The following is a 288,358-nucleotide window of genomic DNA, read 5'->3' on the forward strand; positions in this document are numbered from 1 at the left end:
AAGTATATAAGCCCCTCCCATGACAAGCATCTAATAAATGAATTCCACCATATTTTTAATTCAAGTTCTGAAATATCATCAAACTTTGTTAAGAAGTGATTTGGTCTGGAGTCCAAATACTTTCTAATATGCATGATGTCTTTCATTGTTTCCTGCAGATATTCAGCGGGTGGTGATAATTAAAGAGGAGGTTCCTGTAGACTACAGAGGTTCTTCTGACCTGTGTGACCCAAAGTCCTACGACATAAAGGAGGAACAGGAAGACATCTGTGTCAGTCTAGGGGAAGAGCTGCTCCATGGGAAAGAGGAGATTAACGCCATCGGGTTTCCAGTCAGTGCTACTCCTTTAAAGAATGTGGATGATCAGAAGTCCCTGTTGCTCTTAAAACTTAATCCAGATCAAATTAAAGGTGCAGAGTTTCTAGTGAAGAAAGAGGAAGGAGAAGAATTACTCAGAATACAAGATCATGGAGATGGGGCCATTTTCTTTAAGACTGAAGACAATGAGAATGAGGGGAAGGGCAATGATATTAGGGAAACCGTATTTAGGCTGAAGCACTTCACGGGCTCTGAACACAAACCTCCTGAGATAAATGAAAACATCGTCAGCAAGCCTTTAAGCTCCTCTGAGTTTGCTGACTTTCACAGTCACTTTCTTCTGGAAAAAACAGTCAATTCAAAGATGGAGTTTTCAAGCTTTCTGATTAATAAATGTTTTGAAGAGAGTGAAAATCTGGACTCTAAAAGGAAATTACAAGAATCAATGGGTTTTAGCTGTGAAGACTGTGGTAAAACACTTATTGGAAAATGCAGTTTGAACAAACACATGAAAATTCACAATAAGCAGAGAAGTTTCTGTTGTGGTCTGTGTGGAGAAAAATTTAGCCGAAAAGTTATTTTAAAAAGACACATGAGAATCCACAAAGGAAAAAAACTTTTCTGCTGTGATCTGTGTGGACAAAGATTTAACCAAAAAGAAAATTTAAACACACACATGCGAATCCACACCGGACAGAAACTTTTCCGCTGTGATCTATGTAGTTGAGGGTTTGGCCAAAAATCCCATTTGAATAGACACACGAGAGTCCACACAGGACAAAAACCTTTCTGCTGTGATCTTTGTGGAAAAAGATTTAGCCAAAAGACAACTATAGATAGACACATGGGAATCCACAAAGAACAGAAACCTTTTTGTTGTGATATCTGCGGGCGAAAATTTACTCAAAAATCTAATTTAAACAGACATGCTATAATCCACTCGGGACAAAAACTTTTCTGTTGTGATATCTGTGGGAAGGGTTTTGCTGATCAAACAACTATAAACAAACACATGAGAATCCACACAAGTCAAAAACCTTTCTGTTGTGATCTGTGTGGCCAAAGATTTAGCGAAAAAGGAAATTTAAATAGACACATTAGAATCCACACAGGACAGAAACCTTTCTGCTGTGATCTATGCGGACAAAGATTCACCCGAAATGCGACTTTAAACATACACATGAGAATCCACACAAGACAGAAACCTTTCTGTTGTGATCTGTGTGGCCAAAGATTTAGCGAAAAAGGAAATTTAAATAGACACATGAAAATCCATACCACAGGAAAAATGGCTAAACTATGAATACCCAAACGGCACAGCTGCAGTTTACTGTGAAAGATTTGACCTCAAAAGTTGGTGGTTTAAGGTAAGATAATCTGTAAATCACATATTAGTAACAGGATAATTCAAGGTAATGTATATAAACAAAACAAAAAGTGAGTGATTTCTAATGTGCCATCGCAATTTCCAAAATGACACTAGGAACCAAGAACACCATCATTTCAGTGACTATGGTAAAATATGTTAGAGGGAGTCATTTTTTCAATATGAAGAAATATCAGAACATTATATAAGAAAAAGGAATATTTATCTGTTTCCATATGAACCTGTACCTATATTGGAAGAAGTTGGTTACAGGTTCAACTTTCCCACTCCCATGATTATGGTTTGTCTGTATTTTGTAAATATTTAACTGACTGTATTTTATTCCTTCTTTTTTCCAGACTATAGAGCGCACTTTACTACAAGCCACAATTCTTAAAGAAAAACTGGAAACATACATAAATAAGCCACTGGTATCTACTGAACCACCTGTAGGCAGAGGTCTACATGTTGCTCCTTGAGTAGGGACGAAGAATAGTGCTAGCTTACATTTACCTACGATAAGAGCTTCTTCAGCTCTCTCTTTCAGCTCTGCAGGAGTTGCATGTAGTCTCTTCATTGGTTCAACACCTTTTAATACGGCAAATAAATGTCATAATGTAAGAATTTGGCGCATTTGTTCTCTGTTATGGCTTTCTTTGATTTCCAACTTTGACTTCCACAGAAAGCTCACACCTTTGCATCAGCCATGTAGTTCAAAGCATGAGAAAAAAGTAGCTGGTTATAGTCCGGAAAGTACTGTACATGATCTTTCCCTGAACTATACTGGATGTTAATACATTGCAATGTGAATTGTATTGCCTTCTTAAAGTACTTTAAGATCATTTTTATGGTGAAATATGAATTGCTTGAATTCAGTTATGATTATATTCAATTACTATCATACCCACAGAAGATCATCAGTGTTCCTCAATGATTCCAGAGTTTCTTCTGTGATCATTCCTCAACTGTACAAACAATAACTTTTTGTAATTTCTCTCACCTAAAGGCCAGGGGTAATGCCTATTTGGTGCCTGTTTATCTCTAATTTTCATCAATTTTCTCTATTGATGAGCTGACCTATATGAAGCCCATTGTTTTATTATTCTTTTATCCTAATTTCTGGGCTTGTACACAGTAAAATAAAATAATTGCAGCAGCAGTTTCTCAGTCATAAAAATTCACCTTATATTTTCATAATAAAAAGACTCCTGTTGTTTGTCTCCAAACAGATTCTGAGACATGTTGGTTATCATCAGAAGGGAGTAATAGACACAAAAACAACAATTATTCATAGGATTTAGGTTATCTTTCCAAATAAATATATGACTGCATGTGAACATTGTATGGTTGGAAAGTTGTAAAGAAACAAAATCTACGATTGGGACATTTCACCCTCTGTTCTTTTAGAAAGACTTGAATATTTTGTAGGAATTAAAGTAACAGTGCTAGACTGGTTTAAATCGCATCTATCTGACCGATTTCAGTTTGTCCACGTTGATGGTCAATCTTCCTAATGCTCCAGGGTTACCTGTAGAGTACCACAGGGATCAGTGCTAGGACCAATGCTCTTTACTATATATATGCTCCTAATCGGTAGAATTATTAGACAGCACTTGTGGAAGAAAAGAGGAGATCCTTAGATCAGGGAACGAGAAGGAGCTGAAAGCAGTGCAGAAAGAACTGAGGAAGAAAATCAGGGATGGGAAGAACAGCTACCGTACAAGAAGAAGAAGGAGGACCAGCTTAATGGACATTAAGATAGTGGACTCTTATAAAAGTACCTCAATGTTCACCTGAATAACAAACTGGACTGAACTTCCAACACTGAGCCTTTGTATAAGAAGGGTGAGAGCAGACTTTTCCTGCTGAGGAGACTGGAGTCTTTTGGAGTGCAGAGGGCGCTCATAAAGACCTATCACTCTGTTGTGGCATCATCCATCTTCTGTGGAGCTGTATGAGCTGTTTGAGCAGTGGCTTGTCTGTAACTGAAATAAAGAGGATGGACAAGCTGATCAGGAAGGCCAGCTCTGTGAATTGATGCCCTCTGGACTTAGTGCAGGAGGTGGGAAACAAAAGGATCCTAACTAATTTAACATCTATGTTGGATAATGTCTCCCACCTCATGCTTGAAGCTGTTGCAGAACTCTAGAGCTCCTTCAGTGACAGACTGCTGCACCCTAAATGCACCAGGGAGCGTTATCACAGATCCTTCCTCCCGGTAGCTGTAAGACTTTAAAACCACCACTGTTCCCAACAACCTCAATCAGTTGTTACATTCATATTGATTTTGCACTGTTTCATTTTGCACATCTCTGATGTTTGTGCGATTTTGAAATATCCATTACTGTAAAAATGTCCATAGCTGGATATTGGTTATTTATTCTCGAGGTGCACAGTATTTATTTAGTTAAAGCACTTTACAGTACAGTATTTTATTTGTATATTTTTTACTCTTAACATTTATGTTACTCTTATATACTTTTCGAGAGGATGACTCTTAACTTTCTGCTCCTAAATGGGGTAGATAGTGTCTTGGCTTCAAAATGAGTAAATGTCCAAGAAATGTTGTTTCCCACAAGTCATACTTATCTTCAGTTCCGTCAAAGAAAAGTTGAGTTGATGCCATTAATCCAGCAGCTCCGTTGCCATCTTGTGAACCTTATCGCTTCAGTAGTTCCAGCGCAATACATCGCATTAAACTCAGTATAGGCACTCACTTATCTTAATGCTAAATAATTTAGCATAGCCTGTAGAAGTCCCGCTCAATCCATATACCTTTCTTCCTCAAGAACTATTCCCTTGTCATGGTTATTGCTCTGCTTCCTGGGCCCTAACCTGTTGTGATGAGTGGTGCGCAGAGGTATTTGCGTTGCAGAGATAAAAATAAGTGAATCGTTGAGTTTGTTCAGCCTCTCTCAGGCATATTTATTAAAAGAATCACAATATAGCTGTGTGAGCAGCATTCTTCGGAAGCAGTAAACGCAAACCCATTACGTAAACACATTGTAGATATGCACACCCGAAGTAACATGCATAATATCAACAGCAGGTGGCAGTATTGGAACATGTGCTGAGTAAGAACTTTTAAAATGTAACAATTATAACATTTTTGTAGCTAAGTTGGCTATCTACCAAGTGTGATCAATGATTGGAAGAAAAAGCAGTCAGGGTGTGTGCTTGTAAATGTTTTAAAAAGTCAACAAAATGTTCTTTGTTCATCCTCATTCATCATCTGGGATTTGCTAGGGGACTCCCGTGCCTCCAGCTGGACCACCTTGCAGAAAATGTGGTTTGAAGTTGACTCTGAGGAAGACAAATAATGGTTGTATGCTGTTCCCTGACACAGATACTGCGCAAGCACTTGTCATTAATATGCTCCTCTCCCCAGAAGTCAAAGATCCAACCTGCTTGTAACCCTTTCTGGTTTATGGACAGTTGTGACACCTCTTTCATCCATATTCCAAATGAACTTTGGTTCAAACTTGCACTTTTCCAGAACATCTTGCAGGTTTTTGAAAAATAAACTAATTTTCTCCAAATGTAATACACTGGCTCGTGCTAAACTTTTAGCTACAGGGGTCCTGAGAGGACCTGATTTGTTTTCATGAACCAGCCTGCCCTAGCCATTGTATTCTCTACCCAACTTTTACAAATGTGTTTTTGAGAGTGAATGGCAAAGGTGTAAGCTAGCCTTTGGATTTCCATTGGGGAAAGTCCAAAGTACATGCCGGATGCCATGAGGCCATAATCCACAAACTCCTTTTCTTGCTCAGCTGTGAAAACTAGACGGTTCTTGATATAACCAACAACCTGTATGGGCTGGTTATCTTGTGCCATAACCTCATCATTACTGAACTACTGCAGTATCTAGCTACGGTCTGGTAGTTTATTTTGAATGCTTTTGCTGTGCCTCTGATTGATTTATTATGGTATTTCCACTCCCTGACTGCCATTGGCATAATATCTAGTGTTGTCTGGACCCTCTCTGTCTTCCTAATGGATATTCTGCAGATTTTAAGAATTAGAAAGGGATGTTTTAAAATAGAACAATAGAACAGCATGGCTTATCCCCTCTTTCAGTCGGGGATCCTGTCGGTGTTGGTTGTCACATGACGAGGATTACCTCCTGCTACATTTGTTAGTTCAGCAAAGAAAATAAATATTCAAATTTTAGTTTTCTCTCTTTATATTAGCATATTTTTCTAAAGCTTCAAACCACCCTCTCAATAAATTAGAAAACTATGCTATGCATTTGAAAATGTATTTTTACCTACCTATAAATTACTGGTCCTCCCACCCTAAAGCTGATTGTCTTTCCCACTGAAATTTGACCTAGTTTTTGAATGTCATAGTCCAATTTTTTTTTATAGCACCCTTCATTGGCTTAGATATCATGATAGTGACAACCAAAACCTGTGACAACCATCAAGTCTCCCCTAATAATTAAAAAGAGAACATGAGTGACATTTTCTCTTGTAAACCATTAACTGAATGATGAGGTAACAAGACATTTTTTTTTCTTTGTCAACACTAATTTATTTAATTTGACTGCAAATGAGACTTTAGACGAAATTTGCTCTCCTTATTAAAAGCACAAACTTTATGCTGTTTCTTTCAGGAATTAAGTATAATTTTGGCATACAGCTGAACATCTGTGCCAATGTGTGCAGCTAATTAAAACACATTTTGTCAGATGGTACAAAGGAAAAATAAAATAGACAAAAATATTGTGTTAAAAAAATAATTAAAAGATTAAGTTTAGAATTATATTCTAAAAAAAAAAAATTAAAATAAAGATGAATATATATGAATATATAAAGCTAATAAAAGAGCTTTATGTACCTTATGTATATAAAACATTTATGTATATTTATTCATATTATTATTTATAGTTACTTCTGTACACAGGTCATCATTTAAACGCACACAGCGCCTTGACGTTGACCAGTCCGGCTCTGTTTTTACACCAGAGTCCTGCACAGTCTGATTTTTTTAAATTCACACAAACAATCCCAGTTCGCAATTATCCCATTCAAAACCCAGCCTGTTCCTGTGTGTAGTAAAGCATGACCCACAATATATACACACTGCTGTTTGTTTTTAGACACAAAGTGCTTTATTTTTATAGCTTTAGCAGAATACTCTCTGAACAACAGAGGCACAAGTACATTGTCTGATGCTGCCATGCCACTGAGCACTGTGCTCCCACATAAACAGAAGTAAACAAGCTGAATGATGAAGGGCCTTTTTCTTTCTCTTACAAACGCAAATACAATGGTAGGGCTGCCATTCGGGTCCCTTCGTCAGAAAGTTAGCAGCAGCCCCGAATGATGCTTAACAGAAGCATTTTATAGATCTCCAGGGTCGCACCCCGCCATATCATCACATCATTACATCATATACAAAAAGTTTGTAAACGAAGTGCCATCACTGGTTCCAGCCATGTGAAGATTGAACAGTGTTTTTAGATCAAGGACAGTGCTCCCATTTAATTTCCCAAATCTTTGCAAAGTACAAAATGAAGATGATTATTTTTCATCCTGACAAAAGAACTGTCCTGGTTAAACTGCTTGGAAAAACATTAGCCTTCACACTTAACAGGCAGGTATTACAGAAGCAAATACATGAATAATAAAAACATGGGTTGCAGATGATCTACAAAGATGCAGACCGATAAAATGGGCATATTTCTGGTTTGAGTGGCCGTAAATGAAAGATGAGGTTTAAAGCCATTGGTATTAAGGCTATATAAAAAAAAAATATATACTAAATAATATTTATAGTGCAGCTTGTAGTCTATTGCAATTCTTTGAAGATCCATTCTGCACATACAAGCATGTTTGCACCAGTTTTAAGTAGTTTTGGGCAAGCACTTAAAAAAAAAAAGTATCTAGTTATAGTTACTAGTATTTGTCCCAAAAAAAGTAACTGGGTTACTAACCCAGTTTTTGCTCACGAAAGTGACTCGTTACTAGCAGAAGTAACTATGCAGTTACTTTTTTTAAATCTAAAGTGTCGAAAAATTTAGAAAACTTTCCTCTAAATGGAATTTTCATTCATTTATGGAATATAAGGTGTAATTAACAAATGAAATTATTAAAAGGTCTAAACATCTGATAAATACGGAAACTAAACTTCACTACTTTGATGTGTGTAGTTGGACAAATGAGTTGCCATATGACAGATCACATTTCTTGGTATAAAAAAAGAAAAAGATGTTTGGGCATTTATTTGTTCTCGCATTGAGGGCTTTCAATTGGCTATAAAATAGGTATAAAGCTGAAAAATAAAGATTGTTAAGCAATTTAACATAAATACAATATATACTTTACGGTAGAATTAAACAGGGGTTACACTGTTTCAAAAAAAAAACAAAAATATAGCAGGACTGTATGATTTTTGCATGAGAAAAAAAACATGCAATTAAAATAGTTAGAGCCCTGACATCGTAAAGAAGTCTTTATTAAAGGCAGCAGCTGTGTTTAGAATATGTACGAAGCTTCTTTAAATAACAGCATTTAAATAAGTCTTTGTTTCCACACATAATGAGCAAATTATAGGATAAATTAGCCTTCAGCAAACACTTTTTCTGTAGGAATGCTGTCATTGAATCACTTGCTCAGCACCATTGTCTCTCCTCTGTGTTCATGCTAAAGGTGCTCAAAGCTATTGCGTTGCTGACACCTGCGCTTACACCAGGAAACTATAGTCGTCATTCACACACAGTAAGTAACAAATAACAAACATGTTGAAAGCGTAGTGATGACTAATGTGTTACTGATGTTTGACAAATAATGAGTTACCGTTGTAATTACTGAAAAGGCAACGTAGTAACTATAACGTCTTGATAACACTTTATTCCCAGCACTGGTTTTAACACAAGGAAAAGCTTCTGTAGGTCAGGCTCTTAATGTTCAATCTTTAGGCTTTTGTTACATATATATAGTATTAATATAACAACCATATTTCATGGTTTTATTAGAACTTATGTTAAATGCTTAAAAACACTTTAAAGAACAATGCAGGACATAATAGACTTTGGTTAAAAGACAATCCAACTGCATAAACAACATCTTTGCAATCCTGATTACTGAGAATGTGTTGACCCTGGAATGCAAAACCTACAGTAGAACCCAGGTGGGTATGTGCTGTAACTAACTGTTAGCAGAGAAGAGACAGAAGATACACACATAAAATAATAATCATGACTCTCTTTTCCAACACTGATTTTTTTTTTTCTGTGGGTTTTGCAGACATCAGTTTATCTGCACATCTTGCACATCAGTTTATTCATCTTGCTCAAGGCTCCTAAAAGTCTGGGATGACTACTTGCATCTGTTGATTGTACCCACACCTGTTTTTTGCCCATGTCCCCCACCCTTATCAGCCCTCAGCTCAGGGAACATTTTCATTGACTCGCAGAACATGGGCCTTCAATAGTTTTAATACGTTTTAATAAACATATAAAAATAAAAGATTGATCTTTTCTTTTTCTTTTTTTTTGTGAAAAAAGAGCCACATTTACATTACCTTCTGAAAACCAATCTGTGCCGAGTTCAGACTGAGCTTGGATCAGTTAACAGTATTTGGTTCCTTACAACCATTTACACATCACGCTAGCACGGTTCCTCGCCTCCTAGTGACGACCTACGGTACTACTGCTCTCTTGAAGTAAACAAGCAAAGCAACATTGTGGCCCCTGTAACATTCTGAAAGTTTGGGAGAGTCTCTTTGCGGAGAGTCTGGCGAAGAAGGTCGCCTTTGGTGAATTTACTTAACAGATTCGGCTTTTGGGAAGTAGATACGACAAACGATAGTCTAACCAGGGCTTACAGAAGCAGAAAACAACAACAGACGTTGAAGTTCATCAGACTGCTAAGCAGAATCATCACTGGAAATCCTGCCATGGTATGGAAGCTATTATTTTTTTATCAATGTCTGAAATTTCATGATTACTGAGGCTGACTCTGAGGAGATGACGCGGTCTGCTCATACACTCTTTGTTATCTAAGAACCGAGCAAGAACTAGTACTAGTTTAGCGTGGTTCGGTTGTGTCTGGCCCAGTCTGGTTCAATTGTGCGTGCCATTTACACTTAACATTATCTGGGTTACCGTGCTCAGTCCGATCTTGGCACGGTTTCAAAAGGGTAGTGTAAATGGGGCTAATCTCTCACTCCTCCATAATTGAAAAAATCCACAACAATAGACCTGGAAAAGTAAGACAAGAAAATACCAACAGTATAAGTAAACAAATCTATAACTTGAAGTGTTTCAAGAATAAAAATAATAAGATAAATATCAATATTGAAAAGAGAAGATTGTTTAGTGACAACACAAAAAATGTTTTTGCAGCCCAATATAGCGGTACAGCATGAACAAGCATTCAAAGCTTAGCAATTTTCTCTCAAGTGTGGATTTTCATGTGCCGTTTTAAATTTCCTTTTACCCCAAATCTTTGTCCACATAGATCACAACAGAAAGATTTCTGTCCTGTGTGAATTCTGAGATGTGTGTTTAAGTGTACTTTCTGAGTAAAACCTTTTCCACATTGATCACAAAAGAAGAGTCTCTGTCCTGTGTGGACTACCATGTGTTTGATTAAGTGTGGTTTTTGGCTAAAACCTTTACCGCACTGATCACAGCTGAAAGGTTTCTGTCCTGTGTGGATTCTAAAATGTCTGCTTAAGTGTACTTTTTGGGTAAATCCTTTTCCACATTGATCACAATGGAAAGGTTTGTGTCCTGTGTGGACTACCATGTGTTTCTGTAAGTACGTTTTTTGGCTAAATCCCTTTCCACATTGATCACAGCTGAAAGATTTCTGTCCTGTGTGGAATTCTAAGTGCTTGTTTAAAAGTGCTTTCTGGCTAAATCTTTCTCCACACAGATCACAGCAAAAAGGCTTCTGTCCAGTGTGGATTCTCATGTGTGTGTTTAAGCCTGTTTTTGCAGTAAACCTCTGACCACACAGATCACAACAGAAAGGTTTCTGCCCCGTGTGGATTCTCATGTGGTCAGTTAAGTGTGTTTTTTGAGTAAATCTTCGTCCACATAGATCACAACTGTAAGGTTTCAGTCCTGTGTGAATTCTTATGTGTCTGGTTAATTGTCCTTTAACACAAAATCTTAGTCCACATAAATCACAACAGAAAGGTTTCTGGCCCGTGTGGATTTTCATGTGTGTGTTCAAAGCTCCTTTTAGGGCAAAACTTCGCCCACACAGATCACAACCAAAAGGTTTCTGTCCGGTGTGGATTCTCATGTGTCTCTTTAAATCTATTGACTGAATACATCTTTGTCCACATAGATTACAACAGTAAGGTTTCTGTCCAGTGTGTATCATCATGTGTTTTTTCAAATTGCTCTTTTTAAAAAATGTTTTACCACAACTCTCACAAATAAACTTCACCAATTCCGGGACGTCTGAGTCCACATTTTTTTTCTCATTAAAAAATGTATCCAGCAAACCCGAAGACCCTATTTCTGAGCTGACTGCGTCTTTTTGAAGAAATTGATGGTGAACAAATTGCTCAGCAAATTCAGAGGAGCTGAATGTTTTATTAATAATATTTTCACCTGACTCGGGTGCTCTACTCTCCGAGTCATTTTCAATGACCTGAGATTTAAGTCCAGAGCCTGACATCCATTTCAGGTCAGATATTGAGTGCATCACATAATTTTTATCATTACTCTTCTCTGTGTCTTCAGTCTTTAAGTAAATGGCACCATCTCCATGATCTTCCATCCTGCTGCAATATTCCCCTCCACTGTTCTTCCGAGGAAGCTCTCCACTTTTGATTTGGCTCGAAAAAAGCTTTGAGAGCAAAGGGAGCTGTTCATCACCCACCCTCGTAGAAAGAGTAGCATTCACTGGACAGCTGCTGTTATCAATCTCTTCCTCCTTATGAGGTTGTTCCCCCCCTGGACTGGTGCAGACTTCTTCCTGTTCTTCCTTTATGTGGTGAAGGTCATTCTGGTCAGCATACCGTATGACGTCTACAGGAACTTCTTCTTTAACAACCACCACCTGCTTAATATCTGCAAGAAACATTCAAACACATCATGTATATTAGAAAGTATTTTAACTGGATTGATTTTAAAGATATATTTTGTTGCTTTGATTATATTTATTTCATGTAGCATCTTTTTTGTCTCCATCTTTATTGCAAATAGATGTTTGCAATGTACGGCAAAATTCACATTTAAAAAGTGTCCATGTGGAACAACCTTAAAGCGGTTACTGATGAATATTCCCTGTCAACCAGGTCATAGTCATACCAAAAAAGTTAAAAAACAATCCACTGGACTTTGTTTCCAAGTTTAAAGTATTTTCGCTTCCCTTCCAGGAATTTTTTTCAATTCAAAATGTGAGACATAGAATTGAGTTTCAGGCTTTATACAGAAGACCAACTGAAAAAGCAAATTGAAACGGATGAACGGGTCCACCCCTCTGGAATGGGGAAGACAAAATAAGCAAAACGATATACACACACACATATATATATGTGTGTGTATATATGTATATATCAAAAAAGCTTGAAAACATACTAATATTTATTACAGGCTATGTTTTTTGCCAAATCACATCTTATTTTAATGTAAAGCCCAACAAGAATTTCCACATACACTGAAACATGTATCCTTATAGCTATGATAGCTTTATTTTGATGCTTCTAGACGCAAAAACATGTCTAGTAATCACCCATTAACCATTGAATAAATGTGCTGTTACTACTTAATTGCGCCTGTCAAACAAATTACATGGCTTGGGTGACCCTTCCAGGAAGGCGGACCCTCTTTTATTACATGTTTATAATTATTACCAATAAATCTTGCTACCAAATAAATCTATAACGATGGAATTTAGAAGGAAATTATATTTGTCAAGAAAAAAAGCTCGATCGAGCACCACACGTTGTTGAAAAGATTAATTTTTATTATTTTATATTTTTATTTTGTACATTATTTTCTCCAGAAAGGAACAATCAATTATTTTACAACCCATGTTGTTATTAGGGAAATAGAACAATTTCGCTAAACTTCCATACAATAAATCGGTGCATCTTTAACACGTAAAGAGGCTTTCATCGCTTTTTAAGCCCAGTTTACCACTCACAACATGGCGGACAACCGTTAATTCTTTCGGGTAGAGAAACGTTTACCGCTGCAGATCAGGGGTTATATTTGGGCGATAAGGAGCGAATCCATCAAACATTCCTTTAAGATGTTCTTACACTTTTAGACGGAGTCAAATATACCTTATTTAAGCTACACATCTTACCAGCATCCTGGACGCTGTGATCCGTTTCTCTGTCCTCTTCTTTTGTTTGGGAAATGTCTCCCATTGCTTCACTCTGCCGCCAGCGGAGCTGCTGTCTCCACATCTCCGATATTACCTTATGTTCCCCCAATGGTGGTTTGGCAGTTGTTGATCAGTTCCATCTCGATTCTAGGTGGGGTGTATAAATGTATTTTTTATTCCCAACATAAGGATGCGTTGAAATCCAGGCGTCGTTCTCATTCCTCTTCTTTTTCTTTACAGCTGGTCACACATATCTCTTACTGCACCCCGCCACCTAGTGTTCACAACTGTGTACTGTACAGATTTCTATGTTGTCATGTGTTTCATGCATTGACTGTGGAAGCTTATCCCCTGGTTTTATTAAATATTAGCTGTTCTATTCCATGATAAATATTTGTATGTGTAAACAAATATTTGTTTACAATAAAATATCATCTTGAGTTTTTTCTTGTTTTGTTCTGAACAACAAAGGCCTTTTTTTAATAAACTTTATTAGAAAAATTTTATAATACAGAGACAAAAATACAATTTACAGTGAACAATCAGCAGGGGGTTGAGCAAAAGAAAAATAAATAAATAAATAAAATAAAAAGTAATTAAATAAAAGTAAAAAAAGTTATAGTAAATAGAAGCATATAAAGGAATTATATAAATACTTTAAATTTAGAGCATAAAGTTATAGTTTTAGCAGCTTTTTTATTATTGGAGGAGGATGATGTAGAAAAATAAGTAGTTGCTTCCTTTAGAAAAGAAATACAAGAGGGTTTAGTCACAATAATTTTACATTTGTGGATATAAAACTTGGCCAACAGTAACAAAAGATTACATAAGAAGAAATGTTCAGAAAGTTCTTTTTTATATTTTGTGAATCCAAATAAAACATCTTGAAAATAAAGTTCAAATTTATCATAAATATTGTCCAGAATGAAGTGACAGATACCTTGCCAAAAACGCCTGGTGTCAACATAGGCATTTACAACAAGTATGGAATAAGATCACAAGGTCTCCAAAGTACAAAGGATGTCCATCTTTTTCATGAGATAGATAGATAGATAGATAGATAGATAGATAGATAGATAGATAGATAGATAGATAGATAGATAGATAGATAGATAGATAGATAGATAGATAGATAGATAGATAGATAGATAGATAGATAGATAGATAGATAGATAGATAGCAAATATGTTACTAATAGCCTTCCTGTAACTTCCTCTTACTAATAGCCTCTATATAATAATTTATTACTTATCTTCATTTAGTAGGGTAATAATGATTAAACTAAATTGGCTGTATACAATACTTCATCAAGATGTTACACTTTTAAAATCATAAAGCAAGTATTTAATTAATACAACAGAAGTTGTCAGGAAGTTGTCAGGAAAGCAAATCAAATTAACATTTTGCAAAATAAAACAAAACAAACAAGAAAAAACTCCATCAGAGCCAGCAGTACTCCACACATGATTAGAGAGAGGGCTGCTGCAGACGTTAGCCCTGGCAGCAGTTAGCCTCAGAGTTCTGCTGGTTGCAGAACTCCCCCCCCCCTATTTGTGCTGTGTTAATAGTGATCTGGGTTCTCATTTGTTAAACACTGATGAGTTTTTAGAAACTTGGTATGTATTAAAGTTTTGGGCAAGTGGCAAACTCTCAAAGCCTATCAAGTCTTAAACCTGGGGCGTGCAGGTGGCACAGCAGTTGGACCCATGTACGGAGGATGTCCTGGATGCAGCTTACCTGGATTCTAATCCTTCCTGTGGTCCTTTGCTGCATGTCTCTTCCCCTCTCTCATACCCCCTTTCCTGTCAGCCTACTGTTGAAACAATGAGCCACTAGTGCAGCAAAAACTAAAAAAAAAACAAAAACAAAAAAGTCTTAAACTATATACAAACACATGCTTACAAGTATTGAAAAAAATCATCAGTTCAGTTTATTATAATATCCTAAGTAGGGGTGGGTATTGGCAAAGAAGTCATGATTCGATTCGAATCACGATTCACAGGCCACGATGCGATTCTATCACGATGCATCATGGTACTTGAAATATTGCGATGCATTGCGATATTTTCACTGAACACTGTAAGAAAAAGATACAGCCATTACCAGTGGCTGACTGGCTGGGTATGATCTGGACCGTCTCTTCAATTGATACATAACTGAAAGCAACTGAATTCATACATAGCTGTATTTATTGAAATGACTTTTGGAGGTCTTGCCATGAAAACAAATACTGGACACAAATATTACTATTACTGGTGTGGACACACTGACAAAAAGATCTTAGGTTTCATCAAACTTAAAATAACAAAATAAGGATAATCACTGCCGTTTACATGGCCTCAGTGGTCCTTTAAACCAATGAAACGAGAACATTCAAATGTATATTTCCGCTTTTGCAAATGACGTGCGTCATATCAATTTCATCGTTGCAGTATCCCACGGCCGGAAATGCTAGTGACACAAGGCAGCAGGCGTCAACACATCCGAAGCGACATCTGCTGGACTGGAAGTTGTATTCCACTTGATTTGGCTGATGTGCGCCAACCATTCATGTATTTTATTTGTTCATTTTTTAAAATTAAGACTCGATTCTTGCCTTCAAGAATCGATGCAGTAGATCACAAGAATTAGAATCAGGATGCATCGTCATGGTGATTATTTTGCACACCCCTAATACTAAGGGGGGACTGATATGCCGCACAAACGATAAAAGAAAGGGCACAATCAAGGAAAAACAACCACAAACAGTCACTTAGTACAATTTAAAAGTTCCAGAAGAACTTTCTTACAACACAAACAAACCATTGATTGATTCTTAGCCCAATGGTATCCAAAAGAATAAAAAACAGTGACTTAGCCAAGAAATAGAATGTCAACAAATGCGCTAACAAATGCTCATTAGTAGGGTGAGGCTTAAAAAGGGTCACAAATAGAATACATTAAGTGGCAGATAATGACCAGATTATAAATAGTAGTATTAAACTCACTTTTTCTAAATGCATAGACTGAAGGAATACTGGTGAAGGTTTTGAGGAAGAAAGGAGAGGCTCTCGTAACTTGACAAGGATAAAGTGCTGAAGAGGTAATGTGATTTTGGGGTGTTAGAGCAGGATCCAATCAGTCTGGTTCTGACTGACTATGTACTAATCTGCTAGGTTATAATTGTAGAACTGCAGAGTGCAACATTGCCTAGGCATCCCCTATTTGAAATAATTGGGGTAACAAAAAACAAAACAAAGAAAAACCCTAACCCAAAGCAAGTATTTAAATGAGTCAACAAGTTAATCCGGGGAGCAGCTTCTATGGGAAAGCAAAACCTGCATCTCAGAAAAAAAAATAAAAATAAATAAAGACACCAATTGATGTGAAGGCTGAACTTGCAAAATCAGATCTTAACCAAATGAGCACTTTATGGACAACAAAGGAAAATTATAACACCCTGGCTTTGCTACATGTTGCTCTCCATTGTTTACTTTCCTGCATTCTGTCGCACTGGCGACATCATCAACGCTAACCAAGCGTGATGGTGTCACCAGAGACGCAGCTGCGGGGGGACAGAGATGGGTTAGACTCTGCTTGTTTGCCAATGGGAAGGGAGCCAAATGCCAATTGATAGTGGGTCGACCCATGTTTGAAAAAATCTGTTTTAACACACTATTTTCAGAGGGAAAGAGGCTTTACTGTAGTTATGTTAAAACAGTTATAACCCAGAGATTACTAATCTACCCACTGGTATTCAGACATGACCCAGTGGAATTTATTCCAAGGCTGGTTCCTTCCTGTGTGTCTTCAGTGCAAAATATCTTCTCGTCATCCTGAAACCATTATTCCATCCATCCCCACCCAACTTGGAACAAAACTGTAAGCATACATCATACTTAAGTACCCTGTTTGCTCTGGACTTTTGAAAACAGGGAGTGACTCTGTCACGTAAATCTGTTTTATTATGGCAAATTAGTGGAGAATCTACTGGTGTATATTTTATTTTTAAGTCACTCTGGAGTAGAGGTTGCACCACTGGGCATAATCTGTAAAAAAGTGGGACTTACAGTACGACTTTCAATCAATAGTTTGTTAAATTTGTGTTAAAGCAAAAGGCTTTTTGATTTATTTTTTTTATGATCAGCATAACCTCTGAAGCTTGTTTTTTTGTGTACTCTGGAGTGTCTATTTAGATGGTACTTTTGAATAAAACAGTCCTGTGTGGACCCTTATGTGTCTATTTAAATGGGTTTTCTGAGTAAATCTTTGTTCACATATATCACAAGAGAAAGGTTTCTGTCATGTGTGCACCTTCAGGTGATAGTTTAAAGTTGTTTTTTGGCTACATTTTTCACCACACATATCACAACAGTAAGGTTTCTGTCCTGTGTGGACTCTCATGTGTAATTAAAGTTATGTTTTGGCTAAATCTCTCTCCACACAGATCACAGCAGAAAGGTTTCTGCCCTGTGTGGATTCTCATATGAGTGTTTAAAACTCCTTTACAGATAAAACTTTGTCCACATAAATCACATGGATTTCATATGTGTATCTAGCCTGGGTGCCAGTCCGAACTTAGTCCCGCCCACAAGGTTTGAGTTCGGGGAAGTTCGGTCTGGCTCTGCTCCATAGTAGCGCGAGTATTAAAGCCCACTGTCAGGCGATCCAATCAAATTGTCAGGGCGGGCTTTATACGATGATGGACAGATGATCAAGAGTAACGTTATCAACCACGTGACCAATGCGCGCTTGGGTGACAACAATAATGGCTGCCGCTGGATAGTTTGGGTGAGTAGATTCTGCTATTAGGTCTGTTCTAGAAGATATCGACAGCAAATTAATTTTAAAAGAGGAACAGAGAAACGCGATCAAGTCTCATCTTCTTATTCTAGGCGTGAAACTGCACGCTTTGATTTTTGTGGACAACAACTAGGTCTCGCTTAAGATACGTCACGCACTCCGTTGCTCTTATTGGTTGTAGGTCTATCCAATTGAGTGCAGAGGCATTTTTTTCCTGGTTCGTTCAAAACACGCCCCATAATCACAGCTCTATGGAGCAGTATCAGACTCCTATTCTGACTAGAATTGAGTAGGACTACGTCAGGCTAATGTGTATCTATATTTTCTTTGTGAATAAACAACATAAAAAACAAAACTATATTCTGTTATACAATTTAATCTGTTTCAAAAACTCCAATATAACCTGATATCCTCTGCTTCCTGATTCCTTTTGCAGTAAATCAAAAATGTCAAGTTTCATTTTCATATTACTAATATTTTGTTTTTTTTCTGTGGAATTTAAAGATTGTTCATCACTTGATTATTCTGAGCTGGACTCCCTTTCAATTGATCTCTGCTTTTTCTGATTTTATAATTCTACTCTCTTCCTATCTTCTTCGTTTCTTTCCTTCCACAAGAATCACTTCCTGTTTCCTCGCTACTCACAAACCCAGAACATTTCTCCTCAAGTTTTACTTCATATCTATTAGTCATTTCAAAACAAGCTCAGACTGTACATTGTTTAAGTTTTGGTGGTTCATTTTTACCCAGCTAAATTTCATAGGACAAACCGATCCAGTTTATGTCCAGAGATATTAAATCAAATCAATTAATTTGACACAATAAGCACCCTCTGTGCAATGATATAGGAAAAAATCCAACACTGTTGGAACACCGTAAAGCCAAAATTTTGGGTACAAAAGCAAGCCATTGGCTCAGGAAGCAGAGCCAATGGCATTCAAATTTCATACTGCAGATGAATGCAGTGAAATTAAAAAGGAAAAACCATACGGTAAGAAAATTTTCAATATTGTCATGACATTGTTTTGCGACGAGATTCATTACCTTTAGCTATTCATCTTTCACACAGGTACTGGAAATAGAAATGTAGTTCAATCCAACTGTAGGTGATGGAGAGATCAGGATTTTACCTGGTCTTTACCACACTGGTCCTCAAGGGAAATGTTTTCTTCCTTCAGGCAAAACAATACAGCTTTTGTTCACTGGAGGGAGCCAAAAATAGACCAAAACTGAGAATTCTTTAGTACTGCTTTAAGCAAACAGATGAGTTCATGATCCACTCAGTGACAGTAATGGCTCTGTATTAGAGAAAATGTGTTTACATACACTAAGAAAATATTTCTGCTATAATTCAGTCTGAAAAATAGATAAAATACAGAGAGCACAAAGAGGCCTGTAAAATAAATTAACCATTATATAACAAAACAAACCCCTAAGTTTCTAAATACAACAATAATCAAAGAAAGGCTGAAAACATCAAGTGTGACAAATACCTTTAATGCACAAATGATTCACAGTCAAAGGCAATTGTACAGTTTTGGTGCGGATTCTTAATCTTACAACAGCCAGATGCATGTCTAGCTCCGCCTAGCTCCACTCACATACATCTGGGACACCGCTCATTGAAAGTGATTTCCCCAACCAAATGTATGGTCTGGCCAATCAAGACGCAGGGCGGGTGTTTCCTGGATGTGACGTAGTGGAGAAGCGATTTCTGTAAGTCGTTCATCTATACTTTTTTGGTTGGCTTCTTTTTTTTAAATAAGTTTGCTGTGCACAATGTTGCCTCTTATCAGCACATTTTCATGGCACAAACGACATTGATCATTTACCGACATTGCGCTGATTCCACTGTTGCTATATCCAAGATGTCGGCTGTTCTGTTTTGTTTTTTCCCTGCGTAGCTCTCACAGCGTCACGGGTTAGCTTCGGTGTGAGTGGTTGAAATAGCACGTCGATAAAGATGACAGACAAGTGGCTTATCCAATCATATGCAAGAAGTTTTGATAAGGCCCAGCCTTCAGTAAAGGCAATTCCTATGGCGGGTTCCCAGATGTATGTGAGTGGAGCTAGGCGGAGCTAGACATGCATCTGGCTGTTGTCAGGTTAGCGGATTCTTGCTTTAATCATTTAAAGCAAGAATTGGAACCCATAATGAATCTTTTGATGTCCCTTTTGGCTGACTATTTGCCGATAGAAATTACAACACAAAAGGTTTCTGTCCCGTGTGGACTCGTGCATGTCTGTTTAATTTGCCTCTATCACTAAATTTCTGTCCACAGAGATCACAACAGAAAGGTTTCTCTCCTGTGTGTATACTCATATGTTTGTTTAGGGTTGCCTTTTGGGTAAATCTTTGACCACAGAGATCACAACGGAAAGGTTTCTGCCCAGTGTGAATTCTTATATGTGTCTTCAGATTTCCCTTGTCATTGAATCTTTGTCCACAGTAATCACAACAAAAAGGTTTCTCTCCAGTGTGGATTCTCATGTGCCTGTTTAGAGTTGATTTTTCATTAAACCTTTGTCCACAGATGTCACAACAGAAAGGTTTCTGTTCTGTGTGACTTCTCATGTGCGTGTTTAAAGTTGTTTTTCGGGTAAATCTTTGACCGCATAAATCACAACAGAAAGGTTTCTGTCCTAAGTGGCTTTTCATGTGTATTTTTAAATTTCCTTTATAACCAAATCTTTGCCCACAGAGATCACAACAGAAAGGCTTCTGTCCTGTGGGTTTCTGCCTTGTGTGGGTTCTCACGTGTTTGCTTAAATTTCCTTTATCGCTAAATCTTTGTCCACACATATCACAACAGAAAGGTTTCTCTCCTGTGTGAATCCTTACATGCGTGTTTAAAGTTGCTTTTTGAGTAAATCTTTGTCCACACAGATCACAACAGAAAGGTTTCTGTCCAGTGTGGATTCTCACATGTGTGTTTAAATTTCCTTTGGTGCTAAATCTTTGTCCACAGAGATCACAACAATAAGGTTTCTCTCCAGTGTGGACTCTCATGTGCCTGTTTAAAGTTGCTTTTCGGTTACATCTTCGTCCACACACATCACAAAAGACAGGTTTCTGTTCTCTGTGGACTTTAATGTGGGCCTTCAAATTGGCTTTATGGCCAAATCTTTTTACACACATATCACAACCGTAAGGTTTATGTCCTGTGTGAATTTGCCTATGAATCTCTAAGTTTTGTTTTCTATCAAATATTTTACCACAGTCATCACAACTAAATTTCAAACCTTCCTGCAATTTCTTTCCAGAGTCCACTTTCTTCTTCTCTGTAAAATTTGTATTATCTTGCAAGCTTGAAGACCCCATTTTCGAATCAATCGTGTCTTTTTGAAGCAAGCAATAGTGAAGAAAATGCTCAGCAAATTCAGAAGAGCTAAAAGGCTTGTTAATACTTCCATCTGACTGAGGAGCTCCATCCATATGGTTTGTTTTAAGTCCAGCATCTGATAAGTGTTGCAGCTCAGAGACAGAGTGCTTGATATTAGTGTTCCCTTCCTCCTCCTCAGTATCTTCCATCTTAAAAGAAGCAGCCATATCTCCTTGACTTTGTATCCCATCTTTTATTTGGTCTGGATAATGTTGTGAGGACAGAGGGGACTGGTTATCGTCGACAGTCTTTACAGGAGTAGCAGTTACTGAAAACGGGATGGCATCAATCACTTCCTTCCCATTGAGCCGCTGTCCCCCCAGACTGACATGGACCTCTTCTTGTTCCTCTTTTATGTCATGGGGGTTGGGGTCATGAAGGTCAGCACAAGGTCTGTGGCCTACAGGAACTCCTTCTTGAACCATCGACATCTGGTGGATATCTGCAGAAAACATTAAATCACATGCATATTGGAGATTATTCTGACTTCAGCCTGGACTGTGTTTTATTTTAAACAAAAAAATAATATTTAATACATTATTTATATTTAATTTTATGATTTCATTACAATTTTTCCTCATCCTTTATCTCATATTGTTTATCTTTATCAACAATCCCTCTCAAGACCCAACTTAAAACTATTTAACATCTTGGATGTGCTGTAAGTTTGAAGGTCAAATGAAAAGTATTTTGAATCTTGTTTCTTTCAAATAATTATTTATTCCTATTGTCCTGCTTGTTGATTCTTCGCAAAAAAATTAAATTGTATATGCTTATGTTTGAAGCCTGAAATGTGGTAAAAGGTTGAAGAGCGTTGATCTGCACGCTAGCTGCAACCAAAGTAACTTGTTGACTCACCGGCCAAGTGGACAGAAAGATAAAATGATTTACCAGCCAAGGATGTTTTTACCAGAAAAAAATATATAAATAATAATTTGCTTTCATATATTTTTAAGGAACGTATTAATTGACTGAGCCATTATGTTAAATGTAAACAAATTTACAGTTAAAAGTAATATAGGTTTATTAAACATAGTTATGATTTAGAATTTAATTAAAAGACTTTTTGTCTTTGTCACATCACTGCTCTTATGGGAAATATTTGTGCTTGACTAGGGTGGAAAATTCATAAGGAACACATTAGATCATTTTTTGGTACATTTTTAAATTTCATAAGTTAATTCAACTGATCAGAAAGCTTAATGCTACGTTCACACACCATGATTTGAGCATCAAAAAAGGGCCTGCTGCTTCATTTTTGATTCAGTTAAGTCATGTACTGATGCATCTGATGCTTCTGATGCTCCTGTGTCAAATGGCAGAGAGTGACTTTGCTATATTTGCTGTGATCAGTGGGTAAAAAGTGGTTTTAATTAGTTTTTATGCAAGCAAGTCCACCTAAAAACATAGTATGTAAAGTCAGTACATCAAGATTATGATCCTGTATTAAAATATTATTTTGCTGTTCAGTGTGCTGTCACTGGGAATCCCAGGCAGCCGCCTCAGGCCAGTTCACCTCTTGGGAGTTTTCCCCTATTGTTCATGGCGGCTTGGAGTAGATGTTAGCATTTTTCTTTTATGTGCCTCAAACTGCAAGCACCGAAATAATAAAAATGAACGTATTTTGCTGGCAGTTTAAATTAATTTAGGCGTTAATAAACTGTTTCAGAGGAGTGATCAAAGTCAATGTCCATCTCCCTGCCATCTCCCAGATCAGCTTCTCTGATTGGCTGGCGGCACGTAGAGCAGCTGATTTTCAATTTTTACACTTCCAGCATCTGCTGCATGTGAAATTTTGAACATTTCAGCAAAGTTTCCAGAAGAACAACAGGGCGTACAATTTGTCTTTTTTTTTTTTTTTTTTTTTTTTTTTTTTTTTTTTTTTTTTTAAGTAAAGACCGTACATCGTACGACCTTATGCATTGCTAGCTAAAAGTATGATGCATGTGTATTCTGGTAAAATGTCTATTTGTATAACTGACATGTTTTGTTTTGGTTACTTCAGTCAGTCTGATTTCAGCACTTATGTTTACCAGTGCAAAGGTTGATGCTGATGATTGACTTTTGAGTGCATTGAATGTGCACTGCCCTATATTTTTAGAAAAGTGATCATCTTGTTTTCTCTTCTCAGCACCATGGGAGTGCTGAAAGAGCCAGCCAGTTCATCCTGAAGCCAATAAAATGTTTGCCGAAAACCTGTGTCCCATTGAAAAAAAAACCATTTAATTATTTTCTGTCTGCTGTTTTCTACTTTCTAACTCCCTGGAGTTATAAGTAAATGAGTAAGCAGTAAAGAAAAACCAAGCTGGGTTTAATTATGCAGGAATGCTACACTTGACCTGTCTGAGTTTTCTTATTTCCAACTGTGGAAGTCTCGACAAAGCTCGACAAAGCACCAGAATGTGTGTGTAAACTAGGGCTGAGAAAATTAACCAGATTAATCCATATTAACCTATTAATGAAATAATCTTCAACTAGTTAGTAATCATTCAATCGTTAACTGGAGTTTAGAGACTGTAAAATATACCTTTTGGTGACAAATCAAACAACCTTTCAGAATTAATTATACCAAATTTGTATAAAAGAAAAATATATATATATAATTTTAGCATTTAAGATAAAAAAAAAAAACTTTTTTTGTATGTCAATTTGCTCTATCCTGAACTCCTCAAGTGGAATCGTTTTAGTTTGTAAAAAGTCTTCTTTAAGGAATCTTTAGCTAACCGATTATTAATCAATTAATCGAAAAAATGATGGACAGATTAATCGAATTGTAAAATAATCCTTAGTTGCAGCCATAGTATAAACCATAATTTTCTCTCGAAATAAAGAAGTTAGTTTGATAAACTACTTTATTATAAAGCAAATGATTTAGCTGGATAATCTGAAACCTATCAATATTTTTTTATACTAAAATCCCTGTCCCTAAACAGCTTGTATCTTTTCCAAACACACATGCCACTCACAACATGGCGGACGTGGGTCGTTTCTATCGAGCATTGAGCCATTAGCTCTTTTATGTCTACGGTAAATATTTGTGTAAAAGAAAGTCGTCGAAAATGTCTCTACAGTGAAATCAACAGGAAACCATACAGATGTAATCGTTGTGCCTGAACTCACCAGCCTCCAGGATGTTGTCGTCCAGCTTGTATTCTTTATACTCTTCTTTCACTGCTTCAGAAATGTCCGCCATTGCTGTGATCCACCACCGCTGGAGCTGCTGCCCCCTGATCTGTGTTCGCAGCTTCGTTTTAACTGTCCTTTAACAGTTATTGCGCTCAGAGCTCAGCTTCATCCAAACTAGAAGGAGAGGTAAAATGGAGGAGCAGCTTTCATCTGGATCGATCTGGGTCTTCTTGTTCTATGATTTTCGAGGCAGCCAGTATAGGCAGGTTGAGGTTCAATACTGCCCCCCTCAGCCTGTAAGAAATACAACTCTAATTAAAACGTTAGTGGGATAAAGAAAACAGTACTATATTTTACAATATAGTCCTTGATTTAAACAAACAAACACACAAATATTGTCTCTCTTTTGGGGAGGCTCCATTTGCCCGTATTTTTCTAAATGTAAAGGAATTGTTCCCACTGATCTCTATTTATTCATTGGATTGCTGATACACAAAAAAAAAACCCTGCCGCCATCTTGGTACTCCTCAATTTCACAGAGTCGTGTCATAAAAATGTCTGATATGTAACGTAATTACCATAACCATGTAATCAGTACATTATATTACATGTACATTAGGGTGGTCCTTATTTTTTAAGTTTTCATATTTTATTGTCTGACCCAGTTTAAACATTCCATATATTGAGGAAACATCGTATGCAAATTATTGCCTCAATATATCTATATTAAGAGGTAGCTCAAGCTGATTGAATATACTGCAAAACGTCAATAGTCGAGCAATCTTATCCACACTTGCATAATGTATTAAAAGTAGACTTATTTCAATTTTTAAAAAATCCAAATTAAATGTTTTAGTGAAAAAGACAAAATTCTTGAAATTTAGCATGAGCTCATTTTTTGTGTGTTGGAACATTTTAAGAGGGTCAGAGCAAAAGAAATCTTAACTTTATTATTATTTTTTTTAACCAATATTGCGGCTAGTGACTTCCAGTGTTGGGCACGTTACTTTGAAAAAGTAATTAGTTATAGTTACTAGTTACTTCGCCCAAAAAGTAACTGAGTTACTAACTGAGTTACTCCACAATAAAGGTAACTAGTTACTAGTAAAAGTAAGTAATTTACATATTGCTGATGTTTTAGGGGTTCTAATGGCATGTTTTCTTCATTGTAATGCTTGATACGGTCCAGTTTTGTGGATAATAAAACTGATACAGAACCAAATGCTGCCCTATCATGATAATTTAGTGACTAATAAATCAGCATGATTTCAAGTCACTCAAAACATGTCCGGAAAAAAAAATTTCAGCCATGTGATTTTTCTTTTTTTCAAATACATCTAATCCAGGCCTTTTCAAAATTGGGAATACAACTGTTGATTTAAAACAAGCATAGAAAATCCCTGCGGTCATTCAAGTGTTTGGTCAAAGCAGAATACAAGGTTCTAAAGCTGAATAACCGTAGCTAATTCAGAGAGGGAGATTACCTTTAAGTCAGAAAACCCCTGATCAGTGCTAAATATATGTAACTATTTCATATACATTGCTGTTAATGTGTATTAGATGATCACAAGAGAAGCTTAAGACACTTGCCTTGTGATACATAGGTCGTTCACTTCCCTTTAGGTTGGATAAATAGGTACTTTACTAAAGAAATGTTTTAAATCAGTAGTTATTATTGTTTTACTGTTAACTGATTCACTTGATCCCTAAAGGATGAGAACCAGGGGGAAGAGATGTAGAAACAGAGTAAATATTGAACCTTTATCTGTCAGGAAGTAAAGCCATTTCTTTTACATTATTTTTTTGTTTCTTTTGTTTAAGGTGTTGGGCTAACCGGATTAATTTTTTCTGTGAAGGTTAGCGTGCTAATACTTTACTGATTTCATTTATAATTTTTTTTTAATTCTATTTGTTATTATTTTATGATATTCTTATTTTCTATTATTATTGTCTTCTGTGAGGAGATCCTTGTATCCTTGCCCTCAAAACTACAGGTGAACTTAATCTATCTTGTCTCTGAGATTTACGCTTTATTTTAAGTGCTGAAGACACTCGCCAGAAGGGAATTTCATCATGGTTCTGTGTGTGAGTTTATCTAGGGGAGCACTTAGGTCTTTTTTCCTCCTACTCAGTTTAATTTATCTGAACAGTTTTAATAAATATCTGCTAAGTGTTTCTCTGGTCAGCATAGTTGCATGTCTTAACCTTGTTGTTAACATAAAAAAAAATCCTTTATTGACTCTTTCAACCTTGTGATGAACATTCCTTGAATTCAGGATATTTTTTATGAACTGTGACACAACTAAAACCTGTTGACTTGACAGCCCTGTCTCTGTTATTCATATACATATATAGATGTAAATGTTTGGCAAATGATAATTGCATTTTCTCCCACTTATAATTAACAGTGTTTATACAGCAAAATTATCCAGAGAAATCTAAAACAGTGTCCAATAGTTTGATCTCTTATGTAAGTAAAATACTTATAAAGCAAATGCGCACTGAAATCACAAATCTGCTGCTAAGTCAGTTTTAAGCTTGTTTTTAAGCTACGTTTTTGTCCACACAGATCACCATCGAAAGGTTTCTTTCCCATGTGGATTTTTATGTGTCTTTTTAAATTTGATTTCTCGCTAAATCTTTTTCCACATAAATCACAACTGTACGGTTTCTCACTTGTGTGCATTCTCTTTTGAGCATTTAAATTTTCTTTTCTATTAAATGTTCTACCACAGTCCTTTCTTGTTAAATTAAAGGGGCATTACACAGTTTTCCAATGAACACAGAACTGAAGCACTCTTCTACTTGTTCTCGTTGTGCACGCTAATACTTGAGAAGGATCTTTATTTTATTTTTTTTACTTTTCACTTTACGTGGAGTTACCATTAGTGCCTGAGTAAAGCTGAATGCCGGTCGCTTCTTAGTATCCACAAAATCAACCTTGAATAGAACGCTTCAATTGTTTGCCAAGTCGGACCCATTCAACATAGACGTGTTTGAAGTACCATCCACTGAATAATGCTGGAACTTCCAGAACCTAATTAAGGAAAATAGGCTACAGGCTTATAGATGCATTGGCTCTCCACTAATGAGATGTCAGTTTGCTCATTAAACAATGTTTTACTCATAAAGGTTCAAATAAAAAGGTGATTTTAAAGATGTTGTTCAGAAAAGTCATACAAAATATCTCTTTAAACAGAATAAACTAGACCATATGCAGATTTACGAGCATCATCAAAATGTTAATTTATTATATAGTTTCAAATATAAAGCTTAAACATATTTCATTTTTCTTGCTTCTTCAACCAGTTGTCAAACTCCATTTCATAAGACAGATAGATCCAGTTTATTTCCAGAGACATTAAGTTGACATCTACACAATATGGAATCACATGGAGGAACTTTGTTTAATGACAGAGAAAAAAAAATCACATCTAGTTGAACACAGAAAAGCCAAATCCTGGATACAATTTGTTTTTTTGGAACCAGATTTTGTTTGAACTCGAACAAGGCTAATAAAAAACACAAATTGCTTTAGTTTTATTCAACTCCATCTAGATTGGCATCCGTTTGGGATCTTTGTCCAAATGAAGACGTCCTTTAGTAAAAGGTTCAGCTGAATTTATCTTGATTAAAGATATTTTAGGATTAAGATGAGTTTATTATCCTATTCAGTGACAGCAATAGTTTAGTATTGAAAAAAATGTGTCTAAATGTCCTGAGAAAAGAAAAATGTGCTAGAGCTTGGTCCGAATAAAAGATAAAATATGTTAAATAGAAAGATGCCTGCAAAGGAAACTACCAGATACACATACAATCTCTAACTTCTCCAACATAAAAATAACCTTTAAAGAAGATAATTATATGACCAGACTTGAGTCACCCTTGCTCAGGCCTGGGCAATAAACTGGATTTTTAGCGTTACCGCCATTTACTACGATAACCGCCGACAATTTTCCGATGTTGGTAAAAAATAAAATAAACATGATTCTGCTGTTTTTCCGGTGTGCATTGGTGGCTGGTGTTTCCTTCCCTTTTAATACACTGCAGTGTGTCTAATCACGTGACTCCACCGATCCATTCAGAAGCGTAAACAAAGAGAATGGTGGATGAATCCAATGAAGAAGCGTCTAACACAGCTGTAAATTAAATAACAGCAGTTATTCCTGTGGAGTCGGGCAAGAGCTGAGATTAAGCTGAGCATGCAGAGAAAAACACGCTGTCAGAATTGAGCTCACGGCAGCGAGGGCGTACAAGTTTAATTGATGCAATTTGTTGTCACTGCATGCTCAGTTCGGTGGCACCAAAATTACGCCATAGATGTGGATCAAAAGAACACAAAATGCAAAGTTTGTCTGAAAACTGTTGGGACTACCCAAAGTAACGCATCAAACTTCCACCACCTACAACACAACAATGCTGTTCAATTCAAAGATATGCAAGAGGCTCCATTACCTTTGTACAAAGATGTTTGCAAGAGAGGAAACATTTTTCTCCTGTTCAGTGAGACAATGTTGAATGTTTAAACCTGAGTTGGTACAAGACTTTAATATTTATTTGAAAGTAATGTGTAATGTGATGGTGTGAGTGTGCATGAAAGGTTGTTTGTCCTGTTTGTCTCTGTGTTGCCCTGCGATGGACTGGCGACCTGTCCAGGGTGTACCCTGCCTCTTGCCCATAGATGGCTGGTGATAGGCACCAGCACCCCTCGCGATCTCAATTGGGTTTAAAGTGTCAGAAAATGGATGGAGGGATGGATATAATGTGATTTGTTCGATAAATTATGAATAGATAAGTTGCATTTTCTCACCATGCCTTTATTTCTGATAGAGGAGCCGGAGTATTAATTGTGCATTTTTCGCTATCAATGTAAAACTGCCCCAATTATCGTCATATAAATTAGTGTTGCACCGATACCAGTATCGGACAGGGCCCCGATCCAGCACCAGCACTAAAATGGTGGTGTCAGTATTGGCAAGTCCTGACAAATAGGACACCAATACCATTATGAGAGCCAAAAGTTTATTCAGCTATTTTCACCTATTCAAGGTAGGCATGAAAAGTTCTACTGGATTCACTTTGTATTTGTCTTTTTACTGCTTCACAAAGGTAGGCAGCAGCTTGACAAAGCCATGATGGCAATTATTTTACATCCAATTAGTATGCAGTTCTTCATGTATACACACACACACGCATCTATTTCAAACAGATGGTATTGGTATGGTATCGGTATGGCAACACTAATATTAATGTAAGGGCAAATCGCCCAGCCCTACCCTTGCCCTTTGTCAGCCACATCTCTCAAATTTTTTACACACGTGCAATTTACTGTTAAAGGCCTCTCTGTCAAACTGTCAAAAGTATTCCAACATTAACGTTGCCCACATAGATCGTCATAATGTTAACAATGGCATAGGCTATCATAATGTTAAAATAACAGTACCTGACTGAATTTACAAATCAGTGGTGTTTTGATTTAGGCTGATTTAAAAAAACCAAATAGAGGAAAACCAAATCACTGTTAAAACTCACTGGTTTAACCTAGGGCTGGGCGATATAGAAAAAAAACTTATCGATAAAAGAAAATGCATATCGATAATTATTGAAAAGATTTGAAACCATATTTTATGTGCAGCTCTGCCTGGACATTTTATGATATTGCTAAATGATTTAATTTTAATAAAGAACAGAAACACAGACTTCCAATTAAATATTTATTTAACCAACTTTTTTAACCATAACAGAATTGTTTTAAAGAAAAATAACTTAAGAGACATGAGTTATGTTATTAAATACTGACAAAGAATAAACTAAAAGTGACCAAAATAAATATAACAAATATATTTAGATTATTCTAAGCTGAACCTGGTTCAGCTTAGTTTCCTGCTTTAACCGGAGTTAGTACTTTGAAGTTGCTGGCCCCTCAGCATTTTTCTCTCAAGTGTTACTACTAATTGGGACTACGTGGGAAACTAGGGTTGTCAAAAGTATCGATACTCAAAAAAGTATCGATACTGAAACTTTGTATCCGGATACAATACTCGTTTTTAAAAGTATCGATACAGTGCAACCACCAGTGGCACCTAAGCAGCCATTCATCTAAAGTGCAGAATAGAGGACAATGCACTTTCAGAACACTGTGTGATTGAATAATTCTGTGCACTTTTCAGTTTCAGACTTTTTTTTTGTAAAAGGTGCAGCTGCTGAGAATTATTTTTATTTTTTAACCGGTTTGGCCAGTGTCATTGTTATATGTGCAAAGCATAGCCAAGGAAGGAACACTAAATTTTAATTTTCTAAGTTTTTTATCAAGCTTGCTTAATATTGTGCACAGCATACAACCTTTATTGTATTTTATTTATTAATGAAAATATTTCTGTAGAATTTTGGAGTCTTTGTTTTTATCCTTGTGGTATCGAAAATGGTATCGAGTATCGAATATTTTCCTTAGTATTGGTATAGAGTTGAAAAGTTTAGTATCGTGACAACCCTATGGGAAACTGCCCAGAACTTAATATATATATTTCCCGAAATTCCCGAAGATTCCTCGGAGGAGAGCCGCGTCGGGGCCAACACAGCTCGTACTCCTGCGGCTGTGAGCGGCTGAGATGATAAAAAAAAAAAAAAGTTGGTTGTGTTATCAGACTTGGTTTTCACTGGTTCCCGACACATTTTACAGATGACTGTAGTTTGTTTTTTGTCCGACTTGCCATGACCGAAATATTGCCAGACTGCCGAACTACAAGAACACTTCTTTGGAACAATTTCCTCCGCCTCTCCTTGCTGCAACATCTTCATGTGCTCTGTGTTGTGGTTTGAGAGGGCGGCGCTTTGTGACGGCGTGCCTGGGTCCGCGATTGTGATTGGTTGGGAGGAAGTAGTGACTAGCATAAACCTACATGCTAGGCTACAATGAGAAGGAAGGAAAACTGCGTTTCTTTATCGAACTTTTATCGAGCCTATTTTTTTCTATTGCGCCACACGTCTATCGATCGATATATATCGTTATTGAATTATCGCCCAGCCCTAGTTTAACCACCGACAGGACAGATACACAAACAGGATTAACTAAGCCTGAGTGTTAGCCTGATCTGGAGCAGGCTAACTACACAGAAAAAATCCCTGTGCTGAATAAATTCTTACTTTTTCGATAAAACCAATTAATGGCATAATTAGGCCAGGATATGCAAACAAGCAAAGCCTAATACTCTAATCTTTGTTCAGTGAAACAGCCTTCAGAAAGCTTACTGGTCTGCATGGATTTTCATGTGTCTGTTTAAAGTGTTTTTTCGGCTAAATCTTTGTCCACAGAATCCACAACAGAAAGATCTCTCCCCTGTGTGGATTGTCATGTGTGTGCTGACATTTGCTTTTCGGCTGAATCTTTGTCCACACAGATCACAGTGGAAAAGTTTCTGTCCAGTGTGGGTAGTCATGTGCCTGTCTAAAGTGTTTTTTCGGCTAAATCTTTGTCCACAAAGATCACAGCAGAAAGCCTTTTGCCCTGTGTGGACTTTCATGTGAGTGTTTAAATTTTTTCTTTCGAAAAATCTTTGCCCACAGAGATCACAACAGAAAGGCTTCTGTCCTGTGTGGATTCTCATGTGCGTGTTTAAAATTGGCTTATTGCGAAACCTTTGTCCACATAGATCACAACGGTAAGGTTTCTCTCCTGTGTGAATTCGTCTATGAACTTTTAAGTTTTGTTTTCTCATAAAGGTATTACCACAAACCTCACATCTAAACTTTCCTCCCTTTCCGGTTATTCCCGACTCCACATGTTGTCCATCTGTTATACAGTTATCATTTAGTATAATTGACGACTCCATTTCTGAAGATTTTTGTCTTGTGTGGATTCTAATGTGTTTCTTTAAAGTTGTTTTACGGTTAAATCTTTTTCCGCATTGATCACAACAGAAGGGTTTCTCTCCGGTGTGAATTATAATGTGTGTTCTTAGCGTCGATTTTACAGCAAATCGCTTCCCACAGCGATCACAACTGTAAGGTTTCTCTCCTGTATGGATTCTCTTATGAATTCTTAAATATTCTTTTTTAAAGAAAGTTTTACCACAGTCTTCACAGGTAAACTTCATTCCTTCCATTATTTTCTTTCCGGAGTCCACATTTTCCCTCTCTGTAAAACATTTGTTATCTTGGGTGCTTGAATGACCCATTTCTGAATTTATTGTGTCTCCTTGAAGAAAGCAATTGTAAAAAAATTGTTTAGGAAAAGGTTCATTAACAATATTTCCTTTATACTTAGATTCTGAGTTGTCTGCCTGGTTACTTTTCACGTCTTTGGCTTCAAGTCCAGAGTCTGTAAAGTGATGCAGCTCATAGACTGGATGTTTTATATCACAGCCATTATCCACATTCTCAGTGTCTTCAGTCTTTATAGAAACAGACTCATCTCCATGATATTGTTTCGCTCCTTCAATTTGGTCTGGATACAGCAGGGAGGACTGGTCGTCATCATCCATGGTCTTAATGGTAGTAGCGGTAACTGGAAACCTGACGGTATCAATCTTCTTCTCCTTGAAGTGCTCTCCCCTCAAACTAACATAGATTTCTTCTTTTTCCTCCTTTATGTGGTAGTAGTTTGGGTCATGAAGGTCAGCACAAGGTTTGTGGTCTACAGGAGCTTCTTCTTTAACAATCACCACCCGCTGAATATCTGCAAAAAAATAAAAGACCTCATGTAAATTAGAAAATGTTAGCCTAGACAGAATATTTTTTCAATAGATATATGCAGTATATATTATGATGTTAAATGTATTTATTCTTTAATTGATTTGGGGCTGAAAAAAATGTATCGTGATCAATCCATTATTGAAATAATCAGCTAATTTCCCTTCACCACTGACTGGAGTATAGAGACGCTAAAGACACATAAAGTCGAAGCAGGATCTTGAAAAACTCATTCTGTATTTATCTTTATTAGAATTATTTCAAATCAATTCAGTTTATTTATATAGCGCCAATTAGGGATGGGAATCGAAAACCGGTTCCTGTTCAGAACCGGTTCCGTATTTTCCGATTCCATGGCATCGTTTGGTAGCTCGCTGAACGATTCTTTTTTCGATTCCCGCAGCACCAGAGCCTAGAGCGCCGGCTCTGGGGAGCACGACTTACGTCACGTTTTATACGTAAGTTACGCAAGTTACGCAAGTTACCAAGTTACGCAAGTTACGCAAGTTGGAAGAACTATTCGAGGAGGAAGACAGCGAGCTGCGGTCACTTTGTGAATCAAAGCCCCGTCTTTCCTTAGCCCAGAGGGTAGATCAGGAAATCCAGCTCTGTAAAAGCTTGCCCTCCATCCCCTGCAGGGATAGCGCCACACTGTGGTGGTGGAACAAGCAAGATACTCTGCCCTTGCTATCTGGACTGGCTGAAAACTACCTCTGTGTGCAGGCTTCCTCCACCCCATCTGAGAGGGTGTTCTCCACGGCTGGAGACACCATAAGCCCTGAAAGATCCCGTATCCTTCCAGAAAAAGCAGATATGCTCATCTTTCTGCAAAAGAACTGTTAATTTTCCCTACTACTGTTTTATAATTAGTATTTTTTGTTATTTAAAATAGGTTATTATCCCATCATTTGTTATTAGACATTGTTGGTTATTAAGTTTGTTCTTGTATTCATTTTTCATTTAAACACAGATGTTACTCCAGTTTCACATTTCCTTTGGACATCTTGATCTTGTTGATTTTGTAAGATTGTGCAATAGTTAAGTAAACAAAGTTGATGCTGATAATCAAACTGTTTGTTCTCCTTTTTTCCCCAAATTGGAATCGAAAAAAGAATCGATAAAGAATCGAATCGTTTCATAGAATCGAAAAGGGAATCGGAATCGTGAAAATCTTTTCAATTCCCAACCCTAGCGCCAATTCACAACAAAAGTCATCTCAAGGCACTTTACAGTTTAACCAGATCATACAGTCGAATTGATTCAAAGTTTTCTATCTAAGGAAAACCAGTTTATTGCATTGACTCACTGACTCAAGTACAATCCCTCACACTAAGCATGCTTGTAGCAACAGTGTCTTCATAGGTTTGGCCAAAGAAGTCAGACAGCTGCAGCTGACTCAAAAGGCAGCTGCCCGTGTTCTCACTAGAACTAAGAATGTAGAGCGCATCCACCCAGTTTGGAAGTCCTTACACTGGGTCCATGTAGCGTAAAATGTAGACTTTAAAATCCTTCTGTTAGTCTATAACTTACTGAATGGATGAGCAGATCAATACATAACAGATTTGTTGTCAGTATATGATCCACCCAGACCACTCAGGTCTCCTAGTTCCAGTCTACTCTGTGCACCCAGAACTAGAAGCAAACATGGAGAAGCAGCATTTAGTTCCTATGCTCCACTTATCTGGAACAAACTTCTAGAAGACTGTAACGCTGCTGAGTTCTTTGAAGTTAAAAACTTATTTGTTGAGAAATGGCTTTGACTGTTAAAGCTAAACTGTTAAATAAGGTTTAAGGTTCTGGTCCAACTGATTTGTTTGTTTTACTACCTGATTTTAATATGATTTTATCTTCATTTGCTTTTATTTTTCTTCCATGTTATTTTTATTAATGAATGTAAAGCCCTTTGAATTGTTCTTGTATTGAAGTATGCTATTCAAATAAATGAACCTTGCCTTGCTAAAACTTTCCCTTAGATCAGATATTCTCAACCTTGGAGTCCAGACCCAAATTGGAGTCATGAGATGATTTTTGGGGATCGCCGAATCATTGTGGAAAAATATAATGCACGAAATCAATTTAGCTTCTGACCGGACATTATAAGGATGGTGAGCAGTTGTTCCCACACAGGAATTACCCAAAATGTTACGGTTAGCCATAACTAGGCTTCACCAAAACAACATCAATGAACCGGTCAGCTGAGGTCACAGTGTTTAAGGGAAAGCTGGAGCAGTGGGCTGTGAGAGTGGATGGGGGAGTTTTGAAAAGTTCCTGGAGCTTGAGGGCTTTATAGAGTTATGACAAAAACATTCAAACTATGAAAAAAATGATTTCCTCTCACCTCAACACCTGCTTGAAGGTTTCAATAAAACCTTCCTGAATAATGACGCCCCAAAAAAGAATGTCTGGATAGACCTTTGAGCACCTCCACAGCACATCACCTGTCATCAGAGGTCGCCCTGCTCGATCTGACCTCTGATTCCAGATTACAGACTGTTCTGAATTCTGGATTTCAGTACCAACAGAGTATGCAGCACTTTCAAAAGCTGCAACTGATCTACCGTTTCTATTTGCATCCATGTAAATAGTTGCAGATAGGGCTGGGTTATACATTGAGTTCATTCGATTAATTCACGTTTTTAAAAGTCCACAATTTGAAATTTTGGAAAAATCGTAAAATCGAGGAAGTATCTTCTTCTGCAACTTTTACTTGCATGTTTGCTTCCAGCACCTCTTTCCTCCTGCTGCCCGACAGAATGCTGCACTGTTTACTCGTGCCATGGCTGCTTCTCAATCTGAAGAGTTGGACACGAGAAAAGAGACTCGTATTTCGTTGATTTTTTGGAAGTGGTTCGGCTTTGACAAGGCCGATGTGGACCAGACTACAGAAGTGCGCAATGTTTGGCGAAATTCCTACAAAACCAAGACTAACAGCACAACTAACAGGTAACAGCATCTCCGGCAAAGGCATCCCACAGTGTGAGAGCAGCGCTCCCAGCTTTGGGAGTGCAGCATCGGTAGAACGGGCAAAGACAAACACAACCACAACAAGAAAAGACCACAAACGCTGGCTGCCTCTTTTTCTAAAGCGGCGCCGTACAACAGGTGTAGTGTGCAGTGGAAGCAGATGACCAACGCTGTAGCTGTTTATATAGGGATGGACATGATGCCCATAAACACCATATAGAAGCCTTGTTTCCTACAAATATGACACGCTGAGTCCTAACACTACAAGCACTCTGCTAAAAGTTGGACTCTGCTTTGTTATTTGCAACTAATACAGTCCTTTGTTCCAGTCGGTATCTTCAGTTTAACTCTGCATTATATTGAAAAATCACTATAATTATTGTTGGGTGAACATTTGTGTTACTTGCACAAGATTTATGTTATGAATAGTTAATAGAAATGTTACAATACATTTATTGTTGGCTAAATATTTGTTACTTGTCACAATATATTTTTGAATAAAGTAAACCTATTTTAAAATACATGCATGTAGTTTTTAATACTTGAGTTAAAATTGATTAAAATTGTAATCATAAAAGATGACTAAAAAAATAACAGTTGTGTGAAATAAAACATATAGGTTAACAACAACTCCAAATTAAAATGATTTAATTTGGGAAGACTAGAGCAACAATCCCGTCCCTGAATCGTATATTGGCTCCAATATTGACTAATTAACTAAATCAGAGATCTTGTCCAATCCACTTTGCATAGAACTGGTATTTCTTCCTTTTTGCTCATTGTTTCTTAATAAATAATCTAAAGTATTTTCATATCTGTTAATTTATCTTTTTTTTAACAAAGTTTATGTAGTGGCTAAAGCCTTCACTCTCATGACAAGATATATGGTTCATTCATTCAACAGTAGAATAGGATCTGTAGTGGATATCAGCCACTCGCTCAGCCCAGGTATCGGTATCAGATTGGATCAGAAGTAGGGCTGGGAATAGGGTTGTCACGATACTAAACTTTTCAACTCGATACCGATACTAAGGAAAATATTCGATACTCGATACCATTTTCGATACCACAAGGATAAAAACAAAGTCTCAAAAATTCTACAAAAATATTTTCATTAATAAATAAAATACAATAAATAAATACATTAAAGGTTTTATGCTGTGCACAATATTAAGCAAGCTTAATAAAAAAACGTATAAAATTAAAATCAAGTGTTGCTTCCTTGGCTAAGCTTTGCACACATAACAATGACACTAGCCAAACCGGTTAAGAAACAAAAATAATTCTCAGCAGCTGCACCTCTTACAAAAAAAGTCTGAAACTGAAAAGTGCACAGAATTATTCAATCACACAGTGTTCTAAAAGTGCATTGTCCTCTATTCTGCACTTTAGCTGAATGACTGCTTAGGTGCCACTGGTGGTAGCACTGTATCGATACTTTTAAAAACGAGTATTGTATCCGGATACAACATTTCAGTATCGATACTTTTTTGAGTTTCGATACTTTTGACAACCCTAGCTGGGAAATATGATTTCAAATCAAAATAACGATAGGGCAGATTTACCTCAATAGTATACTATATTTATACATATATACAGTGTAAATATATATATATATATATATATATATTTTAGGGATGCGCGATATTGGGATTTTGGCCGATATCCGATATGCCGATATTTTAAAACTCATGTAGCCGATAACCAATATCGATACCGATGTTAAAGCTGGACAAAAATAAGTAGTCATTGAAAATAGCAGTTTTGTTATCCATTTCTGACACTTTGAAAAATAATATACTCAAATATATTTTCATATGCTGATATCAAATAGATTTTTAAAAACGCGGTATCGATCTATTTTACTTTCAAAATCTCGTGAAATTTCATCGTTCTGTTACAAACTCGTGATATTTTGCAAATTCTTGTGAGATTTTGTTAGTAAAATAGATTGATACCGCGTCAATATATCAACATATAAAAATATGGCAAAATTTTGTGAATTTTTGGGGTATTTCGTAGCATAACGATGACATAGCAATTCTTCATTAGTAAAAGAGATTGATATGGTGTTTTTAAATGGCAATATATCAGCATATGAAGATATTGTGATATTTTAATGTATCAATATTTTTTCCCTCGTCTTTAGAAGTTTTTAAGTCTGTAAAAAAGAAGTTTTTGAGGAAGAAGAAGTAGTATTATTTTTTTTTTTTTAGACTTTAGAAACTCAGAAGCTGATCAAATATCGGGTTAAATATCGGTGGGGTGGCCGATGTCCGATATTCAGTTTTAAGGCCGATACAGGCCGATACAGGCCGATACAGGCCGATACCGATAGGGGGCCGATTATATCGTGCATCCCTAATATATATAGTGTATATTTTATACTCCGATTCCTTTATCAGCAATACAGTCATGTGCAGGACACGCAACTGATCTATTTATAATTTATTTTTGGAATAAATAACATTACATATTACTTTCAATTAAATATTAGAGTCTTTTACCCATTCAGGTTTAAACATAAAACAATGTCTAATTGAACAGGAGGAAAATGTTTCCTCTCTTGTAAACATTTTTGAGCAAAGGTAATGGAGCATTTAGCATATCTTTGAATTCAACAGCGTGGCTGTGCTGTAGGTGGTGCAGGTTGGATGTGTTACATTGGGCAGTCCCGACAGTTTTAAGACAAACTTTGCATTTCATGTTCCTTTGCTCAACATCTATGGCGTAATTTTAATGCGATCGAACTGAGCGTGTAGGGAGAACAATTTTCATCGTTTAAACTCGCACGCCCTCAACTCTGACAACGCGTTCTCGACTACTTCGCTCAGCTTCATCTCTGCTCTGGTTCGGCTCCACAGGATCAACTGATGCAATGTCTTTTACAGCTGTGTTAGACGGTTCTTCATTGGGCTCATCCACCCATCTCTTTGTTTACGCTTCCGACTGGATCGGTGGAGTTACGAGATTACACACCTGCTGTAGTGTCTTAAAGGGAAGGAAATACAAGCCACCAGTGCAAACATGAAAATGGCAGAATTAAGTTTCTTTCTTTTACCTACATGGGAAATTTGTCATCGGTTATCGTAGTGAATGACAGAAATGGTAAAAATCCTGTTTATTACCTAGACCTAATTGGAAGAAATGGAGAAATAAATAATTTCGGAAAAAAATCCATAAAATCACATTTTCAACTTGTTTAGGAGTGAAGAACTGATGAAATCCTTATTTGCCCCACTGTAAAACAGAGATCTCATTGTTCTCTATGTTTCTAATTAAGGTTGGACAATATGTAAAATTTTCCAACCGATCTTCATCAGTCCAACAAATGGCGATGGACGATTTGTGCAGGTGACTTTGTGGGCAAAGCTCAGCCTCGGTACGCCGCTTCTGCATTGTGGTAATATTTTTAACCACCTGCACACATTATTAAACTCAATAAGGTAAACATGCTTGTCTTCTTTTCAAAAATGTAAACGTTTTTTATTTTTTGAGTAGGAATAAGTTTCTCTTTTCCAGCTGCTCTGACTATGTTATGAGGCAATATAGTTTTTTTTTATCGTTATTAATTTTTTTTTATGAATGTGCAAAAATCAACAGTTTCAACTTTTTTACTTTTTATGTAAAGTACAGGGCTTCAGTGGAAGAGAGATGTTTCCTTTTTTATTTTCTTTAGTTGTTTAATTTTGGATTTGTTGTGTTAAAAGTCAAATGTATAACAGACAAATGACCTGCAAACATACAGGCCTACAATCTTGTGGTCTTTGGTTCTGGTTAAAACAATACCCAAAAAAAAAAAAAAAATAAAATAAAAAAAAATGCTTGTCTCTGGTTTGGATCAGTTCTTTCTTTTCTTTCTGCACGCTGGCACTGGGGAAAAAGTTTTTGTGTTCCATTAAAAGCAGCATTAGGGTTTTTTTTTCAGTGTTTACAACTGTTTCTCTCTTAGACACAGTGATAAGCTCAGCTTTCACTGTGACCAACTGTATGCCTTAGTGTATGGATACTGTCTCCAAACTCATCTACCTATCCCTTTCTTTCCTAGTCAGAAGCTAGTTTACTGTTATCACATGATCTTCCTGCAAAGTCAGTGACCCAAAGCAAATCAGTTTTCCAAAATAGAAATCTGTTTACCAGTCTGAGTGATTATCTCTGCAAAGCACATTGAGTAGATGTATTGTGAAGGCAAATTCAACACATACTTGAGAGGCCAGGTTATTTCTATTAGTTTAAAAATATAAACAGAAATAGCAGTGAAACGTATCAAAATTAAAAGGAAATTCTTCTTCTATACCAGATCTGCACAAAAAAGCAATCCTTGCAGCAAATCAACAACAAAGTTGATCCCCAACTTCGATCCCCAATACATATTAGCAAATGATGCACCACGGAGGATACTTGAGACTGGTCACGTTATGAGATGAGCTGAAGCTTCGAGGCATGTGTCGAGTAATGGAGGAGGCGTTTCCCCGAAGCGTGTGTCCAGGCTTGATTCATTTAGCGGACGGGCCAAAATTGATGATGTCCGAGGCCTCGCTACCGTGAAACCACGTGACCGCTTCGCAAAGTGGTTCGGGAAGTGCAAGAATTTTGACAGGCAGTTAAACAGCCTCAGGATTCAGTCAAGATAAGGGAGTTTGGAGAAGAGCTGCTGTCAGTATGATAAAGTTTGGATAGATTCTAAGAATAGATTGGTTGGAAAAACAACCAGTCTAGTTGCTTAAAACTATTTTGGTTAGAATAAACCATGTAATGCAGGGGTCTTCAACGTTTTCCAGGCCAAGGACCCCCAAACTGATGGCAAGATGGAGCGGGGACCCCCTAATTATATATAGTATGAAATTGTGTTCTATCAAACTGGTCCTATAGTCACTCTATTACAGATGGAGTAATGTAAGGAAAGTCATTTCTCCCTGGGATTATTAAAGTATTTCTGATTCTGATTCCTGGTTGATGGGACAGGTGTTGTGAATGAAACGGTGCCCAGATTGAAAGAGCTCCTGTGTGTCGCTGAATGCGTGCATTGATGACTGAAAGACATCTTCTGCCTGCATTGATCTTTTTACTACAGTGTGTTGAATTCATGTTAATGTGGATTTAAAGACATTTCAATTAGTGGAAAAAATTGCGGGGGGTGGGGGGGGGGGGATATAAAAAAAACACTAATCAATCAAAGATTTCGTTACCCCCATGCAGTACCTCCTTGGACCCCCTAGGGTTCGCGGACCCCCTGTTGAAGACCTCTGATGTAATGATCAAAATTTGAGCAAGCCAATGGGCACAGTTAGTGTTAACACCGAAGTGTTAAACAGTATTTTCCCCATCAAACAATTCACAATATATATATTGATGGTTCGAGATCCACCTTTGGCTCTTGAAAGTTGTGATTATACTTAATTATTTTGGCTAATGACCCTTTGCATTGGTTTGCCCTAGTAAAAATATAGATTGGGTAACCAAAAGATTGGTTAAAGACAACTTCCAACCCGATTAAAACCCAAAAATGTGGAAAAATTATAATGTTTGAATAAAAATGACTAATGCCTTTCATTTTACTCATCGTTGCCCAATTTGCACAAACACGTTCACTGTCTGCTTGAGTTTATTTCACTAAAATGGACCTTAAATGGAAAAAGAAAAACAATTAAAAAAAAAAATCACATATTTTATTACAAACTGTAGTTCTGCACTCCACCAGTAGGTGGCGACAGGTTCACATGGAGCCTCATGAACTGTGGGGATCGTTGAAGCAAATTTGGCCAAACGGTTCAATGCCTCATGAGGCTTAATTTCACATTCACTACTTGAGAAAAACGATCCGTCACATCGGGTGACATCACCCGTCACCCCAACGCGGAGCAGCATCTGACCGTTTCCTCCGAAAAACACATTAAAAGCCCAGATTACCACTCACAAAATGGCGGTTTCGTGTTGTTTTCACACAGTACTGGAGCCCATTTCGGCTTTATGATCCTTATCCTTTCGTCATATAGAAATGTGCCTAAACTGCATTCCACATAACATCCAGACCTAACCAGTGTAGCAGAACCTACCAGCCTGCAGGATGTTGGCATCCGGAAAGTATCCCTTCTCCTCTTCTTTAATCGTTTCTGAAATGTCCCCCATAGCTGCACTCTGCGCCCGCAGGAGCTGCTGTGTCTCTTCAGAAGTTACAGTTTTTACACTTATTGCGCTCAGATGTTCCATCCTACGAGAGGAGTTTCTAAAATGGAGAAATGTTTATCTGGTGGCGTCTTCTTCTGCTTCTGCTTCTTCTTCTTGAAAAGCTGTATAACGGTTGGCAAACTAGTTAAAGTGTATTACCGCCACCTACTGAAAAGGAGTTAAACCAGGAAACAAGACTCACATCCAGAAAAAAAACAACATAAATAATAATAATAAAATGAAATTAATAAATAATTACTAGTTTTCCAAATTGTATATTTTAACCCAATATAATGAAATACATAATGAAATTCGTCCTCATAATTTCTAATTTGTTTTCATGCTAATGTCACTCTGCCGGTTTCTGATGGTCCTATTAGTTTTCCCATCATATTTTAAATTTCTCACTTCAAGGTACTTTCCCGCAGCTTTCACTATTATTTTTAGTTTTTCAGTTTTCTTTGTCGTTTGAACACAGCAATTGATAATTTCTACCATGAAAAGAACAAAATCCTTCTTTTTAACAATCAATGAATCTTCTGCAATTTTGGGACACTCCTCCAGAGGGTTTGACCTTGTCCTTTGAGCAACTGTTCTGACTGGGATGGGATTATTTTTGCAGCATAAGTTATTATGAGCTGCAATTTCTCTATTCTTATCTCTTCAGATCTCTTGCTTACTTCACAACCTCAATATGCAGCAGTATGTTCTCCATCACAGTTACATTTCATTTTTATTTCTTTGCCCAACTTTCCATATTAATTCTCTTCAGCACGTTGTTTGCCTTTGCCTACAGCTGTTATATGACCAAATCTTTGGCATTTGAAACCTGAGGTACATATTCCAAGTTATCATTTTATACCATCAGCCATGTCAATATTTTGGAATACATTTACAAAAGATCTCATATTTGACAATATATGTATAATTGGAAATATACTCAAATCATTTTGTATTTCTGTAAAATTTTGGATTAATTAAGTACTCGTTTTTTAATAAAATTGCCAATAAATATCAATTAGCTTCTTTTTTTTTTTTTTTTACAAGCATCTTGCTTACAGACCAGAAAAGCAGGAACATGTGTTTAGTAAACGTTTTTAATTTCTTTAATTTATTTAAGTGGGAAGGAAACTGAAAACCCACATATGGACTGGGATAGGGGAAAGCCTGCAGTCTGGTGCAAAGGCTTACTCAGGATGAAGTTTAGAAGAAAAATCAAGAGCTGAATCACTCAGGGGATGTTTTGGTGATAAACCTCTGTTGCTTTGATAACCGGGATTATAATAGGGAATAAAATATGTTGTGTAAACGCACACAAAGAACAATAACTGTTTCACTAGCAAGGACCACACCAAAAGTTAATATGAGTTTATAGGTGTATTGACTGAATGCTGGATGAAGGGACAAGGGTATAAAGGATGAAGGGAGGGAGGGATGGAAGGGGTTGGGGGTCACTGACTTCTGAGGAGTAAACAGAGGGCGTGAAGATCTCATTTTGGGGGTTTGAACTTAATTTAACCTATTAACTCTATTTAATTTTCCAGTACGGCTGCTTACGTTGTTTTCTTTTTGGGCCATGAAGGCAAAACTAGTTTATGTTACAGAAAAATGTCTCTACTCTCTTCCAAAAATTCTTGTGGATGTTAACCTTAACTAGCTGCGAGGAATCATCGAAGCTTGTTAAGGTTTTGATATCTTGGATTGGGGATATTTTGTCTTTAGATCCTTTTGAAAGCAGTTCCTCAGTATTGTGTTATTATTTATCACCATACAACTGGAACTGGGTGGCCATGCCTGTTTCTGATCAGAGAGACTAACTGATGCCGGTAATCTTTTGTGGAGCAGGGATGACAACCAGCACTGCATAAATGCAGAATCAACTGAAAATCCCTTATTTCCTCTACAGAAAATACAGAGCAGCTGTAACTTAAATCAGCTAAATTTAGTTATAGAGTATTTCTTTGATTTCACCACCTTGTTGGTACTAGTCATTATTGACGTTCTCTTAAGTCAATTTGTCAATATTTTCGCATGATGATCACTTAAGTCAGCTGAATGTACAGAACGATCATGTATAACTTTGACAGTGGGATATTAGAGATTTAGAATTGTTCATTATTTTCACAACATTTTGTTGTGATTCTTGTTTCCTTCTTTTCTGCACTGATCACTGTCTCTTCTTAGATCAGAGGTTTTAGAGGAGAGTCGGGATGTCACAGTAGGGAATTCTGTGTATAAACCGGACCAAATGTCGGGGTATCTTTGAGAAGAGGGGGTCCTGCTGCAGAAACCTGATGAGGTCCTGTTATATAAATACATCATCCCTTCTGGTCATTTTCCAGTCTCAGCATTAAAGAAATTACCTCTGGGTGGGGCATAGTTGTCTGTAGTGCTGCCAGAAGAGCAGCTTTGTGTTTCACAGCTATAGGTCAAAAATTCATCAAAGTTGTATATAATTTCTTTGGGATATAATGATGAGGGTCATTACCTTTCTGCCATCAAAAATGTGTGATTTCTTATCGCCTCATAGGCCTCAAGAACGTGAGAACTGTTGACAAATGATTCATGGTAATATAGCTGTGTTTAAGTGCAGCTGCTGATGTAATGCGTTTGTGTGGTGTAGGAACTAGCATTAGTTTTAGAAGATCGATGAAACTTAGTAAATCCTCCCTTTCAATGGGTTCCTATGTTGCTGGTTGGACTTTGAGCAGGTGATCCGAAGACTTCAACTTCAACAGTGGATCATACTCTTTGAATTCATTTTCACAAGAAGAGGAAGAATTGTAACTACAATTATAACTGCATTTTGGATGGGCATTATTAAAATTAGGATATCAGAAATTCTAATTTAACTAGTCATAAAATAAGTAGTTGATATCTTTAATAACATTTCTATTAGCAGAAATATATTTTTGATGCCATGAATTGGATTTCTAGATATCTGTAAAATTTAATAAATTTTTGATATCTGAAATTGTCATTATGACTAGCAGTATGGAGTATTATGGAGCAGTATTATGAAGGTCTGAAATTAGAGTTCATCCTCGTCAGAATTTTAGATAGGAATAATGTTATTTTAAATATCTGGAAGTAAAAGCCCACTAGTGAGAAACGTAAAGTCATTTTACTTGTAAAAATTGCATTTCGGATATCTGAAATCTTCATTTTGACTAGGAAGAAATGCATTTGAGACATCTGGATTACATACTCAATCAAGCTAATAAATGTCAAAACAGCCTGCCATATTCTACTACTCAGCAGCCAGTGGGAAATAAGCGATGAGCAACAGCTCAAATTGAACAAGTAGCTGAATTGCTCATATTCACTTGACATCAACAAGTAGTTGACGTAAATTTGACAAGTTGCCAATGCGTACTTAACGTATAGTAAATGCTTTCTTAACACGTCAACTACATGTGACAGATCGAAAGGTGAAGACAACACGCAAAATACGTGTAATTGACGTGTTGTCTACGTGTCAGAAATCAAGAGTAAATGAACCATTTGGCTTTCCATACATCGCCACTGAGTAACCAGCAGCAGGAAGAGGGGCTTGTTTACAGTCAGCCTGTGTTGTTTCAAGTGTTTTTCTCTGTGTTTTAGATTTAGATATCAAAAACTATTAACACTAGTAAAACAGTTATGTTTGTATGACCAAGGTTACAGCAGATGTGTGTCTTATTTGCTTTTCTTCTGCTTTTCTCCTCATGAAAGGCTTTGTTTTGCATGTCTACCCTCATAAACATCTGCTTTGGCAATAAAAGTAAACTTTGGATGACATATCTGCACTAAATTTGATTGAAAAATATTCTGTTATGTTAATGTACTGTGATGGCTGTAACTCAATAAATCATTTAAAATAAAATGTCTTTGTTCAATTTTGTTTTTTATGGGAATAATATTTATTAATTTGGAAAAAGTAAGTACATAAAAAAGCCAAATTTCAAGGCAGAATCAAAGGGTATTAATCCTGATTTGAACTCCCTATATTGAATAAATTCCATGAATAGAGAAAACATGACACCGTTAACACGCCAAGGAGTGATGAATATATTAATATTAAAATGTAATTCCTTCCTAAAATCACTCTAAGACATATTAAATATATCTTGCTGAATCTAAATTAATCCACAAAAGTGTTTTTTATTTGCCAGAAAGTGATTTAAATTTATCTTTTGACCTGTAAAATGTAATTTGTGCATGGAATAGCTTTTATTAAACTATAAGGCATAACATGTAATATATATTATTTAACTCACCCCCTCCATCACTGAAATTATCCACAAAATACAGCAATAATATTATAACTAAAAACTCAAAAAAGTTGATATTGCATGATATGTGCCATTTAAGAAAATACTATGTTGCATCCTGGAGGGGAGGCTTCAGACTTTCCAACTGTGGGAGCATCAGAGTATCAGACTCAGAAAAGGCTTTGTTGCCAAGTACCGTGTAACACATAAAAAGGAATTTATTTGGGTGACAAGGTTCTCAACACTTAAAAACATACAGTTTACATAAATAGATGCAGGAATATATTATTTGAAATAAACACATGCAAGGTGTAAAGGAAGAGCACTATGGCAGATATTGAAAATCAGCAATATTATGAAATTAAATAGTACAAAGTTGAGATATTCAGTTTGTTTTTTCCTCCAATAGAAAAGTGTCAGTTCGGGACCCGAAAAGGAGAATACCCTAAACTGTAGCTCCTACCTCCTGATCTTATCTAAGATAGGAGAGGAACTCCAGCATGCTGTGCTAAATCCAGACAGCCTTCAGCCTTATGGATATCATTACATGATGGAAACATACAGGAATGATGCCTGTAAAATTAGGGCTTTAGCCATAGGGGAAAAAACTACGAAAAAACAAGTTACACATAAGTAATGAATGGCTAAAGCTCTCCATTATAAAACTAAAACGCATATATTTTTGTTTAACTCTGTGTGGTACGCTGTGTCTTTACGCCCTAGCTCTTTCCTTAAGGCCAGTATTATTTAGATACCACTTCTGCCATGACCTGTGTGCTTACCAATTTGAGGTATTCGCATTATGCCATGATGTGACTTAAACAACGATCAATTTGCCAATGCTAAAAAGCCAAGATATTACATGAGTATACACCAATACAGGGTTTCAATTACTATTACATTTGATAAAATTGAGAAGTACCTTTATTTGGCCTTTAAGGTTTCCGGCAATTTGGTAATCCTATACTGTCCTAATCCCATGATCCTTAGTTAACTTCCATCATGTGGGAGTCCTGAAAAAAAATCTCATTCTCTATTGCCCCATTTACACTACCCCTCTGAAACGGATCCATGCCGAGTTCGGACTGAGCTTGGATCAGTTAACTGTGCCGAGCTTGGTTCCTTATGACCATTTACACATCATGCTAGCTCCGTTCCTTGCCTCCTATCGGCAGTCATCCATACTACAGCTCTCAAGGCAGGAATTACCCCCCCAAAAAATTGTGGCGCCCATAACATTTAGGAACTTATGTGCCTGGATAGCGTTCTCTGCCCAAATTTCAATGAGAGCCTCAGTCTCGGCATCATCCCAGGTCCCACCACGCTCTTTTGATGTAATTTATTGTTAATAGGCGGAGAAGAAGTTCATTTGTTAACAGGTGGAGAGATCTGTGATTTATAAAGCCGGACACGCCTGAAAACCAGCGAAATGAGTCAGCTGACTGTAAATAAGAGATGATGCACACATGCGCTGCTTGGTTTCAGAGAACTGAGCCACAATTGAATCGTGCAGAGCCCTACAATTGAACTAGTACTATATGTAGAGCGGTTCAGTTGTGTCTTGCACGGTCCAGTTCAATTATGTTCTATTTACACTCATCAGTTAGTTAGTTGGTTACTGTCAGACCGTTCTCAGCTCAGTTTCAAAAGGGTAGTGTGAAAAGGGCTTATAGCACAGCATATGCCGCACTGATCACGAACAACTGCTGTCATGTCAACAGTAATATTTCACAGCTAACTGCAGCGTCATAGTTTGAGTTTTCAAACTTTAGCCAGCTGTTGATTGGTGTGGGTTTTCATGTGTTTGTTTAGAGTTGCTTTTCGGGTAAATCTTTGTTCACACAGGTCACAACAGAAAGGTTTCTCTCCTTTATGAATTCTCAAGTGCATGTTTAGATGCTCTTTTCGTCTAAATCGTTGTCCACATTGATCACAACAGAAGTGTTTCTCGTCTGTGTGGATTCTTAAATGCGTCTTTAAATTTTCTTTTCTGTTGAATTTTTTACCACATACGTCGCAGCAGAAAGGTTTCTGTCCTGTGTGGATTCTTGAGTGTTTCTTAAAATTCTCTTTTTGACTAAACCTTTGCCCACATAGATCACAAAAGTATGGTTTCTGTCCTGTGTGGATTCTTATATGTGCGTTCAAATCTCCTTTATCCCTAAATCTCTGTCCACATAGATCACAATGGTAAGGTTTCAGCCCCGTGTGGATTCTCATGTGTATGTTAAAATTCCTTTTAAGGCTAAAGCTTTGTCCACAGTGATCACAATAGAAAGGTTTGTTTCCTGTGTGTACTATAAGGTGTGTGTTTAAATTAGATTTTTGGCTAAACCTTTGTCCACATATATCACAGCAGTAAGGTTTCTGTCCTGTGTGAACTCTCATGTGTGCTTTTAAATTTCCTTTAAGGCTAAAGCTATGTCCACATAGATCACAACAAAAAGGTTTCAGCCCTGTGTGGATCATCTTGTGTCTATTAAAATTGCTCTTTATACTAAACATTTTACCACAGTCTTCACAGGTAAACTTCTTATCTGTCTGGACTTCCCTTCCCGAGTCGACATTTCTCTTATCTGTAAAACATTTATTTCCCAATGAGCTGGAAGACCCTATATCTGAGTTGATTGTGTATTTTTGATTAAAACCATGTTGAACCAATTGTTCAGCAATCTCAAAAGATCTAAATGGTTTGTTTCCGAGGTTTCCGTCTGACTCAGGAGCTTTACTCTCCTCCCAGTCATCGTCCATGTTGTTAGTTTTCAGACTAGTGTCTGTCAAGTGTTGCAGCTCTGAGATGGGATGTTTTATATTCTCTTCCTTTTCTTCCTTTGCAGGGTCTTCAGTCTTTAAGTAAATAGAACCATCTTCACCTTCTTGTATCTTGCCTTTGAAAAAGTCAGGATAAAACTGGGAGAGCAGAGGGGACTGTTCATCATTCCCGCTGTTTATTTGAGTAGCAGTGACTGGAAACCTGACAGGATTGATCTCTTCCTTCTCACTGAGCTGCTCTTCCTTAAAGCTGACACAGACCTCCTCCTGTTCCTCCTTAATGTGGTGGAGCTTTGGGTCATGGTGGTCAGCACAATGTCTGTGGTCTGCCGGAGCTTCTTCTTTAACAATCAGCATCTGCTTAACATCTGCAGGAAATAATGAAACAGATTAAGCATATTAGCCTGGATTGAATAACTTTATTATTGGGTTATATTTAACTTTATGGTATAATTACTATAATTTTCACCATTTCATTTATTATATATTATATTTTTGTTTATTACGTTGGCTAAGTCATGACGAAACCTATTTACTTAATCAGAAGAAGAACATGGTAAAAGCTTTTTAATCTTTTCATCTAGCATCATGTTTTCTACATCTCACTGGTACATGATTGCTTTATATTGTGCTGCAAATTTCCAATTTGTATGCAGAATAATTTGATTTTAAAAAAAGGAAATCAACCCATCAACATTTTCTCAATTTAAATATTTCTTATTGAAGCATCAACATATCAAAATACACTTGATGATAACAATCAAATCCTCAAATAATAATAATTGAACTTTATTGATCTCACATTGGAGAAATTCACTCCTTGTATTTAACTCATCCCCTGGGGGAGCAGAGGGCTGCGATTGTGGGGCGCCCAAGGAACAATCAGGGGTTAAGGGTCCTGCTCAGCGGCCCAGACTGACGGTATGTGGAAGTGGGTTTCAAACTCACGATTCCAAGCTCTATGCCCTAACCACTGGACTGCCACTCCCATATCGAAATCAAAATAAAGAGAAATCTACAAAAGAATTTTCACAAGAAACTTATAGGTTAGGGATGCAGATTATCAAAAAAAAAAAAAAGGTGATCCTGTCAATCAACTAACAATTAAGTGGCAATTTCCTTTAAAAAAAAACAACAACATACATTTTCAAAGTATGAAGCACGTTTATCCAAACATAGAGGCAGCAGTGACCAACAATTAGGGATGGGCTTTGTTTAAAATTTAACAATATTGTTTCAGATAATTTAAAGAGAATTAAACACATCCAAAAAGTGTAATAAAATGACTAAAGTTATGCTTACTATTATTCTGGAAGTTATGGATGATAGTAATCATTTGCTCAAAAAGTATGAACAAAGCGGTGGGTATCAAAACAAAGTAAAAGGAATAAATTGTTAAAAAGGCTGCTGCAGAAGTGCCAGTCCAAATGCAGAGGAAACAAATTCCGTTAGTTTAGGGATACGTAACAGGGCATGACACCGGTGCAGTGCAGTTAAAAGGTGGCACTTATCTGGAGTCCAGAGGTGTTTAATTATGTTGGCCGCCGGCTGCCTTTTACATGATATATTCCTACTGCAAATGCAGCAATGGGCTAACTTCTCATTTTTACAGATCACTTTTAAATGCCACCAGAAACACTTAAGGATTATTTTTTCATTAGAAGGAGCCCAACACAAAAACAGTGCCATCCTGTGGTGACAAGGCCAGTGAAGTAACTCTGCTGGGAAACTGAAATTAGTTGTCACCGGAAAAAAGAAAAAAGCTTCAGCTTAAATTAGCTGCATGATACTTTTTATTTATTTTTTTTACACCTTTTTAGTAGCAGTGTTTGTTTTTTTATGTTTAATTTTACATATTTGACGATTGCATGTCTTTCTTTTTAATGTTTAAATTACCTATGTTATATTTAACACTGTCAAATGTCTTTTTAAATGTCTATGCAAGCTGTCTCTATAAAAGTAACAAATAATCTTTCTGTTTTTTTTTGCATAATTATGTTGTTTTCTTATGTTTAGCTTTGAAAGAAGATGCATTTCTTCATCATGGCATTTATTTGGCAATAAACTGCATCAAAGGCAATGCATAGGATTCAGATATTGATACACTGCACCATTATATTTGTGATAAAAAAAAGCTCCTTTTTTAACTGGGAAAGGTGTTGAACACAGTTTGACACATAGCTGGCCTGACTTAGTCCTTTATCCACCACTCTCTGTGGGAAGCTTGGGCTTTCACTTTCAATTTTCTGTTGCTGCCTCGAAATAATTTTACAAACTGGACGTAAAAACAATTTAGCCATTTGTCCTCGTCTTTAGGCTGAGGAACTGTAGCGAACGCAGTTACATAAGCATTTTTCTTTGTGAATATGAATATGTTTTACTTTTAATCTCCATTTCATATTTGTGTATTTTTTGATTAATATGTACATACTTTGGGGAAATATTGTAATTATGTCAGATGGAGACGTCACCGATTAGGTTATCACTTGATCACATGATGCCCTGGATGGAAAATTCTGCTGGCTAAACAGATGAGGCGTAATGAATACTGAAAAACTAGTCCAGGCATTTGTTACTTCAAAGCTGGACTATTGTACTTCTTTACTTTCAGGAAGCCTATTTAATTCAGTTGAAAACCTTAAGATGATCCAAAACACTGCATCTAGAGTTCATATGAAAACTAAAAAGAGAAACCACACTGGCTTCACATTAAATCCAGGAGAGAAATTCAAATTCAAAATGAGATGAGAAACCCTGGGGTAGAATAATAAAGTTCATGTTTTAGGGGTCTAAATATTATAGTTTTAAACCCAAGCAGCTTGAGAACAGGTGAAAAGAATAGGTGGAATCACCTTTCTTTTTTGCCAACTTCATCCTTGTCTATTAATAGAGTGTAAGCACTTATTGCTGCGTCACACAGCAGAGAGAAGACCAGATAACAGGAATTAAGGACCCACAGCAAAAGATGACCTCTGCGACTTTGAACACAAAACCAAATACAATACATGGATGTGATTATTTTATCTACTGACATCTGCATGTGTAACAGAGTAATTCATTAATTATTACCAATTGATCTCTTCAGACTCAAAATCCAGACTAGGGCTGCAACCAGCAATTATTTTGCAAATCAATTAGTTTTTTCGAATAATCGTTTAATAATCGGACAGCAAAAGATTCCTTAAAGAATCTTGATTAAATCAACGCAGGTGAAACTTAAACTTTTCTACTTGAGGAGTTTTAAATAGAGCATATTGACAAATGAAAAATATATATCTTTTTATCTTAAATGCAAAAATGTTTATTCATTTTTTTTTTTTTTTTTTTTTTTTTTTACAATTTTGGTATAATAACTGCTTTAAGTGGGTTGATCTTTCAGCCAAAGGCATGTTTTAGAGTCTCTATACTCCAATTTTTGAATAATTGTTAATCACGGTTAATCCGATTGTTTCAACCCTAATATAGACGCATATTTGCAGAAAAATACAATCAGTAAAGCACCGGAATTTAGTATAAAATAAAATTAAAAATAATCATTATTTAATAATAAATAAACAACACTCTCTTGACTATTTCTCTTATTATATCCATAAAGTCATTTAATGCTAATTTCGGATGGAAATTAACCTTTCTAAGGAAGCTTGTATCTTGTTGTCAGGCCCAATTTTCCACTCACAATATGGCGGCGGAAACGTTTTTTTATTATTATTTTTTTTAAACTTATACCGAAACATTAAACGTGCTAAGGCGTGTTGAAGGTGATCTACATGTCATCTAAAATATAAAGGAGGTGAAAACATACACACCTAATCTGTGCAGCGGAACGCTGGGGTTATAACCTTCCGAGATTTTGGGATCCAGCTTATATTCTTCGTCCTCTTTAGAAATCTCTCCCTCTGCTGATTTCTGCCACTGTTGGAGCCGCTGCCTCCGCATTTCTATTTATCACTTGTTCAATTGTTCACTGAAAGAGTCATCAGAGCTCAGATCCCATACAAACAGAGAATCCAAACGTCTTTAAATAGACGCATTCTTTTCTCAGTTTCATTTGCCAAGCTAATGTTATAGCGCCACCAAGCGGAGTGGAGTTTATCTGACACCTCTGGTATTACCGTATGTGTTTATTGAAATGGGCTATACCAAAGTTACACAATTTAAATATGTATCACCAATACTAATACCAGTGATTATTTTTGATAAGTTGGGGGCACATTATCAGAAATATGATTTGAGAAGCTGGTTAAAATGGCAACAATACACTACTTCCCTCCTCAGCAGCTTATATGATGAAAAACAATAAAACATGTTGCACTTTCTCTGGTTGAAAACAAAAGTTACATTTCCCTCTAGTATGTTTACCTAATTTCAACAATTTTCTTTTTAACCCTGTAAGTCTGGATAAAGTTAATTCATCCGTCCTGTTCCACCATTTCCTCATAAAAAGGTTAAAAATCCACAATTCTTTCAGATTTCCACTATATCTGCAATCTTCACTTGACTTTACATTTAATGACTGATTTTAATTCCCCTTTTACTGAATGGAACCATTATATAAATTTGATGTAAGGGGTCACTCCTCCAGGTGATCCCTGCCTAAGAGGGTTTTTTGTTTTTCATAGTGAATCATTCAGTTCAGGTGAGGGATGCTGAGTATCCCCTTCATGCAATCCTCTTTGTGGCTCCTCTCTGTATGGGAAGGCTATGCGCAGAGGTAATCTCTCAACGTGATGGGAAATCCCTGAAAGGGATCCTCAGTAAAGAGTTACAGATTCCCCATTAGAGTGGTATGTGCTGCTCATAGATAAATTTTTTGTTTTAGATTGCTTCTTTTTTAATAAAAAGTCATGCAGGGCACTCATGTTCAAGAGTGCACAGTTTTTATGCTAAAAGTTTATGGCAGGAAGAAATTCACTAAATATGCTGCAATAATTATTTCTTGATTGTTTTACAGTGATTACATTCAGTAGGTAGACATTGCAACACACCTCAGCTCCCATCATTCTGCACCAGTTGTTGCCAGTTTACCTGTTCCTGTCTGAGTTTAGGTTTATCTTTAAAATGAACTGCACCTATTTGAATCACATAATCCAATGAAAAGCATTACAGCTCTGTGCGTGAGGGTAGTCAGGAAATTGCGTCTACCTTCAATGTTCCCACCAGCAGTAGTAGTGAAGCCGGTTCAGTCACAGCACCATGGACAGTGCTGGTTGTTTGTTTATAGTAGAAGCCACACAATAGGTGCTTACTGTAATGTGTAGAAGGATAACTTCCTCTATAATGCATCTTAAAATAGAGTGTAGAAAAATTAAATATTTTTTTCCTGGGAATAAATTTATTTGTTAAAATTTCAGTTTGAATTTACATTTTTACAAAGGAAATATTTCATATTTTCAATGTATATGTGTTTATTACTCTTTCCTTAGCTTTTAACTGTGAACATTTTTACCGGATTCAAATTTCTACACATATCAATAAATTAACAAACATAAAACAAACCTTATTTTATTACGAGGATTTTTTTTCTCTGTAGTTTAATGAACAGTTATATCATTAGCAGAATAAAGCAAAGATGTATAACAATATACAAATAAATTGGCAAATTCTCAAAGCAATTAAATCTAGTCTATGTTAAACATAAACTCAATTATAGTCATTTTAGTTATACCTTATAACATTAAGTTCGACCAGATGCACTTTACAAGACAAACAGCTCCAGTTTATATACAGAAATAAAAACTTCAACATCTGATTACATAGACAGACTTCATTCAAAACATAAAATAAATTATTTAAACCTAGTTGGAACAAAACTAAATGATGTCTGCGAACTACGACTTAAATGTATAATTGAAAATGTTTTAAAACCAAAGAAAATAATCACTAGAAAGTGAAGACATATAATGATACCACAAAAAAATAAATAACCTTGCTTAACACATTTTCTGGCCAGTGTGGATTTTCATGTGTCTGTTTAAGTTCGCTTTTTCATTAAAATTGTGTCCACACTGATCACAAGCAAAAGGTTTCTGTACAGTGTGGATTCGCATGTGTGTGTTTAAAGTAGATTTATAACCAAACCTTTGTCCACACAGATCACAAAAGAAAGGTTTATATCCTGTATGGATTCTCATGTGTCGTTTTAAAGTTGTATTAACACTGAACCTTTGTCCACATACGTCACAGCAAAACGGTTTCTCTCTGGTGTGGATTCTCATATGTATCTTTAAATTGGTTTTTACACTAGATCTGTGTCCACATATATCACAACTGAAAGGTTTCTGTCCAGTGTGGATTCTCATGTGCGTGTTTAAATTTGTTTTAGCTCGAAATTTTTGCCCACATACATCACAACAGAAAGGTTTCTGTCCTGTGTGGATTCTTATGTGTGTGATTAAGTTTTCATTTTGGGTAAATCTTTGACCGCAAACGTCACAACAAAAGGGTTTCTGCCCTGTGTGGATTCTCACATGTGTGTTTAACTGTTCCTTTTGGGTAAATCTTTCTCCACAGAGATCACAACAGAAGGGTTTCTGTCCAGTGTGAAATCTCATATGCATGTTTAGACTTTCTTTATGACCAAATTTTTTTCCACACAGATCACAAGAGAAAGGTTTCTGTCCTGTGTGGCTTCTTACATGTCTGTCCAATGTCGCTTTTTGGCTAAACCTTTGTCCACATAAATCACAACAAAAAGGTTTCTGTCCAGTGTGGATTCTTTTGTGTGTGTTTAAATTAGATTTTTGGCTAAATCTTTGCCCACACTGGTCACAACTGAAAGGTTTTTGTCCTGTGTGGATGGTCATGTGTATGTTCAAACTGCCTTTTTCGCTGAAGCTTTGTCCACAAAGATCACAACAAAATGGTTTCTCTCCAGAATGGATTCTCATGTGTATTTTCAAATGTTCTTTTCGGCTATATCTCTTATCACACAGATCACAGCAGTAAGGTTTATCTCCTGTGTGGATTTTCTTATGCCTGTTTAAACTGTATTTTAATATAAAAGTTTTACCACAGTCTTCACAGGCAAACTTTACTCCACCCTTGACTTTTCTTTGCAAGTTCACACTTTTATTCTCTGTAAAATCATCATGTGAGTTTGATGACCCCATTTTTGAAATGATTGAGTCTTGTTGAAGTAAGCGACGGCGAACAAATTGTTCAGCAAACTCAGAGGAGCTAAAAGTATTGTTAATGTCTCCATCTGACTCAGGAACTCTGCTGTCCCTCCAGTCATTCTCTGTATCCTTGGTTTTCAGTTCTGAGTCTAAGAAGTCTTTCAGAACATGGTTCTCTACATCCTCCTCCTCTTTGTCCTTCTCAGTGTTTTCAGTCTTCAAGTAAATGGTACCATCTGCACATTCTTGAATCCTGGTGGATTCTTCTCCATCGTTTTCCCCTGGAAGCTCTGTGACTCTAATTTGGTTGGGATAAAGCAGGTAGGGCACAGCAGACTGGTCATCATCCACCCTCTTTAAGGGAATGGCAGTTACTGGAAACCCGGTGGCATCAGTCTCCTCCTTCCCATTGAGCTGCTCTCCCCCAAGACTGACGCAGACTTCTTCTCGTTCCTCTTTAATATGGTCGGGCTCTGCGTCATGAAGGTCGGTGTTCGGTCTGTGGTCTACAACAGCTTCTTCTTTAACAATCACCATCTGTTTAATATCTGCAAGAAATAATGTGAGGTATTTTGCATATTAGAAAGTATTTGAACTTCAGCCTGGACTAAGTTGCTTATTAACAAAGATATATTTAGGTGCTTTGATTATGAACATTCATTTCTTTTGGATTATGTTTTTTTTTTTTTTTTTGTTAAGTAATGCCAACACTACAGTAGGGTTGTCACTATATTTTTTCTTACTATATGAAAAAGACAAATAATTAAAGGCATGAAAAATGTTTAATGAACATGAAAAACCATGGGCATGGAGCATGCTTTCTCAACATAATCACAGATGACAGTGTGCAAATTAACGTAGAATAAATAACCCAAATATAGCACAATATGATAGAATTTCTAAGGTTTTCTAAAATATTGTAAATTTAATGTGCAAATATTTGAGAAATCTAAAATGAACAAAAGTCATGAACAATAATATATTGTCAACAAGTTTCTCTATGAAATAATCAAATTTTAATGTCTGTACCATATATAACCAACTCATCAACTCTTTCTGTTGAAATATTGAGATGTTTTTCTGGTATTGAGATATTTCACACCAGATGCTAAATACTACAACAACAAAAAACCTTCAAATATAGAGAAATCTAAGTAATTTACAGTATATCTGTAAAGTATTCACAGTAGAGCTGTCAAAAGATACTCAAAAAAGTGTGCAGACTAAAAATCGCTGTATCCTGATACAATGCTGTATTGTATCAGTAATGTATCTGTAATGTATTGATAATAGGGGTGTAAGAAGAAATCAAATCTTTCAAATATTACAATATTTCATTAGATAATATTCTTATTGATTTGAAATACAACCAAATGGATCTTAAATATCTAAAATAATTATAAGCAAACATCCATTTACCTATTTTACTTTTATATAAATCTTAAACCTAACAGACAGAGCGGCAGAGCAACAACTTCTTTCTAGAGTTACAAAATTATATATATAAAAAAAAAAAAAAATCGCATTTTATCATCTTTGCTAATGTATCTGGATATAGCAAAAACATTTTTTTTTTAACTCTAATTATCTTTAATAAACAATTTTGTATGTTTCTTTTTCATGGTATTGAAAATGGTATTGAGCATCAAATATTTTTCTGGGTATTGATATCAAGTTTAAAATGTTTGTATTGCGACAACCCTAATTCCCAATGTCTTATACCAAATCTGTTTTCCACACAGATTGAACTTGGCCTTCCTCATGCCTTCCTTACTGCCAGATTAGTTAGTGGATCTCGACGTTATGTCTGTGTTTTGAGAATCTTTTGGTGTGATTCATTTTGTCAGGGAGTTCCCACTTAAGTTTTTCTGAAAAGGCCATGTAGACTTGTATAATTTTTCTCCCTTAATAATAAAAACATTCACCAAAAAACATAATTTCCAAATAAGCATTCATGTCAGGAACACTACCTCAGTGTGACTGATTTTTGCTGTGACTGGCTAATCCAGGGGAATTTTAACTCAAGTCCTTTATGGGACAGTAGCCTGCAACATTTAATCCTTATTCACACAATCTCTTTCATCCCCTCGTCCTCTGTTCCATCACAAATAGAAGCTTTTCCAGTCAGTTTGATCCTTTCTACAAACAGGGGGGACAGGTCCCCTCCATCACCCTTGACATGCACAGATCGAGTGTATATGTTATCTATATGTGAGCTAAACGTGTAATCTCTAAAATCCAGATGAGCCAAACAGGATGTCAGACATGGGGTGAGCAAAACAGATTTGGTAAATCTAAGATAAGAGGCTCTGCAAAGACAGGTCCTGCATACATCTAGTGAGGACTGCTGCATGGAAACCTTTTCCAGCAGACACATAGTATGGTATGCCAGAATACAGTTTTAGATATGTCCCTTTCCCAGCACACCTGAACCAAATGGCAGTTCTGCAAAGTCCTGTTAGTGACCCGATTATTTAAGTCAGGTATGTTAGAAATAAAGACACATCTAAAAGTTGCAAGACACTGGTGCTGCAGACTGAGGTTTGAAAGATCTGGGCAAGGCACTTGTCAGAATATTCCAGCTGACATGTTTATAGGACACATTTCAATAACTGATCAGCTATTTTATTCCAAATAATAAAAATATAATTACATGAATTATTAACTAATTATATTGTAATTATCCACTGTTCAAACAGCAAACCAGAACCACACAGAGCTTTAATTAATATTATATGCAGGCTTAATATCTATCTAATAAAAGCATGAGTTAAATGTTTGTTAAATTTAAATAATTTTTTATTGAAATAAATTATTCAATAAACATGCTGCATGTAAGGTGGTTTAGGCCTACCGTAATTTATATTATAGCTTTCTCTATATTTGATCCAGTTGTATGTGTTATAATTAATAACACTTCATAGTACATCAAACTGCTAAAGCTGTGTGAGATTCTAGCAAATATTGCGCCCTTACATCCTTTTTTATGTATCTTTTTTTACATTGAGCACTTGCCCTCTGCGGGGCCTTGGGTGATAATCTTTTAGTGCTTCTTCGACATGGAAAACTCCGTTTATATGCGAACTTGTGCCTGTTTCAAATTGAAGGTTGCCACTCACAATATGGCGGATAGTCCCTACAGTCAACGAAGCGTTCTACACCTACAGTGTACATGAGTGTGTTTCCCTTAAAATGGTCGCAAACTGTAACTGACACGAAAAAAATACCAGATTTAATCTGTGAATTTACCAGCATCCGGGATTCTGTGATCCGGTTTATATTCTTTCTCCTCCTCTTCAGCTGTTTCAGAAATCTCTCCCATTTCTGTACTCTGCAACCGATGGAGCTGTGGTCTCCACATCTTACTCCGTAGCCTTTTTTTAAATTACTCTTTAATTATTACTAAGCAGTAAGAGCTCATCTTCCATCTATAATCCAAAAAAAGATTATATGTCTTTGTTTTTCCCCAAACTGAGATTCCTTCATCTGCAGGCATCTTCTTTTTCTTTTCTACTTCTTTTCTATCATGGCGGATCGCAAGCTACTTTAAGGTGCATACCGCCACCTTCTGCTCATGAGTGTGTAGCAACATTGTTTTACATCTATTAAATTCTATTTTTTAATTTTGTATTCTGAAGATAAATAAATAATGCTTTCCTTAATCTAAAGATATATTTTATATTTTCTTCATTTCCCAATATTCCTTTAACCACCCTTCTCAATTTCTCCCTTTAATGTTCATAAATTGTACAGTTCAATACATGTACATTATCTTTTTCTCCACATTTATCATTTTTTCCTCCCTATTAAAAGAAATTGTCATTTAAACAGGCATGACCCACTCTTAATCTGATGATTATTATTTCTTCCCTTCTGTTTATCTCATTGTTTTTTTATTTAATACTGATTTTTGTACCTTATATAATCCTCTTCCTTTCTTATCTTCATTCCACCTCTTTTGTCATTTTTCCATTTCTTAACTCTTAATAAGTGATTTTTCTTCCCTTTCCTAAAAGGAATTCTAATCTTTATTGTTCACTCTAAAGCCCTTTTTGCTGATATATCTGCATTTTCACTGCCTTTTCCACCTTCATGTGCTGGAACCCAACATAACCAAATATCAATGTCACCCCTATATAATCTAAATAGACTGTTCTGGATTTCTAATACTTAATCTTTTCTACCATTTCTTTCTCCCTGAATAATTTCTAAAACTGCTTTGGAATCTGCGAGAGGTCCCGGGTTCAAATCCCGGACAAGCCCCCACTTATGTTACAACCCCCCACCCTTAAGAACACTAAAGGGTAAATTCTGGCACTGGGTGTAACACAAAAGTCAGTAAACTAAAAGATGATGTCAGCAGGAAAATATGATTTATTTACAATTTGCAGGGGTCACAAAAAAAACAAACAGCAAAACAGGGAAGCTTAAAGCCTCAGGGTCTCCAAGGCCAAAACAACAAACAAACCCCCCCCCTTACTTATAAAACAAAACACTTTCTAACATAGAAAATGAAAAGGACATACAATACCTGGACTCCCTGGCTAACCACAAAACAAGGAGAAAACAGTTCAACAAAAATGGCAGAGAACCCCTACCAGCTTCCACTGTGAACAGAAAAACAAAACTTTAGTCAATCAATTGTTTAACATGAACACACACAGAGACATTCAGCTCATGAACAAGATCACTTCAGATCAAGGCCCAGTGAATAAGAGAAGGGGGCCTGACATCTCAGGATTTAAGCTCTTTATGAGGTGGCTGAAGAGCTTCAACGCATTGCACCTGTAACAGCCAGGGAGACCTGAAACACAAACAGAGAGCTCTCTAATGAAGAGAGCTCCTAGAGGTCAGTGACCGTAACACCCTCCCCCATAAAATCCTTCATTAAATAATCTTTCAGCATCATACGTACTCTAGGGAGGTGAGCAGCATTATATCCTGGACAGTACATCAGCTATTACGTTTTCAGCCCCTCTCTTATGCCTGATGTCCAGACTATACTCTTGGGCCAGTAAGGCCCACCGCATTAACCGCTGGTTGTGGTTATACATACGGTTTAGGAAGACTAATGGGTTATGGTCTGTATAGACTATAACGGGACTTGTTGAACCCACATAAACTTCAAAATGCTGCAAAGCTAGCAGCATGGCCAATGTTTCCTTCTCAATTGTGGAGTAGTTCAATTGATGAGGCTTGAACTTAGCTGAGTAGTAGGAAACTGGGTGACTGATGTCATCAGTTCCATCTTGGAGCAACACTGCTCCAGCCCCAGTGGCGCTGGCATCCACTTCCAGCTTGAAGGTCTTGCTAAAATCAGGAGCTGCCAATACAGGAGCACTGCATAGAAAGGATCTTGCACAGTCAAAGGCATGTTGACACTCAACAGTCCACGTGAATGGTTGCTTCGGACTACACAACTTTGTCAGAGGAGCCACCACCATTGAGAAGTTCCTACAGAAACATCTATAATAACCAACCAAACCCAAGAACCGCCGAAGCTCACGTCGTGTGGTGGGCACAGGGTAGCGTAGGATAGCATCCACCTTTGCATTTACTGGACGAACCTGGCCATGGCCTACTTCCTTTCCCAGGTAGGTCACCACCGCTTTGGCAAACTCACATTTTGCCAGATTCAAGGTGAGGGAGGCTTGAGCTAGACGGGCAAACACAGTCTTCATAGTGTTAATGTGATTTTTCCAGGATGATGAATGAATTACAATGTCATCCAAATAGACATTACAGTTCTTAACATCTCCTAATATAGTGTTCATCAGTCGCTGAAAGGTAGCTGGTGCATTTCGCATTCCAAATGCCATCACTGTGTATTGTAGGAAGTGGTCTGGTGTGACAAATGCTGAAATATCAGAAGCCCTGGCAGTTAGGGGAACTTGCCAGTACCCCTTCAGCAGATCTAACTTGGTTATATAGGTGGCAGGACCAATGCTGTCTATGCAGTCTTCCATGCGAGGTAATGGGTGCGAATCAGGGACTGTAACTGCATTTACTCTCCGATAGTCTGTACAAAAACGTTGGGAACCATCAGACTTTGTGTCAGTAGACATGGAGAGCTCCAGGAGCTATGACTTTGTATAGCCATGCCATTTTCCAGCAAATATTGAACCTCTTTCTTCATCATTTCCCTCTTGACTGGAGGACAACGGTACGGATGCTGTTTAATGGCGGGGGCACCACCCACATCAATGTCATGCTCCAGTACCAAGGTCCTAGATGGCACATCTCCAAAAAGTGCAGGGTGTAGCTGGATCAGTCCTTTTACATCCTCTTTCTGACCCCTGGGAAGATAGGACAGACACTCATCCAAGGAATTAAGTATTTCAGAGTTTGAGAGCCTACCAGAGTGGCCTTCATCACACTTTCTCAAACCATCATGGGGGTTATCTCCAGACACAAGCGAGATCACAGAATTTGGAGAGTCCTCACAACATGTGTCCTTGTGGTCATTTTCCCTGGAATGAAACAGCTTCAACATATTTATATGGCACAGACGTGTTTGGCGCCTCCTGTCAGGAGTATGAACAATGTAGTCTGTGTCATTGACTCGCCTTTTTACCACATATGGACCTGCAAATTGGGCTGAGAGGGATGGCCCAGGCGTAGGCACCAGCATGAGCACATTATCACCTGGTTCAAATGAACGCTTCACACTCTGTCATACAGTTGTTTCATTTTCCCTTGAGCAGCTGACAAAGATTTTCTTGCTATTGAGCAAGCATGGTGTAGACGTTCCCGACATTGTGTGACAAACTCAAGGACATTGGATTGTTTCTGAGTGTCGTCTGACAGGAGTTGCTCTTTCAGAACCTTCAGTGGTCCCCTTACACCATGCCCAAAAACCAGTTCAGCAGGGCTAAAACCAAGAGACTCCTGTTTAGCTTCTCGGGCTGCAAACAGCAGAAAAGGGAGTCCTTCATCCCAGTTTTTGTCTGTCTCATGACAATATTTGCGCATCATGGCCTTTATAGTCTGATGCCATCTTTCTAGAGCGCCTTGTGACTGGGGATGGTAAGGACTGGAGGGAATGTGTTTAATGCCAAAAGACTGTAGTGTCTGCTTGAAGAGTTTGGACTGAAAATTGCTGCCTTGATCCGTTTGTATAACTCTAGGCAGACCAAAAGTTGCAAAAAACTTCAGAAGAGCTTTAGTTATAGTGGGCGCTGTAATTTTTCTTAGTGGAATGGCTTCAGGGAAGAGAGTGGCAACACACATGATAGTCAAGAGAAACTGACTACCAGTTTTAGTTTTGGGCAGAGGACCCACACAGTCCACCAGGACACACTCAAAAGGCTCACCAACTGCAGGAATTGGCTTAAGAGGGACAGGTGGTACCCTCTGATTAGGTTTACCCACTATTTGGCAAACTCTACATGTTCTACAGAACCTGGCAACATCCTTTTTCAGACCTGGCCAAAAGAAATGCTGTAGAATACGGTCATGGGTCTTAGTGATTCCCAAATGACCTGACCATGAGTGGTCATGTGCCAACCGCAGTATTTGTTCACGATAACCTTGAGGAATAACAATTTGATAAACTACTCCCCAATCCTCCTCAATACCCTTCTGTTGCAAGGCAGGCCTAGAGATCCATTTTCTCCTAAGTAATCCATCTTCAACAAAAAACATATGGGTCTTGTCCTTTATTGAATCAGTCACATTCTCAAAGCACTTAGTGAGTGTTTTATCACTCTTCTGAGTTTGGCTCAAAACCTCACGTGACATTGATAGTGGGAGAAAAACCTCAGAGTTTGGAGTGAAGTCCTCTCGGAGTACTGAGTTTGAATGGTCATCTGCTGGCAGCTTATCCTCCATCAAGGCCGAGCCCAGAACAGAGTCATCCAAGTTCACTTCCTCCAGCTTACGAGCTTGGGACCTGGTAAGAGCACTGACAGCAAACACATCAGGAAGGGATTCCAACATGTCATCTTCACCCATTATGCAACTGGGAGTATCCACCACCTCAGGGATAGGTAGTACCTGTTCTCCAGCAAGATCATTCCCCATTATAAATTCAACCCCCCGAACAGGAAATGAATCTCTCACCGCAACCTTGAAAAATCCAGAGGCCAACTTGGACTTTAGGTAAACATGATGCAAAGGTGCCGGCACGTAGGCCATTCCAATTCCTTGTACTATTGTACTTGCATTACAGGAGGTATCAGCATTGAATGGCAGAAAGCTGGACAGGATAAATGACTGGGAACCACCAGTGTCCCTCAGTATCCTCACCGGTTTCTCATCCTCAGAACGTCCTGTTAGGGAGACAAGACCATCAAAAATGAAGGGTTTAAAACAATCATCAGGTTCACTCATGTTTGACAGTTGTGGGGTGGTCCTCAGAGTCTTAACCAGGCTAACCCCTTTAGCTGGTTGGGGTGCCTGCTTACGTTTCAGGGCCAAACAATCAGAAACAATATGCCCCATTTTATGACAATAAAAACACTGTCTCTCCGATTTGGAAATTGAAGAGTTCTTAACCCTAGATTGTGGTACATCCTTCCACGTCTTGTCACGAGAGGGTTGGTCAGGTTTAAAAACAAAAACATTTTTGTGAGTAAGGGCAAATTCTTCAGCCAGGACAGCTGCCTCTTGTAAGGTTGAGGCTTTCTGTTCATTTAAGTACAAAACTGTACGATCTGGAAGGCAGTTTTTGTACTCTTCCAATAATATCAACTCACGTAGTGAAGAAAAATCAGTAACTTTAGTTGCCTGGCACCATCTGTCAAATAACATTCCCTTCTCCCTTGCAAATTCAACAAATGTTTGTGCACTGGATTTTCTTAAGGATCTGAAACGCTGCCTGTATGCCTCAGGCACCAGCTCATATGCCCTGAGTATGGCAGCTTTAACTTTGTCATACACAAGACTGTCTTCAATTGTTAGTGCTGCACATACTTCCTGTGCCTTACCACTGAGTTTGCACTGCAACAAAAGGGACCAAACTTCTGTGGGCCAATGGAGGGCAACAGCAATACGTTCAAACGCATTAAAATATGCCTCCACCTCCGTCTCCCGGAATGGTGGGACCAGGGCAATATTTTTGCTGATGTCAAACGTGAAAGGTGATGAAGGGGAAGAAGGTTTATCTGGGGAAAGAACGCCGTCATCTTCATCCCCACCAGAATCCGTAGTGAGTACAGTGGTCAGTTTATGAGACTGTAGCTCCAGCTGACGCATTTTTATGGCAGTTTCAGCTTCAATTCTTCTGCACTTAAGCTGGAACTCAAATTCATCCTTCCGTTCCCTTTCCTTAGCTTCAAGTTCTAGCCGCACCAGACGTACCTTTAGACGTGCCTCAACACTAGGATTTGGGGACTCCATAGAGAAAGGCTCAAACCGTGGGAGAGAGGCTGGTGGTTTTTCCAACTCTGGCTTGGCAGCAACAGGAGGTGTCTTCACTCCCTCCTCAGCACAAACCTCAAACTGTTCAGCAGTTTCAGAAGAGCTGGCCTCCTCCTTATCCATTCTCACTGGGAGTACTCCTTTCTCAACCAAGCCACTGAAGACAAGAGATTTCAGTTCACGTTTAAGCAAAGACTTAGAGACACAGATACCAAAATGTGAAGCAATTTCATATAAATCATCTTTTCTACAGACATCAAAATATTGTATGGTAGGGTTACCCAAAAACTCCTCCAAACTAAACTGTGCCATGTTCAAAAAGTAAATCAAATCCCGGACAAGCCCCCACTTATGTTACAACCCCCCACCCTTAAGAACACTAAAGGGTAAATTCTGCCACTGGGTGTAACACAAAAGTCAGTAAACTAAAAGATGATGTCAGCAGGAAAATATGATTTATTTACAATTTGCAGGGGTCACAAAAAAAAACAAACAGCAAAACAGGGAAGCTTAAAGCCTCAGGGTCTCCAAGGCCAAAACAACAAACAAACCCCCCCCCCTTACTTATAAAACAAAACACTTTCTAACATAGAAAATGAAAAGGACATACAATACCTGGACTCCCTGGCTAACCACAAAACAAGGAGAAAACAGTTCAACAAAAATGGCAGAGAACCCCTACCAGCTTCCACTGTGAACAGAAAAACAAAACTTTAGTCAATCAATTGTTTAACATGAACACACACAGAGACATTCAGCTCATGAACAAGATCACTTCAGATCAAGGCCCAGTGAATAAGAGAAGGGGGCCTGACATCTCAGGATTGAAGCTCTTTATGAGGTGGCTGACGAGCTTCAACGCATTGCACCTGTAACAGCCAGGGAGACCTGAAACACAAACAGAGAGCTCTCTAATGAAGAGAGCTCCTAGAGGTCAGTGACCGTAACACCTATTAAAAGAAATTGTCATTTAAACAGGCATGACCCACTCTTAATCTGATGATTATTATTTCTTCCCTTCTGTTTATCTCATTAATGTTTTTTTATTTAATACTGATTTTTGTACCTTATATAATCCTCTTCCTTTCTTATCTTCATTCCACCTCTTTTGTCATTTTTCCATTTCTTAACTCTTAATAAGTGATTTTTCTTCCCCTTTCCTAAAAGGAATTCTAATCTTTATTGTTCACTCTAAAGCCCTTTTTGCTGATATATCTGCATTTTCACTGCCTTTTCCACCTTCATGTGCTGGAACCCAACATAACCAAATATCAATGTCACCCCTATATAATCTAAATAGACTGTTCTGGATTTCTAATACTTAATCTTTTCTACCATTTCTTTCTCCCTGAATAATTTCTAAAACTGCTTTGGAATCTGCACAGACCACCACCCTGCTTGCTCTAACCTCCTCTTCCCATTGTAAGCTTAGTATAACTTTTCTATTATGGCTGATCGCAAGCAACTTTAAGGTGCATACCGCTGCCTACTACACATGAGTTTATAGCAACATGGACTATTGAAAATGACATGGAAAATGTTTTCCTTACTGATAAATGTTGATGTTTCCTTCACTTGTTCTACATATTTTCCCTCCACATCCCTCACATTTATCAGTATTTTTCCAACCAGTTAAATATAGAATGTCATTTATATAGGTGTCACCTACCCACAATCTGGTCATTACTATTTCTTCCCTTCTCACTAATATTTTTAACGAATACTGATTTTTGTATGCGATACAAACACCTTCCTTTCTCATCTTCATCCCACCTTTTAACCCATATTTCTGTTTCTTTCCTCTTTTTAACATTTATATTTTCCTTCCCCTTTTCCAAATTAAATCATTAGTGTTATTGCCCGATCTAAAGCCCTTTAAGCTCATTTGTCTACAGTTTTATTACCTTTAACTCCTTCATGTGCTGTTACCCAACAGAATCAAATATCTATACCACCCCTGAATAATCTAAACAAACTGTTATGCATTTCTCATAGTAAATCATGCCTATTATTTGCTTTTTTCCTGAATACTTTCTAAACACAAAACCATCCCTTCTGTGACTGTCACCATTTCAACTGTAAAGGGGATGGATCATGAGACAGACGTTTAGAGATTTACATTTTGAATTCTGGTATATATATTCATATTCCCTCACATCCTTTTTTTATTCTTAGAAACATCTGAATATATTTTAATTTGACTGATAAATGACTTTTATTGGTAGGCTATGTAAGCCTGGTACTTTGTCTTCTTCTTATTTAACCGGTTTGGCAAGAAAAATTTTGGAACACCACCGGCACCTTTTGGAATATGAACAATAGATTAACAGAAAGAAAACAAAAAAGTTAAACTAGATTCTCTCCTAATACCTTTATATATATATATATATATATATATATATATATATATATATATATATATATATATATATATATATATATAACACAATGTAGCTCATTTAAATTAGCGCATTTGTGAACTGTCTCATTTCTAGTTCATGTATTGTGGATTGAGAGATGGGGTAAGAAAGCTTAACACAGTAGTTGGATTCAGCTGACAGCACTGTGTCTGTGTGCTCTGCTATGACTGAGTTAGTGAGATGTGGAGCTAAGGTAAGGTTGACCAAAACACTGTCCACCCCCTCCCTATGCATCTACCAATCAGTGGCTACTTTCACTAAGGGCAGCTTCACCCCTCCTTGCCCATGCCTGTTTAATACGGAGGACCAACTCTGCCATATTTAAAAATAAATACAGAAATAAATAAATGCTCAATAAATAAACAAGAATACAATTAATTGCCACCAAAAATACAATAAACAAAAAAATGCAAGTAGAAATTAAATTATACAGTGAGACATAAATGTATATAACTCTCTTAATTAGCTTCTTTATTTATTTGCCTTTGTAATATTTACCTTATTTTTTTTATCCTTTATAATCTTCATCTTTATTTTCTAATTACTTATATTTTTAGGTATTTATTTGTGTGCATGTTAAAATATTTTTGTCTGTTTTATTCTTCCTTTGTATTTTTTTTTACCCCAGTTATTTCTTCGCCGCTATTTATTTCTGTCTGCCCTTTTTACATTTTTGTATGCATTTCTGTCTCATTATGCAAATATTGAGTGGGTGTGTCCTAGAGAGTCAACTTCTGCTCATTGGTTGGCGGTCCATCTTCTTAACTCACAGAGCTCAGAGTATTAAGTTAAATGTTCTCTTTTCTGTTGCTGTTGTTCAATAAAAGTACGTTTTAAGATTATTTGAGGCGAGAACATTATACTTTTAAGCATCACCATATGGCCCATTCACAGAGTTAATGCGTAATTTAAAAGAAAATGTTCCGAACTTGAGAGGACCGCGGCAACCAGCGGAGCTCCGAGGCTAACAGCAGCCAGGTCTAAGTGCTAAATCTACTGATGCACGTGTTATTCTCACTATAGAGTCATGTCTGGTTACTTAGTCAGGCTAAATGCATCCTGCAAAAAAGAAACTGAATAATAAATAGCATTAATTAAAAAAAAAAACATACAATGAGGTGATAAATGCTTTAATGCTGTGATCCACAAATAACTTGTGCACAAAAAAAAGGTTCTGTATCAGAACACTTGACATGTTTCATATATGTAGTAATAACTTTGATTAAAAAAATAATCAAGAACAACTTAAGAGTCATAATGTTTTTAAAGGTCTGGCCTGCAAATCATCCTGCAGCAAACCCCTTTAGAAGGATCCTCTTCCTTATCAGTTCATTTTTATTCCAGCAAAAAAAAGCATAATTTGAATTTGTAAACACTGTTAACAATTAATTATTTCTCATTGAAAAAATAAATTCATGGCAGTAAAGCCAAAATAATTAAGACTTAAGAACCACTGAATTAAAAACAGATTTAAGGCACTTTAGTTCTCTTTTACATCATTCTGTTAGATCATATAGGTTATAATATAGTTAAGTTCGAATAGCACAGTGGGATCAATTATTATTAAAAAAATTATTTAAAAAAATAATTCTAAAAAAAACAAAACAATTATGTTAGCATAAATCCCATTATATGAGGCTATTTTTGGCAGCGAAAACAAATGCCGCTCCTTCAGAAATTGACCTAATTTATTTGCACCAGGTTATCACTCCTTTTTTCCCTCCCCCTCTGAAATGATGTACTCTGGAGGAGCCCTATTGAAAAATTCCCCCCAGGATCCATCATAGAGACCAACCCCAGAATACCCAAGCCTGTAAGCTGCAAGAATCACATGACAAGCAGTGACTCCAGAACCACAGGAAGCCCACAGAGGCTTCTTTAGATCCACTCCGGCCTCCTTGAAGAGCTGGGCCAGGGTCTCAGGGCCGTGGTGCTTTCCAGTCGAATCCAGGAAAGAGGTAAAAGGCATGTTTATGGTTTCGGGGAAATGCCCGGGAAGGACATCTGAGAAGGAAACATAGATGGGATTTTTTTTTATTGCAGATATTCAGAAAAAAACACATAATTTTATCCATAAATAAACTTTCCCATTGGGTCCGACAAGAGGATTAGGAAGCTGGCCTAGATTAGTTTCATCAACATTAGCACATATTGAAAGGTTTCCAGTTTCTAAAGGGTTAAATAGTTCCTTCATAATATCCACAGCTCACATGTCCTGAGACCCAGATCCATCAGTACAATTCAAAGAAATTCACTAAAGTCCGCCCCCTCAAAGCCCTCATTGGTCAGTTTGTTCATGTGAAAGTGTATGATTGGTTACCCTAATGTTTTCTGTTTCATAACAGTTCTCCTAAAAGACATTTTTTTTGCAACTTTTATAAAGGCAGGAAAATGACAAATATGTTGATCTATTAAAAATATCGTCTTCTCAATGTTTATTTTGAGTCCAAACCAAAAAAGGCCCAAGTCCTTCTTTCTGAAAAGATTTAGCAAACGTTTGATCCAGAAGAGTTCCTTTATCTCCAGTGGATGGATCTCATAATACTGTGAGATTGTAGAAAAGTGAGGAAATTCTAAAACTGTTGATTTTGCTAATAAAAATGTTGTTGTTTTTTTTTTTACCAGCAGGAGTCTAAGATCCATTAGTGGGGTTTAATTTTCAATAATTTGCAAAAGATCCAAGAGTTTACAGACAGACTCTGAACCTAGGGATTCAGCCTAGAATCAATATTTACACCTCAGAAAAACCTGACACCTGATAATTGTTTTTATTATCCAGAATACTTTCACTTTTGATTTATTGTTGTTCTCATGTTTGTGTTGTAAGCGACCATATAAATGGGAGAGGTGGAAGCAAATAGCTGATAAATCAGTTTATAAAGTAACAAACATAATAAAGACATCGGTATCTTAGCTTTTAACGGGATGTAAACACTGGTAAACATTAGAAAAATCTCTGTCTAAACTGATAAGTAGGTCAGCTTAATTACCATGAACTTGACCTGCATCCTGAAACCCACAGGTGCAAAGCTAGATGGGGGGCCAGGGGTGGCCATGGCAACGCCTACCAGGTGATTTGTTGTTCCTTTGTACTTAATTCTGAGGGTGGCAACAGTAATACTCTAAAGTGGAAACACCTTAAAAATTTACATTATTCACATCAACACACCAACATTAGAGATAACTAACACAGATTGAATGCTCTGTTTAAAAACTGTTTATGTGGTTTTGGGTGGAAGAAGGGAAAGCTATGCATCTCTACAGTAATATAGGAGTCTTCTATGTAAATGAAAACAAAGAACAGCCCCACCATTTTTAATTTGTATATAACACATAAGCATAGATGTTTACATGTTATAGATAAAAGTTCCCAGCTCTTGCCAACTTGATGTCTGGTCCGCTAACAATAACATAAAGCTTTAATTGCTTGTCTAGAAAGAAAGCAGCTACCTCTGAGAGGCTTCTGAGCCCCTTTGCTCCTCTAAGTTGGCACCAATTCCCAAACCTTGGCTGTTAATACCCTTGTTTTGCTTCTTTTATTTATTTTTTATTTTTTGCTTAAATCTGAAAAATAGAACAGAAGAAACTGTTTCTCAGCTCTTTCACAGAGCTACTAGGATGCCTGAGCTCTATGTCACATGACTTCAACCTTGTATTCCTATTGGTGGAAATTTTTAGTGTTGATATTGGCCTCATAGGTAAATATTTACATATATGTCAGATCCCTAAAAATTCATAACGGTTATTACAAGGAAAATTTATCTTTTTATTCTACATCAATCATTCTATGGATGATTTAATTAGAAAAATTAAACCTTTTAATGAAAAAGATTATTTTGGGGCACAGGTATAGGCCTATGTGCAGATTTTTTGGCAAGGCCTTCATGGCAATCTATGCTGTCTTCAGTAATATATTTGAAAAAACTGTTTTTTCTTTTTTGTGCTTGTTGATTTTCCTGTTTGCTTCCCCTCAGTGCCAATAAAAACCTCCTGGCCAATGGCGTAACTATCAGTAAGCAGAGACTGCATTAGCTTAGGGGGGGCCCCCAACCTCTTAGGCCCCGTCCACATGAAGTCAAAACGAACACGAAACACTAATATTTTCCAGAACGTTTGTTGTAAAGACGGAGTCGTAAAATAAATGTGATCGTCCACACGAATGCATGAAAACGCTGCAAAATGTATGCCAGGCCTGTAAGTGGCGCTGTGGTGCCAAAGCAAAAATAGGCGACGAAATGTTGGGCATGTGCACTAATATTTATACATGGTTGCCCTGCGGGTCCATTTTCGTGGTTCAGTCAAATTCAGGTGCTGAACTATGTGGTCGATATTGCTCTGTTCTTCCTGGAGATATTCCAGAAGAAGAAGATTCTGTTGTAAGCCCGACAGCAGGGTGAGTAGCATGAGCAGCAACCATTCAACACAGTACGGCGCCATTGTTGTTGTGATACTGTGTCGCGCATGCGTGTTTAGAGGCGACGCTATGACGCATGCGTGTAAGAAAAAAAATGCGGTTAGAGCTTAAAGATGGAAACGCGAAAACGGCGTTTCAAAATCTTCCCACTCTGAAGGCTTGATAAAAAAAAAGATCGTTTACAGACCCCCGAAACGCCGGGTTCGTATGGATGAGAGGCTGGTTTGGTGAAAAATTTGTGCGTTTAGGCCAGGGTTCGGAGCCATCATGATCACCGCAATTGTGGACTAGGACGTCTCTTTGCAGATGTAATGGTGCAAAAATTTCTCTTACCACTTGCTACTTTGCTTGTTGACTGGAACGTATTTATACCCCAACACATGCCAGATTTCTGCATAATGGTGAGCCGTTTAAACATGACACCAATAGCAAAGCAGACAGTGGTACTTTTAATTACTATGTTAATAACTGTGTAGTTCATTAGACGGTTGGTAAAAAATTAAGTCATATAATGTGTTTCAAACTGCAATAAAGATGTTAAAAGAACGAAGTATTTTGAGTATTTCATTTTTTGAATACCGCTTGGAATTATGGGTAATCCACAGCGTTTTGTACTTCATATGTCGTTATGTCATTGCTCCTGCTTGTGCCACTGGTTCTCTTATTTTACTCACCTTCTCTTGGTTCTGGTTCGGTTCCCTGGAACCTGCCAGCAGACCTGGAGTCCACCACCTGGACCTTCTTGGTCTTGATGTTCTCCATCACATCTTCAAAGCTCTTCACCCAGGACTGATTGAGCTCCGCCTGGAAGTCTCTGCGCTCCGGCTTGCTGCAGTCGGAGGTCACCGGGTGACCCTCAGCCAGCCAGTTCTTCAACCCTCCGTCAAGCACCGACACCGAGCCGTGCCCGAACACCCGGAACATCCACCACAGACGAGGCGCGGTGTAGGAGCCGAAGTCGCTGGTGTCGTAGACTACAACGTGGGTGTCGTTCCCGATGCCGAGGTCTCCCACATACCGGGAGAAGTCGCTGGAGGTCGGCAGCATGTGGTCATACTGGGAGCTCTTATCGCAGCAGTCATCTATGTCGAAAAACAAGGCTCCGGGGATGTGCTTCTGGTTGAACTCCTCTTTAGCGACCCGGTTGGTTTTCGGTAGATACCAGGAGCTGTCCAGGATGCGGAGTTTAGGACCTACGAGTTTGCTTATAACAGCTTTAGCTAGCCACTGAGCGGAGACCACAGGCGTAACTGGAGCCGCCATGATGGACAGGTCAAAACAGGAGCTGTCTGTGCAGATAAGGGGCAGCAGGCCCCGCCCCCACGTTTACCCAACTACTACAAAAAAGAAAAAACATAGGTACAATGCAAAAACTATTTATTCAACTTTTGGTTAAAATACACGAGCTGCATATTTAGTAAAGTATGGGTTCGACTTAAGATAGAAAAAATAATTTCAATACCCTGGTGGAGATTCTCAGTCATCCAGGTCATAGTCATTCAAAAAAAGTAAAAAAAAAAAAATCCATTGGACTTTGTTTCCAAGTTTAAAGAGGATTCACTTCCCTTCCAGGAAGCTTTTTCAGTTCAAAGTGTCTGTATAAAGCCTTAACCCTTTATAGGACAAGTTGCTGTTTTTGATCATTTCCCTACCCCTTACAAATGGACCCCCCCCCCCCCCCCCCACAGTGAAATCTAGAAACACAAGATCTATATCCAGCCATTCTGCTAAGATGCTGCTACATGGCTATACATTGGCATTCAACCAATTAGATGAGCCCTTGAATGATATATTACCTCCTGTAAATTAACTAAAAAAAGATAAATCAAGAAAAAAAGCTAATTGAAAAGTAAAAAAGTAAATAATAATCATAGTTAACAATTATATTTAGGTTTATAAACTAAAATTATTGCCTCTAAGGTTATGTTGTACCAAAAAAATGTGTTTATTTCTCTCTCAGGGTGCTTTTCATGGATTTCTTTTTGAAGCACTTTGTTATTTTTTTTAATATATTCAGGTTATTTCATTGATATTAATTTTTGCCATCAAAATATCCATATTTTTTTAATGTCATAAAGGTAATAAAGTCTTGTCCTGGATTCCAATAACACTATTGACTTGAAATGTTGAGTGCCCTATAAAGGGTTAAAATTAACACTATTTCTGACATTTTGTATTGAAAAAGATTCCTGGATGGGAAGTGAAACGTCTTCAAACTTGGAAACAAAGTCCAGTGAATTGTTTTTTAAACTTTTTTTGGAATCGTTTCAATACATTTCAAACACAACATTTTACCAAAGTTAGAATCATGAAAAAGTCTATTATGTAATAACATCCTTCAGTACGCTATAACAGTTATATAAATACACCTTTTACTTGGATTTCTGTAGAACCAGGGTTGATGTTTAAAAAAAAAAGACACTTCTTTAGCTTCAATATCGTTTATGTCTCTAAATTAGGTACAATATCCTTCATTAGGATGCAAAAACAATATATTATGAACATTAGCCAGAATAAAGAAAATTATCCAAGAAAAGTCTGCAATTGATTCTGTTTGATGCAGTGCTGTAATTCTCTTTTATGTATTTAAAGTATACGTTTCATTATTCTTTTTTTATGGAGACATTTATTCACCTTTGTTGCTACTATTTAAAACAACATGGATCAGAATTTCCAACTAAAGATAAACTAAATATTTTATATAAGCCTGGAAAAATGTAATTTATATAAATAATAGAGGGAATAAATAAAAGAGGGGCTTGCACCATCTTTGTTATTAGTTGCCGCTGTCAGGTAGCAACAGCCTATGGCGACAACCGGCCACTGTGACAGCAAATCCCATAAAAAAGGTGAGTTTCATTGACTGTCTGAAACCATAGCTCACCACTCATATACGCCTGAAAGTGCGCATGTACAGAAAAATATAGCTAACGGGACGAGCACTTAGGACAGCCTTATGAAAACATATCACCAGAATGATTGATTTATGGGGACACCTTATTAAGGTGATCCATCCGGTAATAAATGATTGTCCTCTATACCTTTAAGTTTGCATCTCATTTGGTAATCAGGGTCCTGGAGGAGATAGAAGAGGAATGGTGAGACAGATGCATGAAGAGCCCAGTCTTCTCTGTTGTTGGTCCTCCATGTTTTAAAAAGTCTGCAGAGAATACAGCCATCTACTGGGACGGTTTACAGCACTCCATGTCTTCTACTGCTGATAAGCTTTATGGAGATGATAAATTAGATTTTACAATGGGCTTTGCCACCCGCAATCACCGCCAAAGGTACCAACAGATGGTTCAATGACCATGGTGTTACTGTGTTTAATTGGCCAGCGAACTATCCTGACCTGAATCCCATAGATAATATATATAGTATTGTTAAGAGGAAGAGGAGAAGACACCAAACCCTAAGATTCACATTTAACGCTATCAATGCAACCTGAGCTTCCATTATAGAGCAGTACCACTGGCTGATGTCCTCCACCTCAAAGCTTTTACTTTTTTTGTTTTTTTTATATGATCCAAGTTTGGAGCATATCAGCTTTCTGTGGAATTTTCTGTGGAAAAGTTAGGGGGCGCTAATGAAGCTCTGCAAAGCAGGGATTGTATGTTCTGCTCCTGGTGCTCCAGTTCAATACCAGAAGCTGGTTTATCACAGAGCAGATGGTGTCTCCCATTACAGTCGATCACAGACATGAAGAAATAAGCCAATCCAGTCCTTTCTTTGGGGATTTTAACAGTGCAAACTTTTCACATGAACTACCAAAACTACAAAGACCATGTCAAGTATCACCTGGATGGACGATCTTTAAGGAGAGCTCCATGTGTAGCTTTCAGACTCTCTTATTACTCTGCTTCATTTCATTCCAATTTAGAGGGAAAATAAAATAAAAAAAACAGAAAACTTCTTAGCTAATCGTTAGGACTTTTAAGAAACTGTCTAATTGGTCGAAGAAGTAGTTAGAAGGTGGACCGCACCCCCAGCTAACATAACTCGTTTACAAGTCAAACAGGTCTGCAAAAACAAACCGACACAACAGCAGCTTCTTCCCCCAGGCTGTTTCTCTGATGAACCTAATGAACTTCTAATCCATCAATAATATTGCCCAATTAAAGCTGATTTAGGTTCCTTTTTTGTGATCCACTCTTACCTTTTCCTTTTCCCCATCCTTAAACTTCAAAGAACAGGAACTGCTCACCTTAGAACTTTTTTTTTTACTTAATTATTTTTAGGAACATTGCCTCTGTTCCAATCCAGCTTAACAGGATTTTTAGCAGTCAGGAAAACTAGCAGATCAGGCTGATAGAAAGCTAGAATTGAATTATTTTGTTTTCCAACTCAAATTAGTCCAATTTAATACAAAAAATCAACATAAACTTTATACAAAGAAGTTTTCATCTATGATTTTTTTAAAAGTTTCTACCGAATTTGCTTATTTTTATACATTTTGAAATTCTTCCACCTCTTCAATAAACATACCATCATTGCATGAAGAGATAACATTTTATTTTTAATCACTTCAGAATCAAAGTTGAATCATACATCACTATATGTGAGCTTTTATCAAGTAGTGTAATATTCTTCCTTTCCATGACACTCGATTAAATGGAAACAGAACAGATTATATGTATAGAAAACTTATCCCAAATCCACTTTATTCCTTCTTCCCCTTCCCCTCAGAAATGATCAAATCTGGAGAGGCCCTTTTGAACCATTCAACCCAGGCGCCATCATAGAGAAAAAGATCAGCGCGCCCCAGTCGGTCGGCAGCCAGAAGAATGTGGCACGCAGTGACTCCGGAACCACATGAGGCCCAGATGGGCTTCTCCAGGTCCACTCCAGCATCTTTAAAGAGCTTGGTCAGAGCCTCAGTGTTGTGATGCTTTCCAGAAGAATCCAGGAAAGTTGTGTAGGGCATGTTGATCGCTCCGGGAAAATGTCCAGACTGTATATCTGAGAGGAGGAAATACAGGAATTTGAAGAAAAATGTCAGTGATCCTGTTATGTTTTTAATTGCACTTAACAGCACTTTTAATTACCTATTTTTTGTCGAAAACTCTTAATCACCATTGCATTTGTGATACTTTTGCAAAGCATCCTGATAGCAAAAGGAATCAGGGCGGTACATTTTATTGCACTGTCATGGTGATGTTAACGTTTTTTTTGCAGAAACTATGCGTGATTGTGTGAGAGGAAGCCTTATCTCCAATCAGAAAACAATCTGCTCAGGCTTTAATCAGCTCTCAGGATCGCTGAGCTATAATGACTAGGATTTTTTTTTTTTCTAAATTCAATGAAAAAAAAAATGCTGATTTCTGAATTAATCTGAAATGTTTTGTTTGCCTGATGAGTAAAACAATCCGATAATCTTAAGATGCAAACCCAAAAGATTAACCTGATTCTTCCTTTTCAGTTAGAACTCCTATTTTGTAGAATAATTATTGTCTCCTTTAACTAGTTTCCATTTTTTATGGTGTAAACAAAGACCCACATAATCTTACGTGGATTTAACCTGTTTGCAATAAATAGTATAATGTTACACGTTTTGCAGCAACTCTCCTAATTTTACACATATTAGTGTTTAAGTCCTTAAAGAGAGCTGAAATATATCCCAAATCTTCCCTAAAAAAAACTAGCTACAAAATGCATGCAGGCTCATCTCCAGTTGTTACACTAATAACTTCTACTCATCTTCACTGATTAGTTTTATCGGCAGTTATTTCATTTATCTTTATTGTTTTAATCAAACTGATTTGCTTTACAACCCCTCGGTGCAATAAATAAAGTTGAGCTGTTCAAACACTACATCACTCATTGTGAACATTGTTTACATGTTTTTTTAAGAACGCTGCAGCTCATCGCTTCATTTTATTGCATGATGTTATTATCTTAGATAACCTTGTTATATGATCACACGTTAAAGAACTTTCGACCCACAGTGACACTCTTGACGCATCCTGCTTAAATAAATTTAAATCTTCTGCAATCCAAAACGTGCATGTCGGCTGTATATGGATTGATTGGATGGTAAATGGGCCTTCCAATAGGAGTCCCTGTATGGATGCTGCTTTGATTTATAAGATAGAGTCCCTATCAGGGAAACCATAGAACTGTCAGTTTAAATCACAGAAGCTTTTAGTTGATCCAAAGACATGCAAAAGTAGCTTCAGTCATCAGACATTTATTCTAAGCACTAAAAATAAAGCAAAACAGTAAATTCCACATTGTTAAATATGCATTGTCAAAGTACATTGACTCTTTTAGAGTTATTACAACAACTGAAGTACAATATACTCTACGTAGAGTTCTAATTGAACACTAATTTCGAGTGGGACCAAATGCGCTCTTAAAGTGTTACTTTAACACTGCAAAATAGCAGAAATACCTACGATTAGCAAGCTATTTTTTCTGTTTTTAGGTGACTCACAAAAAGTTTTAACCCCAACTGTCCTCATTTTATACTAAATATAACATTTTAGTATAAAATTTAGCAAAAGCAAGAAAAATAGTGAATTATATTTTTGTAATTTTTCCTTAGACTAATTTTTTTGCCAATATCCTCCAGTATTTGGGCCCCTGAAGTGAATATAATAGTAATACTGATATAGATCTATTGCATAGGGTTGTTATTGTAATTAAATTATGTTTTATTTTTTTGTGGCCGTGGTTTTATTTTACTCACCTTCTCTGGGTTCCGGGTCAGTTCCTCTGAACCTGCCAGCAGACCTTGCATCCACCACCTGGACCTTCTTGGTCTTGATGTTCTCCATCACATCTTCAAAGCTCTTCACCCAGGACTGATTGAGCTCCGCCTGGAAGTCTCTCCGCTCCGGCTTGCTGCAGTCGGAGGTCACCGGGTGACCCTCAGCCAGCCAGTTCTTCAACCCTCCGTCCAGCACCGACACCGAGCCGTGCCCGAACACCCGGAACATCCACCACACTCTGGGGGCGCTGAACGAACCCATGTCGCTGGTGTCGTAGACGATAACATGGGTGTCGTTCCCGATGCCGAGGTCTCCCACATACCGGGAGAAGTCGCTGGAGGTCGGCAGCATGTGGTCATACTGGGAGCTCTTATCGCAGCAGTCATCTATGTCGAAAAACGAGGCTCCGGGGATGTGCTTCTGGTTGAACTCCTCTCTGGTGTTCCGCTTGCTCTTCGGTAGGTACCAGGAGCCGTCCAGGATGCGGAGTTTAGGGCCGATAAGTTTGCTTTTGATGGCGTCAGCGAGCCACTGAGCGGAGACCACCGCGCGGAGAGGAGCAGCCATGACGGAGAGGGAGCAGCTGAAGTCTGGGGAGCGAACAGCCCTGATACCGGAACAACCCGCTGGCAGTTAGACTTGTTTGGCTCGCCCTGATCTTTATCCAGCCAGTTAACGCCTCCATTCTTAAAAACTATTTAGTTAAAATTTTTAACGATGATTAAATTTGTATTTTTTAATAGTCAAAATCTAAACTGATGATTCTGACCAGTATTTTTTAAACATTGTATTAACTTATATATACCGTATATATATATAAAAATATCTACACTAGAGAAGTTGTGCATTTGAATTAAAAAAACATATTTTTAATCCATAAATGCACAAATATTCAACTTTTATGAAATACTTTGACATAAACTCTACTTTTAAATTCCTTCTCTTTTTAGAGATTGGTTGGTTTATAAGTTCATATATGACATATGCTCTACTCCTGGAATAATAAACATATTTAATTATTTATTCTGAACAATAATAACATTTTGCTCAATATTTATGATTTGTTTCTTTAATTCTTCTTTTAACCAACTGCGGAAAATATTTTAAGAGCCAAAAAAAAAAATGTAGTCTGTGGTGCAGTTACACCTTAAAGCCAGTTGGTGGCAGCGTTTGCCATGAAATGCATATATATTTTTTTCTCTCTCTATTACACTGAATAGAATAGAAAATCCCTTCATTGTCCAAAATGGGGAAAATCTGGTGTTTACAGCAGCAAAAAGATTATAGAACAAAAAAGATAAAAATGATGGATATGATCAATAATTTGCCCCCACGTGTATTCATCTTGTTTTGCCATCCTTATAGGCCAATGTTTTGTTTTGTCTTTTTATTCAAAGAAATGTTAGTTTCAAGCAAAGATAATTTTGAGTAAATCAGAGGAGGCAGTTTTAGTAGATAATTTTAAAATCAATGTAAACCAAGCTGAGTCTTTGTGGAAAAGGTAAATTCCATAAAATAAAACTAGAATTAAATGAATATATTGAAAATTTAATACAAAGACTTCGAATAGAAAACTTTGAACATAGCAATAAGTCAGGAAGTTTCTTAGCTAATCAGCTAAAAATAAACAAAGAAAAAAACGACTATATTTGCAGTTACAGACTCAATTGGTAATACGTTACAGGATCCGGAGGGTATTAACAACGCCTTCCGAGATTTGTATAAATCTTTATACACATCACAGTTAAATCCATCAGATTATGACATCAAGCAATTTCTGGATAAAATAACTCTTCCTAAATTATCAGATAGTCAAAGAGCGACCCTGGACTCACCGCTGTCAACAGTTGAAGTTCAGGAAGCATTAAAAAAGAATGCCAAATAATAAAGCGCAAGGTCCAGATGGGTTCCCTACTGAGTTCTATAAAGAGTTCTGGCACCAACGTTCAATATTCCTGCAGGAGTTGTCAGCTTACAAAATGAAAAAAAGTAAAACACTACAGCCCTAACCTGTCTCAGTTTAGGTCAGTATTCATGATTGAGGCTAGACCTTAAAATCCCCAAAGAGTTTTGCCAAAATATTCCAGAGAATAATGAGATTAAATCTAGATGTGATGTTTTCTCTATGATGTCAAACTAAGCCAGCAGCTGAGAAGCATCTATATAATACTGACACCATACCTGAAATAGTTTTTTACCTTAGGAACTACTTGCCTCATGTATTTAGGGAACATGTATTCTGCATGTATGTCCAACCATTAGTCTGTGATTTTAGGCTAAAGAATAGGAGAGAAAACCTGGCACTGCATGACCCATCAATGTATGTAGCGTGCTGTTATGCATTTGAATTTTGGTCAGTTGGTGGCAGTGTTTGATAAAGAAAAAAATAAAAGCTATTTCTAATAATCACGTTTCTCTGAAGTAATTTTATTCCTATAGTAACATGATTTATAAGAGCCTTAGCCTAGAAATCATGGATATCTTAATAAACCATAACCAATTAAGAGATAAATGAAATACAAACAACCAGACATTTTATCACAGTATGCATATAAAGGGACTTTTAACAAACAAAATGGCTTCTTTTTAAGGCTTAACAAGCAAAGATGCTGTCAAAGTTAAGATACATTCGAAATCCGGAATAACACAAGTTATCTGGAGTCCATTTTTGGTCCATTTGTGTTAAATCCTCTTTGAAATATTTCACACAATTTTCACATAGGTCTTTGTCTATAGATAGAAGGTTAATAGAGCTGCAGAAAGGAATATACACCTTCTTTGCTGCAATATTGAAATAATTTTCTACTGAAATTAATTTAGAATGACTTTCACAATAATAATAGTATGTGTAATAATAGTATTACACATCCTGTACAACACATCCTTAGCTTGACATATGAATGAAGCAGCATTGTGGTCAGAGTCAATTTGAAGCTGGACTGAGCCAAATGTTTGGACAATCTAAGAATAAAACCTTCTGCAAAATACTTTTAGATTGTGACTGAGATTCACTTTCAAGTAGAAAATAGGCCCTAAATGTAGACCCATTATTAAAAGTAAATAATTTAGATCAAAGCAAACTTGTGTTATAATGGCCCAGTCAAAGTCCAGATCTAAATTGAATAGAATATAATATACTTTATTGTTCCCTAGGGGAAATTTGTCATGGACCCAAGTGCACAGTCCACAGTAGTAGCTCCCATTAGATACAATAAATACACATAAAAACAAATACCAACTAAAAACACACATAGGCTGCATACATACTCATACAAATACACTTGCTGCAACCAGACACTACAATGTGACACTACAACACAATAACTTGTGCAATGTATAATGCGCAATTTACTATTTGATACCAGATGCAATAACCTGCTTCTCCATATTTAACACCCATTGCAATAACTATATATATAAGTATAAATGTCCATCTATATAAATACCCATGTCAACACCCTGTTCAATAACCCTGTATAATGATCCCACTATAAAAAAATAAAAAACATTCATATGTGGACGCACTGTATATACTGTATATATATATATATATCCCATGCACCTTTTTCTCCCAGTGATACATTCTAAATTTATTCGCTGGGAGATCAATAAAGTCAATCAAAGAATTAAAAATAAATAAAAAAAAGGCAATAGTTTTTAATCGTTATAAAGGATTTCGAACGGGTCCAGCAGTACTCTGATTACAAACTGCTTATAGATGGACTGAAGGGAGATCATTTCAATCGTCCATATCACCTTCATAGCAATCTGTCCCAGGCCCTGCAACTTTGATTTAGCCTGTGTGGAGAGACGGCTGAACCATCCCAAACCTGAATAAAATACATCCTTTGCTGTAAACGGAAACATAGTCAATATGATCACCGCATCTTAAAAGGTTAATATACCTAGATACCTATATGAGGTCACCTATTTGATGACCTCCATGTTAATGAACAGTGCAATATGATCCCCTACTGACCGAGGGTCAAATGCATTCTCCATTATCTTAGTGTTGATTGTGAGGTAGTTCTTGTCACACCACTAGCCATAGAATCTGAACTTTAGCTTGCTTTGATCCAGTTGAACTTTCAGAGTTAGCAAAACTATTGTCCTCATCAAAGCCTTCAACTTGTATGTTGGATCCATTACCAACCAGGTTATTTAAAGAAGTATTCCATTTGATCTTGTCCTTCATTTTAGAAGTGATTAATCTCTCCCTGTTACAGGGATATGTACCAAAGGCTTTTAAGGTTGCTGTTATTCAACTTTTACTTTAGAAACCGTCTCTTGACCCAGTTGACCTGGTCAATTATAGACCTATATCCAGTCTTCCTTTCTTATCTAAACTTCTTGAGAAAACAGTTGCTTAACTAGTATGTGACTACTTACACCATAATTAACTTTTTGAAGAGTTTTAATTTGGTTTTAGAGCTTATCAGCGCAGAAACAGAGTGAACAAAGTGACCTGAAACAATCAAAAGTTTATATGAATTCTCTAAATCAAAGTTTGCTGCCCAACAGCAATGATGAAATGCACGGCAGCATTCTATATCCAGCAGTCTGGTTAAGAATGCTAAAAACCTTCTTAGTTTCATCAACTAAATTCGACTTAAACTATCACACATCGTAATAACTAAAATGTGATTAAGACTTATAATAGTTTTCATCCTGAAGACTGAGACTAAGATTGCTTTCAAAAATAAGTGTGGTTGCCTGGAAGACTACTGGTGCAGTTGTTTGTGTAAAGGGTGAACAGAACCACTGAGCTTTCATAACCCTGATTCATTTGGATTCTAAAATTGAGTCATTAATCTTGACATTTCAGGTTCTATTCGTTAAAAAAGAATAAAACTACTTAATAATAAAATGATTAGAATTCATCTGAGTCATTTTCTGTAAGAGCAGACAAGGTCGTAATGAGTCAGAACTAAAATCAATGAACAAAAGGCATAAACTTGCGAATCTTTGTGCAATACAATTGCTGTTGTCAGACCTCCTTCCAGTCTGACTCAACTTTACTTTCCAAACAAGAGGGCATAGAAATTTTAATAGATGTGCAAAGCTGGTGGTGACATGATGACCTAAATGATTTGTTGCTGCAACTGCAGGAAAAGAAAGGGCATTGCATGTTTTTATTTGGTAAGAAAATACAGAAACCTTATATATTTTCTTTTACACATTTAAAGATTATGCTATGCCAAATAAAATCCAGATGAAACACAACAAAGGATGTGGTTGTATAGGAGCAAAACATAAATGATTTCAAAGGGGGCTAAGCTAGCTTGATTTGTTGAAAAAAAGAGAGACTCTAAAGTTTTTAAGACATGTAAAGTTAGAAATAAAAGCTAAAGGCTATATCTAATCAGAGAGCCACCATGTAGTCTGTAAAAAAAAAAGACACAATTCCTCTGTGCTTGTGGGGGTGCACAAAGTCTGCAGGTGCAGCTGAGCTGGGCCTGCTTACACAACACATTATCTTTTTTCTTCTACCATCTGTCACTAGTGCATTTAGCAGAATGCTATATTAAAATCATTACCAATGGTAATAAAGTCATGGTAGCTTGATGGCTTGTCATTAGTTACTTCAAGAAAGGAAGAAGGAACAGCCACAAGAATTATAGGAATCATTACCCAATTTTTGATTTTAATGAATCGTTACAGGTGAAAAAATAAGACAGAGCAAAAAATAAATTCCCCATCTGACCTTGAAATGGAAGTATCATGTGTCCAAATACCTGTGCTTGTCTCCCAAACACCATCTTCTCACATATGCACAGGACAAGCTCCACACATGCACATAATTATTCAAATAGCACATAAAATTTACATATTCACAAGATTCACAAAAGTATTTGTGATGTATACATAATTATATCTTGATTTATATACTACCTATGGTCTTTGCCCTTACAGCCAATTAGAGAATGTATACCACATGTGCAATGACTCTGTTTTATGAAAAAGTAGGATTTTCCTGCAGCAAACAGAAATAGGCAGAGACTGCCAACATCATTGACCCATACTATACATACATGATGCTATATCCTGTTACAGAAGTCGTTTTTCATGTTTTGGTTTTGTTTGTTTTATCATTAAAAAAAAAAGTCTACATTGATTATTGTTGATTCAAGTTTTTTTAAAGATAATATGTTTTATAATATTATATTGAATACAAAACACATAAAAAAAAATGCTACATAGAGGCTTTTAAAAAAAAGCTGTTTGAATTTATGCCTAAAATATTTGTTAAATCATGCATCATTTGTCCTCCTTACGTAGGTTCCAGAGTTGACCTCTGGCCCGCTCTACTCTCTGCCCAGTGTTCGAACTCCCCGGTTAGCCTCCAGATGTAGAATCAGACACCTCCCACCTCTATCCAGCCCTGGCTCAGATCTACACCTATCCTAAAGCAAGACAGAATGTGAGGGCCGTACCCGCCCACTCTGGAGCTATATACCGTAAGAATCCCTGAGGAGCAGAGCATGTGCTTATAGGGCATCCATTCACACTGTCATCAAAAAGTCACGATTCCACTGGTTTGTAGTTGACTCAGTAAAACAAAATAAAACTGTTAATTCAGAGTAAGTGTCAAAAGTCCACATACCCATTTTCAATGGCTAAACACTAAAAAAACATTTTTTCAGGCAGTTATTCTGTACAATTATTGATCACATAACATAAACAATTAAAATAATTAGATGCTTTAAACTGGTAAAATAAGAGTTCAGGCCCTTAAAGAGACATTATATAAATTTTTACTTAAAAATGTCTCTGTGATGGCCTTTTTTATTTGACCCTTTAGGATCAAAACATGGTTTGATGAGCAGACTGACACCTCAGTAGTTCAGCCTTTAGCTTATCTTCCTGAATTTACTGTAATTTGGGCAGAAGTTCCCCCTCTGTTTGGCGTATGTGACATTAAGCGTGTCCATGTTGAATGGGTCCAACCTAATCAACAAGTCATCTCTATGCCGTGTTTCCCAGCCACTGAACCAGGTGAGTCCAATCTGCCCAGTGAGTTAAATTCTGCAGATTGGACTCACCTAGTTGAGTGGCTGAGCAGAACAGATACATGGAATAAAGATGACTTCTTGATTCCACATCTAGGTCCCTTGAGAATCCGTGTATCATTCGTTCTTTCTATTTTCAATTGCCAATCAAAAAACAAAAAATAAAAAATTGACTGGTTATTTTGTTATTTGTTTTTTATGGTTAAACCAAAAACGAAAAAAGGATTTGTTTTTCATATATCAATTCTAAGCTCAGATCAAGAATACGAAATGGAAAAACGGACAGCAACGCAGAATTTGTTTTTAATATTTAATCGGTACAGTTTACGTGACCCGGAAATAGCTCTTTGCGCAGCAGTTGGGGTAATGAAGTGGCTACCATGGCGACGCTAGAACCACACACCATGTTGATCGAGAAGCTGTTTGTTGTTGCTAGTTAAAAGTACAGTGCACAGAAAAGTTTCAAGAAAAAAGTTATACCTGGAAAATCCTGCAAATTTTCTCCGTTGTCATGTCCTCCTCAAGAGTCACACGCTTGGATCCTCGAAATAAAACGTAACTGTCCATGGCTGATAGGTCCGACTGCCTTATCTGGTGCAGTTTGATCGAACGTGGTGGGAGTAAGCCAATTGTTTTTTTAGCTAACGCTCCACCAAACTTCCGGGTCATGTAAACTGTACCGATTAAATATTAAAATCAAATTCTGCGTTGCTGTCCGTTTTTCCATTTCGTATTCTTGATCTGAGCTTAGAATTGATATATGAAAAACAAATCCTTTTTTCGTTTTTGGTTTAACCATAAAAAACAAAAAACAAAATAACCAGTCAATTTTTTATTTTTTGTTTTTTGATTGACAATTGAAAATAGAAAGAACGAATGATACACGGATTCTTGAGATAACATGTGCTGTGAATTTGTTTGACATAAATAAACAGAGAACTCAAAATATCCTTGTTGGTCATTCATGCTGCTCCTTCAGCATACATGCCACCACCTTAACGGCGTCCTGTGTCCATTCCTCTCTCTGCTCTTGTAGTCCCACATTTTCCTATTAATCACTGGTGACTGCCTATATATTCACAAGAAGATAAATTCTTCCCTCTTTGGAAAACTTTAATATAATTTGTACCATAGGATTTGGAAAGAAAAGAGGGAGCCATCTGGAGCCTTCAGATCATGTGGTGACTGAGATCACAGAATCTCAGTCACCACATGACCACTATTCCTCTGTTTCATAATCCTCAGACCTCTTGGCATTTGTCATTATTTAATATTTAAACATAATCTCGAAGGATAGGGATTTATCTAATAGCTGCAGAATAAAAATATCAATTTTGATGTTCTGAGCATTGAAGTTCCTCCTTGTGCCACATCACTTCCTTATCAGAGTGTTTAATTTAATATATCAAGAGGTATAGTGTTATTTCATTTTTAGTTTTATTTGAAACAGGTTAGTAATTGTAAGTTTTACTAGTACATTGGGTACATTAATAAGACAATTACTTGTTTTATATACATTAAAAAGATATTAAGTTAAAAGAAGTTTTTGCCTAGTGGTTAGAGCAGTGTGCTTCTGCTCTGAGAAGGTTGCAAGTACCTGATTTGATCCCCTCTACTCTGGGTCCCTGAGCAAAACCCTAAACCCCACACTGCTCCCTGGGGACCACACAAAGGCAGCCACCTGCTCTCCAAGGGGATGGGTCAAAATGAGAATGAATTTCCCCATTGTGGTACAATTAAGGGATGAACAAAAGAAGGGACACTTTTCTTTCTGATAAAAGCATAAAAATATAATCTGGTAAATTTGAGATATTTTTTAATCTCTTAAAAAAGAGGAAGTCAATAACCACAAGGCACACATTTATAAAAAAAATAAATCCTTTTAGTGTGTCAGTCCTGTATACATAACAACAGAGAATATAAGGAAAATATATGAGTGATAATTTTATAATATTGTATGAAAACAGTGTGGGTTAAAATTGCTGCTTTTTTTTCTTCTTCTTGGCTGTTTTGGATGAATAAAAAGAAAACCTTACATTTTATTTAAAAAGTTCCAAATTTGGTCAGCATGAGGCAAAACTTTACACTTTTTAGGTATCTATAATTTACTCCATTACTTATTTTTCTTCCTACTTCTGACTTCTACTCATTACATTTTCACACAAGTGTCTGTACTTTCTATTCCTTACATTCATCATTCAGATCATTGGCGCCATCCACATCTAGTGAAAACTAGTGTAATTGGATGAGTCATATAACACAAACACTAATTGGTTAGCCAAAGGAAATTATCAGAAGCAAGCAGGTGTTCTTCAAACTGCAAACGTGAATTGTCTATACCATGCTAGAATGTAGGATTCAGTAAAAAATGTTGAAATGTCTGAAAGGTCGGACACGGGCGAAAGCGTATCGGGAGATGGAGTCGGAGACAAACAAGATCTCCCTTATCCATGGCCCTATCTCAAAGAATTTTGCAAAATAGTTGAAAAATTGAGCTTTCAGTTCATATAGTGGCATCTGGCTGTGTTTTTAAAGGTTACTTTATACTTTTATACTTTAAGTAGTTTTTGGAGCACATACGTTTTCACTTTTACTTGAGTAAAGAGGTCAAGTTGATACTTCAACTTTTACCAGAGTGTTTTTAAACCGCAGTATCTATACTTCTACTTAAGTAACAAATGGGTGTACTTTTGACACTACTGGCCACACAGGATGCTCTTTCCGTTAGTGGACTGCAAGAGCATCCCGCAAGAGAGCTAGTTTCTGGAATCATAACAGCCAGAAAGGAAGAGAAACCAGCAACAGATAATTTATATATATATATATTTTGTAAATTTACACATATGTCAAATGTTAAGAAAGAGAACTAGGATTAGAAAGCGACTGAGTGGTTTCTGTGTGACTTGAATTCCCACAAAAGTTCATTTGCTGTACGATCATCCAGTGATTCATGGCAACCTCCTGCTAATTTTAAATACAATCAGCATCACATGAACTTCTGTCTCTTCACTTCTCTTTTTTGTGTTTCAGTTTTACTCAGTTGTGCTCGTTTTTGAGCAGGGAAGAGTAAAAAAAAAAAAACGAATTAAAGACTGGAGCATATTAAGCTCTAGCCTACTCGATTTTTTTTTCTTTTAGTCTTGCTTAAAATGATTTAATCTATAGATAAATAGATTCAATTTTATCACTTTCTGCACTAAAACATGTATTGCTAATCTGTGGGTAGAATAAGTATGATTACTTCTCAGTTCTTTATTTATGTTGTAACTGTATATTATTAATTGCGGTTCCAGTTTAGGACAAACACATAGTTAATCTATTATGAATAAAAACACAGAGAATGATAAATTTGCATTGTTACATTTTCTAAAATTAAAGCATAGACTCTGATTCAATCTGATTTACCACTGTGGACAAAAGACAGATTTTAGGCAACAATACCTTTTAAAGCAGCCCGTGTGCTCCTCATTATTCACTCATAATGAGAGAGCGCTCTTATCTTGTTATGATTGTCTACTGCACTAATGAGGAAATTCCTGAAATAATGCTGGTATTTCACTCTAGACTTTACTAATCTAGACTAAATCCAAAAAGCCACAAAAACAATAAAGGTGGAAAGTTATTAAGATTTGGTGTCTTGACTGTTTGTAAAAAGAGGCTTACTAAATTTTAAACTAGGAGAGACTGAATCAACACAATTACTTTCCTTAATTTGTAGCTCAAGTTCAGCCTAAAAATTTTTGTGGGTTTTGGGCTCCTTTCTTTTTTTTAATAGACTCATAAACCTCGACGAATCATTGACATGTCCAAGTAGTTTACTTTAATTTTACTTTACGATGTATCCTATCACCTACAGTGAGGAAAATAAGTATTTTCTATTATACTAGTTTACCCACTTGAAAATCATGGTGGGGGTCATCATAGGTGCATGTCAACTGTGAGAGACAATCTAAAACAAAAATTCAAGAAATCATAATGTATGATTTTTTAACTATTTATTTGTCTAATAAAGCTTCGAATGAACACCAGAAAAATCAATGTTAATATTTGTTACAATTACAGAGGTCAAACGTTTCCTGTAGTTTTTCAGCAGGAGGGATTTTGGCCCACTCCGCCAGACAGGTCTTCTCTAGATCAGTCAGGTTTCTGGGCTGTTACTGAGAAACACAGAGTTTGAGCTCCTTCCAAAGATTATCTATTGGGTTTAGGTCTGGAGACTTTCTAGGCCATGCCAGAACCTTGTTATGCTTCTTCCAGAGCCACTCATTGGTTATCCTGGCTGTGTGCTTCAGATCATTGTCATACTGGAAGACCTAACCTCGACCATCTTCAATACTCTAACTGAAAGAAGAAGGTCGTTTGCCAGGTCCCGTTTGCAGAAAAACACCCCAAAGCATGATGCTACCACCCCCATGCCTCACAGTCTTGATGGTGTTCTTTAGATGGTGCTGATCATTCTTCTTCCTTCAAACACGTTTAGTGGAATTACACCATGACTTTCTCCCCTGACTCCTCTGGATCATCCAAATGGTCGTTGGCAAACTTAAGACGGGCCTTGACATGTGCTGGTTTAAGCAGGGGAATCTTCTGTGCCATGCATGATTTCAAACCATGACGTCTTAGTGTATTACAAACTGTAACCTTTGAAACGGTGGGCCCAGCTCTTTTCAGGTCATTGACCAGCTCCTCCTGTGTAGTTCTGGGCTGATTTCTCACCTTACTTAGGATCATTAAGACCCCATGAAGAGAGATGTTGCATGGAGCCCCAGTCTGAGGGAGACTGACAGTCATGTTTAGCTTTATCCATTTTCTAATGATTGCTCCAACAGTGGACCTTTTTTCACCAAGCTGCTTGGCATTTTCCCTATAGACCTTTCCAGCCTTGTAGAGCTCTACAGTTTTGTCTCTAGTGTCTTTGGACAGCTCTTTGTTCTTGGCCATGTTAGTAGGTGGATTCTTAATTATTATATGGGGTTATGCAGCTAACAACCTCAAACAGGTGCATCTAATTTAGGATAATAAAGTAGTGGAGATGGAAATTTTGAAGGCAGAGTAAAAGGTGTTTGAGGAAGAGAATTCTTGCTGAGGCAGGTGTTCAAACACTTGTTTGGAGCTGCATTATACAAATAGATAGTTAAAAAATCATACAATATGATTTCTGGATTTTTTTTCTTTAGATTATGTCTCTCATAGTGGACATACACCTAAAATGACAATTTCAGACCTCTCCATGAATTCTAAGTGGGAGAACTTGCAATTTAGCAGGGTTTTAAATAAGTATTTTCCTCACTGTATATGCAGATGACATTCAGCAGTACTGTCTGAATTGTTAAAACTTAAGAGATTGGTGACAAAATATTTAAGAATAGATTTTTAAAATTTGCCATGAACTGTTAGGGCCCTGCAGGGCCAGGTTTCTTCTTGTAGTTAAAGCATTTGAGAAATAGAATACTAAAATGTATCAGGTGTAAAAATCAAGCTGGTTGCTGTGTTTAGACCTTTTTTTTAAGAGTCTCTCGATTAATGTCAAAAGCAGTGAAGACATTTTTATTAAAACATGATTTTTGGTTTAGACTTTTATCATTGTAATTGTTTTGGTTATTTTGGTTATTTTTTACATGTTCTCTGAATTTTATTATATATACATGTTCATACCATTGTTATCACTATGTAAATGCATAATATTTAGTGGCATACTTCGGTAAGACCCTACATTGTCCTATTTTTGATAAAGACTTGTCACTTAAACCCTATATTAAACAGGTTTCTAGAAATTCCTTCTTTCACCCCATTGTCAAAATTAGGCACCCTGTCTTTGAGCGATACTAAAAGACGTCAATTTATTTTTACTTAAGGCTGGAATATTGTACTTTTTCTTCCTGGATGTCCAAAAATGCAATTAAAGCCTTCAGGTGATCAAAAATTCTGCAGCTAGAGTTCTGATGAAAATTAAAAAGAGAGATTTTATTTCTTCTATTTTAGCTTCTCATTACTGGCATTCTGTTAACCCCAGAGTAGAATCTAAAGTCCTCCTTCTCATGTATAAAGCCCTAAATAACTAATCGTCTTCTTGTATTAGAAGGCTTATTATTTCTTATGTTCTAAATAGCATTTTGCTCCAAAATCTTCTGCTTTACTTGTAAGTAATTCAGTTTATCTTTGGCTATCTCTGTTTTGCTGCTATAGGATTAGACTGCTGCAGGACCAAAAGACAATTTCCCTTCCTCTTTTACATCTAAATTGTTGCTTTTTTAAATTCTGATGTTAAACTTTTTTTTCTTCCTGCTTTTTAACCTATCATAGTAGGTACATCTGGCCTTGCACTCTGGTATCAATGACACTGTGATGGAGGAAGGCATAAGCTGGGGATACTGTTGACAGCAACTTCATAGAATTGATAATACAGTTGCCCCTGTTCTTCATTATTTAGTCCCATCTATCTGCTAGACCTGCAGCTGTAAATTCTGTTAAGTCAATAACTTGATGTAAAGTACTGGGTTTCCCTACATGTAAAACTTTTAACCAATCTGTCCAAATGATTTGGTTGAGTTGACTCTGTAAATTGCCCTGAGATAACATGCGCTGTTAAGTGACACTATAAATAATCAGAATTTAAGGTAAATCTTCAGACCATCCCAGAGCCTTTACAGAGACACATTATGTCTGCATACATGGAAAAAGGCTAAGACTTTGGTTTTTAAAAAAACAAGAAAAAACATGATCAAATTATACATAAGTATAATAATTATAATGTGGTTCTAACATTAAAAAATGGGGAAAAAGTTGAAGTTATTGATGAAATTATTTTGCAAGGGAGCATACGAAAAAGGTGTAATGCAAACTATAGAGCAATACAGTTAATTTTTCCCTTAAGGCCAAACTGATCTGCAGGACTGTAAGAAGCAGATTTTCTTCATTTGTCGCATCTGATGCTATCGAAATTTAGTTCAAATTTACATGATAGGCTGGGTGTCAATCTCATCAAAACATAAAGTATGAGCTGAAGAAAACGTTTGTTTTTTACTTAGTGAGGATATTATGTCACTTGTAAGTAACCTTTAATATTCCAGTAATTTCACTTTTTCCTCATTTCTAGGAAAAAGGAACACCATCACAGCTTTTGCCCCAGACACCTAACATAATATGCGTTTGAGTTTTTGCTGTAGTATCATGGTTTATACACATGGGTAATCAGTATAAATATAACCATTTGACACACATCTGCTGCCGATGTCCTCTGCTTTAGACATCTTACTCACATGATATTTACAGCAGTGAGAATTTACAGAATCTCGCAAGTTTTCCATCACATTACTCTCCTTTTTGTGCAAGGCTACCACTACAAGGTGAGTAAGCTGATCGACTTAAATAACATAAATGAGTTACATGTATTCATACAAGGTTTATCTTCAGAACTTGCAGTGCATCCTTCTCATAAAGGGACCTGTTTGAGATCCCAAGACTGACTGGACAGCTGAGAGAAACGAAGACAAGTAGGTTCTATTTTATTTTATTTTTTTTTTTTTGTCAAATAGAAGTTTAAAAATATCTTCATCACTAAAATTTTACTATTAAAAGTAACACAAATGAAGTCCTTGCTGCTGTAAACATCAGAATTAAGAGGAAATGTCATTTTAGATAGAAAGAATGAAAGGAAGGGGAGAAACTATAGACTTTATTTGCTAGTTAGAGAAATAGAAAGTGACAAGAAAGTAACATTTTAAAACATTTCCCATCCAGTTTCTAAATGAGAAAAAAAATAAAAAGCAAGCCAAAGGGATCAAATTCATTGTTTTATGAAGCAAAGGTATTTAAACTGTGTAATTTTGATGAAAAGGAAACATAAAAAAGATTAAACCAGATTAAAATAAATCAGAGAATGAGTTCAAATAATGAGTTCAAATCATTTGCACAATTTTATTTTATTATATTGTCCTATTTTATTTGTTATATTTCTAGTTAAAAGCAGATTTACTGTCTTATCACTGGACTACATATTTGAATCTGCATCAAATGCATTCGGTGAAAACAATCCCTCTGTTCACAAACAGTTAATCTATGCAACTGATTACATTCAACTAGACTTACCCCAGATTTAAGCGAAATTGCTTTATTTTTATAAAAAGACCTAAGGTATTTAACTTAAGACCACTACTATCTGAGGCAGGCACATTAACAAATGCTCTAGTGTAAAAACTAACTAAATACAACAGAACAGCTCAACATTCAAGGCTAAATGGACATGTTTCTTCAGGAGAACATCTGAAAACAGATAAGCACTTTTAAAGTAAAGAAATATTAGCAGTATGTTCTGGTTAGCAACTTTTGAAAATTTCACTCAAATAAAAACTCAGAAATGCATACAAATTCTTTATCTTTTAAGGTAAAGCTCATCCAATCTTCCCATCTTTAAACTATGGATGAAAGAATCTATTAAGAATCTACTACAAAGTTCTGTTTCTGTTTCCTGGATTATATTTTAAAACCGATATACATACTTGCTTAACTAGTTAATCTAAGTTCCCAGGTAGAAAGTTGATATTGTACTCCTGCACATACAACGGCAACCTAGTTAAACATAGTGGGGAAAAAATATCATAATCAGGTTTTATAGAAGAAGCCAAACCTCACACTGAAAATGTAGCAAGATCCAACCTTGTATTTGTCTAAATTTGTTTCAGTGTTTTAACATTCTTAAGAAATACTCTTTTGAAACAAAATCACCAGTGGTACAGCTATTGGCATCCCATCACTTCTCCTATAAGTAATGAGGAAGTGATGGGAGAAGACCTATTTGACCATTTCTGTTCTATCTCCGGATCTTCCGTTTTTCTCTCTTAGCTTTATCTCAGATAAAGGCTAATAATGTTTAAAGGCTATTAATTCTTAATTCTGAATATTCTTTTGTTAACGAAAAGACAAACTTTTAGTTATCTGACAAGGGCAACAGACTTTAAAATAAAGAATCTGCCAGTAAGAGTATTTCACATAGTTCATGAAGAACTGCAGCCTAATATGCTTCAAAGGGCCTTTTGCCTCACAGTTCCTCAGTTTCCTCAAATTAGCAAGGAAACATATCAGTTAAAGTTGTAAAATTGTTAAGATTGTAAAAGTCTCACGTAAAGGAGGCTATCTTAGCTATAGTAGGTCTATATATCCTAAACTCACTTTTTATAACATAGGTTTAATAGGTTGGCCGTTTTGATGCTGTTTAGTATCTTATTAGTAACTTTAGTGAGAGTATTTGATTTAGAAGGATCTTATTGAGATTAATGGACCACTCAGCTTAATTTCAGCAAAGGCAGTCCTTACAGTTATGTTAGAATTAAAACTATCACTGAGACCCGGTTTTAGAACATTTAATCTATGGAGATTTCACTTTTATTTAAAATTGATTACCAGGTTATCTTTTAAAAGAAAAGGGGATTGTCGAAGATTATTCAGAACGATGGGCTGCGGAGGTGGAGAGAGGGTTTCTTAATTGGAGTCACAGCTTGTTCATTACTTGAAAAAAAATCCCCTGTTTTTTCAGTCCAGCCGAGTTTTTCTCCCAGTAAGTGGTCTCCCACTCAAGCAGCCGGCCACATCTTGGACAAATTCCTTCACAAAGGTAAGATTATTTTGTTCGAGAATTATATTCTCCAATGTTCATAAATCTAGCTGTACTTATAAAGTATTTTTTTAAATGGATCATACAAGGAAGTTACCAATTGTTCTGATGTGGTGTTTCTTTCTCACTGATTTCCTGAAGAAACCAACTAGTTAACCTCAGCTAGCTGAAGCTGCATGTGAGCTAATTTAATTTTGGGGATGCACATTTCTTACTTGAAATAAACTATATTTACACAAGTTAAAGAAAATGTATCCATTTTTGATTAGTGTGAATAAAACAATTTTATATTTTTCTTGGCCTGATAATGAAAAAAAAAACTGTTGTTTTTGGGGTTTTTTTGTAATTGATTTTGTAATTTTTGCAAATTTTTCCTTGTAAATTCATTTAACCCATATACGTTCCTGGCAATCACAAAACAAGTTGTTTCTAAACCATGTCCTTCAGATTGTCTGTCAAAGCTGGACAAACCACTGATTGCCAGCATTGTGTGGATGATTTGAACAAACCATGTCAAATCCAATTTTCATCTGGTTTCCTTGGTGACCAGCAAGCTTTAGTTTTTTTTTTAAAGGGCGTAACTGCTTTCACGTGAGAGCAGACGGGCCTTGTTACCAGACATTATGGAGAGAGCTGCTCACTAGACCAATGACCAATCAGAAAAATGTGAAATCTGGATGCATTCCATTCATCTCCACCAATTTCTCACACAAAGAGGCCTGTGTTTTCTTTTTTTAAGAATTAATGACTTAACAGACTTACTGGCCATCGGAGGTCATGTGAAGGAAACGTATGTTATAGTGTATTTAATATAGTTTCATTGTAAAAAAAAATTGACTGTGTCGGTCTTCCTATTTGGTCTTCTGCATGAGAACTTTTTTTTCTTATTTTACCAGCAAAGTGAGGTCTATTAGGACATTTTCCTAATTCTCGTGAGCTATTTTTCAAAAGATCAGATTTAGGGCTAAGGTCTAAACTGAGGTCAGTTTAAGGTTAGGGTGAGGTACTGTATGCATTGGTAATGCTTAGGTCTAGGATTATTGTCAGTGTTAGGGCATAGAAAGGTTTTAAAATGACTGAATATCAATAGAAGACATTGGGAATCAAGGCAAGGGCCTTACTACATATAGCAAGACAAGAACGTTTGGGTGTGAGGCGATGTTTTTGCGGGTTTTGTAGGGACAGCTTTCCAGGAACATGCTGTATTTTGGGGACTTATAGGTATACGTACCAAGGACTAGGGGGTTAAGTTTAGGACTAACTATTTAGGTTGGGTTTAGGGTTAAGTGTGTATTGGTAATGGTTATGGTTAGGGTCAATGTTAGGCCATTGAAATGAATGGGAGATGAATGGAAGTAAATGGAACCTTCCAACAAGGATGTGTTTATTTCATACCTTGTGGGGCCCATTTTCCAACCATCTTCTCATTCTCTGGCCTAATGCCTAATACCCCATGAAGAAAATTGTTGTTTTAGGGTCAGGGGTCATGTTTAGGACTAAGGTGAGAATTAAGTTTGGGTTGGGTTTAGGGTTAAGTATCTGTTGGTAATGGTTAGGGTAGGGGTCAGGGTTAAGACATAGAAATGAATGGGAGATGAATGGAAGTAAATGGAAAGTCCCCACAAGGATAGAGTTATACAGCCTGTGAGTGTGTGTGTGTTCCTATATTTCATACATTGTTTTCTTGAAAAATATAACATTGTGAGGACCATCTGCTCCTTGTGAGGACTGAGCCCTGGACCCCATCAGGGGCATTGCCGTATTAGGGTAAGGGGTTATGTATGGAGTAAAGTGTGAATTGGGTTAAGGTCAGGTTTAGGGTTAGGTGGGTGTGCGTGTGTGTATACAGAAGAACTGTCACATGAATCAGAGATCTGAGGAAGAGCTTGTAAGTAGGAGCTGAGTATTTTTGGGAACAAGACATTAAGCTAATGCATCTCTCATGATGCTAAATAAGTCCGCCTTTTTTAAGGTGTACTTCTTGAATAATTGAATAACTTGTATTAAAATATATAGTGTACGTATAGCTGTTTTGTAGTAACAATTATTTTTGCTGTGATATTTTCTCCAATAATGTCATCAATTCTTTTGTTCCCCTATCAAGGCCCCTCGATTTTTACAGGATGACACTCGTTGACTACCCACTTCCACAGTTGGACACTACACTGCAAGAAGTGAGCCGTGTTCTCCAGCTTACTCTGAGTCCTGATCTTTACCCCGAGTTCAAGAGCACCCTGGAAAAGCAGAGGAATGCTCTTGAAGAGGCCCAAAAAAAAATAGAGGCCCTTGCAGCAGGCCAAGAGAACTGGGTGACTCGGCAGTTCAAGAAAGGTTTGTTGTCTTGTGCTGATCCCCTGCCTACTTCAACAGCCCTGCCGGTTGTTCTTCTCCCATCTAAAGCAAAGGGATGCTCTCAGCTTGCAAGGGCAGCTGCTCTGCTCTGGGCAGCAGCAAAGTTGTACAGCGAACCCCTCCTATTGGAGGGTGATGTTCCTCTGGAGGACACTCAGCAGTCTGAAGTGTTTGCTGCCAGCCGTATTCCTGGCAAAAGCCAAGATGAAATTAAGGTGAGATTAACTTGGTGATGGTCCAAATTTTTAAAAATTCTAAAAGACCATACAGTGCGTTAGAGTGAGACTGAATTTTTTACTGTTTCTATTAAACTTCTCTGCACGACAGGTCTACCCAGATAGCCTCCATGCAATCATCACCTGCGCAGGTGGAGCATTTCCTGTTGATATACTGTGGCGTCCCAGCACTGGTGGACAAGTTTCTGCACGGTCCTTTCTGGACATCTACAAACAACTGGCTCAGGTGATGGATCTGCCCAGAGCTGGGAAACAAAATGATCCCTCTGTCGTTTGCAGCCTGTCAACTCTGGAGCGCAAATCCTGGGCTGCTCTCAGGGAAGAGATTCTCAAGCAAGAAGGAGATGGGCATAAATCACTTGAGCTCATGGAGAGTGCCATCCTTATACTCTGCCTAGAGGACAGCAACGCACCCACTGAAATGGCTGATATCCTCAATGCAGTTAGACTAGGAGGAGGAGGAGACTCTCCACGTCTGAGATATTATGATAAGGTATAACAAAACTGCTTTTTAATGATGAATTTAATATTAAGAAGACTAATTAAAGATTCCCATCATTTTCATCTATGCTAAACTTGTTTTACATATCTGCTAAGCACCCCTATAATGAAAAAAATACATAATTGGCTCTTATTAGATTATGAAACTATTACTGAACTTTCAATTCAAAACAATAGCCATTTCTTGAAAAGAAGTGAACTTGATATTTGAACTGATTTTCTTTTGCAGGTCCTGAACCTTGTTGTGTTTAAGGACAGCACAGCTGGGATGGTGTTCGAGCACAGTGCAGTGGATGGAATGGTAGCCTCTCTTGTGACTGAACGTGTGTACCATCTGTCTGAGACTGTTGACATAAATCTTGTCAATAATGACTTAGGAAAAATGGTCAAACCTGATACACTAAATACTGTTCATTCTGCATGTCCAAAAGGCTTAACCTTCCCTTTTGAAGGGATAACTAAGCTCCAACAGAACCCTGTACTGACAGCGGACAATCTAGTCCTAACGTTTGATCTCCCCTCTTATCCTGATGTATTTTCTACACTGAGAGGGCAAAGGGGCCTATATGATGCTTGGGTCAACTTCTCCTTGCAACTCTCCCTTTGGCAGACTCTTGGAGAGTCTGCATCTAAACACATGCTTGTCACACCTACACATATGCGGCACTACAAACATGGTCGTTGTGATCCTACTTACTCACTCACAGTGCATTCCTGCAAGTTAGTTAATACCTTGGCCTCTCGCATTAGTCCCGATAACACCATCCGCTACTCAAATGACTTACTTCAGCTGTTCCATTTAGCATTTTTGGAGCACAAAAACCTAATCAGAAACACCAAAACTGGCCAAGGTGTTGGTCCCCACCTGGCTGCTCTGCGTCGGTCCCTACCACCTGATAATCCACTGAGGAAATTCCTAAATCCTTTTGGATGTCCATCTGTATACCTCACAGGTTCAGATATGATGGAGGGTGTTGAGTGTGGAGTAGGTAATGTTTATGCTCAAGACCAACTTGCTGTAACCTACCTTGGGAAGAAAGACAAAGTGAGACTTGTGCTCAATGGAAAGGGGTCTTTTGCTGTTGCTCTGAAGAGGCTTCAAGAAAACCTCAAGTTGAACTTGAAATTGATGATGCTTTTAGCTGTCAGGTATGCCATCGCCAGCCAAATGGGAGCATTGGATTCTCTGTTCAAACAGCAGCAAACAGAGCAGATGCTTCAATGCCCAGAGAATCTAGACAAGGGTAAAGGTGCTCCTGACTCAGGATCTGGCAAGAGCTCTGACTACATTCTTGTGATTCATGGTGGTGCTGGGGAGGATATTAAGCTGAATACAAAAGTGACAGAGATGATTGAGTTTGCACTAGAAACAGCCTTAGCCCTTGGGGCCCAAATTCTTGAACAGGGTGGGAGTAGTCTGGATGCTGTTCAGAGATCTGTGGAGGCTTTGGAAGACTGCTTTCTATTTAATGCAGGTAGAGGTTCTGTTTTTAACAAAGATGGCAAAAATGAAATGGAAGCGACCATTGTAGATGGAAGTAGAATGACATCAGGGTCTGTTGCATGTTTGAAAACTGTAAAAAACCCTATCAAAGCAGCCAGATGTGTGATGGAGAAGAGTTCGCATTCACTGATTGTTGGAGAGGGAGCTGAAGAGTTTCTGCAAGGGATGGGGGACAAAACAAAGCCAGTTGGACAAGATTATTTTTACACTGATACGCGTTACAAAGAGTTAATGGCAAAACTCAGTGATGGAAATACCTCAAAAAACAATCACCCTCAAACTGTTGGAGCTGTGGCCTTAGATCGTTTGAACACATTAGCAGCTGCAACCTCCACAGGTGGGTTGGTTGGAAAACTGAAAGGACGAGTAGGGGACACTGCAATAGTAGGAGCAGGAATATATGCAGATGACAAGGTAGCAATTACATGTTCTGGAAATGGAGATGTCTTTTTAAGGACCAGTGTAGCAGAGAAAATTGCCAGTCTATACCACAACAAAGGCTATGGCCTTAGACAGGCCTGCAGGGAAGTGATATCCCAAAATCTGAAAGATGCGTCTGCTGGTATCATTGCTGTAGACAAAAAGGGTGATGCTGTCATTGAAACAAATGCTGGGGTGATGTTTGTGGCCTCAATGAATGGAGGCATTTCAAGAGTAGAAGTTCTAAGGCCTATTAAGAGTTTCACCAATGTGATCTGGGAAACGGATGAGCTGGTTGCCTACCTGAACCCCAACCCTTGGACCCCTGGGTCAGTCATTATCACTAGGAAGACTCTAAGTGGGCCTACTAGCATCTTTCAGTTGCCAACACCTGATTTCGTTGCCATGCTACAAGCTGCAAAAACTGTATCAAACTTGTTATGTGAGCGACTAGGAGTACAACGCTGTGCTTTGATTTTTTATCCAAATCCTTCTAAACCTGCACAGATGAAACTACTCCCACTCTATGGGTTACAGCCAAAGTGGCAGCCCCATCTTGCAGAAGAGGAGGAGTTTTACAGTCATGACACTGGTTTCTGTAACTCAAAAAGTGGCCCACGTTGGAATGATGAGGCACTGAACCAAGTTCAGGCCAAGATCAGAAGTGCACTGCCTACACCAAATGCACCATTTTGCTTTGACTACTTTGGTGACCCTTCCAGTGATAATCTGTTTAGCCGTATTATACAAGGAGAGCAGCAACAGTGGAGAGTGTGGGAAGACAGTGAGCACGTGGCCTTTCTGACACCATATCCAAATAGACCTGGTCTAACTGTGGTGGTGCCACGCAGGCCCCTGTCTAGTGACATCTTCAGACTGAACAATCTTCAATACAATGCTCTGATCTTTGCAACATATAAAGTTGCCAAACTGTTACAGGAAGGTATGAAGGCTCCAAGTGTTGCACTGATCTTTGAAGGGTTTGAGATCGATCATGCCCATGTCAAACTGGTCCCTCTGTTACCTCCACCAGATGGGACAAAAGCTGAAGAGCTGCAACCAGAATTCTTCCAAACCTACCCAGGATTTGTATCCTCCTTGGATGGCCCAACGGCTGATGCTGAGTCTCTCAAAGACATCCACTTAAAAATCACCCGATGCACACCTCCTCATTCATGGAAAGATCCTCAGGTTCATTCCACGCTGGCCATAAATAGCCAGTGGTACCGAAACCTGTTCCAAATTCAAAACACTTTGTTCCACAGCACAGTGGAGTATTTTCACAATTCCTGCCAGTTCTCCTACGCTTTGACCCCTCTCACCACAGACACCATATCTTCACCAATGGGCCTAGGATCTGACTCAGAGCCAGTGTCTGTCAGCCTGCTTGGGCAAGATGTGTACCTGGCTGATTCAATGCAGTTTGTCCTTGAATACTTCCTTCGCTTTCAGGAGAACCTTGCTGGAGCCTACTACATATCTCCTAGCTTTAGAGGGGAAGATCCAGATGCAACACACTTGAATCAGTTCTACCATGTCGAGTGCGAATTATTGGGGGACATGAACAAGGCCATTTCCATTGCAGAGGGATACTTGGTTCATCTTACCAAGTGTATGTTAAAACATCACTCAGACATGATCCAGAACTCAGCTGGAACCCTGACACATGTAACAGAATTCCTGAGCAAAATGGAAGGAGAAAATACTCTGCCAAGAATCCCTCTGGATCGAGCCATTTCCATGATGCCTTCTGCAGACTGCTTAGAGTGGGTGCAAGATGGCCAGCCCCACTTTGGTAGGAAGTTAACTCGCAAAGGGGAGCGTGTCTTGATTGAGAAATTTGGTGGTGCTGTATGGCTTACTGAAATGGACCACCTGGGAGTTCCTTTCTACCAGGCATATGTGGAGGGCACGGGTCGGTGCAAAGCCAAAGCAGCTGATCTCTTGCTGGGGCTGGGTGAGACCATTGGTCTTGGTGAACGCCATTCCTCCCCAGAGATGGTAAGAGAAGCCTTGAAGCACCATGCAGTAGCAGAAGAGTCCTACAAGTGGTACATCACAATGCGCAAAGTGATGCCACTCCTCACCAGTGGATGGGGCATGGGGACGGAGCGCTACCTGTGTTGGTTGCTTCAACATGATGATGTTAGAGATCTCCATATCATACCAAGGATGAAAGGAATAAAATACATGCCATGATCTTACAACTGCTGATATGTAGGGCAATAGATGTAATATATTTATGGTAGCCGGGCTAAACAAAACCATTAATTGGGGATTTTGAGCTCACAATTACATCAGGGATAAAAAAAAAATGTTATCTATGATCATAATTTCTATTTTCTTTATGTTTCTCACCTTCTAATGATACACTGTAGTCTAGTCTCCTGATTACTGAAGCCCTCAAATATTTCTAGAATTAAATATAACACTGAATAAAACTTTTTAAAAGTACCTATATTGAAGTTACACCAGATAAAGTTGTTTTTCTTACTGTTAAAATGTTGATTTAATATTACATATGTTTACATATAACCTGCTTTTTGCATTGTGTTAGAACAGATCATACAAAAATAAAAAAGGAAACACTTTAGTTTTGCTATGGCTGTTTCTTAAAACATCTAAGTAATCAGTCACGTAAGCAGGTTTAAAAAAATCATGTTTTTTTCCTATTCTTTTCTGCTCCTTAAATTTGTTTCATTTAAATGAAGTTCATGTGAATCATGTATTGTTATATCAAATAAATATTTGTCAAAGATCTGTGTGTCTTGCAACATTTTTTAAGATTGTTCTACAGAAATTATGAAATTATAGTACATTCTCTAGTAACTAACTTTACAAATGTTGATTATAACTAATGTTAAAAAAAACTCCTCTCTGGTGCAGCAGCTTTTCTACATACCTGCTCTGAATTATAAAGCTGTTCTGAAGCACATTGTTCAGTAAGCCCTGATTGGAGAAAAATGACTTCAGTGCATAAAAATGTCTTTCATGTTCCTTGGACCCACTTGCTGGTTAATACGGACCCAACCTGGTTTAAAACATTCATACTGTAAATTCATGCATGTTCTCCGATGACCGTGTCTAAAGGTCACTTCTCCTGTTTGTATGGTAAAGCCATCTGGAGCGTCTAGCAGCAGGCTGCACGTGATACAAATTAGCCAATGAGCTGTGTCAGTCTGGGTAGCTGCTGTTAGCTACTTTTAGACACAGCAGGCAAACCTGTGGCAATGGGAAAGAAGAAGAAGATGAAAGAGAGCAGAGAAAGTGTGGACTGCTGGGAAAAAGTGCGGTGAACTGGTGAAAGTAACATTCTCCACCATAAATATACCGGTAATAAAAAATAAAAATTGATCCAGGCTCACGAATGAGCACCTAGATATAAGCTTGAGAATGGCTTTGTCGCCATTCAAACCCAGGTTTATAAATCGTCACAGGGCAGCCTAAAGCCCACTTCTCTCATTAAGCCATAAAAAAGGAAAGAGAGAAAAAAAGATAAATTCAGGTTTTTTATAAAAGATAAAAGACATGGAAGTCAGGAAATCGTCTATATACCGAACTGTGAAAGATTGTTTTGTTTTCTATTTTTTTAACTAAAAAACTCAGTGTATAACATGGATGCAGAAACACCCGCCTTTTATTTCAGTGTTAAATGCTGTTTAAAGTAATGGATTATAATTAAAAATGTCTCTGAACCTTTACTTGTTGTTGATTTTCCTTTTTTTCCTCAGCATTTTTAATTAGTGACTCCTGGTTTAGGCCATGAGTCGCAGTTGGTACTGTATTTTGGGAAGGAAACCGAAAAGTGTGATTAATTCTTTTTTTTTTTTTTTACATGAAATGAAAGTGTGATTTAACTGCATTCAGTATGAATTTGTGTATTACCATGTATTAGCCATTGCAAGAAATTAATTCCAAATTACTTAATTGGTATGTAAATAAAGTCGACAGTTGGTCATTTGATCTCAGTATGAATAAAGCTGTTCTATGAATGACATAAGTTAAATAACATAAATAAACCAACAGCAATATGAACACCAAAGAAAACAACAAATATGTGAAGATAATTAAAGTAGGGTCAGTTTATAAAAAATTGCACTAGGACGCTTCATTGAAGATGTAACGGTTTAGTTGACCGGACCTTATTTATACCCCAACACATGGGGTAGATTTCAACATGATGTTGAGCCGTTTAAACACGACACCAATAGCAAAGCAGACAGTGGGACTTTTCGTTACTATGTTAATAACTGTGTATAGTTCATTAGACGGTTGGTAAAAAAATACACTCATAATATATTTTAAACCACAATAAATATCTTAAAAAAACGATGTATTTGAGTATTTTATTTTTTTACACGACTTGGAATTATGTAGATATGGGGCCCACCCAGATAATGTTGCTTAGGGGCCTATTGTGTCGTTACGCCATTGAAGGAGAGCATAGAAACAGCCAAGAGGCTTATACATAGGAGAAGTTGCAAAAATGTAAAAATCAGGTGAGAGAAAAACATTTAACATAACAGTTAAATTAAGTATTGTAAAATAAAATAAAAGATTTGTTACTGTGGCTCGTACTTCAGAATGTCAGAATTCTGACTTTTTTCCCAGAATTCTGACTTTTTTCCCAGAATTCTGACTTTAATCTCAGAATTTTGACTTTTTTCTCAGAATTCTGACTTTTTTTTCTGAATTCTGACAGAATTCTGACAATAAAAAGAGCCAGAATTCTGAGAAGAAGTCAGAATTCTGACTTTTTTCCATACTAAAATGAAATAAAATTTAAAAATCGGTTAACTTTTTTTTTAGTGGCCCTAATCATACTCTTCCGTAGAGATTAGACCGACGTAAATATAATTCATTAAATGTCAAGCCTTTGGACTCCGTCGTAGATTGGTTGAGATAAGAGGGCGACATTTAAACCGGAAGTAGTATTTATCTTCTGACGTATTTCCTGTTGTGCTCACTGTATGTGACCCCCAGCTACAAGAGAGACAAGCCAGCTCTTCTACTCCTAATTTCTCAAACGTAGGTTGACGTTTGTTTTTAAATATTTGTTAACTTAGTTGTCACTGCGGTTAAATGTAGTTTCAGGTTGTTTCTGCTTGTGTTTAAACCAGGCTTAAATTAAGGTCAGCGCCACACGGCTACTTACTGCGCTAAGCTAATAAGCTAGTGGGGAGGTGTGTGACTTTCTGCTGGACCAGCCATTTTCTACTCTCTCTAACCCAGTGGTTCTCAAACTTTTTCTGTCATTCCCCACTTTGGACAAGGGGGAATTTTCAAGCCCCGCCTGTCCCCATCGCCCCAACACAATGCTAATGAAATATTCAACAATCTTAAAATGTTCCAATTTTATTGAAGTAACAAGTAGTATCTAAATACAAATCTACATCAAATAACAGCAAGCTCAAAAATAAAGAAAATAAAAATGCAGCTGTGTCAAAATTTGTATCAAGCTCAAAGATAGAAAAAATTAAAGTGCCACTCTGCAATCTGTTAATAAAAGAAAAGAAGTGAAATCCATCTGGCAAGACAGGTCTATTTATCCCTGCATTAGTGGCTGCAATGAGCCTGTTTTGCATTGCAGTTTCTCAAAACGGGGTTGCAGGCTTGATACTGCCACTCTCAAGTCATGCTCAATGTTCTGCTGAGATCTGTATTTTGTTTTCATTGAAGCAGCAGCTGAAAAGCCCATCTCACAGAGATATGATGTGGCAAAGGGAAGAAGAATGCACACAGCTCTCTGCCCGATGAGTGGATACTCGCTCTCCACTCCTAACCAGAAACATGAACATGTGGCTGTGTGAATCAAACGCCGTTATTTATTTAAGATAAAATATTTCAAATTCAGTTATTTATGATCAACCTGCGCCGTCAATCCCGGCGCATGTGCGCTTTATTTGCAGTCTGGACGCTAAAGTTAAACATGCTGTGTCTCTGCTCTGACTGCAGCGCTGATAGGGACTCCTGCGATAGCGGGGGAGAACGGGGTTGGGACGGAGGAGGCGCCCCACGGCAGCACCTGCCGCTGGAGGACAAGAAAAGGAACGATACGTGCTTTCACGTAAGAGTCTCCAAAAGGCGCTAGATTTGTTTTTTTGAAAAAGAGTCGCTGGAGGGGTCTGAAATATAGCGACAAAGTCGCTGAGCTGGCAACACTGGGGCGCGAAAGTTTATTCTGTTACAAATAATATGCCGACGTCACGTCAATCATTATTTTGGCACTTCAGTTCCAGGGGAAATTTTTCTCATATCTAATGTTCTTTTAATTAGACTGCATGTAGGCTAGTAATGATTACTTTGTGGGTTTGATTGGTCTAAAAAGCGGCAACATACAGCTATAAGGACAGTTTGCTCTCACACATTCTACATTTATAGTCACACACACACACACACACACACACACACACACACACACACACACACACACACACACACACACACACACACACACACACACACACACACACACACCGGAACTTGGCGCGCCCCACCTGTCACGTCTCAATTCCCCACCAGTGGGTCGCGCCACACACTTTGAGAACCGCGGCTCTAACCACAGGGAGAATTACTCAGAGAATATCATCATTTTAGTAGGAGGGATTGCCTCAAAACATGTTTGCGGAAGGAATTATAAATACAACTGGTGTTAAAATGGTTTCCAGTGGTCTATGGGGCATGTTTTCCAACTAGTTAAAGATTTACTAATTTGAAGGAGGATCATGTGGACCTCTCCCTGTGGTTAGATGAGCTCTTCAAACTTTCTACTACATGTGGTTTTATGGGGATTTTTTTTGTAACATTTCATCAACACATGCTGATTACTTTAGCTTTAAATCTTTGTATTCAGAGGAGTTCAGACTTACACCTGATTCAGAACAACCACGTTTCTTTTAACTTAATTGATCTGGTTGATATTTTGTAACACATGAGACCAACTGAGCGATAAATATGAGAGTTAATCTTGTTGTGTTAGCAAACTAATTCACAACAACTATGTCATGAGTTTTGTGAATTAAAGTGTAATGGCACACGGATTGTAGCAGCTTTTAGGGATGACAGATTAGAGACAGACTATTCGTTTTACCCGCCCACCAATCAACGGCTTGCTTCTTGCTACACCTGGTTTCACAGAGTGGGGGTGGAACACAGGAGAGTGGAGAACCTCGTCTATTCAGCCAGTACAACAATCCCCTTTAACGACCCACCTTTAAGACACCTGGGCTACGTTCACCCTGCAGACTGAAGTGACCCAAATCAGATTTTTTTTGCCCATATGCATCTGATCTTTTCATGACAGTCTGAACAAAACGGATCCGATTTTTTCCTATGCAACCCAGGCCACTTGGTCTGATCTTTTCAAATGCAGCCTGTCTCTGAACGGCCATGTCGCGTTCATCCGACCTGAACGCCATAAGTAACCGACAAAGGTCACTATTCTGCTTCTTCCTACACAGCAGCGGCAAGACAAACAAACACCATGGTGGACGATGATGTGAAGAGCAGTATTTTTTTTTAACCATCTTGAAAAGATTGATGTTTTAAGGTTTGGAAAGGTCGCTAGATGTGTTCCAGCACTACATCCATGTTTACTCCGGTAAACACGAAGCACGCTGGCTTGTGTTGTCACTGCGTCTTCTACTGCGCATGCGGGACACTTAAGCTGTATGAATGTTGTTTACACAGGAGATCACATACAAGTCGCATATATATGGAAATGTAAACAACAACGCAAAAAAAAATCGGAATTGAGTATCAAGGCCTGCAGTGTAAACGTAGCCTTAGATAGGTATGGTGTATTGCAGTCTAACAAAAGAAGCCAAATGGCCGCATTCCAAACTAGTTGACCCCTTCGTCTGTTACAATTTGCATGTTTTCAAAACAAAAACAAGGCTGTGTTGGGCTACTGTATAAAACATCGAACTCAACACTATTCCTGACATTTTGAATTGGAAAAGCTTCCTGGATGGGACGCGAATCGTCTTCAAACTCGGAAACCAAGTCCAGTGGATTGCTTTTAATTTTTTTGGAATGGCATCCCACCTCAAATGCGTAATGGCACAGGGATTATAGCAGCTTTTAGTGATGACTGATTAAAGACAGACTATTCAAACTCATGCCTCTGCTGTGATTTTAACCAATTTATTCACACTAACTCCTCAAAAGTTGAGTTGTTGCAATCTCTTTCTCGGACTCTAATCTGTTGTTTTTAAATAGTTTGTCAATTGGATTAAAAGTAGCTGACTGAGTGAGTCAGCCCAACAGGTTTATTTTGTCGGTGTGTTTGGGGTTGCTTTAAAGTTGAATACTCCTCCATTGCTTTTGTCTTCAGATTAGGATGTTAGGGCTGTGTGATATATTTTAAACATCTATCGCAGGGTTCCCGCAGATCCTTAATAAGTCTTAAAAGGCATTGAATTCTTCCATATAAAATCAAGGCCTTAATTGGTGTTAAAATGTCTTAAATCAGTCTTTCATTGGTCTTAAAATTGTTACCACATCATAAAAAGGATTTTATTTTTGTAATCCATGTCAAACTAAATAATTGACAATATTTTTCTCACATTTACCGAACTGCTCGCTGTAACCATTATTGGTTCCGTCCGATAGCGGAACCAATAAATAGAGATGCTGTGGCCAGACCTTGGGGTGATGTGCCACTAACTTTTTATCTGGACAACATGGGAAAGTTTTATATTCAATGAAAAATAGACTATCCATCCAAGAGTTTTCTGCATGGCGAAAACCACTACCAGGGAATGTAGATGAAGCACGATGGGAATCAAGGCAGTGGAGATACATGTACGAAGCATGAAGCGTCAAAATCAAGTTATGGAGAAGCAGCAGGTATTTCTTCATTCTGTTCCATCCTTGTCTCTGCAACGCCTCCACAGCATCTCTCACATCACCAACAGCGACAGTAGAACCAAATCTCAGGAAAATGTTTGGCGGCATGCCATGAATGAAAGTAGAGGGATTGAGTAGGGAACAGAACAAAGTTAGGGAATTCAGTTTAGTAGTTGTTGAACGTTTTAAGCTTTCTTCCTATATGGATTTTTTTTTAAACGTATCTACTGGACCAGAAAGTAATGGTTTATGTTTAAAATAAACATTTGGGGTAAATTTTTCTTGTGTTTATTGTCAAGTTGGTCTTAAATTTTTATTTTAAGAGGCATTAAAAAGTCTTGAATTTAACTTGCCTTATGCTGTATGCTATGAACCCTGTATCAGTATCTTTCCTATCAGTCGATGTTGATAATCATCAGTTAGTGTTTTGTTTACATGTTTGGCATGTGAACTGATAAGAATTAAATGTGTAAACATAATTTTTTTCTCTATTAAGAGGTCAGACCTACCACCAATCTTACTTGGCCTTTAGAGTTTGAGAGAGTAAATTGCTGTGTTGCTGTGCATATATTTGCTAACCACTGTGGAATTCCCACAAGGGCTGCACATTTTAGAACGGTGACAATAATGTGATTGTTGCTCTCATGAAAGGTGTATGTGCCGTGAAAAAGGATCCCAGCATTCTCGCACACCTCGCTCTTCTAGCTGATCCAACTTCATTGGTTGTTTTACGCAATATCGGTAGTATCGAGGTATAAATCAGCCTTTAATCCCACACTGCTCCCCGGGCTCCACTCAATGGCAGCCCACTGCTCCCCAATGGGATGGTTTAAATGTAAAGAGCAAATTTCCCCATTGTGGGACAATAAAGGACTTTACATTACATTAGTTTCTGTGAAAAAACAAATGCTGCTAAATCCACATCTTTGTAATGCATCAACCTTTTGCTCCATTCTTAGGCTGTAATATTGTTTTCCGAGACCTCTTGCGAATTGTTCCTGGTTATCTCAGTTTTTTTTTTTTTTTGTGAAATTGCATTTGTCCCCTTCAGAAAAAAGTCTCAACCATTCTTCCTGGAAAATTCAGAAGTTTTGAAAGTTATGAAATCAGTGCCATCAGGTGGGTTTGATAAGGTACAAAATGACTGGAGAGAGCTCTTTGCATTCTTCTTGTGTGAAAACATTTAATAGGTAATGGGATAGAACTGAACTCACTGGTATTAATTAGCCCAGGTAGGGAGATGGTTGCTTTTTTGTGTTTTTTGTTATTCCTCTATTTTTTTTACACAAAACCTAATGTATGCATTTGTTTTGATTACTTTGCTCTGTGCAATTAACTTTAGCTTCCATGGGCATCTGGTTAAAAATATATGTTCAGTAGATGGTTTATTTTTTAGTTATAATTTAAGATCCATCAAGGATGCAGATGATGTTTTACTTTAGAACTTCACCTCTCAAGAGCGAAGGCTGGATGGCCTTCGTTATAAGCAGGATTTGCATCGGCCTGATCTTTATCTAACCTTTCCTGTGTCATCACCCAGCGTCTAGGGTCATCGCCCTATCTATGTGTGATCCCTGATGGGCAGCTGGTCTCGCGGTGCTGTGCTGGAGCTGTACAGGGCGCTGCTCCGTGCAGGGCGTCACCTTCAGTACACCGACCGAAACTACTACCGCCGGGCCGTGACCCGTGAGTTTCGGCGTTGCCAGGCCCTGACTGTACCCGAGGATAAGGAGGAAGCGCTGAAGAGGGGCCAGTTTTTTCTCAGCAGCAGGCTGGGTGGGCTTATGTAGGGTTGGGGAAGGACCGTCTGGAGCTGCATCAGGGAGGTCGTCGTCTTTCAGGTAGTATCCACAGGTGGTTTGTTCATGTTGATTGGTTGACAACAGGACAATAAGCAGTTTATTATGTCTTTGTCCCTTTTCTGTTATCACCATTTTTTCTGTTTTGTTTTTTCAGCAGTAAGATGGCTGGGGTAAATGGAGACCGTAAGGGGAAAAAGGACGACAACGGGATCGGAACCGCTATCGACTTCATGCTTTCCAATGCCAAGCTAGTGCTGGGGGTGGGCGGGGCAGCCATGCTTGGTATTGCAACACTAGCAGTTAAAAGAGTAAGCAGGAGGATCTCAGTCTGTCATTGTTCTCTTATGTTTACCTCACCCAGACATGATCTAAAGGCGAAAACTTTCCAACCTGAAGCTTTGTTTACATTCTGCACTCCGTTGTTTGTGCAGATGTATGATCGCACGATAAGTGCTCCCACCAGCCCCACTAAGATGCAGCAGGCAGGAAAGAGAAGCTGGGAGGAGCCTGCGTGGGTGGGGTCATCACCGCGGGTACTAAACCATGACATGAAGTCCACAGTTAGCAGGTCACTCCAGTCTCTGCCCACCTCCTCACATTCTTTTGAACCAGGTGAGGGAGAAATTCCTCAGTCACAGTGAATTTATTAATTTTTTTGTTCAATTTTGAGATCTATTTCTTTTATTTTCATGTTTTTCAATGCTTGGTTTTAATAAGACATGCAGCCCTTTTGTCTTTTCTTGTATATCTGTTCACAGACAGCTTACTGGGAGGAATTTTACTCTTTCTTTTCAGTGGGTTTGGATCTTCTGTCTCCCTGTAGTTAATGTCCATTAATGTCTAGATATTTTAGCTTTAAAGTAGCAAGATCCTCTTTAGATTCAGTGTGGTTTATTTAAAGCTGTCAATGGCAGATAAAAAAACGGTGCAAAATGATTCATGCACTTTGAAACTTTTTGGATTCTTCATGTATTTGATTTGTTTTTATTCTTTTAAAGGCCATCATAAAGTCGTGTGAAATGTTGTAAAATGATGATAAAATTCACAAATTCTTCTTGGACATTCCCACATTTAGCTCCAACTATTTCCCTCTTAGCTTCCTAATTCATTCTAAATAAAAAGATCACCAAATATCTGCAGCATTTTTAATTAAAGCATGTCTGTCGTCCCCAAAGACTGTCTGCGGAGAGCCGTCGGCCGCTCCACACTGGGAGGAGGTGGGGCCTCCCAGTCCAGCCTGATGCGCGCCAGGATGCACCTCTCCCTGCAGGAACATCTGTGGGAGTTCTACCAAACCAGGGTCAACATCCCTTCTGAGGAGCAGGCCACAGCCAGAAGGGCGGCGTTGGACATCTGCGCTGAGCTCCGGGTCTTTCTTCACGCCAAGCTACCCGACATGCCGCTCAGAGAGATGTACCTCAGCGGCAGTCTGTACGACGACCTTCAGGTGATTACTAGCATCCGTTTACTGTCATTTATCCATCTGTGGCTTTGAATAAAAAGTTTTATTTGAACTTTTTCAGGTGGTGACCGCTGACCACGCTCAGCTCATGGTGCCTCTCATCTTGGAAAAGAATCTGTGGTCATCCATTCCAGGGGAGGACACTATCATGAACGTCCCAGGGTTCTGGCTTGTCCGCCGGGAGAACCTTGAGTACTTCCCTCGAGGCAGCAGCTACTGGGACCGCTGCATGGTCGGCGGTTACCTTTCCCCCAAAGCGGTCCTGGAGGTCTTCGACAAGCTTGTCACAGGCTCCATCAACTGGCCGGCTATAGGGAGCGTGCTGGACTACATAATCCGCCCTGTTGTTTCCTCTGAGACGCTGACCCTGGAAGTCCAGTACGAGACGGACCGGAGGCTGTATGTGGACTTTTTACCTCTGCTGGTGATGGAGGAGGGAACCTCGCTGATTGCTAAACCGCACCGTCTGTCCGCCGAGCGCAACAAGAACCTGTGGCGGCAGAGCTTCCGCGTGGCTGAAACGGCGCGGCTCAGGGCACTGGATCAGGAGGACGGGGGCTGCAGGTGCACCTGCCTCAAGGTGGCGAAGGCGGTGTGCAAACTCAACCCCGCCCTCCAACGGCTCAACTCCAGCCAGCTCACCAACACCATCCTGCTGCTGAGCGAGAAGGAAGGCGACTGGACGCATGACGCGCTGGCGGACCGCTTCCTCCAGCTGCTGCGAGCGCTGGTGGGACACCTAGAGGCCGGGAGGCTACCGTGCGCACTCAGTCCCAAAGTTAATTTATTCTGTGAGCTGACTGAACAGGAAGTAGACGAGTTGGGGTATACTCTCTACTGCGCCCTCTCAGATCCAGAGGGGCTGCTGAGAACTGCAGTGGAGCAGCCATAAACTCATTCTAGTAAAATGCCAACCTTTTTTTTCCTCTCTCTGGGGGTTAAATATTCATCAGTCGATTGAGGCTCCAGGAGAAAAAAAACCTGCATGGAAAAGTCACTTCTTTTTGTTTTTATCACTTCTAAGAACATCAGTGAGTAACAGTGACGCAGTAGCAGACTGTTTCACCTCATGGCTGTGTCCTTTGTTGTTCAGATATCCTCAGCTCAGTGGAAGGATTCCATAAAGCCATTGTATTAATGAAGTTTAGCTTGTTGTTCTCTATGGAGTTCAGGCAGATGAAACTCGTAGGGCTCTACTATTCATTACGAAGATAAACGCACCAAATCAGCTTTATCTTACCCCCATTCTGAGAAGCAGGTCTATTTAAAGAAGTCCACAGTTACTAAGCCTCCTGTCTGTTTTTAATCTAGGCTCATAAGACTGAATATCATGTTGAATTGTGTTTGTGCCGGTCCAAGATGTAATAAAATTGCTAATCTGCCTTAAGGAGTCAGCATTCTGTAACTTAAGATGTGTGTTTTGCGGATGTTACTCTTGGGTTTTTAAAAATATTTCACGAAGATGAGCCCAACAAAAAGGAAATATAACTTTCATTAATACAGTGGCTTATGTCCTTGTTACATTATTTTGTGTTAAAGTCCCTGGCAAAAGTATTCAACACAAAATAGGTCATAATCTTAAAAGTGTGGCATGCCCAATTTACTCCTCACATAAAATCCAGTGCAACCGGTTGCCTTCAGAATAAACACTTTTAATTGAATATGTTTTTTTTTTAATGATTAAATAACTTTTGAAAACAGTTTGAAATTAATTTTATTGTGTGGTGATAAAACAAATGTGGCTAAACAGAAATTTGGTCAAGACCTTATAAAACCCTTACCTCATTTTTGCACCACTTTTTCTTCGTTCATCCGATGTTCAGATGTTTTCTGGAGCAACGGGATGAAATGGAGGGTTTGGGTGCTGAGTGGAATGTTTAGCACGGCGCTGCATGCTAACAGTGTTTTTAATGTCTTTAATGGCTTAGCTTGAATGGGTTAAACCTGCAACTTAGAGAGTGTTTATTTCTGTTTGCAAAATGTTCAGATTTAGTAGATTCAGTAATGGGGACAGAGATGGTCGCTGATCGTTTACAGTAGTAGCCATTCAAAATTTCCCCACTTTTGTTGACTGGTCCTTGGCTGGGCCCTTATAATTCCTTTTTAAACATCTAAAATATTCTTTCTGTCATGATTTGTGAACATTAAGATGTAAAGCGAAAGATCATCTCCTCAGACCCTATAATTCAATGAAAGGGTGGAGTCAGAGTAAAAACGTGCACTCCCATGAGAAGGCCACTAGCTTGAAGTTGGAGGGTATTTTGCTGCCATTCGCCTGTCTTTTGACTGGGCAGGGCCATTTTGAATGGCTGCTCCTGTAGAAACTACTTTAAAACAGTTTCTAGTTGGGACAGGGTGCCTGGAAAATGCTTTAAGCTCCTCAGTTCCTGTGTTGTTTAAAAGGATTCTCAGTATGCATCCTCCTGAGGGGGTCTGAATCTTTGTAGCATTCTTTTTAGAATCAGAAGACATTTTTAACTTTTGCATCACATATTCAAATAGGTTGCAGAGGGATGTCCAGTTTTCCTTCCTGTAAACCCCACAGGTTGTTGTTAAAGCGCTCTTTTTATATGTTCCACATCTAGATGCAGATTAACTTAAATGATCCAGACTGTTTGTGTTAAGTAGCCAAACAGGGATTGGATTAGTCCGTCACTGAGGCTGGAAGGAGCAGCGTTGTCTGGGATCCATTATTAACTCGTAGTCAAGCCTGTCTGATCTTCTGGTTGGACAATAGCTTCTAGGTGCTAATCTTAGCTCAAGATCAGGATCTTAATGCCGGTATGCAGTTACAGCGTCTCGCAAAAGTATTCTTCATGAACTCTTCAACTATTTGTTGCATAACTTGCAGATATGCAAGTTGGAAGGAAATGATCTGTATTGTTTTAAAATATTTGCACAGGGTACAAGTTATATTTTTATGTTCATAATCCATTATTTACCATAGTAAAATAGATTGTTACCACTGTATACTATTCTCAAAGTTATAGTATGAGCTTCTCCCTCAAACTGTACAATCCCCATACTTGGATAAGCTGTTTAGCAATCTACATCAACTCAAAAGAACATAGATATGTGAAGTCTAGACTGGTTCATGGTTTATTAATCTGGATGTCCAGATTCCACTCTTGAAAATTCAGAGTAACATGTCAGCTTTTGTTTTTTATTCTCTTTGGTGCCATAACTGGTTCCAATTAATGAGTCACAGGTGATGATGGACCTTTGGTTTGATTTCTTGTGGATTTGATATAAGAATGTTTTATTTTCTATCTTTAAGATCATGGAATAAGTAAGAAAGTGAAGAAAATTAAACATTTTTCTGTTTTCTTATTTATTTCCAAGGCTTTGAAAAGTATGATACTCATTTCCAGACAGCATAGAACCCCTGATGTAAACTTTTAACCTGCTGGGTGAGTTACAGCTACTTGTATTTTGAGCTGTCAACTAGCTTTGCACGTTCCCTTTACAAGGTAGCTTAAACTCTGCCAGGTTGGCTCCATCCGTTAGCTCTCTGCAGCTCCACTATCCATGCAAAATAAAAGCATGCCCACAGCATAATACTGCCAGTAGGAGCTGGTATGTCCAGGGCCAAATAATAAAAGTCAAATTAACAATTTCACCTGAGCTTTGGAACTCTGTAGCTCCCCCAGAAGCACCATGGGCCCTCTACCTTCCCACCAGTATTAGTGATATTTTATATATAAGACCATTTTTTTATTAGTTTCTTATTCTATGGAATTTGGAGCTGTTTTTAAGGTTGTGATCATAGAATGAGATGGGAAAGTAAAATGCGGTATTAATACTTTTGTAAGGATGAGTTTAATTGGCCAAAGATGCTGTTTATTTGCTCAGAAATCTGAGCTTGATTGGTTTCCAGTCCATAGGTTCAAAAGGAATTAAAGTGAGGAAAAGAGGAAAAGAAAACAGCCTGATTGAAGAGTAGAATCAGTTCTCCGGTCATTCCTCAACATCATGTTTTCACTCTTACCCTTAGAATAAAAAAAGTTCAATCGCCGCCTCTTTCACCTCCAATGTCTATAAAATGTACATTTAGGGATTTATTTAATCATGAAAGTGAATATTTTTGTATTGATTATGCATTTGTAACCAAAAAGAGCAGAATATTTATTTTCACTGATGCAAATGAACAAAGTGTCCATATCTGTGCATCATGAAGTGCTTTTGGTCTGAGTGTAGTTTTCTGTGCAAACAGTCTTCCTTTGCATACTAATTTATGCTGTATGTTACTACTGTGCAAAAGTGAGGTGTCACTGTGCCACATCTGTAATGTCCTAGAATAAAACCCCAGACAGACAGGTGGCTTCTTCTGTGTGAAGGGTATTCTAGCCTATGCTGTGATGCATGTACCCCAGAAACCATTTTTTTTAAAACAGTTTAGGAGTTAAAACATTGGAGCACTTTGAATACTTCGATAAATGTTGAAAGGCTGTCATGTATGATCTGTGTGTTTGTGTAAAAATCTGCTTTGAAATCAGTTTAATAAACACAGAAAACCATGAAATGTTTACTTTTTATTCAGTCAGCGTTCATAAAAGGCCTGAATTTATCTAGAGTACAAAATATTTCCTCTTGATTGAAAGCCGTGAGATAAAAAAAAAACAAAAAAGGTTTCAAGCGAAGCAAATTAAATCCATTTTTGGAAAACTTTAAAGCGAGAAAATATCAAACAGCTTCACATAAAACCCCCAAAACAAGGATCCATATCAGCACAGACTGCTGATTTTCACTGCAGCATCCTTAGAAAAAGGAGAATAAACTGAAAAAAAAAAAAAAAAAAAGATGAAAGTTGTATTTTTCATTTTGTTCTGCTTGATAAACTGATTATTTTAAATGAACTGAAGTGAAATTCAACGGGTTTCATTCGTTTTCTACTTGGCAGCTGCAAACCCGACTCGGTCTGCGTTCCTGTCAAACACGGTGTAGTACTTCCCGATGAACACGTCTCCCAGGATCCAAAGGGGCCCGGCCGGGGGTGGGATATCCATCCCCATGAACCCAGACAGGCAGAGAGAAACTCCCATCTGAGACTCCTGCAATAAACAGGGGAAAAACACTTTGTTTTTCATGATTGCAAGATAATTTTAAGTTTCATTATTATTCTTGATAGAGAAACAGATCTTAAGCCTAGGCTTATATGGGACACTTCTTATAGTCTGAAGTCTGAACTTAATTCTACTCCGTTGATCCTGAGATTGACCAAACAATGTTCACTGACTAAAATATTTTAGTCATATTCTAATAAAATAAAAAAAATAAAAAAGTTGCGTTCATAAATTTAGGGCTGAAACAATAAGATTAATTGTGATTAATCGATTACTGAAAAAAAATCTTCAATGTAGTAATCGATTAATCATTAAATTGAGTGTAGAGACTAAAACATGCGTTAAGCTGACAGAGAAACCCACTCAGAGCAGTAATTATAACATGATTGTAAAAAAATATATAAACATTTTACATTTAAGATAAAACAAAAAATATTTTCATCTGTCAATATGCTGTATCCAGAACTCAATACGAAACGTTTGAGTTTCACTTGGTTTATTTTCATATAAAATCTTCTTAAAAGGAACCTTTAAATTATTAATCCAATAATTTAAAACAAATTTGCGACATATTAATGGATTTGCAAAATAATAGTTAGTTGCAGCCCTAATAAATTTTAATAAACTTTCTCTGCAGACAGGAAGCTAAAGTTTTGACTGACTCACGGTTGCAGAAGTGGAGACCCTCAAATCTATTTTGAAGTCTTTTAGATCCATTTAAATATACATGTTAAAAATGCTCTTTACACTGAACAGCCTTTCTGCTCATCTAAAATTAAGATTTTAAATTGAATACATCTTTTAAACCTTTGCATATCAGATTCAGGCCACAAACTATTTGGAGGCAGATATATTTTTTTGTTTTTTGGAACCAACTTTCTGAGAAGGCAAGCATATTTGGACTGAATGAAGCTTCACACTTTGTGCGCAATGTGCCATAAACACCCTGACTAAACTCTTCATTGGTCAGGGTCTTATACCACAAGAGGCAACTTTTTAAATGCTGAGTCACAGTTGAAGAAGAGTTCAGACAAACTAAGACATAAAACTAGAACTGAGAACAGCCCACCTGAGGTCTGATTCACTGGTTCATGTTTATTGGCACAATAAGCTTTGGCTTCTGTACTTCTGATAATTCACTCTAAAGATCAAACTGCAGTGTTTCCCTCTCCTTATGCTTTAGGAAGAGAGCCAATCCGGTTTATCCAGTAAGGCTTTTACAGATCCAGTTAATAACTTGGATGTAGGATCCAGGAAAGGAACCAATAAGGCTGGAACCATAAAACCAGAGAAAACTCCAGGCAGAGAAAATACAGTAGCTGTTTGAATAGAGGGCAGAGAGCTGATGGATCCCAGGACAGAAGCATGGGGGGTTGGGGTTTCAATACAGAAAACAACTCTGACCTACTGGTTAGGCACAGAACTATATGAACTCAAAGACTCTTCCTTTTAAATTCTCCTTCTAAAGTTGTTCTTCAGGTTTTAGACCAGCTGCATTCTGAACAAATTTATTTTCAGGACAGAATAACTAAAGGGACATTTATTCACCACGGAACACTCACTTTTAGTTCTCTTTGTAAATTCCCCTTAAGGGGATTTACCAATTCATTTATTTTTTACTTTGTCATAGAGCTTACTCTTACTATTTCGTACTGTCATAGAGCTTTTCAAGTAATCAGTCTGCTTCAAATTCACGTCAATTTCCATTTGTACAATACAGGCCTCCTAATCGAGTTTCTTTCTTCACAGTATCCAGTTATAGCTCACTAAATAAGTGGAATATTTCATCAATCAGGTGACCAAAATGCTTTTAAAGCGGCCCAGTGTAACTTTTGGCTACAAAAGGCCATTAGAAACACCACACATTAGAAAAAAATACAAAGCCTTCCACAGAGTTTTGGACTCTGATAACGGACCACTGTGGAGCAGAAGATTTAGAGTCAGACTTATAAAGACAAGGCTGCATTCAGCCCTCTGGATTAAATCCTACATCAGAACCAAAAATAGGTCTGATCAGGAGAGGGTCATATCTGTTGTGTTAGTTAGCTAGCTGTTTAATGGGAGCTCAGACTGAAGTAAAGTGGCGCTCTGGGTCACATGGTCCATTCAGGGACAGATCTGACCCTCTAAAGTTACATACAGGCAAGTTTTTCAGAGGCAGGCCTGCAGAGCATTAAATACCTTCCAAATAACAAATCCTGAAAAGTCATTTCAAAAGTTTCAAACTAAACTAATACTCGAGTCAAAATTTGTGCTGCATGAAGTAGTGGTTTTTGTTTTTTTTATTATACTAAGGATTATGTTTTTCTGTCTTTTTAATTGGCTTTTCCTTGTACTTTTTGAAGCACTTTTGGTATTTTGAAAAGTGAAAGATGCCATTAAAGTAACAATCACCAATTGAAACCAATATAACTTATTACACATATAAACCTCTCAGCAATGTTCACTTTCCATGTTGTAAAATAATTCAACTTTGAGCAGTCTATATGTTGATTTTTGAAGGAACAAAATGTGAAGAATTCACTATTTGAGAAAAAAAAAAAGTTTTTTGTGAAGAAAAGAAATGCAACATTTCATATGGGCTATTGTAAGGGGTCATTCACCACCTTCCGGTTTTGTTCTCTAATCTCTAGTTCACATAGTTGGGCCTGTGCCATGACTGTAGAGTATATGTGCATGCAAACTGTAACATAGGCACAAAATAGCAGACAGAGCATCCAGGGGACCAAAACATTCACATGCAGACCATCAGGACTCATTGTCACAGCAAAAAAATAAAAAATAAAATAAAAACAATGTTTTTTTTTATAAAGAAGTTGTCAGAAAAAGGGCATAACCAAATCACCCCTTGTGTCATATTATTGGGCTTAACAGTAAGGTGTAATAAAATGTAGCGCTGTTCTGGTCTACAAATAGTGCTCAACAGCACACCTAGTGGTAAAAACTTATTACTCCTTTAAATGCAACAATCCTGTTAATTTTTCAGACACTTGTAATGTTTCCGTTTCCACAAGCAAAATAAAGGCATCACAAAAAAAAAAAAAAAAAAAACACACACACACACAAAAAAAACTCAGTTTTAATGAGTCATAAAATGTAGAAAATATCCAATTCAAATTCCCTAAAATCAATTACGATTTAAAGCAATTGGATTAATGGACAGTACAGCTCCAAATATAAACTTATATATTCAAGACTTTAACAAATAAAATAAGCCTAGGCTCATTTAAATTGGGCAGTTAGATGACAGCAGCTTCTTAGAGCTTCTAGAAAAAATAAAAAAAGTCAGACCATCAACCTTTTTTTGTATTCGCAATACTGCCAGTAGGACAAAAACTACTTACAGCAGCCCCAAAAACTGAGTAAAATCCTGAACACAGGGAATCCGATTTTATGTCCAATCCGACAGAAAATCGTCATACGAGGTTGTGGTGTTTAGCTCTCATTATAAGTCAAAAGTGCTTGATACACCCAACAAGAGGGCTTGCATACTTCCGACTGAGACCTCAAATCTCACTTAGACTACACAGCAATTCAGCAGCAATTTTACAGGTCTGACAGGAAGAAATATGCAGTTACAAAGTAAAACACATTCTCTTTGGGGGAAAATACAAAGTAAAATCTTTAAATCACACACAGAAATGGTTAGGTGTGCTTCATATGCGCTGTGCATATGAAGCAGATGGGGCAGGCTGGGCATAAACAATGAAACATTTTAAAATAAGAAGTTTATCCAGTTCAGAAGGACAAATCAGATAAAGTATTGATCCTCTTGGAGTTTAACAAAAAACAAAATGAGAGGCAGACAGTGCAGGTAAGCAAAGCTCCTCACTCTTCACAGATCTCTCACTGAGAGTCACCTTTCACTGCCTAAGGCAGCATATAAACGATACCACAGCTTTTTCCTGCTTTTTTCTTTTCTTTAAACTTACTTCCCATTATATTTTAATATAGGCCTTTAAAAATGATCAGTTCTGGATTAAGAGATGCTGCACAGACTCATACAGCAGGGCTTTGCTTTGTAGCTGCGACAGTTTTTTTAATTTCATTTATTTGAAATAACTTTCCATTATCTGTATCATTCAAATGTGGGAAATTGTTTGAATTAGTGTGATACAGAGACAGAGGAGCCTGTGTCTAGAGAGTCAGAGCCTCTATACTCAGTCAGTGTAAGATCTTCATAAAAATAACATATGGAAAATACATGAAAAAATACTCTTGGTAGAAAATGACAATGACCTACCATGCATTCCTGTGGATTTTTTGTGGCTTTAATAAAAATCTGTAACCTCAAAAAGAGTGTAATAATAAGCATACTATATAGATACCTTCATTACATAGTCCTCTCCAGTCAAGTTAAAAATCTTCCCTCCGATGTTGAAAGAGACAACAGGAAGAGTTGGAATCTTCTTACAGTCAATCATATACTGGAGAGAGAAAAGAAAAAAAACAGCATAATGAAATTAATGGCAGAGCAACAGATGAGAATCTTTATGAAGGTTTACCACTTCTACCTCTCCCATCAGCAGAGGCAGAGCTCCAATAGCCTTGTTAAGAGCTCTGATTTCTGCTGCTGGACCGACAATTAGAGACGTCCCCGTGTCAACAATTGCTTGGCAACTGGCTTTGCAGAGAGTCAACTGGTTGCCCACATCAATTCTGGAAGGTTAGAAGAGCCACAGATCAATAGGTATTAGTTGATATCAGACAGAGTAAAATTGCTACATTATCTAAAAATAAAACAGATGAAAGTTGCTTTATTGCACGCAGAGGAACTTAAAATGGATTGAAAAACTATCCAGAAATGGAAGTGTTGTAATTTCTCTTACTGGATACCACTTCCTTATATCAGAAAAGCCTTACCTATCCATTCCAACCTGCCAGTAGGCCTTTCTCGTCACATTAACATAGTGCAGGTCTCCAGTGTAGTACTGGGGGTCCACCCCCCCCAGCACCAGCTCTCCTCCCAATGCTGCCTTCGGGTCCCTTAAAGTTAAAAATATTTCAGCAGAAATAATTTCGAAAGTCAAATGGTTTTACAACAGATTACTCAACTAACAAACCAACACCCCACAGTGGTTTCTTCCTTGCAGTGAAATTAAAACAACACTTAATAATGCTTAAACTTGCCTCAAACCCACCTGCTGATATAGACAGAGAAAATGTTCTGGGGCAGCAGCTTAGCAGCCATGGCTGTATCAAACACCGGGGTGACGTTAGCCACCGATATGGAAGGATACGCCATCCCCAACACCCCATCGAACCGAGCAACAGCAAAGGTGATGCCAGATTGCTTTACTGCTTCCCCAAACTGCTGCTTGGGAACAGATAGACCTGCAACCTGCAAGCAAAGGAAGCTACAGTTAAAAAGCAGAGCATTCTGTCTGTGAAATTACACAAAGAAAGCAATAACTGACACCATGCAATGCAGTTGTAAAACAACATGCGTCTCTTTCTTAAACTCACTGAGACGGTGTCCTCACTGATGAAGCCAGACAAGCTGCCTCTGCCGTACCGGATTGCAAACTCTGTGCCGTTCTTAACATACGTGCTGGACTTTTTGGAGTTGTACCGATGATGGACCCCTAGACAGAGAAGAAGAGGGGGCAAAAAAAAGTATTACACTGGTTAAAAACAGCTGAAATTGGTAGCATAAAATTACTTTGCTAAACATTTTTGACACAAAGTGATCTCACAGCAGGCCAGATCGAAGAAAGAGCAGTGGATGGATGGGACCCAGAGGTTGGAGGAGCCGGTGTCAAACAGGACCGTGAAGTCCTGCGGAGGGGTCCCGATACTGATGACACCATGGTACTGGGCCTGAGGAAACACCAGGAGGGGTCATAGCAATAATGGAATAGAAAAAACTCATAAAACAAAATCAGCCCATTCTTATAACTTTCGCTCATGTTCTATTTGTTCCATTGTTTTTTTTGTGTTAAGAAACCCAAACAAAAAATGTTGTAAATACCCAAAGTTGCAGGTCCATTTCAAAATCTTTAACTTAAAATCTATATGCATTTCTATTCTAATACCATTTATCTCCCTACCTCAAAGGAGAGTAACCTCAATGCTACACTTTGGAGGCCCATTATGCCTGAAATAGAGTGCTTTAAGTCCATTCTTTAGCATAAAGTCGTAGGGAAACGGCTGTTCAACAGTTGCATTTCCAAATTCTCCCGAGTGATGCACGACTTTACTGACGAGTGAATACAGTGAATGTGATTGGTCGTTTATCAAAGGGGCGGGATTGTTGTGACGGAAGATCCGCAAGAAGTTTGGTTGTGGCCGGTTTGTCGGAAGGATCTGGCTAACCAGTTAACAACTTAGTGCTAATAGGTTCCCAATGGGAAATTCCATTGAGACCAAGGAGCACTTAGAAACGACACTGTCAAGGAACGCTATGGACAGCGGAAACATGCAAGAGAAGGAGAGTTTTGTGTCGGAGGTCATGGATGAGTCTCCTCCGTCATACATTTTTTATTTAGAGGAGGAAAGTTGGGAAGAAGATGTTGTGGAAGAGGATGCCAGGGAGGCAGAAGCTTGGTTTGGTGTAGAAGGCTTACAGCCGTACATGTTTGAGCACTTGCCTCGCAACGCTGCCAGTTCTGTTAGCTCTACGCCTTCTGAAGACACAGACGTCCATCCCCATAAACACTGGGACAGAACTCAATGGGGAAGGAAATTATTCTCATTTCTTATTGCAACCGTTGGGTATATTAGCTGCTACATTTGAATCAAGATGCTATGACGGGGAAAATTAGATTGACAGATGACCGTTAATATAAGATTGGCCAAATTTAGGTGTACAAGCTGACGTATAACTAACTGGCCTGCATAAAATAACGGGGAAAAAACGCCCAGATTTTAAGACATGATTTTTTATAACATTTGGGAAAATATCTTCGGATAAAAAGTACATTTATATACATGTTTAAGCCAGAATTATTTGACTTTTAAATATTATTTCCCTACAACTTTATTAAACCTTCAGTTTGAGTTTGTGTCATGGGGTCATTTGGCTGTCTCAAATATCATTCCTCGTACCCTGAATTCACCCCCCGTCCTCTCAGCTGCAGCAGAAAGCCCTTCAAGGAGCATTCACAGATCTTCCATTAAAAGCCAGTGACACAGAGATGTGAGATCAAGACAACTCCTTTGGACTTTAAAACTCTTTCACTTTTCATTCGGGTTCCATATATTTTCACTGGTTATATCCCGTAAAAGTAAAAAAAAACAAAAAACAATCCACTGAACTTGGTTTCCAAAGTTTGAAGTCCAGTGGATTGTTTTTTTTTTTAAACTTTTACGGAATGACTATGACCTGGATGACTGGGAATCTTCATCAGCACACTAGTTACATTCTGCAATCAGTGAGTACACCAAGTTCAGAGAAACTATTCTTGTTACTTATTGTGGTGGATTTACAAATAAATGTTTGTTTTGATTAGCTATATCGATGTTTATAGACCATTAATGTGCCCAAATAACACATAAATGTATAACAACACCTAAATATGCTCTTAAATGTTACCATTAGTTTTAGTGACCTGTTGTGAATCCAGATGCTGCGATTTGATCAGTTAAATTTTTTATACCATTTCTGTAAATTTGCTGCCATCTGGCTCTGGCATGATTTGCACATGCCCTTTGGAGTGGATGCAGAGAATATTCTGGGTTGCTGTCTCTCTGCATTGCATCTTTATATTTTTATTATCTTGAAATTTAATCAGCCTGTGTTGTGCATGGAAACATGTGCTTTTGGCTAAATTAGAGACATTTATTGACTTTAATTAGGTTTGTAACACTTTTTAAAAAACTAAATAAATCATTAAAACAAACCAAAAAAGTACTGCCTTCAGGGATCACCAAGCTTGAAAGGCTTGTCTTAGTGCACTTTAAGCCCAGTAAAAAAACAGCCATTCTATGAAGGCCGTAGAACAGCAAAAAGAGATTCATTGGTGTGATAAAACTGTAAGACGTCCAATATGTGGTTTGCCACAAGATATGCAAGGGGAGGTGCTCTAAAGGAAATGGAATATGTTTGGTAATTTTTGCTTTAACTTGTACTGCATGTAGGCCTCATTTAGCCTAGATGATTTTTATTTTCCATTGCCAAGACTGTTGAACTGATATGTATGAATTGTTCCCTTTGATTAGGGGTGTAAATCACATCCATCATAGCGATTCGATTCAGTATCGATTTCCTGACCCAACGATTCGATTACTTTCGATACTCAAGAATACACCACGATTCGATTCGATTCGATTAATCGGTAAAAAAAATTATTATTATTATTATTTTTTTTACACCTTACAGGCTAAACAAAGTTTCAAGTTTGAAATAAATCAATGAAAGCTGTAATATCATTATGCATTTTCTTTAGAAACAACAGCAAATAACAGAAGTAGAAAAGTTGCATCAAAAATACTGCAAAAATACTGCACAATATCAGTGTAATGAGTTCAATGCAATACCTCGGCTCCAGAGAAACTGTCCAACATATTTTTTTAGAATGTAATAAATATACTCAGGAAAGAGAGATGTTGCTTAGAGAGTTAGACAGGAAAAAAATAAACTACATATAAGGGAATTGTTTCAAAGGTCATCTGGGGATGTAGTTTTTGGTAGTATTTTTAATTTTCTAAGAAGAACGGGTATTTTAGGGAGAATATAATAGTTTGTCTGGTCCATACTCCATTCTGGAAGGTGGCGGTAATGCACCTATAAGTTGTTTGCCAACCGCCATTAAAAAAAAGAAGAAGAAGAAGGCTCCAGTGTCGACGTCACCGCCCCCTTGAGAGACGCTCTGCTGCACCTCTCCCAGATTGTAGCTGATTGCAAACAGTGCACCAGACAGGAGGCCGGCTTGTTTTGTTTTTATGACCGAAATTGCGGAAAACAACTCGTGAAGTTTGACCCGCTAGAAGAGCGAGGTGCGCGAGACCGCTGGGACCCTTTTTCCAGCTGAATCTCTGCTCTTTTTGGCCCTCATGTCCCTCCGTCGTTGGACTAAACTCGTCCCCACTTCCTCACCGCCTCGGCCGTATCTAGACCCACAGTGTGTAGCTCAGACCACGCTTCAATACTGAGCATAATTTAAAAATGTCTGTGTGAAGCTTGCTGCAACAAACTGCTGTAAGAGTATAACCAGGAAGCGCGGTAGGAGGGCAAAATAGGTTTAGCGGCATCGCAGCACGGGAGGGAGAATTACGCCCAGGAGCAAATGGATAAAAATAGACCGGGAACAAAAAACGTGAATCGATTATCTTGCGGACGTGTCGATGCATCGGATCGTCGGCTTTTGGATTGATGCATCGATACAAAACGATTATTATTTACACCCCTACCTTTGATGCATGCAGTATAGCCCTTCCTTGTCATGCACATCCTTGTGACGGTTTGCATATGGTGTAATTTTCTATTTCTTCAAACTGTAAAATCCTTGCAACAAACTAAATTATAGTAAAACTAAAATGCTCTCTTTAAACCAAACTACGATGTTCCTCTGATATCTGGCGAATTTATGCTAGAATATTTTTGCAAAATATGGTGAGGTGCATGATGGGGTTTTACATCTAAAGGATATTTCAAATCTTACGTGCACTGTTGGCAGGTTGGGATGTTTCCCAATCTGGCAGTTTAGGATGGCCGCCTAAGAGATCAATAGAGTTTGATTCAATTTGGGCGAGATTTCGTATATCCAGGCAGTTTATGAACATTTTTTTGGGCTGGAGAACGCGAGTCAATGACATCTGGCTACCCTGTTGATGTGGTGAGTGTGGACGTTACACAGCAGCAGTCACTGTCACATCCCTGTTAATAACCAAAGCCAGTAAAACCGCATTATAGAAGTCTTGGTGATGGTTTTCATCTGATGCTTGAAGATAGATTGGTTAATCCACAATGTGCATTCGTATTGTTCACATTTGAGACACACACGTTTGACTGTGCTGATGGAAAAATGACAGGGCCGAAAATCATTCCCAGTCCGAGCCTGGACCTGGTGATCTAAAGTTATGTTTTACCAGCACAACCACGCGAAAGGTTCTGCTCGTAAACTCTTAATAATGATATGCTAAAAAATTAAATGCAGAGGTTTACTTTGCATAATAATGCAAATTTCCAGTGTTTTTGTGTTTATTTTTTTTACTTTAAGAACAAACTGACATTTTGTTTTACAGTCAAATATATGATTACATAACGCCAGGGGCGGAGCTAGATGGGGGGCCAGGGGGGGCATGGCCACCCCTGTGGCCACCCTACCATTTATTTCTCTCTAATACAGATGGTGGCAACAGTAATACTCTCAAGTGGAATATTCAAAACATTTAAATTTTTCATATAACAATTAACAATTACTAGACAATAAAAACACTATGGTTAATTCTGCACATCAATACACTAACATTAAAGATGATAAGTTCAGGCAGAAATAGATTTTGTGTTTTATGGGGTAAAGAGAAAAGTCCTCTAGGAGTCTTCAGTGTTGTGAATAAATAACTATTTTAATCAAAACGTATTAAATAATCAATTTATGTAGATATTAGCACTTACTGTAGACAGCTGGAGATAGGCACCAGCACCCCTTGGGATAAGCATGTAAATGGTAAATGGCCTGTACTTGTATAGCGCTTTTTCAAGTCAGGAGACTTGACCAAAGCGCTTTACACTACATTCACTCATTCACCCATTTACACACTGATGGTGGCAAGCTACATCGTAGCCACAGCTGCCCTGGGGCTCACTGACAGAAGCGGGGCTGCCGTACACTGGCGCCACCGGGCCCTCTGACCACCATCAGTAGACAATGCAGGAGAAGTGTCTTGCCCAAGGACACAACGACACTGAAAGTCGGAGCCGGGGCCACTGTCGCCCCTATAAACTAAGAAAATGGATGGATAGTACTTGTACTTGTCAATTTTATGCTGGATCATTACTGATAAACCCAAAAGTAGTTAAGTAATGAATATGGAAAAGATATTAGCGCAAAACTCAAACCTGAAAGAATTTTATCCACCATACCTTTTATCAAGAAAGCACAGCTGTTTGAATATATTCCTCTATTTGTTAGCAAAGGCTGTATGGAATATAGTTTGTCTTTATTTAGAAAATATGAATGTTTTGCTCATTATTTTTCCTGTTGTAACAATGTAGATTGACTGTGAGGTTTTGGTACCTATCCTCTTTCGGCGCCCCCTCAGTGTACATTGGTTATTGCCTGGCCACCCTTATAAAAATTTTCTGGATACGCCTCTGCATTGTGCAGTTCAATCAAAATAGTGACTTTTTTTTTTTTTTTGGCCAAACATAGAAGAATATCCTCATGTATGACTCAGTATTACCTAGATGTTTTGACATTTGCTTGTATTTAAACCCGACTGCAGGTGCACACATACATCCATGAAGTTGGTGAGCCTCTCCACCGGGAGGCTGGGGGAGGGCGCGCTGTCCGGAGCTCCAGCGCTCTGCGCCAGAGCCCGAAGTTCTTCCACAGTTCTCCCATTGTCACTCATAAGGCGGCGCAGACTTCTGGTTTTATAAAGCGGTACTCTGCAACGACATGTTTATTGGATTAAGGCGCAGCCATTGTGAGCATCACGGGAATAAAACACACTTCCTGGTTCTCCGCCTTTCGCTGCTCTGATAAAAACTAAATTAATAAACAGAAATAAAAAAAAAGGGCAGAATAATGCGTTTTTAAATTCCGTTATATTTATGGTTAGTGATAACGGATTAAATTCACGTGCGTCTCAAGTTAATTAAAGGGCGCACGCGCGTTCCTCCGCCTGCTAATGATGCGATAAATATGTGATAAGACTATTTACCTTATGAAGGAGGCGCATTGAGTCACAAGCAGCGCCAGGATCACATAAAACATCTTCACTCCACTCATGTCTGCGCTTTTCGTGAGAAATAAACTTAGTTCCCACTTCAGAGCTGCTTTGGAAACAGAAGATCCGCAGACACAGCCCACTTTTCAAACTGACGCACAGAGCCGAAAAGCTGCTTCGGAAATGTCCGGAAAAATTCGGCACTTTACGTTATGCTGCTCGTCCATTGGATAAAAAATAATCAGCAGGATCCTCTGGTTGGTCAAAGAGCCTGACTGATAAATACATAAAAACACGGGTCACGAGTTGTCATGTGAATACGCTGGCACTCCCACATGAAGCATTATGATAAGTTTGGTCTATTATCTGGAAGGTAAACCTAAAAGAAGTGAGATATTTGTTCCTGAATGTGTAATGTCTCAGAAATATAATCCATTGCTAATACTTTTCCATTACTGTTTTTAAAGCTGTGGTCTCAAGCTCAAATCATTGAGGGCTGTTGACACATAAGTTTTAGATGTTCTGCTGAATCAAGTGGCTAAATCTTACATTGGAGTCAGGTTTATTAAAGCAGCGACCTGCAGGACACCGCATTCCTCGGCAGCTCTCATCCAATTTAAAGTATAGCATAATCTATAGCGGGGGTCTTCAACGTTTTCAAGGACAAGGACCTTGAAAAAAAAAAAAAAAATATATATATATATATATATATATATAGTCACTCTATTACAGATGAAGTAATGTAACGAAAGTAATTTCGGTCTGGGATTATTAAAGTATTTCTGATCCTGATTCCTGGTTGATGGGAGAGGTGTTGTGAATGAAACTGTGCCCAGCTTGAAAGAGCTACTCTACAGGTGCTGGTCATAAAATTAGAATATCATGAAAAAGTAGATTGATTTCAGTAATTCCATTTAAAAAGTGAAACTTGTATATTATATTCATACATTACATACAAACTCATATATTTCAGATGTTTATTTTGTTTAATTTTGATGATTACAAATGACAACAAATGAAAATCTCAAATTCATCATATCAGAAAATTAGAATATTACTGAAGACCAACTGAAAAGTATGAACATGAAAAGTATGAGCATGTACAGCACTCAGTATTTAGTTGGGCCTCCTTTGGCCTGTATTACTGCAGCAATGCGGCGTGGCATGGAGTCAATCAGTCTGTGGCACTGCTCAGGTGTTATGATAGCCCAGGTTGCTCTAATAGTGGCTTTTAGCTCTTCTGAATTGTTGGGTCTGGTGTATTGCATCTTCTTCTTCACAATACCCCATAGATTTTCTATGGGGTTAAGGTCAGGAGAGTTTGCTGGCCAATTAAGAACAGGGATACCATGGTCCTTCAACCAGGTACTGGTAGCTTTGGCACTGTGTGCAGGTGCCAAGTCCTGTTGGAAAATGAAATCTGCATCTCCAAAAAGTTGGTCAGCTGCAGGAAGCATGAAGTGCTCTAAAACTTCCTGGTATGTGGCTGCGTTGACCCTGGACCTCAGAAAACACAATGGACCAACACCAGCAGATGACATGGCACCCCAAACCATCACTGACTGTGGAAACTTTACACTGGACTTCAAGCAACGTGGATGAAGTGCCTCTCTTCTTTTCCTCCAGACTCTGGGACCTTGATTTCCAAAGGAAATGCAAAATTTACTTTCATCAGAGAACATGACTTTGGACCACTCACCAGCAGTCCAGTCCTGTTTCTCTTTAGCCCAGGCAAGACGCTTCTGACGCTGTCTGTGGTTCAAGAGTGGCTTGACACAAGGAATGCGACAGCAGAAACCCATGTCTTTCATACGTCTGTGTGTGGTGGTTCTTGAAGCACTCACTCCAGCTGCAGTCCACTCTTTGTGAATCTCCCCCACATTTTTGAATGGGTTTTGTTTCACAATCCTCTCCAGGGTGCGGTTATCTCTCTTGCTTGTACACTTTTTTCGACCACATCTTTTCCTTCCCTTCGCCTCTCTATTAATGTGCTTGGACACTGAGCTCTGTGAACAGCCAGCCTCTTTAGCGATGACCTTTTGTGTCTTGCCCTCCTTGTGCAAGGTGTCGATGGTCGTCTTTTGGACAACTGTCAAGTCAGCAGTCTTCCCCATGATTGTGTAGCCTATAGAACTAGACTGAAAGACCATTTAAAGGCTTTTGCAGGTGGTTTGAGTTAATTAGCTGATTAGAGTGTGGCACCAGGGGCCATCAATTTTGAACCTTTTCACAATATTCTAATTTTCTGATATGATGAATTTGAGATTTTCATTTGTTGTCATTTGTAATCATCAAAATTAAACAAAATAAACATCTGAAATATATGAGTTTGTATGTAATGTATGAATATAATATACAAGTTTCACTTTTTAAATGGAATTACTGAAATCAATCAACTTTTTCATGATATTCTAATTTTATGACCAGCACCTGTATGTCGCTGAATGTGTGCATTGATGACTGAAAGAAATCTTCTGCCTCCATTTATCTGTTTACTACAGTGTGTTGAATTCTTGTTAATGTGTATTTAAAGACATTTCAATTAGTGGAAAAATTGCAGGGGGGAATATAAAAAATAGTCTAATCAACCAAAACTTTCGTGACCGCCATGCAGTACCACCGATCTTTAGTAATGTTTAAAACACAATTTATTTCAGGACACTATAACAGGTAGTTATACTACAAATAGGAATTTTGGATTTTTTGGCCTTAGAAACAACACTGATGAAAATACGAAAAGCTTAGACTTAGAAAAAACTTTATTGTCATTTTGTATACACAGAGTGAAGAAGAAATCATAAAAAAAAAAGAAAAGTAGAAAATTAAGAAATAAACTATTTAAATGGAGTTCCAATGCATTGCACTTGACTGCATTTATAAAATATAGGAATGGTCTGACAAAATCTCCTAAAATGAATGCTGCAAGACAATAACCTCTCATAATCATAGTCATAAATATGGCAGTTTGACACTGTCTGCATTACATAGTTAAAAACCAATGAAGTTGTTGTTTGATGATGATGACTTTGATTCAAAGACTGGCCTCTGCACTCTAATACAGTAGAATGTCTGCTCTGCGTTTTAATCAATGAAGGTTTAACTTTGTAATATCATGACCGGATTATAATGATCATGATGATTTCAAAAAAAATATCAGAGATGTGTGGTCATGGATGAAGAAGATCCCAGGCTTCAAATAAAGGAGGATCATACTGATGGAGTCTGGATAGAGCCAATGAACTGAACACATACTTCAACAGGTTCAGTTCAGGGACAAGTTTAGCACCCTTCACTACTTCCTATGGTCAGACATCAAGCCAACCTTTGACCCAAAACTTCCCAATCACACCTAGAATGTTTCATCACCACCTCTGCCATCAACTCTCTTACTTCTGTGTTTGTTGTCAACCAAATCAGAATAGTGCTGCCCCCTCCCACTTCCACTTACCTGCCTTTAGAGGCAGAATGAGAAGAATGAAATAGAATCAGTCACCAGGTCCAGATGGTGTCAGTCACAGCATCTTGATTGCCCGTCCAGTGCCTCTGCAACCTTAGATTGACCCAGGAGACATTTCCTGCGATGTGGAAGACCTCCTGTTTTGCTCTGGTACCAAAGAAACTCGGCCAACACTCCTCAAAGACTATTGACCTGTTTACCTACATCCCACATAATGAAGCCCGTAGAGTAAGGTATCTTTAGTGTTTGCAGCAAGATGCTGCATATAATCAACAGGTCCTTTGTAAAGAGTGCGATCTCTTGTGACATCATCCGCTGCAGTAACAGCATCAGAGCAAATGACTTAAAGAAGCTCAACAAGCTACAGAAGAATACATGCTATGCTCAGGGAAATTCTCTAGAAGCTAAGGAGATTATTTTATAAAGAAATATTCCTCCGACAATCCTGACCATCCGTTTCAGAAAACACAATAATGTAATCTTCAGTTAGACACTTCTCCTAGTTTTCTGTAAGATGAACCGCAACAGGAGATTTATTCTGGCTAAAGCCATCAGCATTTACAATAACTGAAGAAACCTGTATGAGAGTTAAAAGAAAATAAAATTTCCCTTCGGTTTCAATAAACAATCTTTCAGTTATATTGAACATTTGACACCAAGTAATACAGAGAGAGACTTAAATCATATCTTAAGGCAACCTGCCAAGCAAAACTTTTTTTCTAAGAAAACTTCTTAATACACACGCACACACAAACAAAGATCTTAAATAGCCCAAAAATAGATTTCCATATGTGTTAGTAAATGCACTAGTATTGACAAAACAATGGTTAGAGTACATCCTGTTTGGAAAGTACCTTTTGAGCTTAATTGTTTACATATTTCCAAACTCTAAACAAAGAAAACAGTAAAAACTTTTATAGGTAAGGATTTATTACAAAACATTTTCAGCCATTCTTGGAAGAGCACCAGGCGGGCCTGTTGAGCCAGTTTAAGATAGGGGGAGAAAATGACGTTTGAACAAAAGGATGACACATAAAAAACAAAAGCAGGTACCATCATACAGACAGTAGATCAGAAACTGAACTGATTTTAGATTAGTGCAAAAGTTAACTCTAATGCTGGGAATAGAAGTTTGGTTTCAGGTATAGTTAGTTCAAAGAGAAAGCTCTTCCTTTGGAGGGGAGTTTCTTCTAAATTTGTAGATTTCTGTAGGATTGTTGATCTGTCTGACAAAAATAAGATCCTCCCACATATTTCTAATATCTTTCTATTTGTTTCCCGTAACCATTGACACATAAAACACTTGCTCAGTAATTTGTACAGACTTTTCTTCTGCTGTACAGACATGTGAATATACTGGAGGAATCAATTGTTTCTGCTGGATTTATGCTCACTGACCAAAGTAGGGCAGTGAAGGCTTTTCAACTGGGACAAAAATGGTAAGAGGATTCCACATCTGTCTTTATGCTCATTAGATTTAATTATTGTTCATGAAAATGAGAATCTGGAAAAAAGGCAGATTTTTTTTTTATTTCTAATATATTGTTTGACATTTAAATGCTTGTGCTAACCAAAGTTCTAAGGGATATACATTTCACAAAATACAATAATGGAGAAGAAGAACTGGATATCACACCTGAAATAATGCAAGGTACTCAGCAAGTTTAAAATGGTTAAAATATAGTCTATATTTAAACAAATTAGTTGCATGAAAATCAGTAGGAATCATACTGCTATCCAAAAATCTTTCCATCCTTGTCAGATAAAACAGGTATAATATACACTGAAGCTGATGAATAAGCAGAAGAAAAAAATGTTACAAAAACTGCTGTTTACGAAATGGTTGTAAACATAATTTGTTAAAAGTTAACAATGGGTAAACAATGAGCAAACTGTTGCCCGCAGTTATGTAAGTTTGCATATTTCCTCTAAGGTTTCCTGTTAAGGAGTATACAGCATGCTTCTCTAAGGGCACTCCCTCATTAATTACTGTAGTAACGCTTACTTATATCCTATTGTATTTCTTTACACAAAGTACAGCAAACAGTGCAGAAAACTGTAATTGCTCAGAAAAAGTTGGGTCAGAAGTTAACAATGGTAATGTATAGAGGAAAAATATGTTTTTGCACAGCAGGAAGTACCTCCTGGAACAAGAATAAGCAACACTGGATTCTAAAAAAGCTATGGAAATCTTAAAACCCCTCACTGAGGCGGGAGTTTTTAGTTTTTTTTATCCTTCACGAAATCTTCCAAAAGCTTTTTCTTAAAACCTGACACTAACTCCTTTTTTATCTACAATTCAAGTACCAATAAGTCTAAGGACATATTAAAAATAAAGGCCATTTGTGACATTCTGGCGTGTTTTTTTATTATTATTGTGTGATTACTGCTGGTAAATGTAAACAAATACAGTAAGGATACATTTTAACACTCTATCCTCTGACTTCTTTTACGGTAAATACAATTTTAGGTGCATAAAACAGCAACTTGAGCTAAATTGACTTATCCTGCAGCACATTCACTTTTCCTGCAAAGAAGTTTGATAGGTGAATTTAAACTCTCTTAAAGAAGACTATTTTGAAAACATTCATAAAAGGGTTGTTTGTCAGCAACTACATTTTGGATTTCAAAATAAAATAGATAAATATTATTTCAATGTTTTCCTGATGTCTGGGGTCTGCTTTTGACCACACCCCAGACATGAGGTGGTATTGATAAAATTTTAAGAATAGGATATGGATCAAAGTAAAAGCATCTATTTATTTCAGGCCTCAGGTGATAAAAACAGACCTGTAGTCCCACCTGCACTTCCATCTCGAACCTACCGAAACATCTCAGTGTCCAACATCCCTGGCTCACAGGTAAGACATAAACCTGCTACATTAGGACAGTTGGTGATCAAAGTGATGATTTATGTGGCCATCTAAGGTTATTAAGGATTTATTGTATTTACTCTTAAAAAAGCTTTAATAACAATGTATTAAAAAACATCAAAAAACAAAACCAACATCAAAAGCTAGTATGGATATCAGAAATTGTTCAAAAAAATAGTAGAAAATATTGGCCTGGATACAAAATCTAAGATATTTGCTGCTAATGGAAACTATTCCCTTATTCTTTAAGTTTATGTAACTTATTGGTTAATCATAAATGGTTCAGTTGTTCGCATAACTATTGCTTTTGACTACTGTTCTCTGTTTAAGTAATATTAAGCCCTTTCTAAGAAAAAACACCACAAACAATGAAATAAATATATGTATAATTTCTGCAGATCTTGTATTGGAACAATATAGGTAATTTATCAGAAGTTAGATTGTATTGGGATAACCTTACCTAAAAACAAGGCTGTGTAGCATGTGTTACCAAGGCAGCAATTTCAACTGAATGCAAATACTGACAAACACTGATGTTGCATTAATACACAACTTTGATCCACTATGAGTGAAGAAACAATACCGTTTTTTGTGTCAGTAGGTTACTAAAACTATGCCGATGACACACACAGTTGTACATTATGTCACCTGGTGATTATGAAACACTTCAAACACTGGGTAAATAAGTAGAATAACTCAAAGCAGGGATAAAATTGTGTGTTATTTTGGATCAGGACCTGTGCTTTAAATCCCATATCAAAGAGGTTTCTAGAATTTCCTTCTTTCATCTACAGAATATTACAAAAATTTAAAATATCCTGTCCAGGGGTGATGCTGTGAATCTAGTTCATGCATTTGTTACTTCAAAGCTGGAGTATTGTAATTCTTTACTAGCAGGAAATCCAGAAAATGTAGTTGAAAGCTCTCAGCTGAGCCGAAATCCTGCAGCCAGAGTTCTGATAAAAAATTTAAAAGAGAGATCATATCTCCCTCATTCTAGCTTCTCTTCATTGGCTTCCTGTTAAATCCAGAATAGAATTTAAAATCCTCCTTCTCACATATAAAGTCTCAAATGGCCAAGCTCCATCTTATATCAGAGATCTGATTGTTCCTTATGTTCCCAACAGAGCACTTCGCTCTCAATCTGCAAGTTTACTAGTGATTCCTAGAATTTCTAAAAGTAGAATGGGAGACAGATATTTTAGTTATCAGGCTCCCCTCCTGTGGAACCAACTACCAGCCTGTCTACTTTTAAGGGTAGGCTTAAAACTTTCCTTTTTGACAAAGCTTATGGTTAATAACAGAGTTATATTTGCTTAGTCTCTTGGTGAGAGAGGTAGGTGGAGGCAGAGTGTTAACAGCCTGTGGAATTTCAGTCTGGACAGGCGTTTCCTCTTGGCTCTACTTTGGCTCTATTGTGGCTCCACCTTTCTTATTCCTCCAAAATATTATGTTATCCTGAGCTATTTTCTGTATTTGTGCTGCTATGTGTTTGGGCTGCTGGATCACATAGGGACCACTTTTCATCTTTCTGCTGCATTTTATCTCTATCATCCCATTCTGCAGTATTTGTAGCTCAACCTCCAAAGTTATGCTTTATCTGCTTTTTGTCATCATAGTAGCTTCACCTCGTCTGATCCTGTTCTGCTCTGACTCCATCCTGGAGAGAAATGTCAGCTGTGCTGCTACCATGAGCACCTTTGTTTATAGATGTTGGAGCTTGGCCTGTTTTTCAATGTGGTCCTGTTTCTTTTACTGTGACTGTCAAAATTGGCCAGAGCTCATCTATCTGGCTTTGTGTTTCCTTGACGGGGCCACCTGTGGACCTGTGGAGTTATCGTTTGTATCTCTGCCTCTCTCTATAATACTGTGTAAGGTTTGTTGGATGTTGTTGACCCAAATGCAGAGTAGAGGAGGCAGATATAGTTCTTGCAGTTTTAATGGTGAAGTAGATGGTTAAAAAACATTAATCTACAAATAACATGCTGGGCACTCAGGAACCAAAAACTAGAGAAGCTCGGTAAAAACATGCAATAATAAACGAAGAGAATCCGGCACCAAGAAACTGCAGAGGAGGAGTACATATAGAAGATGGAACAAAGAGTGGAGTAATCAGTTAATTGGGAGCAGGTGTGGACAGAAACAGCTAGAAAGGAGCTAAGGGGAAAGGAAAGGTGCACTGGGGGAAACAAAGGCTACGTTCACACTGCAGGCCTTGATGCTCAATTTAGATTTTTTTTTTAGATCTGTTTGCTGTTCACCTTTCCAAATATATGCAACTTGTATGTGATCTCCTATGTGAACTGCATTCATACAACCTAAGTGTCCCACATGCCTAATAGATGCCATTATGACATCACAAGCAAGCATGCTCTATGTTTACGGAAGTAAACATCGATGGCTGTGCTGGAGAACATCTAGCGATCTTTCCCAACCTCATAAACTAAATCTTTCCAAGATGGTTAAACATAAATACTACTATCAGCATCATCGTCCACCGTTGTTGTTTTTCTTGCCACTTCTGCGTAGTAGATGAGTGACCACTGTCAGGTATTACTGACATTCAGGTTGGATGCAGTCTGAACTACGTTCACACTGCAGCCTGAAGTGACTCAAATCAGATGTTTTTCCCGACATGCGACCTGGATCTGATCTTTTCATGGCAGTCTGAACAACACAGATCCGATCTTTTCCAATGCGACCCAGGCAACTTGGCTATGTCGTCCTGAATCTGATACTAATCTGATCTTTTCAAATGCAACCTGTGTCTGAATGGCCAGGTCGCATTCATCCCACCTGAACGCCATTATTTATGTTTAACCATCTTGGTTAGATTGTATTTTATGGTAGTGAAAGATCGCTAGATGCACTCCAGCACTACCATCCATGTTTACTTCCGTTTACTTCCATGCAGGCCTGTGATGTCATTGCGTCCTCTACTGCGCAGGTGGGACACTTGCTTTGTATGAATGTAGTTCACAAAGGAGATCACATACAATTCGCATATATTTGTAAATGTGAGAGGCAACGCAAAAAAATCGGATTTCAGAGAACTTAAAGAAGGCTAAGGGGGAATAAAATTAATGAGCACATAAGGAATAACAAAGAGGAAAACTAGAGGATAAGAAAAGGAACTGGAGATAACTGAAGCCATGGAAAACATAACCTAAGGATAAGGGACAGAATAACTAAAAGACCAAGGAATAAAGAGTAGCAAAACTGCTAAGAAGAGATAACAAGGAAGGGTGATGCTAAGAATTCAAAAATGATATAAGTCTTGACAATACAGAATGACAAAAAATAAAACATAACTGAGAACCCAAAATGAAAACTTACACAGAACCAAAAAGTCCTCCTTGAACCCCAGTTGGCCTCGGCAGATGGGCTCTCACACAGAGCTGCTGCTAGAGGTTCCTTCCTGTTAAAAGGGAGTTTTTCTCTCCACTATCACTACATGCATGCTCTTTGAGAGGGATTGCTGAAGAGTCAACGACAAAATGCAAGCAAAGGTCGCCACCGCAAGCCCATCCAGGAGGAGCATGTATTGCAAGTCAATGATTGGATTCGGTCAAGTGGTTTTCTTAACCAATCTGACAATATTCACTCTTTAGACTTTGAAATGTCATGGGTTGCTAACTGGCGCTATATAAATAATTGAATAGATGTGCAAAAACTGGAAAAAATGTTATCATCATTTTTGGACCAACCGAAGAGCATTTAAAAGTCAGCCAAGACCTCTATTTAATGCAGCAAGAAACCACTAATCTTACTTCATATCTGGGTGAATTGAAGCACTGAGACCTGAACCTTAAGCGGCTCATAGAGACAGTAACAAAGTCGGCCTACATATCGTAAAAAAAATCTCCAGGATTAAAGGAATAATGTCTCAGCAGGATTTTGAAAAACTAATTCATGCATTCATTTTTATTACAATTGTTTACTGCAACAGCGTCTTACAGGTCTGCCTGAAAAGTCAATCAGGCAGCTGCAGCTGATCCAGAATTCTGAAATCCTCCCAGTTCAATGGCTCCCCATATCTCAAAGAAAACATTTTGAGCTTTAGCTCTGATAGTCTATGAATTATTTTCTTGTAAATTAAATATTTCATTTATATAACTTGCCTTGTCCTCTCTTGCCAGCCTTTGCTGGGACATGTGTAAATGTAATAATGGATAATCTGCCAAACATTCCCAAATTTGTTTGCCTAAAGCCTGCAGAGCTTGGAGATTAAAGTTGATTCAGTAAAAGACTTGCAGTATTGTTCAAAGATACATAAAGACTTGCAGGAACTAGACAATGAGCTGTAAGATAAAAATGTTTTCCTGGTATGTCAGAGCTAATCTACATTTCTCGTCACAAGTCTTTTGTAATCTGATAAATTTACTGTAAGGTAAAACTCATGAGTATCATGTGACAACATCAAACTCAGTTTTTGTGTTTTCTTTTGTTATTTTATTTTTTTTATCCAATAAAACCTGAAAAGAAAATCCAGACAAATTCATGTAAAAGCATCTCAGATGAAATCTCAGAGGCCATCTATGAAGACCCTGATGCATTATTGGTAATTGATTTTTTTCTTTAGTAAAATAGCACATTTTTTTGTTTACAATGAGAAGAAATAGTTACCTGAACATGTTTAGTATTATTATCATAACTTTTCATTTTTTTCAGAACTCTACCCCAGTTGTAAGTCATTTAGAGGCTAAACCCAAGCCTGTACCTCTGCCGAGGAGAAGAGATAAACAAAATCCACAAATCTACGATTCCAAAGACACAACCAAAGCAAACAGCAAAACCACCCCAGGAAACAACTATTATGCAACCAATCCAACCTACGTGACCAACACTGTCAAAGCTAACGCAGCTCAGACAACCAACGAAGCTAATACTACCAATACAAGTCCCATAATCTACAGTCGGGACGCAACATCTGAGACGAGCACTACTGTTAAAACTGGAACTGCCAGTACAACCAACACTAACCCAGTCACCTTGACCCGAAACATCAAGACACCAACTTTAACCAGTGTTGGAAAGGCCAACTCAACCTGCAATGACGACAGAACCAACCAGACCAACACTGTTAACCCTTCAGACAAAACAGCCTATACAGAGTTCTATGCAGTAAGTTGAGCACATTTAAATCTTCTTGATGTCTCTCACTTTTCCCAGCAGAAGCCATAATCAGGAACTACTAACTAATTTGTCCTTTTGGGAACAGAGTAATGAAAGTAGAGAGAACTCAAACTGTTACACAATACCTCAGCCTGTTCGCCAACCTCCACCTCCACCTGTTCTACCCAAAACCAAGGTCGTAAATTCAGCTACAATTGGCACTCCACTGAATGATGACATGGTAACAAAATCAGAGGAAAGTGTTGGGGTATGTGTTCTTGCAAGAATATGTTTATCCTTTAAAAGTGCAGGTATTTGGAAGGTTTGGAAATAGAATGACATCTGTTGTTAACACATAACATTTTATTTCGTGACCAGATTATTCAAAGTGGGAAGAACTGTTACATGACACCTCGCCCTGCTCACCGAGCTTCACCTATACCACCTGAGACTAAAAGCAAAGATGGATCAACAACTGGCAGACCACAGTATTATAACATGGGGACGAATTCGGATAAAAGTGTAAAGGTATTTTTTTTAGTAAATATATGTATGTTTTTTTCCCCCTTTCAGAAATGAGCTTTCATGGCTATTAAAATATTTTTTTCATTTTATAAACAGGCTGATAGTAGAGAAAACCCGGACTATATCAGGAAACCTGCTAAGCAACCTCTCCCTCTGCCTGTCCCATCTGAGACCAGGGGCGTAGATTCATCAGCAAATATCAGTTCACAGAATGATGACATGGAAACAAAGTCAAATAAAAGTGTGAAGGTATATTTTATGGCAAAAGCTTTGTTGGTTTTTTTTTTTTACTTGTATTTAGAAGGTTCTAAATTCAACTTTCATAGATGTTGAAATTCCATATTTTTTCATGAGCAGAGTAATCAAAGCAGGAAAAACTCAGACGACTACATGATTCCTCGCCCTGCTCACCATCCCCCCCTTCCACCTGTACCATCAGAAACCAAGGGCGTGAATTCAACAACAAATAACAGTCCACAGAATCCCGACAGGGGAATACTTTTGGATAAAAAATCAAAGGTATGTAGACTAGCTGGAAGATGTCCAGTCCATACTTCATATGTATTTGAAAGGTTTCTAGATTAGTTTACATATATTATTTAGTCCAAAAAAAGCTAAAAAAAAAAAAAAAAACAATCCACTGGACTTTGTTTCCAGGTTTGAAGATGTTTCGCTTTCCAACCAGGAAGCTTTCTCAATTCAAAATACTGCACAGCTCACTTTAGTGTGTTTCCCATATGCTCTCTTTGGCTATAAATACTTTACTTGAATCATAGAAAAGGATGCTGAAACTGGTTCAACCTCAGTGTTTTGTAACTATCTGTCTTTATTTTTATTTTGAAGAAACCACCTCCTCTTCCTCCCCCTCGTCCTTCTACAGAACGTAGGTTTCCTGTTTACTGTGACAGAGACAATCCTAATTTACAGGTAAGACAACAGGTGTATTTTTTACATTTTCTATTTTCCTTATCGTTTTGATTACATAATTTTTCTGGGCTGGGAGTATCTGCAGATATCTGATACCGATCAAATTAAACTGTTGAATGGAAGAACCATATATCGTGTCATCAGGGTAAAGGCTTTAGCTTATACTTTACACCATTGATTATAAAATAAGCACCAAAAGGAAAGAAATAACAGTTCCATGTAAAGTGTGCTGGATTGGCTCTCCGATCAAATCACAGATTTTCAATCCAGCTATAGAAGCTGATATGCTCCAGGTATCAGATCGTTGCATCTCTTCCTTAGAGGTAAGACTTTCAATGCTGAGCAGAAAGCTCTCTTCTAGACACATATAAAATAGCTATTTTTATGGAAAAGAACAATTTTTCTTTACAATGCAATTCACATTTGCAAGCATTTTTATCCTTGTTTATTCGTTTAGCCATTATGAAAATACTTATTTTGTTTGGTTGTTTTTTAGCCATTCCTAGTACCTAAGGTCAATATATCCCTTTAATGGATCCATCACATCATGTTTATTTACAGAATGCCTTTAATTACCGTAGTCAACCCCTATTATTAAAATGTCAGTTTTTGTGGTTTTCGTTCCAGAATGTTTGAATTACAAGACATTTGAAAAGGCTTTATATGCAGTTTAATTTTTTATTTGTTTGTTTTTAAAATAGAATAGAATAGAAAATCCCTTTATTGTCCCACAGTGGGGAAATTCTAGTGTTTACAGCAGCGAAAAGATTATAGAAAAAAATTGTCAAACAAACGTGGACCTTAGAAGGAATGTATAAGAATAACATAATAGTGAAGAGTTACAAGATAAACAATAAAATGATGTACTGTAAAGTGTTTTAACAGTATAAAACTGTGCATCTGGAGAATAAAATAACCAATATGCAGCTATGGACATTTTTACAGTAATGGATATTTGAAAATAGCAACAACATCAGAGATGTGCAAAATGACAGAAGCATGTTATTTAACTTTCTAAGGATGAAACTCTGCAAAATCAGAATGAATGTAACAACTTATTTAGGTTGTTGGGAACAGTGGTGGTTATAAAGTCTTACAGCTGCTTGGAAGAAGGATCTGTGATAACGCTCTTTGGTGCATTTAGGGTCCAGCAGTCTGTCACTGAAGGAGCTCTCTAGCTCTGAAACAGCTTCATGCATGGGGTGGGAGACATTATCCAGCAACGATGTTAATTTAGTGAGGATCCTTTTGTTTCCCACCTCCTGCCTTCCTGATGAGTTTATCCAGCAACTTTCTCTCAGCTACAGATAAGCCACTGCTTTACAAACCTAAAGAGAACTGTAGTCATTTACTCCACACTATAGCACTCCCACAACCATGCTTTCATGGTAGATAACTAATTTTTTTTAGCTCTTTTTAATTAAACATTAACACACTGAAGCACTCTCTTTATCCAAAGTATAGTTTGCTGTTTTAAGGTGGAATTATTTTAAAAGGCTTTTCTAAGAATTTATAAACCGCACTAGCTGTGTTGAACAGGAGTCTTCTATGATTTCATAAATAACTATTTGGTCCCATTTCATTAATCTAACACTGCATTTCTTCTATACTTTCACACAACTTATTAAAATACACATTCTTTTCATGTTGGTTAGAGTACATGAGATTACTAAAATTTTGATTATCCTTGTAATACCACCCACTCTCTTTTCTCAGTGTTTTGAATGCTGCCTGGTAGCTGCTTATTTTAAGCTTTATGCATTCATTTTTAGGTTTGAAATTCTTCCAGATGAGAGAATTTAAGAATGATGCAACCAAGTCTCCCTCAACACATCAATGGCATGCCAGCTAAATCTTCACTTATAGTCACACCTGACCAAAGAATGTTTAAAAACATTTTTGCTGTATCCCGTAATGGTCTATGGCAAACTGCCACTTCAAAATGCTCTAAAGGATTCAGACTTTCCTCTTGGCCTTTGTCCATAAAGACAAGATTCTTGGATAGCTGTCCCGTTGAAAGTCTGTTCCACATGCTATGCAAACTCTGCATCGCTTTCATAAGTACTAGTTTTGTACTACTACATGGTTTCTAAAACAATGACATTGCTGCTTTAGAGTAAAATCAAATTTAACCTGCTACTGATCACCTGAGTTTCACCATTTGTATGAAAGTGTGGATGCGGATGTATCAACATTACTGAGAAAAGGATATTTATAATTTCAACCTCAAATGCTGAATTCTATGCTGGCAATAAAGGCATTTATTCTGTTGTTTTACAGAGCAGAAATACATCACCTTTAACTAACCCCAAAGAGGAACATTATTTCAGCTCAGCATCATCTCATTACACCTATGCGAACCCTCCATACATTGAAGTTCTACCCGATCATGACTTTAACCGGGTAAAAAGCTGTTTTTCCTGGAATCGTAAAAGCATGGGTCATTAGAATCAGACAAATATGTACCGTATTTAATTGCTTATCTATTAATCATTTATTTCTTTGTGTTTAACACTTTCAGTCACAAGCATCAACACTTCTTTATGACGAAGGAAATCACAGCACCTATGACAACATATATCAACTATCTCCAGATGTAAGTTTAATTTAATTAATTTTCATATTAAGCTGCATTTGAACTGAAAACACACCTTTATCTTCTACACCTGTCAATTAATTTGATTAATGATCCTTTTTTCCTGAAGGACATCCCTGAGCTACTATTCTGGTTGAAAAAAGTATCTAGTAAGTACATTGTTATTGTAAATTGTTTCGTATTCCTGCAGTAAATAGTGTCATAGTGTTTTGTTCGCATAACGGATTTTAAACTATATTCACTTTTCTGTTTGTCATTAAGATGCTACATAAGATGGTATCTAATATCAACCAATCAGTCTTACAGGTTATTAGAATTAACTTGTGTTGTTACCCTGTTTCCTGCTCTGCATTTAGAACTGAGGGATTCCCTTTAAAAAGTTAGCATGTCACTCTGTCCTGCCTAAATTAAACAAAGGCAAGGCATAATAATAAAAAAACACGAACACAGTTAAGCATACAATTTAACCACAGTGAAAAAAAAAGACTATCGCAGCTTGATCTGACATGGTGATCAGTTCAAAACCAATTTGACAATTTTTTAAGAGGATTTGCTGTGTTTTCTTAATTAATTAATTTATTTATAGCTTATGCTATAGAAAAAGCTAATTAGCCAATAAAAGGTTGCCTAGGGGTAACAACAATCATCAGTGAGATTATTGTAATTAAAAAAAAAAACATATGCCCTGTAGACAAGCAAGGATACAATCATGTTTGAAAAATAACACACCCTACAACAGCCTATGTATGACATATTTGGATATGTTCATATCTAAAAGACATATTGACAACATTAGGGCATTTAAACAAAAACACAAGACAAAGGAAAGGGAATTTCCTTCCTACAAACTCAGGTTTGTCAATCAAAGCAACCTTATCCTGAAAGCAGATGGCAAGGTGTTAAAAGAAGCCTCCAAAAACTCTATCGTGCTATCATTGTGCTATCTTCACACAGCTCTCACCACTGCTTGTGTGCAAGTGCTTGTCTGTAGAATCAAATTCCATTGGGTGGTGTGGAGGGAGAAAAACAACTGGAAACATCCAGACATATGCAGAGAGAATGTAAAGAAAGATCCTTATTTTGGGGCTAATGTTATCTGAACAGACTCCTATAAATCATTTTGGATGCCAGACTTAAGGATGTATATGGCATAAAGCAAATGCAGAAATAAAGAACCTCAGTAAAGGAAGGGGATGAAAGTATCATAATCTAGGGATTGTTAATCCCACCAGGACCTGTTCAATTCACCATAATAGAATAGGCTGTATGTCTGCCCTGTATCAGATAGTGCTCGACAGAAATGCTTGTCAGAAATGAGCCTAGAGAAATTCTGTGTAAAGTGAATGTAATGCTCTAAACCAGGGATGTCAAACTGGTTCCAGAAAGGGCCGTGTGGCTGCAGGTTTTCTTTCCAAGTTTTACACCCCTGCTCTAAACCATACGTGCAATGATCAACAAACACTCAGATGACACTCTCACAAAAACACTGTCCCACTTCACTCCATTAAACCAAGTAAATAAATAAAAGTCACAAAGCATTGTAAGCACATTGCAGAATTGTTTCCCAAAATGCAGAGGGAATTTTTGATGCATGTAACCTGAGACATATTTTTGTTTGGGGAATAAAATGTGTAATTGATCAAAATATGTACACAATGCATCATTTTAAGTGCTTAAGCATGTTTTAGCTAATCAGTATAAAATGTGTTCCTTCCAGGACAATCAGATAACCTTACACAGTATGGCCTCAGTGAGGACGAAGAAATCAGGTAACGCAATTAAACTAGAAACTGAACCTTTTTTTATCAACTTCCTTTACTGTCTAATTAGCAATGCAAAGTTTTCCTTTGTTCAGTTCTTAACCTGCGTTCTTTTACTCTGCAGGTCATTCAATAGGCAGGCAAATCATGTGAGGAAGGCCCGGCGCCTCTACCAACTACTCATGATGAAACGTAAGGAAACCTTGCAGAACACCCTCAAAGAGTTTCAGGCCATCTGTGACAAACTAGACAAAGTACAGAAGACCAACAAAGCTATGGGAATTGCTGGAGGCGCAACAGGTGCAGTGGGAGGCGTGACGGCAGTGGTGGGTGTCGCCTTGGCCCCCATGACCATGGGTGTCTCACTGATTGCTACAGCTGTAGGTGCCGGGATTGCAGCATCAGCTGGAGGTTTCGGTGCTCATGCTGCCAAGGCCAACAAGAAGATCGTTAACCGGGAAACAGTTGAGAAGCTTGTAAAGGACTACGAGGAAAATGTTGTCGACATTGAACATTGCCTGAATTACATCCTTTGTATGATGAAGGAGATGCAAAGACACAACGTTGGCAAGCTAAAGAAAATCGGAGCAAACCCAGGCACACTGAGGATGGTGGATCTGTCTCAGGCTGTGTTAAGAAACAACATGTACAGAAGCAGGCAGATGTCTCCCATCAGTCCTGGAGGGATGTCTTCTGGAAGTTTATTAAAAAATTTTGTTAGTGAATTTTATCTCTATTTCACAGAAAAGAATGGCCAAAAGTTGAAGAAGACAAATAAGAGCAAATTCTCAGGAAGAGTTTGCATTTTGGTTAGAAACCTGCAGGAGGAACTCAATTATTTGATTCAAATGTGGGAAGCATTAGCCTAAAAACAGATTAATTAATGTATAATTAATAGTTAGTAAAGACATTTATGTAAATAACAAAAGCATATATGTTGATGTTCAGTAGAAAAACAATTTCATTCAACTTATAACATTACTAAGAAGTATTATAAAAAAAAAAAAATTTTACAGATAACATTATTATTAACTTATATTGTATAATTTAGTCCCAGTCTTTCATTCTTCCAAGTTATGTGTTGTTCATGACTGAAACTGTTCTATTTATTAGCTCATCTTGACTCATGTTGTCTTTTTTCCAGTTTAGTCAGTGTAGAAACTACTGGAGGTTAGCCTAAGTTTTAGTTGATGTTTTCAAAAAGTATAACTGCCCTCAAAATAAACTAAGGTCAAAACATTATATTTGGAAAGGAAAGTGCAGAAAACACTGGACTGAACTATCACAATGAAAAGCATGAGGTGTTGCAATGCAACGGACACCTTTGCACCTTCCTTCAAACACTAAAACAACGATGCTCCAGCTATTATTCATTGTCTGATTTTCATGTTTTGACATTTTCTTAATCAAGTTTGTGCTCAAATTGAATTATATTGTCCAAATTCAATATGAATACTAAGGTATTTCTATTCCGTATATGTACAAACTGGAAAAAATGCAAATAGTTACAGCAAATGTAACAGGTGAACTTTCCCTTGTAAAACCTGTATATACTGCTCTGCAATGTTTTAATCTGTAAATTACTGTTAATTAATACATTTACATAATAATTTAAATTTTAAGAATAAATATTATTTAAAATCTCATTTGGTCTTTTTTCCCCTTTTGGATTCAGCATAACCTTGAGTTTCAGTAACCTTGAGTTAATCTTCACTCTATCTCTACTAACAGACTTAAGTTTTAACACCATGAGATCTTCTGCCAGCTAACCAGCAATGTGCAGCAAAAAGTGGGGGAGAGGAAACTTACTTTGTGCTGCCTACCGCAAAAAGAAAACTCCTGTGGGTGACACATTTTCTGTGTCTTGTGTACTATAAATACAAGACAGGTGTTGAGACCAAAACTAGTCACTGGTATCATGGCAACATGGTTAAAGTTTTTCATTTATAATGAGATATAAAGCTGTTTGTTCTATTTAAGGCTATAGCTGTAATCATCAGACAGACTGGTGACCTGAGAATTTAACCAGACCCAAATGTGAACGATTAAAATATTTAAGTAACCACTGCTGGGAGAGAGACAGGTCAGTGGCTAGGATTAGTTTGATGACTTCAAGAAAACTTAGAAAGAGCTACAAACCCTCTCAGTACTCTGGTAAAGGTGTGAATCCTGTGCTTTGGTTCCTTAAGATGGCCATACACTGTATGATATTTTCAGTCCTTTTTCTCAGCTATAGCTCAAAAGTGTAGGATTTAATGCCCTTGTTTGCACATGCGCAAGACCCAAGGCTTAGTTAAATTGACTCTTAACTATGCTTCAACAGTAGGATATGCTTACAGTCACCTCATGAGGGCCGACTACATTTCAAACATGTTTGATTGTCACCCGACCATACAATTTCTGATCGAGAAGTGGTTGAGAATGGGTAACTGCCCCCCGTCTCCCCATCAATACTGCATGATGTTGGACTCATGATGAGGCTGAAACTGGACCTGATTCGAAAAAATGTAGGCTTGATTGAAAGAATGTCCCAAAAAGGGCAAAAAAATGGTACCATGTTTGCCTGACTATAGCGACTATAGTGGGAGCTAAGAGTATAAAGATTAAATCACCACAGGAGAACAGGAGGGGAGACAGTCTGGCTTTCTTCACGGCGACGGCCACCGGCAGATCTTTGGAACTGCTTATATGATCCTTGGGAAAGTCTTGATAATCAGATTGAGGTTTAATATCTTAGTCACTCTTATGGGCAAGCAGATCTTGGGATGAGAATTGAATCTGTGGTCAGGCAGATGGAAATGAATCTGAAGGGCTGAAGCTTGAGGTCTAGTCAGTAGTCAGAAACAGAGTCGTGGTCACAAATATCACAAAACAGGCAAGATAATCCAGTAAAGGCAAGACAAGATGGGAATCTTGGAAACAGAACAAGATGTTTTCAGGCAGGCAGGCAAGGGCAAGTGCAAGGCAAGGCAAGGCAGGAGGGAACACTGGATATTTACTCAGTCAGTGGCTTTCAAATATCTGGCTGACTGGAATGCCGATAGAGGCTTAAAAGCCAGGAGATAAGGTGAGCTGAACAGTGCTGACTGGGAGTTGCCGTGTTTAACACATTTTCAGCACCCACCTGAAAATAATGTATGAGGTCAAACCAAACGTTTTGAGGGATGTTGAAAATTTAAAGAAAAAGGGGAAACTGATTCACCTGTCTAAGAAAATTATTGTTTCACTGTGGGATAGTGGCCTACAGTTCAGTTGTGGCTCAGGTCAAGTTCACTGAGTACATTGGGTCCAGGTTGTGCTAAGACATGTTTATATTAATAATGCAAATGGCTTGATTTTGATTAACTTTTTTTCATGTCCTGCACCAAAGTGCCCAAACCTCATGGGTATGCAGAGTGTTAAATGATGCTGTATGCGATGTCTCATAATGTGTGTTTCTGTACATTAAAGAGAATGTTTAACATGTTATCTGTTGTATGTCCAATCACATATATAAACTACTTACTGATACTTAACAAATCATTAGTAAGTAATTCACCAATGGCTTGTTCATGACCTTTTACTAGTTTATAAGGTATGGTTATAAATCATTAACATACAGTTAACAAGTCATTTATAAGTAATTAACTAACATTTTATTAATGGTCTATTAACTATCTATAAGGCATAGTTATAAATCCTTGGCTAATTATTAACAACCACTTAACAAGTGATTAATAACTAATTAGTTAATAATTTATAATTTATCTATTAACTATTTGTAATGGGTAGTTATTATAAAAGTGTTTTTCAACCCTGGTCCTTAAGGCATACTGCTCTGCATGTTTTAGATGTTTCCCAGCTTTCACACACCTGTTATCAATTGATAGCAGATTATCAGGCTTTGCTGAACTGCAATAATCTGAATCAGGTGTGCTGAAGCTCAGAAACATCCAAAACATGCAGAGCAGTGTGCCTTGAGGACCAGGGTTCAAATACACTGTTATAAAGTATTAGCCATTGCTACAAGATCAAGGCAACATCTCCCAGAGACTGTACAACCAGTTACCTGTTAGCTAGATCCTGCTAAGAGAAGTAGCTGTGTTTTGCTGAAAAGGGTTAAAGTATTTTTCTACATTGGCAAAAAGATTCTTGAGACCTATGCCATTAATGATGATGGTTCTGAGCACACAATCACTCCAAAGTGTTACTCAAATGCTCATGGTTATTGGAAATAGTGAGAACCAGGCACCCAGAACTCTCCACCAGGACATCAAGACAGTATTTGGAAAGTTCATGTCTTCTTCGATGTCTTCCATAACTTGTCCACAGAAATGTCAAGTCAAAAGGCTCAACTACAAGTGGAATAAGTCTCAGTTTCAAATCTCTTTAAATTTATTCATAGAATGATAAAAAAACAGGACATAAAGCTCATTTTTAATAAAAGCATTCCTTAACCCTGCCCTGCCACAGACTGGCGACCTGTCCAGGGTGTACGCCACCTTCCACCCATAGCCTTGTTGGGCCATAAACCATGATGATAACTTTGGAAACTGAGGACCAATGTTCAGGCTGGTAGCCGACTATGTTTATAGTCAGATATGTTATATATTAATTGCATGCGGTGGGAAAAAGGTATTCAACTATATAGTCCAGTTACCGGTAAATAAATGGAGATTGATGGATTTCACTCATTAAGCATTTTACTCTATTTTGCAAAGTAAATTGAGATCACGACATCATTCATGGTGTTTATCCCTGTTCTTACTAGACATAGTTTGTCTCTCACTAATTAATCCTGCAGAAAGGCTATGAAGGTCTCCACTTGTCTATTTTATCCCAAACACTTCTTAATAGGATAAGCATCCGCCTCTCTCTTCGACATATGGCCTTGCAGCTCTGAGGTCTAAATGAATAAAACTAAGAACTCATATGTGTTTACATATCTATATCTATATATATATCTATATATATATATATATATATATTTTTTTTTTTTTTTTAAATAAATATATTTAAAAGGGAATTAATAGGAGATTTTTTTTCCCACCACAATGCTTAATGAAGGTTTTTTTCCCCACTATCTGGAAAGAAGGTCAAATTATTCCGCTACCCAAAGATAGCAGACAAGCGCTCACTGGCAAGAACATCAGACCTATCACTATTCTCCCAGTTCTTAGTAAACTGGTGAAGAGAATAGTCCATTCACAAATACGGGAATACTTTGACTATAATGGTTTGAATACAGAATTCCAACATGCTTATAGAACATAACCTTGTTTCGCTCTTAAAACAATGATGGATGATTGGCTTAAAGCAATGCATTATTCTTAGATGACTGTTGCAGTATTTCTCTATTTTAGTGCGGCATTTGATGTCATAGATCATAATCTACTCATCAGTAAATTAGAATGCTATGGATTTAGTCCAAGCACCATAAAATGTATGAAGAGTTACCTCACAAGTAGTACGTGACAAATAATTTTCTCTGGCAGCTGGTCTCAATCCAGGGTCTTGGATTGTGGGGTCCCGCAAGGGAGCTGTCTGGTACCACTTTTATATGGTTTCTTCATGAATGATTTACCATCAGTTTTGTGTAAAACAACTGCACAAATGTATGCTGATAATTCCACACTGTATTATGCTGCAAAAACTGTCACTGAACTGGATAATGTTTGTCAGCTGATTTAGATATGTTTTTTGATTGGATAAAATTAAATCAGATGATATTGAATATGTCTAAAACCAAATAAATTATCTTGGGAAGTCATATACTGTCATCTACACCAAAGATGAAGTAAAATTATTGGGCATTATAAATTATAATCAGTTGTCATGGGCAGAACACATTGATGCCATAGTGAGGAAGATAGGGTGTGGTATCTCAACGGTGACGAAATGTCTTTCATTTGTCCATACATATATTTTGGGACCTGGAATATTGTGCACCTGTATGGTCCTCTGCATCTAAAGGTCAACTAGGGAAATTACAAACTGCCCAGAACAGAGCTGCCAGGTTGGCTTTATATTTTTAATGGTGGTCAGGTGATATTACCATGTTTAAAGCTGCAGTCTGTAACATTGAGGAGAGAGCAGACTTCGACTGAAAATTTGAAGAAAAACAGGTTTCACGCCACTCCCCCACCCTCTCTGCTTCACTCATGCCCCACCTCCAAGCTCCACCCCTCTCACAGCATCTGCGCGGCTACCGCATGCGACCAGAAGGGGGGGGGGGGGGGGGGGGGATTCAGCGTGTGTGAGCTGTGATTGACACTCCATCAGACGCTCCTCTGGCTGTGATTGGTTGTTTTGACTCATCCCGAATTATTCTTTCCAGATTGAAATACAGGCAGTAGGCGGGACCAATTGAAGCAGTTTTTTTCACAGGTTAAATATCACATGTACTGCTGTCTGGGCATAGGGACAGTTTTAGCCAATATGACAAAAAAGTGATTTTTAAAAACTTACAGACTTCAGCTTTAAATAGCAATACACAAGCAAAAAAAAACTATTTGCAAACAGTAGATGTATGCTTCAAATTTGACCACCTAATGTATTGTTTATTTCGTAACTAGTACCAGGATTTCAATAAAGTGTTTTAAACACTGCAGATATTGCATTCATAGTTAAAGTAGAACTATTTTATTGTTATTAGAGTTAAAACGGATTTTCACCTGATTGGCGTAGGGATACGATTGACGTCCGCGGAAGGATATCATTGCCTCCCCTCCATGCTTCAGCTCTATATTTGTACCGCTCGAAGCGAGCAGCCATTTTCCTTTGTACAGACTCACAACCGTAATACCACCGTAGTTAGACATTACTGTCTTTTGCCGTAATGGCAGTGTAAAGTGTGCCGCGACCCAGCAGCAACCAACCAAACAGTGCATCCAGCCAGTGCACTGAGTCACTTCTAACTCAGCAACATGTCGTAAGTATTATTTCCGTTACTTTTGTCGAATACAGCCGTTTCCTTCTACTGCTTCCGCCCTTCCGATTAAGCTGCCAACGTTGTACAAAAACAAATTTAGACTTCAAATGTATGACTACTTTATAAACAAAATACGAATATGTTTCACACAGTAATAATTTACACGTTTTATACCAGTTATTTTAATGACCTCGTCTACCTCTACCTTTGCTACTAATGTAGTTAAACACGTGTTTAATTCACATAGTTTAAATCTATATATTTAATGACCTTTCTAATTCCGCCATGGTATAGTGCCTGCGTGGCAAAAAATTATCCTGTGAGTTTTTGTGTCAAAATGGCGGCTTTGTGGGTGGATTTAGAACAATAAAGCTGCTGTTGTTAAAGGCCTTTTTTTTGTTGTTGTTGAGGCCTCTTTAATGCGCCTGACGTCAGAGTCGCCTGACTGGTAGAGAAAAGTGATGTAAGAGAAGTGCAAGTGCAGACATAGGGGGCAGTGTTATAACATGTAGATTTATTACTTTGAAGACCTTAATAGAATTAAATAATGTCATCTTTATAAAAAATAATAATTAAAGATTACATAATCTTTAATATATTATTTTAGATGCACCTTTAAAAGCCTGATTTACTCTTTAAAACTATAGTTATAATTTAATGTCTTATTACACATCTAGGTATAACTCTACTGTACTGTAATTAATATAAACATAAAAAATACCATTTCAGAATGTTGAATAATTTATTTCCTCATGATGTTGCCAGTCTCACTATTGCAGACAAGCATAGTAATGAGCTGAAAGTCATTGCAGCCTCCATTCTAGACTTCTTCCTTTCCTGAAAACCTAACAAAGTTACACCTGTATTAATTAAATGGTTTTATTAAACCCTTAATAATCTTTACAAATTGTGCATTTCACGTTACAGGTCCTACGTGGAAACCTTCAGTACTGCTGCATTCGACAGCATAAAAGAGTTGATCGCCGTCCTAACTTTGTCACACACCCCGTTTGTGACCGACAACGACCACTATGACCATGACGATGACAAGCTCACAGTTTGGCCTGGAAGACATGGAGGCCCTTCTTTGGGGGCCTTCCTCTCTCATGGTTGATGCCCTGGACCCCCCGTTTCTTCATCCTGACAAAGATGGACAACAGGAAGGAGGAGAAGTCCTGCTGCCGGGGCACACGTCGCCCCTCGCCTCCTCGGTACTTTCTTCATCGTCTCCGCCACCTTTCTACTCTCCTCCTCCCTCGCCACCAGCTGTTGACCTGAGTGGAGACAAAGCTGGGATGGAGTCTGAGCTGCTCCCCCTCTCTTGGTTGGACCAGCCGGTTCAGCCGAGATCGAGTCACATGGTTTCGGGGGACAGTAAAGGTGATTGATAGAAATGTTGAACGTTTATCTGTGTGGGGATCAATTATTACAATGTGGTGGTTTTTGTCTCCAGATGATGTGCTCAGTGATCTGGACTGGATGGCTGAGAGGGTGGATCTGGGTGATTTTGACCTGGACTCCCTGATCGGCCCCTGCAGTCCTGTTGAAGAGTCTCCCAGCTCTCCAGACGATCTTCTCGCTTCCCTGGATTCTCCCATGGAGCTCGACTCCTTCCCCCTACAGACACTCCCAGCTCCAGTTAACTCAAGTTCTCCATCTGCTTCCTTTTCTGACGCCCCCTCTCTGTCCACTCCCACTCTCTGTTCAGATCCTCCTGTCACCTCCATAGATGAGGCTGGTGGGCAAGAGGTTCCCTCCTCCCCACTTTTGGTCCCTGAGCCACAGGAGGAGCTTGAGATAACGTCTGAACCTGCTTCTCCTGGCTCGTCTCCTGCTGTGGTTGATTCCCCGTCCTCTCCAGCCTTCACGTTGGATCTGGGCAGCGAAGTGGATATCTCTGAGAGCGAGGTGAAGCCCGTTTTAGCCTCTGTGGTTCCTCAGGCCCCGAAGATCGTGCTGTCCCTCTCATCACCACGAATTGTCCTCGTGCTGGCTCCCAAAAATGATGTCGGGGTCACTTCCACAGCTGAGGTAATTCACTGCCCCTTGACATCCTCTCCTCCACAGAAGTCCCCCAGAAGCAGACCCTACCCAAACCCCCAAATCAAAGCCAGTCCGCCCTTCCCCAGCGCCGCCGCTGATGAGGTGAAGTCTGTCCGGGCTCCAGGGGGAAAGGAAAGGCCCACTTTGAAAGCACCAAAAGACAAGAAACAGAAGAAGATGGAGCAGAATAAGACGGCTGCCACGCGCTACAGGCAGAAGAAAAGAGCTGAACAAGATGCTCTTCTGGTGGAGTACGGTGAGCTGGAGAGGAAGAACGTGGAGCTGACGGAGAGGGCCGAATCTATGGCCCGGGAGATCCAGTATCTAAAGGAGCTGATGGAGGAAGTTCGCCAGACTATGCAGAAAAAGGGCCTAACTGCTGACCCCTAGTGGTCAGGCTGTAGATGGCAGATGGAAATGAGATGGACTCAGCAGGTTTACTAATTCAGGCTATCAGTAAAGCATGTCTTGGAATCTAATTCTACGCATGTCTCAGCACTTGTGTTACACTCTTGTCATGTATTAATCATAAAATGAGTATTTCCCACACAGAATATATAAACCTTTATAAAGCTACTTTTATATGTACCTTCCTCCTAGCTATGGACCTGTAGTCTAAACATGATATATGTATTTTAAACATTTTGTGTATCAGTATGTAGACTGAATCTCTTAATAAAGAGTCTTAAACCAAACCTCTCGATTTGTTGTAACTGGTGAGCAGAAGCAGAAAGTTCTTTCTAATGGAATATAGGATATAAAACATAGTCCGTAGCTAATGATGGAGTTTTAGGACACAATATTAGAAGTAATCTGGTTCTAACTTCCATTGGCCTGTATTTTTAAGTTGACATTAACTGAACATAATCTACAAAACTAGACTGTTCCCATTTTCTGAAACAATTCAGCAGTAAAGTGATCAAAGGAGTCCCTGTTACTTTGAACAGATTATCATATATATATTTCACAATTTATATAAAAAAAATGAAAACAATGTACATTACTAGAAATATTTGACAACTTATCTTATATCAGCATTGTTTGTACAGTTGTACAACAATGCACAGGGTTCTTGCTTAAAACAAAATTATTTTGACCTATTTTCCCCTTCTTTCATTTTCAAAGAAGGCAGTTAACGTTTGCTCTTTGGTCTTTTATTTAACACTAGTTCAAAGATAAGTAAATGTTCTAACTAAACTGAGTTGTAGGTGCCTATATGTTTAGGTTGAGGTGGCACTTCAAAACCTGATCTAAAAGGCCATTCTGGGAAGCTTTACAAGCATAAATATGATACCAAAGTTCACAAACTGCTTTTTCTTTTAACCAGTTCGGGGTTGTAGATTTGGAAATCAAGCTTGTAAAATGGAGAAATGGCCTCATATGAGAGAGGAAACACATTTTCTGATGTATGCCATCATCTTAAACTTAAGGCCTAACCAGGTTTGGGGTTTATATTCTGTGCTAACAGGTGAAAACAAATATGGCAGCAAGAAATGGCATCTGGAATCTTAAATAAAAAGTATTACTTTGTCAGAGACAATGTGGCTGAAACTTAAGTGCACATCCATATATGTTTTGGGGGGCAGGTGGTCAGAGGTTAGTGGGCAAATATCAAAATAAGATGCTGAAGTTCATTCGTTTGGATTTGTGGGGGAAAAAAACGTAAATTTTTCCACATTTATTCTGATTAAAGCTGCATACCTAAATTATACCTATATGTATTATTTGGGGGTTTATGTGATGGAACAACATGCTTTTCAAATTTTAAATAAGCTGCAGAGTATTACCAAGGAAAACAGCAGGATTTAAAGCAGGGTTAGGTTTGAATTTCTTATAACTGTTCAATACATCACCCTTTAATAGATGATGCACTTCAAACATACCAAGTCATGGCTGTTTACCTAAAAAACATGAATCAATGTAGGAGCAAAGACAGCCACAATAACTAAAGGAGCTACAAAGATCTGAAGCTCAGGCAGAATAATCTGCTAACAGATTATTAATTATAAGCCCCACAAATCTGGAAAAGTGATGAAACAAAAGAGGTTGAAAGCCAAAAAAACTTTTTGTTTTTTCTCCATACCACATTGGGGACACAACAAACATGTAGAAGAATAAAAGTGACCTTTGTGGCTTTTATGCGTAATGTGATGTGTGAAGGGAAACAATGATCATCACTTTGATGGATCATCCCCTCTGAGAAAATGAATAGTGAAAGTGATATAAGAAGTAAACCTATTAGAGCATACACAGTAATGACCTAAATACAATTGAGAACTCGTGGCTTGAATCATCTGAAAACCACTTCCTTTTTCTTTCCACTTCACAATCTTGCACTTCTTATTTTTTTGTCTGTTAGAAACAAGTCTTATGAAACACATTAAAATTTAAGGTTGTTACATGAAATGTTTTCAAAAGACAAAGTGGTAGGGACACTAATTCGACCTGCTGTACATTTACAGATAGGAAATATTCATGTTTAGTATATATGAGCATTGAATTTTTGCTGAGTGAATAAAATAAACTGAATTATGTTTTTTTATTCTTAGAAGGCATATGGTCCCACTCACTTCAGGTACCTTGAGGTAATTCCATCTTTTTATCATAACTGTCATCGGTCTTATGAATTGTGAATTGAGTCAAAGGAACGAAAACTTTATGTGCACTTTATATTATATTATTTTTTTGTGTGCTGAAAAGATGTGCGTCTGTTAGAGACCTGGGTAATTGATGGTAATGAAGCCCGCCTGACCTGCAGCAAACTGATGCACATGACATGAAATCAAGTGACAGTCATGTGAAGTAACTTTCCAACTCGCACAAAACTAAAAACCGTGGAAATGGACTTGTCCTGAATGGATCTAGTTCTGATATTGACTAAATTAAAAGTCTCAGTTTAGTTAAAGCTGTGCAACTTAAACAAAAGTGCAGATTTTGTCACAATGTCTGCAGGGTTGGTTTAGATGCTGACGCAGGCCAAGTCCAAACAACATTACCCACAAAATGCTTGCATTCGTCTTATAACAGGCCCTCGGTGGACATGCAGTAATTGGCCCGGGCTGTGGTCCAGAAAGCTAAAGGGGGTGGGGTGGGGGGATCTATACCAGAGTGGAAACGTGCCAGGGAGAAAATGGTGCAGAGCAATACATGCAGATCCTTTTCTCCTGGGAAAAGGGAATGAAGGGTGGGGGCCAATTGGACTTTCTGGATTCTGCATGCTACTAATTAATAGAAGTGAGGATGGTGACCACAATAGGAAACCTGCATCAAATTGTCCTTCTGATGGATATATTTCCTTTGTAATAGAATCATGCTTACTCAGCTGCCATCTAGTGGTTAAACCCCTTACTCTTCTCTCCTCCAAAGTAAAGCTGAATCGTTTTTTTATATTTTTATTCAGTTCTTTTGGGGGGGAGGCATTACGTAATGTTACAAAGGGCCTCGTCGCTGACCTCAGCAAATATCTGCTTTCTGCTCTGCTTCTGATGAGTCTGGGTTTAGCTTTGAAACTATGAAACATTGAGAGAATAGGAACATGCTGGGCTTTAAAACTCCTATCTATCTATCTATCTATCTATCTATCTATCTATCTATCTATCTATCTATCTATCTATCTATCTATCTATCTATCTATCTATCTATCTATCTATCTATCTATCTATCATCTATCTATCTATCTAGTTTAATTTTACATGTTCCACAGGGTTCTGGTCTCAGACCGACTCTGATCACAGTTTCCTTTGGAAAATATTACTTGATGCTATTGATACCCACCTCCAGTGAGGAAAACAAGTATTTGAATATGCTTCTATTTTGCAAGTTGTCTTGACCTAAACCCAATAGAGAATCTTTGGAGGCAGCTCAAACTCTGTGTTTCTCAGCGACAGCCCAGAAACCAAACTGATCTAGAGATTATCTGTGTGGAGGAGTGGGCCAAAATCCCTCCTGTGGTGTTTGCAAACCTGGTGAAAAACTACAGGAAACGTTTGACCCCTGTAATTCCAAACAAAGGCTACTGTACCAAATATTAACTGATTAATTGCTTTTCTAAATACTTATTTACGAGCCTCGTGAGACCATCCTGATCTCGCGAGCTTTCAAGATGTCGCTTGCTAGTCAGTCTGGAGACTCTCCGTTGAAGAAAATTTGGAGGCGTTCACCAAACGAACGTCCAATCAGCGTTGGCTTTGAGGCGGGTTGAGGTGTGACGCAACGAGAAGCGCGACAGTTCAGTCTAAAGAACATTGCGGCTTCAGCCGATGAAACTAGCGTTAGCGTGGCTGTCGAGCAAGTTTTATCGGAATTACAGAGTATTTCCTCACTGAAAGAAGAGCAAAACACTGCTCTGGAGGCTTTTCTCAAAGGAAAAGATGTTTTTGCTCTTCTCCCGACTGGTTTCGGCAAGAGTAGCCTGGCTGTTAGTACGTCATATGCTTCGTTGATCTGATTGGTTTATTTGGCCCGTCTATCATCAACATAGGCCAATCAGCTAACCAGTATTTTCGCCCCTTCCCAAAATTACTTCTACGGAAGGTTTCCAGATGGATATGCGGAGCAAATCCATCTGGCGGAGTCAGGTTACTTATTTACAGCTGTATCATACAAATAAATAGTTAAAAAATCATGCAGTATGATTTCTGTATTTTATTTTTAGATGATGTCTCTCACAGTGGACATGTACCTATGACAGTTTCAGACCCCTCCATGACTTCTAAATGGGAGAACTTGCAAAATAGCAGGGTGTCCTCACTGTATATCTACTGTAGAAACTCAGAATATTAAAATTTTTTTTGCAGACATTAAGCAACTCCGTACATCCTCTGCAAAACAGAAATAGATCTATCTCTTTAAATACGAGGTGTGAAATTGTACTGTATAGCTAAATTGTTTTAAAAAATGTCAATAAGAACTGAACCTAATCTCCCAACAAATGTAAATTAAATCGTCATTTCATCTACAGAACATCACCAAAATTATAAAAGAAATCTGCGATTATTTTATTTATTTTTTTAGCAATTTCCATATATTTGCCACTTTCAGGATGGATAACTGTTGATAACCGTGTCGGTTTGTCAAATTCCATCAGAATACATTGAATTCAGAATAGATCAGCAAAGTTAGGCCGTAAAATCAAAGGCAGAAATACCCAGCAATATATTAGAACCTTTTATTGTTGTCAGAGGATGAACAAAGTTCTGATGGCGATACAAGATTTACCACAGTCAGTAACGTCACTTTGGCTGCAGTAAGGTGGTAGAACTTACACAGTGCAAAATGCTTTGCTATAAGCTTAAGCTTTCACATATTTTCACATTGCAATTATACACATGTTCACAAGTAAAGCAAGACTCACAGTGAGAGTTTTGCCACATCCTGGTAGGTTTAAAGGCATGCTCGTCACAATAAGTGCTGCTGTAGCCTACGTCACTAAGAGAAGCGCAGGAGTCAGTGAAACACAGACAGGGCTAGGCTGGCAGGAAGGGGGGGGGGGTCTTTTGTTCTTCACGTCATGTATAGAAAAAGGAGATTCGGCTGCCTGGCAGTGGTGTCCGTCACTTTCTGAACAGGCGTCTACCTCTATGTCTGTTAACTTCCTTCCCCTCCCTCTTCCACGTTCTCTCACATTAGTGAAAGATGAGGTGGAAGGGCCAGAAAACAGTCACGACAAGAGTAAGAAGAATAAGAAGTGAGGTTGCCTTCGACTCTTTAGGCACTCTTTGTTCGCATGCGGTGTCTTTACATGCCGCCGACAGCTCAATATACATTTAAATATTACTTAAGGTCATCAAAAAAACAAACAAAAAAAGGAAGAATCACCACCAAGCATGTAAGGGACTGATGTGTGGTGAATGTAGAAAAAGGTTAGCAGGTAGTAAAAGCTCTGAATGGTTCATGAGGTTATTTAGTTTGTGTAGCATGCGAAAGCTTGTCGTAGCATTTTTAAGGATACAGCCGCTTGGTTGGCTCCCTCACGCTTTGATGCTGAGGCACGGAGATGAATCTACCTGGTCGATATTTGCGCTGGATGCATGACGGCCTATGCTGCTCCGCTGGGATCTGAGGCTGCATGGTTTTGGCTGCAGGTTTCCCTCCACTCTTTTGTTCTCCTTGAGAAAGAAGGCTAAGGAACGGTGTAACAGAATGCACTCTGTTTTACATTAATTCTATTTTTTAAGTGCTTCATATAAACCCAAGGAATTTCTCCTGATGGATTCGTGACATGACTCCCGCCTTCATTTTGGCAAACAGCGTCGATCTGCGTTTTCTCTAAATGTGTCCTGTTTTCCCCTGAAGGGATCAGTTCAACCCCTGACTCCCTGAGCAGACTCTAATCATACTCTAATGAAGGCAATTTTAATATCCAGGATATGAATGCGGAGCAGACATGATGAAAGCTGCGCCTGTGAAGCACGGTTTCTGCTTCACCTTTGTACACCCGCTGCAGTCGGAGACAACAGTATGAAGGCACCATCTTCTCTTCCACATATCAGGAATCCCACACCCACTGCGGTTTAATCAGAATCAAAATAGATATTACAGATGTCTCTTTAACAGCAGCAGAGTGTCTGTTCCCATTGGTGTTCAGGTGGGGTTAGTAAAGGCCGAGTTTTGCTGAGCTGAGTGAACAGTGGGTATGGTCTTTATAACAAAGAGCTGAGTGTCACAACTCTTGTTCTTGAACCATTTCTTGTTCTTCCCTGAATCTCGTCAGAATTACCGAGGGATGAGGTGGAGGGATACATGAGGTGATGTTTGGGGTCTACTGAAGACAACGGGAGGGAACGCTCCCCGCCAACATCGGGGCCGCTTGGTCACTGCAGCTGGCATCCCCGGCAGTCGTCCTCCGGTTCGGTGTTGTCTGAGGAGTAGGAGCTCTCTTCGCTCACTGTAACAGCAACAATAAAAAAAACAATGCTGTGTTAAAATAAATCAGATGAATAATTGTGTTTATTTTTTTAAATTCATATAAATCTTTGTAAATGCTTCTTTATTTGAGCTTATACCTACTGGACTGGATTAGGATCACCTTTTTGTTATCCTACCATAACAAATATAAAACATTCATTCGGATCCATCAGAAGGTAATTGATTAATTGAAAGGGGTCTCTAATAGAGTTAGATCAATATGTTGAATATTCATTAGGCCATTCAGCTGCCATGCCTTGAGATCACAGGAATCTGCTCTCAACAATTGCTATTTCAGTGTTAGTTTTTGTTTCATTCTATTAAATAAATGTTTCTTGTTTAAAGTGAAATTTATCATTGCATAATTTTTACCCTGCATGTATCTGCTTAAAAAAATAGCAGCCAACATCAGGGATCAAATAGATTAATATCAAAATATTTGGTATCGGCCTTAAAAAAACAAACTTGTTTTGGTCAATCTGTAGTTTATAATCGAACAACTGACATCCCACTAGGTAGATCATAATTAACCTGAGCTGTAGAAGGAGTGTGGGAGGTAATACAGTTTCAGCAGCAGCAAGGGACAGACAGGATATGAGGATGACCAGATGATCCCCAATGACTAGCAGGCAGGTTGAAATACTATGCTGGGTTATGATGTTAAAGGAGGCTTAAATTTCAGCCTTTTTAATTTTTTTTCTTTACAAAAAACACTCCAGATGGGTCAGGTGTGAAACATAATAAGTAGGAAAGAACCTCAGGCTAAGCACGGTGTAGGACTGTAATGCTGTGGGCCATTCTCTCTTAACGGAAGCTGTGTGCTTTGATGAGTGCGTTTTGATTACATAAAGGGGGGAACGATATATTTAAGTGGTGGTATCAATCATTAAAGCAACAGTAATTATCTGAGACAATTATTTCTTAATATCATTTTATACAAAATATTTGATATATATTAATTGTTTATGTGAAATTTGGCAAGTTAAACACAACTTTAACGGTGGAGCCATGAAAGTAAAAACCTGGATAAACGTTTCTATCTGAATCCCCTTTGATTCCGACATACGGGCTGCAGCTCGATGTCTTATTAAAGTAAAACATAAAAGCATCAGGCGACTAACTGTGGGTGCAGCTTTAGCGCTTCTTTATGATGCACCATGAATACTATTTCCAAATAAGTGTATGTCATCAATGCTGGACTACAGTAAACAGGTCAATGGGTTAAAATATTATGTCTGAACTCCAGAGCTGGTGGGCTGAAGGACTGAAACAGTGAGTGTGATAAAAGCATGAGGAAGCATTAGTCTCCTCCGCTTCAAACTAATTTCAAAAGGTCCTTTCTAACATGCAATAGTGAAAAAAAAGCTCTTTACCAAATTATTCAGAAACAGGCAAACTCTGGAAAGTAAACAAATGGAGGAAAAGCTTCTTCTGTTTTTTGTCACACTTAGATGTTTTACATCTTCTAACATGTTTTAATATATCATGTTTAAGTCATGGTTCAATCCATTATGCCGAAGAGACCCAGACCATCACACTTCCACTACCATGTCTGATAACTTTAATGGTCTCTGACTGTTGGTTTCACAGAATAACAAGACTAATCGTCCTTAATGTGACATTTTCTCTTATCCTTTTATCCTCCTCGCTCCTTGAGGAGCATGGTAATGACGAGATGGCATTTTTTGGTGAGCTGTAGTTTTCTCATGAATGCCAGTTTATTCCAGTCTTTTACCTTATAGTTGGATAATGAATTCTAATAACTAAAGTGAGGTCTGCACTGCTCTAGATGTTATTCTGGTTTCTATTATGGCTTCCTTGATGTTTTGCTAATGTGATCTAGAGATAGATTTTAAAAGTCCTTCCACTTCTGGGAAAGTTTATTAACTGCTCCATCTTCTCTCTCATTGTGGATCAAAGGAGACCTAAATCCTTAGAAAGAGTTCTGCATGGTGTTACCTGCCTGACACCTGTCAGTCAGAGGTCTTTAGGCCTACTTCGTGTTGTCAGACAGGTTGGACTTGAGGTTTTTTAAGTCTACAGGTCTGGCAATAATCAGGCCAGGGTTATTTAATATGATTATATGCTCTTTGAGGCAAATCAATGCAATATTTTTTTTAAAATCTATTCTGTTTTGTGTGAAAAAAATTGCATGAGGATCATAAAACCTATTTGTTTAAAAAATAAAATAAAGAAAAGCATTAGCGAATGAAATCTTTATGGGTGGAAAGAGTAAAAAAAAAAAAAATCTGAGTTGCACAAAACCTTTGCAGCCCCTCAGATATGTGACGAATGCTGAGAGAGAAGCAGCGCGACTTACACCACTCTGTCTGGATGGGCAGGAAGGCCCTGTCGCCGTTCTCCCTGATCATCTCTTCTATCCTGTCCAGAAGGAGAGACACGCTCCTGTCCTTGCCGGGCGTCTTACTGTCCAGGACGTGGTAATAGTTCCCACAGTACTCCAGCAGTCTCTGCAGCTCCCTTCCTCCCCGGAGGATGTGCTCCTCGATGGGCGTGTGTCCCAGCCAGTCGCCGCAGCTGAACAGCACCATGGTGTGGAGGCACGCGTTGTCTCCGAACAAAGTCTCGATATGAGCCAGCAGGGTCCTCCTCTTCCTGGCCGTGAGGGATGAGACGACTGGGAGGACCAGCAGCAGGGTGTGTGGCCCCGGTCGGAGGAGGGCGGCCCCGCGCTGAGACTCTTGTCGGATCCGCTTCGGGGTCCTGCTAACTGAAAACCAGTCCCAGCCCGGGGTGTCCACAATGGTGACCCGGCGGCCGCACACAAGCGCTTGCCTTCTCAGACACAGCTCCGTCTCCTGACCCGACTCGAAGAAACGACGGCCCAGGATAGAGTTCCCCACCGAGCTCTTCCCGACGCCCTTCCAACCCAGCAGCAGCAACCTCAACTCTGCAGAGGAAACCACAAAAAGAAACAATGGAATCAAGTACCAAGCGCTCCCCAGAGGAACCATCTGGTCTGTTGTTTTCGCCTGAGCAGCATAACAACTCATGCCCCCCTCTTACCACGGGGAGGTCCTCCGATCATCTGCTCCCTCTGCCTGGCGTGCTCCTCCATCCTCATCCTCTCCTCCTCCAGCGCTCTCCGGGCCTGCTCTTCCTCCAGCAAGATCAATTCATTCACCTCAAAGTACCAGCCTGTGTAAGGCAGCAATAAACAATTCACTGAGTCAGGTTACGTCAGCTCTGTACCACAAATAGAGGCTGCTTTAATAACCATATATAGCATGAAGCATATAAGCAGCGCTTCTATTTATAACGGCCAAATTACTTATTTAAAACAAGCCGGGAAATTAGGGATATTTGCAAACCTTGGTTGTCTGTGACTATTTCCTCCACCTTTTCCATCAGTTCAGGTACTTGGGTGTTCTCCTCTGATTCTTTAAGGTTGTTATCAAAGGCATGATACCTGCAAAAGGTAAAAATAAAACTGTTTTTTTTTCTAATCATTTTACAAATAAAATATGGAGACTGTTAGTGTTTAGGGTCAAGATGACCATGATGCTGCCACCACCATGTTTCACCTACAAATAGTTTTTGCAAACTGATGTAAAGTTGTTTGCCACTCGTAACAGTTTGCACAAAGGCAATCGTCTCATTAGACTACAACATCTTCCTCCACGTTGTTGCATCATCTGAGCATGCCTCTGATTGGTCGAAAAGAAAACAGTCCTACTACTGACAGATGTGAGCCATAATCCTTTGCAGCTCCTCCAGAGTTGCCGTTATATTTAAAGGTGACGGTGAGTGTACTAGTGTTTTTACAGCCCCGCTCTCGGTCACGCATCTTTTTTTCCTTTTGATTAAAACTTTTCCCTCCTCTTTTCAAATTAAACCCATTATTTAACTCTTAAAACGTTGAAAATTAAGATTTTCTTTACTGTTTGCTACAAAAACATAATTAAGATTTCAGTAATTGAACTTTCTCTTGAGTTTGGTCTGAAAATAATGCACTTATTACTTACTTTACATTATTTGTCAAAAGGAAATAGGTAAATAGGTTTGTCTCCATTTATCATGTTTTTTCTTTTACAGAATAGTTTGATTTAATTGGAAAAATGCAAATGAAGTAAAGAGATGGGAAAACTTGTGCAAAGCAGCATGCATATTAGAAAGACTCATCCCCATGATAAGCTAATCTTTCTAAACAGTGATGTCATTCTGATTTTAGCTGGACCATGTTTACTCACACTGATGAAGAAGAAAGCCTTGTGTGCTTTCATCAGAAATGTGATTAAAAAGGTTTGTCATGAATGAGATGACTCATAGTTAAGGTCTTTTTTTCTTCTTTTCTCTAAATGATATTAAAGTCTGGGCTGTGAGATGCATCACAATGAGGAAGGTTTATGGGGTTTTCTGTTCCCTAAGACAGCAGAGCCGACAAAGCATCACCTGAAATATAAATAAGTACATACCAGCTTTATTACTCTTGATTTTTCTTTATTTTAAGGTTTAACAAGATCTTCTACTGAAAATTAGAGGACTGTTTAACTATGGATGTGTTTAAGTTAAAGCTGAGAAATACTCAGATTGTTTAAGGTGTTTATCTAAAAGCCCTGATGGCTTTTATTTTTAATGTTCGGTTCTACCAAACTATCTGAGTTATAGACACTAAACTCTTTATTCGTCATACCTGCTTCCACATCTCTCCACCAGCCACTGCAGGGCCTCTCCGGTGTTGGCTATGTGCTCCTCGATGAAGACGCCTTTGGGCAGCTGGTCTACTCCAGTAAAGAGGACCATGCAGTACCTCCAGGTCCCTCCGCCCAGAGCTCCCAGCTGGTCGTCTGCAGCTCTTCTCTCTCTGTCCCCAAAGGGCTGGGTGATGGACACCACCAGCAGGATGGCGTGTGGTCCAGGGGGGCACAGGATGGCCCCCATGCAGGGGCCCTCGCTGTCTAGGCTCGGAGGAGGCCGAGCGGGGCTGTCAGACTCTGCGCCGGCATTGTCGTCTGTGTCGGTTTCTTCATCGTCCTCATGATCCGTCAGGATGGCCCAAGATGGAGTATCGACGACCGTGACCCGTCGGCCGTAGATCTCCATCTGACCCACGTTGCTGTGGGTCGTCTCTATCCCGGCGTCAAACATCTCGTCTCCCAGGATGGTGTTGGCGGAGGAGGTCTTGCCCGACCGGGGCCCACCGAGGATCAGCAGCCGACGCTCAGGGGGGTGTCGACCCCGGTGGTCCCCTAGAGAGAAAAAGAGAGGACAAGACAACTCTAAACATTAGATTAATAGATCTTAGTAAATCTTAAAAAATGGGGAAGATGAGAAAATGTCATCAAACTGCTAATTTTTTTCATAAAAAAACAGCATTTTCTTGAATTCAGCCGTTAAATGAGACACATTCCCTATGGAATAAGACAATTTATATTTAAAATAAGAAAAAACAACTGCAGTGTCTTATTTCAAGACCATAAGATCTAATTATCTTTTCCTAATGGTAAAAACACTAATTTTATTGGCCGATCATCTCATATACCTACTAAAATTAGGCTTAAATGCACTTATTTTAAGAATGTTTTTCTCTTTTCTAGATTGTTTTTGCAGTGTAAAGTGAATTCTTCTTGGGTTTTATAGGTCATGAACCATCTACCTGTGTAAACCTGCATATATTCCTAATGAGACAATGAAAACAGTGGCAAAAAAGATTAAAATGACCAATAAATGATACTTTCCAGGATGGTAAAAGCACTGCAGGAAAGAGTGGCATGGCTCCAGCAGCAGACATTATTTCTTCTATGATTGCACCAAAAAAAAAAAAAAAAAAAGGTCAAATGTAATCTAAATGTATTCAAAATGGGTTTAGATTTATCAGAATATTCAGCCAATCAAATACCTTTAAAGGTATTCTTATTAGCAATGTATCCCTTACTATAGTCAGGTATTTTAAGATGGCACGTTTGACATAATCCAACTTGATTTCATATCTTTTTTTTTATTTTTTTATTAAAGTGACCGTTTTGGTTTTGGTTTTGTTTTGGTAGACATCCCTCCATCTGCAGAAAATGACACTTAGCATCAAATATCCGTGATAAAAATGTAATCTTTTTTACACATTACGCTCCACAATGTAGTTATCACTGAAAATATGTGAGCGGGAAAAAAAGATTCCCACCCCTAAACAATTTCTGTTTTTAAAAGAAGGGGAGGACCTTTCCTCCACACTAATCCACAGGGACAAGTGGGACGCCCGGTCTTTTAGAAAGAAAAAAAAGTGGGTCTGGCATAAATCAGAAGAATAATGCGTGGAAAGGTAAAGCACAGAAGAGGATCTGTGATGCTGTGGGACAGTTTTTCTTCAAAAGATCCGTGGAGTCGTAAGGCAGTGCATGACTACTGAAAAGTCTTTCATCAGGAGAACTGAAGGTGAAACAGTTCAACACAAACACTGAATAAATTGCCCAGACATGAATCCAAGGGAAACATGTGGGGTGAAGTGGAGAGAAGAGGGCCAAAAACAGGAAGATTCAATTCAAAGATTCCTTTTTCTGCATCAACCTTGTGAAGCCTCACAGGATAAGGCGATGTGCTGTCCTACTGGCTGAGAGGGATCTATAAAGAACTGATAAGAGGGGTCAATGCGACTGGCACCTGTGGAAAAAACAGGATCGTGGTGATTATCATACACCCTGAGTCAAAAAGTATGAAGTCCAGGAGGTATTATGATGAAATGGCATCACGGCTGAATGTGGATGCTCAGCAGCTGGCAGCAGAAGGGATGATGCCCCTGAGGGGATGGAGAGATGAGGACAATATGAGGAGCTGAGGAGACTTCATTGATTTCTTCCCGTGGAGGACTGCTGATGAGACTTTCTGTGTGTGTGTGGCTAATTCCAAGCAGTGCAACAGTTTCCCTTTATGGAGGAAACTGTGGAAGATAGAGCACTGCGAGTTTCCTGTGAGTGATGTGGTCAAATGAAGGTTGATGATGCGGAACGCGTTCTAGCGGATGATAAAGCGTTACTTACCGGTGTCAGAGGCAGAGGACACAGCAGCCATCTTAAGCGTTGAACCTCTGGCTTCCTCCTCCTCGGGCCCCCTCCTTCGTCTCCTTCTCGCCTCCACTGTGGATTGCTGTCCTCTGGCTTCTTCAGAAAGCGAAGGGGCGTGCACTCAGCTTCTTCTCGGCTTCTATTTTACGTTTCCTCATTCTACTGCAGTCCTACTCACTCCATCTTCAAGTTCTTGACTCCCACTCTTTTCTCACACCTCCCTCTCTCAGATCTCTCCTGCAATCTGCTGTTTCTCCCTCACCTTCTTAATCTCTGTAACCCCCGTACCCCTCTTTTCTCTCCTCTTTAGTGTCTCACCTTATCCTTTTCCTTTCTCGTCCAACAGCTTCTCCTTTTCCTCTCCTTTTTTATCTCTCCAAGTATACGGGAGATATTGTGCAATGCAGGAAACTGGATGCCAAATGTAACCCTGCCTCTGCAGCTCTAAGAGGATGTCTCGTCATTTCTTTTCCTTTTTTCTCAGCCAAAGCAGGGGGAAATGTTCCTCCCACTTACTCCTATCACCCAGCAGCAGCAGCAGCAGCAGTAGCAGAATGGACCTGTATGCAGACTGCAGTTGGAGGACTGATGGAAGGAAGGATAGACAGAGAGAGGGAGGGTCAGGAGAGGGAAGGAAGGAGAGGGAGGACTCTTCTATTTACAGCTGGCTGTTGTCCCCAGGTGCTGCATAGCACACAAACACAATTAATTATATAACCCCTGTAGACAGAAATAACACAGGGAAGAAACAACATTAATTTAAATATTAACACAGAACGGCATATTGCATAACATAAAAGCTACTATAAATAGCAGATAGCTGCAAGGCGGTATCAGCTTGATCTGTACATACCCTTTATTACACAAATTAGCATCTCTCTGCATCAATTAAGACATGCACAATTCCCCGATGATAAAAACTCAAAACTGATATATTATCATATGTGCTTTTCTCAAACGACAATAAGATTAATGAGACGTTTTATAAGCACTGGTTGACATACTTTTACGTTTTTTTTCTGCAGTGGCGCTTGAACGTTGCCAGGGAGTTCGATTTGATCACTCTGCCGTAGAACGTTGAGACTGTCGCAATGCGACCTCTCGGGGAACGGTAGACGAGTCTGCCATCTTGGTAATGGCATGCTCCCAAGAGACGGCTAGTGAGTTTTCCAGAGAGCAGGATTAAAAATTAAGAGTTTTCTATAAAAAAAAGAAAAACAGTTCTGTATTATTCACATTATACAGTTAGAAATTAGTACAAAGTCTACCTCACAATGGAAGGATAGTTTATTAATATTTATTAAGAAAATTATTTCAAAAGACCTGTCTGACAGCATGAAGTAGGCTAAATGATCTAAACATTGTTACTGCATCTTTCAGTCTTAAACGTGCCTTAAAGAAGCGCCATGCTACTTTTCAATTGCAGCAAACCTCAGAGAAATCTGTAATCCACAAGTAGAAAGGAAAACCCTCCTGTGACTATTATGGCATGCATTCTAAAATCACATGTGGACTTAGAAACAACAAAAGCAGCTAAACAAAAATTTTGACCCAAACCTACTTTCAGCTCACGGACAAACACGATCTATTTATCTAAAAAAAAAAAAAAAAAAAAAAAGAGAAAGAAATAGAATATATGACCACATTGTACCTCTTTTTTGTCCATGGGTGCATAAATAATTCCTTTCGTGTGAATACAATAAAAAAACAATTCTATGCATGTTAAGGTTTTGAATGAAATAAATATCTTTCTTATTAATTAAATGAAGAAGAGACAACACATCACAGGAATATATAATAAAGCGGTAAATTAAATCGGTTTCATTAAAACGCCACTCACAAGATGTAAGCGACGTTGACGTATGCTCAGTGGTGTCGCAACGAGATCATTGGCCGTATGCGAACTTCGTATGCCGTAAAAACATCAAATCTTGAGGTCCATGTGATGCCCGGACTGGACGGCGGCTTCTGTGTGTCTTAGTAGCAGCTCCCCGGTGGAACCTTCGTCTTTAACAGCGTCTTCCAGCAAACATGGAGGGAGCCGAAGAGTTCATGAAGTACCGCTCTCCGCTGGTGTCCAGATACGCGAGCAAGGAAATGGCCTATAACTTCAGCGACAAGAAGAAGTTCACGACCTGGAGGAAGCTGTGGATCTTCCTGGCCAAAGCTGAGAAGGTTTGTTTCTTGAAACCCACTCTGGTGAAGTTTGCGACCTTGAGGGAGACTTCTCAGGTGTCCTGGTCTAAATTTAGTGTCAAAGTGGGACCATGGCGCGTGCAGAAAGAGTGGAGGGTCTGTAGAGGTTTAAACTGTTCAACATTTATATAGAAATAGTAAAAAAAAAAAATTAACGGAATAACTTTTTAGAAGAAAGTTGACATCACTCCAGTGACTGTTAACTTTTTTGCTTATTTCTATTGACGTATAAAAGTTGCATTTTGGATTATTGCCTGATCAATAATCCACATGTTCCCACTTATTGGGTCATATTGATGAATAAGGAAACTGAAGAAACTTAAAGCAGCCTCTGGAAATTTTATTTTGATTAACTTTACTCCTAAAAAAAGAATAAAATAAATAAATAAAAATACTAGTATCAATCTGGTGTTTTATTTTTCTTCATAAAATGCTACTTAAGTCTAACTGTTGTCAGGTTAACTTAAGTCTGGGTTAAGCAGCAAAAAGACAACACAAAGCACACCAGCCATGTGACTTCTGGATGGTTTAGATCAAGGGTGATCCTGCAGATTTATTTCCCCAATAATGCACAGTAGATTAAACTTTTACTAAAGTTCAATCTTCTGAATCAGGTTCTTTAAAGAAGAGAAATATCTAAGATCTGCAGGCCTTCAAAGACCAACTTTGGACACCATTGATTTTTAGACAAATACAGTAAAAGATCTGAGATGCTGTGACATTAAGTCCTCCACTTTATATTGAATTCAGTATTCTTCAGTCTGAGAAGTTAACAATCAATTTTTAACTTTAAGCTTTTTAACAAATCATACTCCTGGTGTATTATGTTTTGCACAGATATGGGTGCATAAAAAAAAAACTCTTTCCAAATGTTCCAGATTCTATTTTATTTTACTATTATATTCCTCTGACATATAAAGATATGAATCTTTGTCCAGATGAAAATCTTCAGCATCAGCTTCATGCATGCTGGACACTGTTATACCCCATCCCTAGACATGGCATTAACAACAAACATGCACTACTGATTATTTTTCTATTAGCTAGTTATTAGTAAATCTATAAATAAAATTTAGAGATTTATTGTAAAAAGCAGAGCTTTTATGAAATACAAATTGTTCACAATTAATGTCAGTATATATCTATGCAAAGCTATGAGGAAAAAAACACATTAGATAACACAGAGTGTGACATCGGCTTATCTGTGGAGATCCTATAATTTCATCAGCTGCAAAGAGGAATGAAGTGAAGGTTAAATAGTGACAGACCCTTTCTCACATGTGCTGCCTCACATGACAGGCTCCATGTGGATTCACGTTCACTGTTTGGGGTTATCGCAGTGTTGCTATGGTAGCGGCTCTTTGAATATAGCTCAGTATATTCTTGTAATGAGAGATATCCCTTGAGGAGCTTGAGTTAAGAACCCTTGTTGGGTTGTTTTTTTAATGCAACCCCTCCGTCTGTGTTCTCAGTCAACGTATTTGCAGAACTGGGCTTTCTTCTGTCTGACCTTTGATCTGAGCTGGTTTTCGGTGGTTTGCTCAGGGGACTCAGTCCTCTCTGTTATCCCACAGTTATCAGATCCCCACTGACTCTCAGAGAACAGAAACATTCCCATCTAATCAAGATATTAGCAGATCTCATGATGTCTTCACATGTTTGTCCAAACTTTATCCCCGCGTCCACAACTCTTTTACTGGTTAACCAAATAATGCTTGAAACAGTTAAGTGCTGCTGTACGATGCTATCCATATGTCTTTAAATGGAGGAATGTAAATGTTGAACAAAGATTTTAGGCAAATATTTCCGTCGATTTCCATTAATGGTAAATTTCCAGGGTCTCTGGAGGTTTTATCAGGTTTAAGATTATCATCTTTTTTTTTAAATATATGCATGTATTTAAATGTATGCATATTAGAGCAAGAGTAACCCTTTATTTTATCCAATCCTTTTATTTTTCTGAGTTGCATTCAGAACTTTATCTTACAATTGTTTTCTTTATTTCCATGCATGAAAAAAAAAGTGAGTGAAGAATGTAAAAGCCATTTAATTAATGCTGTTCTGGTTCCGCTCTACTACTGTCATCAAAGTAGTTCGTATTTATTAGCAAACTATGCAGAAGTTATTGAGTATATTTTCTCCTCGTAACCAGTCTGTGTTTTATATGAAAGAGATTAGATACTCTACTGTCACCCAGCTTTGTAAATGATGCACTTTGCACTCAAATTCTAACATTTTTATTATCTTGCATGTAGTTTGGGCCCATAGAGTCACTGCTACAGAGCTGTCAGTTAGAAACGAGGATGAGATATACATATAATTCTCCTTCATTTGGCTCAGACTCAGAGAAAAGGACAAATCTATTTATAAAGGCTGAACATGCAGGTAGATTGTGTTGAAATAGCTTGTTGACGAGATTTACAAATATATCAGCTGTTTTATCTAATCAAGCATTTTATTAGGTCTTGAAATTTACGCTAACCCAGAACGTATGTTTGTACCTCAGTGGTTCTCCTGATGGAAACGCGTAATATATCAGGCACTGCAGATTTTGATGACACAACTTTAACCATATATGGCTGTTGGATAGTCGCTGGTTTGATTCCTGCTTCCCTGCGCCTCATATCGATGTACTCCTTAGGAAGACGCTAAAAAAAAGTTGCTAAAGCATTTAATCCATTTAACTCTGATTTTCTGTCATAGAGGCTTAGCTACAAAGTTTAAAAGAGCTTTAAAATGACTTATGCTGTATAGTTTTAACATCCTTTAGGACGTTATATAGATATCAGTATTAATTATGAGGGACATTAAAATTTAATTCAGTTAATTTATAGAGCGCACCTGTTAACACACATCATCTCAAGGCACTTTACAGTTCACCAGATGATACAGTCCGATTGATTCATAGTTATCCATCTAAGGAAAACCAGTTAATTGCATTGACTCATTGACTCAAATACAATCCCTCCCACTAAGCATGCTTGTAGCGACAGTGGAGAGGAAAAAACCCCTTTTAACAGGAAGAAACCTGCAGCACAACCAGGCTAAGTGTGAGCGGCCATCTGCTGGTCAATCTTCAGATGACCTCATCCTTCCTTTTGTTAAACGTTTTTGAACTAGAAAAGCACTTGCAGAGGGCAGACCTCTGCCAAGTAGCTAATTTCCCCCTCACCTTGGGTAAAAATATCATTAACATCCGTTTATGACTTTTCAAGTCATCTTGAACACAGACAGACAGACAAATTCTCCTAAAAACCTAAACAGCTATATAGATTGCTTTAGAGATGAAATCCTAATGGTGTTTGAACTCAGCAGTGTGGAGACTCTGTCCTGTCATTCCTCTCAGGCTTTGGGTCTACCGATCACCGACGCCCAGGTCCAGGAGATGGAGAGCCACGCCGAGGACATCGACTTCACCATGGCGGCAGAAGAGGAGCGGAAGCTCAGGCACGACGTCATGGCTCATGTCCATACCTTCGCTCACTGCTGCCCTACCGCCGCTGCCATCATTCATCTGGGAGCCACGTCCTGTTATGTCGGAGACAACACTGTAAATGTTTCCTCTAAACACTAGCTAATGGGTGTGGAAACCCCGCTGCCTGTTGGAATTATTTTTCCACCCCTTGTTTTATCTTCCTTCTCTTCCTCAGGATCTGATCATGCTGCGTGATGGCTTTGACATCCTTCTGCCTAAGGTGAGGCTCAGCTGTGGTCCAGAAAACAAGCGCACCGATCCAACTGTGCCTCTAAGCGCAGCCTCAGCTGTTTGCTAATGAACCAGCGAGCTGGAACAGTTTTCACACTAGATCAGAACTTTACACGACATAGCAGTGCGTTATATAATAACCGCTCTTCCTCCAGCTGGCCAGAGTCATCGACAGGCTGGCAAACTTCGCCGAGAAATACGCAGACCTGCCCACGCTCGGGTTCACACACTACCAGTGAGTCTGTCCACAGCTCCATCTTTTTATCTGATGATCGTCCTCTCTCACTTTCACCAACTAAGCCTGGGTTCTCCTAACTCGCCTCTCTGCACAGGCCCGCCCAGCTGACCACCGTGGGGAAGCGTGCGTGCCTCTGGCTGCAGGACTTGGCGATGGACATGCGGAACCTGCAGCGGGCCCGCGACGACCTTCGTTTCCGGGGGGTCAAGGGGACGACGGGGACCCAGGCCAGCTTCCTGCAGCTCTTTCAGGGCGACCATGACAAGGTAGGGAAGATGAATGAGAAGCTTAACATGAAAATGGGATGATGGAGATTTGAAGACGGTGATCTGCCTGTTTCTGCCGACAGGTGGAGGAGCTGGACAGGATGGTGACAGACATGGCTGGATTCAAAAAGTAAAATATTTATATGAAAAACACAAAATTCAGTCTTTTTTATCAGGAGTTAATATGACACATAGACTCCATAGTTGTGAAGTGGATAAAATCAGAATCCCTCGGAGTGGGGGGGCTGTAAACAAACAATGGTGCAAGGAGGGAACGAAGCTGATTGGCTTGTACACGTGTCCCACCTCTATCTATAGTAACAGAAAGATACAGCTTTAAATTAAAAAAAGGAAACACAGTGCACAGTATTTACATTTGATTAGCAAAAAAAGCAAATCAAACAGGGAGATCAAGAGCAAACATATCAGTAAAAAAATAAACAATATGGTTTTCAGAGTCATTGTCAAAAACAGTAAATGCTTAAATGTGTGCCATGAAATAACAAAATCTACCATGGAACATATAATCATTTAGTTGTCTCTAATACATCATTCTAGTATTAAATATACCATTAAATTGTAAAAATGCACATTTGAATGATTAAATGTCCCCAATGTATCATTTAAAATGATACATTGAATACTTGAATTCCATTAGAGAAAATAAATGTATTAAAAATGTAATATATTTTCTTTGTAGGAAACAATATATAGTAAAATAAAATATATTTTTTTGCCTTGTTATTTTTGGGGGTCACTGTCTTAATTGTTTTAATGCCCCCCTAAATTTGCTCTTGAACCACCACTGCTGTTTAATTGATCAGTGATGCTTTTCATTTCACTCTGGTTGGCTCTATTTACTAATTGGGTGACTTACGAAGGCGTCCACATGTACAGGAAGGCCGAACCCCAATAAATGCTATCCTCTTTAAATTTAATGTTGGGGGAAAAACGTAGATTCCTTTTCCTTCTATGGAGGAATATGTGTCGTTGTCAGATAAAATTTGAGATTGTGATGATATTAGATAACATGTAGGAATGTGCAAGGCTTCTGGAAACTTTTCTATTTTTTACTATTTGTGCTAAAATACCTCCTCCTGGTGGGAAGAAAGTGCTGCTGGTGTATGCAGATTAGACTCTTGGAAATGCTTTTAAATGAACAGGCTGCTGATCTTTTATCAAAATAAAAGCTGCATTTTTAGGCAAATGTGAAGTTGGCTTAAATAACTGTTAAAACAGCCTGATTATGCAAAGCTTTTTGCTACATCATCCTGACCACTCAGAGCTGAGTGCCTTGCTCAGGGGCTCAATGACAGATAATAGAAGGAATCAAACCCAACTTTCCAACTGAAAGACACAGTCTTATTGTTACAGTGAGTAAGTCTGACATAAAAAAGCTTTTGGAGCACATTCTTTTTTTTACTTTTCAATGAAATTTTTTTTGATTTTCTCATTTTTTTTTTTTTTATGCCTGTAATTTTTAAATTCTGCTTCCTGGATGTGAAGATCATCCAACAAATGTCATCCCTCTGCTGTTATTTTTCCCTCAGAGCTTACCTGGTGACTGGGCAAACATACAGTCGTAAAGTAGACGTCGACTGTCTGTCCACCCTGGCCAGTTTGGGCGCCACTGTTCACAAGGTATTATTGGGGGGTAGAAATATCTAGAAATGTCTCCATCTAGTGGTGTTTAAGTGAAAATGAGCCCATTTTCTCCTGTTTGCTTTTTCTGATAGATCTGTACGGACATCCGCCTGCTGGCCAACCTGAAGGAAATAGAGGAGCCTTTTGAGAAGGAGCAGATCGGTTTGTTTGCTTGTTAGCGCTTAGCTGTTTAGAAACGCCATGCTTGATGATGTAAATCAGGGGTCTGCAACCTTTCATATCCAAAGAGCCGTTTTGCCCAGAGTCCGACCAAGTAAAAGTTGTTTAGAGCCGCAAAATATAACATGACTTTTTCTAGAAAACCTTTTTTTTTAATCTTGTATAGGAAATTAGTTGTTGCCATCTCAAACAATCAACAATTCATGTATTTTTAATGTTAAAACATATAATTTTCAAGCTAATTCATAGAAAAATGTCTCTTAAAACATATTTCTGGTTCTTTTAATCTCATTCTTTTCCATCTTATAAAAAACGCCAAAGCTATTAATACCGGTATATATTATAGTAAATTATTTAGCTCTTTATATACATTTTAGCTACTATTAAGAGCCGCTGGAGAGGGTCCAAAGAGCCATATGTGGCTCTGGAGCCACAGGTTGCAGACCCCTGATGTAAATGGTTTAAGTTGATGCTCTGCCTTGCAGGTTCTAGTGCAATGCCCTACAAGAGGAACCCGATGCGATCAGAACGCTGCTGCAGCCTGGCGCGTCACCTGGTGGCGCTGATGGCCGACCCGCTGCAGACGGCTTCGGTCCAGTGGCTTGAGAGGACGCTGGACGACAGTGCTAACAGGTTGGCCAGGATTTATCACCAACATAACAGAAGTTGTTGTAATCACTCTGAGCTTTTAGACTGATTGGAGTTTTCTCTTTGATGCTAACAGGAGGATCTCCCTCCCAGAGTCCTTCCTGACTGCAGACATCATCCTCAGCACTCTGCAGAACATCACAGAAGGTCTGGTGGTCTACCCCAAGGTCATCGAAAGGCACATTCGCCACGAGCTGCCTTTCATGGCCACAGAGAACATCATTATGGCCATGGTTAAGGCCGGAGGAAACCGACAGGTAGGAGGGGGTACAGAAGCTCCTCCCCTAATGGATGCTGCTGTTTTTACTTTTCTTTTCCCAAATCAAATGTGAAAATAAGACAAAAAGAATCCAAGTGAACTCAGAAATCAGGTTCTAAATATAGATTTTATTTATTGAGCTAAATATGCTTTTTAAACCCAAATGGCCATGCCTGAAAAGTAATCACACCCTAGAGCTAATAAAAGATTTTACCAGCAATGACAGCTATTATTTTCAAAAAGCCTTAATTCATTAGTCGTTTATATCATTGTCGGGATTTTCGGCTCATTTTTGATTTTATTTCATAACACTGGAGGGTTTTTTTGAGTAACAGCCTGTTTGTTGTGATGCAACAGCGTTTGCATTGCATTTAATTCCACTTTGAGTTGCCTGGTCTTGTTCCATAACAAGACCAAGGTTATTCTTCTTCAGGATCCTGCTGCTTTGGAGGAGCTTTCTTTGTTTTATCATAGCAGCTGGTTCTCCAGGCCCTGACACAACGAGGCAAACCCACAGCATCATACTACCATCATCATGTTCTACTTGTTCCTCTATTGAAATACTGTTTGGTTTTTACTGGAGGCGCATCATGTTTTAATCATCAAGATGTTTTTTATTTTTTTCATTTAAATCCGTATTCGTCTTTGTACCTTTCTCCTCTTGGTCTCTTTCTTCTATTAGAATCACTGACTCAGCATTTAGTGGTTTTCCATAGTTTCCCGTTATCTCAGTACATATTCTTAAAAATAACATTATTTTGTTAGACTCCGTTAGTTTTTATATTTCCTTTAATATCTTGAGATCAAATCATCATGTGCTTTTTAAGCTGTTTTTAGTCTACTTCATGTTGACTTAAAATGTTCTTTTTCACAAATTTCTGGACTTTACAGGTGTAGAACTTATTAGGTCAGATTGTAGCTGCTGGAACTGAACCCTTCAGTTCTGGTTACTCACCAATAATCTATGAGGATGAACATAGTTTTGCCCAGGGTTTAGATCCTCAGGTTATCGTTGATATTAGAGTAAATCTGATGTAAAAGAAGCCAAAGCAGAAATCAATACTTCTCTGGTTACTGTGCAGATAATAGATCTCTGGTTTCCCTCCAGGACTGCCACGAGAAGATCCGGGTTCTGTCCCAGGAGGCAGCAGCTGTAGTTAAACAGGAAGGTGGAGACAACGACCTGCTGGCCAGAGTCCAGAAAGACCCCTACTTCTCCCCCATCCTGGGGCAGCTGGATGCCCTGTTGGACCCTAAGACCTTTATCGGCCGTGCTCCACAGCAGGTGTGTTCGCTTGTTTGGTTTTGGACATCGTCTCTGAAAATCATCTAATTGCTTCTTCCTCTCTCCTTCAGGTTGCCAGGTTCCTGACTGAAGAGATCCACCCCCTGCTGGAGCCCTACAAATCCAAGATGGATGTGAAGATTGAACTGGAGCTGTAACAGAATGGGCACGCCTGCAGCCTCTGATCTGCACAGAGACTAGAAGATAAACAGTTCATTGTGGTGTTTGTGCACACCTCAATAAAAAAAGCTGTTTGATAAATGTGCTTTGAATTCCTCTGACTGCTACTGCAGTATTTTCCTCATACTGGAAGAAATAAAGATGACACTGGTGAGGAAGTCAAATAACTGAAGTTTTGCATTAAGAAGTTCTGGAGAATGTGGAGCTTCTTTTGTTTTCAGCCTGTTTTTATTAGGATGTTATTTAACGGATCAAGAAGAGGTAGTTAGGAATTTAAAGCAGTGTTGTTAGACTACATATTTCCCTACCCATTATCTGAAAATGATGTTCATATTTACCTAAAGTGAAAGGCTGGCCAACGAGACAACTGAGTAGAAGATCAGTTAATAAGTCCATCTCAATGCTGGAGGAGCTGCAGGGATACACAGCTCAGGTGGGAGAACCTTTAAGCCATATAATTAAAAAAAAAGTGGAAGAAGGGGATCCAGTCAGTGGATTTAATAAAAAGTAAATAATCCTGTACATCAACCTGAACACAATCGCAAATTCAAGGCATGTTTAAGGTGTTATCATGCTGTTGGGGTGATTATTATTTCTTATTTTTATCTACAGACAGGAAAGAAAGGAGTCAAATGTTTATTTTATTTATTTGACAGGGACAGTGCATTGCAGCAAATGCACCAGAATTAGCCAAGAGGCTATTTTTCATCTGTTCCTGAGAAGTTGCCTACCTAAAAAACACAACAGTAAGAATTTTACAACAAATATTAAATTAGTATAAAAAGAAAAACTCTTCAAATCTGTTTGACTAATATAGTCAAGTTTGGTAGAATACGGATTATAGGTTAATAAAACAAACAAAACAAAAAACATTAAAATAAACAATTAAATACAAGCTATAATGGAAAAAAAGTGAAAAGAATTCACACTCCATCCATACCCATCTTATTATAGCTCCTGTTCCTAGCTGCTATCCCTTCACCTTTTGCAGGGGCAACAGTAAGGACACTATCTAGTGTAAGAAAGGAGCTCTGGACTCCTGTGCCGAATCTAGACGACACATTAGCATCTGTCACACAGGTTAAACTCCATGAGGATTGTGGGAAACCATCAGGATACCCTCTTAAAAAAGGTAACTTCTTTTAATTAAGTTACATCTAAAAAAAAAAAAATAGAAATTCAGTCACTGCACAGTTTCTAGTTCCTACTCAAAGTAATGATGCAGTAACTTCTAATCTAAGATGTCAAAGAATTTAGATACTTTTCTTATTGGAAATTTGAATAAAAAAGGATATCATGAAATGTGTTTGATATTAATTCATGAATTACAAAATTAAAAGGACAATTATGGTGTGTGGAGCTGCAATATAATTATAGACATGATTGTGTTTGTTTCTTATAATAAATAAATAAAGCACATTAGATGTTTAAGAACTTGATATTTTTTGCACATTGACAGCCTTCAACTGTCTATAAAATAGGTCTGAACCTGAAAACTACTGTTTTTCAAGCAGTATTTAAAAAAAACCTATACTTTGCAGCAGAATTAAACAGGTATAAATAAATATTCTACCTCTTTATACTCCTAACTTTGGCTTACATCATCTTTGGCTGATGTGTCCTTATGTTTCCTTGCACAAAAATGAAGGACTCCCAGACTGGGCGGAGGTTCGCCTCCCTAACAGGACGTCAACCTGAAACATCCAGAGCTAAAAAGGAAGGATTTAAATCAGGGGTGCAAACAACCCAACAAACTGCTTGATAATAACAACCTAAATTTAAACGAAACTAATAAAATAGTCAGTTTTGCGTAGAGAATAGATCTGTAAATCCTTGCAGATCCCAAAACACAAAGACTTGATGTATAAATCTACTTTAAGTTAAGAATCGCTGACAAAATTAACAAATTTTGTCAGTATCAAACATTTCAGTCTTTATATTATTAAATCTTTAACCAGATCTGCAGCTAAGATTGTTAAAAAGGCTCTACAAATTCTAAACTCAACACTACACGCTTGTAAACACAAGGGAGCACTATTTCCCCTTTTATATCCTTTAGTGTTTAATTCAAGTTAAAAATAGCTTTTAAAATCCACTAAAAGTTTATATTCCAAACCTTCACACATAGATGCTGATGTAAAGCTCTGTTCTCATGTTATTAACTCTACAAACCTTCATATCTCTTCCTCAGTGCTGCTTTCCATGCTCAGCTGGGATGACTGTCAATCTATTCAGTGGAATGCACTCAGTAGGTTACAGACTTTTCCTACCAGGACATCCGATCAGATTCTGCATTAATCTCCATCCATCGGTTGGGAGGAAGCAGGGTCAGAGTGAGGGGAAAGATTAAGGTCAGTCAGCAGGGTTCGCTGTGGAGTAACCTTGGATTTTGATGGCTTCACTGATGGGAAAATGAAGATCTGCTTCTGTGCCAGAATGTTTTTTGGAAGACGCCTCCGGTTCAGCCAAAGATTCTACACAGAGGAAAAAATTGGTCAAGGCTATTTAAGATGAGCAAAACAAAGGAGCTCCCAGAGTTAGGCTGACAGTGGGAGAGGCTTCTCTCTTGGCTCAAACTAACAAGCGTTCTCTTCAATCCAAGGTCTCTGTTTACCCAAACATAATGTCTTGGGACCTGTTGCTACGATTAAGTGACACTCTGTGCTAATCAGCTCTTCAGCTTGAATTTTATGCTTTATTTATATCAGTAAAATGTAATGGGCGGGTGAGTTGGTAATGGGAATGCTGGGCCCCTGGTGTCCTCCTATGCCCTGATAGCATTCTTTCACATACTTCATGCTGTGTGATGACCAGAGGGAGGCTTTGATGCGTGGGCATATAGACCAGGCGGGCAGCTTGGAAGTCTATGGGAATCTCTCAAGTCCCGACCTTTCCTGCTGGGGATTTCGGATGCACTCTTATTCCCCAGCTCTGCTCTCAGACCTCCAAATAAAACATTTACTGTAGCTAAATAAACCTTAAACTTTACTTTCTACTTTTTTTCACTCATTTTTCCATGTTATGCACCAACACAAAATGTAACAAGCGTGTAGGGTTGTTGGCTTCGAAGTATTTTTACTAACAAAAATCTGAAAAGTGTGGTGTGTCTTTTTAATTGAATTTGCAGAGCCATTTGCCTTTTATAGCTGCAGGTATGTCCCTATGAGCTTTTTAGCTATTGACACAAATTTATGGATTATTTATATAAGATAATTAGTTTATAATGCTGGTGAAATGTGATAACTGAGTTGTTTTCTCTTATTTTACACATAGTTTCCAGCTTTTTTATTTTTATCATTATACTGTCACAGGTACAGTGCAACAAAATTCACTCTCTGCAGTTAACCCATCCCCTTGGGGAGCAGTGGGCTGTCATTTACTGCGCCCGGGGAGCGGTGTGAGGTTAAGGGTCTTTTCTCAAGGACCCAAAGTGGCAGTGGTTTTCAAACTCCCAACCTCAGGATTCCAAGCTCTATGATCTAACCACTAGGCAACCATTCTGTTGAACTAATGTCTTACATACCTGCACAATAGAAAGGAAAATACATTACATTTTAACAAAAAATTATTCACCTGGGTTCTTATTTTTGCTGTGTATATTTTCTGTGTGGGGGCCATAATGGGGACCAGTTGGCCCCTGTTTAGAACCGCCCATGTTGCAGCTGGCACTGAAAACCCTAACAGGTCAGAAATGTTTTGTAGCTTCTGATAGGTTTTCTTTCAGGTTTGCCCTCTATTAGGCTGGCATACATAGCTTGGCCACCGCCAAGCTATGTATGCCAGTGTTTACTGTGGGTGATGACTCTGACCTGAATTGCCCCTTTCTTCCTGAATCTTTTATCTGATTAATGCTTTGGATGTTTTTGTCATTCTAATCAGGTCTAAACTGCTCCATCAAACCACACCTGTCCTACCTTTTTCTTTATGAAAATGATGAGCTCCCTGTGAAGTCATAACATACTTTGCCTTCTGCTATTGTGTCATTGTTATTGAAAAGAGCTCTAATTCAAAACTCCAAATGTGTTTATACAAACTGCCTCAGCCTTGCTATTCCAACATGGGGCTGAATTCAACAGAAGCTCCTGCAGAGGAATTCAGAAGGAGAGCTTGGCGCCAAAATACCATTAACCCTGCTGTTTTCATTAGTGAGAAGAAAAGGCTTCATAAAATCCCCAGTAGCGATGTGCAGTGATTTAGGAGGCCCTTGATATAAATGTCAGGAAACAGGTCTGGATCTCCTATTGAAGTGTGGGAGAACACGGTTTGTGTGACACCCGCCTTGTTGCTTTTGACTCCAATTCAAGAGGGAAGGTAATAGGAGGCACGCTGTTTGAGTCAGCTCTGTAATCTTTTCCAACACCTGCTAATGCTCTGGTCTTTCTTATCCACGCAGCGGCTCATGCACCGAAACAAAAGCAACGCCTTCCTATCCTGCAGCAGGAGCAGCCGCCTCCAGGAGCCTTATCAGATGTGGGAGCGGCGGCCCTCAGCAGCCCTGTAACAGTGTGACCTGTCAAGCTATCATTATCCTGCCCATTCCACGTCCAAAAAGACTTCTCTGTCCACAAGAGAGCAGAATCTGCTGGAGCTGGAAGTATGCAGATGACGGGGAGTTTAATTGCTGGAGGGGGGCATGATTGGCAGGAGGGAAAGATGCAGAAGAGAGATGGAATTGTCCTGATGTCCGAGAGCTAGATCCGGGGACAGATAGGGAAACTGCAGGCAGACAAGAAAGCCCCAGAGAAGAAAAAAACAAAAACGAGGAAAAATAACCCCAATAGAGTGGGCACCGGCAGCTGTGATCTCACCCTCCGCTCCTCTCTTTGGCACAGGCTCCCAGAAAGCTGCCCTTTTGCTGAAAAATGCCAAGCACATAACATTCCTCTGGCCACACAAAGGCCCTCCCTCGTCTCAGCTGCATAGGGCAATCAGACAAGGGGTAATTATATAATTAGGGTGGCCGCTGCAGTCCCACTGTGTGTTGGTGGGTCACATTTATGTTGTCAGACAATAAAGCAAGTTGAGTCTTATCAGAGGCCTGACCTTAACCTTAACAGATTCAGGATTTTGGGACCGGGGTTCTCTTAATAGCCTTGAAGCGGTTATTATCTTACCTGTAGATAATAACTCATTTCATACAAAGAAGGTAATGGCTAAACAGAAAAGGGCCAAGACCAAAAAAAATTTATTCATTTAATTTTGTCTTTCTATCTCTGCATCACCATTATGCTTCTACAAACCAAACTGTTTTGTTTTTACTGATATATATCCCTAAATAATGTTGAAAAAAAGCAATATAAAATGATCAAATTTAAATCCTATATTATTTTTGGAAAATGTTCTATTACACCTATTATTATTTTATTACATATTATTATATATAATTTTTTTAACCTCCATTAAGAAGGTTATGTTTTCCGTCGTGTTTTTTTTTCCTTGTTTAAAGGAGTGTTAGCTTAGTGGTTAGAACAGTGCACCTGTGCTCTGAGAAGGTTGAAAGTACCCGGTTCAATCACCACAGCCTGCACCTTGTTCTACCTGAGCAAGACCCTTAACCCCACACTGCTCTCCAGTTGCCCCACAATGGCAGCCCACTGCTCCCCAAAGGGGTGGGTTAAATGCAGAGGTGAATTTCTCCAGTGTGACATCAATAAAGTTCAGTTATTATTTTTCATTATGTGTTTGTTTGACTGTAAGCATGACTTCTTGAAAAGCTATGAATGGATTTTAAGGAAATTTTGACTAGAGATGCACCTCATGCCAAGGAACAAGCTATTAAATGTTGTTGATGCTCCAGATCATAACCTGGATACAGGATTAAAAAAAGGGTTTAACATTAGTTGGTGGAACAAGTAGTCCCTCCCCCCCAAACCAGAGTGTGGCAGCCCTTAAGTCCCGAAGTATTTTATTGAAGACAAAAAAAAAAGAAAAAAAAGAAAACATAGGAAAGGTGAGCCATACCTTACTCAAAGTCTTCATCTGCTGATCAAACAATTGAGGAGAGTGAATGAAGAAGGTGAATGCAGAACAAACACCAGAGGCTGCAGACACACACAGTGCCTTATGTAGGAAAGGATTTTAGGGAAATCTCGTTAAAATGCCATATTGATTCAGATCATGTGTGAGTTTTAGCTATAGGTGTAAGTTACAATATAGGGCAAAATTTACAGCTTGGCTGAGGTCTGCGCTCTCAGAGCACTTCTCTAGTTTGTTTAAAGTAAGTTGTGAAGCAACTGATCGCAGTCTGTAGACTTAAAGCAGAGTCCTGTTTAAGTTAGCCAAACTGATAGTCAGAGGCTGATTAGCCTCGGCCAACTTACATCTTTAGATTCAATAACTCTCTTCTTCAGATTCTGAGATTTTACCATGTACAATTTTTCTGGTCAGCTAAAATGTAAAAAATTTGATAGGACTTAAAAAAAAATGTTTACTTAATGTTTAAAAAATTGCATTGATTTTACACAGCTTTACTTTACTAACAGTTATTCCAACTGGAAATAATTATGTTCTGTTCTTAGTGCATGTTTCAATTAGGAAGATCATTAGTGACACACAAAGCTTCCAGCCTCTATGGGTGTGTTCGATTTCAGAGGCTGCATCCTCCAAGGACACGGTCTACCTGGACCGGGTCGTTCCAGGTCCATGAAAATAAGGAGGCCGATACAAAGATACAAGATACAAACAGGTCCTTCTCTGGCCGTATACTCTGTTGCCTATCAACGTGGCAGTTGACACACAAAGCAGGCAAAGAATGGATACCGAACTTCTCACTACTGTTCTCAATGCCAATAACATTTCCGAGGAGCTTCAGCAGCAGTACCGCCATCACGAATATCAGATTTATAGTCCCCACACTTGACAGATATTGGAATCTGTGCTTAAATGTCAGCCAAACTAATTTCAACAGGGACAGATAAAACCTTTCATTGAACCAAACATTATCCGCCACGTATCTGATTCAATAACCATTAAAAACAACCATTTTTATTCATTTCAAACAGAACTATTCACATACTTGTATCATATTAAACTGCACTTACATTATTCACTACTGTTAAAAATAGGCTCTGTGTCTGCACCTTGATGCTCTATCTCTCCGATTCTTTTCCCTGAAAAGAGACCACTCGGACAAACTCTTTAAATAACACTTCTTAACATATATATATATTAAATAGCCAGGAGACATGACAACAGATTCTGATAGAAATTGTAATCTTACTCAGATCAGAGAAATTGCTTAGAAGTTACAGAATGGCAGCTGCTCACCTCCGGGCTCACCTATCAGGAAGTGGCCCCGATTAACAGTTAAAAAGGCATTTTTCTACATCTCCAGTCTGCCACATCATCATATTTTACATCATACACGTTAGCAGATGATTAGACATTGATGGCTCCAGCCTTATCAAAATATTACACTTCGTTCTCAGCTGAAGGACAACGCTCTCATTCCATATCCAAATTGCCACTTACAGAATGAAGATTATAGCTGCATATCCAGACAGAGGAATTGTCCTAATTAGATTAACTATTGTGGAAAACATCAGTTCTTACACGCAACAGGCAGCCAATACCAAGGTATCATAAACTCGCACATCATCAATTATAATTATTCTAACACTACTTTTTGGTGCCATTAACCTTTTTCCTCCGATCACAGAGCAATCGGCTTGCTTGAACTGGCAATGAGTAACGGAATAACCGAGGCTACACAGGATTCGTCCTTTTATAAAAAGGCTCTCACTGTCACTATCCGTACCTACCGAAAGCAAAAAGAAGGTTATATTAGTCGCATAAGGAGGAGTCTTCCAATCCCAACAGACTTTGGCGGCACGCTATGATGACGTATTCGACTGACAAATCTGGCTTTCGGAGGACGCAGCCGCTGAATTCAAACTCAGGACATGGCTGAGTCCGACCGTCTGCCCTAACCCCTAAACCCTCAATCACTACATAGAGTGGGGACTATATAGTGGACTTTATAGTGAAGTTAGCAATCGGACACAGCTCATTTCTCTTTTTAGAACATAACTAGCTACTCTTTAAACATTTGCCCCATATAAACATTAGGATAGATGAACAGTTCCTACAATAACATTCACACAATCCACTTAATCGTCTAACTGCAAGCTTTCAGGACCAACTGATCTGGATTGAGAAAAAGTGAAGTTGCAGAGAAAGTTATCTGCTGCAGGTAAGATTTTAAAATCTTTCACTTTCCACAGTTTCTTTCTTTAAATTTATCCTAATAGTGGTGAGATGTCGCAGATGTCTCTATGCAACTATAACAAGAATGCCTCTGTTTTTATTCTACAGACTATTTAGAAATGGCTAAAGCTTGATATTTTCTCATGGGGGATCTGCACAAAATGACAGCCATAGTTTGCAGCTAAACAGATAAGGCCCTTGCTGCTCCCCAGTGGACTCAGGATCTGCTCTCCCAGACGAGAATTGAGCCAGTGTCTCTCTCAGCTGGCTATTGGCCAGCAGTCTCCCCTCGCACCATGGCCTTGGCTTTGGGTGTGTCTCCAGTCGCACGGGACAGCACAGAATAGACTATTGTTACTCATACAAGACAGAGGGACAGGGGGAAGGAGGAGAGGTGCTGATTCTGATGTGGGGGGCTCAAGATGACAGGAGGAGAAATAAGCTTTCAACAAGAAGGGTGAAAAGCACATGGGCTATAACGCATGCCTTCCCTCTGCTGTTCAAATACGTGTGCGTCGTTGCAGAACGACTGAATGTTTATCTTCTCTTTCACACAGAGTCAGCTAAGCAGTCGTTTTTTCTAGGTTTAGTGCTATATGCTCTGGAATCACTATAACACCAAACCCACCATTTTAAGCTATCTTTATGTAAAAAAAATTAAAGTAAAACATTCAAAGGAACACAGCTAATTAAAGTAATATAATAAGATTCATTTCCAAGTATTACAGTACAGACTTGAAGATAAAGACACAGATTTTATTTGTCCAGTATAGATCTTTTCCCCCCATATTATTACCAATCCTCCTCTGAACATTTATTTTATCCTGGGCTAAGAGAAACGCAACACAATAAAAAGTATAAATGTCAAAGGAGGATTTCTACTGTAGTTGAAGACCTACGTCTCTTGGAACAGACCCCAGGAATCCTTGTCAGCTTCCTGGTTCTGTGCCTCACCTGATTATTGAGATGCAGCAGAAACAGCAGGTCCTGCTTTGAAGAGATTCTGTCAGGACGCTGCAGTTATGAGGCTGTTTTAGGTGGCTTATATTGTTCGAAAAGAAAGGCTGGATCTGGACCCGCTTTGTTTTGGGGATCACAATGCTGCATCCATGCTTTAAAAGACTGAGGGTTTGAACAGTTTAGCAAAGAAATCCTTTGTCACTAATGTTCTGTATAGTAAAGGTAACTGTTCTCAACTAAACATTATTTCTGTAGCAGCTTAAAATATCACTCAGTTGGCCAAAGTACTTTACATAGCCTACAATCTAATAAACATCAGGAAATTTAAAATATAATAACCAAATAAAAGTAGAACCAAAATTATGATAAAATAAGCAATTAGAGGGCAGAATCACATAAATAAGTAATAATAATACCACAAACAAAAATGTCTCAAACTGGGTTAGAAGCCAGAAAGGAAGGATGTGTTTTTTTAGATTTAAGAACAGAAAGTGAGAAAGCCTCCCTGGCATGGAAGGCTATAAAACCAAAAGCTACAAATGATTTAAAAATAATTAAATAAACTAAATGGTAGTCAATGACAGACTGCTAAAACAAAGAGCATCCTATATTTTTTCTTTGTTTTACTCAAAAGATCAGCATTTTTGACCAGGAGCAGGTGATGGAGGTGATCAGCTGATGTGTAATGGAAGCCCCACCATGGTCCTGAACCTGCTTTTGGTGCCTTTGGTAGGTAGAAGGGCACCAAGTCTGGTTAGAAATTGAAACAAACTTTTCCAAAAAGCTTGTCAGAAGAAGGAAGCGTGAAGGTGTCTAAAATGCCCTGCTAGACAGCTGTGGACCAACATCAGAAGATTACTCTGAGCCACAGCTACTGGGAAAAATTTACATCGATCAGTAAGCAAAGTGAATTCTTAGTCTCTTCAACCTTCGTCTAGGTGTTCGGAACTTGATTTGCCAAAAAAGTCCATCAGACACCTGCAGCTGAATCAAAACTCTGCTGCCTGTGTTTTCACAAGAACTAAGAAAGTAGAGCACTTCAGCTCGGTTCTAAAGTCCTTACACTGGCTTCCTGCAGCTCAGAGATTTGACTTTAAAATCCGTCTGTTAGTCTATAACTCACTGAATGGATCTGCACCTCAATACATAACAGATTTAATGTTAGTGTATCAACCTCCCAGACAACTCAGGTCTTCTATTTCTGGTGGACTCTATTCACCCAGAACTAGAACCAAACATAGAGAAGCAGCATTTAGTTCCTATGCATCTGGAACAGACTTCCAGAAGACTGTAAAAGTGCTGAAAGCCTGAGTTCTTTTAAGTCAAAGTTAAAATCCCATTTATTTAGAACTGCCTTTGTCTGTGGAAGTTAAACTGTTAACTGAGGTAATATTAGTTTATGGTTGTGGTCCAACTGTTTCATTTGTTCTACAAATGTTTTTATCTTTATTTGCTTTTGTTTTTCTTCTTTTTTATTATCTAATTCATGTAAAGCACTCTGAATTGTCCATGTACTGACTTACATGCTATAAAGATAAACGTGTCTTGCCATGCCTTGATTTCCAAATGAAATTAAACCTCTATTTTTATCAAAAAAGACGACTTTTGGCATCTGAGCAGCAGTCCAATTCTTTTGGTCCTTTGCCCAGAAATGCTTCTGATGCATTGTGACTTAACAGAAAAAAATGCAACATATGCAGCCCATGTGCAGGATTTGTTTATGCACTTACTACAAATTCAGACCAGTCCTTATGAAGCACCACCAAACTCTCAATTGGAGTTTTTTTCCCTTTCACTCAACTTTCTCTGATTGTCTTTTTAAAATGTTCAGAATCTTAAATGTTTCTTAGATGCTACATTTTGGGTTTTCATGATCTCTAATCCCTCATAATAAAAACTGAAGTAAAGGCTTGAAATGTTTAATGAATCTATTAAATAATAGGTTTATAGGCAAAGACACAATGTTTTTTTGTTTTTTTACATAATATTTAAATTCTTGAAGCTTTACTCATAGAGGAAAAGTATTTCAGCTGAGAAATTTGTTCAACCAAACTTCAGAGAGATTAGAAAAGATATCGAATGGTGTCTGCTAAATAATTTGATTTAAACCACAATCAAAAGATGATATCCAGTTAAAGACAAGTATTTAAATTAATTTTATGACCATCAGAAAGTTCTTCAATAAACAAAATTTCATTGCTTGGCTTAAGTAACATCCCCTAAAGAAACATCCGGTGATCAAAGGGCACAAATGGCCTGTAAAAACATGATTTCCATGAACATTTAAAAAGTCCTGTAAATACCACAATTAGACTGACCCACAAATACAAAAATCACATGCAAAGAAAAATGCTGCAGAGGAGAAATGCTACAATCACAGAAATATGTAGCAAAATATAGAACAGCAAATAGCAAAAACCTGCAAATTCTGTGACAAAAGATGGAGGCTTTCAAAGTTGTACTTGTAAACGACATAAAAAAAAACCCCTAGAAATAATAAATAATGATAATAAATACATTAAAGATGAGCAAAAGATCACATCGTAGAAGATGTTTAGTCAAATATTTGTTTACAAAAGGTGCAACAAAAGTCAACAGACAGACAGACACACAGACACACAGACAGACAGACAGACAGACAGACAGACAGACAGACAGACAGACAGACAGACAGATCAACTTTATTTATCCCAAGATGGGAAATTGCAGTGTAGCAGCAGCTTTACACATACTGACAGTCACAACACAATAAGGAGAAAAGTAAAATAACATCTAGATGTATCCAAAAAACTAGATGGAAAAGAAGTTCTCACATTTTCCATTAAATTGTCAGGTAGGTATGATGAAAAATGTGGCGACTTAAGACTTTTGAACAGAGCCCGACGTCTTCTGACGTAAAAAAAACAGATGAATAACCCTAAAGGAATTTCATTGTCTCTCCTGAACTGAGATGAATGTTTGCCTAAAACAACAGCAAATAGTCATTAGCACTTATAGGGCTCCGGTCGTCTGTCTCTTAGGGGAGATTACTGCTTTTGTAGAGTTAAGAGACTTCATATGGAAGAAAGTATCACCCTCATAGCTGCAAAAACAACTCTTTCCAATTACAGACTCTCACCCAGCTCACAGCAGATATGGCTCTGATGCCCAGCTCTAAATATGGCTTTAGTTTTTTTTAAGATGGTGAGAAACTACGTCTTAGCGAAAGCAATGGCTTCCATCAGCAATTTTTAGATGTTGGCAACAATATCTTAAATTTTGTTTCTCTCCAGAGGTTTGCATTGCTTTGAATCTTAATCATTTTCTTAAAAAAAGAAAAAGAAACTGTTGCTGAGGTTTTATTTTTGGATTTGATACAGGAAGGTCCCACCACATTAATGAAATATCTAAAAAAGGTCATAGATTCCACTTTTACTTTTATGCTCATTAAGGTTTACAATAGAGTAACACAGGTAGTTTTAGACATTATGGGCTGCTTAAAAATATAAGATAATCCAAAAATAATTCACTAAAAGAAAGAAAAACACCACGCTTTGTTTTGGTAAACTTTTTCCTTGATGCTTACAGACCTTTACCAAAATCAGTCCCTGCTTGTTGAATGTCTTGACCTTTTTAGCCTGTTGGATAACTGCAGTGCAGGAAGAAGGCAAAGATAAAGTCATATTATGGAAAAAAAATGCAGGGATTATGTAAGAACATTGCCATTTTGTGGTGGGCAGCGACCCGCTTTGGTCTTTCCTCCTTGCTTTGAGGATCAGTGAGACGTTTCCCCAGACGGACCTCTGAGGTCGTCGCCACAAGCGGCCGGAGCCGACGTCTTAATGTGACATCAGTGGGATGGATGTTTGCGGGCAGATTGTCTGTGATGTGAAGGAGACCACCATGAAGATTATTATCAAAGGCAAAAATGACATAAGGGAATATAGCTTGATATTCATCCATTTTGGTCAGAAATCCCCCAACTGTCTCTCACTGCTTGAACACACAGAGCTCCTTTCACATCAACCATCTTCATTAATTTGTATATCATGAAGAAAGCTTAGAGGCTCCTCAGCACAAAAATTGGCATCAAATATTTGAACATCTATAAAAGACATGTTAGATGACTTATAGGAGTAATACAGACATTTAAAGTCATCTTTAACATCCAAAGCATCAAACAGGGCAAACTGTTGTTTCTACAGAGAACATGTAGAAGGTCAGAATGTGAAATATTATTGAATTTATTCTATCTAAGTTGAATTCTTAAAGGAATAGTACACCCAAAACATGATTAGCCTTCATTTTCTACTCACCCCAATGCTGAGCAACACTCTGGAGTACTTCTTTGATATCTCTAATGCATCTGGAGGCTTCTTGCTGTCTGCTGACATTCAAATAATGGAGGTCTATGGTGCCCGAGGCAGAAAGGTCCATAAAAGTCCACAAAAAACGTGTCAGTATTCCTCCATACTGCTCGTCCACCTGCGAATTCACGAGTCTACGGAAACTGCGGCAGACCAAACCAGATGAAAGTGCGCATTCAGCGTCTGCTCTGCCGATAATGCAAGCGTAGAAGAAGAAATGTGCTGTTTACCTGTGCAAAGAAAGAAACAACGAAAGAAAAATGTCTGAGGACTTCAGTGTTGAGGAAGAGCATGAGTTGTTTGCCGAGCTGAATGCGCACTTTCATCTGGTTTGGTCTGCCGCGGTTTCCGTAGAGTCGTGAACTCGCAGGTGCGCGCTTTTAGGAAATCCTATACACTACTGTTTATGCTCTAAAAACATTCTAAATGACTTCGTTTCGAGTAAATTATGGACGCTACCCACTCAGGACACTTGGAATACATTGGACGAGCAGTATGGAGGAATATTGACACGTTTTTTGTGGACTTTTATGGACCTTTCTGTCTCGGTCACCATAGACCTCCATTATTTGAATGTCAGCAGACAGCAAGAAGCCTTCCAGATCTCCAGATGCATTTGAGATATCAAAAAAGTACTCCAGAGTTTTGTTCAGCATGGGGGTGAGTAGAAAATGAAGGCTAATCATGTTTTGGGTGTACTATTCCTTTAACTCTCAGAAGCAATTAAAGTACAGTGTTCATTTAGATTTAAGCAGAGGTCAACTCTACTGACGCCCAGGCAGCTGTATGGCTTCCTTATGAAACTAATGTGAGGTGGTTTAAAGATATCAGTGCCTGTTTTACTTAATTTGTTTTACATTGTTAAACATTAGAAAAAGGCTTTTACCGAATCAACATTCCACCCTGCTCCTAGTAGTCGATGGACATCTCCTTCCTTTGCTGCTGCAATACTAACTGGTCTTCTAACCTGTTCAGGTGTCTGAGGTTCAATCAACCTCAAAGTGCACACGTCAACTCTTTCTTGGTTGAAATCCACTGCCTTCAGTTAGCAGCCCTAAACAAATTATAGTCAGTGTCTATACTATTACCCACAAAGTGCTACATATTTAATACTGGAATAAACTGGCAAAGGCTTATTTCCTCACTCAGTTACCCTGATGGTCAAGATAATGTGGACTTTTAGGCACAAAGAAACCCAATTACAACATGTCTGTATTTCCATGTGTTGGAGCATGATGTTGGGATGTACAAACCAAGGGTCACCAGAACAGGTGCATCCCTGACTGTTATACTGGCAGATACCCTCTGCACTTCTGCTCAGCTGCACTCTGTGTCTACCCTATCACACCAACCACCTCTGACAGCATCTGGCTCATTGTCTTACATATAGGTATATTACCTCTGATGTTTATCTGTAGAGGTCTACCAAAAGCAGAAACCGAAACAAAACCATGATATACCTCCAGTCTACATGGTAACTACCTCCTCGAGGTCAGTGAGGTAATAGCGGTTTCCACAACTTCAATGCTTCATGTTTTAACTTTTGATTTAATAATACAGAGTTTGCCAGATTTGTTATTCTCTATTGTAGTATAGTGGTGGATTTACGCAATATTTTAAAAGACCCACCCCCTCACCTTAAAAGAAAAAATGCATATGCACAACCCTTTACTCGCTTCCGAGAGGGAACGCCTAATAAACGCGTGCGAGAGCATGCATGAGCCCATTTCTACTCGTTTCACTTGCAGTGATGTGAAATGAATTTCTGCAAATATTATGGCAAACTTTACGCGTCTAGTAAAAACTTCGCAACCGAGGCATCAGTGGGAAGCCCTACCTATGCTTTCAGTGTACACCATTGTATGAAAGAATCTCCCAAAAACACTCTAGCTTTCTGCCATTTTCAAAGAACCACAGTGAGAAAGGCAAGCTTCAATGACTGGATCAAACTGTAGCTCACCACACATATACACCTTGTTAAGAGATTGTTAAAGGAATAGTACACCCAAAACATGATTAGCCTTCATTTTCTACTCACCCCCATGCTGAACAACACTCTGGAGTACTTTTTTGATACCTCAAATGCATCTGGAGATCTGGGAGGCTTCTTGCTCTCTGCTGACATTCAAATAATGGAGGTCTATGGTGCCCGAGGCAGAAAGGTCCATAAAAGTCCACAAAAAACGTGTCAATATTCCTCCATACTGCTCGTCCAATGTATTCCAAGTGTCCTGAGTGGGTAGCATCCAGAATTTACTCGAAACGAAGTCATTTAGAATGTTTTTAGAGCATAAACAGTAGTGTATAGGATTTCCTGAAAGCGTGTTCACGACGCTACGGAAACTGCGGCAGACCAACCCAGACGAAAGTGCGCATTCAGCTCAGCAAAGAACTCATGCTCTCAACACTGAAGTCCTCAGACATTTTTCTTTCGTTGTTTCTTTCTTTGCACAGGTAAACAGCACATTTCTTCTTCTACGCTTGCATTATCGGCAGAGCAGACGCTGAATGCGCACTTTCATCTGGTTTGGTCTGCCACGGTTTCCGTAGCATCGTGAACGCGCAGGCGCGTGCTTTTAGGGAATCCTATACACTACTGTTTATGCTCTAAAAACATTCCAAATGACTTTGTTTCGAGTAAATTATGGACGCTACCCACTCAGGACACTTGGAATACATTGGACGAGCAGTATGGAGGAATATTGACACGTTTTTTGTGGACTTTTATGGACCTTTCTGTCTCGGTCACCATAGACCTCCATTATTTGAATGTCAGCAGACAGCAAGAAGCCTCCCAGATCTCCAGATGCATTTGAGGTATCAAAAAAGTACTCCAGAGTGTTGTTCAGCATGGGGGTGAGTAGAAAATGAAGGCTAATCATGTTTTGGGTGTACTATTCCTTTAAGATGATGACAATTAGGAGAACCACTTATTTTGTTAATCCACCTGGAAAAAGAATGTCCTCCACTACACCTTTAAGAATTGAGATATAGAACAATGTACAGCATTTATTTCTTTTTGTCAATCTCTCTCTGTTTTGCCTACAGTAGAGACCCCCAATCACTGGTCCATATTTGAATTATTTTGTAAAAAAATATTTCCTAACTTCCATAGCACTGACAGTAGGTCTATGAGAGCGACTCAGATTTATTGAGGAAAATCAGAAAGCATGTTTTGGCTTCCAGTGCTTAAAACATAGAAAAGTTGTAGCCGATAGGAAGCAAGACGAGGGAAGCCGGTTGTTTAATATGGAGCAGTGAGTGTTGAGTCTGGAGGAAAGGCTAGCCAGTCTAAAAAAACACATCATTTGAGCAGGAGGAAAATGAACCAATTTCTCTGTGCATCAGATAAGCACCACAGAATACACACATGTTAGCTGGCAGCAATATCTCAAACTAAAAAACTCACAAAAGAAGTAAGGCTATTAGAAGAGTTTTATTAAAACAATAATTTTAAATCTTTGTTCTGTACTTTAATACTGAAATTTACTTTGATTATGTGGATGAGCTGCTGAATGAGAACAGGGATGAAGCCCCCCCAGGCTTGAAACTGGTGGCAGAAGGGAGATGGAATGAAGAAGGATGCCAGCTTGAACAAGGCGCAGGTGGGTATGAACCGCCATGATGAGCAAGCATACAGTGACAGTGGAGAAAAAAACTCCCTCTTGGGAAGAAATCTGGCAGAACCACGGTCAACATTGCAGTCTCCTGCCGGACTGGCTGGGGATGCCTTGTTAGAGCAGAATTAATCCAGGGAATTACTTCAACAGGGGCAAGCAGCAGCATGGAAAAGGAGCCAGATGAGCTTCTGAGGATGGTGGCGATCTAAATGAACACTGACTACCATGATCTAAACTGAAATTAAAATAGAACTGGGAAATAATTTTCCAAATATAAAATGTTCAATATTATTGAGCTATTAAATAAAATGAACTGAATTCCTGAAAACATATACTGTATATGGGGCGACAGTGGCGTTGGATGTAGGAGTTTGCCCTGAAATCGAAGGGTTGACAGTTCAAGCCCCGACTCCGACTTTCGGTGTCGTTGTGTCCTTGGGCAAGACACTTCACCTGCATTGTCTACTGATGGTGGTCAGAGGGCCCGGTGGCGCCAGTGTACGGCAGCCCCGCTTCTGTCAGTGAGCCCCGCTTCTGTCAGTGAGCCCCAGGGCAGCTGTGGCTACAATGTAGCTTGCCACCATCAGGGTGTGAGTGTGTGTGTGAATGGGTGAATGAATGTAGTGTAAAGCGCTTTGGTCAAGTCTCCTAACTTGAATAAAGGCGCTATATAAGTACATGCCATTTACCATTTATATACCGGTAAGAGATATTAGGACCTAATTCCTCTTGTACTCTGATCCATTTTTTTTTTGTATGACATGGGACAAATAAATCAAGAAACTCAATAACGCTTTATCAATGAATATTAAAAGGGATTAAAAAAGAAGTAACATCGAAAAATAATGCCATTCAAGCCATTTAACAAATATACGTGCACTTTTTGATTGAGTTGATCAGGAGTCACGCTATTAATCCATACAAAACAACTATTTCAAGATGAATCTCAAGTAATTCCATGTAAAAAAGAATAACATCAGACATGCAAGTGACACCAGTATAACACGGAATAGATAAAGAAATGGTATGTTATGATTAACAGAGGTCTGGTCAGTATGGTGGATAGGTGAGAAGATGCAAGGTGGTTCATTTGATTGGCTGCTTGTAACCAACATTGATTAAGTGTTTGTTCCAGGACATAATGAGCAAATTAACAGCATAACAACAGTATGCTTTTGTCTCAGCTCTCCTGGTCTGTCTCTGCACAGAAAAATGAAAGCAAAACTCTTCCGCGCAGAGAGTGTGTGCTTATGAAAAGTTGCTTGTAGTAACATGCTCTTTTTAGATTGCAAGTAGGGTAACTGGTATTATCATTATATGGAAAGTAATTGGTTAGATTGTTTATGAAAAATTCTGACATTAACAGAGGTTTCAAGTAACAAAGTACAAATACTTCATTACCTTCATTGGCTATCTATACTTTACTGGTGTAATTACTTTTAGAGATTTTACTCCTTAAATTTTGTTTTTCCCATTATCTCTACTTTCTGCTCCTTACATTTTAGAAATAGGCTTGTTAGTTTTATTTCATTTAAGAAAATTTTTCTTATGCCCTGTTGGTATTAAAAAAACCCCCAAAAACCATCAAAAATAGTTTGTCTTATACAATTTATTTGTGGTTGGTGCAGCACCAACATGTTCATTGCCACATACCAAAATATATAGTTTTTCAAGATGGTGCAAAGTTAAATTTGACACTGTTACCATTAGTTATAAAACTGAGAAAATTAAGTCATAGGAAATTATCACTCAGAAGTGTAAAAATTTTTTTATTTTATAGAGTGATGCAGTAAAGCATCTGTCCTTAACTTTTTTCCTGCATTACTTTTATTTCAGAATTTAAGAATTTTTTAAAATGGTACTTTTACACTTTTACTTGAGTAAAAAGTTTAAGTTGATCCTCTAACTTCTGCAAAATTGGGATTTATACCTCTACTTGAGTAATGAACATTAATAATTTTGACACCTCTGGTCATTAAAACCATTATCATATAACTCAGTTATTTCTAACTCTGCATGCAGGTTACTGATAATTGTAGCTTTGGTCCTCCAGCACGCCACATTCTATGCATCATTGAAAGGGAGCTTAGACAGCTTGACTTTGCAGATGTCCTTGCAGTTACTGCTCTACTAGAGGCTAATTTAAATTTCATATATCACTGAGGATTATCAGTTTTCCCCCACTATGACCTCCTTGAACTCCTTCTGCATCACAGCACATTGAGTCATAAAAAAAACAAACAAATCCCCCCCTACAAAAACATGCTTTTCTTGTAGCAAGAATGGCGGACATCTCGAGTGGGTTACATTTTCTAGTGATATTACTCAGAATTGTTTTATTTATATTATTCAAGTCACAGGAGACTACAGACTGCAGACTTAAAACAAATAGAAAAACCACCAACTGTGTTATAATAAACTCAGTTTCTTATTCATGTTTCCTTTTATGAGAAAAAGAAAGTTCTATTCCAGCGGAGGTCTTCAACAGGGGGTCCACGGAGGTCCTGCATGGGGGTCGCGAAAGTTTTTGTTGATTAGCCTTGTGTTTATATTCCCCCCTGCAATTTTTTCCACTAATTAAAATGTCTTTAAATACACATTAACATGAATTCAACACACTGTAGTAAACAGATAAATGGAGGCAGATACATATAATTATATATATAATTATGGGGTCCCTGCTCCATCTCGCCATCAGTTTGGGGTTCCTGGAAAACGTTGAAGACTCCTGTCTTAAAAAACAAGAGTGAGTTATTAGGCAGTCCATTGTTTGTATTAAATTGAGAACATTTGATGACAAATGGTTTCCAAACTTGTAAAATATTTAGTCTAATGATGTTTTTTGGAGTTGTTTTGTCTGTCAAGTTGACTCAGACATGTCTGGTGATCTGGAATTTCATTAGAAACCTCTGATGAGCTTCCAGGCTGTCCAACCTACAGCCAGACGTATCCATGGGAAACCTGACGTCAAAGAAGTTCACCTTCTAATATGTGTAACCTTTCTCCCCCTTCTCTCGTCTTGGGCTTGCATTTTCATATTTCGCTGGTATTTCCGGATGGCTCCCACATTTGCAAAATAAAGGCCATCGGAGTAGTCATTATAACATTGAACAATAATAACTGGAGGAACTGAATAAAAGCCTGGAGAGGCTTGTTGACCTTTCTGAGCTAAACTGGTCCTGGCTTCTGTCTGTGCACCGCTGAGCCCATTGTGTTCCCAGACCTTATCATTGTGTTGCAGTTTCCTCTCCTCGCTGCGTGTGCGCCCGTGTGCATGTGTTGGAGTCCCGTCCTGTGTATATGTATACAGTTTGTGTGGCCTGATCCAACATACTACAAAGGTACAAAGGCTTGAAGTGTTGGGTGCTGCTTCACATTTAATGACGCACACCAAAGCAGAGCTGTGTGGAAAAATTTATTTTAAAAATGACGGAGAGGACTTTGGTTTCTTCAATGAAAGTTTAATTAACCTCTGGCCTACATATATAAAAACCTGACATCCTGAATGCAGCATAATGTAAAACGGCACTGGTAGGGTTCATGGTTTGGGGATTAGTTTTGAATCCTAATAATAGACAATCCTGCGAGAAAATATGTTGGAGGTGGAAAAGGAGGACCTGTAAATTGCCCCAAGTGTGTTGTGAATTGCCACTATATAAATAAACTGAATTGAAAATAACTGAAAACTTGACATTAATAGTTTCCAGCAGGACAACACAAAAATATTCAGATATTAAGATGAAAACGTACTTAATTGGTAGAATGGCCTAGTCAAATTCCAGAGTTAAATGCATTTAAGAAATTGTGAACATTCTAGAAATTGATTTAAATGGCTCATTATCTATCTTATCTAGCTATTTATTGTAGAGCTTATTGACAGGAGGAGAATAAGCATTGACTTCTGTCTCTGGGCGCATAACCCCCCTCCAGCTGTAATTCAGTGGCGGCTGGTGGAGTTTTATCCAGGGGGGGGCTATAAATCTGAAATAGACGTACACCAAAAACCAATCTAACGTTTACTAAGTTATTACACCAGTATATTTATATGACTACCAACAACAATAAACATTCTAAAAAAACACTTTATAAAAACAAAACATAATTTCATTGTACAGATTTACTTTTTGTACCGAAATCTTGCCTTTCTGAGGCTTTGTGAAGGCAAATTTGTGTTTTGCATTGTCCAATATGGTGTCAAAAGCCTACAAAATAATGCATCAGTTTAATAATGGAGAAGCTATTAATCCGCTTGATATTTTTTAAATATATAAAAACTATTTATTTTTTGAGAATGTTTATTTCAGAGCAACTATGCAAATGAACAAACATCTACAAAAAGTATGCTATATTATATTATTTTCCATGTGAATCACAGATTGGTAATTCTGCTTTGCCTTTTCCTAAAAGAGCTTTAAATCAGTTATACCTGTCTTTTTTCATGCTGGGTCAGATCCTGACATTTTAAAAAGGAGGCAGGAAAGCAGAATAAAGCATTAGCCTTGCTCCATGCAGTTAGCCAAGCCTTGTGCAATACCAGGTCCTGGAAAAAGACAGTGTAATGGCTCCATCTGTCTTTGGACTATTGATTCACTCAGATTTTTTATTCACTCTGATTTTCGGCTGATCAGGTCCAACTGGTTTCACCTTCCGTGACTGGGCCTGTTTATCACCCGCACAACAACTGTGATGACAGTTCATGTCACCTCATGGTGTAGCTTTGTTGCACCCCAAGCTCTCCTATATTTATTTATTGTGCATGTACAGCTTTTAACTAGAGTCAATGGGCAAACATTTTTGTGCCTTAGGGTGGAAATACGTCATCAATCTATTGGAAAAAAAAAACAAAAAACAGCTTTGTCATTAAAGTTTAAATATTAGATAAAAAGTCTTGCGGATCTAATAAATATATATCAATATATTTCATAATATTTGGGCGGCCCTAGCACCCTCTGTGACTTAGACTTGGACTTGGACAAATTCTGTTGTCATTTTCTATACACAGAATGTATACAAAACAAAATTTCGTTTTGTACAGCTTTTAGAATATTTCCATTCCTCAAAGTGCAGCAGTGATCAAATATAAACAGTGTGGGAGAAAAAAAATTGGTGCAAAAACGCATTGATATTGAAGTTCAGAGCATTTCAAAACAAATATTTATGGTGCAAATATGTAGTGTTTTTGGTTTGGTGTCATCAGTGTAATGCAGAGTTTGTGACTAGTTTTAGAGTTTTTTTCAACAGTTCAGGAGTCTGTTAACAGTGTGGAAAAAGCTGTTTAAGAATCTGCTGGACCCACATCGAATGCTGCAAAGCCTCTTCCCAGAGAGCAGCAGGGAAAACAGTCCATGGTGGGGGGTGTGAAGGCTGATTTATACTTCGAAAGTAGGTTGTCTGCGTAGGTGTCACGTGAACGAAGAGACGTCCCCGCCCCCTCCACAGACACTCTGCTACACCTTTTCCACATTGTAGGTGACCGCAGACAGGAGGCCTCTGACTGGTCAAATCTACATCTGCTCTACACTATGAATATTTCCTGACCGGCTTGTTTTGTTTGTATGACCGCTATTGTGGAAAACGACTTGTAAAGATGGACCAGTGAGATGCTGGACGCTGGGACCCTTTTTCCACCTGAATCCCCGCTCTTTTTCGCCCTCATCTCCCTCTGTTGTCGGAAAAACTTTCCCCTACTTCCTCACCGCCTCGGGCGTATCTAGACCCACAGCTAGTTCGTGATTGTCCCTCTTGTGTTGTGGTGTGGAATAACATAGCACAGACCATGCTTCAATATTGAGCATAAATCCAAAACATCTGTGATAAGCTCACTGCGATACACTGCTGTGGGAGTATAACCACCCTTTAAGCAGTCACTGATGATGTTACTGGCTTGGGACATGCAGCGCCTGTAACATCGTAACTATTGGCCCCATAAGTATTGGCCAGCCTCCACTGCTGTAATTTTATCAACAGATGATTCAACACAGGAGTTATTATAGGTCCAGGACAACTGAAAACAAACAGGACACTTTTTAATTTTGTTAGAAAACCGTGCATAATCTCAACATTTAAATTATTTACTGCTTGTTGTTAGTATATCCCCTAAATATCCTAACAAAATGTTTAGACATTTGGGTTCATAACAGGATAATCTGAAAAACTGAGCTTGTTTATACTTCATTCTTGGCAATAAAAAACCCCCCAGAAAATACAAGTATATTTTTACAGTATAGATATTTTTTTCCTTTCCTCTGGCTTCATTTCTCGGTGAGCACTGCTGCTAAATGCCATAGCATAGGAGACTTTTAACACAGAGGCCCATTCATGGAAGTTAAGAGCTGACGATAGCTGCAAAGTATTACTACAACTCAGGAGTGAGTGACGGGTTCTGCCTCACCAGTTGTCGTCTGGAGACGAAAGCAGCATAAGAGAAGAAAAGAGGAAGAAAAGCAAAAAGCCCCGAATGAGAAACCCTGCTGTCTCCACCTGCTGCCTTTCTCCCCCCTCCTCATTAGATGGGGGAAGGAGAAAGGAGCTCTATGATGTCACCGGAGGCTCTGTTTCTCAAGACAATACACCCACACCTTCGGGACTTTCCCTGCCCCGACAACAGGGGGAGCTGTTGTTTTCTGGTGGCATGTGTTAAGTGACTCATAGGCTCCGTTAGCCCACACTGGACACACACAAACACACAGTAAAATATCTCTGCAATGATTACATAGATAGATCTTGGTATAGATTCACCAGCAGATGGAGCTTAATCTGTAGGGCAGCCTGTTCCATTAAGATCACTATCATAAAATGTTGAAATTTAATCTTTCGTGGCATCATGATCTCCTAATATACAGTTCTTAATGAAGGGTGTCCCATTCGAGCATGTTTTCTCAGAGAGGAGAAAATCCCAGGTGCCCCTTTGAATAGCACAGAAAGCTGTATTTATAAAGAAAGCTTAAGCATCTATGTGGTTTATACTTTCGCAGTTTTTTTTCTTTTTTTAACAGCGTCTAAGGTTTAATATTGTGTAACACAGAGACCAATTCATTTCGAATGGGAAAGATAACTGTTTAAGAAGCTGGAAGATGCAGGAAGAAGGCCCACGTTTAACTGACACCATTGTTAGGGATGATGGGAGAAAAATTGGGTCAATGTGAATTAAACTTTTTAATCGGCAAATCCCTCCAAACGGGTGATTGAAAAATGAATTTAAAGTTCACGTATCATGAGGTGGTGTTATAAAACTTACCAGATTTTTAGAAAAAGGTTGTGTCATATTTTGACAGAACAAAGAATCTATCTCTATGGGAGGCAAGGAAAGAAAAGGACATTATTATGTTTGCAAAGCTGTTCTTGATAGGCCTGGTTTGGATTTCTTTTGTGGTGTCCAACAAATGCTTTTGAAAGGTTAGGCGAGGTAAGTTTATCTATATTTATTACACATACAGCATTGACAATTCAAAGTGCTGTATGAGGAAAAAACAGGAAAGTACTTTACAACTGATAATGTTTAGATAGCACACCCAAAGGCCACCAAACAAATAGTTTTTAAATTCTATTTATTGCAACTTAGGGTTTTTGAGCATTAATAGTTTTCTATTAATGCTCAAAAACCTATTGTCGGGGGCCCTTTATTAGGGGCCATCCGTTCTCTGTACAAGCGGAGCAGGAGTCTGGTTTGCATTGCCGGCATTAAGTCGGACCTGTTCCCAGTGCATGTTGGACTCCGACAGGGTTGCCCTCTGTCACTGGTCCTGTTCATAACTTTTATGGACAGGATTTCTAGGCGCAGCCAAGGACCGGAGGGGTCTGGTTCGGGGACCAGCGGATCTCGTCCCTGCTTTTTGCAGATGACGTAGTTCTGCTGGCTCCCTCCTGCCAAGACCTACAGCGTGCGCTGGGGCGGTTCGCAGCCGAGTGTGAAGCGGCCGGGATGAGAATCAGCTCCCCCAAGTCCGAGGCCATGGTTCTCGATCGGAAAAAGGTGGCTTGTCCCCTTCAGGTTGGAGGAGAGTCCCTGCCTCAAGTGGAGGAGTTCAAGTATCTTGGGGTCCTGTTCACGAGTGAGGGAAGAATGGAGCGGGAGATCGATAGACGGATCGGTGTGGCTGCTGCAATAATGCGGATGCTGCACCGGTCTGTCGTGGTGAAGAGAGAGCTGAGCGAAAAGGCAAAGCTCTCAATTTACCAGTCGGTCTACGTTCCTACCCTCACCTATGGTCATGAAATCTGGATCATGATACAAGCAGCTGAAATGAGCTTCCTCCGCAGGGTGGCTGGGCTCTCCCTTAGAGATAGGCTGAGGAGCTCGGTCATTCGGGAGAGGCTCAGTGTAGAGCCGGTTCTCCTCCACATCGAGAGGAGTCAGTTGAGGTGGCTCGGACATCTTCTTCGGATGCCCCCTGGACGCCTCCCTCGGGAGGTGTTCCAGGCACGTCCCACTGGGAAGAGGCCCAGGGGACGACCCAGGACACGCTGGAGAGACTATGTCTCTCGGCTGGCCTGGGAGCGTCTAGGGCAGTGGTCTCCAACTCTGGTCCTCAAGATCTACTGTCCTACAGATTTTAGATGCATCCCTGCTTCAACACAGCTGAATCAAATGATTGATTACCTTTTCAAGTAATTCATTTGATTCAGCTGTGTTGAAGCAGGGATGCATCTAAAATCTGTAGGACAGTAGATCTTTAGGACCAGGGTTGGAGACCACTGGTCTAGGGCTTCCCCCAGCAGAGCTGGAGGAGGTGTCTGCGGAGAGGGAAGTCTGGGAGTCTCTGCTTAGTCTGCTGCCCCCACGACCCGGTTCCGGATAAAGCGGGAGACGAATAGGAAGAGTACGAGTACGAGTACGAGTACGAGTAGTTTTCTATGACTTTATTTCAGATTAGTGAAGTAAAAGTACTAAACTCAGCTTCTCAATGTTTTGTTCTTGATCCGCAGAGAAGATTTTAACCAAAAACCTTAAAGATCTGGGTCTTTGAGACAATGACAAAGTTTTTTTTTTTTCCTGTATTTATCCATTCAGTGATTGATAGACAAACAGAAGTATTTTAAAGTATGTTCTCTGAGATCTTTAAACCAGGTTGATGTGTTCCACTTTTACTTAGTATATTTGGAAAATAATTTCCCAGTTCTTTCTCTCCTAGTTTTATCCAGGCAGTAGCATTCTAGATCAGCTGCAGCTGTCTGATCTTCTTTTTGGTCACAACTTTGAAATGATCAATTCTACTATAGATAAACACATTAATTGGTTTGTCAAGGTCCTGCTTTGACATCAGTCCTTTAATCATGGAAATGTTCTTTAGCCTATAGAAGGCCAGCTTTGTTACTGTCTTTCTGTACAGTTGAAGGTCAGTTCTGAGTCCATCACTACAACCAAATTTTATTTCTGAATGTTGATGTCTAGGTGTACTAGCTTTCGAACCATCTCATGTGGTCCAAAAACTTTTACTGTTGTTGTTATAATTTGTGTATATTCAGCAGAAGCAAACCTTTTGAACTTCCATATTAATGCATTTTTTGCACGTTTGCATGTTTTTTTCTCCCACACTGTTTACATTTGATCACTGCTGCACTTTATGACATGGAAATGTTCATTTAATGACTGGAAAGCTGTACTAAACGTAATTTTGTTTAGTTTTGTTTCTATACACTCTGTGTATACAAAATGACAGTAAAAATTGTCTAAGTTTGCTGATTTCTTCTATGCATTTACCAAACACTTGAATGGGTTCATAGCCACCAGGTGACATGATAATGTACAGCTGTGTGTAGTCTGCATAGCTGTAGTAACTTATGTTCTGTAGTAGTAGCTGTAATTCTGCAGTAGTAGCTTGTCTAAGTAAATAGATTTTTAACATGGTGTGATGATTGCTGGGAAACATCTGACAAAAGGGACATGCTTATTATTCGACTTAAATAACATGTTATTACAGACAGGGCTTTCTTCAGGAAAGCTGTGGGTAGGGCATCAGGACAGCAGGAGGAAGAGTCTAATTGGTGTATATTTTTAGGTTGAATTTTTGCAATTTATTTAATGAAATTGTTAAATTTTGACAGTTCTAGGAGACAACATTGGTACTGGACTCAACACGGATGTACAGACTACCCCTCATGTGATCGCTCAAATCTTTAAAAGAGGTGTAGTTACTATGCAGATACATCCGGCAGGAGGCTGCTCATTAGGTGTGCATTTGTGAAGCATGAAATGACCTAGCCAGAGGGAACTTTGCTCATGCCACTTGGACTAAAACAATACATTTCTCTGTACTTACAGATGTACTTGCCATTGAAATGGAAGGCTTGGTATTTAAATACCTTGAATGTTTACTGATCCTTTGTTGTCAAACAAAAGGTGAGAATTTTTAAAGCAATTTGATGCTTTTAGGGAAAAGTCTAAAAGGATTTGGTCCCAATACCTCTTATACGAGAATATATTTTAGCATGTGAGCATTCAAAACTAAAGGATTAGTTGATAAGTACGTTACAAGCTCTTTTTTCTCTTCATTTCTGTGTGAATTATCCATAGTGACATAGACATTTACACTAATTTTAACCTCCTGGACCTTGCTAGGGATACAACTGTTGTCTACAGTGGGACACAGCCAAGATATATGGCTGATGTGGACTGATAAGGGGATTTCTACAACAAACTACCTCTGGCCATCAAAGCTATCCTACCATTGTTCCCTCAGGCAGAGGAAGTCAGGTTTGTTGTGTTATTGTTGGAAGTGGGAGAAAGAAGAAGGGGAGGTGGGATGAAGCTGTAAGCGTTAATCCATGCGTGTGCAAGGCAGTGTGACATATTATCAACTTCAGTTGTTTGTGTCTGATTTTTGGGAGTATTTTTCTGTCTGTGTGCTTGTTTCAGTGTGTGTGCTTCTAAAGGGTCACACTGGTAGTGCCTCATGCTGCAGACAGGGAAAGCCATCAGGGTGAGCACTACCTGAGTCACAGCGGAACAGGAGCTTAAGCCGCACTGTGCCTGGCGGAACACGGAGTGGAGCAGGAAAACACCTGGGAGCTGAAGGAGAACAAAGAAATCCAAAGGAGGGAAGAGGAAGAAGAGGCAGGATGAGGAGGGGAGTTAAACAGAGGGAGAGAGAGAGAGAGAGGAAGAGCAGCAAACGTTTTAAGCCGTGTGGAGTCCAGGAAGAAGGCCGGGGGAAAGATCCGGTTTAAACGTCAATGTAACAACATTGTGGTTGAGCAGAATATGTGCGAAAATACAGTTGTTTTGAGGAAGCAAATAACAAGTCCTTATTTTTAAAGCACTTTTGTTTTTCTGTAACAGCTAACCTGTAACACATAAGGCAGATCATCACATATATGACAAATCCCTGCAAAACTTCCAGATAAACTGCTGTGGCTCAGTTTTATGTTGAACCTTCATGAACATGAGCAGATGATGTCTATACTTTGAAAGGCAAACTCAGACCGTCAAAGTCATCTCTGGTTACTCAGGGCCCTGTTGGCTGCTTTATTAAAAATGGGGGAATTGCAAAGAAATAATGGCTTTACAAACTGCAAATAGTTACTTATAGAATCCAGGTCAGTGATACAAGTCTAACATTGAAATGGACTTAGAGGGAAAACCAAAATATGTACCTATACTTAAAATCAACGCCTTCAAATATGGATCTAAAATCTTGTTGAAATGTTCAGCTGACTTAATCTACAGGGCAGGTGCATTCTGGGAAAAAATGTGTTAGAACAGAAATAGATTTATTAATTTTGCATCAAATGACAAAGTATTTTTAGAGGTGTCAATGTGAGACTTTCAAAACTACTTTATCTCAACTATAACGCATGGTGGTGGCAGCATCATTCTATACAGCAGTTTTTAGGGGTGCTGGAAGGCTACATTACACAAACTGATAGGAATGAAGAAGACATTTACTCCCACAAAATTCCAAAAACAGCTACATCAATGAAACTTCGGGACAACTGGATTTGCCAACACAGTTATGATTCCAAACGTATCCAACTCTTCTTTATGTGTTTGCCTTTTTTTTCCTTTCAGCGTGTCTCTATGTCATCAACTGGCAACTTATCCAATATTTTGAACATTGACAGTTATAGACTACAAAGCCCCCCGCCCCCACCATTGTTTGAAATGATGGATTTTTGTATTTTTCTCTTTTTAAAAGAATTTGATTAAATCTTTTGTTTAATCATTTATTATTTTAAAGCAAACATTTCTCCCTAAAATCGCTGGAAATATGCTCTTACTTTATTATATCATTAAAAAAATCAACTGGACTTGGTTTCCGAGTTTGAAGACGTTTCGCTTCCCATCCAGGAAGCTTTTTCAATTGAAAATGTCAGGAATAACATTGAGTTTAAGGTTTTATACAGGTTTTATTCCTTTATTATGATTTTAAATATTGTTCATTATATTTTAAGAAATATTTCATAAATCAATAGAAAGTGTTTTCCTTCTTTATTATTTGCTTTATTCTGCTTTAGGAATAAACCAGGTTGGATATTAGAGTTGAATTTAATTTTGTTAAATTCAATCCAGTACAGTTAAATTTATTCATGTTACAGCAAATCTCATCAAATGCTTTTTAATGCCATTAATCCAATAAAGAAATATTCCAGGGGCAGTATGTATGTATTTAGTTGCTAAAATATGCTATAAAGTTCAGTTTATTATTATTTCAATTGGTCAAAAAAAAAAAATCTAACAAGGGAAACCCAGCAGATTGCATCTACCTAGTCAATGAATTGGTGCAGTCTCTTCCACTGGACCAGCAATAGTCAATAGTTTGCATGTATTGTGTTTTTAACTTTCAAGCAATCCATCATACTGACAATGCATACGGCCACCATAGAAAGAAAAAAAATCCAGTTTAAAAGGAAGAAACCTCCAACAGAACCAAGCTTCTGCAACCAACTGGAGCTTTGAGAAGAAAGAGAAATATCAGTAAAAAAATAGATTCACTGATTCAGGACTACTTTCTTTGTTATAGAAAAAAATTTGACATCAATAACAGCTTTAGCTCTTTTGACAGTTCCATCTTGGAAGAAACTACAGCAAACAGAAAAGCCGGTTTTCAAGTCTATATAATGTAAAAAAGACCAGAGAATTGTTTAGGAAGAACTGACAAGTATGAAACAAAGCAGAATTGAAATGAATGATACCGAATGGAGGAATTCAGTAGGGTCAAAATAGGCAGGTGAAAGCATTCAGATAAACAGACTGAAAAACTGCAAAAAACAACAAAAAAGTACATTTTACATGAAAGGCAGCATCTTTCAAAAAGACAGCATAACTGAATTGAATTAAATTGGTTAAAGATAAAAATCAAAGCAGCGCACTAATAGAAAAGGTGTAAAATAACAGTATGGATGGAGAAAAGAGGTACGGAGGAGGTGAAAACTGTGCAAATAAATATTGTGTGGCTAAAGCTATCATACCACTTTATTGGTTGCCCTGGTTTAAGTTTCTTCATGTTCAATTAGACTGCCATAAAATGCCTATTGTCAAAGATTGCAGGTTTCATTATTATTAAGAAGGCTTATTTACTTTAACTGGACAAGTCCAGGTAAAGGTAAAAAACAAGGTTTGGGTAATGATGAAATCTGGAGTTCAAATCCTGGCTAGGGGTCTTTCTGCATGCAGTAGATATATGATCCCCAAGCATGCATTGGTTCTCTGTCTGGGTACACTAATACCCTTCGGCTCTCCAGAAAAATACATGCTCACTTAACAAGCTAAATGCCAGTAGGAGTTCATGCAAGATTTGTTCTCTGTCTCTCTGGTGCGCTGAGATGGATCGGCAACCTTTCATCTTCGAACCTCTTTTGCAATGACCACTGAGGATTGGGGATGGGCTGCAGCATTCTTTTACGATCTTACCGTTCATACTTCATCCTGTAAAAAAGGTTTAAAGAATTCTAATGAAGATGCTGTTTCATACATAATGTGTTTACCATCCATCCATCCATCCATCCATCCATCCATCCATCCATCCATCCATCCATCCATCCATCCATCCATCCATCCATCCATCCATCCATCCATCCATCTTCTTCCGCTTATCCGGGGTCAGGTTGCGGGGGTAGTAGCTTCAATAGGGAGGCCAAGACGTCCCTCTCCCCGGCCACTTGGGCCAGCTTCTCCGGGAGAATCCCAAGGCACTCCCAGGCCAGCCGAGAAAGATGGTCCCTCCAGCGTGTCCTGGGTCTCCCTTTGGGCCTCCTCCCGGTGGGACGTGCCTGGAACACCTCACCAGGGAGAAGTCCAGGACACATCCTAGCAGCGGCGCTACTCTGAGTCCTCCCTTGTTGACTGAGCTCCTGACCCTATCTCTAAGGGAGAGACTCAGGCACACTACAGAGAAAACTAATTTCAGCCGCTTGTATCAGGGATGTTATTCATTCGGTCATGACCCAAGGCTCATGACAATAGATGAGGGTAGGAAAGTAGATCGACCGGTAAATTGAGAGCTTTGCTTTTTTGGCTCAGCTCTCTCTTCACCACAACAGACCGGTACAGCAGACGCTTCACAGCAGACGCCGCACCAATCTGCCTATCGATTTTCCACACCATCTTCCCCTCATTCGTGAACAAGATCCCAAGATACTTAAACTCCTCCACTAAGGGCAGTACATCCTCCCCAACCTGAAGAAGACACTCTACCCTTTTCCGGCTCAAGACCATGGTCTCGGATTTGGAGGCACTGATCCTCATCCCGGTCGCTTCACACTCGGCTGTGAACTGCTCCAGTGAGAGCTGTAGATCATGCCCCGGTGAAGCCAATAGAACTACATCATCTGCGAATAACAGAGACGCAATTCTAAGGCCACCAAAACAGATTCCCTCAACACCTTGACTGCGCCTAGAAATTCTGTCCATAAAAGTTATGAACAGAATTGGTGGCAAAGGGCAACTTTGGCGGAGTCCAACCCTCACTGGAAACGAGTCTGACTTACTGCCGGCAATACTGACCAGGCTCTGACACCGGTCATACAGAGACCTTGTTAGAGGGCCTGGTACTCCATACTCCCAGGGTACCCCCGTTTTGATCCTTGGCTGAAGAAGTTGGCTCTTGGGACATGTGCGTGCTAGTCTCTTTTATTACCAACAAATGTGTGATTTTAGTTTTCCACTAATCTTGAATGTTGAGTAGATGGGAGAAATACCATGCACACAAGCCAATTCATAGTATGAATGCCTCTTCCTCAGACACAAGGGATGGAGGGCTTGGGCTGCTGCAGCTGCTCAGACAAAACTTCCCCGACACAGTACTGGGCCAATCCAAAGTTTCTTCCCACTCTGTCTCTGCAGATGGCATTGTTTCTAGACACAATTTTCATTGTATCTGGAGTAGGAGGCGATGGAAATCACTGGTGCCACAGACGCCAAGAGGTTTTGTCCTCATCGACCCTCAAAAGCAGCAGCTGAGAATCAGCTGCAGGTCTTCTTGCATGCATGCCAGCGTTCTCACCCTTCTACCCCCACCTACACTCCAGCCCCTCCTGCTCATGTCTTCTGGGAGGTAAAGCCTGGATTTCCCCGTTTCCACTCTCTCTAGCTCTTTAACAGTTAACGCCTTGCTCTCACCCTCTCATTTAAAACCACTCCTCTCATTTCCTCTCCTCCTCCTGCTAAATCATTAGGCCCCTTTCAACAAGCTCCTTCCTCTTTCCTTTACCTGTGCGACCACTATATACCTGAATCATAGAAAATACAATTTATTTTTTATTTTTTTTTTATTATAGATTTTTTTATTGTGCTCGTGAAATCTACTAATAATATAATATCTACTAATGTATTGATAAACCATAAATGAACCTACATGAATTAAAACCTTTTTCAGCGGGGCTAAAAATTTAATTTGCATTGCTTTGTGTGGTCTGGACCTACATGCTTTTGATGTATACCTAAAACTGATTGAAGATGAAGATGTGTGTGTGTGTGTGTGTGTGTGCATGCACTGCAGGTGGCTAAGACATGCACACAGATACAGATACATGTACACTTTGTGCAGAATTATCCCAAAATACTGGATTGGAAATTCCATCAAAGAAAGGGAGCATGACTGTGTAGAGAACTTGACATCTGCAGGATTTATTGCTCTCTAGATTTTTACTGAGCAGCTGCATGGCAGGGCAAAAAAGAGCAGAGCAACCAAATTAAACAGCAGTCAGGTAGGGGTTTGTTACATGAATTATCTGCGACATCCTGACCTGGTATTTAACTGTTTTTGCTATATTCTGTCCTGGCAGCTGAAACTCACTTAGCTTGGTTGATGATATCACATAAATCACACCAGCCATGTGTTCTTTAGAGTCAAACCTTTGCAAAATCCACTTGTAGCATTTGAGAACAACCGCATCTTTTATAATTTAGAAAAAGTTGGAGCATACAGGAAGAGGCATCTTTGACCAATCCTTTCTGCACAATCTTTGTAGACCATACAGAATCCTTGGATTAAGCTTATGTTGTCTATTCTTTAGCTAACCGTGTATTACACTGGGGGGAGTGAGGAACTCATCACCATAATTCTCCTTATTTCTTTTATTTGAAATCTTTTATTTCAAGGAGTTCATAATAAGAACACTCTAACAAAGTTCTCAGTCAGGTTCTCAAGCCTTCAAAAATAATGGGGCGTGCACTCTACAAAAGAAAACCGAAAAGACATTAGTATCTACCTAGACCATAGGAGAAATTTAATTAAATCATTTCAGTTTATTTATATAAATTATATAATTGACAACACGTCACTTTACAATTCAATCAGATCATACAGTCAAACTGATTCAAAGTTTTCTAAGGAAAGCCAGTTGATTGCGTCCACTCATTGACTAATTGAAGGCAATCCCTCACACCAAGCATGCTTGTAGCGACAGTGGAGAGGAACAACTCCCTTTTAACAGGAAGAAACCTCCAGCGGAACTAGGTTAAGTTTGAACAGCCATCTGCCGAGGCCGACTCCGGTTGCAGGAGATAGAAGCAGACATACAGGAAGAAGCAGAGATACAAAAGGTAACTGTCAACCAGCTCCATAGGCGGCCTCGTCCAGGAAACACACAGCCAGGCAGACGAGCTCTGAGCCAGCTCCCACATCAGAGGAAAAAGAGAGCACAACCAGACAGTCACAGTCAGAGAAACAAGACCAGACTGAAAAACAAGCAGAGCTCGAACATCTATAAACAAATGTGTTGATTGCACTATGAGAAAAGCAGAGAGCATGACTTAGGAGATTGATCTAACAAATTATGCAGAGTAAGAGAATAGAGATAGAATTAAGCCAAATGATGAAAAAGGGGTCCCTATGTCCTCCAGAAGTCTAAGCCTATAGCAGCATAACTATACAGATAGCATTGGATAACCTGAGCCACTCTAACTATAAGCTTTATCAGAAAGGAAGGTTTTAAGCCTACCCTTAAAAGTAGACAGGGTGCCGGTCTCACAGACTAAAGCTGGTAGTTGGTTCCACAAGAGAGGAGCCTGATTTCTAAAAGATCTCATTCTACTTTTAGAAATTCTAGAAACCAAAAGTAAAACTGCAGATTGAGAGCGAAGTGCTCTGTTAGGAACATAAGGAACAATCATATCTCTGATAAAAGATGGAGCTTGGCCATTTAAGGCTTTATATGTGAGGAGGAGGATTTTAAATTCTATTCTGGATTTAACAGGAAGCCAATGAAGAGAAGCAAGGATATGGGAGATACGATCTCTGTTTCTAATTTTTATCAGAATTTGGAATCAGCTGAATGCTTTTACATATAGTTTGTGGATTTTCTGATAGAAATATGACCAGACAGGGACAAGGGAGGGACAAGAGGGAATGTAATCCACAAAGATGGGATCACACTCACAGAGTGGAAAATGGCAGATGTAGAAGAAAGCTACAGGTAACTTGTAACACCACAGGCAAATGGCATCCACAAATACCTGGATTGAGAAAGGTAAGTTGTGGTAAGAACAAGGTCTTGGCAATCAACAAATATGCTTGGCAGTAATCAGATACCCTGCTGGGATATTAAGTTTGCCTAAGGATAAAATCAAGGCCACTGATGTTAAAACACAAAAGTTACAAACCATGCATGTTGGTTTACACTCCATATCGCCCCAGAAAGAATCCACCATCTCATGTTAGGGTGATACTGGCAAGAGAGGAATACGAAGAAAGTCATAACCAAGTGGCCGGAATAGTGTACAGAAACATCTCTGACCAGAATACAAAATGCTGACCCACAGGTTAAATGGGAGCCACCTCTCAAGCTGGTGAAGAATGACAGAGCTTAGATAATATTGGAACTTTATTGATCTCACATTGGAGAAATTTATCTGTGCATTTAACTCAACCCCTTGGGGAGCAGTGGGCTGCCATCATGGGGTGCTTGGGGAGCAGTGTGGGGTTAAGGGTCTTGCTCAGAGGCCCAGAGTGGCAGTCTGTGGGAGTGGGGCTGTAACCAGAATCTCAGCATTTGAAGCTCTATGCCTATTCTAACCTCTAGCCTGCCACTCCCCTGTGGAACTTCCAGATTCAAAATGACAGAATAGTTCAGGCTAAACAACAGGACATTGTGATAATTGATGAACAGTAGAGGACAGCTTTAGTGATCGATGAGGCCATCCCAAATGATGGAGAGTAATTGGAAAAATACCAAGGCCTCAGGGAAGAACTAGAGAGAGCCTGGAAGGTGAAGGCAACAGTGGTGACCGTGGTCATAGGAACACGAACCCCAACACTGGAGAAGTGGCTCCAACAGATAGAGAAACATCATAGATCATAGATCTCAGTCCAGAAATGTGCAGTTCTGGGCGAGCCCTCAAGCTCCCAGGCCTCTGGTAGAGGAGCCGAGCTTTAGATGGAGTGAAACCGTCATGGAGTATTACAGGAAAACAATTGTGTTTACTAATTCAAAGTTCCTTAGCATTTTACTTAAGTACAATATATATTTTAAAAAAATCTTCAGATTTATCCATTTCTCTATGTTTACTTGGGGTTATTCCTCCAAAATATTTAATGAGCTGATGTAACAATTTTATTTTGTAAGTTTTTATGTTGAATAATGAAACCTTGATAACATATAACATATTTTCAACATAGGCTGCTCAGTGGAACAGTGGGTAACACTGCTGCCTCGCAGCAAGAAGGTTCATGGTTCCCGGCCCGGGGTTTTTCTGCATGGGGTTTGCATGTTCTCCCTGTGCATGTGTGGGTTCCCTCCAGGTACTCCGGCTTCCTTCCAGGCTGTCCAGGCTGTACCCCGCTTTTCGCCCGTAGACAGATGGAGATAGGCACCAGCACCCCTTGCAACCCCAGCAGGGATAAAGCGTGACAGAAAATGGATGGATATTTTCCACACTTTTTTCATATTGTTCCCATGGTTACCAAGTTTAAATGAATTGCTACATTACTGATTTTTTTTTTGTCTCTCTCCAGTGTGTTGATGTGCTCTACCACTGTAAGCGACAATCCCAGATTTTCATTTATTTTTAGTAACCCCTTGAATTACTTCAAAGAGGGAAATGGGCCCGTTCCCACACTGATTTTTGTTATGGCCCGGTGGGGCAATTTCATGACAGCATATGAACTATTTCAATTTTCGCCTTGCAGAAACAATGTCCTGTTCTCTGTGTCAGGATGTGAACACACAATGGGCAGCTGTGGTACCGAGAAGGAGAAAAGAACAGTTATTGCATGGTGTGATAGGAAAAATCTGTCAGGTGTTTGTCTGCAATCTTAATTAAAGTGTTTAGCTGTGCAATTTAGTTTTGTAATTAAAACCTACAAATACACTGAAGTGCATCAACTTAATTCAACCTCTCATCTAACACATAATATTGTTCCTATCTTGAAACAAGTCCTTAACCTAAATTGAACAAAAGTTGCGTAAAGAAGGGACATAGGTCCTCACAATGTCAGTTCATGTCCCCACATTATGAGTGAAATCATTACCCGCCCTCCATATTCTGAAAGGAATAACAGATGATGCATAGTGTCACATGCACAACATCTTCAGGAAGTAACCTTGTAAACAGGAACAACTGGGAGGAGGCTCAGTGTGCTCTGCGCCATGAAAACACGGACAACTCAAGCATTCAATTTTAGATCAGCCGTTACAGATTCACCTGTAGCCAAGCCCACTCTTCCTTTCCGTTTTAGATTTCTGTTTCTGATATATACTAAATCTCAGCCACAGCTGCTCTACGAGAGGAAGGGGTTTTACTCGCATCTTACACTTTCCTTTTATTTTAGGAGTTTGTTTGTGTACTTCTGATCTTACATTAAAAGCTGTAATTTTTTAATTTTTTTATTTGCTGAAAAATATTTGCTATTTGAGCGCCTTAATTACTTATGTATACTCTTTGAAATTCATATTTCATAATGTTACGAGCACAGAGTTCTTTATTGTTTAGGGACATTAGGCAGGGGAACAAAACAAAGTGATACAACGCTGTTAAGAGGAAGGAAAGACATTCATAGTTTTTTAATACCTGAAATTTTTTGTACGCTTTTCTATCCTTTACTCTGATATCCTTTAACATCATGAGCACTACTCAAAACCAACCAAAAACACGGCTATCCACCGAAGCTTCCAGGCTGAACACAGAGCCCATTGCATCTGTGGAGGAGCAGCAGAGATTCATAGCTTATGAAAAAGTGACATAAAAATCTAATATAATAAAGAAAGCTACAATGTGTCCTATTAAAGCTCTGCTACAAGTCATATGAAGACCACAGTGAAGTTGTAGATAAACTTTATAGCTTGCAGGTAAAAAGCTGTCTCATTTAAAGCACCATAATTAACCCTGAATGCCGCCTGACATTATAAAACCCAGTAGTGACAGCATGTAGGGGGGACCCACTTTTGTTTTTATCAGAGAAAGGCTGGGTACAGTTGATAAAGAAAAAAGTGTTGCAGGTGACAAAACATGTCAAACTAGAGTACTGGTCCACATTTATACATAAAGTGCATGTTCATATATTAGAATGACCCACAAAAAGTCCCAACCTCAGCCCAATTAGACATCTGTGGCAAAACAGGATGATTGATGGTCATAGATGCTCAACCTAATGTAACTATGCTTGAGCTAAATTTGATTTAGAATGCTCTCAAACACTAGATTTTTAGTATAACACTATTTAAAAACATTCCTTCATCTTCATGGAAATAAAGTCACAAAATATCCTAATTAAATACATTAAAGTCGGTGGTTGTAACATGAAAAAAACTTTAAAAAGTTAAAGGAGCGTGAATAAACCCTTCAGTGGCAGTTCTGGGCAAAATTTACAAAACAGGGCCATAATGGGGAAAGTTTTTTCATAAGATACAAAAACAAAACACATATATGCACACACATACACAAAGAACACAGCAAGAGCAACTTTTTTACTTTATCAAAAGATCAACAAACATACAATTGGTTGGTGGTTTCTGAATAATTTTTCAAGTAATTTGTAAAGACAAAACATTAAACTGGTCTAAGGGACAAACAAGTTATGGTCTCAGTTGTCAATTCATATCGTCATAACAAACTGATTTAGTATTACACTTCAAAAACAGATCTACAAATGTTAAAGTTTTTTGACTTGTGCATGTAAATCCGATTATCTGACAGAGGAAGTGGGATTTTGGCCCTTAAAACAAAGATAACTAGATTCTATGCCCTTGGAATAAGATTTTAGTTATATAATAGTTCATATAGTAGATTTTTTTTTTCTTTTACCAAAATCATTTTATTACATCAGCAAATTGTCTTACCTGCCTGCATAAATTAAGGCAATATACATCTATTTCAGGAAAAATTTACTTATATTTCGCTTTGCAGTTTTTCAGTACAGGGGCCATAACAGTCGGCTGCAACTTGCCTTTGGACCAGAGACTTGAAATAGGTACTAGCCCCCCATGGTGGAAGGATGGTTCGAAAAATTGATGGATGGATGGATGGATGGATGGATGGATGGATGGATGGATGGATGTACGCATGTACGTATGTACAGAAGGATAGGTGGATGGATGGTCAAATCTAACTCATTGGCTCATATGAACAAGTAAGTTTGAAGCATCCAACATGCTACTGCTTGCTAAAACTGGTCTAAAGGGCTAAAACTGGAAACAAATTTTCAATAAATCCTGTGACTTTTGAAGCATCGTCGAAGCTCAACATTTCTGGCTTTTGTTAGCAGCTAGCTGATCCGCAGTTCTAATTTTAATTTCAATTCAAAAATACTTTGTGAATTCCAAAGAGAAATTAAATAAGCTTAGCTTCTTAAGAAGTGGAAATTACAAGTGGACATTTAAAGTTGATTTTTATTCTCCATTTTTTTTCCATATAACAGTATTAAGCAAGGAGTTTAGCATTTTTTTTAAAGCTCTTAAACTCTTGTGTCTCTTAGCTAGCCTAGCATAAAGTTACAGTAAAGCAGCCCAAGAGAACGTCAAGCTAAGATAAACACATCACCTTTTATTGCACATGCACAGTGTTATTAATTATACAGTGTAGATCAGAACAGAAACCCTGTGGTTTTCATTAGAGCCACCTCAGCAGAGTCCCCTGTGAAGCAGGATAGGGAGGGGAAGCTGACAGAGGAATGCTGCTGTATACAGATTCTTGGTGGTGAACAAAACCAAGCATTCCTCACAGAGGTGTTTACACTCTGTAGCACGGTGTGGTCCATCCTCACCCGATCTGTTATTGTCGTCACAATGTCACGGCCAGCCAGTGGTCCTCCAGCAGAGTTTTAACTAGCCTGGAATGCAAATACTGACAGGTTGTTAGCATCTTTCTTTCCTTCTAATTGGGGAAAATATTGAAGGAACCAGTTGGATATAAATATCAGATGGTAGAAGAAATTATACCAATTCGATCAACAGAAGTCAGATATAATTGGTTTGTTTTATCACACCTTTTATGTTAGCACATTAATGAGCTTGATAATATCCCTCTTGGAATCTATTTTTCAGCCCCCTTTGGCCCCTCTTCCAAGGCCCGGCAAAATATTCTTCTTTTGACTAATAAGTCCTACTGAACAGGGCCCCCCTTATTTATTGTCCAAAGATCAAATCAAATCAAATCAAATTTATTTGTATAGCCCTTTACAATAGACACATGGTACCCAAAGTGCTTTACAACAAAGCCATAAAAACAATACATAACACATATAAAAACAGACAAGATACAATTAAAAGTGCTGTAGTGGTGCAGTGCTGCAGGACATTAAAAGCCTTCCAGAGGTGCATAGAAAAGAGCACAAAGATAAAGCCCAGGTAGATCCATCTATAGGCCCATATGGGCAAAACAGGCGGGCCATTATAAAACATGTGGACAGACTCATTTGCAACCCATTTTTCAGCCCACTTGAGCCCTTCCCAAGGCCCTGCAATATATTTTTCTTTTCAATCATAGGTCCTATATGAGCCCCATATGGCCTGCTAGATAGGCCCCATGTAAAGGCCAGTTAGATCCCACTTAATGCCATTATATGGGCAAAACAGTTGAGGCCTTTATGGAACCTGTGGACAAACCAATTTGAAATCCATTTTTACTGCCCATTTTTAGCCCATATTTAAATTCAGTTCAACACAAAAATATCTTATTAATCCCAAAGGGCCTTCAAATGTTGCAGGAACTCATAAGTTATTTTCTTAACAGGTGTTGTAGGTGTTGACAGCTGTAGGCAGGAAGGATCTTCTGTAGCGGTCTGTCTTGCACCGGGTCTGTTGATGCCTCAAACTTAAGACATTGCTGTCATTTAAAAATCTTCAGAAGATGATGATCACTCTTGTCCATAATGTTCTTCACTTTATCAAGAATTCATACATTTGAAATAATCTCCAGATGTTCTAAAGAAGCTTCTAGAGCAGAGCTGGCCTTCTTTATTAACTTGTTATGCTTTTTTAAGTCATTATCATGTCTCAACAGAGGATGGAAGAAGTGCTCACACTCTCCACAACAGACTTATGGAAGACATGTTGCCACTTGTAGCAAACGGTGAAGGACCTAAACTTTCTGCTCTCTCCTATATGGGGCCTATTCCAAATTTCTGGCTGGGATTATATTATAGAAATTAAAAAAATTAAATCAGAAACTGATCAAAATGATCATCCACCAATTGTCAACAATGGGTGGTGAGGTTGCTTGAGGACACAAATGCAGAGATCAGAAGGCAGAGGTGAGTCTTGAAGATTTAGTCAGTAAACAGAGGCAAAATCCAAAAAACCAAAGAACAAAATACCAAGAACCAAACAACTTTGGGGGAAAACTGAGTGAGTGCAGAGGTGGAGTATTTAAGGGGAACAGAACAAAGGATGGACTAATCAGCAGAATGACGATCAGGTGCGATTGGAACTAACTAGAAGGAAGCCAAGGGGAAAGGAAACAAACACAAGGAGGCAACAGAGAGTAACTAAAGACTGCTTGACTATAGTGGAAAATAAACCAAAGAACACAACAGAACAACTAATAACAGAAAACTAAAACCTCATAGTCCCAAATGAGTGGAACCGTTACACCAATGAAAGAAAAAATAGATGTTATATGCAAAGATAAAGTACAAAAACCTTTAGTCAAACTGAAGCTGAAAGGCCAGTGGAATCTCAGCTTTAGGAGCCATTAAGCATGTAAATTAGCCTCTTTGCTCACACTGAGATTTGACTAGGTGCTGGCTCTGCTCCAAAAGCACTCTGAATCATTTAAGATAAAACGAATAAAAAAACTGACTGTGTCTTTCCTTCTAAATGTAAAAAATCCCTTTACAACTGAATTACTTCTCTTTTGCAAAATAAAGCACCCCAACATATCCTGATCCCCCATTTTATAAGCTTGTCAACTTTCTACCTCTTTTAAAACTCTGCATATTCAAGCTTCTCTGTATATTTCATCTTTACCTCTCCTGTATTGTTATGCCTTTCTCTCAGTGGAGTGCATTCCAACAATTCTCCACTGTCAGTTACCCCGCGCTCCCTCTTACAGGTGCTGGTCATAAAATTAGAATATCATGAAAAAGTAGATTGATTTCAGTAATTCCATTTAAAAAGTGAAACTTGTATATTATATTCATACATTACATACAAACTCATATATTTCAGATGTTTATTTTGTTTAATTTTGATGATAACAAATGACAACAAATGAAAATCTCAAATTCATCATATCAGAAAATTAGAATATTACTGAAGACCAATAAAAACAAAGGATTTATAGAAATGTTGGCCAACTGAAAAGTATGAACATGAAAAGTATGAGCATGTACAGCACTCAGTATTTAGTTGGGCCTCCTTTGGCCTGTATTACTGCAGCAATGCGGCGTGGCATGGAGTCGATCAGTCTGTGGCACTGCTCAGGTGTTATGATAGCCCAGGTTGCTCTAATAGTGGCTTTTAGCTCTTCTGAATTGTTGGGTCTGGTGTATTGCATCTTCTTCTTCACAATACCCCATAGATTTTCTATGGGGTTAAGGTCAGGAGAGTTTGCTGGCCAATTAAGAACAGGGATACCATGGTCCTTCAACCAGGTACTGGTAGCTTTGGCACTGTGTGCAGGTGCCAAGTCCTGTTGGAAAATGAAATCTGCATCTCCAAAAAGTTGGTCAGCTGCAGGAAGCATGAAGTGCTCTAAAACTTCCTGGTATGTGGCTGCGTTGACCCTGGACCTCAGAAAACACAATGGACCAACACCAGCAGATGACATGGCACCCCAAACCATCACTGACTGTGGAAACTTTACACTGGACTTCAAGCAACGTGGATGAAGTGCCTCTCTTCTTTTCCTCCAGACTCTGGGACCTTGATTTCCAAAGGAAATGCAAAATTTACTTTCATCAGAGAACATGACTTTGGACCACTCACCAGCAGTCCAGTCCTGTTTCTCTTTAGACGCTTCTGACGCTGTCTGTGGTTCAAGAGTGGCTTGACACAAGGAATGCGACAGCAGAAACCCATGTCTTTCATACGTCTGTGTGTGGTGGTTCTTGAAGCACTCACTCCAGCTGCAGTCCACTCTTTGTGAATCTCCCCCACATTTTTGAAGGGGTTTTGTTTCACAATCCTCTCCAGGGTGCGGTTATCTCTCTTGCTTGTACACTTTTTTCGACCACATCTTTTCCTTCCCTTCGCCTCTCTATTAATGTGCTTGGACACTGAGCTCTGTGAACAGCCAGCCTCTTTAGCGATGACCTTTTGTGTCTTGACCTCCTTGTGCAAGGTGTCGATGGTCGTCTTTTGGACAACTGTCAAGTCAGCAGTCTTCCCCATGATTGTGTAGCCTATAGAACTAGACTGAAAGACCATTTAAAGGCTTTTGCAGGTGGTTTGAGTTAATTAGCTGATTAGAGTGTGGCACCAGGGGCCATCAATTTTGAACCTTTTCACAATATTCTAATTTTCTGATATGATGAATTTGAGATTTTCATTTGTTGTCATTTGTAATCATCAAAATTAAACAAAATAAACATCTGAAATATATGAGTTTGTATGTAATGTATGAATATAATATACAAGTTTCACTTTTTAAATGGAATTACTGAAATCAATCTACTTTTTCATGATATTCTAATTTTATGACCAGCACCTGTAGTCTCACTGGGTAGCTGCTGCTGACAGACACTTACTGAGGCAAAAGTTCTCTGAGGTGCCTTAACTCAGCTCTGCTTTAGCTTAAAAATGCACCTTGAAGAGAATTTCACCATTATCCTTTTTTATTAGATATGACATAGACATGAAAAAGAATTGCGATTTTCATAATTCATATCATAAACTTTATTTTTGTATTTCTATTTGATAGATCAAATAAATGTGGCTCATCATTGTATAACATGCAAATTAAGGTTTTTAAGAAAATGTTATATATATACTTATCTGTTTTTGCATTTAGCCACTTTCATGTTGACATCCCTAAAATACTTGCCCCAAGAAGTCAAATAATTAGGACAATCTGTTTGATATTATTTCATTGTCAATATAAATGCAGCTAACTGTGAAGGCCTAAAAGATTTGATGGAGAATATCAACAAAATCAACAGTTTTATAAAGACAAAGGAAGACAGCAGACTTGTCGGAGAAAGTGTGGTGGGGTATTTTAAAATGAGATTTGATTATAAAACAGTATTTTAAGCTTTGAACATCTACTGAGCCCTGTTCATTTTATTATATAAGGTGCAAATAAACCACAAACCTATGAAAACGGAACTTTGGAGGGGCCACAGAGATCCCAAGCTCAGGTGGGAGAATCTTTGGACTGTATATTTAATTTTGCATTCCAGGAAGTTGACTTTAACGTAGGAGTTAGAAGAAGAAAATCATTGTCAAAGAGCCAGATGAAGTAAAGTTAGACATAGGAAACTGTTAGAAGAAGGTGATCATTCTAACACTGCAAGTCACCCCCATACCACCCCTCCCCCCGCCAAGTTGGTAATAGCATCAGGAGGAGCAGGGTAGCTAGTCTGAGCTAATGCTGGGATAGATAAGGGCTAATTACAGGACAGTCTTTGAAGAAAACTTCTAAACTGGGAATTCTGGTCTAAAAAGCCTTTTAATCTGACTGTCCTTAAGCAATGCACTAGAGAGAGAGATACTCATAGTCTGGTAGATGTAAAATGTTATATTCTAACACCCTTTCTGATCATTTTGATTAAACTCCCCACAGGTCTTTGCATATGATTATACTCAAATTCATTTTCCAACCTGGTTTAACCACAATCTTGCTTCTTTTTTTTTAAACGATCTGAGAACCACAGTAGATGGTCATTTTGTAGTAGGGTCAAACACAAGCTTTTACATGATCCTGTATAATCCCAGAGGCACGCTTTGGAGACAGACTATCCCTGCGACGAATCGAAGGGTCAAGTGCCACCCCCCCTCGGCCCCCTTCTGACCAAGATGCGTGTCCCATCGCTCTTTGCAAACAGATCTGGCAACACAAACAGAGTAGATTCCTGTTCTTCAGCTGGAAACGATGACCAGACAGGGGTGGAGGTGGACATGGAGGTGGAGGGGGTTGACTTCAGCTATGCGATCGCTGCGTCAAATTAACCACTGGAGCTTTTCAGTTCAGAAGAAAAAGAGGGATGAAATGAAATGCCATCATTGTTCAATGGAAGATTGGTTCAGGGTGCTATGACCTTCACCGGATCTTCTGAAAAGCTCTAAAATATTTGAGCCAGTACTGTCATTTCTCATTCGGTTGTTTAACATAGAGGGCCTTCTGTCCTCGCTTTCGTGGTCAATACGCTGGCTGGCGCGGGACAGAGTGAGTGTCTCTGTCTGCGAAAGAGATGGACAATATTTGAGGGCGAGATCTCATTAATGCCTTTGAATTTAATATGTGTGCACACAGTCCAACTGCTCCTAAGAGTTCAGCATTTAATTGACGCATGAACTGTATGCAGATACATGCTGGAATAAAAGTGAAGCGTGCGTTTTTTGCTCGAGGTACAGGTGCCTCCGTCATGTTTTTCTGTTTCTTATTAAGTTGTCACCAATAAAAAACAGTTGATGGATGGCTTTCTCTCAGTGGGATGGTGATGAGAAGTTAGAGTCTCAGGTGTGTATGTGGGGGGAAAAAATCCACGTCAGTAAGATATGAATGCAGGACCTGTGTGGGAAAATCCCTGCCTCTAGTCGAGAACCTGTGCTCCCCTCCTCTTCCTCCTCCCTACGTCTCCTCCTCTCTACTCTCCTAAGAAACCAAACACTCAGCCATATCTCAGTAATGGATCAAACAGGACACAAAATATGTAGTCTTCAGTGTCATTGGATTTATATGGATTCACTTCATTTAGCCTAATTGTACATATTTAGAAGCTTAAAACTTACATAAAAGAAATTAAAATAAGAAGAAGTAAATTTGTATTTTCTTGAGTAATGTGTGTAAGCCATTAAATCCGTTCTTGCATATTCTGATGACGTTACAATCATAAATTCCCTGAACGTCACTATTTCCTGTGTATTGCACTATATCCTAAGGCCTAAACTGCCAGTGGCCTTGGTGGATCATGCAAATATGAAACACAGAGTAAATATAGCTCTACAGTTCATGCTGTTTCCTCCATCCACTCTTGTTAGAAATACAATGGCATCCTATTATTCACAGGGCTTTGGCAAAACTGGAAGAAAGGCGTCCAGTGACATTCTTTGTACAGTATAGATCAGAAGTCTACCTATGCTTATCATCATTTTTACGAAGTGTATTTATTATACAGGTAGTTTGATTAAATGGCTAAAATTAAATACACCTAAAACAGTTTTCCAAAAGCTTGATTTTAGCCTGTTTATTCCAGAATAGTTAGGATGTTTAGTGTGTGTTTGCTATTTTTTTTAACATCATTCTATTGCTAATTCTTAACATTGTAGCTGTTCATTTGAGGTAAATTGAGGAATGTAGAGGCACTCTCCTCTTTGTGCCGTATACCAATACCACTAATAGCAAAATCTTTTGTTAAGTATTACCTTGATTCCTCAAAACAATCTTTTTATCAATGTGATCAAATAGGTCAACCTTATTCTCTTTATCAACAAACAGCTTCTCTTGACACCTGAGTGTTTGGATGGCTATGAATGTCAGGTTTTATGGTATCTTTTATATGTATCTGTATTGATCAATTTGATTTAATGATTGCTTCTCTAAGAACAGCTTCATTAGTTATTACTTATTTTTGGACTAAACTTTTTTGTCAATTTGTATACAGAGAGTGTTTGCAAAATGAAATTTCTTAGCAGTGAAATGAACATTTCCACTTTAAAGTGGAGCAGTAATCAAAATGTAAACAGTGTAGGAGAAAAGGAAAACCAGTTTAAAGACATGGTGCAAAGGGCATTGATATGGAAGTTTCAGAGCACTGCAAAATAAATATATAAATATGATGCAAAAAGCAGTAGAACACTGTCTTGAGTTATATTTAAAAGGATTTGAAAATTTGCCATTTAGTGCAAATATGATGTTTATAAGTGTGATGCAGAGTCTTGATTTGAGAATTTATTAGAGTTCAACAATCTTATGGCAGTGGGGGGAAAGCTGTTGTAGAACCTACTGGTCCTGCATCAAATGCTACACAGCCTCTTCCCAGAGGGCAGCAGGGAGAACAGTCCATGGTGGGGGTGTGAGGGGTCATTGATGATGTTAAGGGCTTGTCAAATGCAACGCCTTAATGAAATGTCTTTAATGAGAGAAGACAAGCCCCGATTAGAAGCACTCTTCTCATGTTCTTCCAGTCTGAGGCGCTGCAGCCTCAGCACCATCCAGTGAGACAGCTGGTCAGAACGCTCTCTGTGGTGCTTCTGTAGTAGGTCTTGGATGGGTGGGGGCAAGTGGGCTCTCCTCATCCTCTGTTGGAAGTACAAGCACTTCTGTGCCCATCATCAGGGTATTATCAGCTTGCTGCCTGTCTGGTTGTTGCTGAATATCATAAACAAATTCCTTTTAGTCATAGTGGTAATTAGAGCCCCATTGACATAATTGTTTCAAGAGGGCATAATCTAAAAACACAAACCAATTTTGCTAAATGTGTAAATTTTGGACCAGGGCTGCATAGTGGTGCAGTTTGTAGCACTGTTGCCTTGCAGCTAGAAGGTCCCAGGTTTGATTCCTGGCCCCTGGTCTTTCTGCATGGAGTGTGCATGATCTTCCCTTGCTTGCATTGGTTCTCTCATCATGACAGGCTGATTGAATTGTGTGTGTGTGTGTGCATATGTTGCCCTGTGATGGACTGGCCACCTGTCCAGGGGTGTACCCTGCCTTTCGGCCATACACTGCTAAAAATAGACCCCAGCTCAACCGCGACCCTAAGAAATTAAGTGGGAGAAGATGTATGGATGGAGAATCTAAGTTGTAGGATAAATGTATCAGGTAAAAAATGGATTGTAAGTGGCCTACCCCGCTCATGCTTCTCACCAGAAGGAGGCGGTAATGCACCTGTAAATTGTTTGTCCTTTGCTATTAGAATTTACAAGAAGAAGAAGGGTGAACCTATGTAATTGATCCTAGTATGTTTAATTTTGTTTGAATTAGAGAAAATTCATACTTCTTTACTAATATTGAGTTTTCTTTGCAACATTCAGAAGACCTTGGAAACTAAAGAACACTGTGTGAACTACAAAGCAAGGTAGTGGCGGCATGATGCTCTGGCCACTGTTCCGCTAGCGGTGCTTTTCAAAGAGTAAAAGTGGTATCTTTGGACAGGAGCTAACCAATTCCAATACCAAAGGAGTATTAAAGGACTAACTGGTGAAAACTTGGACATAACTGGGTGTTTTAACAGAGCAATGATTCCAAATGCAAATCAAAACTAGCTTTGAACACAATAAAGTCCCATTCTTACCTGAATTAGAAATTTCCCAACTAAGGGCTGGGAAACTAACCAATCAAACCAGATGTGAATAAAAAATACTCACAGCTACAGTTGTGTTATAATTTCCTTCTAAAAAAGTAGTGAATACCATTAAAAACCCATTAACAGTCTAAAATAAATATATAGGGCTATGATGAGCGTGAGTCCACTACTGACTGGACTTGTAACTGCTCTTGTGACTTTAGATAGAAGCATATTCATGCAATGTTTGTTATAAGAAAGAAAAAAAATCTTGCTCTTATCCACCTATTTCGTAACAGTGAAAACGCTGTGTGGCTAAATTAGCTATTTTTGGGCCTTCGTTGTGTAATTAGGCCGAACTGCCATTGGGTATTGTTAAGAAATGTTCTCAAACACGAATGCCCATCAAAGGTCAGGACTCTTAGAATAACTCCTGTGATATTTAGATATACCTTCCTCGGTCCTGATAGGTCGATTGGATGTGATGTGGATCTAAAAAATGTATGAACCCATACTCCTTAAAACTTGGACTCAAATTGTAATTCAGTGTTTTTGTTACCCGATTTTATGTGAAAAAAGAGCAAAAAACTAATAGTGTTGATTCCTGTCAGACTTAGTGTAGGTGGGCAGCTACATCTCGGTAGGTTTGCAGTTGTCCTGTAGACCTTTTATTTGCAGACACTGAATTAAACAGAACACTGTGAGATGTTCGAGGCTTGTGATATTAATTTATAATCTAATTGATTGGAACCTCTCCACATTCTCTGATCAGGGTTGAATCAACCACATATAGACTCTAACTAATTGAGCAACTTTTGAAGACAAGTGGTGGTCTGTGATATTGATTTATATATAAAAAAGAGATAAGATGAACCGCATATGACCTTATATGCGTATATGTCTTTTATTGTACATTGAGATACTAAATCACAGTCTTAATAAGAAGAAAATATAATAAAATTAGAGGTTGTATTGTAAAAAATATATGTAAAAGGTTTAAGGGCCGTAAATACATCTGCAGAAAATGTCCCTGATTATTTAGTTGATTTCCAAATGTATTCATTTTCTCTGGTAATAAAGAAATGCTATGAACTTGCAGGGGTAAATGAATGAGTGCATGCAATTTCCTAAGCCAGTGTTTGAACCCTGAAGTCAAATAAAGACTTGAATCACATAGTTAGAAGTATGTTGTGCCTGATTCAAATGCCAGACCAATGCATGCTGTTCAAGTTGTTTTTTTTAACCTTGCAACAAGATTTCTTTCTGAGGAAGTTCATGCTGATTGGTATACAGCTTCCTACTGAGATATTCATTTAATTGTAAAGTGTTCCGACTGCCCAGATGTCTATGATCGAAGACTTAACACCTGATTTCTCACATAACCTCAGAAAGGTACAAAACCCAGAAATAATTGGTGAAAAATCCCTGAGCAATAACCACTGACTTATGCAACCATTTAACAACTCATGGTATTATTCTGGCTGAATCTATGGACAATTTTATTCCATAGTATTAATTTATTTCATTTGGTTTGTTTCCTGGCCTTTAGATATTTACATACAGTTGATTGATGCATGCAATAACTGTCTTGTTGGAACATATTGTTGTTTTCAGATTGCTGTTTTTTTTTCCAGAAGAAAGAATTTAAAGCAGCTGTATCATCATGAAAAAAATGGTACATCAATCATTTTGCATCACTAGATTTGTTCCAATGCTAAAAACAAATATTTATTTTATCCAATAAACACACAAATGAAAGTTAACAAGACAGGACACACGTGGACGTATTAAAACAGACAAAACTATGGAAGAGAATTAGGGCCACTGGAAAAAAAATGTTAACTTATTTTTTAAAATATTATGAATTCTGACTTTTTTTCTCAGAATTCTGACTTTAATCTCATAATTCTGACTTTAATCTCAGAATTTTGGGTCTTAATGTAGATGGACACCATTAAGGAAGAGACGTGGGAGCACTCAGCTTCACTGACAAAGATGTGAGTTTTTTTATAGAGTTCCAGTAAAACATTGGTGGAAATGAGTAATTGGATGACTTTTTTCCTGCCCGAGGGGTCCCCTGTGATGCCATTTCATAAAACAAGATAGCTAGTTCAGTCTCTAAAACAGACATGGCTACGGCTTGATGCTAACAGGTTTATTAGCTGTCAGAATAATTTAGAATTCTGAGATTAAAGTCAGAATTGTGAGAAAAAAGTCAGAATTCTGAGATTAAAGTCAGAATTGTGAAAAAAGTCAGAATTCTAACTTTTTTTCTCATATTATACTGAAATAAAATTTTAAAAATCAGTTAACTTTTTTAATTTTTTCAGTGGCCCTAATCCTCTTCCATACAAAACAGCTTGATTCTACTGCGTAATTATTTGCATAAATCATGATTCAGGATGAGCGCTGCGCATCGTCAGGGATATTGCGCGTAGATTATGGCTCCTGTCCTCAGACAGGGGGCGGGAGAGAGAAACAGCCCCTTAAGCAGCAGCAGCAGTAGCAGCACAGCTTAATCAGGCTGGTCCAGGGCAGAAGCCACACAGCACTTTGCTCTCTGATAAGACTCCTCGGAAGAAGAAGAGCGTAAACCACCATACTGAGCTGCCGCTTTACTTCTCATCACAGGAGCTGGATTTTTGGAGACGCATCACGGTTTATGGAGGATGGACATTAGATTGTGGGAAATAGAAGCTGATCTTTAATTTGGGTGTTTTTGGCTTTTTTCTTTTTAAATAATAAGGGATACTTTAAAAACTTTTTAATTGTATCTGTTCCTAATCGTGTCTCTTCGTTACTTTTGGACCCTTTTTACACTGGAATGTCCCTTTGTGTTTTTCTTCCTTTATTTTATTAAGTTCTGGTCTTTTTCTCTGAGAAATTTGAATGCAGAGATGCTTTATCAATAAGTTTAAAATATATAATAGGTAAAAAACATACAAAGAAGTAACAAGCTGGAGCTTTATTATCTTCGAGGATTTACTTTTTAAGGAGGACTAAAAGAGTTTGGAGAACCTTTTCGCACATTCAAGGGGGGCAACGCAGCTGGACAGAGCTCACAGGCGCGCGCAGGTCCGCGAGGCGAGCCGCTGTTCACCCCTCCCCGCGCGCCGTGCTGAGGAGAGAGGCTCGCTCGCGCTTCCATAAATGCCCGGTCCGTTGGAGAGGCTCGAGGCTGGGCAGCAAGATGAGCTCGTGGGTACAGCTGCTGCTGCTCGCGTTGCTGGCGGCATGTGCGCGGTTTGGTGTGGCCGAGGTAAGAAAAAAATAATAAAAAATCATAAAAACTTCCCACAATATTAAACTGCTGCACCATCACCAAGACAAAATGAATATAATATAAACAGACAAAAATGTATATATTTATTATTAAATAATATTTATCACCATTTAATTTACAAGCAAAAAACTTTTTAAGTGGGCTACAAATATGAAGCTCCCTCTTTTAAGTTTTACCACGTTTACATTTAAAACGGCCCCTTTTTAAATAATTTGCTGCACCTGTTTCATCACAATTTACTATTCATTACATTTACTATTTTTTATGCATTTATTACTGTTTTCAAGGCTGCACTTAAAAAAATGAAATTGTGTAAAGCTGTTTTAAACGAAATTTCTTTTTGTTTACACTGGTGTATACAAAATGACAAAATAAATCTGTGAAAGTCTAAGTCACAATTCTAAAATGAAATGTTTCCATGTGAGATGCTTAGGTGACACAGAAAACCTCCCTTATAGACCCAAAGAAACCCTTTGGGTGATGTATTAGGAAAAGAAAAGGGGGAGGTGAGGGACAGGAGTTAATTTAAAAGCATCTCCATGTGGCTAGACAAGATGCCTTCATAAACTCTTATTAAACTGTTGAGTTATAGACTCCCTTAAGACCTGGGTTAATTTAATGCCAATCATTTATACAGCTTTGTCTCAAAGAAATAGTTAGTTAGTATTTTCTATCATAAAGACTACCAGCTATTGTGGAAATTACTTGAATTAAAGAATAATACAACAGAGCAATGTATGGGATAAAATGAGTGGTTTTAATGAATACAATGTTATATCTGCCCTTTTTTATTTTCAAGGTTTTGGGGCCTCAACAGTAGAACTTACATGAATGTTTTGGGATAATATGGGGAAGCTTGAATACCAGGAAAGACACCTGGCTCCATTCATTGAATAAAGTCAGTTGAGCATGAGGGAAATCTAACAGTTCCCCTTAAATAGAGAGAGTTTGCCACTAACTGTAGAGGGCAGCCGGACCCACTACAGGTTAGGGCATGGCATGGATAGAAACCTAAAAACTAAAAAACAGTGGAAGGCAGTGTGCCAACTGCAGCACAGAGGTTTGTATGTGTTTAATTTACCAAACAGCATTGAAATGGTCTGAAAAATCTGAAAATAAAGACCACATTATCATAACATCTATTCAGACAGCAGACCATTAGATTTAGATTATAGAGTTCATTTGATATGACAGTGTAGGCGCTCATTAAAATATTGCCTTTCTGTGCTGATTTTAGGACCAATTCATTGGCTGAACTAGCTATGCACACTGCTGTTCATGAAGTAGAAATACCATTTTACACTATGTGATTTTGCTCCCTGTATGAACTAGACATAGTAGTACAACCCACAGACTTTTACATTAATTATTAAATTTGCAATCCTACCATTTCTTATTTTACCCTGTTCAGGAGGTTCAGGTTGTTTTATGGCTCAAAACGTCTTTTGTCTCTTCTCTAACCCTAATGGATCTAAGTCTTGAGTTTGTGTTTTGTGGAAGATACCAAGTTTATTGCCCCATTATCTACCCATCTGAGTTCGGACGGATCTGGGATCAGTTAACCGTTAACCATTTACACATCATGCTAGCATGGTTCCTCGCCTCCTAGTGACGATTCACAGTACTACTGCTAGGATTGAAGGATGGAATCAAGCTAGTCAAAATGGCGGCGCCCGTAACATTCAGGAAGTTATGTTTCGTTATAATTGTGATATGTCGTTGTTTGCGGAGACTCTGAACAAGAAGGCAGCCTTTGGTCGCACCACGCTCTTTTAAAATGTGGTGTTAAGAAAATTTTGATTGTTCTTCTTCTGCATTATGGCAGTTGGCAAGCAACTCACTGATATGCATTACTGCCAACTACTGACAGCTGACTGTAAGGAGATGAGCTCTCTGCTCATTCGCACTTTGTTATCAGAGAGCCGAGCCACAACTGAACCGTGCCAAGCCCTACTGATGAACTAGTACCAGTTTTGCGCGGCTCGGTTGTGTCTTCACTCTCTGGTTCAGTTTGCGTGCCATTTACACTCAACAGTTATCTCAGTTGCCGGGCTCGGACTGATCTCGGCATGGTTTCAAAAGGGTAGTGTAAACTGGACCTATGTCCCAACAGCATTCAACCACATTTTATGTTACCAGAATAACTCATCATTTCAGACTGCTGATGCAGAAGAAAAACCGATTTCTGTAAATTTGGGTTTCCACTTTCAATCAACACTTGCTTCATCATAATAAATCTTTTTTTCCCAGCTTTTTTTATTGTCATTACACTGTCACAAGTACAGAGCACTGAAATGAACTCTCTGCATTTAACCCATCCCCTTGGGGAGCAGTGGGCTGCCATTGTGCGGTGGCCGGGGAGCGGTGTTACGTTAAAGGTCTTAGCTCAGAGACCCAGAGTTAGGGTGTGGAAAAAATCGCTTTGGCAATAGATGTCAGGATTTTTGGCTGCCTGATATAATATTGATCTTTTAGTTCCTAGTATCGATTTTAAAGCAAAACATTTTTACCTAAAACGGAGGGAAAATGGGCTACCTTTGTACCGCTGTGCGGCGCAGCGCTGTATCTGTAGTTGAGGCAGACACACTGGAAGACATGGACTGACTCAAATCCCAAGCAACATGGATGCCAAAATAACTGTTCATTCAAAATAATCTGATAAACATATACAGAGGTTGCTTTTTTATCTATACATTCAATTTTGATTGCAGGAAGAATCGCAATATATGGTGATATTGCAATATAGTGATAATATCGTATTGTGACCCAAGCATCATGACACGCATCTTATCGCAATACATCCCAATACTCTCATCTACCCAGAGTGGCAGTTTCTGGGAGTGGGGCTCGAACTCATACCCTCAGGATTCTAAGATCTATGCCCTAACCTCCCCTAATGAAATCTGCTGATTAAAAGAAAAGCAACAGTAAAAATACAATGCAGCGTGAGAGATCGACCTAGTCTGCTCAAACAGGAAATCTAAACCTCACCAAGGGTCCGATGCAGGTCAACTGACGCCTGACCAAACAAGAAAAAGATTTTTCTGAAGAAAAGTCTACAACTGGCTTGATTTTATCATCTGTTTAGCTTCCGCTGCAGATTTAATCTGGGCAACCGAGGCAGGCGAGTGTTCTCCACAATGATTAGTCTTTGCCACTGACCTAACTAAACTGGATTGAATTGGGCTGCAAATCAGCCAAGCCTGTTATGGGAAAAGGCGTCTTAGACTCTAAGAGATAAGACACCTCTTTTATTCTGCTATTGAAGGAACATAAATGAGACACATTTCTACAGGAATGTAGTATACCATCATTTTAGAAACCTCACATAGAGGTAGATGTTTGATCTGTGAGAGGTAACTTCAGCTTCCTGTCATCAAGCTTTCTTCTCATTTTCTATCGTTAAGCAGTCAGCACGTAGAAAGGAAATTTCAAATTTGACGCTGCTTTATAGGGGAACGTTGACAAAGCTTTGAGGTATACAACCAGGAATTCCCCAGGTCTAATTTTAAACATCAAGGATTCACAGATGGGAAACGATCGCAACTGCGTGTTCTGTGACTTGTTAAAAGAGAAAAAAGTCAGGGAACATGATGTCTTATATGTTCTGGGTCACAGATGAAATGTTCTGGATCTTCTGTTTCCAGGCTAAAAGGTAAACTATGACAGTGGAATTAATTAACCTCCCAATCGTTCACTCGATGCTGCGATGCGCACGTGTTTGCACGCTCTCTGGGCCTGCATGTGAAACCTCCCACATGTGCCGTGGCTGCTGCTGCACTGCCGCCAGCAAATTCGACCCCCTAATTATCTACGATTAGATGTTCTCCCTCCACCTCCTCCTCCTCCTCCCCTTTTGGGCTGCAGCCGCTGCCTGTGCCTGGGATTCCTCAGGGCGTCTGCAGCCTCTTTGGGGAGCTGGGACGTTACTTTAGGTGATAAAGACTGGTTTATGACAAAATTGGAGGTTTTAAATGGTACAGAAGTTAAAGAGTGGAGATGACAGTATAAATATTAGTAGACTTGCAGGCTACCATATAAATGACAGAAGCTTTTTTTTGCTATATTTACTCCATAAAGAATTGTAAAATTGCACACGTCCTTAAACCTTTTCAGATTTTATGATCATTTAAATGTGTGATGGGTTTTTGTATAAAGAAAAAATGCTTTTGCTAACTCTAAATGAGCTAAGGCTTGAGACTAAGTTGGAGGTTAAACTTCAACAACCCTAAATATGGAGTTTTAGCTGCAGTTTCTTTGTTCAGATCAAATTTGAGCCAAACAAGAGTCAGTATACTGCATGTTTTAGATGTTCCCTAATTTCACACACATTCATGAAATTAGGCTTCTGCAGATTTTGATCAAATAAAGAGACTTCTATACATGCAATGGGTATCTATTCATGTTTAGATTAACAGTGCTTAGAAACATTTAGGCTAAAGCTTGTGGAAACAGATGTTTTACAAAGAGCTGACTTAAAATCGAATCAAAGTGTCACTTTATTTCTGTTTTCCCCCATTCGGAATGTAAACTGTTCCTCTATTAAAGGAAAAACTACTAAAATAAGTGTGTAGATGCAAACTGACAGAAAGTGGAAGAAGTATGCTGCGTTCTGTTTGGCACAGATGGGATGAAATGACTTTACTTGTAGAGTTTGGTGTGAAAATATCTGATAAAATCCACCTATGAACACATGCTTCATTATGGCTGTCCTTTTCATCGCAGTCGCACATTTACCACTATTAACGCGTGTTTACAGTCTCTGACAGCCTTCTCTGCATCTGTTTGTTTACCAGATCCGAGGTGTTTATTTAATATTTCCTGCTTAGACACAAATTGCCGTGACAGCAGGCACCACGGCGAACAAAAGGCACTCACCCTATAATTACCATCAAACACAATTAGCCGAGCCGGCTGGCTCGCTCCGTAGGCAAAGAGAGGAAATAATCATGACGAGTCCTCAGGGGCATCGGTGAGCTAGTGGAAAAGGATGCGAGAGGTATACAGCGGGCATTTCCCTGCTGTATTTATTTGACTCTTTGGAAAGTCAACCAATAATGGGGGAATGTCGATGGGAGTATGGGGTGGGCTGGGTTAGTGTGCATGTTCATGCATGGATGGCTGCTAGCTGCTGGGATTCATTATATTCTTCACGAGCTCAGTAAAACTACTGAGTTACATTTACTGGGCTGCAATCATTAGATGTTTGATTGCTGTTTGCAACATAATGACTTCTTTTGAATGTTTTTATTAGTTGAAGTTCTCTAGAAAAAAAATGACGAACTAAGTGGACTCATTTTAGGGCATTTTAACTGAAGTTAGGGAGATCCCCGACCCACGTCTAATCCTCGTCCATTTCAGCCTCTCTCTTATTCATCTATTATTCCCCTTTTTTTTTATCCAGATGCACCTCCCTTCTCTCATCCTCTCCATATCACTCCTTCCCCCACTTCCTGACTCCTTGCCTGCTCCTTTGACCCCTAAATGTTAGCAGATGAGAGGACACAACGCCAATAGTCATTCACCATGCTCTTAGTGACCATTGTGTGTCTGCTTTGGTTAATTCCCCCCTCCCTTGCAGGCTGTCTCTCGCCTATTAATGACCAAGGAGGGGGTTAAACCCACAGTCAAATCTCTAGAATCACAAAGTAGAGTTGTTCAGTGGTTTTTTTGGTGAGATCTTCTGGGAAGATTTGGTCAGATGCTCTTAAAGACAAGCGTAGTTGTGGAAGTGATGGAGTTTTAGTTTCTCTTACTCTGATATAAAGGCTGCTTTAATGTTATGAATGATGCACAACATGCATTATCCTGTTTTATCTGTTTGCATTATGAGTTCAAAGTCGTTTATTTGGGCTGATATGTTTGTTTCAGGAGGACGCTCTGCCTGCAGCCCTGGTGGAGCTGGTTAGAAACAGTCCCATTGCTTCCATAGAGGACCTCCAGCTGCTGCTGCTCTCTGACTCCGTAGGTAAAGACCCAAAGCCTTTTTTCTTAAACTTTACAGACACATATATAACAACTATAACCTTTTGCATCTAAATCCACTAACACACCTAAACAGAGCCTTAAAACTCTCAAGATCCCGCTGTTTTGGTGTGCTTTTCAAAACAAGTATTTTCACATCTCTACCATTTATGTTTTACCCCACATATGAACTGATGGCCTTTTTGTTTTTGCTTGCTACCTCTGGGTAGCAAGCATTAGTGTATGTTGCAGCTCTTTTGCCTTTTATAGGTAAAAATAATACCCTAAACAGAAGTAGGCTTTGTGTTGAACGTTCTTTAATTCATAGTAAAAATACAGCTGCTCCCGCTTTCCATTTTTGCAGTTATTACTTGCACTGACTTTTTAAAACACGGCCTTTAAATCATATGGGTTCAGTAATAGTAGGGACAGAAGCACACATCGGGTAGAGAAGACTACAAAATAAAAGCACGTGTTCAAAGTGGAATATGCCTGACTAGTACTAACATTTTAGCATATTAAAAATCACAATTTCTTTTTTATTTCCCAAAGCTCAGTGCATTCTTTATCAGCTCACTTTCTCTGAGTCATACAACAGGAAACAACTCAAAGACTACTTCCTTTCCTCCTTCCGAATAACTGTCTTAAATAAAGAGACAAAGTTTTACCCATAAATGCCCTTTACACAGGGTTCATAGTAACAATCTGGTCGGAATCACAGTGTAATTTAATTTTGCCAACCAAAACGTTTATATCAACACTGGTCAAATGTTTTTTCCTAGACATGGTGGCATAGGGTTGATATATATGTGGGCCTTAGCTTGTCCTGCTAGCCACTCATACCAAAAAGTCTTATTTTTTTTAGATATAACATATATATTTTTTCCATCTGACAAAGATTTAAATTAGGCTTAAATTAAAGAAGCTTGACAATTTGTTCTGTTTCTTCCCAATAAGAAAACACCCCTGTTTCTAAACTGAATATCATGTAGAACAAATCATTGAAAATGTTTATTTTAGTCAATACATTCTAGGTAAAGGCCAATATTAATGTTTGTCTCTGTTTTTCAATGTATTTTAAGTAATATTCAGTCTTTGACAAAGCTACTTAAAAAAACATGACCAAATAATTGTCACTTCATGATGACCTTGATCATAAATGCACGGGATTACTCATAGATCTTTGACACAAATTGATGCAGTAAACAGACTTTCCATTCATCTTTTTTTATGTAAAACCTTCAAAGCAACCATTATTTCTGATAAATGATCGAATCATTTTGGTTCTTATTGTGTTCTCTATATAGAAATTACATTAACCACATTTTGTAGTAGTTTTCCAGTACCGTACTTAAGGTTAATGCAGCCCAGGATTAACTCTATGCTCCAGTTGCTGCTGTCCCTTCTTAATAGGAGAACCTTTAACTGTAGAATATTTAGTATTTCTTAAAAATCTTTGCATACATCACTACCAAAGCCATCCCTTTTACATGGCACATACGTGACACATACATAATGTATTTTGTTTGTTCAAATGGGATAAATTATGTGTGTGTTTTTTGTCTCAGATGAGGAGGAAAGTAACTCTGCTGCCAATGGAGGTCACAGACTCCCACGGAGCCTCGGTTAGTCAAACCTCTTTTCATTTAGTTTCAGTTTGGAAAATCAATTATAAGACAAGTTTCTGTATAGACTCAGTTTTAATGTATTTTTTATTACTCAGGATCTTTTGCTGTCATTTCCACGTCTTTGTGCACTTTGTCTGCTACTAGGACAGTCTTTTAACCATGTTGGCTATAGACCTCTTAGTCAGAGTCTGTGGGAAGTGATTAATGATGACAGCATGTTTTTTTTTGTTCCCCAATTAGTCTTTTGTCGCTGTTCTCATAAAGGAAAAATTTAGATTTCTAGATAGTGATATAAAGCCTTTGTTGAGCTTTTAATACAACTTGTGTAGTGTTCTTTTGAATGCATGTCCTTGTATGTTAACAATAGAAAAATTGAAACTCTCATCGCAGACAAGTATGTATTGTGTGGTTTATCAAACGTATGAGGGGGCTTACATCATTGCTGCCACTGAAGCTTTACTGTGATGTATCTGTTCCCTCAGATGCTCAGCCCGCTGTGCAAGCTCAGTGTAAAGTTCGCACAGAAGTGGTGGAGGTCACCAGAGCCATGTTGGACCGCAGCAATGCCAACTTTCTGCTGTGGCCCCCGTGTGTGGAGGTTCAGCGCTGCTCTGGCTGCTGCAACACTAAGAGCCTCCACTGCGTTCCCGTCCTCACACACACTAGATACCTGCAGGTAAAGGAGCATGCACTAACACACATTATATAATCTCAGTTAAGGGTCTTAAAATTGCTATAATAAAACATTTTAACTGATAAATCTCAGGGTTTATTTGAAAGCTAAAAAAATGTTTCATGATTTTAGATGAAATTAGCTGGGTTTTAGATTATTTAGTCGATAATAGAGCCATTTCAGATATCTATATCAATAGTTCCTGTCCTAAGCAACTTGATGGTTTAATTAAAAGGAACCATGAAATCAAAATCTGCTTAGAGTATCCATAATGTTAATTTTCATTAAGTGTTTAATTGTAAACTATATTTAATAAACACTGTAAGAAAGTAGCCCTCACTAGAACTAAAAATAGTGTGATTTGAGTCCTCTTCATGCAGTATAAACTTCCACAGTGAAAACTGTTAAAAGGAATGCATGATGCGTTCACTGATTGGAAAAACAATACGATTCTTTGCTTCTGACCAGCCAATCCCTGTTAGGGTCAGTAAAGTATAAAATTGACCAGTTTTGGCGATGTTGGATTTCTTCGTAGATTTCTAGTTATAAGCTCTAAAAAAATTAAGCAACAACAACACAGAATTGCCTCGTAGGCTGGTCTACAGACTAAACCTGTACCTCCTGTCCTACAGTTCATTTATTTACTAAACAAACCACAAATAAGCAAACAAAGGAACAAACAAACACAGTTATATAACCGTGCCTAAATGCACCAGTACAATGTGTTTTTTGTTTCACTTTAAGTACTTCCCAGTACCTTCCATCTTCTTCTTAACCTCTCCAGGTCATGAAGATTGAGTACATCAACAAAAGACCCACTTATGCTAAAGCTGTAGTGTCAGTGGTGGATCATGTGGAGTGCAGATGTCAGACTGCTCCCCGTACCGTTGTGCTCAAGAAGAAATCCTCTCACAGACCGCACAGCCACTTGCATCGAAACCAGACGCTCAGCCCCGGACCTGCACAAGGACAGGTACATATTTTATCTGCAACGTCTCTGTTTTCAGGATAAAAGGATTAAAGCTTGATAACTGGTGTACAGCCTACATTATTTAGCCATAAATTCGTCTGTGCTGCTAAACTATCTGTTATCATTTGAGTATGTTAGCAAAAGCATTATTTGATTGTGACGGGTGGTCTTAAGAGATCAGACATGATTCCAGCAAATACCATCAAACAAATAATTAAGTCTGAGTTTTTTTCCCTTTCTTCTTTAAATGATTTATGTGAAGACCAAGACAGCACAGTGGGCGGAATTTGACTTTAATGCCTTTAGGCCCCTTTGAAAGGTTGTCACAAAGTTTAGCTGGCAGTAGGCGTGTTGTGGGGGTTGACTTGAGCAGTGGTCCATTATAACCAACAGTGTAACTGTCACATATCAGTTCTACTTTGACTTTTTCATTGTGAAAGACTCATCAACAGAGGTTGCTTAAAGAAGGACCTGTCTTAGATGCCATTTAGTGGCACTGTAATGTAAAAAAGGCCTTTTGTTGTCTTCCTGTGGCCGTTCCTTTGCAGGTTAGGGTTATTGAATGTTCTAAAGCTCCACTTTGCCACTTAACCAGTTTTGATTACTATATGATGTACACAAAAAAACTTGTATATAAGTTAATAAAGAAGATATTAAGCTTTGATTTGCTGTAGGATGATTAAGATAAAAAAAACTCATACATTTTCATTTATTGTTACTATGATGGACTTTCTTCCTTTCAATCATTTGTTATTTCAAGCAATGGACTGTCTAGCAGAGAAACAGCTCTGCCATTAAACATGATTTAGCTATTATTCTAAAACAAATGCAAAATATTTCAAGTATATATTGTAATCTTTAATGATCACCTTATATTATCTTCGATATGCCTTTAGTATTAATCTTAGCCTTATTGGTAATGTTTTAAGAGTTGCGAGAGCCTTAATTGAGATCTATAATTTCATAAAGGTTGTGAACATTTCTCAATCTAGCAGCCTTCAAAGTAGGTAGGATTGGATAAGTTCAGTATCCCTAATCTGCTGACATCAAACTCTCTGAATTAACAGCCAACATGCCTTTTAATACATAATGTTTCATCTAGAAGATTCTGAAAGGTTTTTTGAGAATTTTCTTAAGTCTGATGCATGAATAGCTGTTTTTTTCTTTACACACAGGAACAATTGGTACTTTGTACTCTGTTGTATGGTGCATTCTCTAACTAGAAAAATGGGGTTGGATGTTTAATTTATAACAGGGTTAGCAGTCAGTCCTAGTGGATTTATATATGATGCGAGGGATGCAGATTTACTTTGTAAGAAATGGGGATGTCCTGATGTCCAAAAATAATAACGGATATTGGACTGATGTTACCATAGAAACTAATATTGGAGAGTATCGCCCTGCATCTGATTCTCTTATATTGTTCAAGGTGTCAAAGTGTCAGTTGTTATCATAACTATAAATATGAAACAAATTACAATTAGTTCAAAGAATAAAAACATTTACTGCTTACTGTACCATCTGCTTAAAAAATGTATAGTTTGAACTTGAGGCAACTGCTGCAAAAATCTTTAATTTTGCTCTTCAGGTCAAAGTGCACTCAAAAGAGGAGCTCCACCATTTGGATGAGTTGAAACAAAACCAGAGGGCTCATCTGGAGGATCTCTCGCAGCACTGGGACCCCAGAGGAGACACCTTTCCTCAGCCTGAAGGGTACAGTCTGACTGAAGAAGACACTTCTCGATCTGAGGAGGCAGTGTTGATTTCTTCACACTGGGCTTACAATTTCACCAAGCTTCTTGGGACTGAACATCATACTGAGGCCCAGGAAAATGGGGAAAGGAAGAATGTTGAGGTTTCTAAAGACAAATCTGAACCCTTTGTGGGTATTGTAGGCATGGAAGCAAAGTTGGGAGAAGATGGGTTCAACAGTACAGAAAGGAATCCTAAAATGGGACACAAAGACACACAAACTCACAAAGCCATGTTCAATAATAGTGAGGAATCCCTCAATGAAAGAGTAAGGAACAGGTTCAGACCAACCAAAGAACCCAACCCAGACCCTCGAGAGCTGGCAGGAAGGAGAGAAAATGAGACTCCTGACATGGAGAGGATGTTACAAGTCCAGGAGGAAAAATTAGAGGCAGAGAGAAAAGAGCTTCTCCTTCTTCACAAGAGGTTGGATGAAGAGAAGGAATTACTGCGGCAACAGCAGATAAAACGGGAGGAAGAAGAAAAGGTTAAAGACAAGGAGTTCGACAGTCAACATCTCCAACATAGAAAACATCATCATCTGCATACAACCACACCAAAACCAGGTAAGAAACTAATATGAAGTCTCTAAATTCAGAAGAGGAAAATAAATCAGTAAGTTAATTCGATAGTCTCTTTCTTTATTTCCACTCTACAGAGACAACATCCCCAACCACGCAAAAGCCATCACCCACGAAAGACCTCCAACTGCCCATTCGTCGAAATTCTCCAAAAAGAAGAAGATTAAGAAAGAATCGCAAAAAGATCAGCAAGGCAGCAATGAGAGCGATGCTCATGTAGGACTGAAATGTCAGGTGAGCTCAAAGTAATAAATGGATGTATATCATAACCAGACATGGTCACTGGTATTAAAGTTTCCATGGTTACAGAGATCATGGTTTAATGTCCTTTTAACTAGAAGCAAGAAGATTGTTTAAGACTATATCAAGCAAACCCTACTCCTAATCCCCTGCGCACTGCTGTTCAGCTGGCTGATGGAACTTTTTGTGAAAAAGGCCTATTCTGCTTTTTGTCTCCGGACTGGCATTGCATAGAAATGTAAAGGAGTACAACTAATTTCTTCTTTTAGAGCAACACAGTTTTCAAAACTACAACTGAGAAGCTCCGATTGCATATCTGCAGCTGCATGATGGCAACCTGAGTAACAACAAGACTAATAAACAAACCAAAATCAGACATTAGACTAAAGGGGTCTGTTTCACAAAGCGGGTTTACTGAAAACTATAAGTTGTCTAAACCTGAAAACAGGGAAACTCTGACTTTTCCGATTTACAAGGAGAGTTTATTCAACCTCTGTTTCAGTCGTCATAGTAACATTCTCCCTAGAGAACCTGGTCAGCATTAGGTTTTCTTCAGTAAACTATGTCCACTGTCTCTGCTCTCATTACAGCCAATCAGGTTTTATTTCCCGATTTTGTCAGATTTTTGTCATACTTTTCTGCATAAAAAAAAAAAAAATATATATATATATATATATATATATATAGATATATATATATCTATATATATATATATAAACCGATACCAAGTAAAATATTCGATACTCGATGTCATTTTCGATACCACATGGATAAAAACAAAGACTCCAAAATTCAACAGAAATGTTTTCATTAATAAAAGAAATACAATAAATAGATAAATAAATACAATAAACAATATTTTAAGGTTGTATGCTGTGCACAATTCTAAGCAAGCTAAAATTAAGTGTACCTTCCTTGGCTATGCTTTACACACATAACAATGACACTAGCCAAACCAGTTAAAAAACAAAAATAATTCTCAGCAGCTGCACCTGTTACAGAAAAAAGTCTGAAACCGAAAAGTGCGCAGAATTATTCAATCACACAGTGTAATGTATCAATACTTTTTTGAGTATCGATACTTTTGACAACCCTAATATATATATATATATATATATATATATATATATATATATATATATATATATATATATATATATATATCAATCATTCATATATCTTCCGTTACATACCTTTGGTTTTTAAGACAAACATTGAATGTCCTTTTGATTAGGATCTTATTAAAAAATTATCGGCACTTTTTCAAAGAGAATTAAATTCATTTATAGGGAGAGGATTCTACAACTCAGTTAACCGGGCATGAGATTTATTTTTTTTTATTTGTTTAATATGAGCGAGATGCAGATCATTTTATTTTTATTTAGTTATATTTACAGTACATGAAGAATTACTGAAATTATTTTTTAGATTACACGTTTTTCAAATTTTAGAAATACATTTTCAATCATGCTGATAAATGTCAGAACGGACACTTAAAATGTGTAACCATTTCTAAAATTATCAATCTTAGTTCTTACTCGTATAATTTTGTTTTCTTTACTTTCTACATTTAAATTTTTGGTCCTTGCATTAATTTCAACCCAGTTTAACAAACCTTTGTAAGTCTTAACTATCTACAGTACCTACGTGCAGAAATATTGCAACTGTTTAACATTTATTCCTTTATTTCATCCCCAGGGATACATGGATGACTTGTTGCAGGTTGGGAATTTCCCCAAAGTGAAGCCAGTTGACTCCTTTGTTTTATATATTTATTATTCTGTAACCTGGTTTGCCAGTGAGATCTCCATGGTAACACTACTAATGACTGTCTCCTGAACCTGTAACTGTCTCTTGATGGACTTCAGCACAGATTAAGAGGAAAAGGGGAATATAAACAAAGGATGAACCTGCTCAGGAGAATGCCTCCCTCTCTAAAAATGTGATCATCTAAAGTAACAAATCGCACCCAAAGACAAATAAAGTGCACAAGCACAGTGACTGTGTGGGACTGAAGAGGTATCTCTGTAGAACTGTGGAAAATAGTGCAATTTCTGTGGATGCATGCTTAGATATCATCAAAGAGAGACACTGCACTTAAATGTTGACAACCTAGACTGTATGGGATGTTTTCGGTAGATGTTACAATACCACTGGCACAGTGAAATACAAAGTCTATTCAGTGAAAAAGTTAATAAAAATGTTTAAAATGTTTTTTGCTAAAAGTCAGGTATTAATCTTTGAGACAATCATAATGAATCTGCAAAGGGTGCAGAATACTCAGCGTGATGTCGATCATCCGCTCAAATAACCCAATGATGGTCTCTGTTAACCATATTTCATTATATTTAACTCATTGCAAACACTGGAATAACAGATATGGTTAGAAAACAGAAACAGAGTGAAGTGCCTTGCAAAAGTATGTCACAATCACAAACTTCTGTGTAATTCATGTGAATTCTGACAGATGAACACAAAGTAGCGCATAGTGTGAGGGATTGCTTTTGAATCAATGAGGTGATGCAATCAGCTGGTTTTCTTTAGATAGAAAACTTTGAACGAATCTGACTGTATGATCTGGTTGAATTCTCTCTGTAAAGTGCCTCAAGATGACATGTTCTGTGAATTGGCACTATGGAAATAAACTGAATTGAATTCATAATAATTTAGAGAAATTGAAACTGTAATTTGATTTGAACTTGTACTTGTTTTTCAACAAATACAAATAAAAAAAATTGTAATATATATATATATATATATATTTTTTTTTTCAGTTGTGCTTGAAAGTTTACATACCCTTCCGTTAAAAACAGCCAGTAAAATCGATTGAAAATATAAAAGTAATACTAAATTCAAATAGTAAAAAAAAGGTAAATGACACGATTTTAAATATTTATATATATGTATATATATATATATATATATACATATGTATATATATGGAGCTCCTGAACTAAAATTTTGTTGAGCAACATAATGTACTGTAATGTTCATGACTTCTGCAGCTGTTGACAGGTATGTTGGTTCACTGTTCATAAGCAAGGTACTTTAATTTGTCTCAGTTTGTTTTGTTTTCATATTTCAAACAAGAATTCAAAATTAAGATTTTAGTTTCATGAAATTATTAACTAGCAAATTTTTATTTATTATTAGATTTACAGTTTTGCCCTATCTCCATTACTAGTGTGAATTTGTACACTTTCAAGCACAATCTATATATAGATATATATCTATAAATATATAGATATATATATCTATAAATACATATATATATATATGTAATTTAATTAATTGTTTCATAACCTAAGTCAGCTTAAAACTTAAGAAAAGGCTCTCATACAACAGATTTAGTGGGAATAAATATGATTTCTATGTGTTTCCATCAATTTCAGAACTGTGTACTGCTTTGTGTTGATCTGTCACCATAAACCACCAAACTCATCAATTGTTTTACTTTGAACGAAGATGGAAAAGTTTGGATGCATGAATACTTTTGTAAGTAGCTGTGTGCCAATAAAATTTCTGCTGCAGAATCAATGCTACATATATACATGTGAGCTTACTGTGTGCTATGTTTCTTATTTATTTGTCTTTACCGTAGTTTAGATTGATGTTCTCAGACATTTTCTAAATCTCTTTTGCTGGGTGGTTTAAACAGGTGCTCAATCTGAGGAAATTTGTTTCCAAAGTGTCCAAACTCTCCACGACATCCCTGTCTTATGTGTTGTTAAACATCTGTCCAGAAAAGGTGTGCATTGTTGTTTTGCATGTCTAAATATCTGGTGTTATTTGCAATTATGATCTTGTGAAAACACCTAAACTATGTTATTTCATAGGTATTTCTTTGGCCCCTTCTATATTGAACTTGTAAAATAAAACGTCTAATATTGTAAAACCCCAGCTGTTCTCTTAGAATATAAAATTTTATATAAATTCCTTTGACTGAAAACAAGAAAGGTCTCATATTTTGCTATTGAGATGGTAAAAAAAACCATTGATGTAAATTTGTGAATATTTCCAACTTTAATAACCTCTTAAGTTATTGACAACATTGCTTGACATATTATTAATGCCAATTTACAACTGTTACTCCTTAATGTCTGTTTTAATATATGAAATTGTGAAATAAGAATGTTTGTCTATTTTCATATGAGAATCTTAAAGGCATGAAATTATAATTGTTTTTGCTCCTTTTTTACTATGACCATAATTTTCTTCTTCTTTTTCAATTTATCTACCGTATATAGTGCCAGTTTGCCACACTACATGTCAAGCACTCTGCAGAGTCAACTCAATTAAATCACATGGAATAGGGCAGACTGGGGTTTAACATCATCCCAGGAGATATGTCTGGAGAGGCATTTTAACCGATTACAAAATAGATGCAAATAAAATATATATATTTTTATATTTGCATATCTGCATATTTTATATGGCTCCTATTATAACATTGCCTAGGTATTTTACATTGGCTACTCGCTAAATCAAGGTTGGAAAACAACCCATCGCCTGACAGTACGTGTAAGAATTCACTTTCAGAAATTATTGAGGTTATTTTAAATTGGTAGAATTAATAATGAAATAATAATACATTTAATTTATACTGCACTTTCCATCAAAATGTCTCAAAGTGCTACAGGTAAAAAGAAAAAAAAGCATGAAAAACCTCTAAAGGGGAGCAAAAGCTTTGCTAAAAAGAAATGTTTTAAGGTCTTTTTTTTTAAAAACTCAGTGGAAAGAGGTGTCCTCAAGGTGACAGGGAGGGCATTCCACAGATGTGGGGCAGCAGCACAAAATGCTCTATCTCCCATTGTCCTGAGTCTGGTTCTGGGAATGTGGAGGAGGTTTGAAAGAGTTAAGTGAGGTTTCAATGTGCTCATGTTTCTCATCAGGATCCTAGCTGTAGAGTTCTGAATGTACTGAAGCCTCTGCAGACTCTTTCTAGGGATGAGAAGTTCTTTGCAATAGTCCAGTCTGGAGGAGACAAATGCATGAACCAGCTTTTCGGCATCTGGGAAGGAGAGAAATGGACGGAGTTTGGAAATGTTACGGAGCTCATAGAAAGAGGTCTTGCATAGTAACCTGACTCCGCCAGATGGATTTGCTGGATTTGCTCCGCATATCCATGTGGAAACCTTCCGTTGAAGTAATTTTGGGAAGGGGCGTAAATACTGGTTAACTGATTGGCCTATGTTGGTGATAGACGGGCCAAATAAACCAATCAGATCAACGAAGCATATGACGTACTAACAGAGCGACGACGAAAACTCAACCACAAGCCAGGCTACTCCTGCTGCTGCAGGTAAAGGCTTGTTAGCTCAGCAAATAAGCAACATGTCGGCAAAGGATATTTGCCGTTTATGTAAAGATAATTTGCAAATAAAAGGCACAATTTCAGGTGCCCGGTCCATATTCCAAAAGAAGGAGCCGCCATGTTCTTTAGACTGAACTGTCGCACTTCTCGTTGCGTCACACCTCAACCCGCCTCAAAGCCAACGATGATTGGACGTTCGTTTGGTGAACTGCTCCAAATTTTCTTTAACGGAAAGTAGCCAGACTGATCTGTGAGTGAAACCTTTAAAGCTCGCGAGATCAGGATGGTCTCACGAGGCTACTTGCATAGGTGATTTATACGGGCTTCAAAAGGGAGTTGGGAGTCCATTTTTACACCAAGATTACAAACTGTTGATGAGAGTGAGATGTTAGTACTAGAAAAGGTGATGCTGGTTATAATTGATGATATGGTTTGATGAGGAGTTCCAACCAGGATGGCTTTGGTTTTGGAGCTATTGAGTTGAAAAAAGTTTTGCTCCATCCATACCTTTATCTCCTCCAGACAGGTGGTGAGTTTTGATGGGGATGATCGTGAGGGTTTGGGTGTCATCTGTGATATTTACATAGAGCTTTATGTCATTGGTGTAGCAGTGGAATGAGATATTGTGGCAGCTGATGATTTGGCCAAAGGGGGTAAGGTAAAAGATGAAGAGGATGGGACCAAGGACTGGCCCCTGGGGGACACCATGGTTAACTGTGTGTGGATTTGATTTGGAGTGGCCTAGGGAGATGTATTCTGTCTGGTTTGTGAGATATGATCTGAACCAACTCAACTCAGTGTAATTTAGTTCAGTAGTGAGGTGGAGCTGGTTTAAGAGAATGCCATGGTCGACAGTATAAAATGCAGCAGAAAGGTCAAGGAGGATGAGGAGGGATAAATAGCCAGCATTAGATGATATGTGGAGGTCTTTTTGCGTCTAAATAGGGCTGTCTCTGTGGTGTGTGCAGAGGGGAAACCTGACTGGGTTTTTTTAAAACACGTTATTATATTTGACGTGGTCCTGAAGGTGAGTGGCAACTGCTTCCTCAAGTACTTTTGATATGAAAGGGAGATTTGAGATAGGCCTGTAGTTGGATAGGACATGCGGATCAAGAGTGGGTTTTCTTTTTAAGCAATGGTGTGATAATGGCATTTTGTAAGACAGGGAGAACATGACTAGATTGAAGGGACATCTTTGATCTTGAACACACTTAAACTACCCATCAGCGTCTGGAGGTGAGCTTGACGATCACTAGTTGGTTATATCTCCCCCTCCTACACAAGTGTAGGCTGAATGATATAACAATCCTGAATTCCAGTTTAAGTATCAGGTCGCATTTGCTTCTGCCTTGAATGCTGCCTTATCCTCTTTACACCCTCATGGTTCCTCCAGCAGGAGGATGAAACAAAATAACTGAACTACCACCCACTTGACAACAAACCCCAATCCCAGGTTTTAGTTCAAGTGTGGTACCTGGCTCTGCTGTACCGGGCAACATGACTTGCCTTGATCTTTTAATCATCAACTTTTCAGGGCTCCAAATAGATGTTGCATGATCTGATGATGATTTTCCCCCAGTGTTCTGATGGCAAGGGCTCAAGATCGATGTTGATATCTTATCAAATGAAATAATTCTTTACTCTATTTCTAAAAGAAACAACAGCACAGGGGCTGATATCCAGAGTTTGTACCACATATCTGAAAAATGCTAACATCTACTTCCAGCTATCACGAACAATAAGGGATAACCTCTTAGAAGGCCTGAGGCATATCCTGCTGGGGATTCCCAGTGACAGCACACTGTGAGCGTTGGTATTTGGGGGTCTGGGCGGCTTTGATACCGAAATAATAAGGCAGGATTGTAATCTTGATGAACTGTTGCACAGACGATGTTTTGAGGTGGACTTTCTCGCAAAAAAATATATTAAAACTACTTTTTACCAGCTTATCACAGCAAATATAGCAAAGCCACTCTCTGCCATTGAATGCAGGAGCAGCAGAAGCATAGCATCATCTATACACACTTTACAGGAATCGCTCCAGGAGCTTCAAAGATGCTCTTGAGGCGCGTCAGACCTTAAAGTGTACAAGCTTTAAAAATGAAACAGCAGTAGCTTTTTTGCTGCCCAGACAGTGTTAGGTGTTGGAAATTTTCCTCAGTTCCTGCCACAACCTCTCATGCACCCTCCATGTCAGTAAATGACAAGAGGGGAGTCAGACTGCTTTGAATTAACATCAGACATTTTCAAGCACTACCGGTAGGCAGGCCATATACAGAGATGGCAAAAGTACTCACTTTCCGTACTTGAGTGAAAGTACAGATAGCTGTTTTAAAAAATACTCTGGTAAAAGTGGAAGTACTGATTAAACTTCTTTACTCAAGTAAAAGTAACAAAGTACCGGCTTGTAAATTCACTTAAAGTATAAAAGTAAAAGTAGAAACCACTTTTTTCATGCCGTTGCCTACATTTTAAATGGATGTCTGCCAATAGGACTAGATCTCCGTTGTGTTCATTTTCAATCATCTCGTCGTCCATAGTACTATGCTAACGCCACCGCCACCAAGCTGCAATGATTTGCCGCGAATGAATACCGCCGAATCTGTCGATTCATCTTGTAGTGGTGCGTCAAATGCAACGTAGATTCCCATCCAATTAGATTGAATTTGGTATTGATGACGTGAAAAATAATAACGGTAACTCCATTGAAATGATTCAAAACTAAAGTAACGAGCCAATTTTTTAAAACGTAAGGAGTAGAAAGTACAGATATTTGTGTAAAAATGTAAGGAGTAGAAGTAAAAAGTCGCCATAAAAATAAGTAGTAAAGTAAAGTAAAAATATCAGAAAAATCTACTTGAGTACAGTAACGAAGTATTTGTACTTCGTTACTTCCCATCTGTGGCCGTATATTAGGGAAAGATCCACTATGTGGCAGGAAGCTCAATCACACCAGCAAAACCCCAGAGACCCTATCATAAATAGTTTTATTTTTTCTGATCCTAAAAGCTAATTTGAATTTGTGGTTCAAACAGTCACTTACTAGATGCTTCAATATACAAACTTCTTTCTTTAATTATAAATTTGCAAACACATATTGCATCCAGAAGCACCAAACTAACTAATGCATTCAACGTGGCCATACACACTTGAATAGAGTGTTTAGTTGCAAATGGTTTCAATGATTTTTGCTTAGTGTAAAAAAAAAAAGAAGAGAGAAGCGCAGTTTATAGAGTTGAGTTGAGGAACTCTAGGTGAACTTTGGCAAACACTCTCCTTGTAGTTTGCTTTTCACAATTACCTACTTGACTCTTTTGGCAAGAAAAGCGTCCCAGTCAGCAGTCAGCTACACAAATATGAACGTGAATCATTGTGCCAACAAGTCATATGGCTCCTGTCTAAATGGAATCATAGGAGGAATGACTTAAAACCTCGTAAAACCTACAGATGAATTGTATAGGTTACAATAAAAACTTAAAACAGCTGATGCGCTCTGTGTTTGCATACTTTCTTCATGGTTTTGCCTTAAAATGTTTTCTACCTGTCTTTTTCTCCTCACACCTTACTGCATCTTATTCTATTTAGGTACTCAGGCAGCTGCCCTACTGTCAAACTCACACATGCGTATTACTTCTAAACACCAGACTCTCTAAACTTAGCACTGAAGTGGGAATGTCGTATTTTCATGGGTGTCCATGCCGCTCCACGCCTATTGATGACTTCAAATAAAAATGCAGCGACGTGCATGGGGGCTTGTTGACTATGACAAACACACAGGCTCATTTGAACACAAACAGGAGCCGACCTCTGAGGAAGCAGAGACCGTGACTGAAAACACTGGGGGGGTTCATGGATGACTAACCTTAAAAAAAGACACGCTTTGTTGGGTCTCAGCAGCACTGTTAATTTAACAGCAGACAGCATGTAGAATAATACCTTTCTAAGATTCCACTACTTTTGTATTTCAGAATTTATTTTTTCTGTCATTATATAAGCTTGTTCGTGGCTTCTGTTAAAGTTTTAGATGGAGACAGACAGCTCCGGAGTTTAAAGGTGCGGGAAATTTTAAATTTCAAATTTTGAAGGATGCTCAGATTAGATCAATCTAAGTGTTTTAGATTTATAACAGATATTCACATGGAATTGCGCTGAATGCAGATACTAACATTGGGGCTGTTAGCAGCTAATTGTTTGTCAGTGCTCACACATCTTTAGTGTTATTTCTGTTACCACAGAACAAGCTTTGTCGTCCACCTTATGTAAACTATGCAGAAAGGCAAATGACATGAAATGTTGCTTTAGTATGCTAATGTAACCGGCCTCTGAGTTGTGTAATAATGCACCGTTCAATCACTCCAAGTCAGCCAATAAATGGCGTGTTTAGTCACCGGTTATACCCGCAAAAGTAAAACTAAACTCTTCCCAAAACTAACTACAGATTATTGTTCTTTAAAGTAATAATTTCAAGGTAAAACCAAAAGACAATACATTAATAAAAATATAAGATGAAGGAATTTTGGTGGAATGAATATTCTTTCTTCCATGTTACACTAACTTATAAAAAAAAAAAAAAAGAGTTAAACAAGAACTAAACCCTAATGCCTGTGGAGTCACCTAAAGACATCTCACAAATCTCGTAGTAAAACCTTGCAGGTTAAAGGTATAATGTCAAGTTATTAAAGTCTGTTGTCTTCCAGCAATGCACTTATGTTATCTTTTTCTCACTGGGTCAGCTTCTTGCATTTATCACTTAGCTAACCAGCCTAAAATCAGCCACTTTGTTAGTGCAAAAAAAGAAAATTAAAAACAATCCACTGGACTTTGTTTCCAAGTTTGAAGACGTTTCGCTTCCCATCTACTGTAGGAAGCTTTTCCAATTCAAAATGTCAGGAATAAGGTTGAGTTAGAGGTTTTATACAGTAGCTCAACAAAGCCTTGCTTTTCTTTTTTTTGGAATGACTATGACCTGGATGACTGAGAATCTTCACCAGCGTTGTTAGTGCCAATATGAAGTTTTCACGACTCTGCATCACACTTGAAAACATATTTGTACTATTAACTTGGCTGACTTTTTCGTCATCCCTCAACACAGCTCAGTGTTCTACTGCATTTTGCACCATAAATATTTATTTTGGACTTCACTGAATCTTTCCATATCAATGCCTTTTGCACCATGACTTTTAAACTGGTTTTCCTTTTTCTCCTTTTTCCTTTTCTCCTTTACTGTTAACATTCCGATCACTGCTGCACTTTATTATTGGGAACATTCATTTCACTGCTGTAAGCTGCTTGTTCACTGTTGAAAAGCTGTATGCATTGAATTTTTTTTTTGTACACATTCTGTGTATACAAGATGACAATAAAGTGTGTCTAAGTCTAAAATGAATTAAAAGGTCAACATCTCCATAATAAATTGTAAAAGTTAGCTTGATCTTAAATTATGGATATAATCTAAATTATCTCAATATTTTCTTCAGATGATACCTGTAATAATAATGATATAATAATATATACATATACATATATATATATATATATATATATATATATATATATATATATATATATATATATATATATATATATATATATATATATATATATATATATATATATATATATATATATATATATATATATATATATATATATATATATATATATATACTGATTGGGGTACATTGAGGTAAATATAAAACTAAAATCCACCAAGAGGTAGTTTGTTTGTGTGAAATTAAGGCCCTGAAACATATGCTGTGCCTCAGGGAATATAGAGCCAATCAGTACTAAAAGAGAACAGTGTTAAAACCAAAGAACAAATATGAAAGATACATTAGATGACATAACAGCTGTGCTATTTAAGTTCACCACTGCCCCTGTGAATTGTCTGATCATAAAAACATAGAAAAATAACTAAAATCATAACATCTCCGACGGTCAAGTTTACCTAAAAAAAAGTTTCTTTTCCATGACCCTGATTATGCTTGTATTCCCTGATGTACAGGGATGAGGAAACAGGAGGTTGCACAAGAATCTGTTTGGCTCAACATGCTCCCTACGCCTTCCAGTACTTTTATTTTCCTGTTTTTCTTTGGTTTGACCGTCTAATAGGACATGCAGTACACACACAGCCGCACAATTACTTTCTCATTAGGTAGAGATTGCTAATTTTGTTCCTTAAATTTAGTTTTGCGTTATAAAACACTATGTTTTAATCCACACAAGAAAGATCAAAATGGATCATTCACTAAAATAGTGCTTGAAGAAACAATAACCCTTTGAAGTAAGTATCAGATGAAGGAATGTCTTCTATTCAGAGAGTTTGGAAAATTCCCTTTTATAGGAAAATATCCAGTTATGTCACCTTACATTCCACTGCTGCATGCAGGGTAGGTAAAATACATTAACCATCATTGTGGGCATGATGACTCAGGATAGCCTGTGTCAAAGTGCTTTTCAGTTCCATCAGACAGGAAGTTGTACCTTTGAATTGGCTCAAACACAGGAAGTTGATATCAAGATGCCTGGAATTCCAGCATTTTGTTCTCTTTAAGATCCCAAGACTATAACATCTCAAATCTTACAACTTAAAACTAGTATTATTATAAATAACTTTTGTTAATGCTGAATATACAATGTATTTCAAAGGAAACAGAAGACAAGAAACAATTACAACAATGGGAGTTTTATTGACATTAGAAATATAACCGTGTGTGCTACGATACGACCCTGAGAGAAAATATTGTAGAAAATTGTGATGTTATGTTTGGGGAGATGATTTAGGATGATTAATCCTTTGCAACATCTGCTTTAGCTCTCTTTATCTCCCCATCATCTCTGACCAGCATTCCTGTTCCTAGTAAAGAAAGCATTCCCACAGTTTCATGCAGCCACTACCATGCTTTGTTGCGAGGATGTTGTGTTTTCAATGCATCTTGTATACTCGTGAATGCAGTTTTAGTATTCATGCACAGCAGATTTTCAGGTTATTTGTAAAAGCTTTGTAATATATACATGGATTCAAAAGGTAAAATTCTTTTTGTGAGGAACTGCACATGCATGCAGAACATATTGCTTGTTCATTGCACTCTTCTGCCTGCCTGCAGAAACTGACTAACCCTTGAACTTTCTATAACCTCATTAAGCCGAACAGATGGAAAGAAAAACAGAGCAATAAATTTGAAATCACTGTGAAGATGTGTCTGCGTGTGTGGCATGGATACAGTAAGATACTGTAAGCTTTTAAAATGGATACAGCAGTCATATCATTGAGTAAGCAAAAGCCTTCTCTGCTTTTTATTTTTATATATATATATATTAGGATCATTTATACCCAGATAAATTTGGATTGATATTGATATTTTGATTTTAACCATTAGTTTCTAACCATTCATTTTTAAACTTTTGGAGTGGCCCAGCCAGAACACTGATTTTACTTTTACAGATAAGCTGGAGAAGAGAGAGAAAATTATACATTTTTAAAAGAAGGTGCAATAAAAAAAAAATAAAAAAATCCTATTTTCAAAATTGACACTCAGTTAAGAGCTTTATGAATTATTTTTTGGTTTGCCTGTAAAAGGAGTTTTCTTTTTGTAATTCAGTCAGTACCTAACTGTGTCATTTTCAAACTGGTTTTCATGGAGAGCTAAATTTATGTTTCTGAAACCATTGAAGTCAAAGCTAGTAGCTCAGGCTCATTTGTCCCAACAAATGATTAAAACAAAAATGTGGGATTCTTCTTCTTCTTTTTTTTTTTATTACTGAGAATGAAGATAAACGCTGAAAATGAATTTGATGGACACCCTTTCTATCCTATTAGTTGAGCAGTTTTCGTTTTTTTTATTTGCTTCATTTTTCAATCATCCAAAGATAAATAAATACTATAAAGTACCTTTTTGTCCAAATTATTACTAAAAGGCCAATTAATGAAATGTCTGCATTAAACTAAATGATTTTAGCTGAGAATTTCCTCCAGTTAAACTCAGGACATGCGTTCAGGCTAACCCATTCTCTAAAAGTCTCCTAGAAACAGGAAATAAATAACCATTACATCCTGTATCCATTAACTCCTCATAGCAAAAGTAATCTTTAACTTAAATAATATGAAATATCTCTACAAAGCCTTAAAATATTCCAAACTTTTTTTGTTTTTGATGGCCACAGAGACATCAAAAACAGTCACAGATCACAGCATCTCTTTATATAATAATTTACATTTCTCTCTCTAGAATGCAAAACCTCTTTTTACCTTATCGACTGATGCTTACTTAAATATTGTGGAAATAAAATCAATAAACGACTGTGCAAAAGGAATAAGATGGAGTTTTTTTTCTATAAAAGCTCAAGCAGCTTATAATAAAGTAAAAAGCTTATAAAAACAAGAACTGATTGGTTATTTTTGCTTCAAACCCCTGCTGTGTCTCTTTCTTGCATGCTGCTGTTTATTTTGACTGTGCAATAACAGAGGGGAGCTGGCAGTATCCAGAGTTAGTGCCCTCTTGAGGCCATGAGGGGAAAGGTCCTGATGTGTAGTCAGATGGTAGGTTCATCACAGAGGGCTCAAGAAGGGCAGACTGGTTCTCACATTGAGCGGGCTGCAGTGTGGCATTAGGACGCTGCTGGTCCTGCTCAGGAGTGCTGCATATTTTGGAGCCTGAGTTACTGTGAGATGTGAGATCTCCTGTGGACCTTGAGAGTGAGTGGCCAGGGAGGGACACGTAATCTTTATCATTAAGCAGGCACGGTGCAGGGAAGAAAGGTGCAGCTTTATTGGATGATGTTTCATTGACCTTTGCTGGATGGGCATTAACTGATGTGGATCCTACGTCCTGAAACACAGATAACACATGCATCAAATAGCTGCAATGCCAAAAAAAAACAAACAACTTTTTAAATAAGAACATTTTAGAAGCATTTCACTGTTAGCAGGGGGTAAGAAAAAAAATGTTACATTCAGTAAATGATTATGATTAAACTGATGATTAAAAGAATCTTAAGATAAAACATTATTTTAAAACATAACAAACATAAAAAGTTGCTTTTTTTGGGGGTATTTTATTCAACTACAAACGGCCTGGAGAGCAGCTCCTTTATGGGATAGCGGGGCTTGTCCAACCAAATAGCAGGTTAAGTGAAGAGAAACTTTCCTGAAATACCAAAAATTTACCTGCTAACAAAAAGGTGATGTGGTTCTATTAATGTTAAAAATAGAAGAAAAAATATTAGAGCTGATATTTAAATATGAGCTTTTTAAACTAACAATAAGGCTACTGTAGCTTTAAGAAAACCTATCGCACTTTAAGAAAGAAAACATTAGTTTATGTATGTTTCTGATTCAACTTCTGATTCGCTTGCCTTGTTAAACATTGATGTATACAGGAAACCCTAGAATGAAAGATTTCACCACCTCATATTATGCTTTTTCAGATAGGAAAATAGTTAACTGATGAACTGGGAAAAAATATAATACATTGAGTGCCCCTTAAAGATAAAAAAAAACCTAACCTAGGTAATCAGGCAGTATGATAGGCTTATTATAGTTGTACTTTCAGTTTACCTCTCAGGTTTTTTACAGCCTTGCACCAAAACATCCTGTTACAGATATAAGTTCTACTTTGGTATTTTTAAACTCAGCTCACATTCAGATGGTGGGGGGGATGGTTTGGCATAAACAATATGAATGCAAGGATCTTTCCTTCATATTGATGGCTCAGAGTCGAGGAGGTGATGTCATGGTGTGTTACAAAAATGTTGGCACACCTTGGTCTCCTTGGTAAAAGCTGAAAATAGTTTGAAAAAGGTGCGCCTGTGAGTATTGTTTATGCCCTCGATGACCTCAGATTACCCATCTAATAAAGCTGCCTTCAGCATGATAACACCTGAGGTTACGAGCCTCAAATTGGTTCATTGGGCTTTAAGGGGCCTCCATAGATGTTAGATTCCCCTCCAGAGAGAAATGTGGAGGTTCTAAAGCAAAAAGGGGATTCCACCGCATACTAGCAAAGAGTTTCTAAAAAAACTTTTAAAGCCCCATTAGGAATAGATGACATTACTTTTCAGAGAATACTTATTTACTTGGAGACTACATTATTTTTGTCGACGGTGGCTGACCTGACATAGGATGTAAGGTCCACTAAAACTCATAGATGATCCATCCAAGCTTTTAACCTTATCAGTAGGGTTTGAAAGGTAATCACAGTTCCAGCACCTCCCGCTCTTATCCATACACTTCTTCTCAGTGCCCATTGTCGGCCACAGCAAAGCCTCTGATGAGCTGGAGGGAGAAGACAGGTCTTTAATTATCTGTATTTCATCATCTGCCTTTCTTCCTTTAATGTGCCTCAATCCAGAACTCATAAAATCTGCTTTTAAAGGAGAATCCTGCAAAACTGCTTCGTAATGTTGTATTTTTGTAGGTAAAGTTTGATATTTATTACCAGGTTGATATGCTGTCGAGGTGCTGCACGCTACAGATGGAGGTCTTCTCACTCTGCATGAGGCTTGGTGAAGGTGACGACTGAATCAAAAGAAAATGTGAAAATGAAGCAAGACTTACAATTACCAGCCGGTTAACTTTTTTTGTGTGGCTTAAATGAGATGATGAATTCATTTATTAAAGGAAGAAAGCCATCAAAATCAAGTGGGTCCTACAGTATGTCAATATCTTTCCTGAATCCTGAATGAACAGTAATTCTAATATATATATACTGTATATATATATATATATATATATATATATATACATATATATTTATTTATTTTTTTTTTTTGGAGAGCTGAGCTTACTTTTTAGGAGCCAAAGCTGAGTATCACCTGATTATAAAATAAAATGATTGATTAAAATAGAATAAACAGAAACGGTTCTTCAGCAGAACAAAGATCCAAAGCCAAGTCAGAATACAGTCTGATAAAAAAAAAATACCAAAGAAGTTCTGAAATGTCCTGAATCTAACCGCCAAATCACTGCAAACACATCGTTAGTTCACTTCAGTTGAATCAAACCATTTCTGGAGCTGGGGCAAAACTCCACACTTGTGACTTTAAAGACCAACAATAGGTATTATAAAGTCTTGATGTCAAGCTATTTTCCAGAGGGGTGGACTTACAAAGATTCAGGTTGGGTTTGGAGGCTTTTTGCCCAATTTAAAATTAAATCATAGTTTAAAAAAAATAATTTTGGTATTTAATTGGGGTATCTTATCTTTTATCAAAGTTTGTCTAATCATCTGAAACATTTACCGGTAGGTGTGACAATAAGAGCAAAAGCAGAATCATCTGTAAGGAGAAAACACTTTCTCACAAAACCTAATACTATATCTAAAGAAATCGAGACATCAGACGCACTCCCGATAAGTGATTCGGCCTCACCGTGATCTCAGACAGGACTTTGCTTTTGCCAGGAGAGGGAACTGAGTCTTCCCATGACATGACCTTCCTAAATTAACAAAAGAAGAACATTTATGTTCATTTAAAAGTGAATATGCTTATTTAGACATTAAAATCTTAGCAAAATTGACTTCTGTTTTAACTATACTTCAAAAATTTGGACACTTTAAAATGAGGCTTACTTCTGGCAAGCTGGGATGGTGTGGTAAAGAGTGAGAAAGGCTGCGGCTGCAATCACACCACTGAAGAAATAAATCAGATATGAGACCGTCCAGCTGGCTGTCAGAGAAGGAAAAACCAGATTAAAGTTGTGATCCTGAGAGGTGTTTGTTCAAATCATTATACTTGGACATTTATCTTAGGTCTTGCTGAGAGAAAAAAAACTAAAAGGGAAACAGAAAACAGCAGGAAAGCATCAACATGCATGCTGATATCGTAAACACACCTTTGTTTGAGGTCCAGTTTGCAGGATCAGACCATTCTGAGGGGATTCCCTCATAGGTTTGACCAGATCCAGGGTCGACCAGTGACCTTACTTTCACCTCGTAGTCCTCCAATGGGATAAGGGATGTTCCTGGAATGGTAACGAAGGTGGATCCGGAAACATTTAGCTGAACAAAAGATCCCTAAGAGGGCAGAAATAAAAGTACAAAAAAAGTGTTTTCAGGAGCTGGGGCGGTGATAAGCATGCAGTGGTGGGAAAATATAAACATGTCAAATGCTCTTACCTGATCTTTTGTCCTATAATACCGAACCTGGTATAGCAGATCTGGTATAGCTGCAGGTAGAGCTGGAGGAGACCACGATACCACCCAGTCACCGTTCTCCTCCTTTACTTGGACCAGCGTTGCCAAGTTGGGACGGACTGTTCAAAAAATCCGTTATTTGTATCTTTACTAATAATGTTTCTTTCATAAAACAGCTTCTAATTTTTGCAGCAATTTTGAAAATATATTCTATATACTACTACTATTTATGTTGCTTTTTTTAACCTATTTTTCCAATATGGGTGTATGGGCATGAATATTTAACCATTTAGAAATCTGAAAAATTGGTTTTAGAGTTTTAATTTTCTATCCACATCACTTTCATTTGTTAACCTAAATCTAAGTACAAATGCAGATCTCAGAGGTTTGTTAAGCAAGAACAAGAAGTACCACTAAGACCAAGGAATATAGCAGACAAAGTGATCGGTGGCAAAGATCTGGAGAATTTGATTATAAAAACAATATTCCAAGCTTTGGATTTTTCTCTCAACCACAGTTTAACCCTTCAGCTCCAAATGGAGAGGGTGCAATACAACATAAAAAATCTGAAAATTGAATGCAGAAAACGAACTACTGGAGGAACTAACACCGCACACCAGCTTGAAAACATAAGGATGCTTTTCTTCCACAAGGACAAGGTAGCTAGACATAGTTGACGGGAAGATGGATGAAAGTAAGTACAAATCAGTCCTGGAAGAAAAGCTGTTAAAGACTGGAGATTTCCAGCCTAAAAAACAATTTCAAAAAATCCAATCAGAGCAAGAATGCGACGGTTTAAATCAAATGAACTGTGTGTGTTTTAGTTGCCTAAGGTTAAATCAGATAAGAATCTGTTTTAAAGAGCTGAAACTCTTAATCAAATCTGGCTGAGCGTTGGTCACTTTGGACAAATTTATTCTAGATGTGTAAAGCTTTTAGAGACTCACCCCCAGGCCTTACTGCTCAAAGTTTTTCATCTAGAAAGTAAATGAAAAGGCAGGCCAGAGTTGGCCTCTTTTTTATATGTTTTGAAAGCAATGCATTATTTTCTTTCTACGCTATAATTACTGCTCCATTAAAGCACCATTAAAATACAAAAGAAGCTGTGACTGGACACATTGTTTAAATATTCAAGTGAGGCAGCCCAAGGCATAAATGAACTAAACGACTGCCTAGGACAACTATAATTGTTGTTATTTAGAAGTCAATACATAGACATGAAACAGAAATCAGTGGTCTTTGGACTGTACTGGAACACAGACGATGAAGGACCATTGTAAACTTCTTCAACACAAACTTATCTTTTAAGACAGTCTAATAGTGATAATAGTGCACTTGCTCCAAAGATATAATAATAATAATAATGATTTGATTTTGATTTAATTATGTTATGATTTTATACAACTTATTTTATTATTTTTATAAAAGTTATTGCAATTGTTTGTTGTTATTCTTGCACTGCAGGTATTTTTTCCCCCACAATATTATTGTAGCAGGAACACACAAAAAAGTTAAATTAAAATAAGACTTTTTACTCTAATTAAATCAGTTTATTTAGTATTTTAGTATAATGCATATAAATAGGGGATTTTAACTACTGAAAATGTGTCAGCTATTTGATTATTGCACTCTAATTTTTGGCAGAAATAAAAAGCCCCCTAATGGCTTGTGCTGGGCCTGGACAAGACAAACTGCAAACTTTTATGGTTTAAACAACCAGATGGATTAGAATAGCCGCTTTTTTATTTTATTTTATTTTTTACTAAAAGTCATATAGCTAACATGCTTTATTATTTACCTTATGCAAGGATACAAAAAAATGTTTTCTTAATCACTTAACTGTAGTGATTAAAAACGTCCACTAGGGGTCAGTATTGTACCTGATAGTTAGCTACCATCCCAGCTGATAGAGCTGATCTGAGGTTGCTGCAGTGTTTTGCAACCCTGTTCGTAAACACAAAATGTCCTGAGTGTTTTAAATGTTTCCCTGCTTCAGCAAAGATCATTTCAATCAATGGCTGATAAATATTATTTTTCTACTCCGAATTCATCTGAAACATTGAGAAGCATCTAAAATGGGGATCAACAACCTTTTTGAAGCTGTTGATGCTTAATGCGTTCTGAGACAAACAAAAAGCTACTAATACTGACCTATGAACTAGAAGAGCCAACATTCACCTTCATTTTATGTAATATTTCAGATTTTGGAACTGCTGCTATAATGTGCTGATTTGGATGCAATAGCACAAAACAAACACTAAGTGGTACTGTACAACTATGCCATAAACCTTGTTGACTACTTTATATCTGCACTGTTTCCTGTGGTTTTATCACCCCCCTGTGTGTTTTTAATTTAGGCTGCTCAGATAGGCACAGAGGGACTGCTGTCTTCCCTTCTCACCTCCTCGTCTTAAGCGGCTGCCTCTGACTTCTTTGTACTCACTGTGCTTGTAGGCTATAAAAGTCTTCGTATTGTGCATTGGCAGGAGCCTCAGGTGCAGATGTTCAAGGTCTACTTCAGTAAGAGAGCAGCTGTAATTCACTTCAGTCAATGCAGGGTCAGATCTCACAACTGGGTCTGTGCAACACTGCTTAAACCTTAAAGGATCAAAGTTTGCAGTAGATCAGAAATTGGACAGCCAGTGTGTGTTTTCAGTTCAGAACATATTGCACCAAACACGGTTTGCCTTACTGAGTAGTCAGGTTGTGTCGACAGGTCAGCTGGTAGGTGACGATATGAGCCAGCTCCCTGCTCACCTCCCAGCTACACGTCACTTTGTCTTCTGCATCCAAAATGCAGTGCAAAGAGGGAACCTGCCTGAAGTCTGGTATCAGAAAGACAGAAAAAGAAAGTTACCAACACAGCTGGAAAGCACCATGTGTATTCCCATAAGCGGAAAAGATTAAAGTTTCAATTAAAACCATAACAATTTGATCTACAGCCTATCTCAACAATGTCTTCTTACTCTTTGAAGCCATCCAATCTAATAATTCAACAAGGCAATATTCTTACCGCCATTGTATGTGCCAGACCAACAGAATGTAGTACATGATTGTGAAATGGTAGGAAAAATGTTAATGGTTCAGTTAAAAGTTCACTAATCCAAATCTTGTGTGACTTGCATTTATCTTCAATTCAATTCAGTTATACTTTATTTATCCCTGAAGTGAAATTTAGTTTCGGTACAGCCTGTCCAAGAAGACAAAAACATACAAAGGACATATAAACACAGAAACATGCTTTGTCCTTAGCAGAATACAATTGAGACTGCAAAAAAAAACGAGCACATAAGATTCTAAAAAAGTAAAAAAAAAAACACTGGACTTTGATTTCGAGTTATGATGAGGTTTCGCTTCCCATCCACGAAGCTTTCTCAATTCAAAATGTCTGCAGTAGAGTTTGAGTTCCAGGCTTATAGAGTGGCACAAACAAAAGCCTTGATATGGCTTAGAAAACGTGCAAATTAAAAAGAAAAACAGGTCCAGCAGTGAATCAGTTTCAAACTTGGAAAACAGAGGCCAGTGGTTTGTTTTTAAACTTTTTAAACTTTTTTGGAATGACTATGACCTGGATGCAAACACAGATAACGTGACATCTTTTAGGCAAGATGAACATCGAGGAAGATTAGAGGTATGTGTATCATATCTGAACAGTGTGTGCACAAAGTGAGTCCATGAAGCCCTGTTCCCAGGGTTAATGTCCTTGACTGATGTAACAGTTCATCAGCTGAACAATAGGCAACTTCACAGAGGCAGCTTCACTCAGCCCCTTTGTGTCTAATAAGAACTCTCTTTTTGTACAAGAACGGCTGCAAGTCTTTTAGGGCTTACTTTTAACAGCACTTAGTATATAAAGCCTTAAAGGGGAACGCCGTTTTTTTACATTTAGCCCTTGATTGTACGTTATTACATCATGTTCTACTCAACTCTATGAGTTTTGTGTCATTTGGAGCTGTTCTGAAGATATTCCGTTAGGTTATATCCAGGTAACGTCTTCCTATGGGCAACGACTTAAAGGCACATACTAAACTGTTCATAATTTATCATTTATGGTACGCCAGCATTCATAACATGTAGGCGAATCACTGTCCCCCAGACTACCGCGGTTATATTTTTTATATTTCTATTTTTTAAAAACAAAGCGGTGTGTGTATGACGTCATCCGCGTGCGCCGGCTACCGTTCATTCATCCTGTCCGCTGAACAGCAGCTAGTTTTACTCACATGCCTGGAAGATGTCTAGTGCTACTACCACGGATGATCTCGCTCTCTAAATGCAATTGAACGATTCAGATTAGCTAGCCGAATGAATAGAAGGGGTAGAGCGTAACCGCCTGGTGTACATTGGTTAAATAAAGTTTTATTTTGAAAAAAAAAAAAAAACGGAAACCGGCACGGGGATGACATCATAAAAAAATATAAATATAAAAAATATAACATAAATATGATATAAAATATAAATATAAAAAATATAACCGTAGATGTCTGGGGGACAGTGATTCACCTCCGTGTTATGAATGCTGGCGTACCATAAAGAATCAATTATGAACAATTATGAACAGTTTATGAATCATGAACGGAATATGTTCAGAACGGCTCCAAATGACACAAAACTCATATGGGTGAGTAGAACATGATGCAATAACATAAAATCAAGGACCCAATGTAAAAAAAACGAAATTCCCCTTTAAGGCAAATGTTAGTTTTCCATCACACCTTTTGAATGTTGACGGAAAATACCTGCTTTGGTCTCATCTTACAAAAGCAACCTCTGACTAAATTTGTGAAGTGGATCTTTCCATTTCCTCCAGAGATATAACCCTTTATGCTCTCCTTGTCCAGCTTGTCATATCACTGTCTTTTTGATGTTGTTTGTCACTCACCATCTCTAGTCTTCCACATCACCACAGGACTCCATTCGCTCCACAGGCCAAGACTCGCCTTGCTTCTCACCCTGGCTTCATATTTACGGCCTGGAAGCAGCCTCTGCCTCTGAAGGGTAATGCTTGTGTTGGCGACAGTCTCAGTCTGTGCAGAGAGTGATATGTGGTGTGCAATTACTAGTAGATACAGAAAATGAACTATTTCTGATGAGAACTTTTATGAGCTGTACAGAAATGTAGTCAGGTGTAGATTTGATGTGTTTGAAACTAACAGTCCACTGGTCCTCCGCCTGCATCCTGAAGCTGAGCTCATACGTAAGGTTTCTGTTCAGCGAGGAAGATGACGGATATGTGCTGGACCACAGCAGCGTTTGGTTTCCATCGCTCTCCTCAGATACGTACAGATTCCTCGGCGGGCGTGCTCTCACTGTGTAACACCATCAAATAACAGCATCATCTCTATAGCGCTTCATTTTGCTCAATATAAGCTACCACAGTGTCTGTGCTTACAGTGCTGAACAAGATCCTGGGACGTGTGCTGGGAAGATGAGCAGAGACTTGTTGTCTGGTTGTTTATGAGGAAGACAGCGTGGTTGATGCCCTGAACAAACGAGTGAGTCTTATATCTGCAGTGGACAACTCCTTCCTCATCCTTGTTTTCGGCTTCAGAGGGCACACACAGCTTACTGCGTAAATATAAAAAAATAAATCAGTTAGATGTAAAGCCGTGCCTGAAAATGGTAGCTTCTATAGATTTTGTTCTTGTCCTTCTCCTGACCCCTGTGCTCCATTTACCTGCTGCTATCTCTGCTGCCCACTTTCTTCAACCAGACCTGCAGTGTCGTGCCTTTTGGTGCCTTCCACTTACAATACACAAAGGACATGTAGTCGTTATGGCATTGCAGGGACTGCAGCAAAGGAGACACTGTGGAGGGAGAAGCATCAGTAAATATATTGCTGAAGAATCATAAATGAGAACATATAATTTATGACATTTCTTAATTTATTCATCCAGTCAAGATGGTTATACAGCAGATAGAATTAAAGGGAAGTGTGAGAAAAAAGGGGCTTTTGTGGGGCTTTTATTAGAGGCTAACATCTTACCTCTATATATACACGTCTGTTTAAAGAAATATATTAACTCTTCATAGATAGCGTATTAACAACTTTAGTCTGAGGCTGTAACAGCAGTAGATTTGAACACTAGTTTGTAACACATTATACCGCCTCCTTTGAGGGGTTTTGTTGTTTTTATATTTGGGGTTACTGTTAAACTTCAACATGCTGCTTTTTACACAATGTACTTAAATGAAAAATAAACTGAAGATGTTTATGGCATCTTAGAGGTTTATCAGATATTTGAGGTTAAATATCTCCTCATATTTTAAATTCCTTCAACAATTGTGGTATTTTATAATTAATATATGAAAAAAGCAGATTGAATGATACTAAAAAACGATCAAAGAGATTAAAACTCTTTTAAAGAAACATACCAGATTAAAAGTTGCCCTAACTTAAAGGAATGTTGTTTTAAATGTTAAAAGTTGTTTTGTCTGTGTCATGATCATGGCCTAATTGCTCTTTTTATTCACCTGCCAAACTCTGCCAGTTTTATTATTATTGCTCATCTTATTCCACCTGTTCCTGCTTCTATTTATATATATATCAGTCCCAGCCATTGGGGCCAGACTATTGATGTTTAGATAATGTGATGCTCTTGATCATGTCCTCAGTGTAGAGAGAGATTTTTAGCATTCCATAGTGTTCCTGATATCCTGACCGGTTCTGCCTCTCAACCACTAGGCTTGCTGTTCCCATCTGAACATTCTGCCTGAACTCTCTATGGACTTCTGGAACCCTGGACCAGCCTGTTTCTGTCCTCATCGGTATCCCTGACTGGGCTCCGGACTCCTGGACCTCTAAGCCTTCCTGTTCTGATCTGTTTTCCTGATCTGGCTCAGATTCCTGCTGGTTTTCTGGGGCTGCAGCATTTAGGACACTCTGGGTGGTGCCTGCCTCATCTTCTTGGCAGCCCCCGACTGGATCCTACCGCAATCTATGGAGATGGACTGAACTGTTAAACCTCATAAGTGACTCACATGGACATTTTCCCTCAGCTTCCTTCTTGTCTGACAGCTCCTTATCGTCAGATTATCATGGTCATTAATATTTATTTATCTCCAAGCAGAGTTTCCAGTGATGGGCGTTGCTCAGCTGCAGTCACTGCAGATCTGTAAATGTGCATTTTAATAAACGCTTTGAATTATCCTACTGTCTCTCTACCAGTGTTGTATAGTAACGAAGTAAAAATACTTCACTACTGTACTTAAGTATATTTTGGAGTACTTTATACTTTCCAAGAGTATACATTTTTTTGAGAACATTCACTTTTACTTCACTACATTTACAAACTTAATTGCATGCTTTTACTCCGATACACGTTCAGTGTTTGGTTTAGTTACTAAGTAAAAAAAAAAAAAAAAAAAAAAAAAAAAAAAAAGAGCGAGAGAAACGCAAGTGTTTTGACCCCTACTGACGACAAAGTCTTGTTCATCAACACCAATAGGATACGTCTTTTTCGCAAAGCCAGTCTAAATTTATCCTACACTTGGTTGTGTATATTATTTTAAGTGAATTTAACCTTCAAAGTTTACCAAAATGTAAAAAAATGTCATTCAAACTCCACTTAATTTTTACTTATACTTTTCACTACATTACTTGAGTACATCTATTTTTACAGTAATTCTTATACTTAAGTAAAAGTCATTTCAGATACTTTAAGACTTTTACTCAAGTAACATTTCAGTCAGTCACTTGGACTTTTACCAAAGTCGTATTTTGGAGAGGTACTTATACTTTTACTTGACTCCGAGATTTCAGTATTTTATACAACACTGCTCTCTAGCCTAGAATACTGGAATACTCTAACAGTTCGTACTGTATGCTTCGAAAATGTATTGGTCCCCTTCAGATTTTTATCCTTATTTTTTTGTTTGTCTCACTTAAATGTTTCAGATTATTAAACAAAATATTGGATCGAACCAAAGCACCTAGAGTATATACACAATGTGATTTAAAGTTAATCTGAATCATCTTGGCTTTATCTGAAAAAGCATTCAAACTGAAACCTGGTTGTGTCACCGAGGGTTTCAATACCTTCCACAGAGCTTTGGAGGAGTATTGGTCCTCTCTTCTTCACAGGTATGTTTTAATTCAGTGAAATTCGAGTTTTCTAGCACCAACAGATTGTGTAAGGTCACACCACACCATTGCGATCAGATTTAGGTCCAGACTTCGACAAGGCTACTTCAAAACTTTCATTTGTTTGAAACATTCAGGTCCACTTGCTGGTTAACCTTAAATCATTTAGTAATTTCTTCATTTATCAGCAAATGTGAGCAGGGTCTGCATTCTCCAAATAGATATTTTTTTGTATATGGGAATTTTAATTTTCTTTTGTTGATTTTTACCTTGTAACTCTGTCATAGATCATTTTTCTTCTCTGAGTCTTTCTGATGGTTCATCGCTTGCAATAAATATGGCAAGTAAGAACTTTTTCTTTTCCGTAACCTTCTGGGTGAGTTGCTGGTAAATTCTTGCAGTGATGTTATTAATTATCTCAGTGTTGTTTTCATTTTCTTATCATTCTAACAAATATGCATCAAATTAACAAAAAAATATATGCTTTTTTAAAATTATTTTTAAAAGTTTTTTTTTTACTTTTTAGTTGGATACTCACTGTTTTTGCTGTTGCTTTCATGAACTTCACAATGATCCAGACCAGAAAAGAGAGCATGATGTGGAAAAGCCAAACACACCAAGATCCAGAGGACAATCATCCTTCACCTGTCAACGAGGGCTTCACAGTCCTGTTTGTTTTCTTGCCTGGTTTTCCTAATCCACATGGGCTGCGTATCTTCACATCATGAAGGAGCTTGTGCGGCAGAGGTGAGACTGCTCAGTTTTTTTTTTTATTTTGATATATATATATATATATCTATATATATATATATATAGATATATATATACACAGACAGCATACATGGATTTAAGAAGGACAGAGAGAGAAACAGTTCATTTACTAGAAATTATGCAGAAATGAGTCACGACAACATCAGCTATAGTCTTCCGCTATGAGTGTGGGCTTTTTGTGGGATGTCACCACACATCCGCCTTCCTCTTATCTCTCTTTCTCACATGTGATATACAAAAAAAGAACAATCATATACTCTGGGGAGCTCACACATTGGTATGAGAAAACAAACAAATAAATAACATTGAACGTTTTGTAGAAAAAAGATGGTTAATTTAAACAAAAAAAAAAAAAAAAAAGGTGACTAAAAATGTTTAGTTGGTGGCTTTCTGCACAAGATTAATAAGACCTTTGCCATTTTTAAAGGTTTTACAACATAAAAGTTAATTTTCCTCATATATTTTGGAGCAGCAGAAGTGCGGATACCAACTTACAAATAACTATAAAATAAATATATACAATCCTTCTTCAACTTTTATTGTTTTGAAAAAGATGATAATGAAACCAATTTTTTATTACCTTTACAGTTTTTAACATACTGTCATATGGATAATTTCACTTACTTTTATTTTATGGAATCTGATCAAACTATTGACACTATTTCTTGTAAAGTCCTGCTAATATATGTTTGACATTGTTTATACATATATTGTGTGCGCATCAAATAATCCTAAAGGATTAAGGAATATGCTTTTAAACCTAAGGTTTAAAAAGAACAGCTTAAAAAAAGGGAAACCACATAAGATTGGATAGTTTCAGTTTGTGGTTTAAGGTGAAACATGAATTTATCAGTACATTTACAGTAAAAAGGGTTTTTTCTTTAAGGGTCTCTTGGGCCTGACTTTTACCTTTTTAGCTGCTGTTTTACAGTAGCAGTTTGGGGAAACCCCACACAGAGAATATCAGAAATTCTGTTTATATCTGTGAAACCTTCAGGCACATTCTTTAAGACGGAAAAATTTACACACAGAAAAGCAAGAAGTTGAAAAGAAAGCAGCAGCTTTCAGTTTTACATATGATTTATTGCTATGTATCATCATTTATAATCTGAATGCATATGTTATTTTTTTTATCTATAATATAAAATCTGATAAAAAAACTCAGTTACCTTTTTTTCATTGACAAAGAGTCTTTTTCCTTTGTCCGTCACTCGTCACAGCCTCCTTCTTGTCTGACAGCTCCTTATGAACATTGACGAGAACTCTGTGGGAGTTTCCTGTGCGGCAGCTTCAGTTTCCCCTTTCTGTCCAGGGTGACTGTTAATGTCAGCTTGTCTGTAATGCACAATAAGTTATTTTCTTCCTCTGGTGACAAGAGGCACATAAAAGCTTCAAGCTACCCGATCTATTGAAATAAAAATATATTACTCATTATTGATGTATTATTCAGAAATCAATTAGAGTTCTAAATACTCTCTTGTTGGTGCATTAACGTAAAATATTTGGACGACAGGATCTAGAATAACATCTTGAATAACAAAAAAAAATAAAGAAAAATTTGGTTTTTGAGGTTCTTTAAAAGATTTTCAAGATGAAGGCAAGTAAAACCAAATAACCAGCTTTATGTGGCTCGGCCGCATGTAGAGTAACTGAAACCTCTGCCTGTGCCACAACAAACTTTGTGTTTACATGTTGAAGGTGTATCAACTCCTCTGTATGAGATCCACATGCAATGATATTTACAGTGTTTCCTAACCAAATTAATTTAAATATTTTAAATATTCCTACTTGTGAAACTAAATGCTCGCCTTGAGCTGCAGTAAGACAAGACAGGAGTAATGAAGGTGGCTTCAAAGTGTCTTCATTCAGTGTTAAAGACTATGCTGTGCATTTTTGTTCTTATGTCAGTTTCAACAATTCTCATATGATATAAACAAAGTTTAATAAATCAATAAGAGATTAGTGCAAAAAAAGTGGTTTATCATAAAAATATGCCTTTGTAAAATAAAGAAAAAAAATCACCAATAAAAAGCTTTCTTTCAATTTATTGAAAACAATTTTTTTTTTTTTTTTACCGAGGCAGTTTTTGGCAGCCCTTGTGTGTAAAAAACAAACAAACAAACAAACAGATTAGATTAATCCTTAATTGCAGTAGCATAACCTATCTCAAAAAAATTATATATCCAGAGTGAAAAAAGAACAATAATTCTTTTACAAAATCCAACATTTATGACACCAGGTTAAACAAATACTCATATTGTTTTGCCTCCACAAACAGTAACCAGGTTGCAAAGGGAAGAATGAATAAAACTTCCAAAGCTTATAAACCTGCAGAGCAACCACTAGAGCCCATTAATATGCCAGGATGGTTAAAAAAAACAAAAAAAAAGATCTGCTGGACAGAATATTAATCTGCTTTAAGCCTTTTTTGGATGATTTTACCAGCATGGTGAACAAATTTCTCATCAGCTACATACAGCAAAGGCGGTCCTGCAGAGTTTGCACTTTGTGGACATTCTTTTAAAATATTAGGATGACTACATCTTAAATTTCATCATGGATTCACTGTAGACAGCTCTGTATTCTAGAAACACTGTGCAAACACAACTTAAAAAGAGAAATAAACTATTCTTTATGACAAGATCAAAGATGTCTTGTGACTTTCATTTCTTCACAAATGTAATTTATACCTGGTATTTAATCTAAACATAATTAGCCTCTTTAGGGCATTTTCTTTTTCTTTAGATTCCAGGTATGAAATGTTGCCTTTAGAGGGTTTTGAAGTTAAAACAGTGTAAAACGTATTTTATTATTTCATTTTTATTATATCTAAAATTTAAATAGGAAACAATTAACAATGATAAGAACAATATTAAATAAAAAATGCAATAATAAATCTTTAATGGTTATCAGAATTTCCCTCCATTGATGTTATACGCAGCAGCTTATTTGCTCTGGTGTGACTCTTTGCAGTCAGCTAACAGTGTTGATTCAAATGGTTCAGTTTCTTGTGGTTGATTTAACACTAATATCAGCCCTTTATTCATGGAGTTTAATTCTCATAACAGAATTACATTAGTTACACATTCATCACTTGTTGACAGATAGAGCAAACCATGCTTTAAATGCTCAGACTTTAGTCAAAAGGGAAAATAAAATGCATTCAAGGATGAACAAAACAATTTTTTTTAAATGTGCTTAAAGAAGCCTTTTTTTCTGAGATTGGAGCAGCATTTTATGCAATCCTCGCTCAAATGCCGATTCCTCAAACCAAAGTTAGGAACTTCTGTATGACTAATAAAAGTTTTTCAGATCTTCTTTCTTAAATGCATCGGCTGTTTTCTAGAAAACGGATGAAGGCTCAGTGTTTCGCACACGCAGGCAGGGCTGTTTTTAAACTTGCCAGCTCTTGTTTCACATAACATGCTCTCCATGCATTAATGTTGCAACCGAAGCTTTTAGCTTTTTCAGAGTTTTCCGTTTATCTAACAAAGTCTGTAAGAAAGTTTTATTATGACTTATCATAACGGCTTGAGAACAGTGAGAAAACACAAAAGGTGTAATTTCACAAAAAGGCCAAGGAGATGATTAAAATAAAATGTTAAATCAACTTGATACAGGATCATGCTGTAACAGATGCACTCTTAAAGCTGTTGAGTTTAGCCAAGATGGTTTGGTTTTTTTCTGGTTATAAATTGAGCGATCAAGTCCTGAGCTGTTGTAGAGCAACAAGGAAGCAAAACTTGTTTTGCTAAATGAGCCAGACTACTGTACCCTCCCCCACTAAAAGAAGTTGGAAAGTATCTGATATTGATAAAAAGATGAAAGTTTGATTGAAAAAAATAAACCAGGACATAAATTACAAAAAGGCAATTCTTAGTAACTTTTTTTTTGGAAAACAAGACGGTGAGTCTAAGCACTGTCTATAGTAGACCATGTCTGTTTAACATCCCTTATCCCAATGCATATGCACTACAAGCCAGAGGTGCATAAAGGGAAACATATATACCTCTTTCCACAAAACGAGAATTTTTGAAAACAGCAGCTTAGAGCTGTGTTAGAACCTTTTTTGACTTGTGTTCCCCTTTGGACATTTTGCCCTACCGTGAGTACCCTCTTGTGAAAAGTATTGTCCAAAAGTGGAAAGTACAATAACTGATTATAAAATAAAAGCTATTTTACTTAACTTTTTTAGTTTGAGTATTTAATTCTTCGGCCTTTTTATTATTTCTATATCAAATAAAAAATGACATAAACATGTTTCCTGGAAGTTAGTAAGGAATCTAAATAAATAATATTATATATATATATATATATATATATATATATATATATATATATATATATATATATATATATATATATATATATATATATATATATATATATATATATATATATATATATATATACCAAGGACTGAAGGAGGAGCTAGAAAAGATGTGGAAAGTAAGGGCAGCAGTGGTGCCAGTGGTAATTGGAGCACTGGGGGCTGTGACCCCCAAACTGGGAGAGTGGCTACAGCAGATTCCAGGTAAAACATCAGAGGTCTCTGTCCAGAAGAGCGCAGTCCTAGGAACAGCTAAGATACTGCGCAGAACCCTCAAACTCCCAGGCCTCTGGTAGAGGGGTTTTATATATATATATATATATATATATATATATATATATATATATATATATATATATATATATATATATATATATATATATATATATATATATATATATATATATATATATATTATAATCCTGTATTTATAAATCTGGAGCTCCTCTGAGTAACGCCCTTATAAATCACATTTAAACTTGATGAACTGGGAACAAAATAAAGAACAAAAATTATAGTCAGGCTGACTATAATAACGCCTGAGCTGCTTTGATTAGCTCCGATAGCTCAGTGTGAAAACCAGCTGATCCCAGGCTGTTCTCTACATCCAGTCTGTTCCTCTGCTTGGTTTGGATGTTTGTCACATGTGAAGGTAAACACAAACATGTAACATAAAAATGACTTTTATGATGATAAAAGCTTGTTTAAATTTTCAGTTGGGTCCTCACACAGCAAATCAGATCACAGCCCTATTTTATTTAAATACCTAAGAAATAATGACATTTACCGTATGCACTATTTTTGCACGCTACGTATCACTTTACTTGGATTTATCACTTTACTATATATATATATATATAAAACTGTAACTGGAGTGTTTAACAAAAGTTATTTCCATCTGGGATTATTAAAGTATTTCTGATTCTGATAAAATCTTTTCATGTGACCCTTGCAATGCAGTCATGGACCACTAGGCGTACACTTACCCCTGGTTGGGAAAGACTGGCTTGGATTGAAAATAAAAATGTAAAAATAATAGCTTTAACATTTTTGAGAACACACTGACAAAATCCTTACACTCTATTTAATGTTGTTCACATTAGATATTTAGCAATTAAAAGGCCAATGTTATCTTCAGTGCACATTTTCAATCTCTAAAGTTATGCTCTCTCTGCTTTTTCTCACAGTAGCTTTGCCTCGTCTGTTCCTGTTTGGCTATGACGCCATCCTGGAGAGAAGTATCAGCTGTACTGCTTCCATCAACACCCTTGTTTATAGATGCTGGAGATTGGCCTGTTTTCCAGTGTAGCCCTGTTTCTCTGACCGTGACTGGCTGGATGAGTTCTCTTCTTCCTCTGACATGGGAGTTGGCTCGGAGCTCGTATGCCTGGCTGTGTGTTTCCTGGACAGGGTCAGCTTTTACAGATGCTTTTTTTTATCTGCTTCTGTCTCCTTGAACCCCAGTCAGCCTTAGCAGATGGCCGCTCACACTGAGCCTGGTTCTACTGGAGGTTTCTTCCTGTTAAAAGGGAGTTTTTCCTCTCCACTGTCGCTACAAGCATGCTTAGTGTGAGGGATTGTATTTGAGTCAATGAGTCGATGCAATCAACTTGTTTTCCTTAGATAGAAAACTTTGAATCAATTTGACTGTATGATCTGGTGAAATGTAAAGTGCATTGAGATGACTTGTTGACGTGTTGTGAATTAACATATACATACATATAAATAAACTGAATTGAATTGATTGGGTTCTGTACTTCACAGTCCAGACGATAACATTTTAATACAGCGTTATTATACTAGCTGAAGTTTTCAAACTAAAGTTGCATTCAGTAAAGAATGATAAGAGTTAAGCTAACTTAGTCCCAATTCTGGGTTATGTTTAACCAAAGTTTGGGTTCAAACATGCATCCCGTGTCTTAACAAAATAACTCATGATATGGATTATAAAAAAATTTTTTTCCTGCAACTTTTTAGAAGCTTCATGTTCGATTTTAATTTGAGATATCATCTTTATTTTCATAAAGATTTTATTGTCTATTTTCATTACCTTTGTTTATTGCAGATTGTAAAGCCCTGATGTTAAAATGTTTTTTTTTTTTTTTGTCATTCTTTAGATTGCTTTTGCTTTTACTTCATACCTTTCTGTTTCCTTTTATGGAGATTTATGTTTCTTTGCTTTGCTTTAAAGCTCTTTCAGCTAGCATGCATGGTTTTAAATGGTTCCCAAATACATTAGTTACTACTGATATTCATATTAAAAAACTTTTCAAGAATCTCTTAAAAATGGAACAGTCTCTTAGCAAACTCAAAATGAACTAGAAATCAGTTTAAAAAAAAAGTCAAAGACAGTGAAAATATACATCAATCAAAACATTAGAAGAAGATTCAGTAAAGATTTTTCGACGAGTAGCTTGACTTAAGTAATCTAAAATGTTCTGCTGACACTATACTTTCTATTTAGCCCAGCAACTTCCTGTCAGCATGTACTTTTCACACCTCTATAAAAAAAGATGACCATGACCAATTCCTCAATTTATCTCTCTGCTTTTTGGTTCAATTCTTGTTTGTTTTCCAAAAATTAAGCAGTTTTCTGAAATAAAGCAAATGTTAAGCTTTCTATGGAATGCTACATGCATAACTGACTAAAACTATTTGATAAATAGTATAAGCAACATAGATTTAGATATTTTTCATCGGTGCATGAAACTGTCCCTCTGTCATAACTCTTGATGCATAAAAGTCAGTATGAGTGCTTTGCAGTGTAGTTTAGTGGTGTCAAGGTTTGCTGGGAAAACCAGAATAGCTGCTTTCTCTAGAGGGTTTAGTAGAAGAAAACAGACACTGGTTCTCAGAAATAATGAGGAACTCAAAATCTCATGACTAAATGGTCTTAAGAAATGTATGTGTGAAAAACTACAAAAAACAAATCGACAATCAGAACTGTACAGAACAATATAATAAATCCTTAGCTCTGTTAAATGTGAGAAATTCTGGTGGACTATGTCAACTTTTGGTTGACTGTCTGGTGGCATAAAATGTTTTACATAAAAGGGGAAGGAAGTAGATGTCTCAACAAAAAAATATGAACATAAAATAGTTTTGAAAATAACTTTGAGAGTCCTTATACTTTCTTTTATTGTCTTTAGGACCAAGTACGATAATTAGACCGCACACTAATGTTAAGTACGCAGCAGTATTTTAGCCTGCAAATCTAAGGTTCAATTGTGCCCCCTAGTGGTCAACAGTCACAGCTGCTATACTGTTAAACAGTTTACCATAAAGCTAATTAGCAAAGATTATAAAGACTACTTCTGGAAATAAATCTAAAACTAGCTTTTAAAAAATTAAAATATTTACATAGTAAATTGTAGTTTACTCAAATATCCTATTTTCAAGCTAATGTATAGATGCTGTAAGTTTGCTTAAAACTGTGCGTAACAAATAGAAAAAAATCTCCCTCCCTCTCTCTCTACATATATATATATATATATATATATATATATATATATATATATATATATATATATATATATATATATATATATATATATATATATATATATATATATATATATATATATATATATATTAGGGCTGTCAAACGATTAAAATATTTAATCTAATTAATCACAAGGTTTCTTGAATTAATTTCGATTAATCACTAGCCTAAATATTATTGAAAAATAAGCATGTTCTGTGTACTGTTTTCAAAACAGAAAGATAAGCAAGATGAGTATTACATTTAGTTTTTATTAATGACAAATCCAAAAAAAGAATGTAATTCTCAACAATTTTGGCAACTTAGCCATTGCTTTTTTTTTGCAAATACAGGATGGGTGAATCGAACGTTTTTCATTTAAAACAAACAACTTGACTTTTAAACAATTACATGAGGTCATTTTACCTATTATTTATTCATCTTTTAGCCAGTTGTTAAGGCAAACTAACTGGTTAACATTTTCTGAATGTAAAGCGGACTGTTTTTTCTGAACAATATGGCCAGTGACAGAAAAGAGTCGTTCGCATGGAACTGTGGATGCAGAAGTTGCAAGATATTTGTGGGCAAGCCGTGCCAGTTTGTCATGTGCTCCTGAATGAGCAGCCCATCACTGCATAGGGCAGTCCTCCATACTTATGCTTGCCTTTGCCCTATACCTGTGTAAGTCTCTGTCAGGTTGCACCTCTTCATCTGACTCTGAATCTGAGTCCATCTGTAGAAGGTGAATTTTCTTTGTGGGTGGTCCATCTTGAAAAGTCAGCAGAGACCTTCTGGGTGAATGTTCATGAAGCATTCCTCCAAGTGAGGTCCACACCTCTTCCCTTTCACTCTTGGCCAGATTCTTCAAGTCTTTAAAATGTGGATCCAGAGCCGTTGCAAGCTTGAGCCATGCATTGTTAGTATTTTCTTGGCACGAGCCAAGGTCTTGCATTAAGATTGTCTTAAAGCTCGCCACATATGCAGGGTCCTCTTCAGAGACCTTCATCACTTGATGGAGGGCAGGCAGTACTACTGAGCAGGAGATATAGGCCTCTCCACCCAGAATCTCTGTTACATACCTGCAGTAAAGTAACACACACAAACAAACACACACACATAACATATTTCAACACCAGTTGGTATGCTGGTAAATCAGTTAAACATTTAATAGGAGCTTGATCAGTTTAATTTAATTTTAAATTTGCACATTATATGTGTATTCCTTACAGAGCTCTAGAAGCGTGCTCAGTCTCTGCAATTTGTCCCATTCTGGTGGCATCAGCATAACCAGTTTGTGGCGTTGTTGGTCCAGGGTTGCTTTAATTGCTGCTTGATTGCGGTTCAGGCGCTTGATCATTTCTAACATGGAATTCCACCGCATTGGCACGTCTTGGATCAGTGGCTCCTGCTGCTGTCCCAGGGCCGCTTCAGCAGCTAACAGCTCCATGCTGTTGGCTGCTAGATAGAGGGTTTGCAAGTCAAAAACTAACCCTGCAAAGTCAATGACTTGATGCAATGTGCTCTGTTTCCTTTGAAATTAAACTTCTAACCAGTCGGTATAAGATGTGAATTAGTGCTATATTAATAAAATAAATTAATTTTCAATGTTTCCAACTCGATCTGGACTGCTTTAAAGCTGCCCTGACCCAATGACACAGGCGCCACCAGATCTTCTGACCTCCTTTAGTAAATGATTCATGTCCCGTGTCCTCCGAAAGGACGACAATTAAGATGGAAAGATCTGAGATTTGAACCTTTGACCCTCCAATTGTCAAGCAAATTACTGAATCCTACATTACAGTCTAATTGAGAACTTGACATGAGCTGCTTTTATAGAAGAAGTTTATAATTTACTGTTTCAAAAATGTTAATGTTTGTCTTAAAGATCCCATTTAAAAAGTTTAAAAGATTGTAACAGGGTGAGCAAAGTCTGCTCTGACTGTGCTGGACACAGTTTTCTGGGGTTACCCCTCCAGTGCAGTGTTGCTATGCACTGCTGGTCAGCTTGATAAAAGAAGGCAATTACATCTCTTGCTAACAAGAAAAACAAAATTGACCTTTTTGTGATTTCTTTGAACAATCAATAATTGTCCTCTCCTAAAAGTCCTACAGTACATAGAGCAGAATAGCAGAATTCTAATGAAGTTAATGAACAGTCATGCAATCCTTATAGAAAGACACAAAGATTCTTTATTTTCTTATGTCGAACATTAAATTAGCCTAAACCACTCATTTTCTGGCACAACCACTGTATAAATAACAAAATTACTATTTGCTATTTGCAATAAGGAAAAACATTGTTCTGTTATCTAAGCTTCTAAGAATAATTTGATTTAATTATGGCTGGAGCCTCCTGGAATTACTGGTCTACCTAGTTCCAGCTTAAAGTCAACCCTTTCCAAACTCACTCAAGCTCACTCATATCAAGACTTGATTTTGGCCTCTTCAATAAAGTAGTGTTAAACAATGAACTAATTTGGTGGTGTGTTTAGTTCATTGTTCATTTGTATCATGATCTTGGCACTGAGGGCTGGATTTGGCTCTTTTTTATCCATCTGCTTAGTTCTGCCCGACGCTCAAAGTCTGCCATGATTTTACTAAAGTTCAGACCCAAATGCTGAAGACCAAACAGGGAGACCAAGAGAAAAGGTTTAACAGGTTTTATTGAAGAGATAATGCAGAGTGAAATGTTGCTCTGAACACCGCTCAACCGGAACTGAAAAGTGAGGGGAAGACACAGTGATTAGTTCAGGCTCAGTGGGAAATTTGATTCGTGAACTTGGAGAAGAGGATCTGGTTGTTGATTCACGTTTCCAGAGAAGTTGTTGAATCTTTGACTCCAGTCTGTATGCTGTTGTTCCAGTGTTTGTCTGATTCGGTGGAGGGCGGAACAGGGTTTACCCAGAATGCGGTTGTTTGTAGGTGAACGGAGAAACTGACACACATTTCCTGCAGTACTTGAACGGGTCGTAGTGGAGATGAATCCCTTTCTCAGTATGAAGCTCAAACGACCTCTAGGGGAAAGTGGGTCCAAACCTCCTGTTTGTAACCCCAGCTCAGCTTGAAGCTCTGTTGATCCTTCCAGGGAGAGAAGGTCTGAAAAAAGATCCAGTTTGCAGGATGACTTCCTGCCGAGAGGCAAAGACAAAAACAATGTTAAAACTCAGTTTGACTCAGCAAAACTCAGCTTGGCTAGTGTACCCAAAACTGGCAAACACTCTGGAGTTGAGGGAGTGCCAGTCAGCAGCTTAAGAGCACTCCGTTAACGAGGAAACCATCAGCAGGTGTGTGAGGAGGCAGACCAGAACCAGGCGCCTCCTGGTGGAGGAAGGGAGACAAACACATAACACAAACACAGAGACAGGAGTCCTGACAAAGTCACTCGTCAGATTCACCTGTTCCTGTTCTCTATTTAAGCCACCTGTTTTCAGCCATCAGTGCCAGATTATTCGAGCCGAGTGTGGGAGTTTTCTAGCTATCTGTGTAAATCCTGATCTGTTTTCTGACTTTTACCTGGATTCTGCCTGCTAGCAACCTTGGACCTGTCTTCTGACCCCAGCTTGGAAATCCCTTTGCCGCCTCTTTGGACTTCTGGCCTGGAAACCTGTTCCTGCTTCGACCTTGGATGATCCCTTTTGGATTGTTTGACTCTTCTGCATGCTCTGGCTTCTGCTCGTCGCCGCTCTTGCTTCTCTCGTGGAACTTTGAAAGCTGCCTCCGCCGCAAGCTACTGAGAGAAAAATTCTCCGTACTTCACTCCTTCTTCTGGGCTCTGACTGGACTTTACCAGAGTATCCAGAAAACCTGCCCCTGTTGACCAGCAGCTTCACGCTGATCCCTTTGATAAACGCTTGTTTTAAAATTTCACTGATCTGTCTGCCTGAATTCTGGGTCCTGTGTTCTGAGCTTCTGACAATTTGCGCATAAGGTATAAATTGGTGTTAAATATTTTTACATGTTTCTTCAATATTTCCAAGTAATTTTCTTTTTTTGCCATTATACCATCTATAACATAATCATAAGACCTCTCTCAACCTCAATAGTATAAGTAGGATTATTTATACAATCAATTTTAGTTTATAACATGGCAAAATGCCCACTTTCCTTGGGTATCAAATCATAAATACAAAAAATCCCTAAAATATAATATAAACACCCCAACCACAAAATAAAAGTTCTGTAAATACGTGGATTATTATTAATAGTGATAATAATTATAAATACAACAACCAACATTAAATTCATTCAAAGTATGGAAAGAAAAACAACTTCAAGAAGACATTTACCAAGATATTGCCTAACTGGCCTGTTGCTTTTTGTTGAAATGGTTTCTTCAGGCTTACAAGCTTCTCTTTTCTCTTAAAAAATAGCTATAACCATTATGTCGTAAGACTACAACCATAGTTTTCATCAGACCACAGGAGCCTACCAGAAAAGGACATTCTTTTCCCCTTGGTGCATTTGGAAAGTTGAATCTGTAATTTTCCTTCTTTTGTGGATTTTTACTTGCTGAACAGCCTTTTTATATGGAGAGTGGCTCTTGTATTCAGTTCTGTTTGGACTTTTTTCTTTGAGAAAAAAGTATCTCAATGTCGATTTGTTCCACTGAAAACAGAATCTTGTGTTGTTTGGACAAAATTACTGTTAAAAGCTTTGAGGATCTTCAGTTTATAAAATATTTTTTTTATTTTAACTCAGGTATTTAAAACCTTATGCCTTAGGATAAACCCTATAAGTGGAGGCCCACAAATTATTAGCTGATTTTGTCATGATCGGTACACGAATGTGACCCAATTATGCAGAACACCACGACACAGGAAACAGATGAAAAGTTAACAGAGTTTATTGAACACAATCCAATGATAGTATGTTCCGGTTCTGGTCCTGGGCAAACGGGTTCACCGGAGTCTGTGAGGAAGACAGTTAGTTAGCTGGGCTCTTAGCGGTTTGTCCTTAGATAGTCTCTGGTGTGTACCTTGTGGGTCCTTGAATGGATCTTGAGAGGAAGGTTGTTGGAACTGGAGAGAGTCTGATTAGCTGAGTCCGTTAGCTGCTTCAGCGTCTTGCTTCTAGAAAGGTAGCAGACCTTGACTTTGGATTTCCAGCTCTTGGTCCAGAGCTGCAAGAGAATCCAGGGGAAGTCTTCAGGTTTGGCTCTGAGGGCAGGCTCGGCGGGTTAAGCTCTTCCAGAGCTTCACGTAGGAGGATCAGGTTTTCCAACTGGCTCAACACTGCGGCGTTGAGGCAAGGTCTGAAGACAGCTTAAGTAGAGGGTCCTCCTGATGATGGTAACGAGCAGCAGCTGTGCAGAGGGCTCTGCTCAGGAGGATCCACGGCGGACTCTGCTGGAGAAGAGAGGTACTTCTCCAGCTTCCAACAGTACCCCCCCCTCAACGACCGCCCCTTGGCGGTCCGGAGGAAGTAGATGGGCAGGAACGCTCATACTCCTCGATCAGGGAAGGATCGAGGATGTAAGAGCCGGGAACCCACTGACGGTCTTCAGGTCCGTAGCCCTCCCAGTCGACGAGGTACTGCCAGCCGCGACCTCGCCGACGGGAGTCCACGATGCGACGGACGGTAAAAGCCGGGTGGCCATCGACTTCCAGGGCGGGTGGTGGGGAGTCGGATGGCGGGCACAGAGGGCTAGAGACTACGGGCTTGACCTGAGAAACATGAAAGGTGGGGTGGATGCGAAGACTCGGAGGTAACTGGAGACGGACTGCGGAGGGACTGATGACCTGGGAAACCTTAAATGGACCGATGAATCTGGGAGACAGTTTCCGAGACATTCCCTTGAGGGGAATGTCTCGGGTGGACAGCCATACCTCCTGTCCGATGGCGTACTCGGGAGCGGGACGTCTCCTGGAGTCGGCAAAAAGTTTGGTGGTCTCTGATGATTTGTTGAGGGTGGTGATGGTTTCTTTCCAAATCCTTTGACAGCGACGGATGTGTTAGTTGATGGTCTTGACTGCTATCTCCTTTTCATCTGCGGGGAAAAGTGGTGGTTGGTATCCATGACTGACCTGAAATGGTGACTGGCCGGTGGAAGCTGATCTCTGGGAGTTATGGGCGTACTCGATCCAAGGTAGATACTGGCTCCAGTCGGTGGGGTTGTTGGAAGTTAGGCAGCGGAGGGTGGATTCTAGGTGCTGATTCATGCGCTCGGTCTGACCGTTGGATTGTGGATGATAACCTGAAGTCAAGGCAGACTTACAGCCCAGAGCTGAACAGAAGGCTTTCCAAACTTGTGAAACGAATTGAGGACCACGGTCTGATAGGATTTCCTGGGGAATGCCATGTAATCTGAAGACGTGTTTCACGAGAAGCTGAGCAGTCTGGAATGCCGAGGGGAGCTTCCTGAGAGGGACTAAATGACAGGACTTGGAAAAACGGTCAACGATGGTGAGTATTGTGGACATACCTCGAGAGATGGGGAGACCAGTGACGAAATCTATAGCAATGTGGGACCATGGACGTGAAGGAATCGGAAGAGGTTGTAACAGACCAGAGGGTGGCTGATGCGAGGCCTTGTTTCTAGCACAAATGGGGCAGGCCAGCACATATTCCTTTACGTCCCTGTGGAGAGTGGGCCACCAGAAGCGTCTGGTGATGAGAGCGATGGTTCTACTGACTCCAGGGTGGGCCGAGAATTTGGCAGTGTGCATCCATTGAATGAGCCTGGACCTGACGGAAGACGGAACATAAGTTCTGTTAGCCGGACCGTTACCTGGGTCGGGTTCCGTGGCCAGGGCGGAGTTAATAAGATCGGAGATCTCCCAGTTCACGACTCCCACAGTACAAGAGGCCGGGAGGACTGGCTCTGGTGTCTCGGGTTGATCGACGGAGTATAGGCGCGAGAGGGAGTCTGGTTTCACATTCTTTGATCCGGGTCTGTAGGAGATAACGAGATTAAATCTGGAGAAGAAAATGGACCACCTGGATTGACGAGGGTTGGCCTGTTTGGCAGACTGGATGCTAGCAAGGTTCTTGTGATCAGTCCAGACTAGAACCGGGTGCTCAGCTCCCTCTAACCAGTGTCTCCACTCCTCCAACGCCAATTTGATGGCTAATAGTTCTCGATCTCCAACGCCGTAGTTCTGTTCTGCTGATGAGAGTCTGCGAGAGAAAAAAGCACATGGATGAATCTTTTGGTCTGAGTCGAGTCTCTGGGAAAGGACGGCTCCAACGCCAGAATCCGAAGCATCGACCTCCAGGATGAACTGTTTGGAAGGGTCAGGCTGAATTAACACCGGTGCTCTGGAAAACAAAGATTTCAGTTTGTCAAAAGCAGACTGAGCTTCGGGAGTCCATTGAAAATTCCTCTTAACTGAAGTTAAAGAGGTCAGAGGTTGAGCCGTCTGGCTATAATTTCTAATGAAACGACGGTAAAAATTGGCGAACCCCAAAAACCTTTGAAGCTGTTTTCGATTTTCAGGAATCGGCCAGTCCAAAACCGCCTTTATCTTGTCCTCAGCAGGCTTAACCTGCCCGCCCTCGAGCACAAACCCCAAAAAGGTCACTGATGGTTGGTGGAACTCACACTTTTCTGCCTTGACGAATAACTTGTTCTCCAGTAGCCTCTGTAACACCAGGCGGACATGCTTCTTGTGATCAGTTAAGTTCCGTGAATAAATGAGTATGTCGTCTATATAGACAAAGACAAACACATTTAAAAAATCTCTGAGAACATCATTCACTAGTGCTTGAAAGCAGGCGGGGGCGTTTGTTAAACCAAAAGGCATCACCAGGTACTCGAACTGACCTAATGGTGTCTTGAAAGCAGTCTTCCATTCATCACCTTCTCTGATTCTGAGGAGATGATATGCGTTTCTCAGATCCAGTTTGGTGAAGACTGTTGCCCCCTGAACTGGTTCAAAAGCTGAGGCTAGGAGAGGTAGAGGGTACTTATTCTTTATAGTGATTTGGTTCAACCCTCTGTAGTCAATGCATGGTCTTAATGAACCATCCTTCTTGCCAACAAAAAAGAAACCAGCACCCAAAGGAGAAGAGGACGGACGAATAATTCCAGCAGCTAAAGACTCGTTAATATACTTCTCCATTGTCTCTCGTTCTGGTTTGGAGATGTTATATAAACGGCTGCTGGGTAACGGTGCTCCAGGTAACAACTCAATTGCACAGTCATATGGTCTATGTGGTGGAAGGGACGTAGCACTGACCTTACTGAAGACCGGGGCCAGGTCATGGTACTCTAAGGGGACTGAAGATAGGTCAGGAGAGTCCATCTCCTCCCCCCCTCTAGGAGGCCCCACCACGGGGGCTGCCGACCGAAGACAAGTCTCATGGCATGACGTAGACCATGCTTCCACGTGACGTTCAGTCCAATTAATGCGTGGATTGTGTTTCTCCAGCCATTCGAATCCGAGCACCAACGGGGAACATGCGGAGGGAATGACAAAAAATGTGATAGTTTCACGATGGTTACCTGAGAGGAGGAGCTCGAGGGGTTGAGTTTGATGAGTAACTTGGTGGAGATTTTTCCCATCAATGGCAGAGACACGGAGAGGTTGAGAAAGGGGAACAGTTTCAATCATCAACTGTTGAACAAGGTTAGAGTCTATGAGGTTCCGTTCACAGCCTGAGTCAATAAAGGCAGAAAAGGAGAGGTTCTGATTATCACAAAACAAAGTGGCAGGAAGCATCAATCGAGGAGATTTCTTAGAGTTGGTTTGGCCCGCCAGACTCCTCAGATCCTCTGGCGGGCCCTGCCTTTTGATTTAGCTGGACAGGAAGCAATGAAATGTCCACTTTCACCACAATAGATGCAAAGTCTGCTCAAAAAACGTCTTTGTCTCTCCTCAGGAGTAAGCCGAGTGTGTCCCACCTGCATAGGTTCGACCTCCACACCATCAGAATGTGAAGCCTGAAAAGGCAGAGGGAGGGACTGGGCTCTTGGTCGCTCTGAGGGAGGAGAAGAAACAGTCATAGTATTTGAAGCAGATGTAGAGGCATGAGACCCAGAATTTCTTAACTTGGAGCTGTTTCTGGCTCTAATTCTGTTGTCCAATCTAATTGTCAGTTTGATTAGATCCTCAAGGGAGGCTGGCTCGTCGAGAGTTGCCAGTTCGTCTTTAATATTCTCATTTAAGGCCATGAAATAAGCTCCCTTCAGAGCACTTTGATTCCATCCGGAAGCTGCTGCCTTAACCCGGAAGTTGATCGAAAAATCAGCCACAGATGAGTTTCCCTGCTTAATACTGAAAAGAGCACGAGAGTCAATTGTTTGATCAGTTTCCTGATTAAAAACCTGGGAGAATTCAGAAATGAAATCAGAGTATCGGCAGTTGAGACTTTCATCTGAGGGAAATCTGGCCTGGGCCCACTCCAAAGCTCTTCCTGTTAGTTGAGAGAGAATAAAGGTTATTTTCTTAAAGTCCGTCGAAAAGCTGTTTGGAGAGTTCTGGAACAATAATCTGCACTGAAATAAAAATCCTCTGCAATCCTTCATATTACCAGAGAATTTCTCAGGAAGGCTTGGGCGGAACTCTGATGACGTCACTGCTGGTGACCTCGGAGGGGGAACTGGACCCGGAAAAGGTTGCGCTGCCGGTGTGGCGTTAGCACTGTTCATGAAATTAGCATAGCTCTGAAGCTTTTGATTGTTAGTTTCCACGAGACAGTATAACTCACGGAGAGTCTGAGCTTGTCCATAAATTTGTGCATCTTGCTCCTCCAATCGACGGCGGATGTGTTCTGCTGGGCCTTGTGTTTGGCCGCAGTGTTCTGTCATGATCGGTACACGAATGTGACCCAATTATGCAGAACACCACGACACAGGAAACAGATGAAAAGTTAACAGAGTTTATTGAACACAATCCAATGATAGTATGTTCCGGTTCTGGTCCTGGGCAAACGGGTTCACCGGAGTCTGTGAGGAAGACAGTTAGTTAGCTGGGCTCTTAGCGGTTTGTCCTTAGATAGTCTCTGGTGTGTACCTTGTGGGTCCTTGAATGGATCTTGAGAGGAAGGTTGTTGGAACTGGAGAGAGTCTGATTAGCTGAGTCCGTTAGCTGCTTCAGCGTCTTGCTTCTAGAAAGGTAGCAGACCTTGACTTTGGATTTCCAGCTCTTGGTCCAGAGCTGCAAGAGAATCCAGGGGAAGTCTTCAGGTTTGGCTCTGAGGGCAGGCTCGGCGGGTTAAGCTCTTCCAGAGCTTCACGTAGGAGGATCAGGTTTTCCAACTGGCTCAACACTGCGGCGTTGAGGCAAGGTCTGAAGACAGCTTAAGTAGAGGGT

At 38.3% G+C, this 288,358-nt stretch overlaps 16 protein-coding genes and 1 long non-coding RNA gene across 22 annotated transcripts; 6 read left to right on the forward strand and 11 right to left on the reverse strand.

Moving 5' to 3' along the window:
- Positions 1-8,888: 8,888 nt before the first annotated feature.
- On the reverse strand, positions 8,889-13,224 carry LOC119771483 (gastrula zinc finger protein XlCGF57.1-like). Its single transcript, XM_038267513.1, has 2 exons — positions 12,967-13,224; positions 8,889-11,723 (listed from the first exon to the last, which is right to left on the reverse strand). The coding sequence occupies exons 1-2, from the start codon at positions 13,067-13,069 to the stop codon at positions 10,090-10,092; spliced, it is 1,737 nt and encodes a 578-aa protein (XP_038123441.1). The 5' UTR covers positions 13,070-13,224; the 3' UTR covers positions 8,889-10,089.
- A 6,021-nt stretch (positions 13,225-19,245) lies between these two features.
- Positions 19,246-24,526, reverse strand: LOC119771494 (gastrula zinc finger protein XlCGF57.1-like). Its single transcript, XM_038267523.1, has 2 exons — positions 24,273-24,526; positions 19,246-21,594 (listed from the first exon to the last, which is right to left on the reverse strand). The coding sequence occupies exons 1-2, from the start codon at positions 24,343-24,345 to the stop codon at positions 19,970-19,972; spliced, it is 1,698 nt and encodes a 565-aa protein (XP_038123451.1). The 5' UTR covers positions 24,346-24,526; the 3' UTR covers positions 19,246-19,969.
- A 6,657-nt stretch (positions 24,527-31,183) lies between these two features.
- On the reverse strand, positions 31,184-42,220 carry LOC119771502 (gastrula zinc finger protein XlCGF57.1-like). The gene is made up of 2 exons (XM_038267533.1): positions 41,987-42,220; positions 31,184-32,952 (listed from the first exon to the last, which is right to left on the reverse strand). The coding sequence occupies exons 1-2, from the start codon at positions 42,138-42,140 to the stop codon at positions 31,523-31,525; spliced, it is 1,584 nt and encodes a 527-aa protein (XP_038123461.1). The 5' UTR covers positions 42,141-42,220; the 3' UTR covers positions 31,184-31,522.
- Positions 42,221-46,549: 4,329 nt separating this feature from the next.
- Positions 46,550-53,164, reverse strand: LOC119771509 (gastrula zinc finger protein XlCGF57.1-like). The gene is made up of 2 exons (XM_038267546.1): positions 52,930-53,164; positions 46,550-49,491 (listed from the first exon to the last, which is right to left on the reverse strand). The coding sequence occupies exons 1-2, from the start codon at positions 53,057-53,059 to the stop codon at positions 48,113-48,115; spliced, it is 1,509 nt and encodes a 502-aa protein (XP_038123474.1). The 5' UTR covers positions 53,060-53,164; the 3' UTR covers positions 46,550-48,112.
- Positions 53,165-54,448: 1,284 nt separating this feature from the next.
- Positions 54,449-59,729, reverse strand: LOC119771516 (gastrula zinc finger protein XlCGF57.1-like). Its single transcript, XM_038267559.1, has 2 exons — positions 59,488-59,729; positions 54,449-56,786 (listed from the first exon to the last, which is right to left on the reverse strand). The coding sequence occupies exons 1-2, from the start codon at positions 59,597-59,599 to the stop codon at positions 55,054-55,056; spliced, it is 1,845 nt and encodes a 614-aa protein (XP_038123487.1). The 5' UTR covers positions 59,600-59,729; the 3' UTR covers positions 54,449-55,053.
- Positions 59,730-69,132: 9,403 nt separating this feature from the next.
- Positions 69,133-73,727, reverse strand: LOC119771525 (3-mercaptopyruvate sulfurtransferase-like). Its single transcript, XM_038267567.1, has 2 exons — positions 73,107-73,727; positions 69,133-70,022 (listed from the first exon to the last, which is right to left on the reverse strand). The coding sequence occupies exons 1-2, from the start codon at positions 73,693-73,695 to the stop codon at positions 69,724-69,726; spliced, it is 888 nt and encodes a 295-aa protein (XP_038123495.1). The 5' UTR covers positions 73,696-73,727; the 3' UTR covers positions 69,133-69,723.
- A 3,195-nt stretch (positions 73,728-76,922) lies between these two features.
- Positions 76,923-79,778, reverse strand: LOC119771532 (3-mercaptopyruvate sulfurtransferase-like). The gene is made up of 2 exons (XM_038267580.1): positions 79,121-79,778; positions 76,923-77,391 (listed from the first exon to the last, which is right to left on the reverse strand). The coding sequence occupies exons 1-2, from the start codon at positions 79,707-79,709 to the stop codon at positions 77,093-77,095; spliced, it is 888 nt and encodes a 295-aa protein (XP_038123508.1). The 5' UTR covers positions 79,710-79,778; the 3' UTR covers positions 76,923-77,092.
- Positions 79,779-95,684: 15,906 nt separating this feature from the next.
- LOC119771541 lies at positions 95,685-103,533 on the forward strand. 2 transcript variants are annotated; one of them, XM_038267590.1, is made up of 4 exons: positions 95,685-95,762; positions 97,868-98,329; positions 98,442-98,843; positions 99,081-103,533. In XM_038267590.1, the coding sequence occupies exons 2-4, from the start codon at positions 97,886-97,888 to the stop codon at positions 102,972-102,974; spliced, it is 4,740 nt and encodes a 1,579-aa protein (XP_038123518.1). In that variant the 5' UTR covers positions 95,685-95,762; positions 97,868-97,885; the 3' UTR covers positions 102,975-103,533. The 2 variants fall into 2 exon arrangements, with proteins under 2 accessions (XP_038123518.1, XP_038123527.1); XM_038267599.1 differs by having other exon boundaries at positions 97,885-98,329.
- A 2,181-nt stretch (positions 103,534-105,714) lies between these two features.
- On the forward strand, positions 105,715-117,411 carry mief1 (mitochondrial elongation factor 1). Its single transcript, XM_038267611.1, has 6 exons — positions 105,715-105,803; positions 111,166-111,466; positions 111,582-111,735; positions 111,859-112,039; positions 112,603-112,874; positions 112,951-117,411. The coding sequence occupies exons 3-6, from the start codon at positions 111,589-111,591 to the stop codon at positions 113,779-113,781; spliced, it is 1,431 nt and encodes a 476-aa protein (XP_038123539.1). The 5' UTR covers positions 105,715-105,803; positions 111,166-111,466; positions 111,582-111,588; the 3' UTR covers positions 113,782-117,411.
- Positions 117,412-117,414: 3 nt separating this feature from the next.
- Positions 117,415-129,966, reverse strand: napsa (napsin A aspartic peptidase). Its single transcript, XM_038267623.1, has 9 exons — positions 129,782-129,966; positions 129,353-129,506; positions 123,649-123,772; positions 123,419-123,537; positions 123,094-123,293; positions 122,816-122,938; positions 122,467-122,611; positions 122,281-122,379; positions 117,415-117,940 (listed from the first exon to the last, which is right to left on the reverse strand). The coding sequence occupies exons 1-9, from the start codon at positions 129,847-129,849 to the stop codon at positions 117,779-117,781; spliced, it is 1,194 nt and encodes a 397-aa protein (XP_038123551.1). The 5' UTR covers positions 129,850-129,966; the 3' UTR covers positions 117,415-117,778.
- A 4,582-nt stretch (positions 129,967-134,548) lies between these two features.
- On the forward strand, positions 134,549-147,818 carry LOC119771684. Its single transcript, XM_038267795.1, has 15 exons — positions 134,549-134,683; positions 136,013-136,105; positions 140,601-140,678; positions 140,789-141,241; positions 141,339-141,500; positions 141,611-141,760; positions 141,854-142,006; positions 142,115-142,276; positions 142,601-142,684; positions 144,965-145,087; positions 145,206-145,280; positions 145,390-145,429; positions 146,998-147,049; positions 147,165-147,686; positions 147,785-147,818. The coding sequence occupies exons 1-15, from the start codon at positions 134,681-134,683 to the stop codon at positions 147,816-147,818; spliced, it is 2,184 nt and encodes a 727-aa protein (XP_038123723.1). The 5' UTR covers positions 134,549-134,680.
- Positions 147,819-153,770: 5,952 nt separating this feature from the next.
- On the forward strand, positions 153,771-156,688 carry atf4b (activating transcription factor 4b). The gene is made up of 3 exons (XM_038267635.1): positions 153,771-153,950; positions 154,878-155,330; positions 155,404-156,688. Exons 2-3 carry the CDS (start codon positions 154,982-154,984, stop codon positions 156,381-156,383), a joined length of 1,329 nt encoding a protein of 442 aa, XP_038123563.1. The 5' UTR covers positions 153,771-153,950; positions 154,878-154,981; the 3' UTR covers positions 156,384-156,688.
- A 4,448-nt stretch (positions 156,689-161,136) lies between these two features.
- si:dkey-110g7.8 (GTPase IMAP family member 8) lies at positions 161,137-170,531 on the reverse strand. Its single transcript, XM_038267651.1, has 6 exons — positions 169,892-170,531; positions 167,554-168,109; positions 166,232-166,329; positions 165,927-166,058; positions 165,220-165,810; positions 161,137-162,879 (listed from the first exon to the last, which is right to left on the reverse strand). The coding sequence occupies exons 1-6, from the start codon at positions 169,920-169,922 to the stop codon at positions 162,806-162,808; spliced, it is 1,482 nt and encodes a 493-aa protein (XP_038123579.1). The 5' UTR covers positions 169,923-170,531; the 3' UTR covers positions 161,137-162,805.
- Positions 170,532-170,538: 7 nt separating this feature from the next.
- On the reverse strand, positions 170,539-172,256 carry LOC119771587. 3 transcript variants are annotated; one of them, XR_005279163.1, is made up of 4 exons: positions 171,756-172,256; positions 171,477-171,508; positions 170,920-171,072; positions 170,539-170,635 (listed from the first exon to the last, which is right to left on the reverse strand). It is a non-coding gene; the product is annotated as an uncharacterized LOC119771587 (long non-coding RNA). The 3 variants fall into 3 exon arrangements; XR_005279162.1 differs by lacking the exon at positions 171,477-171,508; XR_005279164.1 differs by lacking the exon at positions 171,477-171,508 and having other exon boundaries at positions 170,545-170,635; positions 170,769-171,072.
- adsl (adenylosuccinate lyase) lies at positions 171,827-180,684 on the forward strand. Its single transcript, XM_038267662.1, has 12 exons — positions 171,827-172,090; positions 175,458-175,661; positions 175,762-175,806; positions 175,973-176,052; positions 176,150-176,321; positions 176,405-176,451; positions 177,872-177,962; positions 178,058-178,127; positions 178,631-178,778; positions 178,870-179,050; positions 180,161-180,337; positions 180,409-180,684. Exons 1-12 carry the CDS (start codon positions 171,947-171,949, stop codon positions 180,493-180,495), a joined length of 1,446 nt encoding a protein of 481 aa, XP_038123590.1. The 5' UTR covers positions 171,827-171,946; the 3' UTR covers positions 180,496-180,684.
- Positions 180,685-231,429: 50,745 nt separating this feature from the next.
- On the forward strand, positions 231,430-244,008 carry pdgfbb (platelet-derived growth factor beta polypeptide b). Its single transcript, XM_038267687.1, has 7 exons — positions 231,430-232,163; positions 238,059-238,155; positions 239,720-239,776; positions 240,262-240,455; positions 241,237-241,425; positions 243,011-243,740; positions 243,833-244,008. The coding sequence occupies exons 1-7, from the start codon at positions 232,095-232,097 to the stop codon at positions 243,973-243,975; spliced, it is 1,479 nt and encodes a 492-aa protein (XP_038123615.1). The 5' UTR covers positions 231,430-232,094; the 3' UTR covers positions 243,976-244,008.
- Positions 244,009-257,710: 13,702 nt separating this feature from the next.
- csf2rb (colony stimulating factor 2 receptor subunit beta) lies at positions 257,711-271,593 on the reverse strand. Of its 3 annotated transcripts, XM_038267707.1 has the most exons (15): positions 271,464-271,593; positions 270,062-270,256; positions 267,118-267,247; positions 266,833-267,008; positions 266,595-266,749; positions 266,323-266,467; positions 264,133-264,265; positions 263,884-264,038; positions 261,423-261,559; positions 261,140-261,320; positions 260,877-260,973; positions 260,677-260,743; positions 259,746-259,825; positions 259,420-259,582; positions 257,711-258,137 (listed from the first exon to the last, which is right to left on the reverse strand). In XM_038267707.1, exons 2-15 carry the CDS (start codon positions 270,159-270,161, stop codon positions 257,751-257,753), a joined length of 2,106 nt encoding a protein of 701 aa, XP_038123635.1. In that variant the 5' UTR covers positions 270,162-270,256; positions 271,464-271,593; the 3' UTR covers positions 257,711-257,750. The 3 variants fall into 3 exon arrangements, with proteins under 3 accessions (XP_038123635.1, XP_038123642.1, XP_038123628.1); XM_038267714.1 differs by lacking the exon at positions 271,464-271,593 and having other exon boundaries at positions 259,477-259,582; positions 270,062-270,309; XM_038267700.1 differs by lacking the exon at positions 271,464-271,593 and having other exon boundaries at positions 270,062-270,309.
- Between the last annotated feature and the right edge of the window lie 16,765 nt (positions 271,594-288,358).

This window comes from Cyprinodon tularosa, unplaced genomic scaffold, assembly GCF_016077235.1.
Source record: "Cyprinodon tularosa strain WSP-4 unplaced genomic scaffold, ASM1607723v1 ctg118, whole genome shotgun sequence".
Lineage (NCBI taxonomy): Eukaryota > Metazoa > Chordata > Actinopteri > Cyprinodontiformes > Cyprinodontidae > Cyprinodon > Cyprinodon tularosa.

Bases quoted from the DNA above. Each gene is read 5' to 3' on its own strand.
- LOC119771483 (XM_038267513.1), bottom strand. From the start codon at position 13,069: ATGTGGAGACAGCAGCTCCGCTGGCGGCAGAGTGAAGCAATGGGAGAC. The intron at 11,724-12,966 runs GTAAGATGTGTA...TGTTTCTTGCAG, and splicing joins TCACAGCGTCCAGGATGCTG to ATATTAAGCAGGTGGTGGTT.
- LOC119771494 (XM_038267523.1), bottom strand. From the start codon at position 24,345: ATGGCGGACATTTCTGAAGCAGTGAAAGAAGAGTATAAAGAATACAAG. The intron at 21,595-24,272 runs GTGAGTTCAGGC...TGTTTTCTGCAG, and splicing joins CGACAACATCCTGGAGGCTG to ATATCCACCAGATGTCGATG.
- LOC119771502 (XM_038267533.1), bottom strand. From the start codon at position 42,140: ATGGAACATCTGAGCGCAATAAGTGTAAAAACTGTAACTTCTGAAGAG. The intron at 32,953-41,986 runs GTAGGTTCTGCT...ATTTTTTTGCAG, and splicing joins TGCCAACATCCTGCAGGCTG to ATATTCAGCGGGTGGTGATT.
- LOC119771509 (XM_038267546.1), bottom strand. From the start codon at position 53,059: ATGCGGAGGCAGCGGCTCCAACAGTGGCAGAAATCAGCAGAGGGAGAG. The intron at 49,492-52,929 runs GTGTGTATGTTT...TATTTCCTGCAG, and splicing joins CGTTCCGCTGCACAGATTAG to ATGTTAAGCAGATGCTGATT.
- LOC119771516 (XM_038267559.1), bottom strand. From the start codon at position 59,599: ATGTGGAGACCACAGCTCCATCGGTTGCAGAGTACAGAAATGGGAGAG. The intron at 56,787-59,487 runs GTAAATTCACAG...TATTTCTTGCAG, and splicing joins TCACAGAATCCCGGATGCTG to ATATTAAACAGATGGTGATT.
- LOC119771525 (XM_038267567.1), bottom strand. From the start codon at position 73,695: ATGGCGGCTCCAGTTACGCCTGTGGTCTCCGCTCAGTGGCTAGCTAAA. The intron at 70,023-73,106 runs GTGAGTAAAATA...TTTCCTTCTCAG, and splicing joins CGAACCAGAACCAAGAGAAG to ATGTCCTTCCCGGGCATTTC.
- LOC119771532 (XM_038267580.1), bottom strand. From the start codon at position 79,709: ATGGCTGCTCCTCTCCGCGCGGTGGTCTCCGCTCAGTGGCTCGCTGAC. The intron at 77,392-79,120 runs GTGAGTAAAATA...TCCTCCTCTCAG, and splicing joins TGACCCGGAACCCAGAGAAG to ATATACAGTCTGGACATTTT.
- LOC119771541 (XM_038267590.1), top strand. From the start codon at position 97,886: ATGACACTCGTTGACTACCCACTTCCACAGTTGGACACTACACTGCAA. The intron at 98,330-98,441 runs GTGAGATTAACT...TCTGCACGACAG, and splicing joins AAAGCCAAGATGAAATTAAG to GTCTACCCAGATAGCCTCCA. The intron at 98,844-99,080 runs GTATAACAAAAC...TTTCTTTTGCAG, and splicing joins GTCTGAGATATTATGATAAG to GTCCTGAACCTTGTTGTGTT.
- mief1 (XM_038267611.1), top strand. From the start codon at position 111,589: ATGGCTGGGGTAAATGGAGACCGTAAGGGGAAAAAGGACGACAACGGG. The intron at 111,736-111,858 runs GTAAGCAGGAGG...TTGTTTGTGCAG, and splicing joins CAACACTAGCAGTTAAAAGA to ATGTATGATCGCACGATAAG. The intron at 112,875-112,950 runs GTGATTACTAGC...GAACTTTTTCAG, and splicing joins GTCTGTACGACGACCTTCAG to GTGGTGACCGCTGACCACGC.
- napsa (XM_038267623.1), bottom strand. From the start codon at position 129,849: ATGAGTGGAGTGAAGATGTTTTATGTGATCCTGGCGCTGCTTGTGACT. The intron at 123,538-123,648 runs GTGAGATCACTT...TTCTCTGTCTAG, and splicing joins TTTCTTCGATCTGGCCTGCT to GGGTCCATCATCGGTACAAC. The intron at 122,612-122,815 runs GTAAGGCTTTTC...CTAACCTTCCAG, and splicing joins TGGCAGGTTGGAATGGATAG to AATTGATGTGGGCAACCAGT.
- LOC119771684 (XM_038267795.1), top strand. The intron at 145,281-145,389 runs GTAAGTTTAATT...TTTTTCCTGAAG, and splicing joins TATATCAACTATCTCCAGAT to GACATCCCTGAGCTACTATT. The intron at 145,430-146,997 runs GTAAGTACATTG...TGTTCCTTCCAG, and splicing joins CTGGTTGAAAAAAGTATCTA to GACAATCAGATAACCTTACA.
- atf4b (XM_038267635.1), top strand. From the start codon at position 154,982: ATGACCATGACGATGACAAGCTCACAGTTTGGCCTGGAAGACATGGAG. The intron at 155,331-155,403 runs GTGATTGATAGA...TTTTGTCTCCAG, and splicing joins GGTTTCGGGGGACAGTAAAG to ATGATGTGCTCAGTGATCTG.
- si:dkey-110g7.8 (XM_038267651.1), bottom strand. From the start codon at position 169,922: ATGGCTGCTGTGTCCTCTGCCTCTGACACCG. The intron at 166,059-166,231 runs GTTTGCAAATAT...TGCCTTACACAG, and splicing joins AATAGTCACAGACAACCAAG to GCTGGTACTTTGAGGTGAAT. The intron at 165,811-165,926 runs GTAAGAGGGGGG...TTTCCTCTGCAG, and splicing joins GATCGGAGGACCTCCCCGTG to AGTTGAGGTTGCTGCTGCTG.
- adsl (XM_038267662.1), top strand. From the start codon at position 171,947: ATGGAGGGAGCCGAAGAGTTCATGAAGTACCGCTCTCCGCTGGTGTCC. The intron at 177,963-178,057 runs GTATTATTGGGG...TTTTTCTGATAG, and splicing joins TGGGCGCCACTGTTCACAAG to ATCTGTACGGACATCCGCCT. The intron at 178,128-178,630 runs GTTTGTTTGCTT...TCTGCCTTGCAG, and splicing joins TTTTGAGAAGGAGCAGATCG to GTTCTAGTGCAATGCCCTAC.
- pdgfbb (XM_038267687.1), top strand. From the start codon at position 232,095: ATGAGCTCGTGGGTACAGCTGCTGCTGCTCGCGTTGCTGGCGGCATGT. The intron at 239,777-240,261 runs GTTAGTCAAACC...CTGTTCCCTCAG, and splicing joins CAGACTCCCACGGAGCCTCG to ATGCTCAGCCCGCTGTGCAA. The intron at 243,741-243,832 runs GTAAGAAACTAA...TCCACTCTACAG, and splicing joins TACAACCACACCAAAACCAG to AGACAACATCCCCAACCACG.
- csf2rb (XM_038267707.1), bottom strand. From the start codon at position 270,161: ATGATTGTCCTCTGGATCTTGGTGTGTTTGGCTTTTCCACATCATGCT. The intron at 264,266-266,322 runs GTGAGTGACAAA...TTCTGATACCAG, and splicing joins GATGTGGAAGACTAGAGATG to ACTTCAGGCAGGTTCCCTCT. The intron at 260,744-260,876 runs GTAAGCCTCATT...TTGTTAATTTAG, and splicing joins ACCATCCCAGCTTGCCAGAA to GAAGGTCATGTCATGGGAAG.